A 288,358-nucleotide genomic window follows, 5' to 3' on the forward strand; every position below is an offset into this window, starting at 1 on the left:
CAAGTCTGTATTCTATTAATCTCTTCTTCCAGCTCCCATAAATCCTGTAACAGGACAGCATTCCTAGCAGATGTAACATTTTGGAAGGTTTGGCATATAATAGCCCTCTTATTCTTCTCCCCAGAACAGCTAATGGATAAAAATTAGTAAGTTTTGAAAACTTACAGTAGTTTCTCATACTAGCCTACTCTGTCTCTACCTCACATTCCATTGCTGAGAGTAAAAGCCTCCAGGATGACTATGCCAGTATAAATAAATTGAGCAATGTGAGCCTAAAATGATACGGAATATGATAAAACTTAAGGTTTGACATTTGACATTCTATACGAACATAAATAAATTACTACACTAAAGAGTGCTTATCAGTGTTAAAAAAAGGTCCTGTTAATATTTGGCCTTGATACCAAATGCTTTCCATTTTCAAAGGGCCCACAAAACTATATAAAAAATATTAAAAATGTTTTGCACAAACCAACTTAAAAAGATTGGTTGACCAGGACCAATATTTTGTTGCTAGGAAGGGAACAATGATGACATTGATTATTTCCACAGTTAAGAATCCACAATGTAATTGATTTTTATCTGACTCATTTAGTGTGGGCAGGCTCCATTTGTTCAAGAAACCTATAATATATTCCTTGAATCACTGTAACTATGAGAGATATAAAAGTTGATGTAATGAGTTAAACACACTATTTAACTCAATTTGTTTTGCACACTAAATTCCCATTTCTGACACAGATACAGGTTCTATCTAGATCTACTGGTTGTTTTTGTAAGGTGTCTCATTCATTTTGTGTGCTGCCAAATATTCAAGAGTTCTACTTTATTCAGGCCGCCTCTGATTTTGGATTTCCCTGTCCTGAGATTTCATTTTCAGGTACACTGAGTACTTGCACCTTTCATTGAGTAATTGAGACCTGGGCTGCCAGCAAATTCAAAAGTCATGACCATTAATGACTCCAGTGAATGAGAGAGCTAGACTAGAAGCAATTCTTTGATCTGGTGCATATTTTTGACACATTAGGTGTCTACTGCTGAAAAGCCATGGATGTTTGGGTCATGAGTTTGTATTGAAACTGCTAGACAGAAAAAAATGCATAGGATTCCAGCAGGGCTAGAGCTACGTGAAAAAATCCAGGCTTTAATTGAAGTACCCGCTTCCAAAATTATGCAGAAAATTTGTGATTGACTGCCACCTCATCCTGCACTATCTAAGAACTTTCTGACTTAAATGTTCTCTGCACGTGTTGAGTTCTGTGTAGGTTCATATCCAGAATTATTCCAGTCAGAATTGGACAGCATTTACCTACTATCTGAAGTTTATTATTCCTGCTGCTCATTAAGACCTGTCCAGTCACAAATGAAAGGGAATTAGGCATATAAATAGATTTGAATAAACTATCCAATATATATATACACACATATATATGTGTGTGTTTTTAGAGTACTACAGGCTTCAGGTATGTATTATTGGACTTGGTCTAAGACGAAAATCTAGATTTAAGAGCTTTTAATTCACATCTATATCTAAAATTTGGACTTCTTGGACTTTTCTTATTTTTAAACAAACAGATTTTCCATTAATGTACAAGCAAAAGCAGCAATCTGGCAGAAGAAGCAGTATTTAGTTTATGCATCTGTATGCATGACTCTCAGATTCCTTTCTCCTTCTTTGCTGATAAATGACATTTTATTAGAAAAAAATAAAAACCCAGATGATCATTAACCACAGTTGCTATTTCTGCCAAAAAAAGCAAAGAAGCAGCAATCCTTTAAGTATTAAAATTCAATAAACAATCAGAGTACTTAGATGTTTTTCAACTAGGCATACAACAAGGACATTCTTGTTTTACTGTTACATTGGTTAACTCAAAATGCATTGCAAACGTACTGAGCAAATCCCTTTGTTTCCTTGCTCAAAGCAGAAAATTATTTTTCAGACTGGAAAAACTCATTTTTACATTACAGGTGACATGCAAACAATTTGTTTTTTTTTAAAAAATGATACTTTCTTTTTCTTCCTTTCTTGTATAAAGAGAATTCATCCTCTTTCATAAAAGGGGAAATTTTTTTTTGGTCACCTAAATTTTAGCAGACAGGCTGTTTGCAGCTTACTTGTTTAACCAAATATATTTTTGAGAAGCACATGTACATCACCATTCTGACAGGATGTAACAAACTGGACATAAAGAAACGATGACATCAGATTACTCTGAGAAGAAAAATAGTCTTAGTGATTACAAAAAAACTGTGAAAGAGGAACCATTGTCATACCACTTTGCAAAGTTGTAACTTCTGCTACAGAGTGAGGTTTGACACCACAGAACTGTCCTCTGTGTAAGTGGAAACTGTAGTTATACATCAATCAGGCAAGTAAACCCTCTTGTTGATTGGCCTTCACGGGTCCCAGACTACCACTACTCTTCCCCTCAAAATACAGCCTTACCAATAGATTGCATCAGCAGTTGAGAGAATCTTTGCTGCCTTAAAGAATGATTTATGTCCCCTAAAACCTTCATAGAACTCTTCTACACATTAGTATTCAGTCATGTTGTGTGCCAGGTTTTGCCTGCGAAATAGATCTTAAAATTGACTTTACCATCTGTGATGTCACTAATATAGCAGTCACTGAACTTCCTGAAACAGGATGACTATGAAGGATGCATCTATTTTGCCACAGATTTCTATAAAAGAAAATGTTTTTCAGTAATTAAAGCTGGAGATGAACAAAGAAGGTACTCCAGGAAAACCGCAGATTAATTTAAGCATAAATGACCCATTTAAGTTTGTTTTTCATTAAAGTAATGACTGAAGAAAATGAGTTCAGAGACTGATGAAGGATGCTGAATAGGTAATTATTGCTATTAAAAACCTCTTAGTTTAATTTGTAGGAAATATGATTTGAAAATTAAATAGTACTTGATTTTTAAGGTTTCAGTGTGGACTTTCTTTCAGCTGTGTCTAGCACTTTTGTTTCTCAGAATTTCAAGGACCTTTCCTTTTCCATTAATGATAGTATTAGATAACCAGAAGGATCCATTTTTCAATAGTATTATCTCAGCAATAAATTACATTTTCCACTTCTCTCGGGTTTCTGGTCTAAAGATCTGTAGGTGTTTTACAGGCTTTGGGTAAAAAGAGATAAAGATCAAATCTGGACATGGGTAGAGGCACACAGAGGCTGATTTATGAGTGAAGATATAACATGTACCACAAAGCTTCTACTTTCAAAATTAATAATAGATGAGGACAAGACTGCATGCCCTACAAGGCAAAAGTAATCCACCTGTTTTGTACTAGCCCTTCGCTTCAACTACTTTCCTCCTTCACTGTGTTTGCGATGATTTTTTTCAGATTTCTTCCAGTTGTACTTATTCATAACAACTAAGTCAATGACAGCAAACACTGTGTGTATTCCTATAGCGGTGTTCTTTTAATTTTTTAACCCTCCAATATTTTTCAAATCGTTGTTACAAATGTAGCAGAGTCCAATGTCCAAACATAAAAAAGCAGACTTTAATTGACAATAGAAAAGTGGCTTTCCCACTCTTTGAATTTCTTCTGTTTTAAAAACAATGGAGAACTAAAATTTTATTTGTGGAAATATTGCTTGGTCTTATCGATACATTCCTACATTTGCTGAAGGATGATCACAATACAGATACATCCCCTGTACAGCAGGCAAAATAAAGAAATTAACTAAAGTGCCTCCTCTCCAGAAGACTTTGAACCATTAGAGATAATTTTCATGTTTGCCAGTTGGTTGCAGGCATATGCAGTAGAGAATGAGAAAAATGCTACATTCAATGCTTAGCAAATGTACTCTGTGGCAAATTTACCCAGTGACCTTGCAAAATGAACTGCTCCATCCAGTTTTGCTTCACACACTCTAGCTTTAAAATCAGATAAAACTAAGACCCTACTACTGTGAGGCCTAGTCAGGCTTGTTCAACAAGCATGGTGGAGTCATTGAATGCTGTTGTTCAAGAGTGGGTCTGAGAGTGGGAAAATTACATAATGCCAATCCAAAGAAGTAGAGAGACTGAAGGCCATTTGTCTATAGGGGTGCACTCAACAAGCAGAGATGTAATGAACCATGTTTAACCATGGCATATTGATGACACCTATTTGACAACAGGCAGTCTGGCTACAAACCTATGGTCTTGAACTTATGCAATGGTTTTACTTTATAGACTAAGCTACTGGAATGAATGATAAAACAGGAACATCCTAAAAATAGTGAAGCACAATTAACATTTTTGTTGAACACAGTGGAATGGATTCATCAACCATAACAATTTTTTGAATAATTAACTGTGCTGAATTTTTCATAAAAAAAGCACAACATTCATATGGTGTAATTATTACAGTGTGAAACACGTTTGAATTAGAACAAGATAACTTTGTCATTGGGTAGGTAAATTCTTAGTGTCAGGAAATGTTCTCCTCCCCAGGTTCTAGGAATTATGTGCCTAACATTCTCTTGCAGCACACAGTACAAGCTACTATTAATAATATATCTATAGCTGAACATAAGGTATGGAGGGAGTATTTAAAATGTTTAATTATTCAAATGAAGGAATTAATTGACTGTGCCTTTTTTTGCAGTTCCACAATATTTCTAAACATTAGAAGAGCTCAGCGTGCTAGGAAGAATATAATAAGTGCCTAGGAGGAAATAAAAACTAAAATAAGTGGAAACTGAAAACTTTCCTAATAACTGAAGCTATGGCATACACACTGTATATGCTGTCATTTGGAGTTACATGCATAAATCAAAACCATGATACATTCCTATGTATTTGGGCTCCTGAATGGAAAGAAATCAGATAAGAAAAAGACGAGCTTATCATTCCTAGGAGTGTAGGCTGGTGGTGTTTGCATATTAACAACCTAGCCAAGGCTCTCGCAGAGATGGCAAGATTGCTGATTGGTGTTGGTATTTACTAATTAATATCAAGAAAATATAAATTTACTTTTACTGTCTTTTAATTAAATCTGTAGCATGCATGAATTCACAGTAAGATGGGTGGTTATGCATGTGTCTCTTCCCTATAAATCTTGTAATAAATATTTATTTTCAGGCAAGATATAGTCAAAGTTTAAATATTGTTAAATATAAAATGTATAGCCATATAAACAAGTTATTTATGCAGGTCAGCATATTTTCATTCATCTAGCAAGAAGGAGGAGGTATCTGTGCAGATAATCAGGATAAAGACTGTGCATAACTTTTGTCTGTCCTAAGCCTTCTTTTGAGCATTTATTTGGGACTGAACTGAGTGTATAAGGCTCAATTTCTTTCCCAGTGCAGGTTTTGTAAGCCAGTATTGCTAAACTGTAGTAGGGATCCTCCACTGTGCATTTTAAGGCATTGAGAGATCTGTACATGGTCTGTTCATGCACTTGATACACTACAATACTTGAAGTCCATCTACTGTAAATAAGGATGGGAAGCTTGTCTAGGAACAGGCTGGGAAGCCCTGACCTGAAGGAGCATCTGTTACCTTGCTGTCAGCCAGAAATAATGATATCATAAACAGACTGGTACTAGAATTTCCGGTCTTTCCTCTTGGCTTCCAAAGCCAGAAGAAATCTGTGTAGTTCTGGTGTTGCACTCTGTTTTTCCCCTTCAGCTCCTCATTGGGCAAACAGGCACCCTTTGTCTTAATAGAAAGAGTGATCAATTTTTTACTAACAACCAGCAGAGAATACTTGCTTTTAAGGTTTCTGCCAGGTTTGCTTAATTGGACTCTTTGGATGAAAAAAGCTAGCATAAGGCTATGCTAGTAGTCTCAAAGCTCTGATTTTCACACTTTAGCACTAATTTGCTTCTGGATAAACTTTGGTTAATCAGATTTTTGCAACTCAAGCAAATAAGAGTGAAATTCACCCTGGCTGAAAGGAGCCCTGGTCCCATTTAGATCCATTAGAACTTAATCTACTAATATAGTCCCAGTACTTACTACTTCATCCAGCTTTTGAAATATAATTGTTTTGGAAGCATCCAGGTATGTACACAGATGAAGTATTTCAGTAGCTAAAATCCATTCAAAATTAATTTCTCAATAAAAAATATTTTACGCTTAACTCCTAATATACTGAAAAACAGATTTATAAACCTTGGAGACTGGCATCTGGTGTCAACATTGCAACAGCAATTCTTCCACTTACTCCTGAGAATACCTTGTTCTACTTCTGCAGGTGAAAAATTAGCACCTTGTCCATACCTACTCAGACTTTGACTTATAATGATGCTGCCAGCAAGGATGCAAAGTAAAGTGCAATGGCATTCTTGTACGATGCAGCTGTTAAGAATTTCGAAATTTAAAATAGCAGTGCTTACTATTTGAAACTTAGAGTGGAGTAAATATCTTGAGAAAGGTTTTGTGAGACAATGAGATTACTATTATTTTTCACACTTTTCCTTTCTTGAAGAAAAGAGAATTGTAGTATTTCTGGGTTCTTACATAGCCTAGATAAAAAAACACAAAAAACCTCATCCTTGTATAAATCCTATGCAAATAGAAAAAGTGCAAGTAGAAGTTAACTTAGAGGACTTTCTGTTTGAGCTTCTGAACAATAAATCTCACCTGAACAAACATCATAATACCATTCTGGGTAAAACTTGCCTAAGATGACTGAGCAGACAGATAGGTATATAAAATATTTTTTTGCCAAGAAGGAGAACTCACATTTATTTATTTATCAGCTAGGGTTTTAAAGGAGTTTTTTATCAAGAGAATAATGTACCATATGGGTGTCATTTCTTAAAAAATCGTGCCCCTCTCTCATACAGTCTAGACTAAATCAAAGTGAAGAGAACGTTTTGCGGTTTCTGCAGGTAAATTTGTAAAGACCAACAAGACTCAACAGATTTTTAGGACAAAATCATAAACTTGTTGTGGTGAGCACCATGATGTGTGGGGGAGGAGGGAGAAGTGCCAGCTGGATCCATCGTCTATCTTGGCAATTATACTGTGTTCATCACCATGGTATCAGAACACCTTTACAAGCTCTAAGAGTAATCACAGTAAAGGATATCTAGTTTTTCCTTGTGTCCTAGGAGGGACTTTGGCTTTGTTATTCTCATTATTATTATTATTGTGGAACAGGTAGGTGAAAATAAGGGATTTTACATTTTAGTCTTAGGGAGCTGAGATTTGTAATTGTTCCAGTATCATCAGGGAATGAATTCCACAGCTGTATGTCAGCTGTCAAGAAAATTTTATCTGTTCATGGTATAGAGATGACTCTTTTCTTGTCCCAGAGGAATGCAACTGTAGTGAAAGGTCAATAAGTCAGCGAGAAGTAGCCTTCATCCTCTTACACTGTCAGGGCACAGAAAAGTTGCTTAGGATGGATGTAGGCAGGAAGGTAGAAACAAAGACTGTTGAATACGCTGCTGATTTTTATTGGCTTCCCTAGTAGTGTGGCCACCTTCCCTCAGCATATGTGCTAGAGAGCTGTCCTTATCACTCTGCCAGCAGACCATGCCTCCCTTGGGCTTCAATGTACTGATGGACATAGAGACCAGAGCTCTGTCTGAATAAATTTTGAGCAATATATAGCTATCTGCACTGGAGCTTAAAGGTGTACTGTATGCGAAAATATTATTTCCTTAAATATTTCTACATTCACTCATACAATAGGCATCAGAATGTGGCCCTTATCTTTGTTATTTTTGTCTTTAACTTTTTCTGTGTTTTTTTCTGGATCCTTTAATGTTAGATTTTGGTTTTGCTTTCATTATGAATAACACTAGTATTATAAAATGACCCCATTGAAACAAATGAAATTTTATGTCCTATAAAGAACATCTCAATGAGAATGAACTTATTAAATCTTGATCCTTGGAGTGGAATCTTCACTCCACTGAATTTAATGGTAATACTCCTGTTAACACTAATGAGTCAAGACTTTGTCCTTTGCATACAGCTGTCAATAAGTAATTAATGATAACATACAGACCTAATATTAAAAAAAAAATCCTTTGCAATGAGATGAAAAGACTGAAAACTGGACCCAGGTTCAGGCTTTGCATGGAGGATCTATTTCTGATCTTGCTGTGTGCAAGTGTTTTTTTAAACTTGAGATAAACATTATGACACAAACAAGTGAGATAATTGGGTATTATGAGATATCTGCTCTTTTTCACTTATGATCATTTTATGTGTTGAAATACTTGCATTGTTTATGTAGGAAAGTGATCCTATTGTTCAGCCATCTAAATTATCTGTTTCTTCATCATATTATCAAGGCTCACTTCAACTGTTCTAGTTTGCATACAAATTACATACAATTTCCTTTTTCATTTTGTTATTTTTTCTTTTTAAAGAAGAACAATCACTATATTCACAGGAATAATTTATTAAGCTGGAAAATCATATTTAAGACTTCAAGGTGTATATAAATTACAAAATTGACTTTAAAGAGGCCAGCTTTCTGTCAGGTGTGTGGGAGTGAAAGACAGACTAATTCCCATACACACCCAAGAAAATTGTGAGCTGTCCTTTTACCAAGTATTCAGTTACAACTGGCCCTATATATATTATTTCCATGTTATACAGAAGTATTCTTTTTGCAGCTTCTTTGCATTTTACTCCAGTGTTACTTGTCTATATAAATATACAGATCAAATACTCCATTCTGAAAACTGTACTCTCAGATGCCAGTGTTTTGTATTAAAAATGTGTTTAACCTTATTGTACTCTGCAATAATCTCATATATTTGTCTTAGGGAGCAGATATCCTAAATATGTTATTAACATTAGATTGTATTTAGCAGGTTAGAGATAATCTGCTGATTTAAGTAAACACTACAACAAAAAGATACCACTATACTCTGCTGTCAGCATCTTTTTGCATGACTTCTCAAGACTCCCTAATGTGCATTTCACATTACAGTTAAAATCCTTTTATTTGTCCTATTATTTATCCAGCTGTGGGATCACCACACTTTCACAATAATAAAAAAACTTCTCGGCAAATGTATGTTACAAAACCACAAGGAAAAAAAAGAATGATTATCAAAAATGTTCTGCTACACATTATTTACTTTAAGCATTTACTTTTCAGTTTACTATTGACATGATGCAAAGAGCAAGGAGACTGGATTGATGCCTTTTCATTCAAGATCGGTGTAATAGAACACTTAGATAGATGTTCTAGATAGATATTCCATATATGTAGGTATAAGAGTTGCACTGTGCTGAGAAATATCAATGGTGAATCCTGTTAACATTATCAGAATGCTCTCTAGAAAGAAAACATAAGAAATGGCATTTACTTTTCCACCTTAAGAACTTCATGGTTTTTCGACCCATCTGTCAGTATACCTGGTTGATAGATTATTTCTTCTCACTGGCTATCACGCTAGAGGACAGAGAAGCAAATACCTTTGGAGCCAGCTTTAGTACTGCTCTTTACATTGCCTGCCAAGTGGAGTCAAGAAGGGACAGTTGTTAACCATCTGCCTGAAAGTGTGGTCTGGAACCTGTATATGTATTTGTGCACATCAACAGTTTTCCAACATATGTGCCTAAATTTAGTCTCTGAATTCATTATTGGGCTTTCAAATATGTGACCTGGTTTTCAGAAGTACTGGCCACTCAGACATGTGGTGATTTCAGTGTAAGCTCTGATTATTCAGCATCTCTTGAACAAAATCACCCGGTGCAGTTTCCATTTTAAATCAGTGGAAAGACTGTTGTTGAATTTAGTAGATACTGAGTTGGCCTGTGGATATTTAAGCTTTGGCAACCACATTTGACACTCTTGGCCAGGCACGGTAATCACATAAGTGAATCTGATAGCCACATGAAAACTGCAGTGTCATATAATCAAAAATGTATCACAGAACTCAGACCATTATTACTTTCTCTGTACCTCTTATTTCATCTGTCTTGTGACTTACCATTTTAAAATACTGAGCATCTTTTAACAGTTAGCATCCTTTAAAAATGGAACTGTCAGAGAAATTTTCTTCTTCATAAATCTGAAAGTTCCTACATCTATATATTATTACTATATGTGAGATACAAAATACATCAAGCCTTGGATGGGCATGTTGTGACAATGATATGGAGAGACATCATTGAAGCTTATTATCAGGGAAGCACACTAAAAAGGTCTAGTGTTCAGTAAGAACTTTTGAATTTGGTTGCCTGACAGTACATTTTGGAAGACATGCAAAATACATGGTGGCTAAAATCTTTTGTTAGTTAAGTCATACAGCAACTTTACATTTCTGTGAAGAGCAAGTTCTTCACTTCTGAGGTTTACAGCTCTCTTCTATAGCCCTGGAGGGTAAATAGTGCTAAAACTGACAGATTATCCAATTTGACTTCTTCCTATTCTGGCTTCCATCCATGGATGTTCCAGGCCTGGAGAATGCACATTCTAGACTAAAACTTGTCTACCTCTTAATCTCAGTTGCTGAGGAGTTTTTAGAAGAGGTATTGATTAGAGCAGCTCCTCAGCTGTTCTAACATACACCAGAGTCAGACAGCAGAGGATTAGAAAATTTTCTCTGCTATGTGTCCTCTTCTATGTCTAAGCACAGCTTCTCTATGCTCAGGCACAGTATACAGCCTATTATACTGACTTTAACCTTGAAAATTTTTAATACTATTTTAGGTCTGTTTAGAAAGGCTTCCTCTCTGCCTTGAAAAATTGAACTCATGGGAACAAAGGTGGTTGGGTTTTCAGTTGGAAGGATACAAAAGCAGTTCCAATTTTTTTTATCCTCTGTAGCCTTTCTTTTCCTTTTTGTTAACAAGACATAAAGATTTTGTTGGCACAAGTTTGGAATGATCTGCAGAGCCTTCTTTGTCAGTTGCAGTAATCCTCAGACACCTGGCCAATCATTCCAGATCCAAATTCCATGGCAGTCTAATTTATAACTAGCAGAAATGTACCTTGTTCACAGGTACTTGCAATACTGTTACAATTCAAAAGTAACATCAGTTTTGCCAAAGAGAGAAGCTCACTGGCAGTTTTCCTTGTTCAGAATCAGAGGAATAACTGTGCAACAGGCAAACCTGAGGGCACAACTCATTTTTCAGCTATACTGCTGAAAGCTGCTTTAGACATTTTGGCACTTTTTTTCCACTGCTGTATACTGAAGACATTTGCAGTATACATGTGTTTCCTCTTGTATATTTGCAAGTACTCAATTTACCTTCTAAATTTATCTGAATTTTTCTGATTTCCTTTGAATCAAACAGATTCAAATGTGAATGCTGTTACTGCCTGCCTCAACCCCAACCCATGCAATTGCTACAGTTTTGGTTTTACAAGAAGACTGAAGAGAAAATATTAGGTGATAAAGGTACTTTCTACGTTGTAGAATTGCAATAAATTATCTTCCTTCTCAGTGAGCCATGAAAACAAGCCTCTCATGCTTTTTCATTCATGAAGCACCTCCTAGCTCATTAAGATCTCTTGATGGTGATCCCTTTGCTATGTGCAAAGTATATTTTTTTCAGACTTGATGACAATAACTAAAAAATGCTTAATGTTTGTAAGATGTTGTAGTTAAAGTTGCTATGAATTTGTGAAACTATAAGAACAAGCTCATTCTGTCCCAGTCTGTATGTGCATCTTTTTTAATGAAAAGAGAAAGGTTCGTTTAAAAGATGTGCGCTCAATAATTACAAAAGGAGAAGTATATTTAGTGTCAACACACTGCAGGCTGGAATTTCACACGTTGCTGCACTGATATGATATTAATGATTGCAGTTATTGGGTAAAAGAACAAAGCTTATGAAGTGTTAGTTGTGTAACCAAAAGAAAGGTCTAGAAGCAATTGCGTTTTAACCATCCAGCAAGCCTAATACCAATGGGAAAGCATGCTCCTCACAGAGGAATGACAAAACTTGGTAGAAGCAAATGGGGCTGTCTGATGTATGCTGATTCAAGAATGTAGAGGTTTTCAAAACAAACTTCTGAGTTGTGTCATTCAGGGCTGTTTACAATATTTGTAAATCATGGGACTGTTTTCAGTATAAACCTCATGTCGCTTGTAGCCTCCTTGTTAAACACATTTTGCTTCTTCAACTCATACCTGCTAAGGTATTTCTTTCATGTCTCAAGCTACCTTATTGTTCCACAGCAGACATCTTCTAACCTTTAACTGTACTTTTAAAGACTAGTGATTGCAAACATACTGCCAGTTGGCCTGCTATAGTAGAATCATCACCTCTTTTGTTTTCCAGCTGCAATACATTTTGTATCTATACATCCAAACATCCCATTACAGTATGAAATAACTATCAAGGAAGCAGACATTGACTGCTTCATCCCAGTTACCACATGACATTCCTTATCACAAAATACCTTTCACATCAATACTGCCTGAGATCAGGCCTGTCTAGCTGCTTTTTTGACAGATTTTCACAGCTCTGGAATGTCTGTTAATAATGACTGAGCTATATGGCATTTCTTGGGAAGTAATGATTGGCTAGAAAGCTCCATTGACTCAGTGCTCAGCGGAGGACTATTCCCTCTAGCAGGTAGTCAGTCCCTGGGAAATACTCAGAGGTTGCATCAACATTGTTATTATTAACAAAAATTAAATACAGAATTTGGAACATGATAATTGCAATTGCTCTGTATGTTCTAATTGTTTTATATTCTTCAGATTTATTGCCACCGCAACATTCAGGTTAACTTTCTCTCCTAATTTTACTTTTTCAAACTCTCTTATTTACATAAAAAAACCTGCAAGAATCAGTTCTAAGAGTATATACAATTAAACACAGAATTGAACACATGTATAATGCACACATACACATATAGAGTATGAGTGTGTATGCATTTATATGCATATGTCCACTGAGACATGGCTATACATTGCTACAGGATTTACCGGAAAAAAAAGCGCCTATTTTCTAGCTTAAAATTAAACAACAAGCACTGCCACTGATCCACATGTGAAAGTCTCAGTGAAAACAGGTGAAAGAAATTAGAGGAAAATATAATACGAATGCTTAATTTTATATAATATCTGTGCCTAAAATTAAGTATTTCACTTAACTAAATGGATATGCGCTTGAGTAAAGACAACTCTGTAGGTTCTAATTGAAACATTCATCTCAATTGTTTCAGAGGCAAAATACATTCCTTATGGGATAAAACTGTAGAAAAGTAGGTAATTATTACTTACTTTAAAGCAATGTCAAAAAGAGAAGTCTTGAAAGTGGAAGGCGATGGTGCTAAACTGGGAAATCTTTCATGTTTCTCAACTTGATAAAGACAACTGAAATAAATAAGTTCATTGACTGACTTCATTGAGCAAAGCTTTACAAAATCACATAATGGCCCAAGATGTGACTCAGTACTGTGTGTAATACCCATTTCTCTCAACTAGTTTTCTTGTTTCCATTATTATACTTAATGGTTTTAGATTTTGATCATGTGGGTGTTCTTACAACTACATGCTATGAAGCCATTAAAACACAATGCTGCAGGTCTAGTAAAAAGGGGTCGTGCCCTAGTCTAGAACAACTCTAGTTCATTATTAGAAGTCTAAGACATGGTACAGCTAAAATAACTTTACTACTAATACAACTAACAGGCACATGGAGGATAACAACTAGAGTAACTTATGATTAATTAGGGTAACATGATTTTTGGGTTCTGGGTTCTATGGGTCTGATCCAAAATCTTATGGTGCCATAGGAAACATTTTATTTGAAGGAGTCTAAATCACCCTCCTGTTTTCCCCAGTTCTGGGCTCTTGTTCCAAGCACATGCCACTTAGGGTCAGATTCTGATCGCATGGACCCAAGTCCCGCAAATGTTAGATTCTAGCCTAAATCATTTGGGCTTTTTTGCTATAGGGGAATTCTTAAGGAAAACCCCAGGAACTCAGTGAAACAAGAAACTTGTACTATAGTTAGTCAGGATTAATAGCCCATAAAAGAAATAATTTTTTATGTTATTATTTCTGTACATGTATAGCACTAATCATGCAAAACATTTAAGCAGCTTTTCAGCAGTCAGATCAACAGGGAAACTTGCATAATCTTAGGCGCCTGACAGGACTGGACCTTAAATGTCTCTAGATGCAATAATAAGTATGGAACAGATTCATTTTGTGCAGCATTTTCAGCACAAACTGCATCACAAAGTGTTAAATAATAAATAATAGCAGAGAGAAGTATACACAAGGGAGGAATGATACAATTTCAGAGGAGACTTGAAAGGGGATGTGGATGAGGTGGAGGTTTTAAGAATTAAATATTAAAAACCAAAAAGGCTGGTTTTGGCTGGGACTGATTGTTTTTCTCTGCTGAGAAATAAAGGGGCTTTCTAACCTACGTCCTGGACAAGGATGCAAGGCTTACTGTCAAACTGTTCAGTGGAATCATCACTGTACCTAGAGTCTATTTTTAAGAGAAGGCAAAGGATCACAATTAGCTAACTACAGCCCTCTCCGATTCCAAACGTCTGCTTTGTCCTCTGCCTCACCTTTCTGTTTATTTACTGCTTAACGACTCCACACAGAGTTGGCCGAAGTTCCTGAAGTGCGGCAGTAATATAGCCCCCTCGCAAGAGCAGGTGGGAGAGGAACGGTAACGTGCCACTGCAGAGCCCCAGCACACCAGCCCCTCTTCCCCAGAGACAACAGTAGCCCGCAAGGCCGCAGCGAGGCTATCACAGACATGCCCCCGAGGAAAAGGGAAGCTGCTTTAAGCACCAGCCACGCTGCTAAATTGCGCCATAATGGGCTTATTTCCTACATTTGGTGGCAGCATAGTATTCAGGATAATATTATTGTAACTTGCGCAGGTTACTGCCAAACCAAAAGACGGAGATGAGAGAGTTAAATAACAGGGATGGGGAGTGAATCACTACAAAGTCTTTCCCAGAGTCAGTTCTCTGTTTGGGGGAACTTATTTTAATTCTGTGTCTCGCAAACAACCTGCAGCCTCACTGTGTCCTCTGGAGCCAGCCTGACTGACATTATAACAAGATTTTTAAATAAATGATGTGCAGAGGCAGCTCATGTTTAGCAGACATAAACGTAGCCCCGCTCTGAAGCATGCAGTACAAGTAACGCTGTACCTGTGCACAGCGCACTGGGGTGAGGGCAGCGCCCGCTCATGCCCATGGTTTAGCGGACGTACGGCCCCATGGACACCGCTCCGCCGGGAGGACCTGCCTTTGCCTCACAGGTAAGTGAATCTCCGGAGAGCGCTAGCCTGTGAGGACAGCAGTCACCGGGAGAAGGAGCGCTCTACTTATCGGGAGAGTGGCGCCTTGCTTTCCTCCCTCGGGGCTGCCACCGGCTCCCCCGAGGCGCCCACCTCGGCCTGGAGCCCGCGGGGTGGCTGTGTGCGGTTGAGGCCGCCCGTCGCCCCCGCTTCGTCTCCCCCGCCCTGGCCGGGCGCCCGGGCCGGCGCGCGCTGGCCGTTACCCCCCTCAGCGCGGCGCGCGCGGGGCGGGGGAAGGGGAGGGGACGAGGAGGCGCTCCCGCGCTTTTGGAGACGCACCTGTCGGGAGCGCCCGCCTGGGCGGGAAGTCTCTTATGTAAGGGATGGCGGGGAGCGGGGCCGGCCCCACGGCGGGGCTGAGGGGGGTGAGGTGGGGGCCGGCTCTGCGGCGGGGCTGATGGGAGCGGGGAAAGCCCCACAGAGGGGCTGCTCGGGCGGGGGACGGCGCCGGCCCCTCAGAGGGGCTGCTGGGGGGGGCTTCGCAGAGGGGTGCTGGGGGAGGGTGGGGGGGGCAGGCCGGCGGGCAGCCCCGCGTCTCTGGCGCGCAGCCTCTCGCGGGCGCCTCAGAAGGACGGTCTGGGCTCGCCGGGCTGCCTCGCCTTCGCTCTCATCCGCACGCTGCCCGCCAAGGCGGATTTCCCCTTTGGCGGCAGCCCTTCCCCGCCGGCTGGATGCCGCGGCGAGTCCGTCCAGCCTCCCGCGCTCTGCCCTGGCAGCCGTCGCCTCCCGCGGTCTCGTCCGGCTCCAGGCGGGGCTCGGCGGGCGCCGTGGCTGGCTGAGGGAGTTGTGCGAGAGACCGCGCCGGGCTCCGCGGGGGAGCGGAAGGTGGGTGCCCCCGGCGCCTGCACGCTGGCACCAGGCGGCGCGGGGAGGCTCCTCACTCGCCCTCTCTCCTTCTTCCTGCCCCTGCAGCGCCTTCGCCTCAGCCCTCCCGCCTCGTGGCCCGCTCCACGCCCCTCTCGCCAGCCCCTTCTCCCCAGCCCGCCGCGCAGCGCGGTGCCCCGCACTCCCGCCGCCACCTCCACCCCTCGGTACTCCTCCTCCTCCTCCTCCTCCCGCGCGCTCCCTCTCCCGCGCACTCCACTCCACAAGTGCCGCGCGCTCGCTCCTCCGGAGGGGAGCAGCGACGGGCTGCGGACACTGCCCAGCGGGCGGCGGCCCCCGCACGGCCCGGCCCGACCAGCGCGGGGCTGTCCGTGGTGCTGAAGGCGAGCGCGGGCTGAGCGGACGCCCGGCCCCTGACGGAGCCCCTTTATGTTCAGCTCCTGGCGCAGCGCAGCATCCAGCAGCTCGAGCGGCGGCGGCGGCAGCAGCAGCATCGCTGAGCCGGGGCTGGGAGGCAGAATGGAAGGCTTTATTCGGCTGCTCTTCGGCTACTTGGTGGCGGACCTTCTCACGCTGGTGTGTCGGGCTCAGGAGAAAGCTGGCCAGCAACTGGGGAGCTTTGTGGTGCTCTCAGGAGGAAACCACTCCAGCCTTGGGGAACAGCTAGACCCCTCTGAGCCACCTCCCACCCCGGACTTCTGCAGGGGCTACTTTGACGTGATGGGGCAGTGGGACCCCCCCTTTAACTGCAGCTCGGGGGAGTTCATCTTCTGCTGCGGCACTTGTGGCTTCAGGTTTTGCTGCAAGTTCAAGAAGACAAGGCTGGATCAAAGCACCTGCACAAACTATGAGACGCCGTTGTGGATGAACACTGGGAAGCCTCCTTCCCGCATAGATGACCCTCTGCACGACCCTACCAGGGATAAGACCAACCTCATTGTCTACATCATCTGTGGGGTTGTGGCAGTCATGGTGCTGGTGGGGATCTTCACCAAACTAGGGCTGGAGAAGGCACACAGACCCCAGCGGGAGCACATGTCCAGGTAAGGCTGAGTGCCAGGCAGCAGGGTCCCCTTCCCCCCTACCTTCCGCCCCTACCCCTAAAGAGGAGAGAGGAGCCCATGTGTTCCTGCTAAACAAACAAGTCCTGCCAGGCAGGCTGCATCCCCCTGCAAGGCAACCGAGAGAGACCAACTTTGGAGAGCGGAGCTCCTGTGGTTCCCCAAGCCCAGGTTATCAAAGTACATGCATATTGAGGAAGACTAGAAATAATTGTGGAGTCTGCACAGACAGTAGTCCATTTTTATCTGCAGTGTCTGACCCTCTCCCCAACAAGATCCAGCAAGTGTTCCCGGATATACTGTGCATGAATAGGAAAACAAAAAAATCCTGAAACCAGCAACACTGAATTATAGAAAGCCTGATGGGTTCCCTCTTCCAACTGTTTCAAAGCTTGGAAAATGTTTTTCTTCTCAACAGAAGGATGTAAACAAATGTCATCTCACCCTCCCTCTCCAGCTGCAAAATGGTTTTGGCAGGACCTTCCCTACTCCCCCAACCCTTGCAAGTGTGTGAGCTATTTGTAAAATTTCTAAGCTGTGAAAATGAGCCAGGGTGGAAGGGAAGAGGGAGACACAAAAAGGAAAAGCTATTGTAGAATTTCTTAACATTCTTTCAGTTACTGTTAAGAGGTAAAAAATGGAATATGAAAGTCTTGTCTCATCCATATATGTGTGTGTTAATACTCTGTATCCACAGTGTAATGGCTGTTATATCAAAGAGAACCTCCCCCACCTGGAGTTAGGCGTGCTGTGTACTGTCTACTCCAGCCACTGGCTGCCTAGTGGTGGATAGGTAGGTGGGCAACTCAGGACAGAGCCCAGTGGCTTTAACAGCATATTCCAAACCCAGATTGTCACAGCAGTTCAAAATCAAGACATAACACATTTGTCAAGTTTGCAGTCTGACTGATTCTTTATGCTAATCCCAGGCACATGAAAGTAAAGCAGATGGGGGAAAGGCATTAAAAAAGGCAAACAGCTCCATTAAAGAGTCTAAATAGATTCCAGGATATTGGGCAACTTTAGTGATGAAATGCAATTAAAAGGATACCTTCTACTGGACATGCAGCGTGGCAGAAAGCTTCCTCTTGCCCTGACTGGTAATGGTGTAGTTCACAATCTTTAGAGCTTAGATGAAGAGTCATCCTTTGAAAGATAGTCCAAGAGATCAACTCAACGCCTGGAGCCTTATTTTTTACTGAAGTTTTTGCATGACTTTTTGATTAACTACTTATCCTGAAATGAACAGAGGAAGCCACAAAATACTCCTGCAAATGCATCACCAGTTCACTAGCAATTATTTGCTATTTATAAACTGGCTGATATGGATATGCTTTTACTACCGAGGAACAAAGCACATTGCAGAAATTTTAGTCAACTTAACATTGTGTGTCAGTGATACTCTGCAAAGATGGTTTTTGTTGAGCAAGGTATAATAATCCTTTAGACATTTTGAATATTCTCAACTACTAAATTGAGAAAAAGAATACATGGGTCCCAATTTTTTTTTAAAAATCTTACTCTTAAACTACGGAGCTTGTTTGGAAAAAGCTCTCCCTTGCTTCAGCCTCTTTCTGTAGTGCCTTCATGCAGGCAAAAAGGCAGGGCTCATAACAGTTACAAAAAACAGGACGTTTGAAGTTGTAGCCATCCCTGCTTATATACGGCTTAAATAGGTCCTATTTCTACTAGTGGAAATATTGCTGTCTAAAGTACAGGTGTGAAGTATTCTGAAAGGATATTCTGTATTAGTTTATGGAAATAGAATTATAAGGGATTGGAAAATCATTCTGAAATCCTTCAGTCATGTATGCATAAAGATTAGGTTTCTGAAGTGGTTCTTAGAAAAGGTAGCCTGTTACCCTGATTACTTAACAGTGTCTGAGATCTTGTACTTTTCTCACCATGAAAATGTTCAAGTCAGGATTGTATAGGAACTTGGAAAGTCATGATCACATGGAAAAACAGTCACCCACTCAGTACACATAATAGCTAGTCATGTTCTGAAAAAGCAGCGCTATAGCTTTTTTTTTTAAAAAAAAAAGTTCTCACACTCCTATTACAGCTGTGAGGTGGGCTTACCATTAATTTGAAAAGGAATTAGATTTGTAAATCCCTTCGGCAATCTAAAAATCTGTTCATTGAGTGAAGAACTGAAGTACCCTTTTTGTCCTCGAATGTGTGTTTAACTAAAATATTCCATCCTAGCTCATTTTACACTACTAATGTTCTGAAAAAAAGGCTGCAATGCTTAAGAAATAATTTCTGTTTAAACAGTTAATCGTACCAACAGTTAAAATAATATGTAGCCTATATTCATATTCACCTTCTTTTATAACTCATCACTACAATATCAAAAAAACAAAACCAAAAAGAACACTTATGTTTTTTTCTGTACTGAACCTTATTAATAAACAAAAGTATAATGCATTGAGAGTGTTAGGTAGGCCAAACCAAAAGTACTAAGTGTTACTCCATTTTGGCTGGCAGCAAGAAACACACGGAGGCTGATTTGTCATCTGTTTTTCCTTAGCTAAGATTGTCTCTTTTCCCTTCCCTAGCCAATGGCTACATGAAACACTTGAATCCTCTTCATTCCTATGAGCAAATTCACCTATGGAAGGGATGGTACTGCTTATCAAAAAAGACAATGCATAATGTAAACTGATCTTTTTTTATGAGGACTGATTTTTTAAAAAAGTGAACAGAATACAACTGATGTAAATTATATATTTCCATTTTTGATTTACTAAAAATATTTAAAAATATGAACATTGACTTATAAATAGGAAGCAAAACTGTGCCACACTTATTAATTCCTTGCATTATTTCATCTTGTAGTCAGTGGATCTGCTGTTGAAGTAGGACACTGGTGTGTGTAAGAGTGGTACAATGTTGTTAAAGGAAACTTCACAGGCTTGGCGAGCGTAGTTTCTATACACTCACCTTTCATTACATTTTGTTTACTGCTATACCAAAACAAACCAAGAACACTCCATTAATTTCACTGAACTGTCCTGAAATATTTGACAATGAAAAGGCATCGGGGAAATGTATTTATTTAGTGAAAACAATCCATAGGAGAAAACCTCTGTTGGGCAAGTCCTTTTAGGAAGAAAGAGTCAAAATTTGTCCTTTTTTAGAGAGCTTGTTACTTCCTTTTGTTTTGAGAGAAAAGGCCAAGTGTGGCAGTGTTGACATTTTCTTTCTTGTTAGATCAGTGCTTTTCAGTAAAACACTCTTACTGTTGGCATGGAACGGTAAATCTGGAAGATGAAAATGGAGAGGGGAGTACAGTATTAACTCTACATGACATATTTCACTTTAGACATCATATGATAATGTTTTGTTTATATCATTCTCCTCATTTTTAAATTTGTTACTTGACATTAAAAGGAGATAAATATTCCCTTCAGCTACAGTGTCCAGGAACTAAGCTGTAATAGTAGTACCCAAACAGAGTAACTCTTCCTTTACCCTCCTGCTTCCTAAGAGAATAAGGGAATAAGATGGTGTATGTTATCAGATACAGCAAAGGGAATGAAAGTGGCAGTATTGTGCCTAAAAAGAAACAGCATTGATCTGCTTCCTGAAGCAGATCTAGAAGCTCTGTTAGGCATATGAGGGCAGCATGTTCTTGCTGCTTAAGACTACATCAATGGGACTTCCAGGCTCCATCAGTTAAAGTGGAGAATTCTCTCTCGAAAATGAGTAGGAAAGGGAAAAGCTTTACTTCTGTTTCATGGAGGAGATTTTTCTGTAAATAAAACCACACCTTTGTCTTCTTCCCTAATCCTTGTGGAGAATGTGCAAACAAACCAAGAACTGAAAGGACAATATTTACAATCATGCTCATACACTATAGTTCCTGTTTTTTTGAAGCAGTGCTTCTGACAGTATGTTAGCAGCCTTCCAAATACTGTGAACCATCTGAGCTCTTCTTTCTTCCTTCGCAATGTGCTGAGCACATGAGTTAAGTCTTTTGTTGCTCATTCAAAAGGCATGTACCTGGGGCCAAAAATAGTCTGACTTGCCAAAATCCTGAATGCTATCTGTGAAATTATTCCCCTTATGGGTTTTGGCCCAGTTTTGGAGGCAAAATATGACAAGTGACCTTTCATGAAATAACCAGTGTTTCAGCTTCTTCAAGCTTGTACCAATAAGGGAAATGTCTGGCTCCACATGCTTTATAACACCCAAAAATAGCATTACATATCCAAAGAGAAAAAAACTTACGGCAAGAGAAATGCTGAAGTTTTGTGATACTTGGGTAGTTCTGGGCCATGAACTCCTGTGTAGGTAACATTTCTCCACTTTTGTAATACTGTAGTCAATATCAATACACAGGACCTAATGATATCGCTACCTGATTAGAAGGTTATCTTGTATTTTGCATTTCCTTAAAAAAACATTCAATATGGCAAAGCTGTAGATAAAGACCCTCTGCGTATATAATTTTTCAATGGGACCCACTCTAACAATTTCTTCAGATAATGAACAAAATCTGTATGACGATATTCAGGTGAGACAAATGCATGAAGGTATTATCACAGTCTGTTAGCCTATATGGAATTTTTTGAAGCAAACATCTATTCAAGGATTTTGTCACGTACTGGGGCACAAACCTCCCTTTATCCATTTCATTATATGGGCAAATCCCTAAAAGAACAAAATGCAGGTACAGCATTTCCTTTGTACTTCAGTGATACAAGCTGCTACACATTTTTAACTCTCCCTGACATCAGTGGAAGATAAGGACAAGCTCTTTGTTAAATGAGCTATTCAGCCCTGAGAAGATTGTACAACTTTGGCTAACACAGTATAAACATAGGTGCTGTGTTGTTAAAAATAGAATGTGATGGTGAGTAGTTCCTCTTTTCTTAATATAGTGGGAGCTGGACAGCTAATTCCTTAAAACCCCTTTGAAAAAAGCCACCCTAAAATGGTAGAAAACTTAGTTGGCATTTTCACAGACAGGCACTAGTTAATCTGCTATCATACGGGGTGTTATTTAAAGTCTACAGTGAACATCAGATTAAGGGCCATGAGGAAAGCATTTCTGAAAACCTGCTCTCACAAAGTTGGGAAATACTAATCCGTGTATTACGAGATCTCACAGTTTTAACTCCCACATTGAAGTTGGAAACTTTTGTTTGTATTTCTTCCCTTCCCAGAAATGTGTCCAGCTGCCTCTGGAATTAGAATTAATATTGATGTTAATAATTTCCTTTGTATAGAGACATATTTGCATAAATTGACTAGATATTAATGGTTTTGGTCCCCACTTATTTTAAACTATGTTTTGCAATATAACACTTTCCTTTTGCATAATTTTCTACATACCTTTGTGAGATCTCTTCTATTGAATTTTTATTTTTCTGCTATGTAGGCCAGCTCTGCTATTTGTGCTGTATAAGCATTGCTTCAAATGGGAGCATTGCTCTGATACCATTAATCATTTGGTTACTGTCTTCTGACCTTTTACAGTATCAACAGAGTATTCTGTAACATGGTGCTCACAACTGTAACTAATATTTTAATAACATAATGCTAGCCATAAACACAATGAAACATCAGTATCTTTCAGCTGTGTACCAAAGCAATGCTCCTGCAATCTGAAAGCAAGATCCAGCTCAGGATTCCTCTCTGTCTGTAACTTAAATGAAGCTACTTTTTAGTAGCTAACTTTAGCTACTAGCTGTACTTTTAAAGCTACTAGTAGTTTTAAAAGTACAGTGCTTCTTGATCAAGAAATCATCATGTCATAGAGGTACAGTGGAGGAGCTAGATGGCACTTGCCATGGCTTTCACCAGTGAATGTGCTTATTTTTATTTATTTATTAGTTTATAAACTAGTCTTTCTTGATGCAGTATTTGGGACACTGTATATAATTTTGCAGAAAATTAAACCAAACTGGGCACAGTGCCCAGAAAATGCATCCATTCCCTTAAAAAAATACCTCAAGGGGTCTAAAAATTAAAACTAGTAAACCAAAAAGGAGGCAAATAATGGTCAGTGATGCATTGACATGAATAGAAAAGACTTGCATTGAAGCCTGAAGACACTGGTAACACATACCATAGCTTTCCTTTGCCTAAGGCAACAGCTTCTGCAGGTGGGCCAATTATTTCGTATGGCACAGTAGTTCAGCAGGTAGATATGGCATATACCTAAGGGCTAATCCTGCTCCTACAGAAGTCAATTCTAAAACTCCATAGCCCAGAATCACAGGCAGAGTTAGATGTTGCCATGCTGAGAGTTTCAGAGCTCAAAACTTAGTCACTAACTCTAGATCCACAAGGCTGATACAGGTGTGTGTGCTTATCTGTATGCCTAAGAATGGACTTACACTCAGCAGGACACTCAGCAGTGAAACCAGTCCTTAGAAAATACACCAGAGCAGGATGAATCTGTCTCTCGTTCAGACATAGTTACTGCCTGCAGCTCTGCAGAAAAAGTCCACAACCAGCATCAGGTTGGGCTTGGCCTAACTGTTAGGAATCCTTTTGCTTGCTCCCTCTTTGCTAGCATAAAGCTTTCATCCTATTTCTGAGCTGGCTTCAAAGCAGCAAGGAGTGTTCCTGTGCAAGCTTTGCTCCATCTTAATGACTAGGACACTCATAGAATTTAGAAAAGATATTTTTGATTTCCCCTTCTGGATGGGAAAAGCTTAAATCCCTGATCATGAACAGTGCTATGCCTACTGGATTTCTACATGAAAATCAGGTGACCTTTCAACTTTGGTGACATTTTTGAATGAAAATGGCCAAGGCCACTGCATTGTGTGGTGCTCTGTGCAAATGCATGTGTGCGAATTTACTTTGACAGGCCCTGCTGGTAATCTAGGTGTGAAGATAACTAGTTTGTGAAAGCTATAGACAGGGGCTAGGCGCTGAGGTGCTCAGCTTAACCAAGATGGCAATGTTACTGAGCACATGCAATAGCAGAACTGTACAAGTCTCACCAAGCTTAAATTATGTTCCTACAAAGCCAAGGCAGCTAAAGAACTTAATGTGTTTCTGTGTATTACTGCTAGCACACTGTCTAAGACAATCTAAAAAGAGCCTTAGGTGCGAAGTCCCACAGTGAATCTGATTCCCTGATTTTGCTGTGAATGGAGCTCGTTTCTCCCGCAGACATTATGACGGACTGCATCTCAAACTAAAAAAAACTTGGAATATATTGGTAATACCTTACAGATTTTGCAACAGGTTCATTTTGATTTTGTTTGGTTTTCAGGGCTCTTGCTGATGTTATGCGACCTCAAGGTCCTTGTACAACAGATCATATGGAAAGAGATCTAAACATTGTAGTACATGTGCAACATTATGAAAACATGGAGACAAGACCTCCTCCAAATAATTTACGTAAGTTGCATTATAACTTTATCAATATCTGGAATGCTGGCACTAAAATGAGCATCATGAAACAAATATTGCTGGATGTCAAATGAGGATCAACAGCACATGGGTTCTTGCAAATTAGAAATATTCTTTATTTCAAAATTAGAAATATTTAGGATTTCCTAGTGCAAATAGTGCAACACTAAGAGAAAGCCATTTTGAATAGAAAAATCAGTTATTATATTAATTTTTAATTAGTTGTCTTTGTTGACTGATATTGGTTTTGTATCTTTGTCTCCTTCTATCTGGTGTTTTTGCTCAGCTCATCAAGCTATGCCTTATTCTATGTTTTGTTATACCAAAATACAAACAGTTAAGCTTACAGCAAGATTTAACAAGCTATTTCATATGGCTGTAACATCCAATAAGAAAGCGGTCTCATTAAACTGTTATATCATCTCCACTAGTAAAATAGTTAAATACTTTCCTGGAGAGCATCAAGTTGTATGTGGTTTTTACGTCTCTTTTTTTTTCTCTCTAAGGGAAAGGCGAGAGGAAGATTATTATTTTAAGTTTTAAATAATATTTTTATTCTGTATCTGCTATTACATGTTTATGTTATTGAAGGCAAGGAAAAAGTGCACCTTGGAGCTTCAGAGGAAATATGGTGACATTTCAAGCGGTTCTGAAGTCCTAGGCAACTTATTTCTCAGTCTTGTATTAGACCACAGTACAGATCTTTCTCATGCTCAGATACATTTTCCTTTTGTGGTGAACAGTTCCACTGCAATTTTAATTTGCATATATATTTATTTATTTTATATTAATCAAGATCTTAAATATATAAGTATACATGTATACAAATTATAGATAATATATTTACAAATTCAAGTTCAATATATTTATAAAAGAAAAGGGTATCATTCGGGAAGGTTTAGATTGTCAGGCAGTGGATGGCTTTATTCTGTGCTGTAGATCAATGTAGCTGTGCATTTTACTGCAAATATACTTTTACTGCATTGGTATTTGGATTCTGAACCATATAAAGTATACGCACTAGTCTTTTTCTTATCTTTCTGTAACTATAGAAAGCAAAAAATTTGCTTATATTTGGACAAAGAATGGGTTTTATTTGGACTGCACGGTGTAGTTGTTGTGAGATTTTACTGCTTGCTTTGAGGGAAGGGTGTAAAAACAATGGGAGAAAGAGCAGATTCATATATGCTGCATGCACTCCTGATACTGTTTTGTGGTAGAGGCTGACTGCAATTTGTTATGTGCATGGTTACAGAGTAATAGGAGACCTATTAAGGAGACCTTTATTACAGAGTAATAAAGCTGTGACCTCTAATAAAGACACCACATATAGTGAAGTGTGACACCTACTTTGTCTGCACTGCTCTCCAGCAAAGTACTTCCACCTGGGCCTGTGCAGTTCTACACTGCAGAGGGGGAAGCACATACATACTGCAGCATTACATCCCTAATGGTATAAAAACACACCACTTCTGGAGGGGAACTTATGCTTCTCTCTCAAACAAAGGTGCTCTAGCCCCCTGGAGCTGAGAAGGTTTAAGGAGGGTGGGAATATGCACTATATCTCTTCACTCTGTGTATTAGCTCTTTGCTGATCTCTGATCCTTCCTGTGACCATGTTTTCAAGAAGATGCCAAAAGGTAATAAAGTTAGGGTACAATCTTTATTTTCTCTCATATGTGAAATGTTTATTCAGAATCCCAGTTAATGAAGGAGCCAGAAAGTAAAGAGATTCTTACTGCATTGATTGTATCTAGATTTTTGTAATCATCACACTGAATATTTTGCTTAAAACTCTTTGTATACTACAATATACGACATAACACAGCAGGTCTTTAAACTCATTGTTGCTTAGATTTGAATTCAGATTTAAGCCTTGCTTCTATAAACTCTTGCATATAAATGCAACTCAGAGCCACATAGTTACTGCATCAAGGAAATAAAAAAAAGATACATTTAATAGTACCTTAGGATCTTGGCTTATGATGACCCCAGACATCCGTACCACCTCTCTCTCAGAATTTGGCCCTCTGGCACAGATGGAAGAATTATATGCAAAACAGCTCTTGCACCACTACAATTTACGACATAGAAGCACTACTGCTACTTTGGAGCTATCTTAATCCATTGGGTAATGAATAGGGGCAGTCCCAAGACTGCTTCACATGCAGCTCAGGCATTCCTGCTACAGATGGAAACCTCAGAAGCAAGCAGCTACGATGGTAACTGTTTCAGTCTTTAATCAACTTTATGGATTAAGTCAATCATTTTAGATTGTTCAGTGCAGACCTTCAAGTGGTGAAATTACTCAAGGCATTCTATAACTGGTATTACATATGTTTACTTCATAGCAAGTAGATCATTATTCTATATTTGTTGCCATTATATTCCCTCATAAACTCATCTAAAACATGACTAAATGACCTACTAGAATTAGCCAGAACATCACAAATGATTAAAGTCTTTTGAGAGCACGTGCATTTATGGTGCAGAAAAAAATCTTTATAAAGAAAAATTACTAAGACAAAATTTCCAAGTCCAGTATCTTAGCAATTTGAAATTTTATAGTGGAGTGGATACAAAAGTGGATATTACTTGCAGAAACTTTGGCAGTGCAACATTACCTACTACTAGTGCTGCAAAAGTGACTGGCTTTTTTGGGTATTTTTACAAGCAAATAAACCAGAGTGAATTACAGCTTTCGTAGAAATTCTATTCCAGATCTTTACTTATACAGAGAAAATGAAATGGTACAAAATTATAGCATCACTTTGATATGTGTCTTTTTTAAGTTTTTAAATTTTCTTTTCTAAGTTACCACTTTCTATCTACTAGCCATCTCAAAATGAGACTTAAAAATTTGAGACTGATGTACTTTTCACATTGGTCCATAGATATGGAGAGGGCAGGAGGAATTTCTTAGGCATTATGTATCCCTTCTGTACTGTGTCTTTCAGAATACTGAAGACAAACTATTGAAGGCCAAACATTATTAAAAATGTTCTAATTTGAATGTTCATTTGCTCTTTCTGCCCTCTTGAAAAGCATTTTGCTGATGCTGCCAACCCATTCTGAAAGTGTTTTATGGAGGGAAGCTCTGTCAAAATGACAAACTTTGCATGATCTCTGACACTGAAAATGAGTGTGTTTTTGTTTCTGGACTGCTTTTTACCAGAGGACAAAGATTTTCCAAGTTGCCTGCAGCTAGCACAGCTATTTGCCAAAACTAGCCATCCAATGGAAGGCCAAAAGTAGAGATCTCTTTTCAGCATCTTGCAGTTTACTCAGTTTCTTGTCCCTTCTTTTCTGATATTCAGAAAAGTACAGCCATATTGGAGGTTCTGGAAAAACATTTTTTTTTTTCTTTGCCCATTTGAATCCAAACAACCTAGATGCTTTTTAGTAAAAGCTATTTTGTCCTTAGTGGTTGTTAGTTGTCATAATTTTCTTCCAGAACTGTGCTTTCCTTAGGATTACTTTTCTGTTATTTCCCTTCATTCATACACATTAGAATGTAGTGGTGCTTTGTAAACAAACAGCAGATATCTACCAAGAATCACAGCATTCAAGTTTTCTAACATGGAATGTTAAATAAAATAAAATTAAAAAAAAGAGGACATTTAAAATTATATTAAAAACATAAAACCAAAAGCAAACCTTCCTGCAGAATTTGAGTTGTTTTGTTCATCTCTGACTTTCATGAATCTTAAGAAAGCAGCAGCATTCAAGATTTTCTTTCTTCTTTTTTTTCTTTCTACTTATTGTGTTAGAAGTAAGCAATTTATTTAACTTGTCGGGATTATAACACTGGTGCAGTGGGTGTTAGGAGGCTTTGTAGCTACATCCTTATTTCTGAAACGTGATTACTGCTATTATTTCTAATTCATAATCTATGACAGCAGAGTGAAACAAATACTTAAGTTAGTGCTATCCACAGTCACTTTTCCTAATGATCAGTAAAAGCTCCGTTACTCTCTCCTCAGTAATAACTAGCCTTGCACTAGTATATTTAAAGCATTTATGCAGACTCCCAAGATAAAGGTGGGAAGCCAATTCTAGATTATGGAGGTTTTAAGATGAAAAATGCTAGCTTTTAGTTAGTTTGACATGTATGGGTTATTTCTTCATTTTGAATTTAACATTAAAAAAAAAAAGTGAATTGTAAACACACTACTTAAAGAAGGAAGTGTTGCACTGTATCAAATGGCCAATTTTAATACTGGCCAAGGGTTTGCAGCACGTGATTAAAATGACTTTTTCTCTTCTTAAAAATATGCAAGGGAATAATGTGTTTGCTGCTGCATTTGATTGTCAGTTGTCCTGGATACGTACTGACTACAAATGCTAATGCTGAAAACAAAGCTAAGACATTTCTGTAACTGGTGCCTTATAATAAGTTAACTTTTGTTATTTCTTTCTTTCTGTGTTGAGACAGTAAGCATTTAAATAGGAGGGTATTTTTTGAAGTTCTCGCATATTAGAATAAGCGTTCTGTATTGTGTATTCCTGTGCTTTCTCCCATTTCTGTAAATAGAAGCTCGGCCTCTGTTTTCCAGTGAGTGAAATTGTCGCTAGTTTGACACTGTGAAAATACAGTTAGAATTTGCAGGAATTTTTTGCAGTTTCTTTCATCCCTAGTGAATATGCTTTTCGTTGTTGTTGTTGAATACAGTGGTCTTTGGCAACCAATTATTTTTATGTTTAACATACATAAACATGTTTATATCAGATGATTCATTGTATCGCATTGCCTAAGCATAATCCCTACTGTTGCTCACTGGAAATAAGCATACAGGCATATTAAGAAACTTTAGTAAAGAGAAGTACTATTCTTTGAAATGCAAAGCTCTTGAAATATGTAAAACATGATAACTAATTTACTTACACAGTAACTGTTGGCCAATGAATTGCATAATATTGAAGAAGTAGTCATTGAGAACGTGCAGGTATTACTGTAACAATATGCTTCTGGTGATACGGGCCTTGAAACTACTAAAAACCTCGTTCAGACAGAGGGCTGCAAAATCCAAAGGACTGAGCAAGTAACTATGTTTGGCCTTGTTGGTATCTAGGTTGCTTGATTACAGTAAAATGCTTTTTTTTAGGCCTGGCTATATGCATGGGTCTAGCCCAGAGGAATTGCACTATGTTCATAAACTTTAATTGGCTGTTTGCTCCTCACTTAGAAGGACAAAGTACAGTCAGAAAAGCTGAGCTGTATAGACAGGGCTCCAGCCATGTTTTATGAGTGAAAAGATGGACAACACTAAGTTTTCAGCCAAGAAAAAGATAGTTTTAGCACAGTGACAGAAGGAGAAGTGAAGGAGTACTGCTGATGGAGTGCTCCAAGACAGTAAAGAATGAGGGAGAATAAAATGGCTAGCTTAACTGGAGGACGTACTTAGTTTGCAAGAAACTACAGTGCTGTGACAGAGGGAAGGGGCTGTAGTCAGTAAGTATTGGGAATTTGTTTCCATTTAAAGCCTTAGTCTTCACTGCCAGTATGCAAAAACTCATTTTACTGGGGTTTCTATGATCTATCCAGGAAGCACCTTAACACTATTCCAAAAACTCTGATAATTTAGATTAAATTCCTGAGCTAAAAACTAGTAGACTTAAGTTAACCCTGGGAGAGGGCTACTTATTACATTTTGATTGTAATATACAATAAGGAGGGCAAATTCCACATTTAAATTATACACTTTACAAAACTAATCATCCAAGAAAAATCGCACACTAACATCACCATCCATGTAAAAAGAAATATTGTATTTTTAAAATATAATTTCTGTTTGAGGTTAAAAGCTGCAAGCTGCTTTGTCACAGCTATCTTGAGACCACTTTTTAAACCACTTTAAATTAATTTCTAGATACTGACTTCAACTGAAATTATGCTACCAGTAGAACTTCAAAGCATTAGCAAATTGGTGATAGAATTTTTGTTAATATAATTACAGCTATAGCAATGCATTCCAGAGCTCCAAAGCTTCCATGATGGAAACAAAATATCCCATATAAACTTAGAGTCTGAAGATGCATTTCTCTTGCAACTCAGTCAGTCACTGTAAGTCAGTAATGTTTAATCAGTTCTGAATGTGTGTTTAGCCCCACAATCATTAATGTAAAAGATGTTTCTAATTTACATTCAGATTTTAATTCAGATGCATGATGCTGATTTATGAGAAGATGCTATGAAACTTCTTGAAACACCACTGAGTATTTTCAAGGAAGTTAATTACAACCTGAGAATGAGAGCTTCTGAGTTTGTTTAGGAAAGACAAAAAGTAAAACAAATGAAATATCTCATTTGTCATTGACTGTTGTACATTTCATCAATTAATTTTTTTTTTTAAAAAGGATGATTTTGAAAATGTTAATATATATTATACACAATAGCTTTTTCTTAATAACTACACCAGTCTTCACCAAGGGTAATATGTCAGAACTCTAGCAATGCTCCTACCACACAATTAATTCTATGCCTTTGGAATCATCCTGTTGGCTTAATCTGGCAAGTGAAAAAAAAAGCTAAACCAAATGGTAAACACAAAATTTTGCATGAACAAGGACTGAGGGATTGCATCCTGGGTCTATAATCAACTAAAACTGTGAACTTAACATCATTATGTACGTTCAGTGGGTCTCTTCGTTATTCTAAAATATTTCTTGTTAGATATGATTTTATTGGAAACACTATGAGAATGTTATGCATCCTACCTGCAGTTTTAGTCAGTGTGTTTTGAACCACACTGGGTAGGTCTTCATAAGCTCTGCTCCATATAACCAATTCTATTAGGACTGAACAATGAAGTTTTTGCTCTTTCTTCATTGTACAATAAGAACAATTAGATTAGATTACTGCCTTGCATCCTATCATTTACTTCTAGTCAGCTTTTAATTCAGATAAATTTGACATATCTTAATAAAAATATTCACCAATGTAAAATGCATTTGGGAGAAATACAGTTAATCACTGACATTATCCTTTAGCGGCAATAATTAACATTATGGTAATAAAAATTATTTAGAATACATTTTACACTTTATAATGTAGTTTAAAAGGCTGAATAATTATTTAATAAAACAAAAATTATTGTCATAACAGAAGAGAGCATTGTTGTACCAGACTATTATATAGGCAGCTTTGAGTCACACAACAGCAGACTTGAAAAGCACATAAAAAAGGATGAGACTCATTTTGCTGTCATTGGGGTGTAGATTAAAATACTTAGAAATGTTGCCCAATAGTACAGGGATGTATTTAGCATCTACAAGATGAAAAGTTCAATATCTATCCATGGTTCGGCTTTGGAAAAGTTATGTGTTTCCCTTGTGATTCCACTTTTACTTCCATACTATCAGCATAGTTATTTAATAAGGGTTTAGTTCCACAGGTGTTTGTTATTAGGTGTTGATATGTCCTGTCATCAAATACTCACCTGAAAACAAAGGCAGTACTTAGAAGAATAAGCATCCTCTACTGTTTTGGCACTTTGCAATCTAAGTTTTACTTATTAAATTTTATTAATGAAGTGCTATTCCTATTATATACTACTCAATTTAATATCTAAAATTGTATTTTGTCTTCAGACAGGTACACTGAATAATAGTATTCTCAATGTTGAATAACTTCCAGTACAAAATATTCCCACTATTAACCACAACTGTCAGTAAGATCAGTCATCAATGCTTCATGCCTGTTGCAATCTTTCATGTCACTGGGATTCTTGATGTCAAAAACTGGTATAGGAAACAATGCCAAACTAATAGGAATCATGTTTTGAAAAAAAAAAACAACTAACAGCACAACCTTTTTATGATTATGTTCTGCCAGATTTTAGCTCCTTAAAATGAAGAGGATAGAGATTGAGATACCTTTTTTTTTAACATGGCATGAGTCACCTCATTGAAAGGCAAACAAAAAGTACCTTTTGCTTTCACTGTTGGTTTGCCAACATCATCACACAGACAAACTACACTTGCCTTTTCCATGCCAAAACAATATCATTTAACTGTTGACTTACAGCTTAATCATCTCTCTAAATCCATTAACTCCCACCCTCATATTTTGTCTCAAAAATCATAATTTGTAACACAAATGATAAAAACATAAATTCATTAATACATCAGTTTCTGTCCATGCTTTCAGGTGCAAGCATTAACTATTGCAAACTGATATATCCACAGCTAAACATACACACTTTTTATCACTCTGGCTGTGTGAAACTTTGATACTATATTTTAAGTGTTAAAATGCTCTTATCAGAAATGTAACATTCTGTAAAATTACTTCCCTCTTCATTTTTTAATCAGTCATACCAACTTTGCCAAGCAGAATCAGTACAGTGGTTACAAAATAAAGTAGAAGAGGTTGGCTGCATACATTAAAAAGCTTATGAATACACATCCCAGTATTACGAGGCAATTGTGATATGCTATTCAGTAAGAGATATTTTCACAAATTTCAATCTACAGTTTCAATCATAAATGATTTTCAGTACCTTTGTTCTATGTTCTCTGCTTTATTTCATAACTTTCCTTGAAATGTACACATCGGCTCTGACTCCAGTTTTATTATCATAAGATGAAGTCAAGAATGGAACTGAATGTGTTTAATATTTATGAAATAGCTTTGTTGTTGATTTTTATAATAGAAAAAATGGTTGAAAAAATCTCTGGAACCATGACACAAAACTACATTGATAATCATTCTCAGATGATTACAATGTGGATTTTAATATTTTCTTAGGTATAATAATAAATTAATCTTTAATTTTTACATTTAAATAGCTTCGGAGAACCCTTCAGTAACATATTTTTGGTTTCAACTCATACATTTAAGAAACATGTCTGTGCACCCAAGCTTAAGGCTATATTTCTGTATCCATAATGAATTTGTACCATAATCCAAAATAATTCAATTGTCTTTTACCATCCACTCCTTACCAATTAAAGGAAATGCACATTTGATAAATAGTTATTTATACACATACACGAGGATACACAAAAGAGAGTGTGCATGACAAAATTCAGACACTATTAGGAGTTAGCAATTTGTTTAGCTGGAAGCGTCCACAAAAAACTAAGTGTCTCAAACACAGATCTGTTTTTTACCCTGAAAAGTTTGTTCTCACTGCGTTAGTTCACCTTTTACACTCTACAGCACTAGCCAGGAAAAAACCACAGCTTTTCCCATGTAGACAGTTGCTCTTCCAGGGCAAATGTGATCATTCCTTATCACTTTTGAACTGCTTTATTGTTTTCTCTTGACATATTCTCCATGCATACTAAACCTTGTGCTTCCTATTGCTGTCTCTTCTGCTGCCTGTAACAAGCTGGTCCTCCATGACTACAAATACTATTTGATGATGCTAGTTTTTGTTGTTTTAGAAAGTCTGTGGTCAGCCATTCAGGACAACATGTGAAAGAATACTGCAACATAGAAAAGTATGGCAAATGTCTACTAGCATTTAATCTTATCAACGGGGCACTGAAGATTAACTACGTTTAGCCATAAATTACAAAATGGTAGTGGATGCGATTCAGAGGTGGGGGTAGGCACAGTCTGTGAGCCTTGCAACAAAAGTAGGATTTTGACAGTGTTTACAGTAATGGCTAGTTTAGGCCAATTAGATGAAATTCTGATTGCTCAAAAGTCATAGCAAAGCATTCACTGTCTTTAATGGCTCAAGGATTTTACCCAGGGGCACTACAACTCACGTAGGACCTCATATATATCTTATTGAGGGGCATTATGTTTTTGTTATTAATCTTGAATAAGGAGAGAGATAAAGGGATATGCAGGAAGTTTACCATATGGCTTCACAAAAAAGCCTTATACGGCTTAGAGAATTCAGTGTTGGAGAAGGAAAAATGCATGTTGATTGCCAAGAGTAATAAAAGCTAGTCAGGAGAAGTGCAGTGAAAACTACCAAATAATTTACCAAATTAAACCCTCCTGAGAAGCGTTTTGAGAAGCCAGGAGGCTAGAAGTAGTTTCCAGCTAGATGTACTTTCCATTTTTGTTCTGATTTCAGGAAAGTTTGGGAGTCTGCAAATGAGGAAAATGTCTGTGCCCTTGGCACACAGGAGAAAGGGAACCTTTCGTGCTCTTCTTCCACGGTCCTCCCCTTTGGCAGCACAGCTGCTGTAGTTGAACAACTGTTGTCACCCCCAGTATGTAGAACATGCCTCTTGGAGGGCTTGTGCGGATACTGAATTCTCAATCACTGAACCCTGGCACAAAATACAATTGCAGGTGGCAGCTTTCACTTACATAAATGGTCTAAAATCTCTCTGGAACCTTACGTGAGTAGAGAACTGAGCACAGTGGAGATTTGTTTCACTGAGGCCCTTCCAAGTATGGAGGGATCCAAGTCAGCACGTTTGCAAGGAGGTAGTTGGCCAAGAAGAAACTAACTGGTCTGCTAGTCTGGCCAGGTGGGTTTGGCCTGTGTAAAACAATATGCTTATGTAATTCGGAAGCAAATTAATAGATGAATTCTTGAGCATCCCTGTGTTAAAAGGAATGAGGCCTACCAACAGTATTTTATAAACAGCTTCCAAAATGGAAAAGTAGTCCTTTCAGCATCATGCTCAACCAGGAGTTAAACTAAGGAAGCTGATGGTGATTTATATGTTTTTGCTCTTTCTTTTATACATCTGAGGGCCCAGAGGTGTTGCTGTGCAACATGCTCTCAGGAATTCCTGCTGGGGGCTGGGCTAAGAATCAGGAATGCAATTATTTCCTAAAAGCTTTGCTCTACCTCATCAAATGACTAACTCTAGTTTAAAGAATATATTTTGCATTTATAATAATGGATTAAACTTTTTCTCATTTTTTCCAAAGCTGGAAGGTTGAAGAACTACATTTCTCCTACAGTAATCCAGATTCTTGTTAAAGTTTCAAGTTCTGAACAGCCAGGTACTGTGAGGAAACGTTCCTTATCCTTTATCAAAAACAAACCTGACCACCATTTTGATTAGAACAGTTTCAAATTTCTAGTCATAGCTCTGTGGTTAAATTGCCATTAAATGCTTTACTTAGTTAAATGAACTCCTAGAAGGATGTTTTAAGCAAAATCATTTACATTTATGATTGATTACTTCTTTCCCATCATTTAACACTTTATTTTTCTTTGGTTCTTGCTTTTCCTCCTTGCTTAAGGACCTCCACTTAAGAAAAGAGGTGCGTGAAAAGGAATAGTTTCTCTTGGAAATAATCGGCCCAGCAAAAATCTTCAAGAAACCACAGAAAATCAGAAAAAAAGCATGCACTCTGTGGGATAAGACATTTGCAGAAGGTATTTGCATAGACGTTTAACTAGAATAAATATCTCTTTAAGAGTTATAATGAGCAAAATTCACTTATAACAGCCATCTCCTCATTCTCTACGGGGTTTATCTTGTGTCTGCAAGTTCTTGCATCAAAGCCAGGAAACTAAAATTTTACCTTGGGAGCCCAGTATACTATGCCTTAACCATGCAAAGGTATGGTTGTGATGATAGAGAGGTCAGGAGCTAAGCCTGGATAAAAATGTTTGTAGCAAAAGCAGTAACAATTACCAGAAACTTCTGAATCTTGAAGAATATTAAAAGTAAAATTATTTATGCTTCTTTGAAGATGTCCACATTTTAGCAGATATATTGTAGAGGATAAGTATATAAAATACAATTTATCATATTAGGGTAGCTCTTTCTCTGACTTGTTCATTATATTAATAATTTAATGCTCCCATCTAAGAATTACCTAACTCACTAATTCTTTTTCTGACTGTCATCCTACATCTCTTATAGAGAGGTCTAAATAATGATATGCAAATAGATTAGGCTTATTTCCTCTCAGAGTAAGCAAATTACAATAGAGAAAAAAACACCAGTGCTGCAGGATTCTTTTCAAGTGCATACAAATGACACACTTTATAATATGATCTTGCATTGTCATAATTAGCATTTTAGAGCCATTAACATTTACTTGTGAAAATCTGGTTTGAAATATTTATTTGCAAGCTACACCTTATTTCCTAGATGACACCATTTCCACCATTTCTACAAATACAGAGACATAGATGAAGATGTCTCTGGAACCAGAGACACAGAGCTAGAGTTATGCTGCAAAGTGTGCATCACCTATCTGCTCTATGCATAGGAAAAGATTTTCAGATTTTGTAAGCATCAAAATCACCCAAACACTTTTAGAACGGAGAACAAGTAGTCCATGAAAATCTGGTCTCTGTAACTTAGTGCTTTACTCTGCTGAAATTGTCCACTGGAATAACTAGTGTTCCCCTTTCCTCTTTACCACCTCTCATGTCTCTTCAGCAGGAAGAGAAAGAATTGTGCTTCTCCACTCCAACCCCTCTGCATCTCAATAACCCATATGCGTACCTCAAGTTCCTCTTGCGTTTCTTGATTTTGTCTGGACAAAGAATAATATTCTCTGGCTTTTTCAGAGTTATCCGTTCTGGTATACATATGGTGACTGATCAGCAAACAGAACAAACCAAGCAAACATCTACAGAGTTTGTACTTCAGCCTTTTGTCTCCATTCAGCCATTTGTTTTCCTAACAGCTGTAGATACATCTCATCCTTGAAATCTCAGTAGCACCAGAAGGGGCAAATGGGTTAAAAGTTACTAGAGGGAGTAACAGATAGCTAGACAGAAAAAATTACATTAGCCTTGTTCTCTTTTAAGAACAATAAATCTAGAGTTATTTACTGAGTGCAATAAAATGCTACAGGGCATTGTTAGCATGAAATTTGGATCCATAAATCAAGTATTGAGATGCTGCTCTGAGAGTCATCAAACAGGGAGATCTACTCATCAAAGGTTGGGAATGCCAGGAAAACAAGAAAAGAAGGACAGAATAATCTATGGCACATCCCCTTCCCTGTGGATCAAAGAAGTTATCTATCAGGATGATGCCTGGTTTGTAGTGTATAAAATAATTGTGTAGGAAAGTCTGAAGGGAGTTGAGATATGTCAGAAGATCAGATCATAGAGGAAAATACAAGCTCAAAACTTGGCAGATGATTTATTAATTGCTAATTATTCTTATTTCTACTTCACACGATATTAAGTGTATGTTAGAAGCTTCCAACTGGAAAATCCACACAATAGTTAATGCAGTTCAAAAGCGGCATTAATCCTCCTTTATGGCTTGCAACACTCTTGGGAAAGAAGATATTGCACAGCTTCAAGGATGGAAAGTCTCTGGTGTTAAGCAATCTGAGGCTAACTAGCAGATTACGAAGGGAGAAGTCCTAAGTGCTATTTCCCTGTGTGAAATCTGTGTATGTAGAAGTGGATTTACTTTCCCCATATACCTGTAGCCTATATAGAGTTTGAGATCAGTGCACCCTGGAAGTTGGTGAGCATGAACTAGTAACTTTAAGAATACTCTTCTCATATAGTTACTGACAAGTCTTTTCAGCTTTGAAGGAATTAACAGAACAGGAACAATTTTATCTTAATTATCATCCCAGTAAATTAAAACTAGAACATATGCATGTCATAGTCCAACATCACAGGCATGACTGAATCCTGGCAGTCAGTATGTCGTGATCAATACTATCATCTGAAGAATCCTTTTGAATATTCTCATAGTAACTTGCAGCCATGGATTTCACTAGATTTGACCTGTGTGAGGTAATTGCAAGTGGTATGCAGACTGTTTGCTTTGTCTTGTGGATTTGGTATCAGTGACAGCTCCTAACTGTCATACTCACCAGCTTTCCTCTGATTAAGACATGGAGTGCTTTTTTACATCGTACACAGGACTAAAACAGGTACACGCTTCCTCTTACATTGAAACAGTTCCTGACACCCCCTCCATATAAAAAATGGTGAGGCCTTACAGCTGGAGCTATGTCCACATAAAGCAAACCTGAGCTTTTTTTCAGTCTGACTGCATGCAAGCTAAGTGCCTCTGAGCATCAGATTATCTTTGTGCTTCATATTGTAGAAGGGTGTTGCAGAAGCTAGTGCAGAGCTGGCTGTAGTCCAGCAATACAACATTATCACGTTTATGGCTAGATACCTACAACCGGATAGTGTAGATTGCTGCTGCCACAGCTGCCTGAAGTTGTATCCGCTGCTATCACTACCAGTCAGAGCAAACTAGGTTTGGCAAACTACAGTATACAATATCAGCAAGTCTGGCAGATTGAATTCACGAATGAGGATCAGCATAGCCTTAACATAAAGAAATGCCAAATGAAAAGGTAACTTGCTCAGAGCGGATGTAGTGAACGTATGGGATGAGAAAAACTGACAAAGAAAGATGACAATGAAGAGCTTCACTTCACAAGGAAGATGTCAGAAAGCACACAGAGAGAGTGGGCTCGATTTAAAATGCTCCAGAGACTCTTTTTTCAAAAAGGATTCCAAATTTCAGAACTAGGTAGCATGTAACACCTGGAGCTGCCTACATAGCTCACTGAACTTTCAGAACAGAGAGGTGTGTCTGCAGAACAGTCATTACCCCCATGAGTAAATTTACCTGGACTGACCATTTGGCACTGTATCAATTTAACTCATTTGGTAGATGTTTGGACGATAACCATACTATGTTTTTCTTTTTAAGCCACAGATAAATAATATTAGAAAGAGAGTAAGCAAAAATGAGCCTGAAAACCAAACTCATTTTACAACAACAGTAATAATAACTTAATGATTTACCCAGCTGTGACTCAAAAGCAGGCCAGGCAAAGTCTCATTCTCCACACCCCGAGGAGTATCTAGCGGATGATGCCATTATTTCAGCTCAATCTCTCTCTCACTTGATCTCTTTCTCACCCATCAAAGTTTTTCTTGCCTTCATGTTTGCGATTCTGCTTTTCTGTGCCTGACAGTTGTAATGAAGATATGCCACAGTTAGTGACAAGGCAAGTATTCTGGAAAAATTCTGCCAGAAGAGATGAAATGAAAAAGCCAATACCTGACATCGGTTTCTGGAAGTGATCACCAATATGTAAATTTATGTCATGCTCTGTAACTTACAGAAAAAAAAAACCCGTATTTTTTTAAAGGTCATCATTAATTAAAAAAAATCAATGAAGACACTTATAAATGCATGGAAGAAAATAACTCACTGTTAAAGTGTCATCGCAGCATAAGGATCCATAAAGGTGATACAGGAAAAGACAGTATACGTTTGTCTCAGTTTCAACACCAACTCTAGCTGAAAAAGTGTTACGGATTTTTAAAATCTTGAAGTTGTGCTACTTGGCTTAGAATAACAAATGTGGGGGTTTTTAAACAAATAAATGTGTTTTCTTACATACTTTAATATTCTTATCACCTCAAGATACTGCAACTCTATATATGTTCTATGACGGAATATGACATTCCTCTTCTGTCCCCATCAAATTTCTGAATTTAGCCTACTTATGTACAAAGCATGTGTAAGCTGCCACAGTATACACAGCAATGTACATTAATATATATACCCCCACATATGCTATGTAATATGTAACATGTATAGCACATAATATTCTCAGTGCACCATTGACATTGGATCAAAAGGGTAAATGGAGAGTAACGTAATGCATTTTTTCCTCAGCTGTGTAAGCAATCCTCATTTTGCTATCGCTTCACCTTTAATAATTAGCGGGGGAAGAACCTGTTTGTTATTAATAAACCTTTATATGAATATATAAACAAAAAGTGCCTTCTGAGAGATGCATTTTCTAATATTATCCACAGTTACTATTACAAGATTCCCTGAACTAACTCATTGCACATTCTGAAGCAAACAAATGTATTTTAGCAGCGGCAGCATGATCTTTTCACCCATAATTTACAATGCTTTATAATTATGGTAAAGATTAACTCTACAGGCACAGAAAAGTCAAGAAATTTGTATCTTCGGATCTTAGGAATTAGTGCAAAATAATGTGAAAGTTACAATAGCATACTGATCCTGATACAAAACTGGGGAAAGTCAGGTATTGTCTTTCATTGTCTTTGACAGTCTTTGAATTCCATCCACTATGTTTTAAATAAATACGCTTGAGATGCGACATTATAATTTCTATCAGCAAAATACTGTAATAATTTCAGAAATCTAATACAATAAACACTATCATTGTTTACATAATCAAGATATTCCCATCTCATAATCCAAGGATGCTTGTAACAATCTGTTGTATCACTTACATTAATATTATTACCTACCCTGGGTACACTGAGATGTAATTTAAAACAGAAACAACAGAGTACTGGGGATAAGGAAATGCTGATCAAGACCTTCAGGATTTCCAGAGGTCACAAACACCCTGGCAGTCTGCCATGATCATAGTTGCTGACTAGAGAACACTTTCCAGTTTCCCTGCAACTCCAGGTTAACAGAGTTATTAAAATAAACACTTTGAAAAAATTAAGCATTGGTACTAATCAGGAGCTCATTTTGGGGGGAGAATGGGAGAACCCTAAGTTTTCTAATATCTATAATGCTTCAAATAAGTGTATTAAAATATTAAAAAATGTAAAATGACTACCCAGGCTAATTTATAAATTTTTATGCAATTCACTAAAGAAATTAGCTTAGTTAGCACTAGTGGTTCAAAAATCAGATATAAAATCTGAGTGTACAAAAAACCTCCTTCTATTGAAGTGGATGTAGGCATTGACAAAAACATACTGTTGTGAAAAAAAAAAAAAGCCTTACGGGACTGGATGGTGATTAAATAGAACATGGAGCTTGTCACATCCAGATCCCCAGTTTAAATACAGTCATAGCGAGTACAACAGTGGCCAGTTTGTAAGTTTGCAGCCTAAACTATCTGTCGTTAGATTTCTAATCCTTTGAGCATTAAATATTCTGGAAAGAAACAAGTTTGACAGTTTCTTAATAGTGTCAGTAACCTGTTCTCTTAAGCAGACAGACTTGCTAAAAACAGAGGTGAGAGTGTTTATTAGCAAATGTTTAATTTATGAACACATTTGGTGTTACAGAAGAAAAATAAAGGTCTTTTAAACAGAAGCATGTTAGCTTTATTGATTGACTGAATTTTGGGTGGAATCGTTACTTGGGGGAACTAATTCTGTGACAGACTGAGAGAGTAACTGGGCTATCTGGTAAGGTGGCGTGTCTGCTTTCTCTTCTCTCTCACTGTTGTTACAACATGCTTTGGGCTAAAGCAATCTTGGTGGTATTTAAGTTCCCTCACTGTGGGAAAAGAAAAGGGAAAAGCGAATGGGCAAAGCTCTGATCCACCAGCAATATGCTCATATTGGCCAACCTCCATCTCTGACTACCTCTTAGCTGCATGGACTGTGTGGACTCATAGCTTTTAAAGAAGAAATTAGTTCTATTAGATCTATGATCTATACAGACACCCCCTGTATAATACAAGTCCTATAATTTTACCCAGCAGCTCCTATAATCAGCATGTGGGCTGTGAAGCCAAACTGCTGCTATCCCTCTGTACTGAGGGTTGTATTTTAGTGACTTTTTTTTTTTTAATGATAAATGCTTGTTTAATTTTTTCTTTACTTGCTTTGGTATCATATATTAATACAAACCAGAAGTGAAAACATGCTTATAATCCTGAGAGTTCTGTTAAACCCTAACTGATAGTAGGAGAAAGGAGAAGAACACTAATGGAAACAGCATATACTGAAGATTTTGCTTTCCTGTGAATGCAGTGAGAGCTTTTCCCTTAAGCTAATAGGATAAGTAACTATATGAGGAAATCCACAGACACTGCAAATGTGCAGGAGGGAGAGAGTAGTGTTTGCTTGGTGTTCAATGGTCCATGTGTAATAGGCTGGCAGTTCCGTCTAGTTCCTACCGGACAAATGTCTACATCAGGAATTCCTGTTTCTCCCCTCCCCCAGCTGCACATTTGGAAGTTTCAGCAGTGAAGCCAAAGGCTGAATTAAGAGAGACAGGGCTACATTTTCGAAGCTATTTTACTTTTCATTCTATAGATAAAGATATGCACGCAAATAAATTCCTATTGCATATATGGCAGCGAGATTCAGGACATCAGTTAATTTCCTGAATATCTGTGCATACCTGATCAACTCACATGCCTTTTGCCAAATTATTCTATGAGATCTATTCTGATATTCCTAAACTTTGATCTTCTCCTAACAGCATTTGCCAACCTGATATAAACAGATGAATACTCTGTCTCTTGAGAGTAAAATAATGTTTTAGAGTTTTCAGTAGTTAGTCTGATTCCTGGATGATAGACTTGTAAAAAAACATCATACAGGATGGTTTACAGCTCTAATTAATTTTTTAAAAGATGTTGAAATGATTCCTTAGTACTGGTAGTTCTTCTATAGAAAATGTAGCATATACACAGCATGACACAAGCAGTGAATACGTGGTAGTTTGGTATGGCACACTTATTGTTGGCATTAATTTGAGGTGTCTTATTTTTGAATTCTGCCTGCACAAATAATGCACTTCAAAAACCATGTTGACATAACCTCTGCAGCAAACCACAGTTACATGTAGCTCCCACAGCTCTATATACAACCAGCAGGAAACTGTCACTCTTACCTTGATTCATAATATTTTAGCTTGATCTTGGCCAGGACATGGTCTGTTTTTTTGTAATGTACCGTATACAAACAATGGAAAAGATTGTCAGGCCCATTCCTGCCCAGCTGCATGGCTGGGACTGAGAAGGGCAGGAACTTGGTGCAGGTGGCCAGAAGTTCCCTTAAGTAGCTAGAGCTGCACCACCCTTTTTAGGAACTGTAGCAAGCACTGGGGATTGCAGCCCTTTTACAAGTAAGAACAGGGCATCACTGAGGTTGTCCTAACAGCAACCCCAGGTAGTGCTTTAACTTGCTAGGAGCCAGGATGGCTGGCATAGCTTTGAGGCTGCTGTAAAGCACATTGTGACTGAAGAAAATACAGAATTAGGATGTAAATCGTGGAAATACAAAAGACACTTTTCAGCTTTTCCTTTAGTTGCGGACAGTCCTTAATGACAATGAGCTCTAAATACTACATATACAGTGCTATGGATTTATGACTCAACAAAAGCTAGCAGCAGTCTTTATTTTTATTTTTTTTAATCGACATATTGGCAAAACCATACAATTTTTAAAAAATTTCTTAATGGAAAGGCTCTTTTCATATAAAAAGATTTCAAGCATTATATATGTTCTTCTTTCTCATGAGACAATAGCTGCTGACTCTCCAATGCGTTCTGCCACAGCTGAATTCACAATTCTCTATTCAGTCTGTAAATCTTCTCATGCCTGTTATATCTTTTTTTGTCCTCCAATATTCTTTCTAGTGCCTACATGTGATCCCTGTGTGCAGCTGATATTACTGATCTAACACAGAATTTATACTTTTTGCCCTCAATACTTGCAGGTTTGAAACAATGTTTAGCATAGTTGGAATGGGGGACTTTAGTATCATCCATCCTCTTATTGCTATAAATGGACCCTACTGTATGAAATGTGTTTTAATTTGTGGGCAATATCTTGCTAACCTAACAGACTCCCACTTTCCTAGATAATTTCATAAACCTTAACCTCACCCTGTGCAATCTCTGTAATTGTTTAGATGCATAGTGACTTGTCATTTGCATCCCATGAAGCTTTTATGACAATAGCAGCTTCAATTAAACTATGCCATTTGGCTTCATCATACTTCCCCCAAAATATCTTTGCCATCAACATTTCTTAGAGTGGCAATTCTCTTGAGCTTTCCAGAATTTATAGGTCACAGGTAAAACAGCATGTTCTCTGCAAATGTTAATGAGTTTACAAACTGCTGAGTATTACAATGATAAATTCGATCATATTTCTCTACTGACTTTACACAGTCTTGGCACTGCAATATTTTTAGCTTATATCTGCTCTCAAAGGGCCCCATCCAAAGCTCACTGAAGTCAAGTAAAAGAGGTGTATTAAGATTAGCAGCTTTTGATCAAGCCTGAGACAGTCAGTACTGTAAAAACATTATCTGTGCACATCCCTTATACACAACTGACATCTCCTTTCACCACTGTGAGTTACTGAATCTCATTTTCTTTGCAGCTTTCTGCCTGATCAGAGAATCTATTAAAGTCCAAGCAGCCAAGGCACCTGTCTTGAATCAGATAATTTCCAGCTTCCTAAATAAAGGGAACTAATATAATATCTACTTTATGCCCACATCACTGTCATAACTCACATGGTATTGTGGAGGGTTTTCAGAAAGGAGGAGGGCAGAATGCAAACAGCAGTGATTTCTAAAGGCCTGTCCCTGGTCAGTCCTCTTCCGCAATAGGCTCCCTCTCCTGCTTTTACAGATATTTTCACAAACCTTCTTCGGCACAGTTCACTTTACAAAGTAATTGCTATAGCTCTTAAATGTATCCTTTCATACCTGCAGGGGTATAGCGCAGACTGTGAACAGAAGAGAAGGGTGCATTGCTCTTTAGTGACTCTGCTGATACTGGTACGAACAGAGAACTGTAGTCTGACATCTTTCCTGGGCATTTTCATATATTTACAGGTAGAAAGGTGACCTTTGTTTAGAAAGTCTTTTTATTTCAGGGGGGTGCAGTTTTTTTGTTATGGTAAATGATGGCATTAATATATATAGCATTTTAAGTTCCTGTAACCAGACCTAGCACTACTTTTAGAGAGAAACAAAACTGTTTACACCTGCTTTGTTGAACAATCTTCTACAAGTTAACTTAAAAATACAGATGACAAAACTAACATTTTTCAGATGAGAATCTCCATGAAATACAGACCAAATACTGAAAATACCTAGTGGTAACATATCAACTATCCTCGTCACTGAAAAATATGTCTTAAACACCAAAGCCCCTTAGGTTAGTCTTCTATCAGAAGGCCAATCACAAAATCACTAAACCCATAAAGGCAATTGTTCACTGTTGCTTGAAGCTATTAGTATACATGTGTGAAAAAAAGTTTTATTCAATAGTTCAGTCAGATACTCTCAATTATGTCAAACTTTAAATCCATGTGACCTTTTTTGATATAGGAAATCATTTAAACTCTACCTTGCCTCTGACATTTAAATATGGGGGACTACACCATTCATTTATTTACAAGATAAATAGAGATTAATGGAAGATGAACAAAGTAAAGCGGACTTTTACAGAAACAAATTGTTAGAAAGGAATGAATAAACAGGACTGCTTCTGGCTTTTTTATTTTCTTTTTCTGCAAGTCATTAAGTTTACTTTTACACAGCTTAGGGACTAATAACTAGATATGTTACTATAACCACCTGTCACCTCTGCCAAATAAACTATTCTGCGATAACAAAATAAATTTTTGTAAGGGTTTTGGTATCATACTGCTGAATATCACTTGTGGAAAAGGTTATTATTTAACACGACTAAATGTTACCATATATACTAAGTCTCATGCAAGGATCAGAAACTTCCCTTCACATTACCAATGAACAAGATTTTTTTTGTTGTGTTTAGATGCTTGGTGGACTGCTTTGGAGGTTCACTGAACATTTAAATAATAGATTTTATTTTTAAGTTGAAACTGGTTTTGAAGTACTTTAGTTTGCGGGCCCTGGCATGGTCAGGTATTTCCGAAATTCAACTGTATGACTATTTTACAGTTTCCTAAGAGCCTGCTCTCATAGTAAGAAAGAGACACAGAAGATGACTGTTTCCATTTTCTGTTTTTCATTTTTTGCTAACACTCTGGGAAAATGAGTAGCACAAGTAGTAGTCCCTTCTATGCAAAAATAATCAAAGAACGTCCTCAAAGGACAATGTTAATCCTTCCCTCTTCCATTCCACACAGCTACAATGGTGAGCTAAAATACAAAGTTACCCAAGTCCTCAGTATTAGACAAAACTAAAAATACATTTTCTGATCTCAGACTCCTGTATTTTTCTTTTCTCCAAAGCATATGCTCTAGTCAGTGTAGTAGATCATGTAAAAACACTGTGTACACTCCATGTACTTTCTAAATATCTGACGAAATGACTTTTTGACTTTTTCAGGGCATAGGATGAACGTGCAGTGAATTCACAGAAAAAGCTGTATGTGGAATTTCTGAGATGATATTGATAGGTGTAATTTATTTTTTATTTACAATTTCTCTGGCTGTTAGTTTTCTTTTCTTTCCTGCTGTCTGAATTCAGTATCAAATAACTTTGTAATCCCACAATGCTGCTTCAAGCTTTAAAAAAACGGACTACAACCAATGCCAGTTTTGGGCAACTATCCAAAATTACACACCAGCTGCATAGTGCAAAGTGACTTTCATTACCTTTGTATCATGTAGCCACAATTTTCTTTTTCTTCTCCCCATTCCCTTGAGGAATGACCTCCTTGTCTGGGTTGCTCCCGTCTAGGAAATGTGCTAATTGTTATTACTTTGCTTCCTAACATGGACTGTGTTTAATCTTATGCCTGTTGAGTGCCTGAACTGTAATTTCATTGTACATCATGTACCGTTCGGAAATGTAACGCATAAGCACTGTTCAAGGTAGCATATGGTGCATGATCCTTTTAGCTCTTTGTTTTGAAGGTGAACTTTAGGAAAAAGGTATTCATTATTTTCTATTTCTTAATGTATTAGTAATTTCTGTCCTAGTTTTGGAGAGATACTAGAGCCTACTGACTACAATTCTGACATCTTTAAACCCAACTTCATTAGGAAACTAAACAAGTCAGCACCATACACAGCAACAGCTATGCTGGCTGTTTTAGACAATTAGAAAGTGTGTCTCTCAAGTCTCAAAATCTTAACATTTGCACTATACCAATCCTGATTTTGTAAACACAAATACAACAAATAACCTATTATTCCAACATATACTTAAATTATATTGTATAATGAATTGTTTGAGTTAAAATAAGTGAATAATTGCATTTCATGAATGATCAGTGGATTTAAAAATATTTCCAAAACAATAATTTTTTTATACCAACTTTATATAGCAACATAATTACATAAATGGGAAGATCAAATAAGCAGTTTAAGCTTGGTCATATACCATGTACTTCTGAACAAATTTATGGCTATATTTTACTACATCAGTGACATTACTATCAATTCATTGTTTCTGTCTACAGTGGTCATGGCAGTGTTTTCAATATGAAATATCAGAAGAATTATAAAAGTGAAGAGGCACAAATATTTCTCAAATGATTAAGAGGCTTTTCACAAAGTCTGTAACAAGTCAGTATCTACAAAATCAATAGTCAAATGAACATACAACTCTAAGATTAGCTAATAGATCCTCTACTTCACAGTAACGGATACTTCACAGCTTAAGAAAAAAAATGATCCATGGATTACTAACTTTTCAGCAGAACATTGTTGTAAGTTAACTTTATGAGGCAATGTAACCGAAAATATTTCAGCATGTCTAATTCCATATTATATATGGTAACGGTGAACATAATCCACAAGCTGAATGTCTCCACCCAAAGCTCTTGCATTTCTGTCCAGTCCTTTTCAATAAATAAGCACTTAGTTTGGCCAACTGTTCATAGGGGAACTGCTGCTGGTTCACATGGGAGTATGCAGGTACCCTGTTCAGTAGGTGCCAGTGATGCCCGTACCAAAAAGCTATTCAGTATGAAGTAGGTCAAATTAGGAAAGAAGTTGAGCTGGAAGTAGAAAACAAGACTTTTGGATTAAAAAGAACATGTTTATGTTGGGTTTAAGAACACCATCCCGCTCACATTGTGAAACACTAGTGCTTCTCCTCCAGCTCCTCCTGCAAAGCTAAGCAGAACTTCGCTTTTTGTGTAGATTTTGTTGAGGACTATGAGGGGGTAGTATGCCTTCCATTTATAGTACACCCACAGGTTTTGTTATTGCTCTTTTATTAAAGGCTTGATAGACAGAATCATTAGCTGTGCAAATTATTTTCTTACATAAGAAGAAGAGAGTGTCATGTTGTGATGGTTCATGGGTGACTAGCAGCCCTGGTACCACCCTGCTTCTGTGTGGGTACTCCCTCCGGTTGCCAGGCCCTGCTTCTGCTGCTGGGTCATTCCATCGTTAGTCTGGATCACAAGGCTTTGCAATCACCCTGTTCCCATCATCCTGCCATGAGAATGCAGTGAGTGGTGCCATGGGTCTCTGGTGAGTCCCTCAAAACTGTCCTCTCATGCATCCTGCAGTCCTATTGCTTTTTGGACAGGCAAAACTCAAGGTTTTCCCACCCAGCTCCAGCTGTCTCATGACTGCTGTATTTGCCATACACCATACTCTCCTCTACAACCCTATGATTACAATAATCCACAGTAGCTCCTTTGAAACAATGCACCATCCCTTAACACAAAAAAACAGAGACACCTGGCAAAAATATTAAAATTATGCATGGTTTGTGTGCCTGGCTCATTTTTCTTAACACCTCTGTGACCCACATGCTGTAGGTATATACCAGGAAGTCTGTGGTTCAGGCAAATCGTATCCTTCTATTCCTTGTGCTGTGGTGTCACCAGACAACATTTTCAGCAATAACACCACTCGGAGTGTGCTCATTTCAACCCCTAGCTATTTTCCCTTTCCTGCCTTTTTATTGAGGAGTATCACCCTCCTCCTTCCCGCCAATTACAATAGCATCGCTGCTTCACGGCTGTCTTCTGAGTCAGACTGAAGGGCTGTTACGACGTTAAAATAACTTAGCAAAAAACCCCTGTATATGTAGTTAAAGCTAGATTGGTTCCTCTCACCTAGTCCTCAGTGTGGCTTCACAAAATGGGGCTGGAAGAACACCAGGGCAGCCGGCTAGAGCTTGGGGGTATGAACAAGCTCTTTTGTTGGCATTTCTCCACTTTCAGCTGCAGGCAGCTCATATTTCTTCTGTAGACACAAGGTTTGTTTTCAACAATTTAGTGTCCTTCTGAGTTTGAAATACGAGAGAAATAAGCCTGCTAATCAGATTTGAGCCAGGACGTGGGCACCCCTAAATTAATGGCTATTTTCTTAAGGACTCTTAATTCCTTTAAGGACCTCTGATTTCCTTTCTTGCTGATTTCCCAATAGCTCAGAATTAAACAAAGCAAATCCATTCACATACTTCAATATACCAACAGAAGTTGCATAGTGATAAAGTCATTGTACATTAATCCTGTGTTCTTCATGTGTGTATACAGACATAATAGACTAGGCAAGTAATTCTTCCTAGAAGAGCTAATCAAAGGTTTTAATTTAATCAGTTCATTTTATGTTCATCTTTTCTGTTTTGTCAGCCTAATACACGTAATAAAAATTTAATGTCTTCATTGTTTTAGTAATGTGAACCACTATTTTACAATTAGTACTTGACTGATGGTCATAGCCAAATGAAACAACACGTTTGCTTGCCCTCACAGGGACTTTAAATGTTTTAATTCTGTGCCTTGAATAAAATAGTTTCTTTCCTCAACATCATGAGGGACAAACAAGAGAAATGTGAGGCTTGTGTTGATTTCCCCCCTCCCCTCAACTTTCTGATATGGGCTTAGAAATCTTTCAATATAAATAATTCCTAGTATATGCATAAATTGTCCACTATGCCGTGGTTTTCTTGAGTCTCCTAGGAGCTCAGTAAAGCAGGTATGGGAAAGGTAGTGCTATAAAACCCAAAAAACCCCTTGTTTTTCTAACTGAAAACCATTAACAATCATCAAAATAGTGATCAACAGAAATGAGGCTTCAATCCAAAAGCATAAAAGAATGAATGGGGAACAAAGTGATTTTTCTTTCATTGCCAATGACCTTTCATTTACGGCCAACAGAGCACTAGTAATGGTAATGCAAGCCTGAGAAACGACTATGATGCTTTGCCCGTCAGAAGCTTTCACAGAACACACTGAAAATAAGTAAATGGTCCCCTTGCTGTGGAGCCCATGGATAAAAAGAACTGTTTGCCTTGCTTCCTTTTATCTTGGAAGATGCAAACATGGTCTTTTTGATTATTTTTGTCTTTTCTTTCAGCCTATGCAGGCAATCAGGCAACCCTGGAAGGAACTCAGCATCTCAATGACCGCACTGTGGAAAGCGGATATTCAGCCTTTCCATTATAATGTTCTACACAATGATGTTTTCTAAATAAAAACAATAGGTTCCTTTCCCCTCTTTTTTTTTTCCTGTCAGACAAGCCTTTCTAATAGCATTTTTATAAATGTTGGTAACTTTTGAACTTATGTTCATACCATCATTCATAGCATTGCCATTATCACCATGGAACATACTGATGAGAGAGGATCTTCTTTCCATAAGGCTTTTCTAATAGCAAATTTCATAAAGATATTGATTTTAATTAATTGAGCAGATTAATAGCAGAACATTAAATGCAATCGTCTGATGGATTAGAGGAAGCCAAATAAGCCATTCATAACTTACGCCAGAATTCAGACTAATTCAAGACCCGGAGAGCTGAAGGCCTCCTTTGTTCTGCACATAGTCAGACTACAAGATGCAGCCCCTTGACAAAAACAAAATTACAAATCTGCTGCATTTGCTGTCAGAAAAGATGCCTGCAATTAAGATCTTTTGCCACCAACAGTGACAATAAGAGTGGAAATAGGAATACATTCAATGACCTTGAAATGTAGTCAGGTATCGTTATCCCTCACATTTTATTTATTGTTATGAAAGAATTAAACCTGCTTGTCTCAAAAAGAAAAGTTCTTGAGTATTATACTATTTTTTATATATATGTAGTTACTTGATACTGTTTGTATCAGCTGTATAAAATATATTAAATCACTAAATACTGTACTATAATGATGTGTGTACACACACATTTATATTTAAATTTATATAACAATAATCCTACTTAAGCTTCAAAAGATGAACTTAACTAGATTTCAGAGAAGTTACCAATCCATGGTCAAAACATGCCATTTTAGAAAAGATTTTTCAAACTGTAGAGTGAAGCAAAGGAAGGGGACTTTGAAACTACATATATATTTAAAAATAAGACACTTCTTTTCTTGCTGCTAATAGGCTGTTATCTTTTAGTGGTGCTATATAAAATTGTCTCCCACATTTTTCAACCAATTGTAAAAATACTATTTTTTGCTTTGGTCAGCACAAGATTCTTGTGCTCCAGCCTTTATTGATAGAACAAAAGGAACCAGCCTGACACAGAAAAGCTCTTAAAGACTCAGACTTATCCATGAGAAAATTGTCCCAGTGTAAGACTGCAGAAAGCACGCTTTACAGGGTGTGGTGAGACAGCCTCACAATGCTAAGTACTACAGACTCTGTGGAAGGAAAATGGGCATTGTAGCCAGCTAGGCACTGCACTACACTTCTGCGTTCACTTTCTGACAAGCTGGAAGTCTTCTTAACACCATGTGCCTGTCCTGTGAATACAAGACTATCTTTTGAGGTGTTCCTAAGGTTCTTGTTACTAAAACCAATCCATTTTAAGACAGCTTTCCAATGCTCCCTTTTCCACAGACTCTCCGTGTTACAGAAAATGCCTATGATACCAGTAAAATACGCAATCCAGGCACATTAGCTAGCTGAGCAGACCAAGACCACTGATTGTTATTTAACAACTTTGTACAGGTGCTATGTAAATTAAATAAATAAATTATTTAATAGCTTATAAGAAAGAGTTAGAAGGCTTGACTTTAGTTCCTAACATTTTTTATAACTGACTTTATGCTTTCTAGCAATGCTGAGCTTGTAATCCTATTAGTCAGCTCCCGTTTTCATCGTACACTAATTTGAACGGTTTTATTATTTTTCCTGGAATACATGAATTCTGCAGGCAGTTTCAGGTCTTCTCCCATTGTTTTGGGTCACTGTGCTCCTGCAGCTGGAGATGGCATTTCTGAGAAAGCAGGTGTGTGGCCAGAACATCCCCATGACTCAGTAATCCCTGGCTGCCAGAACTATCCCATAGGACTTCTGGCTGCCAGTTGTCATTAACTTTAAATCCATTATTATTTTGAGAGGAAAACAACCCCAATCTTCCCAGGCTGGACTTAAGATACACCTATATAAACAGATCATGTTTATATATCACATGGAAGGGAAGTACATGTTGGTTGAATTAAAAAGGTTACTCCAAATTGATACTGAGCATTCACAAGTGAGTTTTAAAAATCACTGCAAATGGGGATCCAATATTACCAGAGAAAGGAAAGAAAAGTAGTGGACGATTTGCTACAGGTCACTTGTTTCAAGACCACCTTTATTTCTATATTGTGGTGCATAACAACATATGGAGGGTCATAGTACCAACCTTTACCATGAAGTCAGTTATTTCAGGATTTCATTACTTATTAAAGGAGGATCTCTACATTGCTATAGCTCATATTCTTTAAAATGATGAGCCCAGTTTTAAGGACTGTGGCTTTTAGAGCCTTTTCTTATCTCTTTCACATACTTCTCATACAATTAAGGTTATGCTGTCTTTTTATCTCCTAGAAGTTGCACAAACACGCTGATCAGTGTTTTAGTGAGAAATTAGAGAAGTTATAAATATGTTTGTGTCACTACCCTGGAGCTGAAGTCAATGAAACAGTCCTTTTTCAGAGTGGGAAGAGTTTTCTAACTCACAGAAAAAAATTAAATAAAATGACATTGTAGTAGCCATCTTATAGAACTGCACATAATAATTACCTAAATTAATATAAATTTTAAAAATGCTGCATTCTTCAAAGTCTTCATGCATAAAAGGTGCACTATACAATAAGCAATATATAGTCATAGAATCAGACTTTCGAGTGGAAGGGACCTTCAGAGGATATCTAGTTTAACCGCATGCTCAAAACAGGTCTAAATAGATCATGTTGCTCAGGACCACGTCCAGCCAAGTCTTGAACACCTCAGAGGACAGAGATTCTGTAATCTTGCTATTGCAGTATTTAACCACTTTTCTGCAGGGCAGCATCCTTGCAGCTTGCACTGTTGCATGAGATTCCTTCACAGATGCAAGACCTCATACTTTCTCTTGTTGAATTTCATGAAGTTCTGCTCAGTCCATTTCTCCAGCCTGTCCAGGTCCCTCTGAAGAGCCGCCCTGCCCTCCAGTGTATTCACTGCTCCCCCCAATTCGGGGTCATGCACATACTTGCTGAGAGTGTACTTCATTCCATTCTCCAGGTCATTACTGAAGACATTAAATAACATTGGTCCCACTGCTAATCCCTGAGGGACCCCGCTAGCTACTGGCTGCCAGCTGGACTTAGCACCACTGGTCACAATACTTTGATCCTAGCACTCCAGCCAGTTTTCCACCCACCCTGACTATTTATCCTGTCTGTATCTCATGGATTTGGTGATAAGGAAACTATAGCAGACTGGGACAAAGGCCTTGCTAAAAATTAAGGTATACAACATCCACTGTCCTCCCCTTCTCTACAGAGCTGGTAACTTAATCTGAGAGAGAGCAGTGAGGTTAATCAGGCATGATTTGCCCTTTCTAAATTCCCACTGGCTGCTCTCAATCACCTTCTTGTCTTTCATGTGTTACAGAAATGGAGCTAATCCCCCTTAAAAGCCATAACTTTATCAAGGACCAAGGTGAGGCTGATCATGGATTTTATTATAATAAATAATAATTGAGTTGTTACTGTTTCACTTGCATTCAGTGAAAAAAGAAGTAAAATAAATTACTTAGTAAGTTTTATGTACTTTCATACTACAAGTCAGTGGCTTCAAATATGGGAAAAAGCCACAAACCTGTTTGTAGCAAGAAACATCTCACTGACTGAAGAGGGATGGAAGCAGCAAATCACCAAATATGAGATAACCATGAGTCAGTTAATTTCACAGACTGCTATAACGGAGGTATTTTGCTACTATTGTGCAAAAGTTATTGACATACTCTATTAAAAGGCAAATAACATCCCATTTCTTTTCTGAGGATGTGTGAATAAGAAACTCAGTTAAAAAAGAAACAACCTAAATCACTGTTAGTCTTTGGGACTCATCCTGTAAAGTGCTGAGCAAACACTTACTGAATAAAATGAGCTTTACTAAATAAAATTCTAATTAGAATAATTGAGCTTTGATAACTGCTATGTCGTTAAACATAAATTGGCTTTAAACTAATTGTATTTGCATTATATTATGATTTCTATTAATGAATGCATTAATGTTTATACTCTGCAAACTCTTTTGAAGTAAAATATTGAAGTCTATAGCACTTAATCTGAAGTGAAATGCCCTTTGAATAAAAACCTGGCATGGCACTAGCTGAAAAGGTTCTGTAAAGAAATATGGTCCAGATCTTCACTGTTTATGATTAAGAGCAGGGGAAAGGTGACTGTCAGCTTTTTGGACTTCCTTCATTCTAGACAAGGGGAGCTGTGTATCGGTCTCTGCAGTGTAAGTCAGGGGATGGTGTGGGGTTTCTCTAATTTGGGCCAGCTGCCACCAATCCTGCAGAGCCTACGATGCAGCCTCACAAAACTGCTTGCTCTAACTATACTTCTTATTCCGATAGTAAAGTGTACAGTGGAACCCAACAGTTTTAGATATGGTGAAAGATAGAAAAGTCATACAGCCATTTTCCACTTAAAAACTGGAACCGCCCACCAACAAAAACCAATCCAAAATAAGGAGGTAAGAGATGTAAAGTGGTATTGAATATATCATCACTGAGCTACGTAACGTGTTTCTTTTTGTGGCATTGAGAATGAATACCATGAGGTCAGTGCTAACACAGACCTCTCCTGTTGGGCAAGTCGGGAAAACCCTACTCCTTAGTGATGCCAGGTCTCATTGCCAAGCCTTATTGGCCTTGTCTAGGGAAAAGAAACAAACAAACAACACAAAACACCAAAGAACCAACACACCAAACCCCAAAACCAGCTTTATGCTGTTTTAACCTGAAGGGGAACCCAAGACCGTGCACAGTGTTGTGTTCAGAATGGCTACCAATAATGAAGCATTTGCTCTGGGAATTCAACTTTACACATAAAGCCTCCTTTTGTATAGTTGGTCTTGCCGCATTTCATTTCAGTTGCTATCAACAGACAATAGTCAACAAATAATCATAAGAATTATTTGTCTAGTTGGACTCAGAAACATGAAGCCTGTGTTGCTGTTCTTGTACCTGTGGCATATAACTTGCCACTGCTCTTTGACAAGATTATTACGATTTCTATGGTAAATTTACAGTACAATACAAAATGCAAAAAAAGTACTAATCCTCTTAAAAACAATTCTTTTCATCAACGTTCCTAATGCTGACCTCATTCACTGAAATATTTGCAGAAGGCAAAAACTAGGAGAAAAGAACATGGATACAATCTTGTTTAAATATTCACATGAATATTCATAGGAACAGGTGTGCATTATTTTCTAGTTATTGCTTTCATGAGGAAAATGGTGTAAGTTACGAAAATTAGACAAAGTTCAAAAAGCACACAGTAATAAAAGTATTAGGGAAAAATTCTGAGTTTAAGATCTGCTGCTTTTCTATTACAAATGATTGTCTAAAGCCTATTTTCATGAGTTTGCATTTCCAAATTCAAGTAGACTAAAATAAAATAATTGATTAATTGTATGCCAGCTGACCATTAATTTTATTTCATAAACCAAATCATCCAATTTTCTGATTCAAATACATTGAATGTTCAGTGGCATCCCATAATTCTGGAATGGAAGGCAAGGATATGAAGATCACTTTTTGTCTAAATAATTCTAAACAGCTGGAAATCTGAAACTCCATTTATCAGACACTCTAGCACATTTCCAAGAGCTTACAATACCTTACATGCTACAGGACAGATCTCGCTGTTTCCGTCCTGAACATTTGCTGGTGTACAATATTTCTGTTAAGCCTTTCAAGATAATCCTAGTTTAACTGATGCCACACTAGTACTGATATTTGGACTTCCAGAAATTTGGATTCTGTTGTCTTTTTGCCTAGGCATCTGCTGCAAATATTTTACACGATGTGAGTAGTTGCTCTGTAAACCCAGACCAAAAATAATCCTCTATGGAGGTGAGCTTTATCTCCAGGGTTTGGGTCCAAGCTGAATGTGAACTTCTCTGGAACTCAGTGCTTGCAGGAAGATTTTGATTTATACTCAGCTGGTATTCTCAGCCATGTGACATGAGATGAGGATGGTTATTACTGTCACAAATGATAAAGTCAAAGGTAGACAAGGGAATTGCTTGATAAAGAAGTGCCTTACATTTTGAACTTTAAAATTGGAAAAAACCCCAAACAATTAATGCCTTTTATTTATTTGCTACACACATTTTACTTGCACAGTTTGATTAGCCCTTTCAATATTTTTGACTTTTGAGTTTTTGACAGTTTTATAGTGAAGTCTAACTCATTCAAGCGACTGCATGAAGTAGTGTACAAATGAGGGGCACCTATACCCCTGGCTCCCTGTAATGAATGATGCATTGCACTTTAGGCATGCAGGTAGCTGTCTTGGAAATCTCAGGAGAAAAGTAGAGGTGGACATACTGCTTAGCAAGTCTGATGCCTTTAAGATATACTGAACTCACAGTGCGATTTACTGCTCTCTGTGTGCATGCACCTGTATTCCTTTTAGCATGAGTTAGACTTACTGTAGACTTGACTTCCAAAGATCTGAAGATCTAGGATGATGTGACAAATCACTCTTTTTCTTCTTAGATAATATTTGTCAGCATCTCCAGGGAAACTCACTGGTAAAGAAGTTGTGAATCTCTAGATGGATATTAATATACAGATGGAGTTAAAGTGGTGGAACTACCAAGTCTCCTAGCATTTTAGAATGATGATTCAGATGTGTCCAGTGGCATAAGCATACCTTTCATACCTACTGAAAAGTCAGGTTGTCTTCGTAAAAAGACTTTCTTTTCTAGAATTACACTCTATAGTCCACTAGAAAGCTTTGCATAATTGCATATTATTGGTTATTCTAAACAAATCTAAAGCAACATAACCAAATATAATACTGTAGTTTAAGTGTAATTTAATTTTACTTTTTCTACTTTCAACATCTGGCAATTTTTTCTGAAGGACTATAGGTCTAAGACAGTGCCGAGAAGTTCTTTTTCAAATGAATCTCTCTCTCTCGTATGTCAGAAATACAAAGTGTGGTTTACTTAGTTCATTACAGTGCTCTACGGATGTCTATTTAAGTGATCCTTCATGTGTTCTTCAAATATGCAAATAACAATCTTTGTTTTTAAAGAAAGTTACACATACTAATTCAGGATAAAAATGTAATCTTACTGCAGCCTGATGAAAAACATCAAGCCTGCCTCCCTACAGTGTTCAGTTTTCACCATAAGAACTCTGTTGACTTAATTGAATTTAACCTGTGATTAAAGCAGTATAGGAAAAAAACTATGACAAACATAGCTCATACACCATAGATGTAATAATTTATAATTTTTGCATCAGGAACAAGGATAAAACACTACATATACTTGGCACCTGATAACAGTGACAAAACTAGTTACTGCCATTTGCACACTGGCTATATTAGGGCAACGGATTCTTAAAACTTACAAGGGGACCAACAGAACAAAGGTATATTGGGTGAAAAGTGTGCTGTAAAAGGAACTCTGGAGAAGAGATAGTACAGGAGGTAAAGTGCTGCTTTGGTGTCATGTCAGCCATCCCATTCTACAATCTACATTCTACAATTCTACATCCCCTATGAAAACACACAGGAAAATCTGCTTTCTGGAGTGTATAGGTGTTTGTTAGTTAGATGAACAGAATTTTTCATAACAGATAAAAACCTACTATTTTGAATGATGATTTTAATAACAAAATGGGAAATGTAAATGGTCTGTACGACATTCTACAAAGATTAAAGGTGACAAATATATTTGAGCTCAACAGATTGTCTTATGGTGAAAAATAACTTTGTACAATAGTTTAAGTGCTGAATGAAGTGTTTTGTGACAGAAATTTCCTACAAAGGGAAAATTGAAGGAGGCATGTTTCCAGTGTAGGGTGCATATATTTGACATACTGTAAAATTCACAAGTATTTAATTGTTGTATTTGTAAAATATATGCAGTGAGCTCCTGCAGTCTTCAGCCAGTGTCATGTCTGATTAGACTATTTTAAGCTAAATGTTTCAAAAGTCGCAAGCAGCCTTTGCTTAATGATTATCTGTAATCAGCCATACCTATCTGATTATCAGAGACTTCACCAGCTAAAGCACTATATGCCTTTGTAATATTTACCCCTTAGGGCTTTGCTCACGCTGTAGTTACCCCCGCATGTCTTTTTGCTCGTTTTGCAAAGGCAGATGACTACACAACTTGTGGGAGCCTCAGCTCCTGCCTAACAGTTGAAATTTGACATTGATTAGCATCATCAGTACAGGGTTTGTCCTTTTCCGCTCTAGTGTTTGCAATACCCTTACATCATCTATATTTAGGAACTATAATGACTTCTGTATATGTATTGCTACATAGCATTAAAAGGCCTGTTAGAATCTCATCCTCAATCTAATAGGTACAGCATTATGTTATCATCCAACAGCATGCAGTGATAGAGAGGGAAAACTATAGCTTTTCAAACAGAGCTAAGTTGAAGATAATTTAGTTTGGATCACAGGTTGGATCTACTGGTAAAAGCTAAATTTCATCTAACCTTTGGGCACTGCACTTACTTTGTGCATATCTTTGGGAGGAAGCAAGAACATAATAGGTTATAAAGAAAATAATGTTCCTGCCCATAGATTTTCTGTCTTTTATTAAATGTGTCATGACTGGTGGATTCAGATATATTGTTTTCTAAATGTAATTATTTTTTCATCTCAGTATTAGGAAAGAAAAGTAAACAAGATTCAATCTAATTTATGAGACACTTTAGAAGATGATTTGAAGCAGACTGATTACAGTGTATCAGTCTTAATTACAGTATATATAAACTAAATAATATGAAATATTAATCTGCTGCTTTCAGACCAAAGAATCAATACACAGAATGGAAGTTAATTTTTTCCATGCACTTAAGTCAAGAAATGAAGACAGCTTTATGTAGTTTTAGGGTAGTTCTGGAATTTGACAATTAAATTAAAACAACAAAATCCCATTCCTCCAAAATAAAAGCATGAATCTTCAGAACTAAGCACTTGACTGCTTTTTTAAATTGAATTTTTAAATATAATCTGTTTTTCACTTGCTTCTTGCAATGCTAAATAAAAGCATAAATGATTTAATTGAAAAATTAAATTAAGGAGAATCAATTTGTGACAGATTTATGAAAGCATATAACGGCTCTTACACGATATTGGGCAGCTATACTTCTTATTTAAAAAACAGATTTTCCACATGATCATAATGAATGATTCCAGAAACATTACTTATTTTGTTTTACTTCTCTGGATCTGGGGTTCCCTCTTCTTATTGACACCCTAAAACCATATCTTGTAAAGCTCAGCCCTGTGTCGTGCCCTGCAGAAGATTCTGATACAAACGTGGAACTTCTTGATGCACAGGGAAGAGATTCTCCATGCTTTAGCCCTTAGACTTGCAGCCTATTTTTCCTCTGAGTTCAGGATTGAAACTCTTTTCACTTATGTTGCTCCTGGGCACTGAATACAAGTTTCAGTCCCTGGTCTCTAGGATTTTAAGACTTGAAGTTATGCCCAAAATATGTTGTGGTGCTCTTCGTGTTCCACTGGCACACCAGTAGAGCAGTGAGCACCACCCTACCTGCGGTACAGAATGATTGGTCTCAACACGCAGCAGACTTTCGCACAAAGAGAGCTAAAACATTCAGGTTCGAGTTTCTGAAAAATACTGTATGAACCAGTTAACTGATAAACAGGATTTCACTGTGGTTTGAAGGGGTAGAGAAAGTGAGGCTGGATAATGCAGGCAAGTTGCCAAATAGGAAAGTCAGATTTTTCAGCACAGGCAAGACCCTTAAGCCTACAACTATACTAGTAAATAGAATGAACTGGGAATAATTTTCTGGCTTGAGGTCAAATGGTATGGCAGAGCACACGTCCACACAGCTAACTATTCTCACATCTCAGAGTGGCACCATCCAAACTGCTTGTTGGGAACAGTTTGTGGCCTGTGCTGTCACCCAAGCCATGCCCAGGCATGCGGGTCAGTGCTGCTGGCCCATGCCAAATCTGCAGTGACCGTGCAAACCAGTGAAGTATGGACAACTGTGTGCTAATGCCGTGGCTGAGACAGAGGGCCTGTCTAATTTACTCTAACGGTTTGATTATCTGAAGGATTCACGGTTAAGCAGAAAGGAGGTCCAAGCAGATTTCAACCAACAAAGTATAACTACAGTAGCCTAAAATTATCCCAAGTTAATTTTAATCTCTTAAGAATTTTGTGTGCAAGTTTTGTGGCTTTCTGGTACACAGCCTCTCAAGGCATGCATGCACGTTGGGCCAAATTAATCAGACTCAGGGACAGCACATCTCCCATTCTGGAGCAGCCGGTGCTGCTAGATTACTCTACAAACACTAGAGTATTGTGTGGCTTCCACTGCCCTCTGGGGCTGGCAAACACAAGGAATCACAGAGACGTGACCACAGTGTTGAGTGTGCCCCCTCCAACCTGTCCAGTCCCTTCTCTCCTCACATCCATTTACTGCATCATGGCTTCTCTGAAGGTCAGCCATCCAGCCTCCAGAGCACTAAGATTTTGTGACTAGGATTTGCCATTTAAATTGCTTTTATTTTATTTTCAAGGCAACATCTTTGCTTTTTCTCTTTGAGTATTAGTTATTCAAAAATGTCAGAGACAATTTCCAAGGAAAAAAAAAACCAAAAACTTTTTTCCTCTCTCCCTGTCTCTCTATATACACACACACAAAGCTATTTTTTTTTCTGTATTCTTTTCTTATACTGAGGATAAGCATACAGGTTGGGGTTATTGGTTCATTTGTTCAGCCAATTTTGCAGAACTGTCCTTGGCATTCAGGGACAAATAATTCTTTCCAATCAGCAAAAAGGAGACAAAAGAGATAATCCAATACTGCATTAGATTTGCAAGCAGTTCAAGGTCTTATTAGGCTTAAAGACCTTTTTTCAAAGAGATGTAGAGGTTTCTCAAAGAAATTTATAGAACATTATAAACTTGAAGTAATAGTTATAACAGTGGAGACAGCAGAGCAGAGGCAGTATATGATTTCCTTTCAGTTCTGATGACCTTGACACTGTCATTATGAGCAAACAGTCCATTACTGTTATGTCTTTAAAAAGCCAATAATTGCCTCTACATTTCTTGATTGCCAAGAAAAGGGATTTTGATACGCATTTATCAATTACTTGGAAACACTTAATACCAAGGTTAGTTCCAAATTCTGAGTTCAACTTGCTGAAAGAAAAGATGCCAGTAAATTTTCAATCTACCAGCCTTGGGCCAAGATAGATCTTATGATAGCACTTACACCCCCCCCCCGCCCAAACCCACATAGTTGCCATTACCTATCTACCAACAGATGCAATTTTACATTTTTTTCTGCATAATAAACAATTTCCCTCAATTAAGAGTGAAATACATCACCGAGTTAACATGTAAAGCAGGAAGGAATTGCTTAGGAAAAGATACAGGGACTAGGCCTGAAAGTGCCAACCATCCTTTCTTCCTATTGGTTTTAGTGCTCAGCGTTTCACAAGGTTTGATGAGGGCTAAATTAATCACTTGCATTTAAATGCCTGCATTATTTCACTCCAGTTAATAGATGTCATGCTTTAGCATGAAGTGTAGCCTGAAGAAAATTGTATCGTTTTAGTAGAGCGAGAGCGCAAAAGTAGCCTAAAAACCAATCAGATCCTGAAATTAAATACTTTCCCTCTCTCCTACCTGCTAATATCTGCAAAGTTTTCTTTGAACTTCTAAACATAGAAGAGATCAATTTAAAGGCAACATAAACAGAGGCGGCAGTCAGTGCCTGCTCTTAATCTATTAGAGTAGCTGTACCTCACTTGGACAAAACTCCTATTAATCTCAAATTCTGCGTGAAAAAGAAAAGTAGGCATTGAGATGGCTTTCACCGCTGGCTTGTACTGTGGGCCAGCATATGGTCTGTGCATCAGTAATTTGTAAAGGCAAGTTTAGCTGGACCCCTTCCCTACTGGCAGCGTGAACTGGCCAGACATGAATCAACTCCTGTCAAGAAGCCGTGTACTCCATGAGCCATTGTCTACTACAGCAAGCACGCCCCGCTGCACACACATACATCTTCCCTTTTAATATTTTTTTAAATAAAATGTTGAGCCTTTTTAACTTTTTTTTTTTAAGTTAACACCCTTAAAATGAAACAAATGAAAATAAAGCATAAGGTGGGAGATTCTACCTCCCCTTGTATGACTTCCTGTAGTTTCCACTTCCTTTATGAATGAATCTTACTCTTTTTCATATATTTCTTGACATAGTATAAACCAACAATAACCCTGCTTAGCAAAAGTCTTAACCTGCATACCAAGCAGCTAGAGTTGTACCTCGTAAAGCTAGATGCATCTGCTTCCAAGGAAAAGAGGTAAATCAGCTAAATGGGTTTATAAGGGTTCACTTGCTTTTGCTACACCTCTCTCAGTTTATAATTCTCAAAGACATATATGGAGAGGCCTTCCACCTTCTTCAGGACTGCATATTTGAAACACTGAAATATACGTATATGAAATTTTCTGATTATTTGAATCACACATTTGAATGCTTTTACCAAAACCAGTGAAAAATTAGAATAAAATAATTCTTTAGACACAGATTTTGAGGCAGATGCACATTTGCAGCGTTTTAAGGTTTTCATCGTTCCTTTGATTCCAACAGCCTGACTCAAACACTTTGTTTTAGCCATGTGTTTGAAGTACTTTGTTAAATGTAGACCTAAACAAGAATTCTTTGGCTAAGAAAGACTCATCCAATCTTCCATTTATGAAATAAGAAAGAACTTACCTCAACCCTTTCTCTTCTGAGAGACAGAAAATTCTGTTTCTGCTTGTAAAGAGACTGGTGTCAGAAGTTTCCAAGGAAATGACGAGCTGCAACAAAACATATTCCTTGTGAGGTGAAGTTCATAGTCAAAAGAACAATACAGTTTCCAGGTCTCCTGTATTAAGCTTTTCAGGTGAAAACAAATCGTCTAGTACCAAAAATAAGATTCAGACACTGGTCCTGCAAACAAATATGAAAATAAGGGTGGTTTCACATGTCAGTATTCCATTCTATAAAGTTGCTAGACTTTGCAAGCACTTGCAAGTTGTGAATAAGGTTTAAAAATCCCCATCCTTTTAAGGAGCAATTACTTGTTTTAAATTTGCTCAATATTAGAAATAATAAGGATTTCGCTTTAGTATAAGGAGAAGGCTTAAATTGATTTAAAAGACATAAGAATACTTTCATCTTTGGATTCAAAAACAAGTCCATTGAACTCAATGGAGATGTGTCTTTTCTTCAGGCTCTGGATCAAGCTTGATTGCCAGTTTGATAGCAGAGGCAGTGTTTTTACTGAGAGCACGCTAATGCTACCTTACTGCAAACAGCTAAGTTTTAAAAAGAAAGAATTATAACTCTGCAATGAGCAGAGAACCCTCAAAACAGTGCAGCAAAATTATGATTCTGAGTAGATTTGCGTTGGCATGCATTCCTCTCATTTGGAGAGACTTGGATCTGTCAGGATTTGTGTGGGCTCATAGCTACCATCCCTGCCATATAAAATCCAGTTTGCATCCCAAGAAACCCAGAGGTTTATCAGAGTATGTAATACTAAACTATATCTTTTAATAAGCAAATCTGGAGTTAAAAAAAAACAGCTTTTGTACTCATCTGGTGGTCTTCAACATTTCTTTGGTCCTCTTATGTCCATCCAAGATCATGCCTACGCTTTTAGCGAGCTCTTTGTTTCTTCTGCTGATCCTGGAGTTGCTATTATTTTCAATGGCATTGTTTGTTTTCACCAAAAACTAAGTTTGACAGTTACATTCTACCACAAAATCCCATTCAGCTCTTCATAAAAGAGATAAGTAATACAAGCTCTGCTGAAGACCTGATTCTTGTTCTTGGCTTTTTTGTCAGCTGGTTGTAACTGTAGGCAACTCAGAGAGGCCATGTGCCTCAAGGGCTTCCAAAACTTTTGCCTCCTCTGGGCAAGGAGATACAGTTTGTCTTAATGGTTCCAGATGGTTACTAGAGATTAGTATTACTTAGCTATATTACATTGATGACCATTCTCAGAGCAGGCAAGCAGTAATTAATTGATTCCATCTGTATCTACATTTGGGCAGAGAATGATTTATAGTGACCATTGCTACAAAGCAGCAGAGGGCATATGATTAACAAGTCAGCCCTCATGGGCTATAGTGGTGTTGAGAGACTGACAGAACTGACAAGGCTTTCAATAAGAACATTAATATACAAGTTAAGCTATTGCAGTGAACTTACTATAGCTTGAAGTTTGAATATAGAACATATATGTAGCCTTGCTATGCTATTCAACTGTAAGAACTACTTCATGACAAAATTTGTCTAAATACAGAGACACTGAAAATAGTATCTGAAACTACTATTGTGTAATTTTTGGTTAGAAGGTCACATCACCTCAGATAAGTGAAGCACTTTCTATTAAGGTTTACCATTTAAAAATCAAACCAGAGATTCTCTGTCAGTGACCTATTTTGGGAAACGCAGAGTGCAAGATATTACAGTGCAGATACTGAAGTTGTCTTTCATTACTATTTTTGGAGTACCTATTATTCTGATAGGTTATTACAATTACATATTCATGAAAGAACAATATAACTTTTTCTGACTGCTACAAAGGTTACAATATTTACTGTAAGTAAGGATCTTCCAGAGATCAAGATTCAAAGACTGTTCAAAACTTAGTCTCATAACTGTCACTATACATGGTCAGAGTTATGATCCATATCATGTAACATTCTTATTCTGAATCATTCGGGTGATGTAAGGGACTTTATAGGAATTGCATAAGAGTTTTCTGAATTATTATTTTTGGAAGTTGTCGTCTTGACTTTGGGGAGCCCACTAGAGAGCCAATTTCTTCCAATCCACCTGCTTAATCCATAAAACAAGATCTGTTTTAGGACAGTTCCCTATTTCTGTAAGGCAATTTCTACAGTATTGAATTACATAGTTTTGATGCATTTCATTGTTTGTTTCCATAGATGTGACTCATTGTATCACAAAAGAAGCATTTGAAGGACAAATGCAGAACTGTTCTCCTAAGTGATGGCAGTTTTTCCTCAAAGAAAAACTTGCCGGGATTAGTACTTGAGTACAGTCACTGGTCCTAGATGGGCAAATTTCTCCTTATGAAGGTTTGACTTTGGTTCATCATATTTTAAATGTGTCTTTCTGAATATTCTATACATTTTTAATAGAAGTCTAACCAATTTTGTAAGTGGAGTCACTTGATCACAAACCTGCTAAAAAGAGCCAGGTGAAAATTTGATACTTGAAAACAAGTTACACATGTGAAGGGCAGCACTCTTTCTTTTACAAAGGCAAACATGCTCATGCTATTACTTACCACTATTTTGCAGTCCTGGTACAAAACAGGTGACTATAGTATTTCAGTGTAGGCCTATCTATAATTAAAATAAACTTGCAAGTAATCTATTCTGGCTATGCTGTAGTAACAGCTGTCAGATTGAACAGCACTTTGTAAATCACCTTCTGTTTAACATGCAAGTGTTAGAGTTATTTATAACTATACCATATAAACGTCACAAAGGATGTTTGGTGATTCACAGATGATAACAAAGAACATACTGTGGGACAGACATAGGAGAGAAAGCCACGTTTTTTTTAGACAGAGCCATTTGGAGTTCTTCACACTATTCCTGAGCAGTCCCCAAGGGCATCAGCATCACCACTGGCTTGGACTTCTACTCACTTTGCCTGAAAAACCAGCTCTGCTGAAGCTAGCAAGAATTTTGCCCTTGTTTTTCTAACAGCCAAACTTTCACTGCTGGCTTTATGTGACAATTAATACTATATTAGCATAGAACAACCGAGTGAAAATTTGAGTGTGGCAGGTTTGCGTCGAGTGCAATAATTCCCCAGGTTCTATCTACTTCTCAACCATCAAGTACCACTCATACATGTGACATATATGCTATTTTACTAAATATGTTGTAGATGACAGCAAAAAAACTGGCCCAGGGGTTCCACTAGCCTGAGGGGAAAAAAGGCAGGTTTAAACCTGTTCTGGCAAACTTTCTTAAAACTATGCAAAGCTAACATATTTCTAATTTGACAACTGTGATCTCTTTAACAGGATTTTCACAAAGTTAGCAAACATTTAAATAAAAATTTTAACTCTGTCAGAATATCCTAGGAAAGGAAGTCCCATGCTATTTAAAGCTTGATAAAGCCCAGCTTTCAAACAGATTGGTTCCTCCTTTCAGCTTTTTGACCAGAGAAAGTGTCTGCTCTGAGGACCTTGACACCACTACATAGAGAGCTAACCTTGGAGTTCACTGTTAAATGTATAACATAATTCAGGACAAGTCACAGGTGTTTCCTCAGACTTTCAAAATTTCTATGCCGCTGACTCCACGGTTATATGTTGCTGATTGTTGGGGAAGGGGATTTACAAATATATTTAATTTTTAATCTGAAGGCCTTCCGTTATGGTGTTGGTCATTGTTCTTCTGCCTGGTGACCTTAAACCTCTCTCCTGGCTGTGATCTGTGCTTTGTGATTTCTGGTTGATGACCATCATATGCAGCTAAAACATAAGAATTTAAAAACCACAGATAAATATAAAGTGATTTTTGCTATATTGAATTGATTGCTGGAGATTTAAGCTCGACAAACAAGAAAAAGCTTTCTTCCTGGTTACAGGGGACTCTCTCCCCTTCTGCTGTTTGCAATATCTGATCGATTGCCTCACTCAGGTATGATTGAATCTGCCAGAACTGGTAGAGATTAGATTTGTCCGGAAGTTTATTCTACAACTTTGGGAAAGAACTGGATTAAATGGATCTGCGGACCAAAATTTTGTGATGCGGCTTTTGGGGAAGAAAGCATTTGGACTGGTCTTCTCATACTGTAATAGTAAACATACGCCTGTGTGAGACCCACAGCCACCAGCTCAGAGCAGAGGAGTCACTCAGAATCCTAAATCACCGAGTTGGTAACCCCTCTACTAAAGTTGCAATAAAAAGTAATATCTAGTACCACATAAGGATGTGTTGCTTTTTCAAATACCAGAGCTTTTCTAGTGACAACTAAACTTACAGTGCCTGGTCAGCTCATGTAGAACAATGAATAATTATTACAGAAATGAGCAATTTTTGCTTATTTGTCAATTTTATACAACTGATCAGAGAGAAGCATCATTCCAGTCTCCAGGCTCCCAGTCATACTTCAGTCTTGCATAGCTTACATACTTTAGAATGTAAAGTACATCTACACAGAGATTAAGGTAGTATAGCAAATGAGAAAGCAACAGAAAGGAGATTTTTTAAAAAATAAATATTTATCAGTTAAAAATTAATTCTTATTAGTTGTTTCTAACCAATAGCACATTTGTATTTGCACTACTTCAAAATCAGTAAGGATATGATATCAGAATCAGGATTCTGTCACTTACAAGCATTAGAAACAATTGTTAGAAGCATTCCCTAGCCATTGAATGAATATAATTCTCTGTGTTTGACAGTGGTAGTTTTGACTGTAACTACTGGTGATGGCATTGTGGATGATTTCAAGGGCCAAAAAATACTTAAGCCAAAATTTACAGATGGAAAACAAACTTAGAAGTAGTATCAGACCTACAATTCATTGATGGCTGTTGAAATTTTCTTTATGATTGTAATATAATAGAAAAGCTACAGCTGCATCCAAACCTTTTTTCTTTATTTCTTTTCAACTTCAGTTTTGTTTTTTTTCTCCTTTTACTCTTCTGTTTTACTCATGTTTTATAGCAACTCTCAGAGAAATCATATTACCATAAATTTGTCTTTTCAAAGCACCTCTAAAACCTCATACCATTACCTGGTAGCTAATACAAATCTAAAAGCTCATCTAGCATAAGTTTTCATTGCTTGTTAAAATAATAGCTCATAGTTGCTCTTGGTCAACATAACTACTGCCTAAAAATCGCAAGCTCCAAAACCACCTATGAAACAAGCAAACAAAAACCCCACAGGCTTTATAAGGGCAGAAACAGTCAATCAGGTCCTGACAAAATAGACCATCTAAATGTTATGTTTATTTAAATTCTTCACACTCTTTCTTTGAAATGAAGACAGACACAGTGTCCACATATCCTTCACAGTTCATTAATCCTACCAGGATACGATGGCATATTAATCAAAACCAGTGAAAGGAATGCTGTCCACAGCTGGCTAATATATACAAGATGTCTCATTGCATTTCTTTGGAGAAGCATGTTTATCCAGCAGAATATCCTTACGGATTTAATTCCAAACATAGGCATCCCCAGCATTTGCCTAAATAAAAATGCAAAGGATCTTTTGTAAAGAATTCCTCTGTTTACTTAAAGTAACTTCATTGCTGAGGAAAAAACAAAAAAATTTGGAAAATTCTCTGTTACACCTCTTTAAATTTCACCCACAAGTTAGTTTATAACTTCAGTGAGATGGGGAAAGAGGTGAGATGGAGACATCTGCTGATTAAATGTCTCACAATTAAAGAAAATGAAAATGAGTATCAGAAAATAGATCTATCTGTACAGCTTGACAACTGAAGAATGTATATTAAAATACGCAACTTTGGAGCGTACCCTAGAGTTGGCAGACTAACTATGATGTAGAAGTTTGGGAAGAATAATGATAACAGATTCTTTGGCTCAGCTTTCACCACTTTGACTGATGGCTAGAAATCAATACCACAGTTGCCATAGAAAGTAATGCCATTGACTGTGTGTTCATTGCTTTTTCTATCTTCAGGAATTAGATTTTTGAAGTTATATGCACTCAATCATTAGTTTAATCATTGTTTTGCTGTTTTGTGTTTTATCAAGCAATAAATATTAACCTTTGAGGTTTTGAATTTTTAATGCAGTTTTAATTCATAATAGTTCTCTGCACTCCACTGATACATGTATTTCTCCTGTACCATTATAGTTGCAAACAGAAGCCCATATAGCAAATCCAGAACGTATCCATGAAGCAGCAACAGATGAAGCTTTGAAACACTTGCTCAGAACAAATACATTTTAAATATTAAGAGGCATTAAGTAACATCATAATAACAATAACTTAGAACTAGACTTTAAAGAAAGACTTTAAAAGAAACCATACGTACACTTAATTCTTGCAATAGCATACTCCAGACTGTGTCTAATTTACTGTTATTTATTTGGTATAAAACCTCTCCCTTTCCTGTCTCCTCTCTTCCCCATTTGGAACATATATTCACTTTGCTGAACTATGCATCTTTTAGGAGACCTAACTATCAGTCTTGAGTAAGTCCTGATAATGGGCATTCCTCAAACTGTGATTTTCTGTACGTTAATAGCACAGTTAATGTGCTTACGTTAATAAGACATTTTCAGTGTCCTAAAAAACCCCCAAACAACCAATGCAAGAAACCCTATAATTTTCTAGACTTTTCAGAATTAAATATAGGTGTAAAATTCAGATTCTACTTGGATATAAGGATTGTGCTTTGGCACAGGTATTGCAGTACTAAACTACTAAATTAAAAACAAGTATAAGATAAGAAAATATCCTACCAGAGATGAATTTTGATGATAGCTGCTTCTCTGACTCTGAGTTTCCATAAACTACCACAGACTGAGGAAACCATTACAGCCATCCACACAGACCCTGCAGGAAGTGCTCTCCCCACCCTCCCATCATGATCCACCTGACAGACAGGTGGGGCCATGGCTTTAAATTAGACTCAGTCAATCCTCCTTGAATGGGAGGACTATGAAATCTGTAGGCATTAATTAAATCAAAATAGCATTAGGCTTCCTCTCATTTTATTGAGATTTGAGAGATCCTGGGTGTGAGTAGATTGGCACAACCAAGATGCAACAGGAGAAAAACTCAGTATGAGTTAAAATATATTGATAAGAGTTATATGAAAACAAATCTGCAGTGTAGAAGTAAGGTAACATCCCAGGTATTTGGGCTGTTTTATCTGACCTTTAGAGTCTTTATTCAAGGAACATTCTGCCACCAGCATAGACTCTATACCCCTGTTCCGAGTAATGGGAAGATTTGGAAACTGACAACTTATGCTTAAAACATACATATTTGACAAAATTAGAGCATATATAGGTGTAATTTTTTAATAATTTTCTCAAAATTTTAAAGAATCTGTAGATTGATATGTGTAGGATTATGTTGTATTTTAAATACTTTCTGTATTTTTCCCTTTAAGAACAAAAACGGACAAATATATTTAATTTTAGTTCCTGGGATTAAAGTTTAACTGGTTCAAAGGACGTACATGCCAGAGAAGACTGTTTTATAGTAGGAATAACTGGACATGTTTCCATGTTAATCGAACTGAAGAACAACTCTTTCTTAAAAACTGTGTCTTAAATCCAGTTCCTCACAAAGGAGAATTAGTAGAGCAGGAGACTCCAGCTGTTCTAAAAGGCAGTTCACGCATTGCATTACATTAGGCTTATTTTCAAAAAGAGAAATAACAGAGTCTCTTACACTTTTTGCTACTATGCTGTTTTGCCTTTTTAGCATAATAATAGGTGTATATATCCATTGTAGATTTTTTTAAGTACTAGGGAGTGCTATTAAGCAAATGCAGTAAAACAATGTAAAGCAGGAGTGTGAGAAATGTGGACAAGATCAACTCATGTTTTAGTCATATGAATCACTGTTTTCTTATTACTGAATTGTCAATCTACAGTTTGGTGTTAATCCATAGTTTGGTAAAGAAATGTATTTGTTTTACCTGCAGGACATAAGAAGGGATGGGGTTAAGTAACCCACCCAAAGACCTAGCATGGGTCTTTGAGAAAGAACCAGGAGCACTTACAGCCCTGGCACAGCTCTGCTGCTTCTCACCCCCACACTCAGAACATTATTCTTCCTCCACTATTCTGTAAGATAAAGCAGATAGGAGAGTCGTCTAGGCACTAAGGAAGTACATGCTGTACCCTTTCTAAGTGGATGCAAGAAAGTGTCCCTGTATGAGTTGTGTCCCCTAAGCTACAGTTAAAGCAACAGGGTTTCTGCATCCCCAGCTCGACACTACGCACGTGGGCCCTCGTCTGCGGCCTGTTATAGCCAATGGGAGTCATTGCAGTGACTACAGCGGGCTTTGAATCCAGCCCTGGAGAGGAGTTAAGACTTTGCTCGTCAGCATAAAGAAAGGCTGAAAAACCTGACGAGCAAAACAATTGCTTTGAAATATTTCTTCATTAAATTCTCATAGAAGGGACTCTGCCTATCAAACACCGTGTGGAATAAGGAAAGAACAAGACTGTATTTTCCAACTCATGAATCGTCTGATGAGTGTTAGCCTTTCAACTACTGGGAAATAATCAACCAATCCCCCAATCAACAAAAAAAGTTAATAAATAGCAAATATTACATAAAAATCACACCACATTTAGGCATGTTGAATGAAGAAATCTATGTTTATGTGTTACTGTAAGAGCCTTTTGTTTTCTTATGTTGTTATATTTCTTTACCGTATGTTTTTCTGTTTACGTGACAATGCACTTGTAAAACAAAGCAGAGGTTTTAGCCAACTATTACATCTAGATTCACATTAATTTATGCTGAATATTTTTTAAACAATCTATATTTCAGTAAGATGAATTTTTAATATGGCTAGCACTGAATTCTCTCATATAACATTAGTTTTTTTCATTTATCACCTCTACAGTTTTCTGCCTTTCAGCCCTGCAGTTTATTTGTAGTTACTAATTTTATCTGCTAGTAAAACTTACCTGTAGGTCCTTTGTACAACTAATGTCTTGGGCTAATAACAAAAAAATAATCTGATTCCCTTAACAGAAATGTAAAATGTTGATCTTGCTCTACTGTTGCCCACAAAAAATGGAAAAAAATGAAGGTCAGTCATTTAATGGAAACAAATATTCAAAAGAGAGAAGTGTTACATTATGCCGAGGATTTGATTCTTGTCAAACTCCATTTGCTAAATGAAAACCTTTTAAAGTAAAATGACTAAGGAAGTCTTCCTAACATGTAAGAAGTGAAGTTTTGTTGTTTCCCTTTCACGATCCAAGAAAATAGTTCCACTGATTTTAAGTTAGTCCCTTTGCTTTCAAGCATCGGACAAATCAAATGCAGCCACATAAAACCCCAAACTCATTCTGAAACAAACATCATTACAGAGGGCTGGAGATAATAAATGCAAAACATGAATATTTAGGAATTGGGACACCAGAAACTACTTATCAGAGGTAAAATGGTCTGCCACAGACAAGGAAGATTTAAACATGAGTTTAAATTACTCACAGAGGCATCCTCGGGCTCTGTTTCTGATTCTCCTTTGTGCTTCTTCATCCAAAGATGAACACTGGAGTGCAAATGAGAGTTGGTCTCAGCTCATTCTTATGTTACCAGATCTTTTTATTGTATCCTTACTGGCATTCTGGCTTTTTTTTCCATTTATCGAAGCAAAAAGTTTAGAAAAGTTAAATAAGAAATCTCTTAATTTGTAAATTGGAACTATAAAAATATTCTTTCCACCCACAAAGAATCTACTAGAACTACTCCTCAGCATCTTTTGGCCAAGGTGTCTTTTTAGCTAGTACAAAGAATACCAACAGAAGAAGGAGCGGCTTTTCCCCACAAACAGGCTAACATGTTTCAGAAAGTGAAAGCTGTTAAGAAAGAGCACACAAGTCAAACGTTTCAGTATCTTAGTCAGTATTGATTTTCTTGGGCTTTCTTATTTGAGGTAAAAAATGGTTTAGAAAATAAAACAATGATAAAAAAATTGCTTGGATATTTATTCAGGAAACTTTTTATCAGTGCTTGCTTTTAGGTGGTTCTCACATGGAACAGCCAAAGCAGGCAAAAAGCCCAAGGCAGCAAACTGGGACAGTGGAACAGCCATTGCCCTCCTGTTTAGTTTTCCTCTGCCAGAGCTCTGAAAAACAGACTGGGTCTGCTAGTAACGATACGCTAAAGATTTTACAAACTGATGAAGAAATTAACAGCCCACCTTACAGAAAGCCTTTCCCTTCCAACAGGAGAAGATTAAGGCCATTAGAAGGAGGCAATGAGTCAGAGTTTGAAAAGAAATTTCATTCTGCAAATCCTGGAGCTTCCATGGAGAGAAGCCACTTCGCAGCGCTCGCTGGGCTCGGTAGCAGTAGTGGGCACCTCAGTTAACTCTGCACCCTGCGAAGGTGAATGTGCTAGTGAAAGACTATGAGCTGGTTTTGGCAGTGTAGTCCAAATGTGTGGAAGGAAACATGGGAGTTCATGGGGACCAGGGCTTACACGAGTGTCTCTCTCCAGAGACAGGACTTTGGGGTCTGATTGAGAGCAGAGGCCGAAGGAGGAGACATTTACAGCAGCCCAGTGCAGTTCCCAGAAGAGGAGACTGCAGCAGTGGATGGGACAGGAGCCTGTTAAGGGCATTTATTAACAGGTGGTGCTATTAAATCAGCCTTCCAGCACAGCCTTTCTAGCGCCCTGTATGGTATTGACACCATGGAGTAGGAGCAGAAGTATTTCCTCCTAATGTTTTTTCCAGCACTAATTTCATAGAGCTGGGAAGGGGGAATGTGTCAGAGGATGGCTCCTCCACCCACCACCGTGGTGTGTGGCTTGGTACGCCATCCTTCAGGGTCTTGGGAAGGAAAGAGGAGCATGCTGGAGATGTGCAACATTTGCTTTTGTATTTTTATTTTCTTTTCCATGTCATGCCTCTGTATGTCTCATGGGAGCTCCAAGTGATTAGCCACAAACTCTGGTTGATGATCCCTTTAAAAGTGGTTTGCTGTGCTCCTGTAGAAAACCAGACTGTTCTTCAGGCAAAAGCAGCATATATAAAATACGTTGTGTTTGCTAAAAATCTGCCTTTCCCTCTTTGAAGCTGCCTGTAATTACATATCTAGGGAATAGTTTGATGTTTACATTTCCAAGTATATGGCTGGTTGTATTTAGCATAGTATTTTTCATCTTTTCCCTTTCTTGTTGCACTTTTTGTGGTCATAAATTAAATTACATTATGTTACAAAAAGAATGAGGATTGAGAGCAAGTCACAGCAGCCCTAAAACAAGAGGCCAACAACCAGTAAGGCACTTTTAGGTGGTGGCCATCTCCCCTGAGCCTTCTGAAAGAGATGCCAGCTGGCTCTCTCTAACAGTTCCCATTCAGAAGAGAGTCTGGCTATTTCCCATGATGTCTAATGCCCAAAGGGATCTACTGACTAGTCTGACATCACTTCTTGGGGAGAAAAGCTGGCCAGCTGCCACAGCCTCTCTCCCCTGCAGCCAGACCAAATGTCTCTTGCTCAACAAAGCTGGCTTTGGGCCCTTGGGTTAAATTCTTCTAAGGCTTTCAGCATAAATTCTGAAAGCCTTAGTTGGTTTCAAAGGAGGTATTCCAGATTTACACCAGTTTTCTTGTGATCAGAGGCCAAAGTGAGGTCTAGAGTACATAAAATAAATCCAGGCTTTTGGTCTAAATTTATAAGGTTCCTTTATAAAGCCTTCAAACAAGATTTATCCTCCGGTTAAAAATGTGTTTCGGTTGACTTCATCCTCGTCAGCCATTGAACAACATCCTAAAAATCTTCTTTTGCCACTAACACAGCATTTGTTATTTATATAATATATGTGTATACGTGTGAACAGTACCACGGAAATAATTTCAACTATAAATTTACTGTCTTCTTTTAAAAAAAAATTGTGGCTTTGTGATTTTTCTTGAATTCATTTATTGCTTTCACAAACATTCTCTAAAGTTTTCATAGAGTAATTTATATTCTTTAGGTTGGTAGTTAATTTTCTTCATACAAATAGACTGTTAATGCAACTTTATGGTTGCAGACATGAGCTCCAAATAATGGCCTCTAGGAACTATGCACTGACATCAGTGGGATTTGTGTGTGTTTCTGCAGGCAAAATGTCACTCTATGTTATTAATTTTTGGGCAGTATTTGTTTGGACATTTTGGTTTTCAATATCTTGGTCATTAGAATTAGAGAAGCTTAATGGTGCATATTATAGTTTAAGTCTTCAAATACTTAACATATTCCTTAAGTATTTTCATGTATTTCCTGGAAAAATTCCTGCTTTTTTATCAGATGCTTTAATGGATGGTTAGTATACATGCTATTTTGTGCTATAACGGACATCAGCTGCTTGGGACAGCATTTAGGAATCCTGGACATTTTTAAAGAGATATGCTATTGGCATGTTAGGTCTGTCTCTTATTAAGGCTGCTTAACACTGCTTTGTAAGAGCATGTTTTCAGTTGCAAGCACTGAGAAACTTCAACCACATGAGTTGTATTTTCTGTGCTGCCTGCTTCAGGCTACTTTTTTTTAGCTAGAGAAAGTTTCAGACAGAGCAGTTCAGCCTTTAAAAACCATTTAGTCTAGCTCAGCAAATACATAGGAGAAGGGCATAGGAAGTGGCAGTGGGGATGGGGAAAAGTGGAAACCCAAGGGAAGGAAACTAATTTGGGAGACAGTTACTGGGAAGGGGAAAGACAGCTCAGAGAATGAGGATGGAGGAAGGTATTATACCGACCAGTGAGGTCTGCATTAAAGTGCAGAGAGAGATGCATAAAGTGAATGACAGAGATGAGTTTAAACTGGAATCTTGAAAAGTGAGCTGACAGAGATAGAATAGAACTGGATAAGGAATCAGAAACTGAGGAAGAAAGTTTTTGGAGGGACAGGGCAAGCCTTGGAATTGGTTTCCAGGAGGACTTGCTCCATTACCTTCCCATGGGTCGCAGTGAGGCTAACTAGCCTGTAGTTCCCTGGATCCTCCTTCTTGAAGAGAGAAGTGACATTTACTTTCTTCAAGTCCTCAGGAACCTCTCCTGATCACCATGATCTTTCCAAGATAATAGATAGTGGCCTTACAATGACATCAGCCGCTCCCTCAGCACTCATGGGTACAGGCTGTCAGGTCCCGTGGACTTGTGCACGTCCAATTTGTTTAAATGCTCCCTAACCTGATCCTCTTCCACCAAGGGTGAGTCTTCCTTGTTCCAGACTTTCCCAGTGGTCTCAGGGACCTGGGATTCCCAAAGGATGGTTTTACCAGTAAAGACTGAGGCAAAGAAGGTTATTGAGTACAGCAGGCTTTTCCATGTCCTTTGTCACCAGGGCCCCGGCCCTATTCAGCAGTGGGCCCATGTTTTCTCTTGCTTTCCTTCCATGCTTATATACTTGTAGAAGCCTTTCTGGTTGCCCTTCATGTCACCCATCAGATTCAACTCTAGGTGGGCTTTGGCTTTCCTAACCCCATCCCTGCAAGCTTGGACAGTGTCTCTATTTTCCTCCTGGGTCACCTCTCTCTGCTTCCATATCTTGCATGCATTTCCTTTATGGTTGAGTTTAGTCAGGAGCTCCTTGTTCATCCATGCAGGCCTCCTGCTGCCTTTGCTTGATTTCCTGTTCACAGAAATGGACCATTCTTGAACTTGGAGGCAGTGATCTTTGAAAATGAGGCAGGGGAGTTGCTGGAAAACAAAACATGTCCTGAATGTTAAATGCTGCCTCAGAAAATCACATTATAGCTCTGCGTCTGTCAAAGGTTTCCTGTCCTCCTCTCATTAAGTGAGGCACTTAAACCAAATTTTTCATAGCCATTCATTTCTTATTTTCTAGGTGTCTGTCCTGAGCTGAGGTTCCGTCTGACAGAAATGCTGAGCACTATTTATTGCAACTGAGATGAATAATGATTTGTAATTTGAACATAAAGAGCTTTATTGTTCTAAACACCATGTTCAGAGCATCTCAACAGCGCACCTCCAAGTTAGAAGATACTTTTGACCTTCATCTCTCTGTGCCTCAATTAAATGCCAGCCCTTATCTCGCAAGAGTTTGTGAAGTTAAATTAATTAGTCATTGTGAAGCCCTTAGAGACAGTAGTGATAAATGAGACAGAAAAATCTATGTGGGAACTATTTCTCATCTGAGATGGTTTGAACAGTGAGAAACAAATAAGACTGGTGCCACACACAGCATAAAAACTGTATGAGAAGGTGCTGAACAGCTTTTTGTGAGAACTGTTCACCCCTGGCACATAAAAAGGCAAGGGTCTTATGGAAAAAGTGCTGAGAGATTACGAAATGTGTATGCATGAAGAATACAAGTACAGCTACATAGACAATCTTAAATTTTGCCATTTTCCAATTTTTAAATGATGATTTTGCAAACTTTGAAGTGTTTCTACATGTAGTTATGATAGTGTATTTGATACCTCAGCAGAATAAATGGTGACATCAGAAGGTTTTGTTGTTTGTCACAGCCCTTCAGTTTTTCTTCACTTTGTGACTCATATTTTATTAATATGCTTTCATTATTAACACTCAGAAGTTTTTTCGCTAATGAAACTACAAGAGTGTCTCTGGTAGTATAAGCATTAACCTCATTAGAAATAACACATTTCTTAGAAACAATACTGAACTTGGTATATAGTTAATTATCTATCCGTGTTTTTCTCTGAAGTGAAATATATATCTTAAATGGTCTCTAATCACGCATTTCACTCAGAGCTTACACTGTGCATATCTTGATTACTGAGAAAATAAGGTAAGGGAAAACATCTATATTGCAAGAAAAAATACATATTTCATTTTCATTAACATAATGGAACACATTTTCTATAGAATTATGGTACTGTAACCACTGCAGCTTTGTCACGTATTTTGTTATGTTCCTTTATTTTCGCAGGTTTAAAGCTTGGCTATAAGCCTAAGCTAGAAAATTAAAACATGAACACTCTCCCCTGTTATCTTTAAAAAAAATCAGATTCTCTAGTGCCAAATTTTTAAGTTCCAACTACACAAATTTTTCTTCTTTCTAAAAGGTGGGACATGCACTTCTGGTCCAATACTTGCCATTCAGATAGCAAAGTGAGAAACTTTTCTCCTTTTCACTTCAAAGAGATTTAGAATTAATGAACTTCAAAACTGAGAATACAAGCCATTTGATAAAAATTTTGCTGTGGTTAAAACCCAGTTGAAACCATGGAGTCAGCATGGTTTTACAGCAAGCTGAGACTGAAACAAATGGGATGAGTGAGTGACTACATGCTGCTGGACGTTCAGTACTTCTTAAGTCCATCTAAACACGTGTCTGTCTCTGACACTACTGTGAGGTTGTTCCACAACTTAACTTCTCTGCTAGCTAGAAATCTGCTTCTAATTTATCTGTTGTCAGTTTACAAACAACCGGTTTTGTGCTGTCTCTTCTTCTTCTGTGGTATTTACTTTGCAGATATATTTTCCAAGAGTAATATCTCCTCTCAGCCTTCTTTTGTTGAGCTAAACTGTTAAACTGCCTCTCACAGAATAGACTTCTTGTGCCCGTTCTTTTGGGAATGCCCTCTCCGCATTTCCTGTGTTTTGAATTCAACATTTCAATATGACTGTCCAGAACAATAGTGTAGAGAAAGTCTTCCAAATACTTTCCATAGCAACACTGGGATTTCCCCTTTTCCAACTGCAAAACACTTCATCTGTACTTACAAACACGGTACTACCTAGTAAAGGGCATGTTTTCCACAGCTGTGGCACGTGAAAGTTTACAGGTATCCTAAATCTAACATGTCCACATCTTTTTCCTCATCTGCTATTCCAGCACAAAAGAGAAGACTGGGACAGTACCTTGAAGCAAAACTGTTGGGAACACAAACAATATGCAGTGAACTCTGAATCAGACCTAAATTCTTCTCACCAGAGTCAAAGCGACTCTTTTTTTATTGCAAAAAGAGCAGAAAAGAGCACATAAACACATAACCTACAGGAATATTCTGTAATATTTAAAATTCCTCTGAAACTTTATGATTACTGTGTAGTAATGCTATGAGCAAAATTGTAGAAATGAGCTTATGGAAAGCCAGTCACAGTTCTGCCGAATGCATTGGAGGGGTAGGGAATGGCGGGGATGGGAGCAGGATTCAAATTCCATTGCTTCTATTTAATTTTGGGATATCAGGAACACATGTAGCACAGCTCCTCAGGCAGCCTGGCAATACTCCAGCTCCCTGCTACATCAGTCCCCCACAAACATTGCCACCTGCCCCTCTGCCAGCAACCCTGGGTAGAAACTTGTGTGAATTACTTCTTGTACCTGGAAGAGGCTGCATGACTAACTGCATCCTTTCTGTGCGACCTTGCAATCACCACCATAGGAAGTTTACACTTTTCTTTTATGTCATTTATACACTGAAAACTATTACTCTGAATTGTGACAACTGTCAATTTTCACATAATTAAAGAGGGCTCGATGTAGCAGAAAAAATGAACGTTTGTACTTGTGCTCGCTCCCCTCCACCCCCTCCCGAGAAACAAATATTTAATTTGACCAGATTCTTTATGAGGGAAAAAGTGGTAATCAGAGGCAGCAGGAATCTGAACCTTCAAGTTTTAGCATGACAATATAAAAAAAAAAATTTTCATTAAAGACAATAAGTATCTGGTTGATGTGTCAGGTACTTTACAGTCTGTTAAAAATGTAACCAGCCATGGAGATTTCAATAGGAATCTGTATATATGTCATGCTCCAGTTGACGACAGAAATAAATCTTTTACATACAATGTCAAAGGCAGAATTCTTCAGCCTACACAGACACAATGAAAAGCAGGATGATCCTAGGTGATATTTTTAAGTCTGTACCACTATTCAGGATTACACAATCATTCATTTGACTTAAGAAAACAAGAGGTACAGAGATGAGAAGACCAAAGAAAGGGATGAGGTCTTCACAGCTGCCCAGTTTATGAAAGGTACCAAAATACTGTCTGAAAAGGCCATACAAGTAAGAGAACTAGAGAACAGTGAATTTAGTGAGCCATGAAAAATGTGACTGTTTCTTTCAAGCCCCATAGGTCTCTTTTAACAGTTGTGTGAAACAATTTTCCTTTGTGGGGGCTTTTTACATTTTTTAATGAATGGTTACAATTATTTTTATTCTTGATAAAAACTACATATCCTGTGGGCAGTAAGGGCACAATTCTGTCTTTGGGAAAGAATTCTAAATGTTCACACATTTCTTCTATGCAAAAAAAAAAAAATCACCTTTGCAAAAACATTTTGCTGCTGTCAACAGGTTTTAGTGAATTTTTTTAGTCAGTGATGATTTTGCAGGTTAAATGCAGAAGTACTTTTTAGTTTGGTCAGTCACGTTGTTGTCAGGGAGTGACAGCCAGCTGTGGATGCTGGCGGACCTGGACTGGGCACTGACACAGTGATACCAGGATAGCCATTTGATCGGGGGGGTAGTCCCATGGCATCCCAGGAAAACACGCTGCTTGCCTCGCTCCCACTGGTGCAGCAGCAGGTTTTACTTGTGTGATATGGTCAGAGAGGTGGATTTGGTTTATTGTCTTGCTCCAGCTATGGCAGTCAAGTGCAGGGCTGCCCAACAGATACCCCAGACTGCACCAATCCTATGGTTTGTGTACCTTAATATCCCTTTTTCATTTCCTGCCTTTTTACCACCCACTTTCTCTGCCCTGGTCTCCTCCACAACACCCACCTAATTAATTTTTTCCCCATTTCCCCCAGTTTTGCTACATCCATCCCAAATTTGCCAATTCTGATACCATTACCTAGGTAATCTTGGCCTTTTGTGGTCTTAGTGATGCAATTACCTTGGTGTCTTGCAAGATGTTACTCCCCCAGAGGTCTCCAGAACACCTCCCCAATTATCTGTGAAGTTGGGTCTTCTGTTCCATTTCTCACAAACCTCCCCCTTAACCACCTGTGAATCCCAGCCATCCTGCACGGCGCTATCTGTAACTTTAGTAATTTTCTCACACTCTTATCAATCATGTTCAGCACTTTCTCATGTAATGTCCAGTAATTTTCCACATCCTGTTCCCTTAACCTAACCTCCAGCCAGGGCTTAGTCAGTGGCCTAGTTATTTGCTCTAATGTTGATTCCCTAAAACAGGTTTTCCGTATTTCTTTTTCCCATCCTTCACTCAATCCAGATGTATCCTCTTCAGTTTCCTTAATTTTCAAATCTCACTGCATCATTTACCTATAAGTTTCTTCCTTACTTATCTTTCCCCCTGCTCAGCTGATCCACTTGTTCCCTGGATTAGGGATGTTACAGGATGAATTCTTCTTTCTCTTCACCTCCTCCTATCAGCCTGCTAAAATCTGAAGACAGTTGCTGGCCTGAAAGAAATTTAGTTAACCGCAGAAAGACTTCAGCAAAGAGAGGAGTCTTACTGTCAGGCAGAAGCAAATGGAAGTGCTTATCTCAAAAACAGTGGTGTAGCACTAGTTCTTCCTAGTACACATTCTTCACCAACTCCCACCGTTTATTCTTGAGCACAGAAGTACAGGCTCTGACGCAGGAGGATAACTGTATGCTTTTACATGTATATTACAGGGAAGAGATAGTATTGGCTTAAGATTAAAAAAATCAGGTGTCCTTAACCTGAAACACTTTGAAACCCTTTTTTCCCCCCTAAATTTCTAAAATTCATGCCTCTGAAGGATTTCAAATTAGGAACCCAAAACCTGACATATCCAAAATAACTAGAAAGTCTAAAAATTTTGTTAATAACAGTGGAATATTACAGACATATTCTTATGTACTCCCATCACAGTGCGGTACTGAGACAGATACAGCACTCTGCATTACAGCTTTTTGTCACTTCATATTTAGTGTCTACTCAAAGCTAGATCCAACCAGCGCTGTAAGTCTCTGCTGTGCTGAGTTGAACACAGCACTCCAGCAGCAAGGAGAGGATCTGCAGAGTAGGAGGAGACAACACAATGTGTTTGGAAGTAGATGTACCGATGGGACTGCTTCGGTAATTAAAGCAAGCAGGGAAACTGAAGTGATAATACAGGCATCAGGATGACTTCAGTGAATTTGAGATTGTTATATTGTGTTGGGATGAGGCTTGTCATTTTCTCCTTTTCAGTGCTCCCCCTCAAATTTATACAGTATAACAAAAATTTGAGAACTTAATTATTCAGATTTCATTAATGTCTTTTGGCTATAAGCACACATTTTGAAAGAAAAAAATTATAACTTTTGGGTGGTCTGTAATGGTGTGGGTTTTGATGATTCAGAACTTTCAGTTGGTTTCATACAACTGAAATCTCAACTGTACCTACAACGTTTCATATACAACCCTATATTTCACTTCTCCACCCTGCCTAAATCTTCTTTTCTTGTTTTTTAACAACCAGTGCATTTTTTTCCATTAGGTATGGATTTACCAGTGCAGCATGCACTCCTTTGTGTCATGTCAAAGTGGAGCAGCTATGAGATGGTTCTGCCTCTTATTCAGATGAGGCTGCATCCTACTCTGTCATTAATTATCCAGAGCTACAAGAACATCCCCTTTTTAACTGCAGTGTTAAATTTCGTCATATTCTGAACAAAACCGCATTAAAAACCCCGCACTAAATGCAAAGTAAAGCTGTTTTCTCTTAAATGTGCCTGGAATTTCACTACCATGAACTTTTTATAAATTCAAATCTCTTATTACTATCCCTTATTTACATTGGGCTGGCGGATAAAAGTGGAATTGAAAAAAGAATAAAATAAATTTTATCATCTTATCTTCAGATTCACCAGCCCAAATCTGCCTCTTAGTTCTCCCAGCCTGCACAAGAGAAGGTGGCTAGTATAGTAATGGAAATCTCTCCTGAATAGATGGCTTTAACATGAACAAATCCAGAGGCACCTAAGGCTTTAAAATTTCATGACAGCATGGTGTTCTCAGATACCTTTCAAGGGGGCAACCACGGTATGGTAATGGGGATGGCTGTAGCTTTGCCTAAAGCAATCCTGTTTCCTTTCTGCAGTCAGCTGAAAGCTAGATCAGGAAACTCCAGAAAAATGGTTCATTGGTAGGTGGGAAAACTGACATTAGCATTGAGTTAGGGGCCTTGGATTAAACAAACTGCCACCAGAGGTTATAAAGGACTGGAAGCTTTGATGTAGCTGGAGCTCGGCTCCTTTGTTTTCTGTTTGTAAAAAGCTCCCCTGTGGAGTTTTTGTTTGGGTTGTTAAAATCTGTTTAACTCAAAGAGCTGACAATAAGCACTTGGGAGCAAAACTCTCTCTTTGAAAGTCTTTTTGCTGTTCAACTGCATTGGCCAGCCCTGCCGATTTATAGCTCTGTTAGCTCTCACTGCTCCAAAGGCTGCTTAAGCAAACAATTAAGCTTTGCTGATCACTCTGAGCACCAGAGTGGCAAAATACGTACTTTCTCTATAGCCTAGAAGACACCCAGAACAAAAACGTTTTCTCACTCACTGTTCCGCATGCCATGGTATTAGGCAGCTCGAGGTTTCTGGTTTTAGTAGTCAAGGGCAACCTATGCTTAGCAAGGACTTCATTTCTGATGTATCAGAGCACTGGGCTAAGAGCAAAGCAAGTATTAAAGGCGGGTCTCATTTTACACTTAGTGTTCCTTGAGTAAGGCCATCTCTCTTGAATGCCTGACACAGTCAGTTTTGATCACTGATCAAGGTTGTTACATGTTACCCCCACACCAACTGATTTGATAAGTATTATTCATTGTTTCCAAAATAAACTAATGTGGTCCTTGCCTCACGTTCACTGCATTGGCTGCCTCTTTCTTTTGCCAGGACCTAAATGATGGGCACAAATGACTAGCTCACCACTGGCTGCATCTTGTGCATTTAATCCTGAAGCAGGAGAAAGGTTTAAATGCAGCATAGCAGCCAGAGAATATTTATCTGATAAAGTGGTCCTTGCAATCCAGGTGACCTGTGTGGTGGGATGCCTGCGTATCGTGTCAGCTATCAGATTGAGCACCTCCAGTATGTGATTCAACCTACAAGCATGTGCCTGTGTCATCCATCCCATTCCTACTTAAGGCAGCCTCATAGAGTAAGATTTGGGATGTTTGTACAAGCAGAAAAAATTTTGCTCCAAGGTGTATGCCGTGGCGTGTATTATCAAAACTTACTAGATTGAAATAGTTCATAGATCAGGAATCTGTTGTGCTAGGTTCAACATAACAATACAGAATTAAAAGATGGTCTGGAAAGTTTACTGTTTGTTCTGTTCTGAAAAGTCTTCTGGGGAATGGGTGAAATCTTTGCCTCTGTAAAACCAAAACGATTGAAAGATAAGCTCTATGAGAGCACCTGATTTTATATGGGAAAACATCTTTGAAAGAAAGGAAGCCAAATTTCGACAAGTTTTTCAACCAGTTCTAAACTATCTGCTAGATTTTAGACTGTCTTTTTCTTTCAGCCTGAGATACCTAGAATAGTATCATTCCAGCCAGGTGTTACAGCCTCTCCTCCACACTCTTCCCTACTCCAGTTTACTCAGGTTGCCATGGCTAGAAAGTTGATGGGCACAGTGTAAAGAACGAGTATCTCCTACTTGCGTTGGTACCAGTACAACTTTTTTCCCCCTAAAAGCAGTAACAGAAATAAGTGATTGAGAGTGAACTTTCTATGCTGTAATTCTCTGGGTAAATGAGCAAAAGGGCCCTTTGAGTTTGTCTCTGTGCTCAAGTTCCCATAAGGACTTGTAAGCATACCTAACTGCTTTTACTCTCCTGAGAGTTAAAGAACCTATTCCCACTGCAGAAGACACTGGATGGAAAGTCACTACATAGCAGTTGTTTGAGAAAAACAAAGAAGGAATTTTGCTTAATACAATTATTTTATACTGCTTTTATCTACCAAGAATGGCAGCACTTTTTAGAACATTTGGAGAAGGCAGGAGGTGTTTTGTGGGAAGTAGTAATGAAAAATTCATGAAGGATTAAAAATAGTTGGATTTTTTGGGTTTAATTCAGAATCTCTTTATATTTCCCTTAGTTTCCTTCCCTATTTATATTGAATATAAACAAAGAACTTGTTCTAAAAAAGTTAGATGAATGGGAAGGAACTAGAGTGAAATAAGAAATAAATCCAATAATTTCTGAAGTAGGTGGTTAAACTCCAGACCCTATATCCGTACCTAAGTGTCAAAGTGGTATGGTTTGTTTAGATATTCAGACTATCCACAGATTTATCCACAGTTGCAAGGAATTTGTAGGTGATGAATTCCCTGAGAATCTCTCCATTTTAATTTTTTACCTGAGAAATGATGGCCTGAGACACTGTAGTTGCATTTGACTTTATCTGAGCCTTTCGCTGAGCCTGCACTCCTCTTTCACCCTGCTTGAATAAAGTGTTCCTATAACACAGGGCTGTGGAGAGTATAGGGAGAGGGCTAGAGAAAATGCAAGAACAGGGATAATTGATGTTATTCTGAATCATGTTATCTGGAAGATCTCTTCAGCTGTAGCCCACTAGATGATACCAAAAGGAACGCTTAAACTGCAGTTCTCTAGTGCAGGTACCCTAACGCACTCTTTTACAATTATTCCTCCCAATTTACCTAGGCATTTCCAAGCCTTCAAAAGACTGCAGAAATTAGGTAGCAAGAGAATAGAGAAAACACTGCCACTCCTTAAAGGCATGTAAAGCCCCTACCAGAAGACTGCCAATCCATTTTGAGCCAGGTTTACATGACACTAGAGTATAGGCTGACAGGAAGATGTTTGAGGGGTAATTTCCAAACTGGTATCTCTTTCTATGACTATACCTGGGCTTCTGCATCTTGCCCAGTGTGGTTAGGTCTCAGAGGAGCTAAGCAAATGTGCCATCTTTTTTCTAACTTTCTTCTATTAAAATCAAGTTGTATTTGGTCACAGTGATCCAAACAAAAACTGGGTGTGTGGTAGTTTCATATAAAGCTGAAATCAAAAGAAGAAAACTTTCTATTTCTACCTTCAATTACTATTTCTCTGGTAACATGTTCAAGGATCTTTACAGAGAGCTACAAAAAAAGAACCCTGACTTAGGATACTCTTTCAACCTCTAAATTTCAGAAAGGTTTCAGGGTTAATATTATTTTTGCTTGTTTTCTTTTTCTCACTATAAATACGATGAGCAGAAAGATGTTGCCATGGTGAGATTTTACAATGTACTTAAAAGCACTTGTTACAGTTATGTACCACAGAGCCACCTTCACTTATGTGTGAATTGTAAAGATACATGAAAAATCACCCCAAAGAAGTAGATAGTCTACTGTCTCAGATGTTTTCAATACTTATTTAAAGTACAGATGTCACAAATATTTTAGCAGTCACCATATTATTTGGAGACCTATACATTTACAGCCAGAAAGGGAGAAAATGGTTGAACAAAATCAATACACCTTACACTTAAAGTGTCATCATTATCTGAAGTCCAGCTTTGTAGTAAGCTGAATTAGAGATTACAAATGAAAAATAACACAGAGCTCTTGCAATCCAAGTTATCCATTGCTACACTATGTGCTTGAGAACATTTTTGTGTAGACCCATGTGGAATGCAATGGTTTTGCTTTGAGCAGTATTTGCCATTGCAAAAGACAGAGTTTTCATGAATTACTGAGGTATAGCATCATAGAACTTTCTCTCAGGAAAGCAATAGCCTGGGGGCCAGTGCTGCACTTTAGCTAAGTCTGTACTGCTCTGAAAATAGTAGGCTCTGGAGCAGTTATGGTGTTACCATGCTCTGCCTCCTGTCCATTTCACTTCCTTACTGACATCTGGAAGCATACCTGCGGGCAGCGTGCCCAGGCACTGCTGGTGACTTCCTTGTTCCCTTGGCATGCTCAAGCATATGAGTACCCAGCAAGCTCTAATTTTCCTTGAGTCTGAACTTGAAGGCCCACTGTCTGCATAGCTTTTAATTCTGAGAAAATTCTGGGGCTTATCTTAAACAGATAACACGGGCTTGTGCCCTGGAATTTCTCCAAGAACTTTAGAGCACTTAAATCTCTGGCACACCTGTAGCATGTCCATACTGCTGGTTTGTCTGGGATAGAGCTGAACAGCTCCCACTAGAGAGGGTAAACTTTAATTAACATCTTTTTTAAACAAATGTTTTAAGCAGACACAGTAAGGCTTTCTCACTAGCCCCAGAAGGAAATACAACCCATCCTGAGCTTATTGCTAGCTGAAATAAAATATCATACCATTCTGAGTCCAGTTGGGAAAGGGGAAACAAAGCTCAAAATAGTATTTTTAGAGCTGGATACAGTTATAGTCTGAAGAGGGCTGTGCAATTGCTTTCTTGTTATGTGAGTGCTAGTGTGTGCCAAGCGGTGCTACTGGAAAGAATTAACTCCCTGAATTTCCAAAGAAGTGCCTCTTCTGAGGTTATGGATTTGGTTGTGCGTCCACGTGAGCTGGGGCAACAGCAGAAGGCAGCACTTCTTGCACAGGCCACCTTCACCTTGGACAGTATTTTACATAGGCTAGAGAGAAAGGAGTCACATTGATGTCTTTCCTTGCACCAGCACTAACTCTTGGCTCCACATCATCACAGTGAGGCAGCCAGCTCAAAATGCCAAAGTGCTGAAGAAAAAACCCTGCAGTAACCCACAGCCTTTCACTGCCAGAATCAGGGACTTCAAAAGCTCCAGCAGAATTATGGTGATTTATACAGAATTTATGTGGATGATGTATGGTGGCCCCCTGTATCAAACTAAAATTGTATGTATATACACACACACACAGAGACATATATATACACACATGTAATATATTGTTATCTACTTTATGATATATCATATTGTATATATATTTCTGGAATTTATTCAGGTTTCAAAAGGTTACGTCGATCTTTGAAACCAGCATTTCAAACGTAAACACTGCACTACTGCTTTGAAAAAGTGAGAAAGGTGCTAAACAGACTTTCAGTACCAACCTAAAACTGTGGCACTTTTCTGATAACTAAGGTTTTTGATTTCTAAGGTTGCCTGGTCTGTATGCTGTGTTTTAGAGTTCTGAAATAGTTGAATTAAAAAAAAAAAACAAACAAATCACTGGTTACAATCACTTTCAATACTTATGAATCATTTAGTTCAAAAGCAGGTACTCAGTTAATGACTGTATGGGATATATCTCCTGTGAAGATAAAACCTAAACACTAATTATTGTTAATAAGTTGTGTCATATATTAAGGTTAAATATCCTCCAAAGGATTACAAACCGGTGTAAATATTCCTGAATGCCTGTGATCAAATGTGGTTCCAGTCTGAAAGCAACAGGGATTGTACTGTTATTGCGGTCCAGTGACACAAGACAAAAATGTGCTCAAAAGTTAATAGCTAAAAAGAACAAACCTATAATTTTAGGGGTAGGGATTGTTTTACTTGTATATGGTGACTCTGTACAGATACAGTAAAGTCATCATACATGAGTGTAACCATCCATACAAAGACAGCTACTACTATAGCTACATCCGTAGGGGGATGTGGCTTTGCTGGTACAGTTCACTGGTACTCCCACACAAGAAGAGTGCTTTGTTTTGGTAAAGCTTCGGTTTCTACTTAACATTTAGCATTTGGAATCTGGATAATTACAAAATATTGCTATAATCATGCACTATGGCCTTTGACCTTTCTTCTCCTGGAACCAGTGAGAAAACTTGTGTGGACCAGTCCTAAGAGGTCAAGGCATAGGATTAAGTCCTAAGGGATCAGTCCAGATTCTACTACCAGACAAATATGAAACGTTGCATTTAATAACAATCTTCATCTAACATAAATAAGAGAGCCAAATGTGCCTAGAAAAATGAGAGTCACAAATCCTTTTAGTTTTCAGAATATATGCATATACCATTAAGAAACCCCAAATATATTTTGAAATATTGTCAGGATATCCACAGTTTGAGACACAACTTTTATCTTCTGTCTTTACTGACAATAATGGAGTGGCAATCATTTTTGTGTAGTATGGGAAAGACATTATCTGTAGCAGATGTATATAATAATTATGTGTTAAAAAACTTGCACATATCCCAATAAACTGTTTTGAACATTTAGTATAAAAAAGTAGTATTGTGAACTTTGAGAAAAAAAGGAGGTTCATGTCAAACCAAGGTCAAGAGTACTATCTGGTAGCATGCAGAGAGACCACAATAGGAAGAACAGCAATAGCCCTTCCCTAAATTGTCCTAATTCACCCAAATCCATTCTAATTTTGATCCACACACACACAAAAAAAGTTAAGGAAACGTGGCTTATAGCTGTGCATTATTGAGTAATATTTTCAGGTCTGAACATTCTTTAACCCTTCCTGATTATTTGCAGCCTATGTTTAGTCTGAATAAATCCATTTATACAGTGCTATAGCTAAAACAATAGGAGACTGGATCATATATTTTGAAAGCAACAGGAAAATATTTTTTAAATTCCATCTGAACACACAAACACTAACTAGCAAGGAGAAGAAAATACAAATGGATAAATTAAAAGAAAGAAAGAGGAAAGATAAAGTGACAACAATGGTTATATAGAAGAAAACTAAGCTCAGCAGGGTAGGAAGTTTTCAAAAGTTCAGAGCTTTGTATTTCTTTATGAAATCTGTATAAGCTGTAATGGCCCATTCCTAGCTACATGCAGCTGTATTTGAAGTATTAAACCAAGGACACTTTGGGGTTACGAGAGAATAGAAACAGTTAGAACAGATCTTCAAGGGCGTGAGTTGATGTATTTTATTTATGGCCATGAGTCTCAGAAATGGCTGCATTGATTTTTTTTCCCCAAAATTTTAAAGCAAGTCACTTTTGAAAGGGAACCTTCCATACAGCAACAGAGTTCAGCAGTTTTAGTAGGCTGATAGAGGGTCAGTCGAATTGCTGTTACACCCCAAGTTGTACTGTGGTGGTTCAAAACATCGCAGCAATGCTTAGTGCTGCTACATGCACCACCCGCCAGGTCTCACAGTCAGCCTGGAGATTTGCATGGTGCGTTAGTGTAAAACAGCCTCTTACTCTCATTTACAAACTACCTTCAAATTATGCCCTCTGCATTCTGACTGCCAAAACCACTGAGGTACAGTCAAATTCAATTACGGGTTAGAATTTAAATAGTCTGTAATTTTAGTCTTACATTTCCAACTTCCTACATAATCCCTCTAACATGTTCTTGATAATGTACCTTTGTCAACCTGGCTGTGGGTCCAGCTCCTCAAGAGAAAGCATGACACAACCGACAAAAGGTGAAAGGATGTCTCCCTCTGTTGGGCTTGATAGACCCTATTTATCTTTCATGCCCTCTGTCCCTCTGAAAGAGAGACGAATGTGATACTCCTTAGTTCGTTCAAGATCCTTACTAATATGCTGTCTATGAAAGCCTTCCCTTCTGCTCTGTATGACAGGCTCTTTAATGCCTCTTTTTCCTCTGTTGTGGAAGAACAGCACCTATACAGGAACATGAAGACAAGAAATAGCCTTGTGGAAATTATAATAGCAAAATGGAATATAAATATGTTCCATATTGCAAAATGCAAATCATATTTTAAGACTACTCTACTGTTGCTTTAAAACAATAACCCCTTTAAAATAGACTGTTGAAATAACCACATATATACATGCATTCAAACACATGCAGAAATAGACAGAAAAGAGAAACTCATTATGTATAAAGAAATAAACCACTCTATCTCACGCATTCACTTTTTTCAATTGCTTAGACTAAATCGAAACCATGAGATTTAGCATATTAAATGCAAGTATTTATGGATACACTATCTATTCCCACTGTGACGTACACGCACATTTTTGTACTTGCAATTTCTACACATATGCATTAGATATGTGCCCTATTTTTATCCTGTCATACAAGTAGAGGAAAAGATAATCACGAAGCCATTTCCCTGACAAACGAAAGAGCAAAGACAAAAACATTATCTCTGCGGCCATCCATCTTGTGCGTTATTTGGCAGAAATGGCAATGTTTTTCAATATTGCCTTTTCTCTTTTTTTTACACCGTGTTTTAGCAATTTTAAAGTATTTTTACAAGTGGAAAACCTGCACGTTTTCTTTCCCGTGTTTCATCCAGCGCGTTGCGGCGCGTTTCCATGGCTGCGGTATGTGTGGTTGCCGTGGGGACGGCGGCAGCCGGCGCTGGCGCTGGCTCCCGCGCCGCCCGATGGCTGCGGCTGAGGGCAGAGCCTGGAGCCAGAGCGATGGGCGGGTGATGCAGGCTGTAACCTAACGCCTGAACGCAGAAGAGTTTTATCTGCAATACGCGAGAAGTTTAACTGAAAATTAAGTGGGTTCTTCTTCTGAAGCGAGTTACGTGCTAGTGGATTAGTTTTGCAGGAGCAAAAGAGTTCCGATGGCAGGGAGACGGGGGGTGTGAAGAGATGAACTGAATACAAGTGTTGCGATGATCCAGTATCGGGACAGATTTCTGCACTGAAAGCCTTGCCCATTTCTATAGTATTGACTGAAATAAGGATTACAATGGGATGCTGCTCCCAGAATGGGGCGAGTGAGCAAAAGCATATTGAAAAGAATATAAAAAAGCAATAGAGTGTAGGTTGCACTGCAGCAGCAGCCCTTTAAAACATAAAGGCTGTGGATTGTTGTCTGCCACTTTTTACGCAGGAACTCATCTTGGAATTAATCTGTAAGGCAGCAATGCTCTCTCTGAGATACCTCCAAGAAGTACACTAGGCAAGTTAGCATGTGATTTTGTGCAACACACTAAATATTTGGTGTTTCAAAAAACTTCATCTTACCAAACAGCTGCATAGGGAATCACATGATTCTTTCTTTGCCCTAAGGTTTCTTTTCTCTGTGAGCAGTTCCATTTCTTCCACTAAGTTTTAGAAGACAGTAAACTGTAGCTGGATGGCAAACTCTTGGGGAAGACATTACAAAATCAAATGCAATGAGCCTTCAAAATGGCTTGGGACTCCTAATTGCTCTGACAATACTTCTTCTGGTATTAGGATAAGTAATAACAACAGATTGGAAATGCTTTTGAGCAGAGCAAAGAAAAATAACTGCTGCAAAGGAAACAGATAATGAATGCTGCACTACTAGAGGGTGTCTCAGCTACCTCTTCTTGTGAAAACAATTGTTATTATGTAATTTCTCCTTCTTACCCAAATAGACTGATTCAAGTAAGAATTTGCATTGGCTGACAATAATCAATATTTATGTCTCCAGCCTCCTTTACAGGTGCCCCAGAGTAAAATGGATAGATAATTTAACTCTTACTAAGAGCTACGAAGAAATTCCATGAAATCATTGCGAGTCATTATCAAATCAGGATTTTGCTGGCCTTCCAGCAACCTCTGCTAAACCTATCCTGAGTACTGGCACAGCTGCATGCTGTTGGAGAAGCATTAGAGTCGTTATTTATTTTTTAATCCTTGCAAGCACCTCTCCAATGGAATTTCTGGGATCTTCTCACTAATTTTATCATTTCCACTTTGAATGCAAACTGTTCACTAGATGGTTTCCAAAACACACAAAAAGACTGTCCCTGTTTGAGGAACTTCCAACTGAAGAACAGATAATTTAATAATTTATTTCATAATATTTCAGAGAAATCAACACTGAGCAATTTACACACCATTTGAGTTTAACGTAATCTAAAATGAAATAAGAGTCAAATTAATTCCTTATCACTAGAAAGCTCAGCACTACTGAAGTTGGAGCTTTGTTCTTTTTATATCTCATATTTTGACTTTGACAAGCCAGCGTAGTTCTTAGAGCAATATTGCAGATGTCCTTTCTGCAACATGACCCAGTCTCAAACTCTTGCATTGCCTTTGGCAATCAACAGTGAAATAAATATATACATATGACTCAGTATTGTAACTGTGACTAGTATGCTAACCTCATTCACTCTTTCTGTCTGTCTATCGTAGTTATTTCTAGGGCACCACACTATCTGAATGCTAAAAATTGTCCTTGACAGGAGCTGAACCCACACATGCTCAGTTTCTGAAGAAGTAGTGTAATTTCTGGCACCAGAATGTCATTTGTAATTAGGGAAGAATTAATCTCTCTAAATAAAACAATTCACCAGCATGGTAGCCCCACACTTGAAGTGGGCTTAACCCAAAACTTGGTTGCAGTCTTCAAATTCTGGTAGTTGATCCAAATTTTTCATTTTTCCTCCCACCCCCACAACTCATTTTTCCATTTTAGGATCAAGGAGGGGACCTAAAATACCATCAAATACTTATTTCTGGCAGGTCTGAAACCAAGAAATACAGGAAATCTGAGGAGTAGTGGGCTGCAAACCATATCCTCTAAATTTTAGGTAACACTCCACGTAATTGGGTACTTCTCTGGACATTTTTTAGATCCTCACATTAGTATTTCTTAGCAAATTTAAATTTGGGAATATGCTCAGAATCCTAACTTGTTTTATCTTTGAGAATAGCAAACACAGGAAAATAAATACCATGTTTGGCAATAAGAATAATTGGTACTTTATATAGCATATTCCCCTAAGTTCAGATATGTTCATATTTTGATGATAATGGAAACATGAATGGAAAATGGGCAGAGGCTTGTGCTCTTATAATTTTAGTATGCTCTAAAGGCAGTTATGTGTGTGTCATTACAGAGGAAAATGACTTGGCTTCACAGACCTTGTCTTCACTCAAAAAGTGATTTTTTTTTTATTGCAGCGTTAAACATATTAAAGATTTTATGGGTTATTACTGGAGAAGGGACACTTGTAGCAGGGGAAGTTAACACAGCATGTCTTATTTGTTTTACAGTAGAAATGATGTGTGCTTTGGTCATTTTCATGACGGGTTCAATGTTTAATTATTCTGTAGAAAAGGCACACCTTTTCCAGTTTATGCATAAGTAAGTGCTGTCCTAATTTGCACATCTAGCAATCGTTAAGGAGGGAATTTTGTGCAAATAAATTGGCATTTTATATACCCAATGTGGTAATTAATGTCACAGCTATATCTACAGTGTGATGATTTTAAAAATAAAGACACACATTCTAAGTCATATTGATGGAAAGCTAGTAATTTTGTTTACAATTTAAAACCACTGAGCAACTTTAAATACCCAGCTTGGCTGTAGGTATGGGCTCTTTCCCTAGGCAACAGAGAGAGATGGAGTCCTTAAAACTTTGATTTGCAACTGGAGCCTTTTTTGGAACATATATGCTAGATGTCTAAAATGATTGCTTTGAAACCGCCCCAAATTTTAACCTGTGTTGCATTCTTCTCTTGTTATTTTGTAATGCTCCTCATAAAGTCCAGCGGTGTTGCTACAATGAAATGGCAACAACAAAATGACTTATGAAACCATAGTTACTACCTTCTGATAAAATTTTTGAGAGAGCGTAGGGAAATTTTTAGTTAATAATGCGTACAAGTATAGCCTATTGAAAGAAAATCCAATTTTTGAGGTCAGGGCTCATAAACAGGCAGATGTGAATACAAGAGGAAAAAAGGAGCTTTTCTATACACATCACAATATATTGCCTGATAATGATTTGAATTTTGATACAAGTTGGCTTTCCTGGGTAATCAGGAATGCAATCTTTGCATGAAATCCACACAGTATTGTATTGCTATTGCACTAATAAAGTACCTATGTACTACTTCATGCCTACACAGTGAACTAGGCTGAAATGTCCTGCCTTCTTTACTTACCTCCAGGAAAGGCTACCCGTAGCTTATCTATCCATAGCCTCAGTTCATCAGTTTACAGACTGCTCTTTTCTAAATTTGGCATAAGATCAAAGCCCAGGGAAGCTGATGGGGTTACTTGTGCTGGTGCTAGTGGGCTTTTCTGTAGGTCCCAGGAGGAGGAACAGAATTAGAACAGACATAATTTACCTCCTTTTTTTACCTTCATAAGTTACCTTCTTTTTTTCCAGTTATATACAATAAACGCCCTAGAATTTAATAAAATATTTTCCAATACTGTTGGAAAAAAATCTAAATGTGAAAGAATAACCAAAATATAAAAAAGTTGCCAGTCAAAAGTGAATGAGGTAAGTCCTTGGGAAGTGCTCCAAAGCCCCATGGGCCAGGTTTTCTGTCAGGACCCATCCTAGAATGAGTGTTACCAGCTGGCAGAGCAGAGGAAACTGAAAGGGATAACAGAAAGTATTCATGGCACTAAATTTAAATGTCACTCATACTGACATTCAAATACATCAAACATACTTATTTTTATAAAGGTTTGAATGCTTAATATTGTCTTATCAGGAAAATAAAATAAAAAAATTTCACCATTATATCAAATAATATGTAGAAAACTCCAAACCCACTGATCACAAGAATAGAATGAAAATCCCTTGTGTTTACAAAAGAATGTAAATATTATGCTAAATTTTACTGTGCTGTGATCAATAATAGAAAATATATAGATCTAAAAAATATTTAACAATTCTGATACATGCATACACCAAGAGCACTATTATGTATAGCTAAGAAGTCTGGACGCTACAGGAAGAGTAGCTAAGCTACATTAGTCAGGACTATCCCATCCAGATCTTTAGGCAAAGCTACTGATCAGATGCAGTTGCTCATGAAAATACTCCATTTCCAAAGAGGCTGCACAGACAGTAAAATGAAAATCAACATGAAACAATTACAGCATTAAAAAATATACATTATTCACCAGGTCCCATTCTCTTAAGCACGGTTATAAGGCAATCTGTGAAATAATGAGTAGTAAAGTAGCCAATATTTTTTTCAGCAGGGAAGCAATTGCTCCATGTGGCTCCGAGTGCCTTTCAGCACTTCATATATTTAAAATTTCCTTTTTTAAAAACTGTGCAGCTTCCTCTGTTCTTGAGCAATGGAGACTGCATGATGAGTAAAATCATTGCTGATGGAAAAATCTCAGCTATTACTTTAGCTATTACTTCATAAATAGAATTTTGCTGATATTATTCTCTACTTACATGCCCATTACACAAATGCGAAGAAGAAAGTCTTCTGACTTGCTCTAAAATTTTATTTTCAATTTGCCTAAATTCAGTACAAATGTGGCAGACATTTTAATTACTGACAATCTTGAATTTGAAACAGCATGAGATGAGGAGTCAAGGAAAAATATAGAAGGGTGAGATGGTCGGAGAAAGGTAGAAAGAAAGATAACTTTATGCAAATATTACTGAAAGGGAAAAGAAGAAATCAAACAAAATTACTAAGCAAGATGCTTCTGGATTTGAATGATGTACAGGGAAGAATTAGCAACAGTCCCCTTAATTTGTTACTAAATTACTTCAGATAATATTTTTATGCCAATTACATCACTCTATAAGCAACAGGTTTTTTTCAGAGGACCCACAGTCTCCAGTCAATTTTTATTCCAGTTGATGTTAGGCTGATCTACTTAACAGTGAACGACATAATAGATCAAATGAAAAAATAAAAACACAGCTCCCAAGAAATACAAACTAAATCAACCTCCCACTGCCCAAACAGTTCTGGCAATGGAAAGTCTCTTGCACAAGGCTGGCAGAAATGGATGCAGCCAAGTAGTCCTACTGCAAGAGCACATCAGAGGCAGGACTTCAAAATGCAGCTGAGGTTTGCAGCCCGTAGCACAGATGCAGGAGGCTGCCATAGCCTGGGGAAAAAGTTGAGCACTACTTTGTATCACCTGCATGACTGGCAGTCATCTCCAACAGACACAGATCAGGTTGCAATACAGCATACTGTTTTTTCATCTCGCTCAGCAGCCTCCTGAACTGAAAGAGGGGGTGAGCACTGTGGTTTCTCACTTGCCCATTGGAGAGGAGTAACCCCTCTAGAGAATTCTGCCGCAGCAGCTTAGCAATAGATAGATCTTAATTTTTCTCAGTGTTTAAATGAGAAGACATAAAGTGAACATTGTTCTTCTGGTGAAATAATGAGATTAATTTTCCAGTTCATACAGAAGGTTTTTAAACAATAGTAAGAAACGTATGAGAATGAGGGATTCATTAACAGAAAGTGTTCGGAGGTTCTGACGTTATCAGACATTTAACTGAGCAGTTCCCCAAACTTCCCAATGCCATCAGCCAGATGTGGCAGCCCAGCATTTCTGGGCAGCATCCTCTGTAAAAACTGAAAATCAACTTGAAAACTGAAATCATCAGTTAGGACAGAAAAATGAAAAAATTTATTTGTTTTTCCTGTATTAACAAGCAGTGCATGTGGCGTCCATAACCCTTCTATCTCATTCTTCCATGCAGAAGACAGAGCAGATGAGTAACTAAGATCAGCAAAATCTTACCTCCCTTGTAAAGAATTACATTGTATTTTACAAACAAAAAACCCACTTAGGCATGGAAAAGGAAGAAAAATGCATGTTTTTACAAGAGAAACACTCTTTTTTTCTGAAAGCATCAAAAATCTCTTAGAATTAGCCACACATCTGGTGCTGCCACACTAGGTTAGAAGAGACTGCTAAGAAGAACTGGCTGGAGTTCCTATGAACAATAAACAGACAAAGCATTGACAAAAAGAAAGAAGGCAGCTTCCTGAGCTGCATCTCTTGAGATGCAACCACATCAGCAGCGGGCTGTAACGTGGTGAGAACCCGAGCAGCAGCTGCAGCAGATGCAAGAGTTGGCCCAGCCCTGGGAGGGTGGAGAGAGCAGCAGCTGGCAGGGGGGTTTGGTGGAGGCTGCAGAGCAGCAGCCGCTGGCTCTTGGGTCGCTGCTCTGTGGTGGGCTCCATGGGGAACACCAGGCAAACAAGTGGATGTGAAGATGAGAAGACTGGGAGCTAAACCTTTGGGGCAATTAGTATAGTATAGTCTGGTTGTTGTGAAAGGAAAATTTATGTGGTGGAACGGAAGGAAAAAGAATGTAAAGTAAGAAATATCAATAGTCAGATTCCTCAGATTCAATCTTAGTCGAAACAGGACTAGAGGATTTGCGTGTGGTAAGATGTAGGCCAGCCCTTCAACGAGCTTTGTGTGTGGCATTCCCACACGTGCCGACTTTGCAAGATTGTTTTTCTCCCAATGGCAATGTCACAGATCTTCTCTCAAATGTATACTTTACAAAAATGAGCATGAACCCAATAGTTTATAATTGATTACGATTCCATTAGGAAACAGCAGAATCTGCAAGTCTTACATAATCTAAAGACAAATCAATTCTAAGTATATTAGTACTTTTAACACTTCCAAATTGTGTGTTAAATGCTGTACAAATTACAAGATCCTCATTTAATTACTTTAATAAATCTTGTTTACAGATGGCTGTGAAAATCAGTGAAAACTAATTCACTTTGACTGTTCTGTCTGCAGTGCTGACAAAACTAGAACAAATTTCTTTTTACTATGGTCTGGAAAGTGGAGAAAAAAGCTTTAATTGAATATAATCACAATATGCTAGCAGCACATGTTATTTTCCCCACTATTATAACTTGATATTTTTAAGTTTGAGGAAGGCATTCCTTTTATAGGAAAGGACTTTTGTTCCATTTATTATGGAAAACAAATACTGAATATAAACTTGGTAACATATTTTATTTTAGCCTAAAAGATTTGTGTTTTAATGACTGTTATCTGTCTTACAGTATCAATGCCCAAGACATTTACTGCACGAGTTCATCTGCTGTAATCATTTGTTAATGGTTAGTGATCAAAATACAGGAGGATTTGGCCCAGTATGATTACAAAACATTGGCAGCCCCCTGGGCCATACAAACCAGTTAAACATTTTGATCTTGGCTCTCTGGAACCAATTTAGCAGAAAGGCAAGGATGCCACTGAAGTGTAGAAGAAACACAACACATGGATCACGAGTTGTTAATGACACTCAGAAACCAACAAGTTCCCTAATTCACCATTTCTGTATTGTCCATATTCTTGTCAACATGCTAGTAAGAAAACGATTAATTCCTACACTTTCAGTAAATAAGCGTGCAAGATAGGAGGCTTCTTCTTCATGGTCTTTGTAACTGATTCTGAACCTTTGGGTGAGATTTTCTTCCTTTTTAGGTCTGATCTAGAGCTCACCACGTTCTAGAGAAGGACTCTCATTGACATTGCTGGAACAAAGACCACTCTTTAATCCTTAGAGGAATACAGCACCAAGTTAAATGTTGATGATAAAATACAAGGACTATTTTCCACTTGGGCTCATCACTGTTTTTCCTTCTGGAACTCAGTTAAGCTGAAACATGCTGTACATGACATAATACAGAGACAATAAGAAAAATGCTTGACTATATGTACATTCATAAAATGTGAGGATCAAACCAAGAAAAAACAAATTCCATTAGCATTCTTTTCAACTTCTTTCCTGATACACGAATTAGCAACTTAACCTAGGAACCCAAAGGATACACAAGCCCCCCCCAATGGGTAGAAAACAGGCTTGTCCAGCCAAAATTAACAAGCACTACCTCTCCAGTAAGTACCAGTATAAATCTCATGGTGTGTGAGGTACGCTTAAGGATAGGGAACTTAGTCATCTCTTCATACTGACATTCATTAAGAAAATACCTTCCAAATCTCTCTTTCTTTTGGAAAGCATAATTTCTGGTGTCATATCTTTCAGAAAGGAGAATCTCCACTGTAATAGCCTTTGTCATTTCACAGTCACATAGACACTCTTACAGTACATAGAATCAGAAGACTGAATCTTCTGATTTAAACTAGTCTTCTGATTTGAACTATTCAATTATTTCAACTATTGACTTACAATTGCTTACTGACCTAGTTCCACCTGAAGCAGATCTGTTGCCAGCAGTCTTTATCAGAAGTGCTCCTTTTGAGGGCTTAATAAGAATAGTTACGAATACAGTTGGTTTCTTTCAATGTATTTGGAGATTATTTCAGCATATAGAAGGTTTTTTTCATAAATGAAAACAGTATCCAATTAATAGCTGACATATTATTTTATGTAGTAGGGCACAGCACACACACACAATATGTTTCCTAATTACTGCACAGTACTATTAACATCACATTGCATGTGCAGTATTACAATTCAAAAGCATGTTAAGCAGTCTAATTTTCTTCAGGCTTGGCACAGCTCTTTTCTTTTGATTCCTGAAATCTGAACCCTGATCTGAGGAAGTGAGGGCTGTGGATGTTTCCATTGTTCAGCAGTGAGGAACAGGATTTGCATTCAAATGAACAAAAAAAAAAGAAGAGAAATGGTCTATAATTAAGACAGTGCATACAGAGATTCGTTGATAAAAACTCTAAAAGCTGATGATACTTTTAAAGGAATACTGTTGTGGTTTAACCCCAGCTGGCAACTAAGCACCACACAGCCACTCACTCGCTCACTCCCCCCACAATGGGATGGGGGAGAGAATCAGAAGGGTAAAAGTGAGAAAACTCATGGGTTGAGATAAAGACAGTTTAATAGGTAAAGCAAAAGCCGCACACGCAAGCAAAGCAAAACAAGGAATTCATTCACTCCTTCCCATGGGCAGGCAGGTGTTCAGCCATCTCCAGGAAAGCAGGGCTCCATCACGTGTAACGGTGACTTGGGAAGACAAACGCCATCACTCCGAACGTCCCCCCCTTCTTCTTCCCCCAGCTTTATATGCTGAGCATGACGCCATATGGTGTGGGATATCCCTTTGGTCAGTTGGGGTCAGCTGTCCCGGCTGTGTCCCCTCCCAGCTTCTTGTGCCCCCCCAGCCTGCTGGCTGGTGGGGTGGGGTGAGAGGCAGAAAAGGCCTTGACTGTGTGTCAGCACTGCTCAGCAGTAATGAAAACATCCCTGTGTTATCAACACTGTTTTCAGCACAAATCCAAAACATAGCCCCATACCAGCTACTCTGAAGAAAATTAACTATCCCAGCCAAACCCAGCACAAATACGTAGCAAAAGACAGAGTTCAAGCATGCTAGAGCCTTTCCAGTTAAGCATTTGACAGGATACTTACTCTAAGTGACCCAGTTGGAACCACTATACCTAACCAGGCTAACTCACATGGTGTAGACGAGGCTAAGAGCTGGGTTTAGTTAACATGATACTAAAAATACCTGTATTGACCTGATAGCAGTCTCTGTTAGAGCTGCACGTAGTGCTACTACTAAGCTGAAAAATTGGGCTCTGCAAAGTAAACAATATCCTAGTATTTAAAACATCTGGCACTGATAGATACCTGTTCAGAGGAAGGGAAGTCAGAGCTTTCAGAAATGAAGAACAGTGTAACAAAAGTTCTGAAACTTGATGTAAAAGGTTATTCTCTTGAAAAAATGTTATGTCTGAGAATAAAACTCCACGAGGACTCTAGAGGTAGGAGGAACCATTATCACAAACCTGAGTGATCAAAGTTGTGCAGAAAACTATATTTCTTGAATATGGTATGTAATAAAACATAATTAATGGGACTGAACAGTTTATTCCACCAGAACTCTTGCCACTCACACAAGCTAAAGAGAGGAGACCATTATTTTGAAAATGAAATTTGTCCCGAGAAACTGTAAGTCTGCTTTGCATCTGGGAGGAGGAACGGTCACTATTGGTCTGCAATCACATATGCCCTGATACATCAACATATTACTTGGTGCTACGAAGAACACTGCTCCAAGGAAAGACATTCAAGGAACTAAGAAGAATTTGAAGCAGTAACAAAAGTGTTGATATTTAAGTGTTGATCTTTTTATTCCTTTTTTTTTTTCTCTAGGAAGACACTGCTTTCTGCAGCAGGCAGTATGGTGTCTGTGTATGTGTGTGTTTTTGGTGTAAGTCTGTGTGATTGCTTTCTATTGCATCAGTCAGGCTATTAAGCTGTCATAGTAGAAAATCAGAGCATTATCTTATAAAGGAGCATTTTTTTAACTATTACTGAGGTATTTTTCTTCCCTTGCCATCACCAGAAACACAGAATCCTGACATTTAATCACTGAGTAACTAAAATGTCTTGATTAATTTTAATTACAAGCTATAAGATTTTTGCAATAATATTTTTCTTCTATTTATGGATTATATTGGCTTGTTTTACCTTCTTATAGAGACAGAGTTGAAAAGCTTTAGATATTATTAATAACCATTATTTCTAATTTCAGAGTGTGCAATACACATAATACTGACTGATTTTCTTAATGATTGCTCAGTCTGTGCATTGGGCCAGTGGTCTCTGAGGTTATTTTGTCCATGTGTAGTGGACGAGAATTTGGTATTTTCGCCCCCAAATAAAATGCTTTAGACCTGCCTGATTTCCATATATTGTTAGTTGGAAGCCCACAGAGTAGAACCCAGCTCCCATAAGGCTTTGGAAATCCTAACCAAAAAAAAAAAAAAAAAAAAAGCAGAAGTTTGCCAACACGTGTAGGAGTGTAGGGATATTGGCAATCATGATTTGCACAGCTATAATATTTCATCTACATGTGGGCAAGTCTGTGCCTCACTGACTGAAGCAAGTAGGACTGTAGCCCACAGACCATAGTCCCGCCTTTATCTTGCTATACCTGATAAATAAATACAGATATAGCTAATAAACAAAAAGTACTACTTTTAAGAAAAAATGTATGAAGAAACCTATTAAACACATTCTTTGACAATTGTGAACCTTCTCAGTCCTCAAGCAATCTCACTTGGAATAACGCTTGCAGAAACCCTCCTATGTTCCAGTTAGATCAGATTATCCTATTCCCAGTCTCTAATTTCCCAAAGCAATACTGGACATTTGTGCTTTTTTCCACTTGAAACTCAGCATGAAAATATTGCAGTTTTCATAAATTGCACGTTTGCAGATGGAGAAAAGCATCATTTGCACCGCTTGTATAGTCCAAAGAATTACTCCATCCAAGTTAATCTCAATTACCAGTGTTTCCTGAAAAACAGTATTGTAGAGCTCTGTATGAATTGTCTTTTTGATTCTTCTATCAATTTCTGTTACAAGCTGGTTTTCTATCTTTCTGTGCTTTAAATTCAGACTATGATATGGCTGTTAGTTTTTTTTTCTTGATCCAAACTTTAAAAGCAAAAAGATGCTTCAAACGTAACATAATGTTTCTACTGAAAATGCATTAACCAAAATAGCATTCAGTTCTTTCTTACGTAGACATGTTATTTGGCTAGGACTAAAATGAATAAAATGTGGAAACAAATCTGTTTAAAATATTCCAAGCTTTGCTTGGTTTATCAGTTATCCTTGGTTGTACTCTAAATTCCTATAGTTTTATTTTATGTACAAACTGATCTGCAGAAAATTTGGATTCAGGTAAACTTGGGCAAGTCGAGACATCAGACTTCATGCTTTCTCCAGAGTATGCTGGAATAGGTCTCAGTCCTGTCCTGGTCAGCACCCATCAGGGAAAACAATGACCATGACAATGTTTTTCTTGGAGTGATGTGTTTGCAGTGTGCAGGAGAGGAAAAGGACCTCTGTGGTAGATACAGTACTCCTCCTGCTAAGGGTTAATACCCCCATGTCAGAATTGAAGCAGCAGTTCTAGTTGCTGTGTTGCACTTAATGGCTTAGGTCACGCTCTAACCTGGACACCAGCTAAGCACCCTGACAACCAGACTGACATTTATCATGCCCTTCTACAGCAGATACTTCTGTCATGTTTGAGCATGTTGAATATATTAAAATTAAACAAGCCTGTAACTGTTTCCACTTTCAAAAGAAACAAGTGTTTTCAGCAAATGTTATTTGCAAATTACTGTTGGGAAATTTGGATATAGGAAAGTTAAGTGAATGGTCTGTTCACATTTATTAAGTGTATAGTAAAGACAGCAGAGAAAACTGTCTGATGTTTTGATCACAAAACCATCCATCTGTTCTCATAGAAGACCATGATTTATTCTTCTAGATTTGGCTATCATTGTTAAGAAAGAGTAACTCACTCCTGAACTTTGAATGCTTCTTACTGAACTCGAAGCTAACCCCCATCAAAGAGCAGCGGAAAACATGGAGAGAGTTTGTTCCTTTAAATCCTTTCCTAATGCATGCTTATATCTGAATTATCCTGCTTTTCATTTCATTCAGCAGCTCTCACAGATACTACCTGTTGGTGGATTTATGGTAATCCCATATTTTATTAACTCAAGTATTTTTCAGCAAATGAGATGTTAAGTATCATGATATTTGGAATAACATTGTGCAGTATGTTTGAACATCCATGTTTCAGGAGCTGTTGATCTTTCCATGAGACACTGTTTCTTCCATCGATATTGGAGAAATTGTACACAGACATTATCTGCGTTTAGTTTGTATGAACACTGTATATTACAATAGCACAATGACAGTGAATCTACTTACATAAGGTACACATATGGGATTAGCAGCAGTCCTGTATATCTTGCACTATGTGTTGTGGTTTAACCTCAGTCAGCAACTGAGTACCACACAGCTGCTCACTCACTCCTCCCCCTTGCTCCCCCAGTGGGATGGGGGAGAGAATTGGAAGAGTAGAAGTGACAAAAACTCGTGGGTTGAGATAAAATCAGTTTAATACTTGAAATAAAATAATAATAACATTAATAATAATGTAATATAATAATAATAATAATAATAATAATAATAATAATAATAATAATAATAGAATACACAAAGCAAGTGATGCACAATGCAATTGCTCACCACCCGCTGACCAATGCCCAGCCAGTCCCTGAGCAGCAGCCCCCCCGGCCAGCTTTCCCCAGTTTGTGCACTGAGCATGACGTCCCATGGTATGGAATGTCCCTCTGGCCAGTTTGGCTGTGCCCCCTCCCAGCTTCTTGCGCACCTCCAGCCTTCTCAGTCGGTAGAGCATGGGAAGCTGAAAAGTCCTTGACTAGTGTAAGCACTGCTTAGCAACAACTAAAACATCGGTGTGTTGTCAACATTATTCTCATCCTAAACCCAAAACACAGCACTGTAGAATCATAGAATCATAGAATCATTGAGGTTGGAAAAGACCTCTAAGATCATCGAGTCCAACCATCAACCCAACACCACCATGTCCACTAAACCATGTCCCTAAGTGCCTCATCTACTCGTCTTTTAAATACCTCCAGGGATGGGGACTCCACCACTTCCCTGGGCAGCCTGTTCCAATGTTTCACCACTCTTTCAGTAAAGAAATTTTTCCTTACATCCAATCTAAACCTCCCCTGGCGCAACTTGAGGCCGTTTCCTCTCGTCCTATCGCTTGTTACTTGGGAGAAGAGACCGACACCCACCTCGCTACAACCTCCTTTCAGGTAATAATACCAACTGTACCAGCTACTAAGAAGGAAATTAACTCTCTCCCTGCCAAAACCAGGACACTATGTCACTCAACTCATCGTAAGCAAGTGCACAAAAAGTGCACCCTACGGATTCCCTAAAACTTGAGCAGACCTTCACCTTTATCTCTGTCATCATTCCCTCTGGCTTGGTGCCCTGTAGGTGATGTATATCAGTAAGTTTATTTGTGCATTTGTTCCCTCATTGTGGAATATTTCCTAAATGGATATGAGACAGTTCTTAGCAAATACTTGCAGTTCTGCTTTTAAAGGGGAAGGGAATTATTTTACTCACTAAAAACATGGAGCTGAAGGTAAGTTATCAGCTCATGTAAATCAGTCAAGCTCCATTAACCTCAGAGGAACTGCATCAAGTTAGCCAAGCTGAGGACCAGACCCTTAATTATTCTCTCAGTAATAGACGACTTTGACTTTCTGCTTTAAGACTATGGCCACTAGACAGTTTTTAAACCTCAGCTTTTCATAAGCAACTGGGATTTCACTCAGAGGAACTCAGGTATTAAATGCAAATTAAAATGTGTATTGGGGATTCTTACTGTACACTTTAAACATCTAATGCAACATTTAGACTTTTCATTCTTGCTCAGTTGAAAATAATTTCTTTCCTTACCTGTATAGTTTAATTGAGGTTGCTTCTTTAACCTTATTATTTCTAACTGAAAGCAACAGTAACAGAATTTTGGTGTGCATAGATTTAAAATATTAATTTACAAAGAAAAAAATGCTTTTGCCTAAAATGTAAAATACATTATCACGGTCCTGTTGGCTTTTTAGAAGTAAATGTCTCCTTTTATTCCTTAGAGGAAATAGCCAATGCAAAAAACTTAGCTAGCAATGGCAAAAGAATTAAGTAGTTCCCAAAGGATTACATTTTAGATACTTTGTTCAAGATCTAAAAGCTGTAATGGCATCAGATAAACTTCCAAATTATCAAGCTGGTCAGGTTTCATTGAATCACGAATTACAGAGTGTTCAAGTGTTCCAGGCATCGTCTGACCTGGAACTGCATGTGCCAGGGAAATGGTGCAAGCACAGTCACTTCTGCATTGCCAGTTTGCCTTGCGCCCTCTTTGAGCCAGGACCCGGATTCCCTGACTACCCTCACCACGCTCATGCTAATTCACTCCCGTATTCCTTTCTGAAGTGACCAACTGGTTTTCTCTGAGAGGACACCCTGGCACAGCTGCTATGGTATTTTGCTCTAAAATCCACCAAACAGGCAATGTGGATACTGATCCTGCCATGTTCTGTTTGCTCCTCCAAGGACAGTTTCTCAGTAATAGTCCTTGTGCCCTCATATGCCCTCACAGCATACTGAGGGACATGTAGTACACACCTGGCCTCATATGATAAAAGCACGGTCTTATAAGCATTTCAGGCACTTGGAATGCAAGAGACATATTAAATAGTAATTATGTCCCCAGGTCACAAGGGTACTGCATAGGAACCACTTGATCTGCTTCTGCTAAATAAAGGAGGTCTGAGGACTGATCCCCGGTGTCAACGCTGAACGGCACTTGGCAACTCACAGCTACACTGCGTAGAGCTAATCGGCTCGAGAGCGGAGGAGTCAGAGAAAACTAGCTGGAATGGTCTCTGAATTAGGGAGCAAGCTGATTGCTAGGAAATGGAGCAATCATGGGCTAGTGCCCTGACTCTATTTTCAAGCGCTATCCATGATAGATAGAGTTAGTTTAACCCAGTGGTTACTAGAGCTGAGCATAGGGACATGATTCAGCAGCAATGGTCCAAAAGGACAATACTGAAACAGCATGTAAAGAATCAGAGATGTGACACACCCACTAGAACCACTACTTATACTAATTGAGGGCATATAAGCCATGAGTTCCTAGTTTGTCCATGAAAGTAGTTACCCACTCTTCCAAGAGCAGCGTACACTAAAAACTGATTAGTGGCATGATGCATTTTAAACCAAAGTCATCATTTATGTTATGGAGGAGCACAGGACAGCTGTTTCTTTTGCAAACTATAAAAGTTTGTCTCTTTTTCTCTTGGTAAGGCAAAGAATAAGACTATAAAAATGCTGCTTAAGACTAATGAAATACTTTCAAGGTTTACATGCTAAATTTAACTAATATCTTTCTGGGAAAGGATAATTCATGTTTTAGAAAAAAAGAAACTGGACTTCAGCAAAGCAAAACAAAGTTTCTGATATGATGCCACATATACAACTACTATTTAAGATGGAAAAGATGGGACCTGTTAGAAATGTAGAGTGGATATGAACTGCAGATCATCCTGAAAGCAACTATAAGGCTGCAGGGACTTTACATGGAGAATTCCTCAAGGACCAGTGCAAGGGTTGAGCTTATTTGATCTTTTAATCAACAAAAATATAACAAAAACTAGGAATGTGCTAATTGAATCTACAGATGACAAAAGGTGAGAAGAAGATGCCATATGGAAGATAGCAGTATCATGCAGCAAGAAGAGTGATCTTGAGGACTGAAATAACAAAAATCAGATGGATTCTGCCAGTATAAAATAGAATGCCGGTACCTGGGGACTAATATAAAGTTCCTGTAAAATCTAAGGGCTATTTGATGACATATGATGTATTCATGCCATGATCCAAGGCACCAAAAAGGCTTCCTGGTTACTATTTGATACAACTCTGGTCATCTGGTCCTGCGCAAGCAAGATATACTAATTCAAAGTGCAGCAAGTGTAGAGAAGGACTATGAGAGAGGTCAAGGACAAAAAAAAAAAATCTATTTTACAGAATAAGATTACAAGGAGCTGGTGTGGCAACCCAAGCAAAATGACAGCTGAACAAGAGACAAAACTGCTTTTGGCATAAGTATATTGGAGGGAAACACCAAGTAGAAGAGCTGTTCGGGCTAATGAACAAAGGTGGTACAAGTACAAACTGGTGTAGACTGGCTTTGCATATACAGAGGTTGCAAATAATAGATTTCTAATCATGAAAGGAGTGAGTTCCTGAACCAGTATCTCTATCGGAGTAAGGAAAGCAATTGACCTCAAAGCAAATGTGAGCCATTTACACCATAGTTGCCTGAGAAAGAAAACAACTGGATTTGATAATCCAGAAAGTTCTATCCAATCTTATATTCATGTTCCTGCCACGGTAATGCAGTGATGAGAGAGATGGTTTCATTTAAATGCTGTAGAGTATTTGTGATATATAAATGTCTAAGTTTATGTCTAAAATCTTGGTCATAGGGTAGAAAATGTGAAACACCTCCTATTTAGAAGCTGAAACTCTCTTATATATACACTTGGATTGATACAAGGTTATTTCACTCCTAAACTAAACTGAACAGCAGCAACTTCTTGTCAGGACAAATTAAGTAGAGGCAAAGATCTACTAGTTTGTGCATCAGCTGTATATGTGTTTCTTACTGATGCTAGACTTACTAAAAGCTAAAATAGCACAACATGAAATGGAAGCTGTCAGGTGGTTTATGCCCAAAATTCAAATCAACCTTGAAGTTTGTACAGAATGTCCTCCACATTTAAGCTATATGTATTTTAAATTCATAGCCTTCTTGCTGAAGGAGAAAATCAACTGGCAATAAACAGTGCTTGTATTTTTTATTCTGCTACTGCAGTAACTGCAGAAGGTACCTTGATTAACTAAAAAAACTACCCTGACATCATCAGTGTAAACTGAAAAGCAAACAGAAATTACATGCATTTCTAAACAGCATCTGACACCGAGAATTCTCTGTACAGGAAGAAACCTCTAGGGATGTCTGTGCCACAGAGCAAAGATCCTGAATCAGTACTGATGACACAAACCCTAGAAGGGACTAGAAGGAGCTGTAGCAGACTGACATTGTGAACCAATTAGCCACAGTGCGAAGCAGAATTTATATACCTTTACGCAGTGCCACACTAATATATAGTCACACTGCTTTTGGGATGTGAGCTAATACTCAGAGGTACCTCCGAAGATGTGGGGATTTTGAAACTGATCTCCACTCTGTGAGGGAAACATGCCTAGCAGGTTCAAACAAAGCAAAGTTTGCTTTTGGATTCAACTTCAGTTCTTCATTTGAAATGTGTGGCCCAGGTTATTATCCACAGTTTTCAATGCACAGGATCTACTTTTCTGACTAGGAAAAAATGCTTTTTTGAAAAATTGCTGGATGACTGTCCACATTAGAGGAAGTGGAGCCACCAGTCAGACTAGCCAGGCAAACCAGTCCCTTTTTTACACTACAAAGATTTCTTAAGAAAGTTATTATTGTCAGACTTCCGTTTTATTTACCTTCTTTATGCTGAAAAAGCATTTTACTGTATGTCCTTTGGGAGCTTTGGGATAGTGAAGATGTGGGAAGGTATGGCTTCAGTTAAGCTGTGTTAGTGAGAAGCAGAGGCAAAGTCCTGCTGTTCCTACAGCAAGGAGTCCTAGGTCAGGGCAGAGGCAGACTGCAAAGGAATTTCCTAGCATAGTATTTGTTATGTTGTGTATAAAAAAGCAATAGGACGAGAGGAAATGGCCTCAAGTTGTGCCAGGGGAGGTTTAGATTGGATGTAAGGAAAAATTTCTTTACTGAAAGAGTGGTGAAACATTGGAACAGGCTGCCCAGGGAAGTGGTGGAGTCCCCATCCCTGGAGGTATTTAAAAGACAAGTAGATGAGGCACTTAGGGACATGGTTTAGTGGACATGGTGGTGTTGGGTCGACGGTTGGACTTGATGATCTTAGAGGTCTTTTCCAACCTCAATGATTCTATGATTCTATGATTCTAATATAATTTTCTCTCTTGCTCCAAGCTTGCTGAGGAAACAGCAAGAAAGAAAGAGAATAAGGAAAAAAAAAACCCAACATAAAAAAGTTTTAACGGAAAATCCATGCTTGACAGATGAATTTAGGGACAAACTAAACGAAGAACAGAGGTACCTAGAAGGGAACTTAGGCAGAATTTCAGCAATTAAAACTAAAGGCAAGATCAGATAATAAAAACAGAAGAAATAAGCATTTTTCAAATGGAAATTATCACCCATATTCTGAGACAACTTAACAGACACTTTGTTTCTACTTCACTACAATGCAAAGTCAATCAACTGTACCTAAGCCACCTTCAGCAATTCAGATCTTACAAAGATCAGGATAGGGACACTTTTCCTGCCTCGTCTTGAAACTGTGCACTGTAAATAGGAAATACAGATTCAGCGGGAAATCATGACAGTGATTAAATGTGTAAGTTATAAATTTTGCAGTAGGGAGCTGTTGATGTAAATGGCGTTGGGAGCAGCACTGGGTTTCCTATACAACAGGCTCTTTGCAGAAGTCCCTATGTGAAGTTAAACGAAAACAGGTTCTGCACTGCCAGTTTACAGTGTAAGATCAGGTACATAAACTGGCCTGCGAACAAGCTACCTCTTTACATTGTTCTGAGGGATAAAGAAGCACTAACATTCCTAAGAATCTAATTTACAACTATTTTAAGGACATTTTATGCTAATAGAGCAGTCCAAGGGACCTTTAATGTAAATGAGGCCCTGTGTCTCAGACACTATTTCAGCTCATGCATCTGTACAATTATAAATACTTAATTATCTCCAGGGTTGTTTTGCAGCCTAATTAGTAATGTGTATAAAGTGCTCTGAGATCCCTTGCATGAAAGACAGCAAAGTACAAAAGGTATTTTGTGAAACATAACATTTTATAAACCAAAATAAAGCAAAGAACAAGGATATCAAACTGACAGGCATGACTTACTTGCTAGTTTTCATATCCCCTTGACTTCTGCACTGTGTGCTCTCGTTACTTAACTCAGACTTATGTGGTTGAACAGTTATTTCTATTACAATTGGACATTATCATCTTAGAGGAAAGCACAGCACAGGTGCGTTCAAGCCTGCAAGTGCTGCGTGTAGAAATAAGTATTTGGAAAGCCATGGGCACAGCATTGTAGAATGTGAAGGCTTTTGCTTTGTTGCTGTGCATATTCTCAGCATACTCATGCATACAGTCTCCAAGAGAAAAAGCCTGATTCACTGGGTTGACACCTGCCTTGGCACTCCTACTGCACTGAGAGGAGAGATGTGTCCTCTCTCCACTGGAATCCTGTTGGAGGGGAGGTGCCTTCCTTAACCTTTAGCAAGGTCAGCAAAAAGCTCCCTTTCACAGCTAAGTATGGTTTGCTTCCCCGCCCCCCAGTTTCTTTGGTGCTGTTCTCACAATTTGAATTAGTAACTATTTTTATGACTTCTTATCTTGTAAACGTAGTGACCTTAAGACATTTTCCAAACATTCTTAAAACCTAAAGATGATTTAATTTTAAGAAACAAACTATATCACAGGAACATAGGAAGACAGACTATTCCTGGGTCGCTAAGGCCAGGATGTCTATCTAGCAATCTATCCATCGAAAGAAATACAGCTCCATAAAAGCCTGAATAATAAATAAAAAATAAAAAAAAAAAACAACAAAAAAAGAAAAATCCAGAAAAAAAACCCCAACCTGTTTTTTGAGTTTTAATAAATGTACCTATCTTATGGTCTTACGTGTATAAAAACATTCCCAGTTATAAATGATCCATATCAACTCTTGTTACAAAGTACATTATTGTGATTCAGCGGAGGTGAAAGGAACAGGGAGTACCAAGCGATAGACTGCACAGAGAGGCTTTACATCACACTGTCAAGGTCAGCCCCTTTGGGTTCTGTTCTATCAGCTGTGATGCCATGTCTACACGGGGAAAGATAAGCAGGAAAGCAAAGCAGAATTATTTAAATAGAGATGTAAATTTAAAATATCTTCAATACAGCCTTGAGTTCATGTGGATACTGTAATTCAGAAATAAAGCTTTAGTTGACCAAAGTAAAATGAATTTACTTAAAAATAATTTGTTTCTGATAAGAATATCACAGAAAGGGATACTTAAATGTGTGAATACTGCAGTAAATGAATTTGGTTTAATTTTGCTTACGTGTCCCTGTCTAGACAAATTTTTAACTTACACCCCTGTAGTAAACTTGTAGAACAAAAGATCTTTTTAAATCTTTTTATGCATTTCTTCGCCTTTGAATAACAGCAGGAAAAGATGGAAGTACAGTCATGTTCAATGACTATTGATATGAATTGTGGTTGGGGGAGGACTGATTTTTAAGAGAGGCCTGTAATTTTGTAGGTGAATCTCTGTGTTGCCAACTGTATTAAACTAAATCAACATTTTGCCTCTGCAACTAAACGTGGATTTAACTACCAAGACAGAAACACAGCCCTCAGACAGTAAAAACTGAGAGTCACTGAAAAATGCAGCTTGTGAGTCTCCTCTATATATCAGAATAACTGCAGCACTTCTGCTAAACAACATGCTCTTTTGTGAGAATGGATAGAAATCACCAGCTGTCAACACAACCTCACGAGATAGGGCTGTGCTAAAGATTTCACACTGTACTCTGGACTACTGCTTAAATTATACGGGCTTGGTCACTTAGTGGCTTCTGACCCTTTTTATAAGGCAAATCTGTGCTGCTTTCTTGCCAATAAGTATTTATTTGTTTTGGTATAAAGTAAGGCAGTAACACAGAAAGCCAAAGCAGTGAGAAGACAGAATGCAGAAGCAGGAACTTGCAGGTGGCAGAAAGGTCACTCACGCCCGCCCCTCCCCAGTGACTCCCACAGGAGGCAATGACTACTGCCATACTAATGGAACATTTAAGACCAATCTCATCCAGAGATACTTCTGTGAAGATGGCACAATACAGAGAAACCTTTTTGGAGCTATTCCACAGTTTTCAAGAAACTGTTTCACAATGCGGAGTATGTGCAGGATACTTCAAGAGGCAATGATGAAGTGTTAAGCTTTGCTAAACCTCAAAAGATGAAGCATCTCCTAGGTTTTTTGTATGGGCTGAGTAGGAAAGCTTTTCTCTTTCCAGCAGTCTGATCCCATACTTAGTGAGGTTCATCGGGCAGTTTATATACTCATTGTGAAAGATCCCTTATAAAGAAAAACTCTGTGTTCTCATTTACATTGATTTGAATGAGAAATAATGCTACAATGAGGTTAATGCAGAACTCGGGACAAGTGTGTGGAATATCATTTTCTTTCTTTTATTACAACAAAAATGTTTAAGACACATCTGGTGATAGGGGACTGAATCTTAATTTAACATGCTATATGTTGGCTAGACAAACCAAAGGGAAAAATAGAAGGAAAGGAATAAAGAGAATGATCCTTGTGGAAGCAAGGTCATTACGCAGGATCAATGCCCATTTGGACAACTCACAAATGCTCTGATGCTCATATGTAATTCATTTGAGTGGTTTAAAAGACACTTGAAAATCGATACGTGAACATTCTGTTAAGTGCTTAAGTGGATATAAGGAGCATGCATGCTGTTCTCAAGCATTTGACATGGTAAACAGGCAAAAATTTACTTCACTGATGTCAACAGGTAGTGGTGGACAGTATTTATATATATGGTCTCTTTTGGTTATTGAGTGGAAATGATTAAACCTGTAAAAGCTGAGATCAAGAAAAGGCACGAGACTACATCACCTGCAACAGAAGGTATTAAATTATTGAGTAATGGAGTTGTCGGAATGGTTTTGTGTTAACTGCAAGGGAGCCATGCTATTGCTATTTTGTGAAAACTCAGGAGAAAGAGTAAAATTGGTCTGTGTATTTATTTACCTTAGGCTATTTCTGTCACTTATCACGACTGCAGTGACAGGAATTTTCTTTTCATCAGAAAAAGAAAGAAAACTCACAACATGGCAGTTTTTGGCAAGCTTAACCAAGTACAAGAAAAGCTTTTCTTGTCACATTTCCAGGTCTTTCCATAGTGTTATCTGTATAGTAGATGATAACAGCATGTGCCATATACAGCTGCATCATACAAACAAAAATACATACAATAGCAATTGTATGCTGAAAATTTTCAGTGGAAAGCTTTTTCTATCCAATTAGGCTGTGACAAAGAAGCTGCTTGCATTTTCAACTTCACAGAGGTATAACTACAATATTTGTAGAGATCTAGAACTTAATTTATAGTGTGGATCACTATATGTAACATACCTCTTAGGCATCATTGATTCTTGTTGCAGCAAGACCTTTAACTCTATTTGATATATTGTAAATGTTAAAAAAATTGAAATAGAATCATCAAAGATTTTTTTTTTTTTGGTAACAGAAAAATAAATATTTTTTGCCAGTCAGTGCATAGACTTTGAGTTTAGCTTGGTTGTATTAATCCTTAAAGAAGTGCAAGTCAAATTATGAAGAATTTTCTCTTGCAGTTGCAAGTCAGACACACAGCATATAATCCTTATAATTAAAGTGGGAAAAGGAAAATAAAGAAACATCAGTTTTGATTAAAAGAAAGCCAGTTGTGTTTTCAACTTCTGTGGTAAGTTTCATGTTTGCTTACCTAACACGTTAAAAGGACATTATATGCTATGTGTTTTACTGTGGAGTGAAATGCTGTTTTCAGCTACTATGGGGGGGGTGGGGGGGGAAATCACACAAAGAAACCAAAAAGTTTCATCCAGTTCTGCAACTGTGTGCATGTACATATGCAAACAGTTCCCCTGAGATGAGAAATGTTATTCATGTACATACAGTTACTTTTGTCTGCAAGTGTTTGCACCATTGAGGGCTTAGATGTCAATCAAGGTGAGGCTTTCATTGCACATCAAAAAGCCCTGCACATAAAACTTGTTGCTCATATTTCAGATGCTGCTTGCTGAAGGTGTCCTGAATGCAAGTTTTAGTAGGTATTGTGGTCACTGCTGGTAAGATACAGACACGTGTTATTGATTTCTGGACCAAATTTTAAATACAACTGTGTAAATATACCACTTGCCTAAAGGAAGCACATCTCTCGTATGTCTTGATGGTCTATATTTTAAGATCATGTCATTCACTTTTGAGAAGCACGGTTCCCTCATGGACAGACAATTGTAAACATTGTTTCGTCTACTAAAGTAGCTGTTTACAGTGAGGCTGATTCACTGGTGCCATCGCTTTCGGCAGTCATTTACCTCTCAAAATGTGTGCAATAATACTATTACTCTGATCTGGTAGTCTTCTACATCCACTCTCTTACATGCTAAGGATCGGGTCAGAGAACTATACTCTTGTCTTGGCGTTTCCTAGTTCATTTCCATTGAAATCTTCTTTTCTACCATAGCATAATTTTTTAAATTTATGAAAAATTACTAATTTGAAGAAGCCATAAAAATAATGTTTTTTTTATCCTAAAAACAGGGTCAGTAGGATTAATCTTCAAATCAAGAGGATTTTTTAAATTTTAAAGTAATGTGATTTTTTGTTTTAACTATGATCATCCACCACACAATGCTTCACACTTCATAAAATACAAACGAAATGCTACAGGTTTTCTGTTCTAGATCAAAATTTTGATGTAGAAGCAGATATTCTTAAAAGTTAATCTTAAAAATTTAATAAACCTTAATGAAAAGAATAACAACTAACAAAAAAGAGAAAAACCTAAAAATGCCAAACCCTTTACCCCACAGAAAAACCCACAGCTGAAATATCATAAGCATTTTTCAAAAAAGAATTCAACATCTACTTAGGATGACCACTTCATTGCACATAGACAAGAACATGAACAAAAATGGAAAAGTCATATCTGTCATACAAACGAGACACCAAAAGGACCTGATCCCACACAGGGCTAACTGATTCTACTGCATTAAGCACATGAAAATGAAATTGTGCAAGTGTTTACAGTACAAAAACTAACTGCCAAACTAATGCAAATGTTTGAACACTTCTGTTGCTAAAGATTCTCAAGGGCACAGAATGGCTGTCAGCACTGTGGTATATATCATGAGCACTTTCATATTTCAGTATGAAGCTTCATCGTATTTCTCTCTTACTTTTGTAGGCTATTGTTGATGTTCCCTAGAGGTGTCAAATACAGCTCCACTCCACTGCCAACTTTCACGTATATAGTATGCCACTTCTGCCAGATGATGAATGTTCAAATTCTTAAAAGTAAACGCATTTCTCTAGTTCAAATTCTATACCGGGAGATAATATTTTAAAGGATGGCAGTTCTAGTTATTTGCAGTTACTAAATGCATTCATCTTGATTTTTAAGGAAGGATGGAAATTTAATAATGGTGCATGGTGGGAACTGAGAGATTTATTTACTTGGTTAGGAATGATTTATGAAAGTCTTGTTATGGGAGAGAAAATGACGGCAACTGAAGGTGAATTATTGTGCACAGTTTAACCGCGTAACATCTTAAGTACCTGTAAAAATATAAATGACAGCTTTAAAGTTCTGATGGAAAGAAACACAGCTGACATCGCCAATCAGCTGGGAACATATCAGTAATGTCAGTCTCTCCTGAAGCTCAGACCGAAGCTAAACTTTTCCTTAGCTTCAAACTAATTCAATGAATGTTCTTCCTTTTTCTCCATCTGTTATAACACGGAAAACTTCTCTTCCAAGTCTTCCAGGACTTTAGGAAAGATATTTTTTAGATAAAGTATTTCAAAAGAATCCTAGACCCCTGGTCACTGGAGCAAGCCAGCATTTGGGGAGTGCTAAAATTCAGACCTGTGAAGATTATTCCTGGGGCTACCTACTATAGACATCGAGGATTAAAGGCAGCTCCGTTGCCTTTTCTTGTTAATGAAAGACTGAAAAAAGAGAAACTCATAAAACTGTAATGCAGCTACAGAGCACTATGTAAAAGGCAACATGTAGTTAAGAACCATCCCAAGGACCAGCACTTCCCAAGAGTGGTAATCGTACTGCTAGGGAGGTACAAACAGGGTTGTCAGCGAGGTGAAGTAACAGAGAAATCTCAAACAGCCGGAGCAGATCACAGCGGGATGGCTGTGGACTGTTATGCAACAGGAGAAGAGTGGTGCAATGCAGACACTGCCTGAACAAGGCATTAATCTAGGAAGTTAAACAGTCAAAGGGATTTCACGTTTCTTAGCATCTGCTGATAGAACTTCATGTTGCTACCTGATTAATTAAGGTCTTAAATGATTAATGAACTTCTCTTATAATTACCTTATAATAGTATCTCATGTATGCTTCTGAGTGCAAACAGGTATGGCAGAAAGTCCAGGAATCTTCATTCTTCCCACTTGCAGCTTACAACAGTATTGCCTGTTCTCCTAATGAGCACACAGCAATCACAGATGTCAAGAACAGCTTGATGTAATATATTGGCACACTTCTAGGGAATGATACCACCTGCCTTTTCATTCCTTCCAATGGGATTTTTATAACTTTGTTTTATTGTAACATAGTAGTTTCATAGCAATATGCTAGGTAAAGAAAGATTCCACACAGCATATGAGCCTTTGCTTCTGCTCTTTTACTTAGAGGATGTTTTCAACTGCTGAAAACCACCAGAAAGGCAGAAAGACGAACAAAACTGTTGTTGATGCCATTATTGTTCAATGAGTTGGAAAGGACAGCAGAGGGAGTTTTATCATCTTAAAGCGTATTTATGCTCTCTCCTTCTCCCTGATATGTGCTTTAGATTAGCTTTTTCTAAGGGTGAAGAAATTCTGAAAAGAACATTTTTTTTAAGAAAATAAATATTAAGAGATATAGGTGCTGGAATATGGAAGAAAAAAAGGAAAACAATGAACAGATGAGCTTCTGTAATGTATGTGAAGTCTGCAAGTCAAGAGCACAGATTGCATTTTGAATAATGCATTTTGTATAGAAAGCGCTCTAAATAACTCAGCAGAGAACACAGTGTGTAAGTAAGACAATTAAGCAATTTTACCAATTAAGCTATGGTCTACCTCAAAATGCGAGTCATTATTTACAGCTGAGATTGAACACTGATAATATTTATGAGACAACAAGTTTAAAGGGGACTGGAAGAAACCTATTTCCTTGTAATACATATAAAAGGTAGATCAGCCTTAGGTATGAAATAAACAATAGGCCAAAATAGTCTAACCTAGATAAATAAAATGCCTTCACATTCAAGGTTCCTACTATGTAAGTGGCCTAATTACATTTTACAAATCCCAGGGAAATAAAATGGGAGCTGCACTCAGCATCTTTGAAAGTTGTATCATTTTTATTTAAGATGCCTAAAATGATATTTCTAAACTATGAAGGCAGCTTCAGAATTTGCATTTTGAGGGAGTGTGTCTAGTTCAATCAAATAGCAACTGAGCTGGGGCAGTACTTTAGAAAGACACTGTTTCTGGCCTCCCAGAAACACAAGCCTCTTGTGACTGCAAAGTTGTGATTTGGAAGTCAAAGATGTCTTCTACCCTTATTGCTAAGTCTATTCCTAGCAGAAAAGAAAGCATAGAGAGGTGAAGTCTCAGATATTTGTTAACTTAAATGATAATCAGAAGGGGTAAATTGATGGTCTCTTCCAGAGCCTAGCCAAACTACAAGGGGAAGACAAAAGTACAAAGCAAGACAAAACAGCAAGGCAAAACCAATGATTTCTTAATGAGACAGAGACAGTAGGTGTCTTCCTCTTATCACTTTAGATGATGAAACAATGCTGAAGACAAGTTAGAAAAAAAGCTTAAGATATTTTATCAGTTAGTACTAAGTATCTGCTGAGCTTAATGGTTTAAAAACCATAACTTGATATTTAACTGTCATATTATATGATTACATGCCAATAGCCAGGCACATTAATACACCACTTCTATTGACATGTCTTTAAATAGAGAAGATGGAGCACTGAACAATTCATACAGAACATGAAATTATGAAATGAAATAATGAACTCTTGCTTTTCAAATTATATTTTTTATAATTTGCTGGACTTTTTCCATTTCCTATTTTGTTTTCTTGTCAAAGCTAACTAGGTTTTGGAGATCTTTTGATTTTAAAAATTCATTTTTTGACCAAAAAATCTTTTAAACAAAAAAATTCCAACTGAGTGTCTAATCAGGATACCAGAAAGATATATGACATTCACAGAATACTGAGATTTATATACAGAACAGTATATTTTCAGAAAATGTAAACTAGCAGATGCCAGACTAACATTTAACCTTTTCATGATTTCACACAGTGGCAAAGACTAGAAATAAACTAGTGAAAACAAACTATCTTGAAATGCTTGAGAACACCTGCCTCGGGACTCTTCCTGAGCTATAACTGTAGTTCTGACATTAATTAACTGGGAAGTACAGTCCAGATATAGGAGTCCTTCTGGATACCTTTTGTCCTATTCTGCCAATCCGGAATAGCCAGTCCATATGGCCAAAAGGAGGAAGATTGTTTCTGCTGAGAAATTATTGCTTCTTTCTTCCTGTGGCTGGTGGGGGAGCATAGTGGAAAGAGAAGAGGCATATCCACAGTTTCCCTGTAGCCTACGGATTACAGCCTACCTCTAAAACGATGTTGACAGAAACTTCAAGTTATAATTACAATCAGGTTGGCAAAACATTGATGGGCTTTGCTGGCAATAGCACTTCACCGAAAACATGTTTGCACTATCATAAATTTCACTGGAATTAGGAAAATAATATTCTCAGTATCAGAAGGAGGCTGAGTCCCTTTTCCTTTTTCTTTTAGGTAGTATTTTAGTAAATATTTAATAGTCATATGTTAATAGCTACTTTACTGAAACATGTCTCTCTGTCAAGGAGCAGTACAGGAATTTTCAGTACAGCAAGCTTCTTATCATACAATCACAGAATCATAGAATGGTTTGAGGTGGAAGGGTCCTTTAAGTGTCATCTAGTTCCAGCCCCCTGCTGTGGGCAGGGATATCTTTCATTCTTGGGGGGGGGACACTTGTGAAATACAAAAAATGTATTCCAGTGGAAGTATTTACTTAAATGCTCCTTGAATGGAGGATGTAAATCCTTTTAGCTGGCTCACAATTTAAGACTTCAAAAGGTAGTCTTTGAAGTTTAGAAAAGACCTTTGAAGTGGCCAAATATGCAAAAAAGAAATTAGCGTGGTTAGCACAAAGTACTGAACTTGATTAAGTGTATTTGTCAATTAGAAAATACAGCAGTTTTTGCATAGCAAAAGAAGAAAATTAGGGTATCCTGTTAACAGAGACTTCGGATATCTCCTGACAGAGCCTCTGAAGTTACCATAAGGGCTACAAACTAAGATGCAGGCCCATTAGGAATACACAGGCTGGACACAACACTTCCCTTCGGAGATGCACCTGGCTATCAGATAAGGATAATAATTTGTGTTCTTACCAGCCAGTTCGGTATGTGCTCCTGCCCATGGGACAGAGCTGCAGCTTTGTAGCGTCCTGTGTAGTTCCCTTACCTGCATTTGTTTAGATCAGGGCAGCATCTGCATCTGACACAAACGCTTTGAGCTATGAACTGTATCTATGGTCATGCTCTGATAAATCTGAAAGCCTGAACTGATTTCACTTTTGTTAACTCCCTCTTTAGGCATGAGGTGTACTTGGAGATGCATTATTTTTTGCATTTCATTAAACACATCCTTTTTTTCTTTTGTAAATAAACACCAGTAGGCTTAAAGGCCCCTTATATTTTAGGTTTCAACTAATGGACTTAGCGAAGGAGTGCTAACAGCATCTAAGATGGAAACAGTCTACTGCCAGGGTACAGATACAAAGATAACAGGAGTAAACTTCTCAAAAAGTAAACATGGGGACAGCTACTGGGGAAGTCTGCGCAAAGATGTACCATCTGCATACGCATGGTTAGCAAAGCCATTGTAAGCTCTCAGTACGTGAGGGACATCACCCTGCCTGATAAAGGCTAAGCTAAATGTTGAACAGTTTTAAGCTCAAGCCCTAATAAATCAGCTTGCAGTAAACAGTACATCCCTTGCAGAGGGCAGATACCACAAAAGTCCTTTCTTTTCTTGCTTATTCAGTCATGATAATGTACTATGGAGGAAGAGGCAGAACAATCTTCCTATAAGAAACTTTTAAAACAGAATGCAATTTACATTGACAGTTTCTGTCTATAACTCATTGGTAGCTATGAATACATGAGTAGCTGGTGAATATTGTTATTTTGAGCTGGGCAACTTTCCCAACCTGGTGTTTCTGTCTGCTTGATCAAAGCACTGAAGTTATGTGTTTGGATTGCTTTGGTCTGCTGATTTTACAGCTTCTAATTCTTTCTCCCTTAAGTAAGACAGGGTAACTAAATGAGACATGTTTTCCGATGAAAAAAAAAGAGAGAGAAGAATGCTGTTATTGTCGATCTGTACGTTGTATTGCTGCAGCACCTACAAAATCATGAGCGGGAACTGTCACAGAGAATACCATCTAGGCGTAAGGAAGAGGCAACAGATGGATTCAGGAAACAAATGGGGAGTCCAATATAACAGTGATACAATATTTGGTGAAAAGAAAAGGAGAGGTCAAAGTGTACCAGCTGCATAATCACTCAAAATTTTCTGTCATCATATGGGAAAAAAGGCTTTAGGAAGGGATATGAAGGCAGACAACAATTAGCTCTGTAAATGCTGATAGGAAGCTCATGCTAAGTGTGAAGGTCTGTGTTTGAAAACGTTAACAGATGAGTTATCAAGCTGATGTTACTGGTACAGGAGAGGTTGCGAGCTGATATATTAAGAATATCAGGGCTGACAGGTGAGACAAGGATATGGCATAAAAATTATGTGATATGTGCTGGAACAATTTAAGGTTTTCCCAGGTGGGTTCCCTTGATAAATAAAGGAAAAAGTATCAAACATCAGTTCTAAAAGGGGGAAAACAACAACATAGACATGAAGAATCACTTGTTCTAGCGTTGAAATAGGGAAAATTCCCCTGATAAAATGAATACTGATCCTTCAGATTAATTTCTTGCCCATATAAGAATATCTCTTAGGGGGTAACCAACATCTACATAACACTTGTTTTGTCTGTTGACTGTCATAATACTTTAGCCAACATCTACATTACACATTTTGTCTGTTGACTGTCATAATACTTTAGGCTACAGCTAAGAATAGAATTGGCAGAGCTGAAAGGCAACAATAAAACAAATGATGTATTTTTATAGCTTTTTAGTCCAGACAAGAGCAGAAGGCACTAAATGCTCACACAACAAAAAAGATCCCAACATTTTCAAACCAAAGTTACTGATAGCTCAGATTAGCCTATGTAGATTTGAGTTCATGACAGAACCAAATCTTGGAAAGTTCAGATACAAAGGTCTAAAAATCTGAAGCTGGAAACTAAGATGTCAGAGGGTCCTCTCATCATAGGCAAATCTTCATCCCTGCTAGTTAGAGATGAAAACCAAAACTCATTAAAGCATCAAGCTATTAGGTTGTGCAACACACGACGTGCTTTTAGGCAATTGCCTACTGCATAAGCCTTTACCATCACCCACACTTAGACATTGAGTCTTATAAAGCTAACTAAAGATAAGATAAAGAAGATATTGGAAAGTAAAAAAATAATTTTGGTAACACCAGAGGATTTTTTAATGTTTCAACATTTTTACTTCTATAAAGAATACCTATGTAACTTTGGAAAGTATAGTTTCATGGATATTTTTGTAGGAAATAGTAAGCTAGCCTACCAAATGAACAAGGGATTTGGCTATGACTTACATATATTATATAAATTAAGAGTTATAGGGCCAGAATTTCAGTTAGTGTAAACTGTTTCAACTCCAGTGACTTCATACGTTATACACTAATGGAGCAAAGATGACTTACACTCGCTGAAGATCTCACCCGCACTGTTCCAAATTTTTTTGAGGAGACAGAAGTGGAAACGCTCAGCATCTGAATTTGCCCAGTGGCAACAAATGGGTATTTAGATCTTTCCAGGCACTTGCATCACAGAGAACACCATTTGAAGGACATGGATGATATGTTTTCAGTAATTGCCATCTAATTTCAATCTGCCTCTCTCCATTTAGTTCTTTTTTATTGCTTCCTCCTCCTCCTGTCATTCCCACCCTCAGCCTCAGGGACCTTTATACTTCTCTCCTTGGCTGGCGCCCTTTAATAAGGCCATGCCTTGTTATTTTATTACTCCTTAAGTGGTCCCCTGTGTTTGGGAGCATCTACTCTCCAAAACCAACTGCATCTTCTGAAGCTGAAATATGGAAGTATTTTGACAGGATTTGTTATGAAGAAGGTGAAGATGCACAGTTGGACTGGTGATCAGCTGACTGCCTAAAAAGTAGCCATTTCTGATGTCACCTGATTAACCAGACTAGATTTTCTGTGAAAAAATTAGCCTATTCACCCTTTTAATCCTGTTGATTTTTATAAGTTTTTGCTTGGAGATGTCTTGATTCTTAAGAAATATCAGGTATAGCTGTTCATATTATTTAACATTTGGAATATTATACAAAGTTAGAGTCAAGTCCTACTTGCATTTAAGTTACTAGCAGTTATGTCATTGACTTTAATAAATGCAGTATCAGGCCCTGGTATATTATTTTTGGTCAACCTAGATGTACTTTTGTGTAAATGTACACAATACATAACAGTTTCACCGAAATTGCTTTACCTTTTATACAGCCAAATTATATAGCTCTGACTGCTCAGTCTCTCCTATTTTCAAGTCAGCTATATATACTTTTTGACTTTCTAAGTTTGCTGAATCATTGCAATGTATGAGTCATGCTTGGCATTATTGTATTATATTGTCAGATGTGAGAAAAGAAAAACAACACCATTTATCATAAACAAAGATTTTAAAATTTATCATATACAAGCAATGATCATGTATTCTCTGTAATATTGCTTTATATCAGAAACTGTCACAAAAAGATTTTACTGATTATAATAAAAAACTTTAAACTCTAACCAAATCATTGATACATTTGTAGGCATTAATCGACCATTTATCTTTACCACATCTTAGACAGGAGCGTTTGAGATCCCATGTGCTTTACGAGGAAGTGAGGTTGCGACTTGGTATCCTAGGGCACATCTTTTCCACCTCTTATAGTGCTATATATGCTTAAGGTCAGCTTTCATCCCAAAGGCGACTGCCTGAATGTGGTAAGGGAAGTGAGTGTTACTTGTCTACAAGCCCCAAAAGTTCATTAGAGTATTTTACACAATTGTTGTACCTAAAATATGCCATTTCCTTGAGACAGGACAGAAAAAACAGTCCTTAAGAGAGAAAAGGGAAACTTAAAAAACTTATTATGCACTGGATGGTTCCCATGCCTCTAATTCTTTCCTGTCTGACTTCTGTTTCAATTGCTTATTACTTTTTGGAATTTCAACTATTCAGACTGACATATAAATCTGATATAAATCCAGTCAGTTCTCTAATTCTTGCTAGTGTCATACCGACTCTTGTTCAATGTGAAAGTTCCACTGAAGAAATATATTCAATCATTTCTAAGAAAGAGGCATAGGAAAAACAGACTGCTTGTCTCCTTAAGATGGTCCAGTATCTTAAACAGAAGTTTTTGTATTTTAGGAGGAACACTGGTTTATGTCAGATATACCAGTCCCACTTGCGTTACTCAGCAGAAGTTCCCCAGACATCAGCACTATTAATCTGTGCAATCTCTGCAAAACCCCTCCACCATGAACCTGCTGTGCCACCCACGCAGGGGTGGTGGCCGAGCTCTCCCTTCCCTGCAGGTAAAGCACGAGTCATTCCACAGGACTCACCCTCCCTAAAGGCACGCTCAGACTTTTCCGTCATGATTTCACTTTCTAGTCTTTAACAGTCTGCTACACTTCTCAGGTATTATGTATAACACAAGAGGGATGTAAAGGACCCTACTTAATGAGATCCTTCAGGAACAAGAAAAAAGAGAATTTGCTTTCCTCCCATCAGTCAGACAGGCCAAACTCAGGCTTATTGGGACAACACCGCACTGAATGGGTTAACAGTTTCCTTCCTCTACTCCCAGATTCTCTGCTATTTAATTAGTAGATATATTTTACCCTGCCTTCTCCTGAAAAGCTGAATGAATTGGCAGCACTAGGAAAACATAGAAAATGCAACATGATTGTGTGATTAAAGATTCTTATAACGTATTCATACTAACTGGATAAAAGGCACTTCTTAATTTCTGCATGCTTAGTTTTGTAACCTTAATAATCTTTTAACATCTTTGCCTGTAGCCTTTTCTGAAGCAGAAATGTCTTATTGAGTGACAATTATCGAAGCAAAGATGGTATTATAAACATTTATAAGGTAAGCCATCCTATACTTGTTGGTCACAGTCAGCACATCCTTATTATGCCTAAACCAGCTTGATATTTATGCTGTTACTAAATTGTTCTTGCGTTTTCACCAATAGACTACCAAGCTTATTCTGAACCAGAAGAATGTTTTCAGCCTTACGCTTCTAAGAAGCATTTCCAAGAAAGACATTTAGTCATAGCCTCGCGTGCAGCCCAAAGTGACGGTTGTAACAGAAATACTAATATGAGCAAGCTTCTCAGACTTTGACTAATTGCTGACTGCTGACTGCTCAGTTTGTGAAGTCTGAGCTGAGCTACAAACATACATACAGCTCTGCAGAGATATGAATCAGAGCAAGAGCAATTAGTTAAAAAAAAAAGCTGTTAAAAATAAACCATGTGATATTTTTTGAACTTAATTGTCCAAAATTACGCATCTTCAGTCTTTGCCCTGTATTTAGTCACTCATAGAACCAAACATGCATCAATTTTCTTTGTGAAAATAGGCATTTGTGTCTAGAGTCTTGATTTGAACGTGTCAGTTAAGGTTTCTATGTAGAAAATAGAAAATGGCATGTGAACACTTCTGGGTATAGGCTGTGATTTTTAGCTACTATTAAGATTCATAAATGACTGAAGTTGAACATAAGACATGATAAACAGCACAGAACTAAATACCAAAATATCCATGAAAAAACACGCTACTAGATTGGAAAAGAGAGAGGATAAGGAAACAAGAAATCCATGTAACATTCAAGTACAGAATCACAATGAAAACAGAACACCTCATCAGCTAAAACAAAGTTAAAGACTGTTTAAAATGGCACTGCTGCAGCTGAACCCTTTGCTGCTAGACAGAAAAACAAATAATATTAACGAGGCCCCTACCAGACATTTCTCATAAGTTTTCTCTGCAGTTTAGGGAAACTCTTTGAGGAGTACTGACTAACATAAGGTAAAGTCAGGATGCTCATGGGCAGGGCTGCCATTCAGACAGACGGGATTGGGCTGGAGGTCTGGACCAAAAAGAACCTCACGAAATGCAACAAGGACACATGTAAAGTCTTGCACCTTCAGACAAGCCTCCCACAAAGCTCTGCTGGAAAGGATCCTTGAGTGCTGGTGGACAGGAGGCTGAATGTGAGCCAGCATGTGCCCTTGCAGCAGTGAAGGCTCACAGTACCCCCAGCCTGTATTAACAGGAGTGTCACCAGTGGATCAAGAGGAACCATTTTTTTCCTTTAGTCAGCACTTGTCAGACCACAGCTAGAACAGCGTCCACCTCACATACCAAACACTCTGCATTATGGGAAACAAGACTGTTATTCCCAGAACAAAAAAATTAAACAAACCAGAAAGCTTGAAAGATGCAAAATATGAAAGTGTTATTTGAGACATGAACATTAATCCCTCAGGGTATTTTCCTACTTCATCCTCCTTTCCCCTACTTTTCCTCAGACTTTCAGATGCTTTAGGAAAAGGATGAAAAAAATCTTAAAAGTTCTGTTTTGGACTGAAAACTCCTTTCTTTTTCATTGGCCCGGGATATATTTGATTCCAATAAGCTACATGAAAAACCTATTTGGGATTTTCTGATATACTCTCTGTCCTGACGTATTATTGTATCCTCTTTCAACACTTTGTGAGAATGGCAATGTAACAAGTGGATATTTGGAGGCTCCCTGCATACATGGAGCTCAGATGCAGCTGCTAACCAGCAAAATTCAGGTTGTTGCTCACATTGAGAGGTGTGGGGGTTTTGTGGGTTTTTTTAAGTTATATAAGGAGTATTCATACAAGGATAAAAAATGCTTAACAAACATTAAGTAAACCTTCAAGACTTAAAGTTTCATAGGTAGATGTCTGACAGGGAGGGACAGAACAGAGTTGGTCAGAAATTCTCAACTTTTAAAATCAGAACTTGGCAAATCATCACAACTGTTTCAACTCATCTTCCAATTTAAATTTAAAGTTTAATTTTAAATTGCATTTCCCTGCATCGGGAAGAGTGTGGCCAGCAGGTCAAGGGAGGTGGTTGTTCTCCTCTACTTGGCACTGGTGAGGCCACATCTGGAGTGCTGTGTCCAGTTCTGGCCCCCCCAGTGCAACAAACATGGACATCCTGGAGTGAGTTCAGCAGAGGGTAGTGAGATGATTAAGGGGCAATAAACAGGCAATGGCAGAGCTGAGAACTAAACGCAGGTCCATCTACCAAGATACATGTTTCAACATTCATACACTTTAAAACTGTAGTCTATGTTTGGATGTAAGGAACTTGGGTTTTTTTAATGAAGCCTTTTCCTAAACTGAACTAGCTGTAGCATTTCTAAGATTTGAAATTGCTGATGAGCAGGGAATATATCAATGACTAGCAGGTCTTCCAGCTACCTCCATTCTCATCCCAAGGCTTGTGCTAGCTCTTGGAGGGTGTCCTGATTCTGGCTGGGATAGAGTTAATTTTTTGCCTAGTAGCTGGTACAGTGCTGTGTTTTGGATTTAGGATGAGAATAATGTTGATAACACACCGATGTTTTAGTTGTTGCTAAGCAGTGCTTACACTAGTCAAGGACTTTTCAGCTTCTCATGCCCTGCCAGCAAGAAGCTGGGAGGGGGCACAGCCAGGACAGCTGACCCAAACTGACCAAAGGGATATTCCATACCATGTGACGTCATGCTCAGTATATAAACTGGGGGGAGTTGGCCAGGGGGCAGCGACCACTGCTCAGGGACTGGCTGGGCCTCGGTCAGTGGGTGGTGAGCAACTGCATTGTGCATCACTTATTTTGTATATTCTTTTATCATTATTATTATTTTCCCTTCCTTTTCTGTCCTATTAAAGTGTCTTTATCTCAACCCATTAATTCCCCCCCCCCCCCCCAATTCTCTCCCCCATCCCACTGCGGGGCAGGGGGAGTGAGCAAACAGCTGTGTGGTGTTCAGCTGCCTGCCGGGTTAAACCACAACTGAAGGGGATCTTGTGGTTAATTCTTTTGGGGTTTCTCCTCACAGTATTATTTCCACAGTGCTTCTTCCTAACTGAAGGTCAGGAGTTAGTTTCATTATCTTGCAAAAGTGTTTGGCCTCAAACACATCTTCCTTGCCATCATCTCCAGTTATCTTGAATAAAGATAAATGAAGTTGGCAAGAGAGTGTAAGGAAGGAGAAAAGTAATAAATAATAGAGCAGAAAATAAATATATTTAAGCACTGCAGTATGCAATAGGTCTGGGAGAATTTATTGCATTTTCTAAAAAAAAATTCAGCTTTCTGAAAACAGCTGGGTGGCTACCATCGTCTGATTTTTCTATGCATTTCCAAATTAAGAAATACAAGTTTTGTGTCACTTGATATAAAAAAATTAAAAGTACAATTTAAAAATGCTTATATACATATTGAAATTGACTTTTCTAGTTCATTCTGTTCTTTGGAATCTTCAAAATTAAAAGAAAAGCTGGAAAAAACATATTTATTGTCAAAAGATCAATATTTGGAATAAAATTGCTTCGTATATGGATAAAACTGTTTCGCTGCATGTAGTTCTCCTAGCTAAGCACGTGTGTCTGTTGTCATTCCATGTTTCTTGCATTTCAAGTCTGTTTCTCAGAGGCAGTGTTCTGGGGAAGGTCCTTTCAAATATCTCTATAGGGAATTCCCTGACCACACTGAAGCATCACAGGAATTCTATGTATAACTGCTTTAAAGTTCACATTTTAGTATGCTTTTTTTATAATTTAAGATTTTTTTTTTTTTAATATCTATTTGAAGCTTTTGTAAGGCTAAATGCTAAGAAATCTTCATTAACGTCTTGCTTATTGTAGATCAGCTCATTCGGGTATTGTCCTATACATAAAAATGTATTTACGTATATATGTATACACACACTCATTCACACAAATCCTTTCTAGATACACTTTTTGGGAAATAATAAATTCGCTTAAATTTTAACACCTTTCAATTTTCTTTGCATTTTCATAGGCATTTGAAATATTTTGTTTTTAAAAAAACTCTTTGAACTCATGCAAGGGGATTAGCCTTTTAAATTGAAATCACACATTAGGTGCATGTGAATTAATTAGCAATGGAGTACCTTTCAAAGGGAAATAATTCCTTTGTGACAGAAATCAAACATCTCCTTTACAACAGGTTGTTTTTTACTTCTTCATATTGTTTTTCTCTTTTTGGCTCTTGCAACAACTCAAATACGACTTTTCCTACTTACACCCCACTGGGGCAGAAAAGTCATTTGCAGAGAGACTCAACAATTTATTACTCTGCACCAATACAAGCTCCTGTTTACACAGATGTTACATATCTCCATGAAAGAGTTCCACAATTTTGAACTTAGTAAAAACCAGAGAGCCTAAATTGGATATTCAAGGAACAGGCTAAACTAAACCCTTAGATCACGGTCACTGTGCAAAAATATGGCTATATATACACAGATTTTAGGCTATATTTTGAAGGAAACATTGTGACTCAATGCAATTTGGAAACCCCCTTACTTCTAGAATTTGCAATAAAGATTAATTTCTTATGAGTTCATTTACAAAACAGTTATTTTATTATCAAGTATTCAGTGCCTAGTATATTATTACTCAGAAAGTGAAGTATTTCACCTCGGGGGAGGTCCCGGATGACTGGAGGCTTGCCAATGTGACGCCCATCTACAAGAAGGGCCGGAAGGAGGATCCAGGGAACTACAGGCCTGTCAGCCTGACCTCGGTGCCAGGGAAGATTATGGAGCGGTTCATCTTGAGGGTGCTCACAAGGCATGAGCGGGACAACCAGGGGATCCGGCCCAGCCAGCAAGGGTTCATGAGAGGCAGGTCCTGCTTGACCAACCTGATCTCCTTCTATGACCAGGTGACCCGCCTAGTGGATGAGGGAAAGGCTGTGGATGTGGTCTACCTGGACTTCAGCAAGGCCTTTGACACCGTCTCCCACAGCATTCTCCTAGAGAAGCTGGCGGCTCACGGCTTAGACAGGTGTACCCTGCGCTGGGTAGAAAACTGGCTGGACGGCCGGGCCCAGAGAGTTGTGGTGAATGGAGTTACATCCAGTTGGCGGCCGGTCACAAGCGGTGTTCCCCAGGGCTCAGTTTTGGGGCCAGTCTTGTTCAATATCTTTATCAATGATCTGGATGAGGGGATTGAGTGCACCCTCAGTAAGTTTGCAGACGACACCATGTTGGGCGGGAGTGTTGATCTGCTCGAGGGTAGGAAGGCTCTGCAGAGGGACCTGGACAGGCTGGATCGATGGGCCCAGACCAATTGTATGAGGTTCAACAAGGCCAAGTGCCGGGTCCTGCACTTCGGCCACAACAACCCCATGCAACACTACAGGTTTGGGGAAGAGTGGCTGGAAAGCTGCCTGTCGGAAAAGGACCTGGGGGTGCTGGTTGACAGCCGGCTGAACATGAGCCGGCAGTGTGCCCAGGCGGCCAAGAAGGCCAATGGCATCCTGGCCTGTATCAGCAATAGTGTGGCCAGCAGGAGTAGGGAAGTGATCGTGCCCCTGTACTCGGCCCTGGTGAGGCCGCACCTCGAACACTGTGTTCAGTTTTGGGCCCCTCACTACAAGAAGGACGTTGAGGTGCTGGAGCGTGTCCAGAGAAGGGCAACGAGGCTGGTGAGGGGTCTGGAGAACAAGTCTTATGAGGAGCGGCTGAGGGAGCTGGGGTTGTTTAGCCTGGAGAAAAGGAGGCTGAGGGGAGACCTCATCGCTCTCTACAACTACCTGAAAGGAGGTTGTAGCGAGGTGGGTGTTGGTCTCTTCTCCCAAGTAACTAGCAATAGGACGAGAGGAAATGGCCTCAAGTTGTGCCAGGGGAGGTTTAGATTGGATGTAAGGAAAAATTTCTTTACTGAAAGAGTGGTGAAACATTGGAACAGGCTGCCCAGGGAAGTGGTGGAGTCCCCATCCCTGGAGGTATTTAAAAGACGCGTAGATGAGGCGCTTAGGGACATGGTTTAGTGGGTGGTGGTGTTGGGTCAATGGTTGGACTTGATGATCTTAGAGGTCTTTTCCAACCTCAATGATTCTATGATTCTATGATTCTATTTCAGGTAAAGGGAGTCACAGAATATGCAGGCACCAGCTGCTGAGAATTTAATTATTAACAAGTTTAATCTGTAACATACACCGTTCAAAAACCTTATTTCCTTTCTCTCAAAACACCAAGTTCCACCGAGAACAGTACCTTAGGTATATGTTATACTTAATTTATTTTTTCCTCAATGGCCCACAGAGCTTCACTGACCAGTGTGTAGGGGTTTTTGCCTTCCATGTTCTTTCTAATCCATTCCATACTTCTAATTTCACTTTGGAGACCATCAAGAAAGCAATCCACCTAGACTGTGACAAACAGGTCATGATAGCTAGTACTAATTTACATTAAAATATGCATATGTATTTTAAATTATTTTTGACTAATCTCTCATGTCCAAAAAAATTATTCTTATTTTTTATTATTCATTTAGATATAAAATATTAATGGACTTCTGTTCACAAGGTGGCTTTACTCTGAACATCAATTCTCAGGTAAGGGATGACAGTGAGAAAAAAATGTTAGTTCTAATTTATTAAGCCTGAGGGGGTTTATAGGTTAAAACAAGCACTTTTAAACTCAATAGAGACTGAGGTTTCAGGATCCATGATCGCTGCTAAGCTATAAGCCCAGTAAAAGCCTGACTTTACTTCCAGTATTTCCATGTTGCTGGTTCTTTAAATCTACTATCAGCCCCCTGATCTTTCCTGAGCGGGACATTGGGGAGCTCACCCTAATATTAACTGAATACTGTCTGAGACAGTGAGCTATCTCACCAGCGTTGGATAAGCAGGAGCTAAATCTTCACTGAAGGGGGCAAAGGTGGCCCCACAGACACATTTTTCCAGCTGGGCTAATTCAGCTTTCTCAGCAGGGAGCAAAACACGAGTGTAAGGCCGGTCTATCAGACACCGGTCTATTTGACCAGTGCCAAAGCTTTTTCATTGAGTATAGGATCCTGACATGATAATGCACCGGGCAGGGTTGACACACTACAGCATGTTGAAAATATGTGAATCCTTCCTACAAAATCCTGCAGGAGGAATGAAAACTTGCACCACTCACAAAGCTCTTTGGAAAGACAAGTATGATAACATTTCAAAAAATCCTTCAAGTCAAATGCAAAACTTACATTCAAAGTACCGGTAAAAGAAAAGGGAATTGCGTGGTGATTTTACCAGATAAACAGAACTGTTAAGAAAGATGACATAGCATTATTACCAAAGTTATAATTCAAGTTGGAGCATAAGTAAAAATAATCTGACCTGCTTTCTTTTAGCCCTGTTCTTGTAAGTCTGCTTACCATTAAGAGGTTCCTGGTTTGAAAGCAATCCCTGTTTTGACACTTTATCCTAATGTTACTTTGCCCATCGGTCGTATTGTTTCTATGACATACTATGATAAAATGTATTGGGAAGACATGAATTTTTAAAATAGAAGTAGACAAACATCTGCTAAAACTAGTCCCCTTCAAATTCTGAGGAATCCTGAATGCCATGCAACTTGACTTTTTCGAGAGATATGACTTATGCCGAGGCTGCTGATATGGGATTTAGAAGACTTGTGTTTGATTCATGGCATAGATGCAGACCCCTGATATGGTTCGGTAGAAGTTATTTAACATCCTCAGTCTCAGTGCCCTATCTGATGAAAGGGAGCAATCACACAAGCAAGTTTAGAAACTCCACTGAATATAGTGCAGCACTGAGATAAGCGAGGATGCAAATCAAATAGCTCCCTAGATAGTTTTGCATTGATTTGGTAGCATTCCTTTTGAGCTAAGTAGACAAATATTTCAAAATCTGATCTGGTACAGGAGAGGAAACTCTAAGCTGCCTTGGTAATGGTCTTTTGTGAGAGCATGTCTAACCTGTCTCACGGATAATCTGCCTTAGTGTACTAGAAACACTGCAGACAGTGCTCCATATTATGATAGGGTACTGTATTAGACAAGGTTTTTTTCTTAAGTGAAAGCAGCAGCCAGCTTCCAGGATGCAGTGAAAGATCCATGCCCCCACAATAAACTAGATTTAAAATAGAGAGGTAACAGCTACGTAGCCTTGAAAAGGCAAGGGTAGAGTGAAAATTCAACAATTTCTTATTAGCCAAATTAATATTGTGAAGGGCAAGGTGAGTAAATGCTTTTCCACAGTGGAAGAATTCCACAGACATTGCTTTAAGGACAGCTGTTGACAAGAACACCACTACTCGCAGTGGATCCCTATTGATTAAAAATTCAAATAAAAATGTGAAGCAGAAGAAGGAAGCACTGAAAAGTTACAGCATTTAGGAAAAAAATGGAGACATTCAGGAAAAGTTGGTGTGCTGCTTAATTCAGGGACAGCAAATTAACTCATGCTTATAACAAGACAAGAAGTTTAAAGAAGGAATGAATAAAATAGGACTATAGGCATAAAGGGATAAAAGTAAAAGGGAAATTAAGAAACAATGATGATGGACCCAGTGACCTTTGCTGTTCCAGTAATTACAGTTATTATGTTCCTAAGTTATGCAATTCTCCCATGGTTGTGGCTTGTATTCTATGAATAGGAACCTTAGTGTTAAAGTAAATCAGGACTTGCGCTATTTTTGGTTCTAAGCTAATAATTAAACAAACTAAAAAAACCCCCCAACACTCTACATTCAAATCCTTCCCCCATGCTTGAATAATAGAATGAGATACGAGCTGCCAAAAATGGAGATATTCAGACATGAAGCTGCTACTTTGTGCTAAAATCTTCCCATTGTCTACATATACTTCAGCAGGAGGGTAAGTGATTCAGGCTGGGTATTTATTTAAGAACATAATGTTGCCAAAGCCAAGGTTTTAAAAATTAATTAGGCCTCAAAAAACCCACAGAACCCCACTAGATCAATTTAAAATACGAAATTTTTAAAAAGCATTCATTTTGGAGGGTCTTTTTTTTTTTCCTTTTTGGATTTTTTAAGCTTTAGGATATACTTCTGTAAAACTTTCAGTCTTTTGTGTATAAGTAAGGCCTGAACATCCGTACGACTGATCCCTCCTCTCCCTTGCTCCTCTTTAGTTGAGTTTCTTCTGGACAAGAGCCAGGATTCTGATACAAGTACAATTTCCGAAACTGAAGCTTCAGACTTCAGATTTTTAAAGACATTTAGGCACCTAAATATGAAGCCAAAATTCTAGTGTGATTTTCTGCCTCTTTAGACACTTAGATACTTTTAAAACTCTGTCCCCGATGCCTGTTTAGTAATATCAGGGATGCTACAGCTACAGTATAAAAGACAAGGGCACATCAGACCAAACAAAATAATTCCTGATACAAAAGTGTGAACAGAACCAGGTGGTATCTGTATTCAGCAGAAGGTGAAAATACTAGGACAGTAATATGTTTTCTTCTTAATTCCAGTCCAGTCAGTTGTTGGAAGAAATCCTTTTAGAAAGCCCATGGTGAAGAGGCTGCCAGCCTCTGTTGACAGAATCAACATTTATAACTTACGCTAAAGTGTTGTTGGGGGAGAGCAGTACCTATGGCACACTGTGGGGAAGGACCAAGTCACCATGTAAAGATCGGGAAGGGCTGGAAGGGGCATCACTCAGATGGGAGGAAGAAATTAAGATATTTTAGTTGAAGACAAGACAGATGGGCAGATGTCTCTCCTGCTCAGCTTGCTGCCTCTCTCTGCCCCACACAGTAGAGAGCTGAAAACATTTTAGTACATATATTTTGCTCTTGAGTGGACCACTTATTATTCTTTCTTGACATTGGTTAATGCATCAAAGTTCGGATCCTGGGATTATTTTAGATTACATAACATAAAATTAATTTTAAACAACAATAAATTTAATGACTACCTTAAAATCACTAATTAATCTGCATGGCAGTGCTGCAACTCCTGCTCTATTTCAGCCTTGAAGAAAGCTGTGTGTTTCCCATTGCGCCATTCCTACCTCAAACATATGGCAAGATGCCTGAGGCCAAGACTTTACCGGGAGCAGGCGTAACTGCCAAACGAGCACTTTGAACAGTTACAAAATCTGGGCTCTGCTGAGTCATGTGTAACACACAAACAACCTATTTTTCTTACTACAGAGTGTCTTTTTACTATTATTATATATTCTTCCTGCCACATGAAATGGTTTTGAAATCAATGGTGCAGAAGCTCTATTCATTTCACTAGGAATGAGTAAAAGATTGAAAATAGTATGTAGAGTGGTATCTGCTCAAACCACTGAAGGAAGATCATCCCATGAGATGAATCAGTAACTCCATTATGTTTTCAGGCCAAGTTCTTATTATGCAGTTTCCTGTTATAACTGTAACGCAGATTCTCACTGAGTAGGTCAAAAGGCTCTTCTTCAACACAACTAGCTGTTATTTTATATTTACTCTTACTAGTTATTTGCAAATGGAGCTCTGATTCCTACAGAAGCTCCCAGAGCTGATCCCCCACCAATATCTTTCTCCCTTCCTATCAGCAAATACAATACTCACTAAAGCACAGCAGATGCTTTGTCTGTAGAAACTGGATTAGTTAAGGGAATTGACAGTCCGGAGAATTTCCATGTTGACAGAGCTTTTTAGTTTCACATGAATGACAGGGTCTATGGAATAGGGCCTGTGCATTTAGGTGGGTTGAGAGGAAGAGAGAAGATGGAACGAGCACTTCCTATTTTCTGTTTCCATGCAGTTTAAAAGCATTTTAACTATTTCCAGACCCTCTATCACCCATACAGAGTACTTTTTTAAGCAGCAAGTTTAAAATGCAAATAATATGCTGTATTATTATTATTATTACTATTATGCAAAATCCTACTGAAAGGCAGCAAACTTTCCATTAATTTCAATTACAGCTTTCCATTTACTACCAACCATTTTGAAAGTCAGTACGCCATGGTTGACTGCACAGAAAGTAGAGTCTTGTACAGTCATAGAGGCTGGCAATTATATAATGTTACACATAAACAAATTTCATCAAATATGCAGAGTCTTAGGTGATAGAAAGATGCAAAGATAGTCCGTGAGGTAGTCTGAAGCATCAAAAAATGCAATTGTGAAAGCATATGCTCATCTGAAGTATCGCAGCTGATTTTGCAAAGTTCTACAGTAAATGTTACTGGAATATTGGTATGTGTTCCAAAACCCAGAAAAGTACAAACTCACCTCAGCTGGCAGTCATCTGACACAATATAATTCTTTATTGCTTTGGTTTTGGTTTATCTAGAAGGCACAAAGCACTGTATTTCTGAGAATTCTGTTTTGAAATCAAGCAGTATATAAAAAATAACTGGACAACTTTTAACATTTTTGGCAAAAGCTGAATGCAAGTTGCATCGCAATGACAATCTGCATAGAAATTTCAAGCCAACATGACATATACCAGTTATGATATTATTCTACTTCCATTGTCACAAGAGATACCATATAATATAATGCCATATTGACTGACTCCTCAGTACAGCAGCATTTACAGTGGGTGGCACTGTAAAAGAAAAAGGTTGTAAACTTTATATCGTGGCATTTTCAAATTGACAGAAGTGATGATTTGAAAGAACTGCTACAAATATTACAGCTGTCCAAAGATGTTCCGGGCAGTGAAACATTAACATTGGGAGATCATTTATCTGGATAAAGCTTGACATTAACTTCTTTTGGCTGAAAAAAAAACAACTCTTGAGATGCTTTTCTGCAAAATGAGATCCAGATTTTCCAAACAGCTCAGCTTTTATCTAGACTTTCAAATAAACTAACCAAACACTAAGCACTCATTGAGGAAAATGTAGGCTGACAGCAAAACAAGAGAAACGGCCTACCCCCAAAAGACCTTTTAGTCTGCATTAGAAAAACTTAGGAAACAAGTACAGAAGTAGAGATGGTCAGACCTTTATGAAAAGAGTATTTATATTGACATTGAAACCTTTCCTAGTACTGACTTTTTTCCAACTCATATTGTTTCTCAGATTCAGATGGGATTCAGATGCAGTTTTTGATATGCCAGATGAACTGGACTGTGCAGCTGCTAAATACTCTGGGATGAAGATTAGGCTCTGATTTCTATTTTTCCAACAACCACCAAAAAAAAAGCAATAAAGGTTAGCAAAAACTTACCATTTTTCATGAATTAGATTTTTCCATAATTTCTTATTTTAGCCAGCTCTGACTGTAGAACAGCATGAGAGATGAGAGAAAGGAGAGGCAAGGGTTAAAATAGAGGTAGCAGTTCTGCCAAGAACAGCAAGCACACCCATATTTGGGAAAAGTAGGGTAATATTCTGATCATACCCATGTATTTTCCAACTGAACATTATATTGAGCATGAGGGGGTTTAGCTCAAGTGCACACAGCACATATATTCTCATTCCAAAACTCACAGGTGACAGGAAATACCCATGACCCACGACTGCACATTGCAATACATTCTTCCCCATCTTTTCCTCACTTCTATAGGACATCTCCGGATTTCCTATCAAAGAAGCAGATAAAATAAACAGCTAAAGTCTTTGCCTTTAATAATATATTCTGCTGTTCTGTAAGAGTGTATTGGTAGTAGTAGGAAAACAGCTGGGAGTGTTCAATTCCTGTGAATGTGGATTTCATGAAGATTTCAGAATTGTTTTCCAGAAGATTTCTTAGCACTCTGTACTGCTCTGTGAGAGAGAGATTTCAGGATAGAGCAGAGATTTGAGAAGATGCTTCTAAACCCTTTCAGTACATCTGCAAGAAATCAAAACATTACAATAACTGTAGCACAGTGGTTCCTGCACAACAAACAAATAATTAATTTTTTTAAGCCAGTATTTTCCAAACCACAGGAGCTGATCAGCTCCTTTTCTCTCCCTAGAATGGAAGTGACCTCTTCCAGCTCAGAAGAGGTCCAAGAAGGAGCAAGTGTATCACTTCCATTCTCTACACTGGAGCATACTAATTGAAATTTGGAGGGTGGGAGAGAGGAATGGATTTATTTTAGGAATGGGCATAGGAGAAAAATACTCTGGGGAACTTCAATGCCTTTCTTTTGAGCATGGTGACCACATCACTATTTTTAGCTTAATGATGAACGTGTGGTCAAATCTGCTTCTTTCTTCTCTGTCCCCCATTCAAATAAACAACATCCTTCCTGCCATAAAGCTTGGACAGAGGCTAACCCTGAGCTGCCGAGCTGCACATAACTCCAAGACTGGTTCAGCCAAAACTCCAAAACAAGACCCAAAATTCCAATCTAACAAGACTAAAAAAAGAGGCAGGAAATAAGGAACATAAAAGTGTTGCTTGAAATGGCCAGTTAATTTTAAAAGTAAAATGCTTGAAATACCAATGCAAGCATAGTCTACCCTAGGAAATTAGTGATGTAATTGATTTTTTGTTACTATCTGATGATAAGATTTTATTTTCATCAGTTACTATATTTATTGCATAGGACTTCTATGGGATTTAATATTATAGCTTGTTCAGCTACAGCAAGTGTTGGCAAAAGATTTATTTCAAAATACTCTTGTACCATTTAAAGAATTTTAATAGTGCAGTAATTTCTGCAACATGACCTGATTTGGCCATGCTATTGAAACTCGTAAGTGAAAAGTATAACCGGAGTTTGTTGTATATAGTATGGTGACAGCTAAAGTTTAACCAGAACTGACTGAGTTAGTTCTGGGTACTTTTAAATGAAGCTGGCCAACCAACGGGACATGTGTATTTATGCCCTTTGAAGACTAGTTGGTGTTGCTATCTTGAATGTCTTCTACTCAAAAAAGAAGCGTTTTCTGGGAGGAGATCAAAATGTTGCCATGCAATGATGAACAGTTGAAATGATGGCATTTTTCCCAGAAAGTGTGATGATTCAAGGATTTGTCCAACCAAAGGACAAATAAATTATTTCCAAAATCTTTGTGAAAACCTCAGTCTGATCAGAAATCTCAGGATTCTGTTTTTCCTTGGTAAACAACACATTTTAAAAAGAGAAGCAAAACTCTATTTGTCAAAATCCAAATAAGTGACTGCACTTAAAATGTTTAAAAAATGTGAAAATGTGGAGGCAATACAGCTAATGAACCATGCAAAAGCATTTGACGGATCTCAGTTACTTACTGCCATTTCTTTTGAAGAAAAAAAAGGAGGTGTTGTCAGGACTCATACTTGAGTAACTGGTATTTGTATGGATTTCCCTTTGCATTTCTCAAGCTGTGTTTTATTTTTAAATCTGATTTTATAGAAAAAGATTTTCATTATCAAATTTATTGGGTTTATATCAAATTAGGTACCATGGAGGAAGTCACTGAATGGACATTACTTCATATGACTAATGTGGCCAACTCATCCCATACACTGTAGTATTATGCACTCATACTATCTTGCGTGACTTAGATAATTACCTCCAGAATTGAGAGTTAAACATTAGAGCTTTTAAGAGGTTGTGTCAGTTTTCTTTAAAATTAAATACTAGCAAAAGTACTCGATCAAAATGTTTCTGAATAAGAATAATGGGGCAAAATTAAAATGGTGCCCAAATAGGGTTAAAGCAATGGTATGAGAAAACAAGTAGGAATATTCCTTGACAACATCCACTGAGGAAACGGAAAATGAATCCCACCTTTATAAAATTATTTGATACTATAGTTAATGTATAACACTTGGGATAGGAACAGTACAAGAACACTATAATGGACAAATGTTGCAGTTCAACAATTACACAGAACATTTTTGTTATTAGTTCTTCAGGATTTTTAACTGGAGCCGAAGTGGTGGTGTTGAACTGCATCATGAACAAGACAGCACTAAACTGCATGAAATGAAAACATTCATTAAAACTTCACAGAAACCTTGCAAAAAGCATAGCAAACAGCCATGGAAATGTAACAGCTATAGTAAAACCGTGAAGTCCACTAAATCCAAGTCCTGAGGCTTGTATTACTGATTCACCCAAAACCTTTGAGCACAAGCATCACAGATGAGGATACCACATGATATAATTGCCCTCTGAGAGTCTCTGAAGGTATTACAATAGATTTACTAGACCAATACACACGTCACAGTTACGCTTATTTAATTTCCCAAGTGAGCTCTAGCAGAGCATTCTTACTTGAATAACACTAACAACATGGAGCTCTAAAAGCTTAAGAGTCATGCAGTGATTTACCCGGGAAACTTAATTTAAAAGAGTGATTGAAATTTATAGTCAAAACAGTACTGCACCCAGTTCTGATAGATCCTGAAGGTGTATTGCATTCTGCTTTGGGCTCAGATTTGGTAAAAAAAGGAAGCGTGTACCTGGGCCTATTTTTATTCAGGTCAGTATTTAGAATTACAGAATAATTCAGGTTGGAATGACCTTCAGAGGTCCAACCCTGTGCTCAAAGCAGGGTGAACTTAAATCCCGTTGCTCAGGACCTTGTCCAGTCAAATTCTGAGTTACCTCCAAGGATGGAGATTCCACAACTTCTCTGGGCGTCTTCTTACAGTACATCCCTGACAGTGAAATTTTTTTTCCTAACCAGAATATCTCATGTTCCAACTTGTGCTCATTACCTCTTGCTCTATCATTTTTCTTCCCTGAAGAGCCTGGCTCCACCTTCTCTGCACCCTCCCATCAGGGAGTTGAAGACCTCCTCTTAGTCTTTTCTTAAGGCTGAACAAAGCCATTCCCTCAGGCTCTCCTCACAGTACATGTGCTCTAGGCCCCTGACCACTTTGGTGGCCCTCCACTGGACTCGCCCCACTGTGTCAACACCTTTTGTGTACTGGGGAGGATCAAGTTCTACATGGTAGTCCAGCTGTACTTTCCCAAGTGTGAAACAGAGAGGAATAACCACTTTTGAAACCTGTTAAGTCACTGCACCTGTCACAGATTTGCAGGGAAGGCTTTTGCAGCCAGGCCTATGGTGCCTACTGAACAAGTGAGTTGGTGAAATGGCTGCAGTAGTTTTTACCTTTTGTCAGAGAGCGACAGAACGAGGAGACTCTGCAACAGAGAAAGGAAAAGGCTCAAGGTCTGACTTCTGAAACAGATTCCCTTACAGGAAAACTGGAAGGTCACAGCTACACTACTTCTCAGCTCTGACACCTGGAGTGGAATTCATTTTCCTAAACATAGGCATCTCCTATCATTTTAGACACCTTACAGTGGCTGACACACCTTCCTGGGCCTGGCAGATAGACACAAGGCTTACAAGACCTTTGCCTTTCTAGAAAGGCAGCTGGAGGCGAGGCAGGAAACCCTCGATGTCAGAAATGGTGTCTGCAGTGGCCACCTATGGTTACTGCAGATCAGCTGTGGAGTCAGTGTGGCCACACAGACCCACCCACTGAGGACCACTCTGACTCGTACTGTGTTCATCAACTACAGCTGCTCTGGGCCAGGTTTACCTTTAGCATGTTCATGGTGCACGGACCTGGTGTTGAATGTGGACAGCATATTACATTAACTCCAAGCACAGATATGTGAGAAACTCATCAGCAGTATAAATGGCATAAAAAGCACAAACCCACAATTCCCTGGTTACAGCAAACACCACAGCTACTCAGTCCTACAGAAGAGAGAAAAAGGAGGGGAATGGCTCAGTCCTGTTGTAGCTGTTGGCTTCTTTCCTCTTGCCCTGAAAGGGCTGGTGCAACAGGGACACTGTCAGCTTGGGAATTCAGTTATCTCAGCTGACTCCACCACACCAGGCCAGATCTGTGCATCTTGCACATTTAGCCATTGCTTCAGAATCGCGTCATGAAGATAGTAGCTCATAAGCACCTTTGACATTTGCCTTTCACAGTAATAAGTACTCTATTTGAGTTGCTTTTTTTTATGCTGCTTTAAATGACAGTAGTGTCAGAACTGTGCTCTGAATACATCAATTTACAAAGAGAATGTTACTTCAGTAAAATGAAGACTTCAGAAGAGCTTACAGCAATCTAAAAATAGTTATTTATTATATATATTTATTCTGTGTAACTTATTGTTTACGCTCAGTTTAATAAACAGTTTACAAAGGATGACTAATACCAAATAGTTCAGACAGTATGATGTCTCACAAACCTGAATAAAGCTCCACCTGTTAAAAAGCTAAGCAATGAGTATAAACTCACAGACAAAAAATAAAAAATGACCCCCTTTCCTTCGCCTCCAACCAAGTAGCTATATCTGAGCAACTACTCAATAATCTGAGAATGGAATACAAAAGTCACAAAGATAGTATACACAGATGAGAGAAAAAAAGCATATTACATACTTATCTGATTACACATGAATTTTCACAAGTATATTTCAAGGGAAGCATTTGCATTTTTAAAGTCTTAATCCCTTTTGTACAATACAGGGGATTGAGAGCAGCCCTGCCGAGAAGGACTCGGGGGTACTGGTGGATGAAAAGCTGGACATGAGCCAGCAATGTGCGCTCGCAGCCCAGAAGGCCAGTCGTATCCTGGGCTGCATCCAAAGAAGGGTGGCCAGCAGGTTGAGGGAGGTGATTCTGCCCCTCTACTCTGCTCTGGTGAGACCCCACCTGGAGTACTGCGTCCAGCTCTGGAGCCCTCAGCGTAAGAAAGACACGGACCTGCTGGAGCGGGTCCAGAGGAGGGCCACGAAAATCATCAGGGGGATGGAACACCTCTCCTATGAAGAAAGGCTGAGAGAGTTGGGGTTGTTCAGCCTGGAGAAGAGAAGGCTTCGGGGAGACCTTATTGCAGCCTATCAGTGCTTAAAGGGGGCTTATAAAAAAGATGGCGGCAAACTTTTTAGCAGGGCCTGTTGCGACAGGACAAGGGGGAATGGCTTTAAACTAAAGGGGGGCAGATTTAGACTAGATCTAAGGAAGAAGTTTTTTACGCTGAGGGTGGTGAGGCACTGGCACAGGTTGCCCAGAGAGGTGGTGGATGCCCCATCCCTGGAAACTTTCCAGGTCAGGTTGGACGGGGCTCTAAGCAACCTGATGTAGTTGAAGATGTCCCTGCCCATGGCAGGGGGGTTGGACTAGATGACCTTTAGAGGTCCCTTCCAACCCAAACTATTCTATGATTCTAATACCTACACTGATTTTTTTTTCAGTTTCACAAAAAATTAGTAGTTTGTGAGCATTTTAATTTCAGAGCTTTAGTCACCTTGAAAAAGACCTTCAATCAGCATAAGTAACTTCCTGGATATATTTTTAGGATACTAAAACTAACAGAAAGATATATCACAATGCAGAAGACAGGAATGTGATCGTAACAACTTTCCACAATTAACAATGCTGCCTATAAAGGGAATTATGCGACTACAGTGCTCTGTCACTCCTGGAGAGACACACAAGTTGAATTCTAAAGGCACTGAATTCTAGACGGTTCTATATAAATGTTGGAAGTCTGGTAGACTTGATGCTTATTTCTTAATCCAGCAAGCATTCCTGCAGCAACAGTCTCTCACCAGTCAATACCTCCGTCCAGAAGGGATTAGTTAGTAAATAGTGATTCTCAGTAAGCTAGAAACACTTGCTAGTTGTAACTATCTGTTTAGGGGAAGCTGCAGACATTTTGGTTTCCTGTCAGGATCATATTCAGACTCAGCATCTTTTTAAAACAAAACAGTCTTGAGGGCCATGAGACCATTAAAAAAAGGCAAGGATCAATGAAACTCCTGAAAGTTTAGCTCACTTCACTTCACTTACAAAGTTAATAGGTTTATTAAAAACTCTCCCATCTGAACAGTTGTCTCTCTGAGGTTTCTAGTAATTACTGAGTCACATCATATTAGAGTTTATAAAATGCTTAGGAAGGAATTTTAAAACTTCATTAATCTGCTGGTCACACCTTTGCCATATTACAGAAACGTTTAGGGCCTGGCAGTTTCCAATAAAATAGTGAACTCTGAAACTGCAGCAAGTTTTGCTAAATCTTGTCCTTAATGTTTTGTAACATGTTGGAACACAATAATGAAAAAGCAGTTAGATAAACTGCATTTAATCTAATAAATGTGCAGTTCATTCTAATCCTTAAGGAAATTCAGCTTGGTACACTGCTAGAGCTGCTTTCCAGGACACATGAACACCAGTTGGAGAGAAAAATGAATTCTTGAGCTCAAACTTGGACCTGGGACCAAGCTGCTATCAGAACAGTGAAAAAACAGGAGATTACTCCTGGCTTTTCTTCTGTCTGTCTCAGCTATTTGTTTCTGTTGTCAACAAAATGCCTCCAATATTTAAGTGGTGCATATAGAGAAGCACATGGATACAAAATGTGCAAAGAATCCCTTCTCCCTTTCCCTGCCCATTACAGGGGAACTAATACCAGCAATAAATCCAGTAAATCTTTGTCTACTGTATGTGTCCTGAACTACTGGGCAAGAATGCATTTTCTTTTTTCCTTTCCTTCCAATTCAAATCTGAGATTCAGACAAGATACAGCCTTATGTTTGCAAATGAATACTTTATAAAAGCTCAGCAGCAGAGTTAGCAACAATATACATGAGCTTTTCTATTCCTAGCCCAATGCCTTATTCCAAAACCTAACATTTTTCCTCTCTTTCCTCCACATAAAATAGACATAATCAACTTTTAGTTGTGAATGAGTTATGAACATCATCAAATGGACAGATTAGGCTGCTATGCTCTAAACAGATGCACTTACAAGCTCTACTGACCTTTGACAGGGAAAGTGATTTCTCTAAGCCACCATTTACTATGTTTCTTGTGCTTATCGACACAATAAAGCTGCAATTTGCCTCCTAGAGTTTTGTCAGTAACTGCAGCAGAATGTCAAGCTGCAGGGCTGTGGTCAATGACCTCAAGCCCATCCTCCCCTTGCCTTGTTACAGTAGCTGTATATCTTGCTGTACAGAGCTTGGGGAAATGCGTTTTGTTGAACCTAAATAGTGGGAAGTTAGTCAAGCACATAATGCTTCCCAAACAGCACGGTGACTATCACAGCAGTAGTGCTGTAGGAAACACAAAGTGATTTCAGGCAAGGAAAGTGAAACAAATATTTTGAAACATTGCTCAAACCACAGAAAGTTAGAATGACTGCTGGCAGTAACTGCAACTGTATGGAAAGTGTATACAGATTCCCCCCCCCCACTTAAAGAACCTTCCATTTTCTTAAAAAATGTAGAGTGGTTTCTACTTGAACAGCCCTTTTTTCATATTTATGATCCTTATTCAGTCAAATACTGCCAAAAAGAGCTGTGAGGCAAGAGCAGAAGATCAAATGTTAAATAGACTTGGTATGAGGCTGCTTGACCTATCCTCCCTTATGGCTCTCTCTTTTTGCTTGATGCTATCCCATACCTCTCTTATACCAGCTTATGTCTTCCAAGAATTTCCAGTAATCCCACAGATATTCCCACTAACACCTGACAATATTGACCTCAAACTCAGACCCCTTTCCAGCGACTGTTCAGTTCCAGTTCAGCTGCCAACCTCCTTATTGCTTCCTTAAGCCCGTGCAACTATTTTTAACATTAAAGAAATAAATGAACATGGGAAAGAACATTGCAACCTTAGGTATGCTAGTACCAGATGAGGTGCGCTGTTAGTTACCTCTGTTTACTTTTTCCTGTAGTGTTCCTCATTCTGTTCTTTAAACATTACACAGACAAATTAGATCTGCAGAGTGAACTTTGGGCTTTCGGCTTCCTGCGCTCTTTTGTTCTCCAATTCATCTGTCTCAGAGTTCTCAACCAGCACCCGTCACCATAGAAACTGAGCACGTTTCAGTGATTACGTTTGGTGCATTATATAAAACTTCAGATATAGTAAGAAAGCTTTACGAAAGACTTGTAGGTGGGCCTCAAAGATGATCAGCATCTGAAAATCCGTTCTACACTGAGCCCAGTCCCCTGTGTACCGTCATCTCAGGTTTGTCAGCTACTGGGATTTACTCAAGCCTGGCTGGCATGGTAAAGTGAGATCTGCTGCAGTAGCTTAACCTGCTGGTCGCTCAGAAGATTAAGACCAGAGACAAGAGAAGTGGCTAGGAGCCAGTAGCTGGATCAGAACACAAAGTGGGATGCATATGGAAAACTGTCTTAAGAAGACATCAAGCCCCTACCTGCTCTTGAAAATACTGTAGCATCAGCACAAAGGGAGCTGCACTTGTCAAAACGAGTAGTGCTATGACTGTCATCAGCATGCTGGCAATTCTAAAAAAAGGTATTTACCTTGTGGACAGCAGGGAAAGCAGCCGCCCGAGTAGTATTGCCATTGTTACTGTTGTCACCATTGCTCTCAGTATGAAAAAGGATCTTAGCCACTACAATACAGCACTATCTCCTCTTAGTTATATTACCTTATATCAACAGGTCATTGTTGCTAATACAGAAGCTGTTCACAGGTCAGGTAGACTGTGCTGGTATTCAGACTCTTATCTACAGCCAGGAGGCAATAGACTTTTATGGTGGTCTCCATCTTACAGCTTCAGTTTAGTAAGGTGTTCGGGCACATGCTTGACTAAGCAAATGACTAATACCAACTTCAGGCTCTTCAATGAAAAAAAGCCACAAGAGACGCAGCTCTGCTACTCTTACCAACCTGCCAGAAGTATTTGCTTGCTGAGAATCACAGTGTAACAATAAAACAAAGACTAATGTGAATATTAACTGTGCAATCAGGCCCCAAAAGAACTGCATGGATGGACAATTACGTCTGCTTTCACAGGATCCTGATGCTGCGCATAGGTGCTGCATTCCTGCAACTTGCCAAAAGCTGTAGGAGTAACAGCTGCTCGTATGTTTCAGCTTAACAAAACAGATAATCTCAAGACTATTATTAAAATAATTTGAAGTGGATGTAAAAGTGATCCTTAATTAATGGGAATGATTCAGTGTGCACTTTTGTGGAATACCAGTCTATACTTATTTTTGAACCATAAGAGGAAAAATGTCAGAGTTGAGAAGTATGTTGTTTAATTAATCTTGTATGGAATATATTACTTAGAACAATAGGAAGATGGAGACAGAAAAATATATTTAAATAGGAATGTCAGTGTTTTCTGGTCAGGCACATGAAACTCCCCCAGTATTGCACAATAGGTGTAGGAACACCAAGCTGATGTGCTCCAAATTTTTTATGAGAAGATGATTCCACATGGGACATTTTAACCTTTTCCAGAAATATTTTGTATTGCACTAACAGCTTTGATATTTTTTAATATCTTTTCTACATAGACATTTTTCCTGAGGCCACTGTTGTGTGAGCCAAGAAAATGCTTCATAAGCAGTAAGTAAAACCAGAGGAAATAAAAAAATTGATTTTTTTGCTCATCTACTAATTCCCAACAAGTTACACAGAAGTTCCATTTCACATGAGATGGTACTCATGTTGTCAGCATTTATGTAATTCTCTGCGCCAGAATCTGCCCTCATCTGAGTTCCCTCTTTTCCACTGTGTAAATGAGAGCAGTCCAGCTCTGGCTGGCTGAAAGTGGGAAATATTATTCTAAGCGCAGTATTGAAAGAGCTAAACAAAGGGGGAAAAGGTAGTATTTTAGTGCAGAATCCAAATTATACTAAGGTAAACAAATCCTGTGTTTGGCCATTAAACATGCATATGAAATTTGATAGGTAATTAGTCACAATACACATATGCTAACCATTTTACAAAATAAAATATCTCCAGTAGTTACACATTCTGATTGTTCATATTAGTGAAAGAAGTTAATTTTCTAAGCAGCTAATTTTAAATATCTGTCTCCAGGGAAGAAAGTACTTTAGATATAGGGTGATAAATTATCCTACCACACAATAAAACAACAAGCCCTGGGTGCAAAATGCTGTTAGATCAGTATCTGACATCCATTTTGTACCGGCATGAAGACTTTACAAGATTTAGGGCAATGAAAAATGATAGCCGGCGTGTGCACTTAACACACACTGCTCAACAGAATATACCACGATATTTACCACAGCAAATGCAGCATTGGAATGGCAAAGACTAAGGATGTCTTTTCTGGTCGCAGCAGTAAAAAGGGCTGAAAAGCTCCCGCAGATATCTGTGGGAGAGCCTTCCCATGGCTCCCTCGGGAGGGGAATTGAGCCCGAGCTCAGAACAAAGCAGCCTTTGCTCAGTCATTCACAGAGGCAGCGCAGGCTGGATTGGAAAAGGCAAGGCACAAGCAGCAGCAGGGTAATGGCACCCCCAGTGTAAAGGAGAAAGGACCACACTGACAAAAGCTAGTGAGGACTTGGCTGTAGCTATTGCTCTCCCAGTTCTAGTGGGTGAAACTCCTGGAGTGTTGTACACAGTCCCAGCTATCACCTGTGCCTCTCCCAGCACTGGGAACAGGGCATTGGTATCAATAGTCAGAGCTGTGCGCTCTGATCCTTTTGGTTGCTTTTTTCAAATGAGAGGTGAGACAATAGCTGGGGAACTGCCTACCCTTCTTTTCTTCCTTCCTTCTGGAGGTGGAGGAAGCAGAAGGTAGAGTCTCTCCTCCTCCTTTGCTTTCCTTATATCCCTCATTCTCCAGTTTGTGAGATGGGATGAGGGTGAGGCAGCTTCAACTTAAATTGGACCTTACACTGAAGCCCAATGCAATTGTCAGTGAACATGAAAATAAATTCCTTCTAACAGAGTAAGTAGGCTCCAGATGTCTGTTTGGGTGCAACAAGCCCCCAAACCTGCCTGCAGGAGTTAGCACTGCAGAAGTTACAGTGACGTGGACTCCAGTCTGCCACAACAAACTACTGCAACCATCCAGTTTGTTTAAAGATTGTGGATGTCTAGTGGATAAAAAAAAAAAAATCTTTTGATTTATACTGCAAGTTGGATACCATATATTTGATGTAAAAATTGAGGCAAAAATATTGGATGTTGTAGCATCACTTTTCCAAATACAGTCAACTGTGAAGTATTTTTAGCAATTCAGTAAAGAATTCAGAACAACAGATGTGGAGGTTTACAACAGATCTGTATCTCTTAGTGCTATTGCTATTGTTATCTTAAAAAACTTTCCTAAAACTACCCGTTTCATCCTACTCAGTGCCTAAGAACCATTTCTTCCCCCTCTTTTTTTCCTTTATTTGCACTTAGAAGTTAACTGTATTGGCAATATCATTACAGGTAACCAGCAGCTTCTGATCTCTGCGTTAAAGACGCAAGATCTCTTGCAGAGAAATTAATCAACATGAAGCAGGCATCAGAAACTATTTGGGTAACATGCAGAAGATGGACAGCTGCCTTCAGCAAAGAGACTAACTTTTCTATGTTACAAATGGTTGATTATAGGGCCTGAAAAAGGAGCAAGAGAAAGTAAAAAATCAAAGCAGGATGAAGACTACATTGTAGAGAGCCTCAATCTCTTTTTCTCTGTGTAAGGGAAGATGGTGTGTAGGCCACTATAAAAGACTCAGGTAGAAAATAAGCCCCCTAACTTCTGAAAAAGAGAGGAATGAAAAGAATGGAGTTGCAAGGCACCAAGACTGGGTGCTGGCAATGCAAATCACCTATGAATTAAATGAGGCTGAATTTCCTGTAATGACACGGAGAACCTTCTGCATTATGCACCGGGAGACAGAGGGAAGCACAGGGAACAATTCAATTGTACAGCCCAAAGCAGAATAAAGCAACTAGAGTGAGTTTATTGATCTAAAGAGAAAGATAAAGCAATAGGTGTAGATAGGAACATTTCTCTTTGTTAGTGTCATGATTCCAACACATTTACTGACCATCCAACTTAGAGATCGTCTTCATTACTGCCGTAACACTATTCTACTTACACTCATTACTCACTTTGACACAGTGCACGCTAGATGCACAAAACACAAGGAAATATAAATATCCCTTCCATGCAGTTTAACAGCCTTTTCATTTCTCTGCCTAACGGGAGGGACTGATTCTTCATTCTTGCTGATGGAGAGAAGGAACAGTAAATCTGGATAGCTGAGCAGCAGTAAATTTGGCACTTGACATTAGAAAGCATGATGTAATAGGGGTATTGATGAGTCCCTCTGGGTTTAGAAATCTTTCAGAACCCCCCTTTTTTTTGGTGTAACAGCTTAAAACACAATCTAGTCACTCACCCAGACATTCTATCAGCATTTGCTGAGTTTAAGTGCAAGTCCACCTGCGACAGCATTTTGTCTGACAAGAGTACCTGTGTCATATGATTCACTAGATAGAAGACAAAAGAATAGTTATCAAAGGGCAATATCAGTGTTTCCTGAGCAATAAAACTCAGTCTCATCAATAACCTGCACCCAGAGCCTCCAAAACTCTCCCAAGAAACAAATAAAAAATCATTGGCTGTTGAATCAAGGCTTGATAGGATTGCCAGAGAGAGCACTGCGAAGTAGAGAAGCTAAACAAAATCAGATGTTGTTCAAAATTACACAAGGATGAACAGAGCTCACTGGGGTTAGGCTGATTTCCTGCTATCTTCCTTATCATAGCAGGATTCTCATCACAAAAAATAACCTCATTAGATAGAGCTCTGTAAAAGAAAAAAAAATTGATCCCACAAAGGAAAGCAAAATTCTATTTATTTTTAAAAAGGAAAAAGACTCAACAAAGCAAAATAAAACAATGATAGGCTCAGTCCTGCAGGTATTTTGTATAATAATGTCTGACGCTATGCAGTACATGAAGCACCCATAGGAACACACACAGCATTTGCATGTACTGGAAAATGATAAAAGAAATGACAAAATAACATAAGTGAAAGACAGGAAGCAGTGCTGGAAGGTGCAATTCTTGTGGACACCTTCTGATTGGACTTTTCCTGAGGCCAAAACCAGGTCCAAAGCTAGTACATCATCTACAGTCTCATTCTTCCCTGTACTGTGCACTGCAGTGGTACATCACTGATAAAAGTGGAGGTTCAGTTTCTGCCACTAAAAGATAACTGATTAGCACAGAGACAAAACCCAACAGAGGGCTGCCGCTCCTCTAACCTGTGAACCTTTAGAATGTAAATATGCACCAAACAGTGAGTGCTTGGTTGCGACCTATCAGGAAAGGAACATCATCAATATACATGATTTTGTCTTGCCATTACTGTGCTATGCTGTATTAGGTATTATGGTATTGTCTGTACTATGGAGCACAATAGATGAGTTATATACGGATGTAATTCCATAAATAATTTTCACCGCAGAAGCAGAATTGACCTGCTCTCGTCCTCATCACTTTCCCCTCTCCTCTGTGTTGCTCTTTAAAAAAAACCACAACTAAACCTGATAATTTCATGACCCATTTTATTGTGTAGTCCCACAAACAGTTGCATCTGTGCAACTGAGCAGATGGTAAACTGCATCATGGCAGGACAAATAAGAGACTGGGGAAGAGTGGGAACATCTGAAATAGGCTTTGGTGGCAATATGAGTTGCAATTTTACTTTGTCTTTGAGCAGAATTTTACTTTGTCTTTTTTCTTTCTACTGAGATGAATTATAACAGAAGTGAAAAGATGAACAGGTGAGAACCTCCAACTATGCCAAAACCCAAGCATTTGAAAAATGAACCAGGGGAAACAGGTAATTACACTCCTTGTGCATTAGCTGTGACAGCATGTTAATCTTAACACACAGCTCAGGTTGAATAAACAAGTGCAAAGAACCTACATGTGAATATCACTGAAGAAATAAATGCTTAAGAAAACTGCCACGTATATCAATTAACTATTTGCTCAGAACAGATTTATTTCCCACCAAGCCCTCCAAAAGCCCAGTTTGGATCTCAGAACAGGTATAGGAGAGAACTTGCTTTCTCAGAAATTGATATGAAACTGGAACATTTTGTTTCAGAAGTTCTGTGTAGGCTGAACAAACGTTTCTGAGTGATACTGAGGACCAGTATTAGAATTATTAAAAGTGCTGAAGTTTCTGGTTGCTAAGATGCACTGACCTCTCTCAGGGAGCACATTGATTATCTGATGTATCTTTCAGAAAAGCAAGAATGCAAAACACAGTCATTTGGAAATTAATATACAGTCCTTTCAGTGGAGGAGTTTCAGATTTAAGTGGCTATAGCCCACTAGGTAAATGTCATCCTCAAATGGGCATCAAAACAAAATCTGAGGAAATATGCCATTTATTTCTGTCTCCTATAAAAATATAAGGGCTTGGTAATTCATGTTGATTGTAAGTCTTCTACCACCACCACTTATGATAACTATGCTTGGCAACTAATAGCATTTGGGGAGCAGTTTGTGCACATTCTGTATCAATGTTATGAAATTTGTAAAGCAGATGGAGTCTCTCTGCTACCGCAACTTAAATACCTCTGTGGCTCTTATTTGTCAAATACACACATTGCACAAACATCCTGATTGCCTTTGTCATCAAGGAAATCAATAATACCCTGAGTCCTCAGCAAGAGCCCCTCTCAATCTTTCATAGCATGTCGTATTTCTGTGACTGAGGCATATGAATAGAAGGTGCTCATAGAGTCACTGGCCAGGCTATCCAGCATCCTATGGATGAACACTTTTGCTCGACAGAAGATTTGTCAAGGAACATTTTCAATAATAAGATCATATGAAGAAACAGACGAAACACTGTGGTTTTACTGTAAATTTGGGTAGCTGAGCAACTGAGACAAAAGTCCAATGGATGAGTGTATCGCCATTTTATATGCCACAGCTGTGTGGCTTCTTAATAGCTCTGCTCTCCACAGCAGAGCTCAAGATTTCCCAGTTGACTTTACTGCTATATTTAACCAACTAAATATAGAGAATACTTGACTTAGATTTGTAGAGTGTCAGGACACTATTTCTCACAAGAGATCCGTGCTAGCAAATACAATTTATGCCCTGGAATAATGCCGTCTGAGATGTCTGGGGATGCAACCCCAGAACTGCCCTTGGGGTTGTCCCCTGGTGGCCAGCAACATGCTGAGGGACACAGAGGCAGGGACGGGGCATTTCACTGCCTGTCCAGATACCCCAGCCACTGTCACCAGGGAGACTCTTATTCTATTAAATGAAATTTCCCTAATCTAATTCTAGTAACGACATTTCCAACATTTCTAATTGTATAATTATCCACTAGGCTAGTGACAGGGGAGGGTTATTTTTAATTGGATGGTAGCTTTTCGTGGATTTTTTTAATTCTGAGTAATATTTCTCACTACAGTAAATATAGGTTTACTGAAGTAGTTGGTTCTTCCTTCCTTGCAGAGCTGAGTGTTCTGCCTCCCTAACTCCACCTCCTAGAGATCCCTAGTAGATGTTTTGTGTTTTGTGTTTGTCTTTTTCGGGGGGAACACCAGGCAAGCTGCTCTGCTTTACACATCACCTTTGGGATGCAACAAGACAGACTGGGACATAACTTCTGCTCCTTGCTGATCTTGAGAAAAGAGTTTGTTCCTTTGCCTTGCTTGGGTTGGAACAGCACAGAAAGGACTAGCTTTATGATCACACCCTTTGGTACATATTCCCTAGAAGAAACCCTTACTCTGGTAAAGTGATATGCATGGGAAGTACTCTAATCAACAAGAATTCACAGGATAAAATGTTTGCTTTCAGCATGAGGCCCTTGAACTCTGACCTGCTTCATGCCTTTAGACATATACAGCCAGAGAAACTACTCCATACTCTATGACTGCGAGCATCAGATTAAAATTCTCTTCTGAGATAATTTGTCTTTTAAAAAAGAAAAAATAATTCTTAAAAGCACTAAGATTTGTCACAGTTTTGCCTTAATTATAAATTCAGGTTTTCTTTTTTTTCTGAGGAACTTATGAAACAAGCATTATATCTGAGCTTCTTTTGCTTTTCAGCTGTGGTAGTATCAAAACACATGAAAACATCAATATATTCTGTAACATGTTGTAGCACCTTGCTGTTCTGTACTTTTCTTTAAAAATGAGATAAAAAAGAAAATATTAATGTCTTGAAGCAGATTTTATGCATTAAAAATACCACAATTCAAAAGGACTCTTTTATTAGCAAACCCTTAGGGAGTGCACATAGTTAACAAGGTAACTAGATTTTTCAGACTCAGGCTCTGTTGGAGCAGGAGTGTTGATTCTGTGTTAGCTGGAAAAATACTAAAGATAATGCAGCGAGTGAATGCAACACAGATGTGAGACAAATTTCGATGTATCTGCATCTGGATCTAACAGTGGATGGGCTCCTTATATTTCTCACATATATTATCATTGCTGTACACTTTCTTTTACACAAGGAGATTAAAGTAAATCACTGGGACAAGGATCAGCACAATTCACCAATTGCATTGAACTTCGCATTTCTTTTTTTTTTTTGTTTTAACGTTTAATGTTTTAACATTTTATTTTAACTAAAAAGATCAGTATTTTAATATGAGCTTTAGGTCTAATTTGTGATATATCCTGGCTAAACATGGTTCCATAAGAAGAACTTCCGTTCTGGAGAGTGGAAGGCAGGCTGTACCTTTCATTTCATTTCATATCATCCAAATGTCACAGAGCAATAGCCATTGTGCATCTGTTTTATAAAGCATTTCTTTGATTTAAGCCTGGGACTTGACTCAGCTAAGAATGTGGTGTCAGAATATATGACAAAAATAACAACAAAATACAAGAAATATCCTTAAAGTAACATGTGTGATATTTTTACACTTTTCCTAATTCAACTGATGAAAAGAGAGGCAGTCATAAAAAACCACACAGCCATTAATTCAAGCATATAAGCATAAAACATTCTGCAAAAAAAGCTTTAGCTCTCACCATACTGGTCCTCCTGTCCATCCCTTTGTCCAGTAAAGAAGGGAAACAGCTTTATAACTAGAAAAACAACTGTCATATTGTAGGCTGTTATATTAATTGTTATTTCTTTGTAAAAGTCCAACTACTTGAGAGCATTTGTAGAGTTAAGTTATATACTAAAAGATAACCTAAACATAACTCAAGAAATAAGTTCTGCTAGAAGTTGGAAAAACCAATATCCAGTTAGACAACAAAACACTATTACGTGATTGAGGGCGGGACATTTACTCTTAGGAGCACAGAGCTTGAGGGTTTCCAGGACACTTGGAGGGAGTGGTGACAGAGCAGCACTAAAGTTGAAGGAGAGATCAGGAGTGCAAACACACTGCAGATAAATCCCTCTCCCACAGAATCATTGCCTTATCAAAACTGTGAATCAACTTCTAACTACTGGCACAGCCTAAGTGCCTATTTTTTTCAGTGTTCCTAGTTTCTTCGTATTCATCTCAGGGAAACTGATAACATTTCTCCCTACCTGTGAAACAAGGTCTTTTTTCTAAAAGTAATGCGAAATCCATGAAACTCTTTTCCTAACTCCACTCACGTACCTCAGGGAACTAATACTCAAGAGACGACTGTAGGTACTTTGAGACTAAGATAAATCTCTCCAATATACAATAAATATTTCTCAATAGCAGATTTCAAAAAAGCAGCAGGGCTTTCCTCTCCTTCCAACCTGTACTACTATGGTAACTTTTAGGTAGTCACAGAATAGGTGGGGATGGCTCATAGTTTCCTGATCTGGTCAAGTACTTCTTCAGTAAGCACTTATGAATTATTTAGCAGTGGTTTAAAAATTAATATGTCTTTGCTTTTTTAGAATAGCAGATACTTGACTTTAGTGTGCCACTTACAAGCAGTAGTTGAAGCAGAGATGAAGCGGATGCACTTCTGGAGGAGATCACAACTTTCACTGCAGTGGCTGTCAAGCAGGGTGAATGGCACCAGTGGATCATTCACTGCTGGGAGGACTGGGGCCATAACCCACTTGTTAGCCCATTAACACTTCTTAGGCAGCACTTTGTGTCTCATGTGTTTTCATCTTCACAGCTTCACCTACCCCTGTATAGAAGGCATCAATAAATGACTGGGAAGGCTACTAGGGTTGCAAAACTAATATGCTTTTCTCCTCTTCTGGTAGGAGTAGAAAAGATTCACCAGGAGCAAAGGTCAGTCAGCTGGGGCACTTCTTGCTTTTAAGCAGCAAGTATTTTCACATCCTTCCATCCAAGTACATAAAGCAGCAGCCAGACTTAAGCAATTAAGCTTAATTTCAGAAGTAGGTGGTTCAGAAGGAAAGAGGTTTTCTGAAGGAGTGCATGTGGACCTGCCTTAGAAACATGCACACAGACTATCATACAAAGGAGAACGGTTACAATCTATGTATTTTTAACATAGGACCTTCATTTTGACATGTAATAAAGAGAAATTAGATAAACACATTACAAAGAGAACAAATGTAAGAGAAATCAGTGGAAGAATAAAGAGGAGGGATACCCTGGCAAGTTTATAAATTGCCTGTTCCAAAATGGAATCAAATTGTTGTACTCTCCTTAAATCTGGTTTGGTTTAAGCGTGTTGGCATCATCCTGCCCCTCTGCAGTCTGTGAATTAACACACACAAAAACCCCTACACTTCCTCACTCTCTCTTTTTCTGACAGTCAAGAGGTTTTGGTTTTGATTTAAAAAAAGGTAGCATACTGTCTAATGCTGAATCTTAATAAATACTTTGTTAGAAAAAAAAACAAACTAAGTTTGAAGCTGAAAAGATATTTTCCTTTTCAGGACTCTCTTATAAATTCTCTGTCCTCTCATAGTCCATCCTATCCCTAAAAGATAATGTATCAGACAGAAGGATAAGGAAAACAGAGAGTTATACTAATGGAGGGATGCTCAGTTATCCAAATAGGGTGGCTGCCTGTCTCTGTTAAGATGCTCACTTTAAGAAACTCTAAGAAATCTCTAATAAAGAGATTATATAAATTTCAATACTTACTGTTGCCAAAAAATATCAAACACTGACATAAAAGAGCAAGTATAGGGCAAATTTCAGCGTTTCTGAAATGCATCTTTCACATACAAGTGTTTTGTATTTATTTACACTTTGAGATGGCTGTCCCACTTACTTAGATATGTGCCAAGCCCCATGAAATGCTTTTCTGCTGTGTGTCAATGTATACGCTGATGTGAAGTAAATCTCAGTTCACCATGTCCCTTTATAGAAGTTGTAATTCATCTTTATGATGTTTTTCTCAGCTTGCTACATCATGCATACCTGTACCTATCAACTCACATCGAAGGAGTGTAAGGGCTGTGTACCCCCACTGGGGAAAAGGTATACAGAAATAATCTTTCTTTTTCTAGAGAATACATATATATTTATAAGTATAAACCACCTTTTTCAATATGTTATGTTTGGGCAGCAGTATTTCAAAGCTACAAGCAACAGTAGAAAACAGGGTTATCTTACTAAGAACTACAATTTGTTATCAGGGCACGGTGCTGCATATAGATGCAGGGCTCCCTTATCTTTTGGGTTACAAGGATTTAGCATTCCACATAAAGCTTCTCCTTAGAGCTTCCTCCTTAGATGGACTATTCTGAGATTTTAGTCTGTGGTCATTATATTAATTATCAATAAAGTCAAATTTTAGAAATAATGTAGGTTTTACACTACATACATTAATGGAGGGGGAGAGGGGGAGGTTGGTCACACATTGACATATCAAGTTTCATAACCAAGATTACCACTACCTTAGATGAAGGACTGCTGTGCTAGAACACACCCGTGGAATTCCAGAGAATATATCTTTTCATTTTGGCTAGGACCAAATGATGTATACAAGCAAGCATAATGATATGAGCCTAAGAGCCTTTCCCAGTGGAAAGACTCATAAAACACCTCCCCCATACAGTCACTCAGCCCACCAAGAAAAATAAAAAAAATCTTGTTTAGCATATCTTTTTCGTCATTCTGTAATATTTCTGTATATAGTATCAAGAATCAAGGCTGCTGCTTTTTCCTTTACGACGACACCAGCTTAGAAACTCATCTCTGTTCAAGATAACACTCTAAAGCAATATGCATAAGTGATTTCTCTCGGGTGATACACAGATACAAGAATTGACAAAGAACGCGTTCAAGCTGTTACATGGGAATTGATACCTACCTATAGCGAAATGAGAGAAGCACGTCCAGAATGAATGTGAGAACAGAATTTAAAATTCCTTGGGCTGCTGCCCACGAGGTGAGCCCACTCAGTGAGAGCACCAAGCAGATTGTGTCGGGAGAGTCTATGCTTCAGTGCTCAGCAGTCTCAGGTGGAAAACAGAAATTTCACACCATTTTGTTAGTTATGAATGCAGTAAACCAAATCTTGCCCTCTAGCATCCTGGTTAATGTGAAGTAACTGTAGAAGTCAACAGAACTGTACCTGGTACTGGAGATGGGAGTATTTGGCTCTGGTAGCTTTAGAAGAACCTCAATGACAGCAGGAGCTCAGACACAGAAAAACTCTGTTTTGTGGGGGAGCACTAATCAGTAAGCCTTTTTAATATTTAAGAATATTTCTTTCCTGGTATAATTTCTCAGGGTTTTTGTTTGTTTTTCAGTTTATGCAGTAGCAAGCTCCCTATCTCCTCCAAGCCCCAACCTTTCCTTAATTTTCTGCGCTGGGCCAGGCAGTGCAATAAAATGGACAAAGTCTTTTTGCATTATTTTAGGTACAGTTGAGTATAGGGCAGAAGAGATACACTTTTTCCTCAATATGCCTTCTTGCTGCAAGAGAAGGAATCCATGCCATCTCCATGTCCAATAGGCCAGGGTAAGCGGCAGTGACAGGGGAGTCAGAGCATTTACCCAGGATTAAAGCTGATTCAGAACTTCCAGGCACATACATATGCTCTCACTGAAAATTAAGATGCACTCTAACATAGTTTGCTGTCTTTTACTTCAGCAAATTATAGGTTTTATGGGGGAACATTTTCCAAGAGGCAAGTGAGTTGTGCCGATGAATCTCAATTATTTGCTAATGAGATGTGTAATTCCTAAGTAACACTTTGAAAATGTACCTCATACTGTTTGAATGTATCCTTGTGTTCTCCAAGGGTGAGGAAAATTCCCCGAACCTTGAAATGAGCTGGTAGAAGGAATCAGTACTTCATGCTTTCTGGGAAAAACCTAAATCACATGGAGCTATATCAAAGTAGCAACTGGTGTGGGCAGGGAATAATTATAATGATGTGAGGCTGAAAACTTTATTTTAGACTCCTGCGTAATTGCAACAAGAAGAGAATCTCACTGACATGAGGCTGAGAAGAGGCAAAAGTGAATGTGCTGCCATTTATTTATTTTTAAATGGAACGGACAGTTCAGAAATTGAATGGTTGTGCACAGCTGGCAAAGTATGGCCAAAAAAATAATCAAAGAAAAAAAGGGAAGAGAAGGGGAGAGGGGGAGCGAGGGACAGAGAGAGGGACAGAGAGAGAGAAAGAGAGGAAGATTACAAGTAAAATCACCACAATGGAAATGCAGCCTCAAAATACAGGAGTACTAATGTGGAAGATGCACGACCTCAGAAAAGATAACTAAAGGAACTAGAAATAGAATCAAACAAAAATAAAGTCATATTATTAAGCAATCTGACAGTAATTATTACTTTGCTTATTGGTTAATTGGGTTTGCATAGTAAATATAGTTTTATAGATAAAATAAATTGAAACATTTTGTCTTGGTAATATTAGAAAAAGACAGTAACATCTGAAAGCTGAATTTGGCTGCTATACACTTCATTCAAAGTGTCTTCTCCTCTGATGGGTCACTGTTAAAAGAGCATGCCCAAAAAGGTAGCAATCACAGGAAAAGTAAGAGGTCTAATAATTAATAGCAGTGATGTAATTACATGATCAGTCTGTTTCTTTAGTAAGAACTAAAACGTCACTAGGAACAAAGGCTTTGCAACAGACTGTTTAAACGAGTTAAATAAGTTGAAATAAGAGGGCTTAGAATGAAACTTCTGAAGATAAGTGTTAGTGGGTAACTACGTGGCTAGAACAATTTCTTCAGTATCTGCATTACCCCAAGCAATTCATACTTCTGAACACAGCCTCTCTCCTGGAGATCTCCAATTTTCTTTGGAGATTACCCTGGATCAGTTTTGCAGAACCATCAAGAGAGATTTTGGGAAGTGAAGATCAAGTATCAGCAGATTTGAAGGTATTTTGGGGATGAGGCCAAGATATCTGAAGGAATCTCTCACTCTAAAATCACAGCTTCCTTTCAGACTCTGGTACCACCATCATCATGTATCAGTCTCATGTGTGAGTCCCCACTAAAAATTGGTCTAGAGCACTGTAACTCTCTTAGTGAAACAGAATTGCTGGGAATCTTGTCTCCTCTAATTCACATTAGTCCAAGTCTGCCCACACAGTAAAATTAAGTAATGATATGTTTTTAAAATGCATGAAAGGAAAAAAAAAATTAAAGTTGTACTTGTGAATTTGGAGGTGAAAAATGCAGTAGCTTAAAGTGACAATATATTTATCCTCCTCTGTTTTCCATTTGCTAGCTGTTCTCACACACGTAACTTATCCTGTAGAAATCTGCAAAAACAAATTCATGCATGTTTTCTCACGTTACACTTTTTAAAAACAAATGTCTATAGGGTTAGCTCTTTCCCTAGGGCTAATTAAGATTTAAACTACTCTGAGAAGTTATCTTCATGAATTATAGCTACTGTATGCCATTAAATGTCAATTACTGGTGTATGGAAGGAATTATTGAACATTTTAAAAATGTTAATAGATACAATTACTAATAAATCATCCTGACAACAAAAAAATCCCTCCTGTTCTTCAGTAATACCATGAAGCTCATTAAATCTTTCAAACGAAACTATGACTGTTCTGTCAGATACGGAATTAGTGTTTTTCAGCTATTGCACTGAAACAGAACAGTCTCAACTGCACAGGGATGCTGGATAGTGTCAGTGTGATACCTTTCAATATATATAATGTGCTGAAGAGTCTCTTCCCTCTGGCTGGCTGCCATTGTTGCCTGCATTTGGTGCTATCTTGCTGCCTTCAAAATTCCCAGTTCATGTTTCTGTAACAGAGGACACCAGCCTGAAGGGATGCAGAAAGAAGTGCCTCTAGAAGTTAGCTGACAAGTTAATAGCTTAGGAAATTCCAATGTCAAAGATGAAAAATTATTTCCAAAGACCACTATCAGAGTAGATTTTCAGTATTTATTCAATTTACACATGATGACTTGAGGACACAGAGAACTGCCATGTCATCATTTACAAGCAACCCCCCAACACCTACAGTAGCTGTTCACAAGAAAACACGTCAGGGAGCTAGTTTTTTCATTTGTTTGTTCATTTTATTCTTCTTTTATTGCTATGACCTTTAAAAATAATTATTTGTGTGGTTTTCATTTGATCCTTCATGAGTTGCCCTCTCATCTGCTCTTCCTTCCTTCCTATTTCCTTCTAAATCTCTACCCAACATTGTCAGTGGGTGCATTCCTCTGATTTTTCTGTTGGCCTTCCCTTGAAACATATTTTCCTAACATTTGGTTCTCTATTAGCCTATGTCCCTGAAAACACTAGCAACATGATTAATCAGCTACTGATCTTTTTCTCCTGCTCCCTTTATTAAAACATTTGGAAGACTATTCTCTGCTGCCCTGGCAACTCCTCTGCAGCTTGGAGCTGGCAGCGCTAGTTGTTTTTCCTAGGGCAATTCATCTTCTTGCTTTCTATGCACAGTTACTAACAAATCAGTCAAAATCCAACATTTGAATTTAGTAGAGGCCTCGGACGGTAGGCTACACTATTTCAACTTGTATCAAAAAGGGACATGTAAAAAAGAGACAGAACTGTTCCCTCATTCTGTTTGAATTGAAACAGCTGTTTATTTCAGTCTACAACTGCCTGCAAATCAGAGGCATACTTAATAGAAATAGCACAATCTCTCTGGTGTAGTAATACTGAAATTTACCATTACATTTTTTGGAGGATCTAGTGTCATGGTTTAACCCCAGGCAGCAACTAAGCCCCACCCAGCCGCTCATTCTCTCCTCCCACAATGGGATGGGGGAGAGAATCAGAAGGGTAAAAGTGAGAAAACTCATGGGTTGAGATAAAGACAGTTTAATAGGGAAAGCAAAAGCCACGCACACAAGCAGAGCAAAACAAGGCATTCATTCACTCCTTCCCATCGGCAGGCAGGTGTTCAGCCATCTCCAGGAAAGCAGGGCTCCATCACCTGTAACGGTGACTTGGGAAGACAAGCGCCATCACTCCGAACGTCCCCCCCTTCTTCTTCCCCCAGCTTTATACGCTGAGCATGTGTCCTGGTTTCAGCAGGGATAGAGTTAATTTCCTTCCTAGTAGCTGGTACAGTGCTGTGTTTTGGATTTAGGGTGAGAACAATGTTGATAACACACCGATGTTTTAGTTGTTGCTAGGTAGTGTTTACACTAGTCAAGGACTTTTCAGCTTCCCGTGCTCTACTGACTGAACAGGCTGGAGGTGCACAAGAAGCTGGGAGGGGGCACAGCCAGGACAGCTGACCGAAACTGGCCAAAGGGATATTCCATACCATGTGACGTCATGCTCAGTATATAAAGCTGGGGGAAGAAGAAGGAAGGGGGGGACATTTGGAGTGATGGCGTTTGTCTTCCCAAGTAACCGTTACGCGTGATGGAGCCCTGCTTTCCTGGAGATGGCTGAACACCTGCCTGCCCATGGGAAGTAGTGAATGAATTCCTTGTTTTGCTTTGCTTGCGTGTGTGGCTTTTGCTTTACCTATTAAACTGCCTTTATCTCAACCCATGAGTTTTCTCACTTTTACCCTTCCGATTCTCTCCCCCATCCCACCGGGGGGGAGTGAGCGAGCGGCTGCGTGGTGCTTAGTTGCCGGCTGAGGTTAAACCACGACAGCATGACACCATATGGTGTGGGATATCCCTGTGGTCAGTTGGGGTCAGCTGTCCCGGCTGTGTCCCCTCCCAGCTTCTTGTGCCCCCCCAGCCTGCTGGCTGGTGGGGTGGGGTGAGGAGCAGAAAAGGCCTTGACTGTGTATAAGCACTACTCAGCAGTAACAAAAACATCCCTGTGTTATCAACACTGTTTCCAGCACAAATCCAAAACAGAGCCCCATATTAGCTACTGTGAAGAAAATTAACTCTATCCCAGCCAGAACCAGTACATCTGAATATAAAGATGAATCCCTGGGATGAAAGCATGATGATGATGATAAACTTGTTAAAGATTAATTGGTTATAAACATCAGTACAATTAGGGAGTAGGCAGACTACCAGCACATTATGTAAATATGGAAAACAATTCAATTTTAGGTGGGATGATTACTGTATGTGACAGAATACGTTGCCTTTCTTTTCATCAGTCAAGTCAATGTCGCAGGGAATTTAACATATTTCACTATAATATTAGGACACTAGCATTAAGAAACCATTAAATAAAAATATTTCTCTAAGGTATTAATTAGAGAGGCTTTGGTTTATGCTCATAAACCTTTTTATATTCTTTTTCTTAGAAAGGTCATTTCATAAAGAGCTGAATGTTTGCAATTCTGGGTGTAGAAACCTGCAGCTAATGGGAGAAAGAAACTAAATGAAAAAATTGAAATAAAATGGTATTTTTCATCAGCTCTTATATGATACTTCTTCAAATATACAGAATGTGGGAGAAATAAATGCAATTCTCCCCTGCCTCCTATCAGCTATTTGTAAGGACAAAAAATATGACCTCTGACAAACATAGGAGCCTTTTGCTCTTTACAGGCATTCCCAATGCCCCCGGCAGGCACGGAGAAGCTGCATTTCCTTCCTTCCCCACAGCAGCCACTGGAGCTGGTCAGCCAGGTAGGAACAGAGGACTCGGTCTAAGTGCAATGAACCCAAAAAGGACTGGGCAGTCTCTCCTGTGGGGCCTCGCAAAAGACCTCCTGTGGTTCCTTTGCACCAATGCCTTATTACCCAGAGCTGTGCTGCATGGCTTTCTTTTCTGCCATTCTTCTCTTGTTATTCCTTTTAAAAAGAAGCGGAGGAAGGAAATTGGGCAAAATGTAGATTCACACCACTGCAACAGGCATAATACTTGTTACTGTGACTGACCCCACCAAAATAACTCTTACACTCATGTTCTTGTGTACGCTAGTTGAAGAAAAAGCCCAGCTGGCTCCCTTCCCACTCAGCCACGCAGTCTTTGCATCACTGAAATGATTTGCTCCAGCAGACTGAATCACCCTCCCAATGCACTGGGCGTGCTGCAAGCGCTTCCTCGCATTCGTAGCCTTGAACAGGCCCTTCTGCCATTGCTGTACTTGTGGCGGGACACAAGGATCCCAGCAGCTCTGGTCTCATGTAACCCAGGGCTAGAAGGAACCTGGTAATCCCCTACATTTCCTCTGGCTCTGGGGGAGCAGAGTTCTGCCAAAATGCAAAACATCCATCTGCTGGTCCGTCCCAGCCCTCCTGGGCTTTCCCATGACTGCTCTGTGCTGCGAGGACTGAGTTCACATCCAACCATCCATCTAAACACAGTTACACTGCTAAATGCATGTGAGCCCATGATGTGTCTGAAAATTACTCCTGTAGGCCTGTGAAAGAAAAGCTACTCTGGTTTAGGGGATGCCAGTCAAAATATACTGAGAGCATTTATACAGTTTATAAATAAAACCCACTTGCCATACGGGCTACATGTTCGCTCCATTCACAAGTGAGAATCTCATCCCTGGTGCATAATCTTTGGTGCATTTTTACACTAAGTAACAGGAGAACAGAGATGACCTTTGACTGAGCTACCTACAAAGTGCAGCGTTTGGCGATTCAGTGAAACTCCTCTCTGTCTTACAGTAAGTAATCTACAAGTGTAATAGCACGTTTCATAACAACCACCTGCACAACGTGTCTAGCTGTAAACAACCTCTGCTACCACTGCAGTGTGTCCACAACAAAAGGAACGCTACATTAGCTCCAGAAAAGTAATGAAGTTTAATGATGCAATTATACCTTTTTCTTTAATGAAACATAGAAACATTTTTTTATATGGGCAGAGTACTTTTTCACCTACATAAGCATTGTTTGGAAAAGAACTAAAAAACCTAGAAAACTAGATTCAGAAAGTCAGTTTCTAGTTTAGAATATTCTCCATGACATTTTTTCTTGCTGATTATTGTCATTATTTGTTTCTAATAACAATGGGGTCCTGACACGCCCTCTCACACATTTTCAAGTAGTAAGATTTGCTTTGAAATATTTAGTTTATTTCATATTTGTCTTTTTCATTCTCTTCTTGGAGGAGGCCTGGCTGGTCTGAGGGCTTACGGTATCAGACACTGTCTGTCCCTCCTCGTGTTTCCTTCCTCTATCACAATTTAATATATTCTGTCCTGCTAGCTGCTATGAATCAGGAGCTCAATTTGACTGGAAAGGAGTCCAAATCGGTGAGCAAGTGACATTACATAATGACCAGCTACAGCTGGAGTCTGGGTTGCTGTTGTTATCAAGCTCTATAGGTCATAAATGTTTTCTTATTACATCTCATACCCTTGTCTGTATAGCAAGCAACAGTCTACACTGTTGCTGCTTATAAGCATATAGATCAAAGATGTTCTTCTCACTCATGTATATATGTATGTATGTGTGCATATAAGCAGTAAGTCTGTATCCTTCCTCCTTCATCAACCAGCTTGGCACAGTGGGGTTCCTGGAACAGGGACAGGGTCTGGTTTTGAATGTGTAAGCAACAATAATTGCCAAGATTACCTTTTTATTATCCTCATTATCTTAGTCACATGCATAGTTTTTTTTCAAACAGCCTTTTGTTTGTGAGGAAATAGAAGTGATTGGGCAGCTGAGAACTATGGAAGACGGTATAAGATCAAGCTCGGTGCTTGTAAAAAATCAAAATGAAGCCTCTGCTCATAAAACAGATCAGCCACAAGTCTGATGTCTGTCTGTGACAACTGAAATGGAAACATTTTTCAAACAGTTCATTCCTACATAAAGGCTAAACTTATAAAGGTCAGCAGAATGCTGAATTATTTCCTATTAAAACTTTGGTTGCTGAAGGATGCTTTTCCAGTGCAACTAGATTTTCAAAAGATTATGCAACCTTGCTTATATGAATTTTTTTCTGCTTATGCATTTGCCAGGAGAATATGTTCTGCACTTTGGGGTTGTTCTGGAGATAGTAGCTGCAAGACAGAAATTCTGGATACATATTATTGCTCAGTAATGACTGAATGTGCATCCCTTTATTGTTGTTTACTACCAGAAAAAAGCCCACAACAGTTACAACTAAGAGTAATAAAGTAATGAGAGCAGATTATGCCTTGTGCTTCAAAAGGTTTTGAAATTTCAGAATTTGGTTTACTTCTGGTTTGGATGAAAACTAAGTATTTTGGCACTCTCTGCAAAAAGCCAGTCCAGCACTGAAGCTCTGGCTGTCCTGCACCTCGCTGGACGGGACACAGCTGTGGAGCTGGGCAGCCGACTGCCAAGGAGCTGCAAAATGGAAAGCCAAAATCCCAGTGCCACATTGGTGCACCAGGAGGGATGCACAACAGCCAAGAACTGGAGCCGTCTCCCCAGCAGCTCGTCAGATGTGCTGCAGAAGATGAGGGAGTTGGTGAACGGCTCTCAGCTTTTGCTTCCCCATCAGCTCGCTGGGCAGGCAGCAGAGGTGCTTGGCAGATAAGCTGACAGAGACCGATATAACTTTCAAAACATGTCCATTTTTCATTAGCCTTTGGTTAAAACCAAATTGCCCCTGGGTAATGCTTTGATCTTGACAAATCAGCATTCTCCAGTCAAAGCATTTCTGACCAGCTTTAGCTGAGGCTCCAAATCACAAATTCCACGAGAGCTGGATGCCTGTCTCCATCAGACTCCTTTGCAAATCCACTCTTCTGAGAGCATAACATTCTTGAGATGCAGGCCTGATGCCATGGGCTTGAACGTGTTCAGGTTTAGAGCCCAATGGATTTCACACTAAGAACAACCAAGAGATAAACAGCAGTGTTCTTTAAGACTCTTGTGAAATAGTCTGTTTCTGAAGACTTGGGACAAGAGAAAAACATACTTACATGAATTTACAATATCTACATTTTTAGTCCTCATTTTATCCTTCTTGAAGAATGAAAAAATTACTAATGATTTATGCTGTTTAGGAGTGGGGAAAAAAACATGAATAATAAATGTCATTAATGCCAGCAGCAATTATAATTGAATTGCCCGCAGACATTATTTCTGCTTATTTTCCCCCTCACTGATGCTACTACAGGAAAACACGAATTCACAACTGAATTTGATATAATTTTACATAGCTAGAATTAAGACTCAATATTTTACTTACATGAGGGTCACGATACTTGTATTTAGTCGACATTCAATAGGCTGTTCTAATTGCACTTTTTTTTGAAATCAGAACAACTCATTTGCAACTCATCAGTGTTGAGCCATGGGCCTGAAGTTTTACTACAGGGCTTCAGGTCTTTGCACAGACTCCTTTAGCTTCAGGTGTTTTGGAAAATAAAAGTGAATTCAGAATTTAACAAATCATAAATTACAGCCCTTTGTATTTGCTCAGAATTATTACCTTTTATTAACAATCCTAGCCTTGGTGCTTTTAAAAAAAAAAAAAAAAAAAGATCATACCCTGAATCCAGGATTCAACTGGCTTGCTCTTGAGAGGGTGGCTAACCTTCCCAAGCAACCACTTATTTTACCTTGATCTTTCCAGGCTATGTATTTTTAATTCTTTCTATGTGTGTTTTTAATTCTTTCTATGACTATAACATTCATACAGTATTTACAGCTGTATTCCACCAAAACTAAAATTTTAAAGATTTCCTATATATAAGCCTAGTAGCATCATATTCTAACAGAGTAAGTAAGCCACTGGGACAGGCAACTTGCATACGCCTACTCTATTAATTAACTAAGGGTCAAAGCTGGCCTTTCTTATATGGCTAAAACTCCTATGAGTTTCACTTAGAAAAGTTTACTCTTTTTCTAGAGTAAATATATCAGGCTTTCTTCCAAAAAACAAAGTGGCCATAGTTTATTTCAAATCACTTTTATAAAGTATCATTCTCCTCATGTTGTAGTTACAGATAAGACAAATAGGTATCAACGCTGTCTGTATAGCAACCACAGTGGACAAAGAAAGAACAGACTTCAGCATCCAGAGGCTTTAACCCTTTGATACTATTGCTCTCATGTAAAATCCATTACACTGTCAAAACAGAGATTTTCTATGAACCAGGCACATATACAATCACTGGCTACAATATATCAACACATTTAAACACGTTTAGTATTACACAGCTACAAATGTAGGAGTGGGTGTTTGTCTGGTTCACATACAACTGCTGCTAATGTAGGATAATTGCCGAAACTTTAGAGATTTAGCACATCTCTCTCAATTCTGTTTTTGGAAACAATCACAACAATAACATACAAAAGTAACATAATGATTTAGATTATTAACGGGTACTGTTACTTATGGCTATGTACAGCTATATCATTTTGTGCTGTTGATATTGGCTCTGATATTGCTTAATTGAGTTCTACCTAAAAATAGGTATGAACTAAAGCTATTCGAAGGAGGATATACGAAAATTTTATAACATGTTTTCCCATGCCTCATGCAAATCTTGGCTATTTCCCTGCATAATCAGTTTGCGTGGTTGAAGGTTGAACTGCAAAGGGCTGAATCCTGAAAACAGCAATTCCTGTAAGCAGTATTACTGAAACCTGGGGTTTTCTTCAAACCCCACTGCATACTATGAAAATGATCCACTATCAGGGATTAGACTGAGGATATATGGTCTCTATCCAGAAAAAGACTTACGTGCCTGCATAGCGCCATTGTGTGCGATGGCTTTAGATGTTTAATATATTGTGCTTAAGCACTTTTTATCAAATGGGTCCCATACGGAAAAAAAAAATATTATGGGTGAAAGCCTGCTCTTCTCCCCTCAAAAGGCCTAGGACTTCACATTAATAATGTGTCTACATGTGTGACATGGTTTTGTGTAGTACCTGATCTAGCTGGGAACAGGCTGGCTTGGCTTTAGAAGCACCTGTGCTGGGCTCTTCCAGACACAGCTGTCCCTGCTGAGATATCTGTATGCAGAGGCCCTTCTAACTCAAATGTACTCCTGCCCAGAGCCAAGATTTTACAGGTTCAGATTTAAAATGCAAAAAATACTGCTTTTTTCCCCCCTTTATACTGTTTGTGTTATCCTGTTATACACTAGATGACATCAGTGGCTGAGCAATGTGGCTCCCCAAGCAGACTGGTATAAAATGAACAAAAAGTCTGCAACCTTGCTGCTAGCAGAATAACTCACTCATTACAAACCACAGCACCTGTTTTCACCTTTGCTCCATAGAGAAGCCTCATATTTCAATATCCTGAAGCATAGAATGTATTGTTTACTTGCAAAAAAAAGCTTCTGGAAAATAGGTGTTTAATTTATTGTCTCTTTCTCAACTTTGGGCTTAATAGAATAGAACAGAATAGACTATTTCAGTTGGAAGGGACTTACAACAATCATCTAGTCCAACTGCCTGACCAATTCAGGGCTGACCAAGTTAAAGCATGTTGTTAAGGGCATTGTCCAAATGCATCTTAAATAGTGACAGGCTTGGGGCATCGACCACCTCTCTAGGAAGCCTGTTCCAGTGATTAACCACCCTCAGTAAAGAAATGATTCCTAATGTCCAGCCTAAACCTCCCCTGGCGCAGCTCTGAACCATTCCCACACATTCTGTCACTGGATACCAGGGAGAAGAGATCAGCACCTCCATCTCCACTTCCCCGCCTCAGGAAGCTGTAGAGAGCAATGAGGTCGCCCCTCAGCCTCCTTTTCTCCAAACTAGACAAGCCCAAAGTCCTCAGCCGCTCCTCATGGGACATTCCTTCCAGCCCTTTCATCAGCTTTGTTGCCCTCCTCTGGACACATTTAAGTGGTACTGTCTTTAGCTAAGCAAAGTCTCTCAAGCCTTTGTTTTAAATGCACAGTAGGAAATCCAAGTGTCAATTTGAACAAGCACTATTCTCTAAGGAAACCTTGCTAGGAAGTGACAACAGTTAACATTATAAAACAAATAGATACCCATATACATCTACAAGACAGAGTGCCTACAACATCAAAATTGTCCCCCACTTATATTCCCTTTATCATAATAAAGGTCAGGTTCTTTCACCAATCTCTAGTCAAGTGGACTGATGCATGTATAATAAATTACAGAAATGCCCTTTGTGCCTCTATTATTTTGTGAAAAGGAATAGCTAAGCAAAGGGTGCTCATCCACCCATGAGGAAAAAAAAATATAAAGCATAACAAAAATCTTTATTCTCTTCTTATTGAATTTCAAAGAGAAGACACAGAAAGGTCCTATTACATTTTTTAGTCCTGCCAAGGCAAAACAGACTCATAATTGGCAGTTAAGCACATATTTATCTTCCTTCTGGGTCTGTCTCAAATCTGAAGAGTGAAAGATCTTGCAATTTATTTCAATAAATGCAATAACTGCTGACACACAGAGGAGGCATTTTTATGGTATTTATTTGTGGGACAAAAGTCTCAGAGTTGTACAGCTCTCTCCATCTTACCCTGATTGCAGGAGAACCACAGAATTTTGCTACAGTTTGGAAACACACCCAAGTTTCTTCCATTCCAAACATTTAAATAAAAACCTAATAAAAATACGGAGTGAAGCTGGACACACTTCTAGTTTCCATGTTCTGCGTGGCTATTGCATCATTAATATCCATACCATTCAATGAAATATGTACAGTGTATAAGTACATAATCCTTTTTTTCCTATACTTTTCTGCAAGATTTAGGATTAATGAGCATTTAGTAATCCCAACATAAGTCAGATGGACTATTCAGAAGAAAAGCTGTTCTGATGCCCTATCCTGCTTCTGTGTATATAATGTTCTCTATTTTTTATATTCCGTTGCTCACTCTAATTTGCAAGGACAACTGGTGTTTAACAAAAGGCAAACTCTGTCTCAAAGTTTTTTTTCATCTATTTGGGTTTTTTTGACATTAATTCCCCTAAGCACTACAGGATACAACAAATCATTAGTGGTTCTCTGTGGACATAAGTGATTCTCTCAGATACGGAATTTTATCAAAAAGATCTTGCTGCTGAAATCAAATGGGGGGTTACTTGTCCATATACTTTCCGTGCATTAAGAACACAAGTTCTAATACAGGCATCTGAGTTGCTGGCTACAAAATTACATTGTGTGTGGATTGTACTGGATGTAGAAAGGCTCAGTACTAAATGTGCTGTATTAGAATGGCAGACCCCTCTGTCTTGCAGACATTATTGCTGTTTCCTTGCTTATAAAGTTTTATCTAACTTGACTTTTGTTTCCAACTATTTGATAAAACAAGGCTGTAGGATATAATCATACATTTCAACCATTTCCCATTGAAAACTGAAACATTCCTACTAAGCTGCCTCATGATTATATCTAGTTTTCTAACTATATGTGAATCCACTCTGCCAGGCCAGTGCAACAAGCAAACGCTAGCTGCCGTAAAGTCTGTACAGACCAGTTAAAATGAAAAAACGTTGTTGTATTAGAACAATTCTCCATCTGCAAATGCAAAAAGTACTGGCAGAAGTATATGAAGTGTTTCCAAAAAATATACTAGATTCATTGTTTACATTGCAAGTCTTTTGATGACTTCACCATGAGTACACAAGGCTGTTGTGGTATAGTCAGGAATTGAGGTACTGGACTCTGAGTCCACTACTACTGTTTAACTAAATGTCTACTGGTTTTCTCCTTGGACAGAGAGAGAAAGAGAGGCACGTTACCAATCAAGCAAAGGCATCACTACAACTATCAGTAAGAATCACCCTTGGATGAAACATGATGGTTGTTTAATAGGTCATAGAAATATTACATAAAAGATTAGAACATGGTCCAAAAATCCATAATTAAGATACAGAAGGGAAGATTAAATGATTGCTATGTGATTTATCTTTAATTATACTGGAAAAGAACTATTAACCACAGTATTTCTGGCTGTAAATATATAATACAGAGAGAATTTTCCTGAAGTAGCATTGATTAAAGTTGGAGGTAAAATATAATAAAGACAAAGAGAAACACATTTACAGCATATTGAGTTTCTGTGGGAAGTTTGAGTAATGATCCATTATTGTAAACAGAGATTATTTACAGTAACACACTGAGAGAAGCAATAGTTCTAACAGAATTAATACAAAGACATTAGCCTTTGGTCACAGAAGAAGTTCACAGGCATCCAAATACCAGAGCTTCCAGCAGGCTCCCCTTGGGGCAGGGACTGTGCCTTTTTCTGCCTGGCAAATTCTTAACACATCAGGAATAAATAAATAATAATAAGATTGCATGGGAAAGTTTTCATGATAATCTATGCAACATTGAAAGAATTCATTGCTTCAGCCAGGTGTGCAGGAAGCTTCTTGCTCATGAGCAAAGCCCTCCAGGCAGGTAACAGTCCCGGGGATGAAAACCTGACCCCACGCCTAGCTCCTGTTGATAAGGCTGTACCTAGAATTTCAGTTCTTCCAGGGGCTGTTCATTTAAGCTGTCATAAATGAAAGCCCACAGAAAACTGGGGCCCTCAGCACCTGACTGGATTTGACACTAAGGCAGAAAAGGTTGAGGCTTTGGCTTTTACAAGTTTTGGAGCAAGACACAATTGAAGGAAATATAGGAAGGCTGTTGCCAAAACAGTTTTGCTATCAACAAGAAAAGGACAGCATACAAATCATACGTGTGTGTGCCTGGCAGGAGTCCACAAAGCCTTGTTCTTGGAAGACATTCTGAGAAAGCTAAAGGGACATTCCACAATTCATTAAAAATAATATATGCAGAGTAATAAGTTATAACTAGAAACGTCTGAGAATGGAAGCATCAATTTTACTTTTCCTTTTGGGCCTGTACTTTATTTTTGAGATGAAGAACCGCACTGTGAAAGATCAGTGGGTGACAACAGTCCAGCTAATAAGGAGACAGAAATGACAAAATAGGTCATATTATAAAGGGACATAAATTGTGTCCCCTATTCAGCCTGCCTTCCGACACATTTTACTTTAGGCAGGTAGCACTGGGCAGGCACTCAAAATCTGTCCTGGGTGTTGTTCTCATGCCAAGACGCACTTGGGTTCAACAGCACTATTAATTAGCATCATTGCTAAATAAACTGTCCCAGTCCCCCATTCATCATTTTGTATCAGCTAATCATGGTTCTTAAAGGAACATACATTTGATGTAGTGGCACTGTAATGAATTACTGAAACCCAACACTGTATTTCTGAGTATCAATTTATCAAGAGGGAAAAGGTCCAGTTTTGAAAGGTTTCTCACATTCAGTAAACCCATCCAACTTAGCCTGAAGAAAGGTAAAGGACTGCGAGACAACAGCTTTTTAACTGGATTGTAACTAAATAAATGAAGTAAAATACTTAAGTCAGAATTATCAGTCACTAGTACACTGCCTCATTTAGGAAAGATAATACTGCATGAATACAGATACCAGTGAGAGCAGTTATATACCAGACTCAAAATAATGTTCCTATGGTTTAATGAAAGACAGAAGCAGAGCTCATGGAACTCTCATGGTATAACAAACACCCCAACTCCAAGGCATCAGTGCAAACATAACCCACGTTTGTTTGCAAGGGACTGAGAATTAATTCAACAACTCATTTTTATTCAGTGGCTTTTGTGAAAAGGGTTGATGATCTCAGCCACTTTCCAGTGACCACATTATAAAACACAGCTCTGAAAGAGAAACTAATAAGACGTTGGTCTCATCAGGAAGGTCAAAAGAGATGAACGGGATGAGATGTTCTCAGTGAGGTATGGGGTTTCTGTGTGAGGTTAGGGCACACTGGCAATGAGGAGTGCAAATAAACACACTGACGTGCACTGTGTTGAGGATATAGAAGGTACTGTGAATCTAATTCATCAGCACCACATTTGTAAATTAAACAGTGATGAGGTATCACTACAGAAGATACACTGAATTACTGCAATTCAGTTTCTAAATATTGGCCTAACTCCATTAAAGTAGGTGTTCATAAAATACATTCAGACAGAGCTTTGGAAATGTTCTAAATTTGCCTGATTCTGCTATTCTTGAAAAGTCTCAGTTTCACAGGGAACAAAGTAAAGGCTAGCCTGAGCACTGATCAAAACCTCACCCTAATTAAGATAGTTTTCAAAATTTCAGATCTTCATTTTCATACTTCTGCCTCAACTTACATATTATACAATGCACCAATTTGTAATGAGAAAGAGAGAAGAATGAATAAAATAGTAAGAAAATAGAGGCCATAAAAGGAATAACCTAGGAGCTGAGAGGATTCTTTTTTTTTTTTTTAATTCCAAAGAAAAGAAAACTGTCCAACAAGTAGTTTATGGAGGCCAGTTTCTTTGCTGTAGACTCACACTGTGGGAATTTATATTATAATCATAAGAGCTGGACACCTTTTATTTTAAATTGACTTAGCAGCATTTAGAAGGGAATAATCATCTTCCTCTCTTTTTCTGGTTGTTATGCCACAGAAGGGTGGCACGTGCCTGTAACTTTGTCTTCTCAAACCAGAAACATGACAGGGAGAATAGAGGAGAAAAGAAAGTAGATGGGAAATGTGTCTGGTGTGACCATTCTGGACACAACTATGTCAATGGAAGTACTCCTATTCCTGCAGCTTCAGGCTAGCTTGGCATTGTCATTCTTCTTCAGAACCAAAAAGTACTGGTATATATATTCCTTACCTTCTCAGAGGAGGGGGAGCAACCTGTGTGGTATGTAGAGACAACAGTATACCTTCCTCCTGCTGTAATGGTCTCCTTAAATGCAGCCATGAAAAGGAACAAGATAAAATGTTTGGGATGGAACGAGGGACCCGGAAGGCCTTCCCTGGCCACCTTTCCAACACGGGCAGTATTGGCAGCCAGGACATAAAGGCCCTTCTACATATGCCTTCAGTGATGGAGAGTGCTGGGTTGGGGTGAGATGGTGCTTGTAATCTGTACTGAGGTAGGGTGAACGACAGCCCCCCAGATAAGCCAGCAGGAAGAGGACAGGACAGCTGACACTGTTCTCTCTCTGTCTTGCCTTTTTGGCTACAGCTACATTTCTGCAGAGACTGCAGAGTTACCTCCAGCTGTGCTGGCCCCTCACAAGCCTGGGATTCTGTCCCAGTGGTGGTGCCAGAGGCTGTTCTGGAGTCAGTGTAACTCTGCCTGGGTCAGGGCGCCTGCGGTACCTGGCAGAGACCTCACCTAGCACCAACGATGCGTTTGGGCACTGGGACAGAGCTCCCCTACATCCCTGAGGATGGCTCCTGAGCCAGTTATTTTGGCTCTCCAGACATAAGGTGGAGACCAAAGAGTTAGGCTGGAGATATTTTCATGGATCCATATCCTATTCCTGCCTCTCTGAGATAGTACAGACACCTGCAGTGCAGATGTTTTTCAGGGAAATGTAGCACAAACAGCTATAAACTTGAAGAGAAGACATAGCTGAAGATGCCACACAGTCAAGCGGTCATTCCCTGCACAGATTATAGGGAGGAGGAAGACACAGAAAAAGGTCTAACTTAGGATAATGTAGAACAGAAATAAGCGATAAAAAAAGGGTCTAAGAGAAACCTGGCAACAATTCTCTGGCAGGAAGAACTGCAGGTCTCAGATCTACCTCTGGCATGGCAGGATGAAAGAGGACGGTGCATAAGCCATGAGCACGTGCCCTCAGGACACTGATCTGACAAAACAGTCCCAGCTGTAGTACTTGCAGCACTGATAGCAACAGTGTTAATGTACATATGCACTAAAAAGGAGAAGTGTAGTACACCTACAGCTCATAGCACAACAATTCACACAAGCTCATGTGCTCAGCCTTACATGACTTCATGTCAGCTGCATATCTTGAAGAGTATTCTTGACTAAGCAACTTGCCTATGATAATGTAGCCCATTATGCCTTATTCTCAGGGGAGTGGAGTGACCTGTGCCTAGCTTACTGCAGTTATTTTGATAACTGCTTTCAGTAAAGACTATTTAGAAGAAAATATTTGCATTTTGGCAAAAAGGTTGTAATAGGATGGGTAATCTCCACCTCTGTTCAGGTGGCTGAAGTCTTTTAAAAGCCACTGAAATTTGCTTCTTCAAAGCAATAGGATTTTCTCATTTATTGAAACATATGTTTATCATTGTCCCTTTAACGGTAGAGTTACCACTCTACACAAGGCCATTAAAATGCAAAAATAGAACTAGGTCATCTTTATGCTGCACGTCAGTGTATGTGCATGGACGTTATTGTTCACAGAAATTACACATAAGAAGTTCTTAAAATAACATGGGGATTGAGACAGCAGCTATCACAGTTGCCTTTTAAGTCCAAAGGTTCAAAATAAAATGGGAACATTACTGACATGTTAAAAAGGAAAATAATGTTCCTGTTGATACAGGATTGCCTATGTCCTAATTATGGAAAGATTTTCTCTGTCCTCCCTTTCCTCCACTCTCATATCTACTTGGCACTGCCTTCAATAGGTCGGTATGTCCCTCATCAGTAGAGAGTATCAAATAATGGGAGGCTCAAGTCACTTAATATACTTTTGAATAATCCTTAAGATTATTTAGAATACGAAAATGAAATGGCATGTGGTAATATGACGTTAATTTCCTTACAAAACTGCAATTTAAAATCAAATAAAAAAAATAGCAATAAGTCCCTTCCTCTAGTAAATACCTGGGTGATAATTCCAGGAAAAAAATGGACAGATATTCTTCCCCTGTTTCTCAGGATAGGTTCTGAAATTCAAAATTTTAAGTGCAAAAAGGAAAGTATTTTTTAAAATCTATTTTTCCATTTTCTCTTTCTTCTTGTCTCTAGTGCCTAAGCATGAAGCAAACAGAGTTATTTCACTTCTTGCTGAAATGCCATCAGTAGCTGCACTAGGAAACATTTGAGTAATGAGAAAGTTACAAGCAAGTAACTGGTTTGTGGCCAGTGTCAAGTACGTAGCAAGTTATAACCTAAACATCTGCCTCACACTGGTAACAATGCTGTGACTAAAAAGAGCAGTCAACCTTGCAAGCTGACAATGCATGCCTCTTCTCAAATCATAAGGGTTTTTAAGTATGTTTTCTTTCTGGTGAGAATGTCAAGCTCTGTAAACAGGATATATAACTTTTAGTCAGACCGTCTATCTGCAAGGTACCATGATAACCTCTTTCCTAGGCTGCATGGTTAGAAGTGATTTACTTTAAAGAAAATAAGTTGGACACTGATCAGCTTTATATTTACTCTTATAAGATATACTTAGTCTACTTTGCTTGCATGATTATATTTCAAGTTTCACTTCAGAGGCCTAAAGCAAATGAGACGGGCTAAAAATAAGAGAGAAGTTAAGAATATACCATTTTTTCTCCCCCCAAAGATAGCATTTTCTTTTTCAAAAGAAGTTATTTGTCTCATCTTCTGTCTCACCTAATTTTTCCCCCCTGCAACTCTTGTGCATATATTTGGATAAAACAACATTATCTGAATAGAAAATAACTTGAATCTAGCAATTATTGAAATAACAATGTGGAACACATCATAACTAAGCAGCTAAATGTTAAGCTATTATTCTACATAAAGGGCCAATCCAAATTGCTGTGGCTCATATAAATGCTCGCTTATATAAGGCTTGGTGTTGATTAAAAGAGAACCATATATAGGACTCCAAAATACTTTATTTTTGTTTAATTTTTTAGTTAGTAAAAGATAACATCTGAAGATTCAAAGAATCAAATTGTCCCTTTTAGAAGGCAGTGCCTCAGTATTCACTAAAAAAGGCAATAGTTTCAAGAAACTAACTAAAATCAGCATCAGAAAAGGGAGGGGTCACACCTGAGAACAGGAAGGGCAGGTTTCAAGAGCACTTGGAAAAATTATAACATGTTTCTAATTGATGGCCTAGAAGGATTCATCCTGCACACTTAGAGAAAGGACTTCAGTCCTCTAAGTGCCATTATCTTTAAGAACTGACCCAATGGATAAAGTTCTGTAAAACTGCCAAAAACAAAAGTGTGCTGTTGAGCCTTAAAAGAGGAGAAAGGACACAATTAGAATCATTTAGTAATCATTTAATTCATGAATTAAGGGACAGGGGAAAGGAAGGGAGGAAGGAATAGAAATCAACAGTTAATTCATCAGACTTCTTACAGTATCTAGTCAAAACATGGTCATGAATAACAACTAATAAAGATTTGTCAAGAACAAATGGAGCTAAACCTAAGCAATTTCCTTCCATGACAATGTAACAGGCCCTTTGGATGGGGGAAAGCTGTAGATATAATAAATCTTGATTTTTAGTAAGATTTCAGAAGCTGTTTCTAGAAGGTAGGTGCAAAATGGTCTAAAAACTGCTTTCAGAGAATAGTCCCCAATGATTGATACTTTTTGAAATGGAAGGATATACTGAACAGAGTTCTGCAGGGATTTATTCTGTCTCCAATATTGTGCAATATTTTCATTAATGAGGAGGACGATGGGACAGAGCGTACATACACTTATTAAATTTGTGGACAACACCAAGCTGGAAGGGGTTTCAAAGACCTTGAAGGACAGAATTAGAATTCAAAAGATCGTAAAAAGCTGGAAAAATGGTGTGAAAAAACAAGGTGCATCCCTATTAAATGAGATGCAAGGTTCTATGTATAAGAATAATCATCTAAACAAACACAGGATAGGAATGAGATAGATTTATGTCATAGGAATGACATAAAAGGATTTCTGGGCTTTAGGGGATCGAAGGCAGAAATGGATCCACACCACCATGCTGATGCCAGAGAAGAAACGGTATGCTAGGGTGCATAAATAAGTAGAGGTCCTGCAAGACATGAGAAATATGAGAAGAGATGCCAAACCTCAAGAAAGATGTGTTCAGAAAGGCTGGATTTCTGAGACCTCTAATCATTCTATATGAGAAGGCTGAAAGCATTCCTATTCTGTAGTGCAGAGACTTCAAAAATACATAAAATGCTGCAGCACAAAGGACAGTAATCATCTGCTTTCCATATCCTTGGAGGGTAAGAGAACTAATGGACTTAAACTGCCTTAAAGGAAATGTAAAACAGATAATAGGACAAGTTCTCTAATGGTGAGGTTACCACTAGAATAGCATTAGAACTGGACCAGATTGTGCACGTAGGCTGTGGAGCCCCTCACTGGAGGCTTTTTAAAAACATGACTAACATCTATCAAGAGCATAGGTAATCCTTCCTGAGAAGAGTATTGGGTAAATGAGGTAATCTTTTGAAAAGCCAGTCATTTGTATTTTCTGTGATCCTATGCAACAAAATAACATGCATCCTACTCCGTAATCAGTAAATTTTGTCTCCGCTGTTCTAAAAGGTAAAAAATTATGGCTATTTCTCTGAGAACAGAAGTCTAATTCTTCACCAACCTTCTGAGTTCTTTCTCTGAGTTTTTGTTTGCTTAACACAGACTAACAAAACAAAAATGGCACTGACATTAATAAGACTTGCACATACAGTTTGGAAAAGAAGAGATCCATAACTGGATATTACAGCTTCACTGTAGCACACTGATATATTTTCATCTCTAGAGAGACTCTAGAAGAATAAACTAGATTATGCCAGAAAGTAAAAAGCACACACTTCTCCATTGCTGAGTCAGGTATATCAGGACAGAATATGCCACTGGGATGTGCTCAGATGAGATACATATTTAAGTAAAATATTTCTCAAACCCCACATTAGCTGGATGATTAGCTAGTGAAATTGTCCTCAACCTTTACTGACTGAAGGCGAACAATGCCGAGCAACTTCCTTCCAATTTTAACTCTATTTCTGCCTTAAATCTTAAATCTTCAATTTCCTTTGCCCATGAACAACATGAGATTCCTGCAGGGAATTTGTTGCCCACAAGCTATAGGCAGGTGACCACTAAGTTACTGCTTAGACATAACAGTAAATAACAAAGACGAAGTCGGTAACATGTTTGCTTTTATAATTTTTATACTGTCTAGTCTTTTCCTTCTAAACAATTGGTATATTGGGACAGCTAATAAACAAACTAGTGGAATGCCTGAAGTAAGGGAATTTTTAATATATTCAAGCTGCATAAAAATTTACAGTTATTGGTCATCAATAACCATTACGGTAAGAAAAAAACAATAAACAAGTAAGGCATATAAACGTTTAGAATAAATATTATACTGACAGGCACATTCCCATTAAGTAAAAGTATATTAATTGTTGGAAGAAAAGTAATGTCATTGAAAGACAAAACAGGCAAAACAAAGAATCTGAGCTGGCTGGTACATCTTAGCAGACTCTTTTTATTTCTGTGAAAAGGTACAGAAGTGTTTGATTTGTAAAACAACTGATACCTTATGGAAAAGTGTAAAGAACATTCTTCTGGGCAAAAAATTTCTGTTGTGTAAGTCAAATTTGCTGAATTTATCTTCTCTTAATTTGCATAGCTAAGGATATTTGCAGTGCTCAAAGCGTGTATAACTGGTGGGTTTAATTAATTTCTCAACTCTGCTCCTTGAGGCAAAAGAAGATGAAGAAAACCAGAAACGTGGGTGGGAGTGGGAACACAGCACCACTCCCTGCCCTCCCACAACTCAAGCACTGGAAACTGATATGAAAACAGGGTCTTGATATCTCAAAAGTTCATCTACTTATTGCCTTCTTAAAGGTTATAATCCTCTGTTTGTGAAGCCACAATGGGTTGCTCTAGAGAAGATTACAACGTCACAAATCCTATCAGAGGATTATAAGTCTGTCAGGTTGTGAGTAATTATGAAGGAAAAGCAAACCTTCAGAGGACACAAAAATAACCTTCAAAAAAGGAGATATTGTGTCACATAATAAAAGTCTACATGGAAAACCAACCTCAGACTGTAGCGCTTTTGCAAAGCAAGAGCCCAGAAAATATTACAAGAACATGAGTACAACGGTACAGCACAGAGCCCAAGGGAAATGAAAAGCAGAAGAGAGAGGCTTCCAGCCGGTTTAGTCACAAGGCCAGTGATATCCCACTCCCACCCCCCTTGGATGGCAGTAAAACAGCCAACTGATTTCACAGAACTCTGCTCCTACACACTTGGAGTCTAACCAGAAACAAGGAGCCCAATCCTGAAACATGATGAAGGCCCCATCTCCTAAATCACTGCGACCACAGAGAATTCAGCACCTCACAGCACCAGAGACTTCATCTAGAAGACAGTGGGAAGCTTCAGTCACCAGCTCTTGAATTTAACTGATACACAAAAATGCAGTTGTCTCTTTCCCCATTTGTAACCTGTCACACTGAGTTCAGAAGAGCTCACAGGCATAAGATTCTTATATATATAAATAATTCCCATAGATTTAAGCATAAAGTGGCAGCAGCATGTTCAGTAAGAAAAAGGCCCTTTTACAGGAACATTGTGTGCACTTCCCTGGCTGGACTCAGATGGCAGTGGAGCCCCACACCTCTTTGGCCACATTACTACTAATTTTCCTTCTTTTATGTCTCAACCCCCCCTAAAATAATTATCCAAAGAAATATAATCTCTGACTTTCACATAGATAAGTGCCTGAAGGGTGTAGATAGAAAATTAAAGGGGTGGAAGGGGGAGGATTTGTATTGTAAAATTAGTGCTGTCCTCATCTGCACTTCAGATAAAAGTATTGAGAATGAAAAGTCCATCTGTTTTCGAGTGTGTACATAGCATTGCCTTCATCTGACAGCAGCACAAAATTCCACTGCACTGGAAGGAAACTTGGGAATTTTGCCATTTAAAAACAGGCACGGGGCATTGTTCGAGCAACAGCAGCACTCTGACTACACAGCTCACTGATACGTCTCTGCAGTTTACCTCTCCTGCCAGAGGAAAGTCAGTTCCTCCTAAGATATGCACCAAGGGCAGAGCACCATGGATTTTGTGACCTGGCTCCTTGACATTCTTTCCCATGTCCAGATGGGTGACATCGTCTCTAAACATCAGCTCATGAAGCTCCCTACCGTAACGCTTTCTCATAAAGACTGCATCTACAATAACCTTGTTCATCACTGTCTCGAATTAGATCAACAAGGTGCTAAGACTTACTATGCCATCCTATCTCTTGCCAATTTTCAGCTTGAACCAACAGGAATTTTGGTGTCAGTCAGCACTACAAACCCTGCTGATTCATAAACGCTTGCAGCAGGGGATACGCTTCACTTATTTGCCTATGCTCCATGCTGTCAGCACAGCCCACAACACTATTGTGTCATAAAGAGTTTAATACCTTTTTGAATCTGACAGTGAAGATGTTCCTGTGTCCAGCATTTTTCTATTTTTGGGAAAAAAGCTTCTCCTCAGAAATCCACTGAGGATATTCATATGTGAAAGACCATGCAACCTCTACCATGGAAGACAGCAACAGACCAAGAGGTTAATCGTGTAGGAAGTGAACAGAAAACATACAGCGCTAGACGTCAGTGTGCTGAGAGACACTCGCATTCAGTGGCACCATGGAGAATCAAGAGTATAGCATGTAGCATGGGACTAACTCCTACAATTGCTTGATAGGAGAGGGGAAGGCACAAGACAGTATGTTTGATGACAGGCATTTACACTGTAGACTGTCACTTCCATTAAACAGAAACATTTTTTTGCTGGATGAAATGCCATCCCACTCATCTCAGATCCTTTTTGTGATGGTGATTAGACGGGTAGGTTGTCTGTGTTACAAGAATGTTTTTGTGATACAGTGCAGAGACAGAACAGATAAGTGGCTAGCATAAATTGCCATGAAAAATATGTATTGTCTCAGAGCTATCACATTTAGGGAAAATACGACTACTCACATGACTTGTGCATCACTGATGAGAAAACAAAAAAGTCTTCATATCATAAGGGACAGAGACTTATAGGGATGACTTACAATACCATTATATATAGAATAACACAACTCCATCTGTTACTGAGGGTAGAATTTCACCTCAGAAGCTGCATTGCAAGGCTACAAGTGTTGAGAAATGGCAGCAGTAATGATCAAAGCTTGGAAAGACTGTCAGATGAAGAAAGATTGAAAGGAGTAAAATTATTTACTTCAGAAAAGAGACAAATATTTGGAAAGTGGAAAAAAGCATATAAAATAATGAATGGTAAAGAAGCTGGATTGTGAGCATCTCTTCTTGCTAAAACACAAAATCAGTTAAATTGCAAGGCAGAGAAATTAAGATTAGGTAATAGGAATACTTTTCAGTTTAGGACTTGTACTAGACCGTGGAAAATGTTGCTGCAGAGTGCCATTAATTTAACAAGAGCTGGAATACCATTTTTTGACTATGTGGAGAACAAGACCATGCAGTTAATGCAAACCAAAGGGTTTAAGAAGATTGCTGTTTTGGAGCATGACCTGCATTGCTGTTTCTGGGCATAACCCCTAGTGTAAGGGATAAGCACACACCTTTCAGAGACAATTTTGCATATAAATACCATTGGGGCTCTTGCACCCTCTTGTCACTCATCTAGTACTGGACAGAGAGCAGCTACTAAACTGGACCACACATATTACATATATGTCTATCTGTGCACAGTGCATTATCTAAAGGGTGTGCAGCCTGATTTTGATGCACCAGCTGTTGCAGAACATACCCTTGTATGCTCCTGCATGCAATGATGCTCTGGATGTGAAGAATATCCTTTAAAAACACACATTTAGTGCAAATCTGAAGGAAGGGGCAAATAATCTAAATAAAAAGACAATGATAATGGCAATACAATACTACAAAGAGAGAAAAAACTCAAGTTATACAGGTGTAGGAAAATGCACACACACAAAACCTCAGGGAGGGTCAGTTCAACTGCATTGAGACAACCTACAGAGAGGCAAGAGCAAGTATATAGGTGAAAGATTTGAGTTTCACCCCAACAGGAGGCTCAGTCCCATGAATGGAGAACAGTCTTATTATCCAGGAAGGAACTGGTCTGAAAGGAATTAGTTTACAGGCATAGTCAAGTTGTTAAAATCCCACAGCTTTCATCATATCTGGGATTTTCCAAAAATAGCACCTGCAGTTTCTGTTGGTGAGGCTTGTAGGAATGTGAGTATGGATTTGCAATGCTGGATGAGCTAGTCTTATAATTAAGTATAATAGACTGAAGAACAAAGAGGCAAATATGCATGTTGGTGGCAGTGCCGTTATGGATGGGAGGGGAGCAATTTTATACTGGTATTCTCTAATCACTCAGATCTATCCTGTTTTCATAGCTGTTATTTTCAATTTTAGTTAGTTCAGGGCATATCTTTTTCTCTTGAGTTATCTGAAAATGCTCAGCTATTATTATATTTTGCTCTGAATTTTCCCTTTTTTCCCCCTTGACTTCCCAGTCTTCTTTTGTCTGTCCTGTTCCCATTTCTTTTGTATGTGTATCTGCAGGTGGCTTTTATAGCAAAATCTCATTCTGCTTTCCTGCCCTTCCCCCATCCTCTCCTGTTTTGTTACTGCATCGCCTGTCTCGTTTGTTCTTTTCCTTATGCCCGTAACTGCTCATTTACTAATAGATTCCATTCTGTGCCTATGGAGTTTTTTTCATTTTCCCTGTCTTCAAGCACCAAATCATTGACTTCATTGCTACAGAAAGGAATGAATCCCCAGGCCACTCTACAGAACAGGTTTTGCTCTCCCCTGGCTGAAGAGGAGAAGGATAGTGGCTGAGCTTAAGGGACATTCATGGCAGGTTATTAGCTCTCAGGCAGTGAACAAACTTATTATTGCTAGCAGGCTACTAGCATCCCTTCCCCTAACCCTGAGTATTTCCCATAACCCTGGCAGCTTCTTGGCAAGAATAATCAAACTGGGTGAACAGCACAATATATTCTACAAACAATGCAGAAAACAAAACAAACAAACAAACAGTTTTGGGGCTTTTGCCTTGTCTTACCACATTCATACATGTAACCATGGTGTGTCAGGTGTTTCCACATTGGGTTCTTACCTGTATTTAATAATTGCTGAGATGCCCATTGCTTGATTTCTGAATGAAGTGCATAAATTAGGTATGACACCATCTTAATTGGATAGAGTGCAGCATAACTACAGCAACCAATTACGTTATTGTTGTCACCGTGATGCACACTAAAGCAACTCCAAAATTCACAATCAGGGAGAGGTGGAAACACCCCAAAAAAAGCATTTTCACTTGAAAAATGCAGTAAGCTGTTAGCTGTGACATCTGGATACAAGTTTCAATTGTGCAGGCTGAGATATAGGTCAAGGTAATAAACAGATAACGTAATGATCAGTCTTTTTCAACTACTGGGACTGTGACCAGAAGCTGATGCCTTAGCCATTTCCAAAGGCTCATTGTTGGTGGCTGGGATGTAAAACCCACTTTCTCTAGCTATAAACTGGTTTTGGTGCAGCTTCCTTCCAGTTCTTATTTTCTGCTCCATTTGCCTCCCACAAGCTTTTCTATACCTAGACCTTTTAAGGGTATAACAGTCAAAAGCATTCTTCAGCATCTGAAGACCTTTTTTGTTTTTCTTTTCTCCTGTACGTCTCATTTTCTGCCCAGCAGACATCTAGCTTTTGTGTGGTAAGCTCCAGCATGCTTTTTCAAACTCTTCCTTTGGGGCTGGTAGTAGGAAGACAGAGAGCAAACGACTACATCCAGAATGACTCCTCAAAGTCTTGAGAGGTTAGGAAGCAGCGTGGCATCATATTTCCTTGCTTCAGCAGAAAATAAGACAGGTTGTGAATATTGCAGGTTTTTTACAATATCACCATTGCTAATCAGGTCTGACTAGTCATGCTAGAAGCTGCAGCACAAACAGTTTTTTGACTCTTTGTGATGTTCATATTTTCTGTCTTTTAAAAATAAATAAATACATAAATTGGCAGTGGCACAGTGCAGCTGGTTATATGGAATACTGTGCTGGACAATGTACCAGTGTCAAGTTGCCAAAAGTGATGTATCAGCACAGCAACAGCTTTCAGGTTAAAGTTGTCCCCATTCAGTGAAGCCAGCTATATGCAAATACCAATCACAGAATATCTGGTTTATAAGTATAAAGGATTTAACTTGGCACTAGAGGTCAGTGATAAAGCTGGTAAGGATTTTTCTGGTTAAACTTTCTTCCAATTGAAAACAATCCCTTGTATCCCAAAATATTTTGAATAATCCAATAGATTATTATTTGCTCCCCAAAATTGAACACTTACTATTTTTTTCCAATTTCAGGAAAAAAAGTCAAAATCTCAAATTGAAAAACCTCAAATTTCACATTGAGATCTTGTGAAGTAGTTGTAGACAAATTTCTTTACTTCCTGCGAGAATCCCTATTCAGTATTGCTGAGACTGAAGCAGTATTTACAAGCATAAAACAACATTGCCGAGGCCAGTGCCTTTTTCAGTTTTAAGTGTGGATGGCCCCAGAGCAGGCAAAGCAAGTCCTGTTGAAAACCTCCTAGTTGCTCACGGCTAGGCCTGGGCTCCCCCCAGTGGTTAGACTTACACTCCCCATCACCGTGCCTGCTGCAGTATTTGCATTACACCGTTGTTACTTCAATTACGAACATTTCCTAAATAGCACCCAAATATAGGTGAATTTACCCATCATCATTACATTAACTATGTGTGGAGAAAACAACGTAAGTGTCCCATTTGCTCACTTATTTCTAGAAACCCAAAGATAAGGAATCAGATCACACACAGTTTAGCGAGCTTGCAAACAAATGCAACGTTCACCAATTATGGCCAGTTAGACTAAAATTTAGTATGATTCAGATTTAGACAGATGTATATATCAAGCTGCGATTTTCCTTTTAGGCCCTAGGAGTCCATTCCAATGTGAGTCTCTCTATAAATGGGAATCTTTCTTCAATATAGTTCAATGCACTTTGCCAGAGTTTGGCCTTTTGCTTAATTTACTTTGTGCAAATGGCCAACTGAATGAATAATTTGAACTGTGTCTTCTATGTGATGACTTAGTCTTGTGTAAGCATCTGGGTATGAGTGAGGGGCACTGCGCAGTCAGTGCAGCAGTGAAAGAATGACTGTCATTAATTTGCTTGAAATTCATAATTCAGGAGAGTTCTGGGCTTTTAACAAGACAAAAGAGAAGTCAAAGATTATCTGGAAATGGAAAACATATTTCTTTACATCTTCATAAACACTCAAAGCACCAAACTGCAGCGACATTAGTAAACCAGCAACCTAGTAACAATATAGTCTGCCACTGAACACCTGAACAAAAACCAAGTACACCTAATTAATTTTCCCCAGTACATTTCTGGGGTAACTTTCTTCACTACATTTAAAGAGATAACTGAGTAAAAATGATAGGTCTAAGTAAGAGGCAGAGGTAGAAAAACAGTCCTGGTTAACTACACCTTATTTACATTGTTTTTGCAAGTCTCCACAGCTGCAAGTCACTTTGGCAGTGAGCATAGAAATACTGGTGCTCACAATACTTTCATCACAGTGAAATCATGATGTTTTGACAGACTGAATAATAAGAATTGCCACAAGGGAACTTCGTGGTAGTAGCATATATGAAGTGCTGATTTAGATCTACTCAGAAAAAAATTAGTGAATGTAGTGGTAAAAGGTTGATGCCTTCCTTATGTTAAATGTCCCACCCACACTGGTATCTTTAGAGCTGCCCTGTTATCGAAATATGGCTGTGCTAGCATTCCTCCTCAAAAGTGTACTTATAGATGCAACCATAAAAGAGAGACATTTGGAAGATATGGATGGTTTGGAAAGAGCGGTCAGCTATTTTATGGTTCAAGCCATTAGAGTAAGAGGCTTTCCTCAGCTGTACTCTAGAGACAGAATGGGAACAGAATAGGATTTTGCACATTCTTACTCTAAGAGTCACTCCACTTAGTTATATCAGACATGCCAGTACTATAGCTGAACAGAAACTTACCAAGAGCTTTTATTTATTAGAAAACAGCAATTCATTAAAATAACAACTGTTTCTGTGAAAGGGTTGACTTAACAAACTTACCCTTTCAAGGTAAACCTATGAAAAAAGATTCAAAAAGTGTTCCAATACTTTTTTGGAAATTCTGGAACAGAAAAGTTTCTGGTTTTCAATCCAAAATAAAGTTACTCTTTTTAAAAGTGAGCCAACTTATTTTATATATATATATATATAATTTTGAAATCATGACAAAATGTTTCTCCTGATCTGACGCAGTATTTGCAAAAAAAAGTCCAACTTCAGATTTCATTTGTTTGGTAAAAGAAAAAAAAATACTTACTGAAAAACTCTTTTGTTATGGGAAAATAATTTCTCATTCAGCTCTACCTACTATCTACAACCAGTTTGTTCCCTATTAACTACCAGTAACAGCAAGAAGAATCATACTGTTTTTAGATGATAGCACTTCTACCATTTTTCTTGAGTTGCCTCAAGGTGCCCTCACAACTTGTTTACACGTGTATGTGGTAGGAGGATGTGATTACACTGCTCTGCAGAGGCAGGGGCAGCCTCAGTCTGAACAGCAGAGACTGCACCAGGCAGCAGCTATGGTGAAGAAGAAGAAAGTTAAAAAATGCCTTAGCTTTCCTTTCCTCTCCCAGCAGTAAATCTGTTGACTGGCTTCAGAGCTCCTGCTCATCACTGAGCTTCATTAATGAGCTGTGGGAAGCCAAGTGGCTCAATTCCCTTAAAATCCTGGCAAACTGCAGGGATATTTGGTGCCTGCCAGATCCTGGGGGCACTTGGGGGGTGGTCCACTCACTCTATCATAATAAGCCTTCTTTCCCCTAACTGCCCAGCTTTCTTTCTACATGATCAAAAGCCTGTGCTTGATGCTGTGGGAGTTACTATATTGTCACCAATTCAGCACCATGGTTTCACTGCAGGAGAAAAATGCACTCATCTGTGATTTCAGAAGCCATGATAAGGTTCTAGGATTGACAATCAGCTCTAAATATCTCAAAACACACAGCCTGGAGAAAGACTCAGCAAAAAAGATATGCTGAGCATGTTGAAATCTGTTGAAATTTAGGTTTGCAAATTGAGTGCGGCATACAATTCTGACCAAACTTTTTAGAGGCTGGAATCAAACATTAAAAACAACTAATAAATTATGGTATATCTTAGAAAGAAAAGTATCCAGGCTGTATTCTCAACTATAAAGGAAGAAATCAACTACAGAATGGATATGGGGTGAGTGCTGGTATAAAACTGTACATAAGCAGTAATTAGCTCCTGCTTTTAGGTATGTCTGCTACAGAAAATCCTATCTTGGTATGATATTGTGATACCTACTGTCAGGGAAAAGGAGAATACCTAAGGACAAAGTGTGAGCTTTGAAAAAATTACCTAATGACAGTCATGAGCCAAAATTGCACATTCTACACTGTGGGGCATGTCTACAGAACACAACATAATGCTGTGCAAATAACCAAGCTAGTTCTGGTATTAAAAGCAGTGTAACTGCATATATGGAGCAGCCTGCCTGAGCCAATTGAAGTTAGCCTGGCTATCAGACAGTGTGATACTACTGCCTTGTATTCAAGCTACCTTGGAAAAAACTTCAAGTTTTGGTTTGCATCCTAATGCTGCAGCAAATTCAGTCTTTGTGGTGGTGTTCAATTGTTTTGAAAACCTATTTTTTAGTTCAAAGATCTTTTTTATACAAAAGTCAGCATGTATTGCTGCAATCATTCGTCAGCCTTTAATCATGCCATTAACTCTTTGAAGTACAGGTTTGCTGTACTCTAACTCCCACTTCATAGTAAATAGTGTTTTGTTGCATTAAATCTCATGACATACCCTAATCTGTACTGGGTAATGATGTTAAAACCTTAAGACTGATTTATTTTTTTCTTAATGGTTGTCGATTTTCTTTTATACAGATCCACCACAGATGAATAATGTCATGCCAACATCTCCCCTCCTTCCTCAGATGGCACATCAACATTCATATCCCAGCCTGGGACAGATCACAAACCCATATGAGCAACAGCCCCCAGGCAAAGAGCTTAACAAGTACGCCTCTCTAAAGGCAGTCGGTAAGCAAGCAACTTGATGCATGACTTCTCCTTTAGATCAGTATGTTGTATTTGCTGTTGTCAGCTGACATTCTGCTGCAAGTTAAAAACAAAGCCTTGTTCATCTGGACTACTTCATGATAGAATTTAATATAGAATATCATGTTAGTCGGAAATGCATTAAAAATTAACAGGGGGACTACAATTAGTGGTAAGAAAATTACATGTAGGAATTGGTGATCATATGCATGTGTGTCTATATATGCATACAAAAACACACCATACCTACTGTACACCATTTTTCAGCAAGTTTCACCTATGTTATATGCATAGTGTTCAGCCCTAGTTCTTTATGCCTACCTATACATTTCAGTATGTATTTTCCATACCTATCTGCACAAATGAGAGAGAAAAATATCAGATATGTTGCAAATTTAAAGCATATAGTTTAGACACCTGCTAAATATTTCCAAAAAGAGAAGATGCTTGTACGCTTCCAAAGTGAGAGCTTTCACATTTTCTGCAGGATGTGCATTAGTAGGTCACTAAAGGAATATTCTGAGGCCTTATGATTTCAAACAATTAGTGAACCATAAAGCTCCTAATAAAGATCCCGGTGGTGGCTATTTTCTGTGACTGATTAATGTCATACACTATTTATTTTAAGCAAATGCGGGAACATCCTCAAAGAAACAGTTGTGTGGAGGGAAAAGGACAATAGCGGGTAAAAATTTCAACATAATTTTCATATTGGAAGCACAAATTGATAATAATTTTCATGGGCTATAAAAACCTGCTGCACACCATGTGAAGACAGAAAGCTTTTGTCACCTTACATTTCAGGCCCCTTCTAGACAATAATAAATTAAGAACTGGGGGAGTCTATTCATAAACAGCTTCTCACCACCCCTTGCTCAGCTTACACATATGGATGTTAACATCATTTCCCCATGAATTTAGAGCAGTATCACACTGCCTATTTCCAGACAGAGCTATCTGGCTGAGAAAAACAGCAGAACAGCTGAGAACATTCTGACTTAAGAATCTAGTATTCATCATGCCAGAAAAATTTTTCATCACAAACTGACATTCCTTTATCCGAACTTCAGGATAGCAGACCTCTAACAAAATGTACATTGAAGCCCCATCTCAAATAGTTTAGCTTTGCTTTAGCTTGCCATTTTTGTTTCTCACAAGTGACATTTTTTAATCTGTTTATAACAGACAAGGGTTAATAACTTGCTGCTGAATTTTGAATACAGAGTAGCTTTATAATTCCTTCTTCAAAAGGTGATACTGTGTAATGATGTGGTGATTATCACAGATTTATGCACTGATATCAGGCTTCTTTTTCAGATGTCAATTTAGATCAAGCCAATCATCAAAGCTAAAAGGTACATAAGCATAATAAAATGAGAGAAGAAACACCCAAAAGAAACTTCTCTCATCTGCCCAAGAGCCACTGAAAGTACTTTTTAAAAAAAATTAATTAGAACTTAGATATTACTTGGGTGTCTGAGTACAAGTTTTTAAAGCAGTTAGATTATAAACATACAATTAAATAACCTTGAAAGATTGTGCACTTCAGCTCCAGAAGTTGTGTAATGCCTCTCAGAATCTTAAATTAAATTAAACATAACTTTCAGGGACATTTTCTTCCAGGAGGATTGCACCATCTTCCTGTGCTTTTCCCCTATCCTTCCTATCCCCCCTCTCTCTTTTTTTCCCTGTAGATCTACTGGTCTTAGACCACATTAGCCAAGCTTTACATTCAAATGAATTTTCACAAGAAAAGTACAAAAGTGCTGCATTGTTATCCAAACTTTTCAGCAATTCAGAGATTTTGAAACTGTTACACATTCACACCTTCTGTCTGGACGTATGGAGCAACAGATAAATACGCTCAGTTTTTAACCACTTACAGACTCTCAAGGCCATGATTCCTCCCAAGAGGCACCTCTTGAGTACATCCCAAAATCACAAAGCAGTTTTTCCATGATGCCAGCCAGGCGTGGGTTTGTGACCACACTGACATCAAGCTAGCCAGGCCGCACATTGCAGAGTTCATACTGGCTTTATGACAGCTCTGAGAGGAAATAGCAACTGGCCTACATCAGGCCCACCAATATACTTTTAACCTGACAATATCCTTTGAACAAATAGACATAGACTGAGTTCATCCTGACATGGTATTCATATGTCAGAGCGATGGCATTTTTCTTATGCTAACATTCAGAGTCAAATTTACTGATCCCCATAGCAGGAGGAATGAGAATATGTGAGAGAAACAACTCTGCAGACACCAAGGTCAGTGAAGAAGGAGGGGGAGGAGGTGCTCCAGGCACCGGAGCAGAGATTCCCCTGCAGTCCATGGTGAAGACCATGGCGAGGCAGGCTGTCCCCCTGCAGCCCATGGAGGTCCACAGTGGAGCAGATATCCACCTGCAGCCCATGGAAGACCCCACGCCGGAGCAGGTGGATGCCTCGTGGTAAGCCCGTGCTGGAGCAGGCTCCTGGCAGGACCTGTGTAGAGAGGAGCCCACGCTGGAGCAGGTTTGCTGGCAGGACTTGTGACCCTGTGGGGGACCCACGCTAGAGCAGTCTGTTCCTGAAGGACTGCACCCCATGGAAGGGACCCTTGCTGGAGCAGTTTGTGAAGAACTGCAGCCTGTGGGAAGGACTCACATTGGAGAAGTTCATGGAGGACTGTCTCCCATGGGAGGGACCCCATGCTGGAGCAGGGGAAGAGTGTGAGGAGTCCTCCCCCTGAGGAGGAAGGAGTGGCAGAGACAACGTGTGATGAACTGACCCCAACCCCCATTCCCCCGTCCCCCTGTGCCGCTCAGGGGGAGGAGGTAGAGAAAAATCAGGAGTGAAGTTAAACCTGGGAAGAAGGGAGGGGTGGGGGGAAGGTGTTTTAAGATTTAGTTTTTATTTCTCATTACCCTACTCTGATTTGATTAGTAATAAATTAAACTAATTTCCCCAAGTCAAGTCTGTTTTGCCCGTGACGGTAATTGCTGAGCGGTATCTCCTTGTCCTTATCTTGACCCACAAGCCTTTCATTATATTTTCTCTCCCCTGTCCAGCTGAGGAGGGGAGTGTTAGAGCGTGGGCACCTGGCTTCCAGCCAGGGTCAACCCACCACTGTTCTATATTTCTCCATGTGTTTGAGGCAAACCATATTCATTTAAGTGCCTCTTACTCTGCATGATCCCATTGTTTGGGTGTAGTCCACTGTGCTTAATTATCTTCTTTAATGGAGGGTGGGGGTGGAGGAAGAAGCATTCCTATTGCTTTGTAGCAACTGTAACTATAGTACATTAATATCACTCACCATAATGTGGCTATAAGTGGTAAGAAGTTTAGATAACTGAAAAAGTGATGCTTTTCCAGAGGCAGTATTAAATTAATTTCCACACAGCTGCTTTCTTCTGAACTACAGATGTCCTAAAAATTTGGCTGTCTAATTTTAGAAGCGAGCTACTCATCCCTCAGTGACTGGCTGCTGTGAAAATTCAGTTCATGGAAAAGTAGTGAGTCACAGTAATCTCTGTTCTGGTTCGTGTTCGGCACCTGCATTAAATTCAGTACCTGAGACTCAAGCACTTATGAAAACAAGAGACAACAGTGCCATTGCTATTAATTTGCATTGTGTTACTGAATAAGAATGACCAATACCTTGGTAGTGAGGCCAAGCTGATCCCTAGGAAGCTATTTTAAAGCTACACCCTAGACTCCAAATCATATAGCTTAGCAGAGTGCAATTTGAAGTTGGACTGTTCGTGCATGTCTGCAATGCAACACGTGCATTGCAGTGTCTGATTCAGCACAAAAGGGGAGAACAGAGTTGGAAAGGCCAATGTGGATGTATTTTATTTAAAAAGCAAAATATTTTTATGTGAATCAGTTCAAACTGCACAACCAAACTCTTACACACTCAATGGAAGAGGATATTTTCCTCATTTCTTGTTAGGAATTTCTTTATTTGTTGCAGCCTCCAGAATTCCTAAAGTACTGACCAGCTTCACCTTTTCCTCTTACTGTCTGCTCGCATTTACAACTCTGAATAACACAAGGACATTCTGTGCCTATTTTATGTTGTCAGATGAGTGCTTGGAGTACAACAAGGTAATAGTGAGTTGAGATTTACTTACTGTTTTCCTCACTGCAGCAGAATTTTACTCTCCTTCTACCTTAACACATACATCACCAGGGAATAATCAGTGGAAGGTAGAGGACCCCTTGGAAACGAGATAGAGCAACACACACTTCCTGAAAGAATAGATAAGCAATCCATCTCCTAGCATCTCTAGCCTATCTAACTGACTGATAGGTGCACTCTGTTCATCCATTATTTGTCCACTTTTGAGCCAGAGAATCATTTTTCAACAGTGCTAAATTTGTCCCACCAAGGAATGTCAGAGTCTGTATCTGAGGGAAAAGGGTTAACAAGCTCTAAGACTGGTCCCATCAAAAGTGGTCACTGAATGTTGTGTGGCAATAAAACACCCAGCGTTTAGATATTTCAATTTTTTGGTCACCTGAGATGACATGATCCTGGTTCCCTTTGGTGCTTTTGCGGTATTTGATTATTTATGTGAAAAGTGCAGAAAGAGGTTTTTCTGCATAAGTTATTCTTATTTCCAGTTCATCAACCATGTTTTTAGTCCATGCTTAAATGGTTATTGCTCATTTAAGCAATCCTGACAGCCTAAAGGTACAAGTGGATGGTATATACTAATATATGGTATATACTAATATAAGGTATTAGTTATATTTATTCAGTCACTCACATTGTTCTGCGAGCCTGGCTCAGTAACAGTTAATTTTCTTTCCTGAGTTTCAGGGAGTGCAAAGTGACTAACTTTCTTTAGAACTCCTTGCACAAATTAAAAAATACTCCAAGCCCAGCTTTCTAAAGCCCTGCAGGACTGGGAGAAAGATCACTCAGCTGCTGGAGAGGTGCACAGACATACATGTAAAAACTGAGAATACAAGCATTTCTGCAGTTTAACATGATTTTATATTTCTTTCATAAACTTTCTTCTTCCCCTCTCTCACACACACAAACCTTTGAGGAGCTGATTGGGCATGACTTTAAGATGAGACAACTCAGCCAGTTAAAATTTTTGCCAAAAAAATATAAAATGCAATGGACAGAATTCCTCCCTGAAACTCAGACCCAGAAAGCCTTCAGTGATGCTGGGAGTTGTAGTCTCCGTGGGATGAAATCATATCTAACTGATTGGATATAGTGAAGCTAGAAGGAGGATACAATTGGCAGCAGACTCACCATCACATCTCTGAGTCTACAGCTCCCAGCATTTCTTGAAGCTTCACAGTTCTTTGATCCCAAAGGAAACGTTAGACAGTGCTCCAGCTCTGCTTGCAGCTGCAAAACTCCAAAGTGAGATTCTGCAAATATGACACTCAAAGAATAAATATCTCCTGTTTTGGTCACTGTTACTATGTAGAAAATATTGTGGCCGCAAGCACGCTAATGCATAAGGCAACATCTCTCTCAAAAAGGTGAAGTATGTGAGAAAACTGTCTGGTTTGTTTGTCCTTTACATCTACACACACAGAAGGATCCAAAGAGGAAGATCACCATAAGATTAAGTCTAAGGTGTTATCTATCTTTGAAGCATCCTCCTGTCTGATGTGAAATTTGGTGGTGCCTTCTCTTAAGCTTCAGATCTTCAATTTCCGTAGAAATGATGGTAACTCTATGCTGATGCAAGATCTGTCTTATGAGAATAGAAGTAACTTCACAACTGCCCCCTAAGAATCTGATACCTATCTCACCTGAAGATGAGATTCTGTACCGTTCACTATAGTTCATTGTGCTCTGCCTCAGGGGCCTCTGTACAAAGACAGGGAGGGCTGGAAAGAAATACGGTAATTTGAAAAATGGAAATACACAACAGGGAAAAAGGCCTGCCCATGCATTCACAGGGGTTGCTACAGTCAACTTTTAGAAAAAAGTAGAACTACAAAATTATTGAACACAATATGTTTGTGTTACTTTACTTTCCTATACCAACCACACTGTTACACTAACAGGTAAATATTCATGTTTCTTTGGAAGGCTTAAAAAGGAATTGTGTTTTCATTTCAAAGAGTAAAGAAATTTTCAGTTACTACTTCCATAAGCAGTTGCACAAAAATGGATTAAAAAAACCTGGGACATGGGAGTAGCTCCCTGGATTTAACACCACGAAAACAGACAGGGAAGTACAGATTAATGCATCATTTGTCATATCCAGAGAGCAATTCATTTAATGACATGATATATATCTAGAGGTATGTTCAGTGTCATGGATAATGCTAGACTAGGCAATCTGCCCGATTCAACACTGGACCTAGAGATCTGTCTCAAGGAAGTAGGACATAAAAGCTTGGTATCTTTTCATTATTATTATTTACTTAGCCTAGTGTGGCTGGAGAATTTGAAGCTTTTGAGTGTTCATTTGTTAAAGAAGTCTTTCATACTTTAATCCTTGCTTCTCCTTCAGGCACAGGAGAAAAGCCAAGAAGCACTCAGTAGCAAGCCTCACTTTACCAACGCCCCTGCTAGCACTGTTGTCTCAGCCTTCCCATTTCCCAAGCAGATGAAGTGTCAGTGTCATTTGTTCCACCTACGCCTTCTGCTGACACCCCCCAAACTTCACATCCTGCCCAGTGTGTGCAGACTTTCAAGACCTTTTCTTGCTTCCACTAAATCATTTGTTTTCTCTGTTATTTACCAAATTGGCTTCTGATACCCGCAGGCACTCTGTCATAGGTAAATAAAAAATGCTTGGGGAGTCTTGATCGAAATATTTTCCTATTTTATCATCCAGCACACTCATTTCTTCTTCCAGTGAGGTAGCCGTATTTTAATTATAAATACGTTGTTTGTGCAAAGCCTCGGTATCTTGAGCAAGATCAGCTGTATCGCTGACATTCTTTTACAGCCTTTTAAAGAAACAACATTTTACTATAAAATCCACAGGGTAATATTCTTTCTGAGGCTGGGGAATTCTGCTGTAAGTAATCAGACATCCAAGCAGCCATTGCCCATGCCATCCTTTAGCAAATAAACGGAGCTGTGAAAAGGTACCTCTCTGGGGATATGTTGGTCTTAGAAGCGACATCTAGGCTGCTGGGAGGAAATTGCAGAGTCCTTTTACAAGCAGCAGTGTTAACACCAAAATAAGATGCTCTTAAACATTTCTATCTACGTTGTCTCATTTTTAAGACTTTAGCAACATATTGAACTTGTGAAAGAAAGGAAATCTGACCTTCAGGTCCATTTAGTTTGTTTATCTCAGGATTTTTAGTTTTCTGGGTTGGATTCACACCTAGTAAATTTGTTTTGTCTGAATTTGGTCCACTACCTGGTTTTATGGTGGATGAAGAATGTTTATAAAGATCTATTAAATTCTTAACCTATTTTTCATGCCAAAATAGCAAATTTAAATCCGTGCATCCTTAATTCTTGTTCTTGAAATTGATATTCTCTCCACCCACGTTCCCTACAATGGATTCCCTATAATGGAGAAACAGCCATTTTTTCTTGTTACCAGCATGTATTTTAAGACAGTGAAAATCAAACCATCACCAATAAAGTCATAAAAGTTCAGATTATAAATGCCACTCCACAATCCATTTTTAGTTATACATCATAGAGAACTCAAACCCTTCCACTAAAAATTAGGTTCATTCTCTGGAAACTAGTTGATTTTTAAAATCCTTATTATGTGATAATTAATCAAAATGAAACAAAAAGTAATTTTCTCCTTTTTATAACACACAATGGGCAGATCTAAAATAACAGTAACCTGAGTCCAGTTGACCACTAGAGAATGCTAGTCTTTCAGGTTTTTTTACTGTCTTTTGCTTGTCTTTTGTCTTTGAAGACTGCAGTCTTCAGAGGTAACAAGCTTACAATAACCAGCTTTATTTCCATCTCTTAATATCAGTGATGGCCACAGGAAGGAAACTCGTAAATCTAAATCAAGCATGAGTTATTCAAACCTATTTCTATGAAACATTAATGAATTATACATGAGATTTTTTACATATTAAGTGATGTGAAGACATGAGTGAGTTAAAACTTTATGCTTAGGCTATACCACTAAATAATAGCGAACCAATAAAGAACAAAGCTCAGCTCACATGAAGACAAAGTCTAAAAACATTAAGCATTTTCACTTGCAACCCTTCTTAAACATCCTTCTCTGTAACTGTTTTATTTTGCACTATAAAGATATATCTACATATAAATATACTTCTCATTCTACAATGCAAATTTTTTTATTGATTATTTAAGAGTAGAGGTCAATCATAAAGATATGAAAACAATTGTGAATACTTGCAGATAAATAGAAACACTGTGGGATTCCAGCTGAAGTCTACATTTAATCTGAAGCATGGCTTTTACAGTTCCAACCATGGAGCCTACACATCAATTGCACTGGTTGTTCTGAACATACTCATTTTTTCCTCCTGGACTGTTAGCTGTGCAGGTCATTTACGGCAATATTTTTGCAATAAGAGTTTCATACAGGTGCTCAACATGTGACATCCTGCAAGTGGTTCTCAGAGGTGCCAAATTACCAAAACTTATAACTTTACTGGTGACCCAGATCCCCCCATAGATATTTTTCAAAAAATTAACAGAGATTTTGAGAATCTGTCTTGAGTTCATCACCATTTTTAAATACCTGCATTGCTTAGAGTGTTCTAAACTCAGCACATGGAAGTGAAGTTCTAAATTATTTCAAAGTATCAACTTTGGATGAATTTTGGGGAAAAAGTCTTGAAGAGAATTTTCTCGAATTAAATTAGAAGTTTCTCTAACTAGAAGCTTTTGGGGACCACATTTTATTTATTTCCTGCTGACAATATTCAAATATAAATCAGGTTATAATGACTGATCCAGGATTTTTTCTGTTTAAAACTCAAAAGGTAAAAACGAAAAGTGGCTTTTTAAGGAAGGACTTTGATTTAAATTTTCCCAAGAACTGACCAAAGAGAACAAGAATAATGGAATGAAGCCAGAGAGTACAATTCTGAAATCCCTCTACAATCAATATGCTTAATTCAGGAATAAATTTAGGAATTTGGGGTTTGGGAAGCAAACTCAGTGAGAAACAGACTTTCCTATACTCATACTTTATTTCCCATAGTTGTACTGATTCACATCGGGGTTATTTTTGTATGAATGTATTATTTCTTCAAGTACATCAGAATCTGCCTCCATGTGGACAACAGAGCTTTAAACTATTTCATTCAAGTCTGTTGCATTTACAATGTTTGTGACGTGAACATGCATTCAGGTTTGGCTTGGTAATTTTAAGCAGTTAGGAGGATTACTTTGTTGCAAGTCAAGTTTACTTAAGTAAACAAATAATACTTTTTTTGGTTCTAATCAGACTCAAAAACTCAAACCAGAGAAGCTTTAATACTCCAGCTTTCTACATGGATATATGTCAATAGCAGTAGTGTGATGTTCTTCAGAATTACCCATGAATACCAATGAAGACTAGTAAGACAACTGACAGGAATGAATCCCTTATTAACAATATAATATAAATAGCAGCAGTTATCTGTCTGCTATTTCAGTTCTGCAAAGGATGTTCTAAAGACAGTAAATGTGTTTAAGAGAGAAATTACACAGATAAAAGGCACAGAGATCATTGCTTTACTCCTACACATCCATACTATAATAACACAGGGCTTCAGGCATGGAGGGAGGAAGAGCGATAATGTGATTTGTAATGCACACAGTTAATTTTTCCCAAAGTCCTTCCCCTGACAGCTTATTTGAAGAAGGATAAGAGGAAAAGAGAAGCTGAAAAAAAAAAATCTGATATGTAGTAGCTATGATACTACAGCATCAAAAAAATCACCATGAAAGTATCAGTCTGTCCCATCCCAATGATAATATTAAGTACAATAGGTAATTTTTATAGTGGAAAGTTTGCAAAGCTTTCTAGTCTATGGAAAGTGCTCCTGCGAAAAGTTCACCTTCCCTTGCAAGGGACCTGCCACAGCGGGGGAGGAAGATCTGCAGCTCAGTGCTGGTGGTTCTCATTTTCACAAGTGATGGTTGATTGCAATTCCTGGAAAAAAACGTAGAGGTGGGAGCTGAACACTCCCATATGGCAGAAGTCTTGTGTGTGCGCACTATTAAATATTCATTGAAGTGAGCTTCATTACTGATTCTTCCTTGACTGTCTGTCAGTCACAAATGCTTTTGCTTTACGTGAAGGCTACTCAGAGGGTTCTGCTCAGAGCAGGCGTTAGTTCTGCTTTGCCTTTGGGTTTGCCCAATCTGTATGAAAACCTTATGAAACTGATTTTCTTCTGACAGTGCAAGTTTGGCAATTGCCAGGGAACACTTTCTTTTCAGTTTGACACACTTCTCTGGTTTGGAAACCTCTGACAATTATGTACAAGACTTTAATAATACAAATGCCACACAGTCTAATAGGAGGGAGACAGGAAGAGAAGGAAAGGAGAAGAAAAAAAACAGAACTGAATGTGTGCAATTACAGCTATGGAATTACTTCCGAATTTTTTTTCTCTTGCTTAATAACTCTCTCTTGAAAAGGATTCCTTCTGGCAAAAAGAATAGGAAAAGATAACTTTCTAATAGAAACAACTTATGCCACAGCTAATTTTGGGGAAAAAAAATTGACTTCAATCTGGATTGATTGCTAAAAATTCTTTAAAATTATAGCAGTTAAGAAACAGATCAAATAAAAATAACTCCTGCAAAAAATAGTTATTACATTGCTGGGACTTTTTTTTTTTTCATTAAACCAGTACAATTCAAAAAGCCTTCAGGCCTCACCCTGTATTCAGAAATAATGGTGTAAATCTAGTATGACACCAGTTGACAGAAAAACGCAAGTTTATTTCAGCACTAAAGCCACATCTTAATTATGTATTCAGAGACCTGAACTGGGTCTTCTGTGTCCTCATGCAGCTTTCTACATCATCACAACTAGGAGTATTTGTAGTTGATTTGTAGCTGATTCAGACATATGTTTAAGAGTTATAACCAGCAGTATACTAAAAGAAATAAAAGCATCTAATAAAAAGTATTAAAACTGAAAATGAAATTCAGCACACAGAAGAATGCCAACAGCGATGTGGGAAAAAAATGAAATTAGGTTCACGCTAAGAACAGTTATTACAAATAAATGTGGTCAGGAATATAACAGCTTTTTCAGTCAACATTAAATAAGATAAATAGACACCTTAAGGAAAAGGTGTCTATAAATAGACACCTTAAAGAAAAACAGACACACATTTTTAGATGCTGAATCGCATTGCAGAACACCGAGATTTTTTCCAATGTGACCCACATACTACTCAGTGTGCAGCCTGCCAGGACAGTCCACCTGGTTTGTGGTCCACTCCCAGGAGCAAGGCACATTGCTGTGTGTGAACTGTCTGAATTACTCTGACCGCAGTAGTAGGGCCTGTTATTGCACATGACTGCACACTTTTTCTGCATATGTACAATGAAGTAGCGCTCCTGGAATAGTTAGGAAGCCCTGCCCTTAAACAAACTGAAGGTCCTCACTGACCAAAAAGGTTACAAACAATTTCATATTATTGTTGATGTATGGAAGCATTGCTGCAAACTTTTGACACAATCAGATTTGTCCTACCTGATTTGCTTGAGAAGCATTAAAAACTACCCAGTGAAAAAGCAAGCAAGACTACTGAAGGAAGAAGTGGAAGAAGCCTTTTAAGCAAATCTCCTAAGTGTTAACCTCTTTGGCTTCGGACAGCATTTTTAGAAAGCAAGCCAAAGCCTCATTTCCTATAATCAGTTTATGCTGCAGTCATGCTTTATTCAGAAGTTAAGCATGACAGCATGACTCCTTAGATAGTTTCTATTTCAAAAGGCAAGTTTTCTTACCATATATAAGGTTTCCAGTAAAACTCAAACTGATAAATATGCCTAAATGAGATAAAATGAAATAAGTATTTCACAGTAGAACTTTTCATATTTATTTGCCATTGTAGATGCTGTGAAAGGACATGAGCTTAGAGGTCTTTAGGAAAAAAATAATGAAAAAACAGGTTTACAGTTACAGGACAGCCACTGGCTGCATTTTCAAAGAAAAGTCAGAGATTTGAATGCATAATTCTTTTAGACTTCTTTTACAATTTCATCCATTGGTTCAAGAATAGAAATGGCAATCTTATTTCCTTCTCAAGTTTATCATTCATTGCACGATACTGAACCAGCAATTTAACATCTTGATGCTTTAATTTAAAATGTTAAGTCACTTGAGGATATAATAAAGTAGCGTGATCTTCGTCTATCTGCATGCAACAGATTTCAGGTCTCCTGAAAACATTTACAATAACATGATGTAGCCACCATTTGTTTCCAGGTTGACAGAACTTATTGATTCTGGTACATCAGAAAAGCTCTGTTTTTCTTAACACTGGTTAGATACAAGTATTCTGCATATCATTAGTCTCTACATTAGGTACAATGTGTGAGTGTTGAGTATTTTGACCAAAACCAAATCATGATATCAATGCAGCACTTTGCAAAATTGAATCATAAATATTGCAATTTAATACTATGTAAATCAATGCAGTCAAGTATACAAAGCCCAAATGGAAAAGCTGTTTTACATGTCCAAAGAGAAACCTTCCTAAACTTACACAGTAAATAAACATTTGTAAAAAGAAAAAGAAAAAAAAGACTTCGCAGTGCTGTGCTTTTTTGGCACGTTGTCAGAAGAGGGGTGCTTCTGCTCCCAGACATGTGGCTACTCTTATGTTCCAGGGAACTGCAACCCTGTACATGAGGTACCACACATGATGTCTGGTGCCTGAGGAGTTAATCAAATTCTGCCTCAGCATTCCCAGCCAAGCAGCAGCCTTCGCTGCCTGTAGTGGATAAAGAGAACATTGCTGAGACTGGAGGCTCTACTTACCAAGTCTAATTACATCCCTATTCTAAACCATTCCTAATGCGTTTCAAAACCCAGAAATATTCTGGCCTCTCCAGCCTTTCAGAAACTGTCATGAAAGCAATCAATAGAAGAGAAGAAACGTTTGGGCCTACATACTTATGTTTCATCATGTCTCATAGCATGAAAGTAGAATTTTATTTCACTGGGAAATCAAAACGCAGTCTTGTATCTGGAGGTGGACAAGCTCCTTTCAAACAATGTCCACAGAAGGAAAAGCTGATATGATATGTCTTTTCACGCTTGGTCTCCCTCCAGATCACTATAAGAAATGAGCAAATAGATAAAGTGGTAAAGGGAGCCAGGAGAGCAGTAACACAGAGCCACAAAAAGTAGGTTCTACCAAAATTATGAAAGTAATTTCTTTACCTCTATCAGTAATAGGGAATAAAAATCATGAGAAAGAATCCACAGACGTAAAATATTATTTTCCTTTTCAGAATGTCTTAAATAAAGGCAGACTGGTGTTAGAACTTTGGGGGGAAGGAAGGCAAATATTTAGGACAGAAATCAATGCATCGCAGCCCACAGATTGAATTCTGCATTCTCAGAGCTCAATACAAGAATGGAGAAGGAAGGATGCAAAAATGATTTTAAATGGCCTTCGCCCTGTCTTAGAATTTAGTATGGTTTAAAATTGCCCCACCTTATACACAGCCACTCCAGTGCCCATGAGATGAGAACAGCTAGTGACCAACCATGAAGCAGTTACTTTCCTTCTTCTTGGCCACATACAGATCTATCATATCATTCTATCCGCTGCTGGCATTATATGAACAGAATCGTGTCTACCTGCAACATCTAGCTGTATTCTGTTTTCCAGTAGACTTCATGCTATGCAAAGCAAATTCTTCTATGCTCCATGATGTCTGGTGAACCCCTTCATTCAAAAGACAGGTCATTAGATATTTGTTTTACTGGATGGAACACACTTTTCAGTGAATTTATTGGATCAAATTCATACCTGGGGACAGCTAATCTGATCTCAGTCCATGTTAGTTTTTTCCCCTCACCCAAGAAAAAACTTGTGCTAGTGTAGAAATGATACTTTTTTGATTTTCAGATGAAGTCCTGCAAAAACTCTCACACAGAGCTGGCTTATATCTTGGAAGCTTTTGAACATATTGTCTTAGATGCCAGCTTAGAAAAGCAAATGAATAAGCAATCGCTTATTCATTCAGACAGGATCAACAGCAGCACCACCAAAGGCAGCATCCTACTATTTCCCTGGGCAAAACTGTTGTGTTGTCTTTGAGCCAGGATTCACTACCCTTTTGTCTTTCCTTAAGTTTTCACTTTCATTACTTAGAGAGAGAAATGTAAGGTTCCCATAGCTTCATGTAACTACACTAACATCTCAGCAAAGTCACGGCTGTAGAAGCAAAGCCTTGTTATAAACTGTTAAATATTACATAGGGATAGCTTTACTGTTACACAGAAAACATCTACAAATAGGCAGTTAGTGTATTTTAGCTGTTACCTGGTGTGTCACTGTAGTCATTTCACTGCTATCCTGTCCCATTGACTTGCTTTCTGTATCTAGCCCTAAATTTGAAATACAGTCTTTTTGTGGCTAGAATAAAGCTCTGCGTTTCACAAAGTAGTTCTTAAAATATTTTCAGATAACAAACAATTCTGTGAAATATCTACTGAGAAACAGGGTTCCCTATATATTTTTGTATCTTCTGACTGTGACTGCAAGCTCTCACTGAAGGTTGGTTTCTTTTTAAATGTCTTTAGAGATTTTATAAGGGCTCACTCCTTTGTGGATTCTCCTCTCTCACTTCAGAGGTTTCTTCCCACTCCTAGGTGCCTACTTTCACAAAAGCTGTAGGACATAATTGTCTTTCAGGATTCTACACTTCTCCCATAGCTGTAAGAAGTGGTGCAAGAATTCAGAGCCATTTTATGGACCCACAAAGATAAGAGGATTGTCAACGAGGAAAAGAGTAAAAAAATACTGCTTCAGAATTACCCAAGACCTCCTTATTTAGCTGTACTTTCTACACAGAAATGCTTGTAACTGCAATATTTTACAATAAAAAGAAAGCATTACACAATGCTAATGCATGTTCACATAACTCCATGCCAAAAGTTGTTACACAGCCACCCTGAAGACTACTTAACTTAGGGAGCAGAACAATATTACATAGCTTTAGGGCCACCTCTCAGCACAGGTAACATACACATGTGCTCAAATAAGCACACTGAGAAATCCTGGCCCTATTACAGCCACAAGGATTTTTGCCACTGATTTTCAAGAAAACATGTTTTCATTCATGGTATTTAGTCTATAAGAGACTCACTGGTTTATATGCTTTTGTTATATAACTGTGGATTATGAAGAAATATGTGACACTTCCAAGTTTGGTCATAGCCAATCATCAATCAGCGAAAGAACAAAGCTTGCCTCTGTTAGTGACAGATTTAGGCAGAATGGTGAAACCTGAATCAAAACATACCATCAAAAGCCCATTCCTTTCTGGCCACCTCATCTAAATGAGCCTAAACTCACTGAAATTTTCTTCCCAGGCATTCCCAAGACCTTGCTATCCCAAGCAGCTTGGTAGGCCATCTCCTTTCAAAATCAAAATTCAAGGAATAAGACAAGGGTCCCAATCCAAGACATTTGACACCGATACTGGCAAAGTCAAGATCAAAATAAAACAGACAGTCGTGGTCACTTTAAGGCATTGTTGGATTCAGATAAGAGTGAGGAGTGGAGCGATCCACCTTTTAGATGATAGGCTCATGGTTGTACAACTGCTCCAGCTGAGTGGAATTTAAATCTACATTCCCTACCCAGCAAGGTGCATCCCAGCTTCTGCTAGGATGGTCCCCACCCAGATTCACATCCTGATGAACTTGTGCTGTGGAGCAGAAGAAAATTCAAGATTTATTAGTCTAGAAAGACAAAGGAAGAGAAAACATCTCTCTAACTTAATAGTTAAGGCATTCAGCTGGGAGTGAGGGAGGAGTCCTGCTTTTGATCCTTACACTGTTTCTATGTTTTTTCAGTTATTAATTTCATGCACAGCAGGAACAAAACCCCAAGTTCTCCCCCCTCCCAGGCACACACTTTAGGTTGGAAAAAATTCATATTTCAACATTTTTTCCAGATGAACAGCTACAACAGTAACTAAATTTGTGGGTGCATTACCTTAAAGAAGTAAAAACCTTACAAAAATATTGAAACTAAGAAGATCTGTGTAATTAGCTGCCAAGATTGGAGGGAGGGAACACAAAGAATAACACTCAGAATTAAAGCCCTTCTTTTACTTAGTGTTCATTTGGCAATTTTGCAGTTCTAATTCTTTACTCTTTTTGCAAACATGACAGTGATATCTTTAAATCCTATTTTACCGATTTATATACAGAAGCCAATGCAAAAGGCACTTCTATAGCACTTTTCATCTGAAAACTCAGTATACTCTACAAATAGCAATTAACCTTCATAACACATAACTACCTCCTCCAATGTGTTAACAGCTCATTTTACAGCTGGTGAAACCAAGGCAGAGGAAAGTTGAGTCATGTACCCAAGGTCACATATAAATCCACCCTGGAACTCCAAAATGTCTCTTTGCCTGTTTAAAGTCCACAAAATATTTATAGGGGCTGGTTAAGAAGAAAGATGAACTTCCTGAGATTCACAGTTGATTTTTGAAGTAGTTGGCATCAGGATACTATAAATATGCTTTTCTTGATAAAATATTTGTTACAAAACCATGCTCAATATTGCTCTTCTGAATCTTTTCTGCTTTGAAAATCAGAAGTAAAAAAACCTGTTTCTGCACTATACTAGCACCAGGTCACTCACACTGGGGCATAGGACACTGGTATTACAAAACCTGTAATCTAGTCAGTATGCAAGAATGAGGACTGCTTCAAGACTTGCCAAAAGCCCTTTTGAACAACCGAATAATTTGGTTTCATCAATGCTTTTTTTTCCTACATATTTGCCACAACGGTATTTTCCCCCACCCAATACTGGTACATGTTCCCATGTGTAAGCCTGCATGCTGAAAGAAGACCATTTTAAAGAGGTTAAAACATTAGATAAAGAGGCTGGCTTTCACTGTTAGCATTTAACTCCTAGGCATACATAAGAAATTCTCAGGCAAAACCCTGCAAACCATTATTTCATCAGGACAAATACAAACAGCGGGTCTCCCACACTGTCACTGCCACACAAAACACATGCAATCAGACATTCGTTGTATGTTTGCCAGCTTTCTGCTCAACTTTGCTGATGGGGATTTACAGATGAAAGCCTGGTTTGTTCTTTTCAAGTCCAGTTTCCAGACAACAGTTGAGAAGTCCCTAGAAAGGGACTATGGACTAAATTAGTTAAAGCAACTTTAATGTAACCATATTTACAGAATTAATCATTTCACATACTGTATGATCTTCTATAAGAAACAAATAAAGAGTTGAACATTTTACATATAACATGGCATAAACAAAAGCAAAATCCATCTCACAGATCTGTCATAGGCACAGTCCTTGTGAGGCTGGTTTCTTGCTTAGTTTTTACAGTGGGGGTGGTGTTCATATGCAACAGTAATACAATTTACTCTTCAGTGAGGAAATCAATCTTGATGTGTTTGGAGATCTCAGTAATATATCTAATGTCTGACAAAATTCAGAGATCCAGGACCATTGCTGGAAGTGGGAAAAGGTGTGAGCGAGAAAAAATAAAAAGAAACTAAAGAAGTAGCTTGAGCGCGTTATGGCCTTTTTCACTTAGCCATACAAAAGAGAAAAATGCCACGAAAAATCAGGCAATGCAAATATCTGCAATATTTGCTCATTATTTACATAACTGCATCACCACTTATTTTTCTAAACAGAAGTAATTATTTACCTTTTAATTGATCATCAAAGATCTTGGTTATGTAAGACAAATTGCTGCAGCTTAACTAAGATCAAATTAAAAGTACAAACTTACAATTTTACTCTATCCTTACATGAGATTAGCTTAGTTTTTAATTTTTCTATGCAAATTAAACCAATTTAAATGTGAAATAGGCAGACAAATGTATCTATTAGGAGTTGGACATAATTATGCTGAATTTAAATTACATAAGCTAGTGTGACTTTTCATATATAGACAAGGTCTAAGTCAGAAGATACAGAAGCTCGCTCCCCTAACCAGCTGAATTGCAGTGCGTTTGATGTAAAAATTTATATAAATAAATACTTGCATGGATATTCACAATGCCTTTTCTGCAACTGTTTTTCCAAATTCTTGATAACAGATTAATGAGAAATTAGCAATAGAGACTACATTTCCCTCCTGTTTTTATTTAACTTGTATATAACACTGTTTTGTGACATTACTGAGATTACAGATCTCTAAATGAAACAACTCCAAAATCAAAGCAGAACTTAGCAGGTTCTCTTTGTAACACATTACAGGTCTGAAATTAGAATAGGCCATTATCTACATTCTGTGATTTGTTTAAAACAGAAGACACCTGTATGCTATAGAAAAGCATTCACACATCGATTAAAAGAAGAGACAGATGGAGATGGTTAAAACATACAAAGCCTAATTTTACAGCACAGACAAGAGCAGTTTCAGTTCATCAAAGAGGAAACACCTCTTTAATGACAAAATTAAGGATTTAAGAGCAAAGTCCAGTTGCACAGTCATTATACAAAAAATGTCATGAGATGATAAACAGCAACTGCTTTTGGTAATATTCCTCCCTGTTGAGGGGCCAGGACAAGGGGGATGCAGAACTGAAGCCTGATCTTGAAGATTAATGTGGAGCTCATGGAAATTTCACGACCTTGCATAAAGATCCAGTTCAGAACTAGAGAGAAGGAGAAAATTCAGGGTGCGACAAAAGCCTCCTAGCAATACTAGAGAGAGAGGGAAAAAAGGGAAAACAAACAAAAGCAGTGCAGGGAATTAAAAACCTACTCATCACGAAGGCAAGAGGAGCTGAGCTGTACAGACAGCTACATGTACAAGACTGCTGCAGAGAAGCCTTACATGGCATAGCTTCAAGAAAAACATAGCCAGGGCACAGCAAAAGTCAAATCCAGGCTGACACTATCACATACTCAAAGCACACTACTACTGATTAACACACCACCGTGTTAGTTGATCTACATATCTGGCACTATCTTAAATCAAAATCTAGATTTTTGAAGGAGGTAAATAAACCCTCTTTATGTAAAAGGCAAGATCTTAAAAAATGAAATTCAGTTAAGCTCCCCTTAAGCCCCTGATACTCAGTCTCAAAATTTAAAGGAGTTGCTGTACTGCTGCAAAATGCCTTTAGCTTCCTGCGCATGCTTCATACTTTTAAGCAAGGCCAAATACATGCCAGCAATAACAACAAACTTGAGCAAAAGCATGCACTGGAAGACACTTGTCCAGAAAATTGCAGTGGGTAAAATCCTAATTTGAGGACTGCAATGCAGTATTTGTTGGCAGGGCTATTGCTGGCCTAGCCAGCACGGGTTCATGAGAGGCAGGTCCTGCTTGACCAACCTGATCTCCTTCTATGACCAGGTGACCCGCCTAGTGGATGAGGGAAAGGCTGTGGATGTGGTCTACCTGGACTTCAGCAAGGCCTTTGACACTGTCTCCCACAGCATTCTCCTAGAGAAGCTGGCGGCTCACGGCTTAGACAGGTGTACTATGCGTTGGTTAAAAAACTGGCTGGATGGCCGGGCCCAGAGAGTTATGGTGAATGGAGTTAACTCCAGTTGGCGGCCGGTCACGAGCGGTGTTCCCCAGGGCTCAGTACTGGGGCCGGTCTTGTTTAATATCTTTATCGATGATCTGGATGAGGGGATCGAGTGCACCCTCAGTAAGTTTGCAGACGACACCAAGTTGGGTGGGAGTGTTGATCTGCTCGAGGGTAGGAAGGCTCTGCAGAGGGACCTGGACAGGCTGGATCGATGGGCCGAGGCCAACTGTATGAGGTTCAACAAGGCCAAGTGCCGGGTCCTGCACTTCGGCCACAACAACCCCATGCAGCGCTACAGGCTTGGGGAAGAGTGGCTGGAAAGCTGCCCAGCAGAGAAGGACCTGGGGGTGCTGGTCGACAGCCGGCTGAACATGAGCCGGCAGTGTGCCCAGGCGGCCAAGAAGGCCAATGGCATCCTGGCCTGTATCAGCAATAGTGTGGCCAGCAGGAGTAGGGAAGTGATCGTGCCCCTGTACTCGGCCCTGGTGAGGCCGCACCTCGAACACTGTGTTCAGTTTTGGGCCCCTCACTACAAGAAGGACGTCGAGGTGCTGGAGCGTGTCCAGAGAAGGGCAACGAGGCTGGCGAGGGGTCTGGAGAACAAGTCTTATGAGGAGCGGCTGAGGGAACTGGGACTGTTCAGCCTGGAGAAAAGGAGGCTGAGAGGAGACCTCATCGCTCTCTACAACTACCTGAAAGGAGGTTGTAGCGAGGTGGGTGTTGGTCTTTTCTCCGAAGTAACAAGCGATAGGACGAGAGGAAATGGCCTTAAGTTGCGGCAGGGGAGGTTTAGATTGGATGTAAGGAAAAATTTCTTTACTGAAAGAGTGGTGAAACATTGGACCAGGCTGCCCAGGGAAGTGGTGGAGTCCCCATCCCTGGAGGTATTTAAAAGACGTGTAGATGAGGCGCTTAGGGACATGGTTTAGTGGGCATGGTGGTGTTGGGTTGACGGTTGGACTCGATGATCTTAGAGGTCTTTTCCAACCTCAATGATTCTATGATTCTATGATTTCTTAGTGGCACTGGCCCCAGGAAATGATGTCAGAACCTGGAATTTAGGATTTTCGTTGTCTGTAAAATCACAGGGTAAATACCTAACCTTCAGCAACCCGAAGTATTTTCAGCCCCGTAAAGCATTAGTGAACTTCCAACCATTTAGAAGAACAGATCTCGCTCTTCATTTTGCCCTGAGGCATTATTCAACAGAAATGGGTCCACCTCATACACCACTGGACCTTACAACTGGCTTGGTTAAACACCCACCTGACACTTTGCATTTAAAGGGATGTGCTCTCATACAACAGGGCATCCCAAGATGCCCCTATATTTCCAAGTAAGCCTGTATACTTCTGAACACTTCCTAAACTTACTATGCTATGTGAGGTGAGCAGCGGTAAGATTCATAGGACCTGTCCCCATAATGTAAATATCAGCACAACCTGAGTGATTTGGGGCAGGGACAGTCTTTTGTTAACGGGCAACAGGTTTTTGTCTGCATATATGAAAAGCCTAGCATAATGGCATCCAAAAATAGACTACAGAGAGAAAATAAGGGGCGGGAGGTGGCATGGATTTCTCCTACTGATGTACCTGTAACTGTATCTGGTCCACAAATGTAACTGTGCATGACCTACTGTAAACTGTGTAACATTTTTCTTGTGTCCAACTGATTTTTTTTGTCCCCTCCCCCTTTTAAATCCAAATAGCTGACAAAGTCAACGATGACTTCTATACCAAACGCCGACATCTTGCAGAACTGGCTGCCAAAGGGAGCCTGCCACTCCATCCAGTGCGCCTAGATGAAGACAGAGCTTACACGATCGACAGTGGCCTAACCAAACAGAACGGGCAGAAATCCAAAATCGCAAAGATCCACACACACCCGCTAGGTTACAATTCCCACTACAAGACCTGGGATCCCAACGACCAGTCTCTTAGACGGCAAGCATACACAAACAAGGGGAAGCATGGTATGGCAGACCCAACGTTAAGCGACCCACTGACAACCCGGAGCCAGCATTATTTGGGCCCACAGCCATACTTCATAACTAACAGCAAGACAGAAGTAACTGTTTGAGTTTGTTTTCCTTTTTTTCTTTTTTTTTTTTAAATGAAATCCTTTAAAAACCACATGGAAATACACACACAACACAAACACTCAACTGAAAGGCAAAAAATAAATTTAAAAACATAAAATAAAAAAAAGGAAACAGAAGGAAGGAAATTCCACCTGGACGCTCTCGGTATCCAGCCAACTGTAGGCCGAAGAGTGGGTTAATACCATTCAGCAATACATACTGAAGGTTGAATTATAAACTCCATTTGTATTTCACAATGGAACACAAACCCTTGTGACTAAATTTTTTTACTTGAAACTAAAATCCATGATGAGAAGTAGCACAATCTAGAGAAACTTTATGTCTGCTTAAACATTTACACTATGTTCCTGCCTTGAGACAGAGGAAGAACGAACAATATACTGTAATATATTATTTCAGAGAGGAATTTTGTATAAAATCTATTAATAATCACTAGACCTGTGAAAAGCCAAGAGCAAACATCTTGGTACAACCCCTAACATCTATTATTGTACTTTCACACCATCCTATAGAAAGCGCAAAAAATATATATACAATAAGGGACAAAGACTCTTTCACAAGGAATTTATGAAGACTGTTATGATTAAGAGCATATGGGACCTTTCTGGCTGGTAGAGAATTCTGCAGGATGATAACAAACAACAGAAGATTTTATTTCAGTTTACTTCGTTTGATTTGAAATCTTTGGGAACCTCCAAAATAAGAAGAGACATACCGTGAGACACAGAAAGCTGCTGGGGAATAAGGGCATCAGAATATTCCCTCTCAATCCTCCTGTTTTTGGGCAGATGGTAACAATTCTCACTTTGCAGACTGTCAGGACTTTTTCTTCACCTAAATGTTTTGCCTATCTTCAACTGCTTCAGACTGAAATTAAGCGTGGGTGGTGCCTTTACTGTATTACTATTGTTCAATGACAGTCTTGTTTCTCAAAGTGACCCCTATGTTCCTTTAAGCTATTTCCTCATGTTTTGCTAAGGATGACAAGGGTTCTGCCCTACTCAGCCTCCTCTGTTTGTCCCGAAGGGAAACTGGACTACATCTCCATGCAGTGGTTGCATAGTCAAGACTATTTAGTTAGCCCCTCCATTTTCCCAGTTTAAACTTTTTCCCTCTAGTGTCTCATTTTGTATTTGCTTTTAGCCATGGTAGTTCTTTGTAGTTCAACTAAATGTTATATGGTATATTGTCTCTATCGTTTGGCTTTCTATAGTGGCATTTCCTCTTGGTGGACTATTTGGTGGAAAGAGGCTAAAGGACTAGCCTCAAATGTCAAAGACATCTGGGTTTAAACTAAACAAACAATTGGACTCGTGGTCTTGACTGTGGTTCTGATGAGCAGGATGCCTTGTTCGTATGAGTAAAACCACTCTTGAATTGGGCACTGCTAGTAGACTCGCAGTCCTGGGCCTGTAAAGGCCTCAGCACATCCACAAAGAGATAAGCAGAGTTGGGATGGGATGGTGGTGCTGCAACAGCCTGATGGCAGGCAACGCACTGTCTTTCACTTAAATTCCTGCCCTTCCCTCAAAACAAGTCATTTGGCTAAATCCTAACTAGCTGTCTTACTACAGTTGTGTTCTCACCAGCTGTCAATTCTTCTGGAGATTAGTTTTGGAAGAGCATGCAGGGAGGAGTGAGAACTGTTATGTTGTAAGAATTGGAAGTGGCATTTCTTACTATACTCAACTGACTGGCAGTGCTTCTTCTTAGTCAAGGATGCAAGGGCTAAGAATTTGAAATGTGGTTAAACAGAGAAACCATTTTTTTAGCTATATCGAGATTGATTTACATCCCGAGAGCACTGGCATCTCTCCGTAAGCGTGTTGCTAAACTGTATGATCATATGTTTTAAGACTATCAGAAGTGGACAAAGCCCACGGGACAAATACTTTGCACACAACCCAGATTCTCCACTATCTTACTTTTATTCCTTTAATATTTATTGCCTTCACAACTGGCTGACTTAATTTGACCCTTTATGGAATGTTGCTGTTAATCCATATGCTTTAGATACACATTACAGCTGCACTCTAATTCACACAGGTTTCGTGTAACTTGAGCATATTTTATGTGGAAATATTTTAGTAACTGTATGTTCTGTAAGTAAACCCGTGTTAATACTTGTTAACTACAGAGTTTATGATACCAATAATACTTCCTACAATAAAATGTTTGTTTGTTTTTTAAGAATGTTTATTTGTAAACATATGTATTCACTATATTAATATGAATTTCTTACCTGGCAATAAAACTGATTCTATGTGAATCCACTTTGCTGGCTCATTCCTAAACTTGTATCATTGGGCCAATTTTTGAGTATTAACTGAACTTCTGGAGCCTCTCACTGCAGCCAGTGGGGTTCATCTCCCCAAATGATGATTTGACTCTGCCATTGGTAGTCTTGTGAACAAGAGGTTCTTTGGAAAGCAGCTGCATGTTGTATGCATTATATATGTGCAATGCCTGTTACATGCAGTGTAACATAATACACACAAAGCATGCAAGCCTTGCAAAGCTCCATGTGCCCTGTAAGCCTCCAAGCACCACACACAGCTTGTGTCACTTAATCAGTTAATTACAGTTTTGAGAAAAGAAAAAGAGGTAAGCATGCACAGGGCCAGATCCTGGTCCTCATGAATGCATGGGAGTTTTGCAATAAGCTTCAGCCAATCCCAGGATTGGAACTACCCAGTAAGAACAGATGAATCACTGGCATATATTGCTTCAAAATTTTCATATGTTCATTACAGAAAAACCTGTACATAACCTCTGTGTACCAAGTCTGCTGGAACAGAAAGTCCTTTACAGGCTTTTAATACTGCTAATGGCTCGTAAACCTGACAATGAACAGAACCTCAGGAAAGGAGAATGTTTGGGTAGCTTCTTCTCTTTGCTTTGCTGCAAAGATATTGGATGAATTTCAGAAGAAGAAATGAAGAATCAGGATACCTAGCTTCAGAATCAACTTAGTGCATGACTTGGTGCAAATTCTTTAGACAATTTATGATTCCTAGAAGCCATGACACATTATCAGAGGGAAAACATCAATTCAGAAGTGGCTGGAGTTAGCCATTTTAAACAGTAGAAAAGTGTCATTTTTATTATATGCCTTTATGGGTGCCATGAAATAATCCGTAAAAGCCCCACTTCTGGTTACAGGAGCATTTCCCTGCCTCAGGCACAACTACAGAAACAGCCCCATTCTGCCAGGGGGCTCAGGAGAGACATAGGGAGTGCGGCCACAGTGCCAGAAAAATTCTGGGCAGCCCTGCAACCCATAGGGAAGCCTGGGGAGCCCAGTGGAATACAAGCCTAACCTATGGTAGACGCAACTTAACTGTTACAGCTCCACCACCAACCCATCTAATTCACATGTTGTTTTTATCAGCAAATTCCTGGAATCACAGATGACAGAAAGGACAACCGCTTCACTAGTAAAAGTGCCTCTGCATAAGCTTTAGTTATTCCAGATAAGTGGAAAAAAAAAACCAAACCTCCAAAAAACCCCCTGCATCTGATTTTGTGTCTCTGCATGGTTTTTTCTCTTATGTTAGCCTGAACATTTTGTCACCATGAGGAAGAATTGCTCTGGGTTCCCATAAGCATTTCTTCCATAAGGCTCTGATATTAACACAGATGCACTGCGCTACAAACAAAAAGGTGTATTGCCAAGGAATGAAGATGTTCCATATACAGAGCTATGGAGTCCAAAAGTCTAAAGGTTATTTGTTTTAGACCCCTTTACCCTGGAAACATCTGTTCTCATGACTAAATCTTTTGAGCATGATCCTCAGCTTACACAAACTGAAGATGTGGTGACATATAAATAGAGGATCAGGTCTCATGACATTCCATACTACCTACAAAGCGTCTCCAGAACTCAGACTTTAGATTTTAATAGATCTGGGAAAAGATTCATGCTTTGCTCTATTCTTATAGAATGGTTATTGAATTTTGGGTACTAAATAAATAACCCTAGTCCACAAATCCCTTTTGCACACAATCCTGCGCACTTTATTTAATCCTGGTCTCTATACTTGAATACACAAAGGACTTCCAGTGATAAATACAGTCTTTACTGTAATTATATCATCTTCCTATTTGGCATGGATAATTTTATTTTGCTAAAACCAGTTATGACAGGAAGCATTATTGTATTAGATTATATCATCTCATATATCACCCAGTGCTGACAATGTGAAAATAGGATGAGTACCACATTACTAAAAAGTGAGCATTGTTATTTTTATGAATGGGAAAGTCAAATTATTATGTCTATTGATTACGTATGACTTCAGATAACTTTTGCCATTTATTTCAGCATTAATATAATACATATATAGTAGTACAGATGCCATGCTAGTTTGGGTATGAAAGCTGTTTTTAGCCAAAAAGGACTGAATGAAAGTCCTGTTCAAGTTATACAGCAACTTGCTCTATGTATTGTTTCCTATATTAGGTCAATAACAAAGTCCTAAAGTGGTAAAACTATTATTAATGCTGTTGGCTATATTAAATATCAGAAACTACTCTGAAAATTCCTGGTAACTAATACTCTAGAAATGAGACTGATTTGGGAGAACAAAATCTGAGGTTTTCTAATTGTAGATAAAATTATCGATTTACCAGTAGTTTGGCAGAAGATGTAGCATTTAATGGCATTATTCCAAAAGTCACCTGAAGTCATGACACCGTCCTGGTTTACAAGATGTGCATTACATTTACATAACATTCCTACCAGGTTCTGACCACTCTGTCCAGCTGCTGCCCACCTAAAGAGGAGAGATGTACAAGATGATCCTTCATGCCATATTCTGCAGTTCCCACTAGATTGCACACAGAAGAGCGCAGAAATCTAACCTGACAGCTTAGGATTCAAACTCAAGCTTATCTCTAGTGTTTGCCCAAGACACAAGCAGCGTTTTCTCAACAACAGGCTTAATGTCAAGAGGTGACATTAGAAGAGATGAAGAAAGAGACTGTGCAATGTGAATTTGTCATTAGCAACTTGGGTTATTACTCACAGAGCGCACCTTTTGTAGCATTCGTGCTCTGCTCTAGCAAACTGCACAATCAGCCCATCTGGCTCTCCTGGTATACATTGTGTAGGACCATGTTTAGAAGGGCAGCGGCAGATGAGTGTGACTAATGAGGGAAGATAAACTTCAATGTTTTATGCTAAACTGCTAAATTAATTCATTTGAAAAATGTGACATAATAGCACATTAATCTCAGCCTACAGATGGGAAAAAAGAGCCAAAAAAATGCTATTACAGCTAAAACCCCAGGGGGAAACTTTCAATGTAAACACCAACATACAGTTCTAATTTGAAAAGTGGCCGTAAAAAACAATTCTTGGAATTCATGCTTCATGCTTTAGAGATTTCCAGACTCGAATTTGCTCTGCAAGTAAGATGTGTCCTCATACCTGCCAACTCAATCTGGAACATGAGTGTTAAACCAGGCCTTTCCTCCCCATCCAGCTGCATTATTGAAAGTCAGGACCAAATCAGGATACTGTTTATATCCTGTAGCTGCACAAAAGCTGCTGTCAGACAAATGCAGCTGACTGGACCTAGTAAACACTTCTGCAGAAGATGCACCGTGAAGAATTTGACACACCTCATTCATCTGTGCTGGCCCTACCAGGTTAACAAAACGTAAGACAGACGTATTTGTCACCAGTGACAACAAATTACACTTTTTGACAGTGGAAGAAAATCAATCCTGACCCTAGTTCTGGGGATCCTTCCTGCATCAGAATCTGCCAAACAAACAATGCCTGAACAGGCCAGGGCTCCCTGGATAGGCCCTCCTCACCCAGGTCTGCTCTTCTGGCAAGATAATGGTGTTGCTTCAAGAGCAAGGTGTTCTCTTCATTTCATTTCATTTTTTACCTTCAGAGCTTAGGGTCCCTTTCTGGGAAGCAGAAGCTATGGATTCAAGCTTACCTGAGGGTGAGATAGGTCTAGAACCCCAATCTATCACTGCTGCTCTGGTTTCACATAAGAGAAAAGAATGAGATGCTACTTGTACCTAAGTGCACGAAGCAATGTTATAGTAAGTCTGGTCCTTCACAGATGCATGAAAAGGCTCTTTGTACCTATCTTTCTCTGCAGGTAACTTGAGGACAATTTTGCATCCTAAACCAAAATCATTTTGCAAAATGCCTTTTTTTTTTTTTTTTTTTAGTAAAGGTAGAACTCATTTTTTTGTCTATCCAGGGCTTTAACAATACACTCACACTGTTATACATACAGTTGCACCTTTTCTGTTTAAGTCAACGCTAGCTTCCTTTGCTTAGCAACTTTGCCTGCATTTAAATTGTAAAAGGCATCGCTGCTTGTTAATAGGGGTTGATGTTGCACTGGCAGAGTTCATCTTCTGAACCTGCACACCAAGCGTTGTGTGCATCCCTCACAATAAATAAGGCTGGGAATACAATATGCTATCAACAGTGATGATTTCAAATCAGGGAAGAATGTCAGGCAGTGCTGCTGCTCAATCTGAGGTTCAGCTACAAACCAGAACTGAAAAACAGGAATAATCACAAGCCTTTTCAGTGGTCATAGGCAGGGTTATTTTGTCAAGGAAACAAGTCCTACCAAGCAGCAGGTGTGTCAGTGCAGCCATTAATACTCCCTGAGCAGAAGCATGTTCTTCTTTTTACTGCATGCAGCTGTTGGCCTCATTTTCACTCTCCAGTATTTGGGCTTACACAAACATTTTGATCACAGTAGTTATTATTTGAGAGACTTTTGCCAATGTTAGTGCATATAATTCCCCAAAGTAATTGGTCCCCAAGGGAAAGAGCACTTTACCTGCTACTTACTATTTCTTTAAGCAACAGAAACATTGCAAAAGTATTATAATTGTGCTCTTTTTCCCTGCCACCAGTGAAGAGAAAATAGGCTTTGCTTTGTCCTTACAGAGGTAAGGAGAGAGCTCAAGGATGCCTACTTTTCTGTCTCTTTTCAAGGCAGTGTATACTTCAGTAGGGATTTTCATACACACTCTGCAGGAGACAGCACTGACTACTGAGCACAGAGACATCCTTTTGGCTCCCTCATATACTAGGAATGAAAAAAATCATGCAATTGAAAGACATAAAGATAGACTGGACTACTGTGGCACCAGTACTGGCTTTGCCATATGCCATGGTTCAGTGGCTCTTTTCCACCGGTCATTTGAAGAGGTCAGGAGAACTGTGTGGTATTTTCAAAACTGATGTTCTCCAGTGAACTCCTGCATTCTTCCTGAACATCCCCTCACACCCACCACCTCACTTGGGCTCTCAGCTTCCATACTGAGGCAGTAGTCTCAGAAAAAAAACTTCTCTCTCTGTGTACATGTGTGTGAACACACACACATTTTACAAGATTTTCCACACCAGTCACTTGACCTTTGGAGCCTGACTCCCTAAAACATTTGTTTGCAACACCATCAAAGGGTAACACTGATTTGGAAAATCCACCTGCCTGCCTTGCTACATTTTATGGGCCTCATATCACTTTTGAAGATGGGATCTATATCCCTAATTTACTTTAGTGCTTTTGAAAATGAAATACTAAGGAATGTAACATTCTAAAGAAGAGACAGACTAAACTTTAGGGATGAAAAGTGTCCTTTAAGGCTGTAATGTATTTTACCATTACTACTTGGGGAATGATAATACTAAGAATGATAGAGAGCAACTTGACAGGATCCATTAAGGCAGAGACAGCTTGTGTATGCTGTTATGCACAAGACTCTGCACAAGTCTGCCTATGCAGAGCAAACTGTTCTGGTTTTTACTAACATTTATGAGTTTGGGTTTTTTTCTGTTCTAAGAGATGCATCTAAAAAGCACAAGGCTAAGAGTGCTCATAACAAAGGTCCCCTGTTGAACACAGCAAGAGACACAACATTGTACAGCATGACTCTGATGGCAAAGGCCCTGATCCTGTACTGCTGAGTTGGTGGCAGGCTTGTCAGTGTGCGGAAGACCAAAACCCAGAGACAACACACATTCACTCTTTGATATGCAAATTTTTTTAGGCTCACTACAAGTGATTTTTTTCAATCTGACACCAGCTAAATAGCATGGGAAAGGAAATGCAGCAGATACACAACAGGATTGCACAGAATCTCCTGGACTCAGTCACTGCTGAGACTGCAGTTCAACAAAATAATGGCTGCAACATTGGCTTGTAGCAAAATGCAATTATCCTGCCAGGATCTCGTCTACCTAGTTGTCTTGTAACTTTGACACAGCTCATAATGAGTAGGGAAGACTCCACTCTCAGGCTGTTGCTTGGCTTCAACGTGCCCGTTCAAAGTCCTTGTGAAAGACAGCTACTACAGCCATTAGGATACTGAAGTCTGCATAAAGTCAAAGTGCAGGTATAAAACTTACCACTTTCTACTAACAGCATCAAATTATATTGAATTTTGAGGCCCAGTTCCAATCTCCTTGTGATTTGCTTCCTAGCTTCTTAGAAACTCCTGCCTTAGACACTCTTTAGCTTCTTTGACTTTTAGTTAATATTCGGCTGCTTACCTATTAAGATTTTTTTCATGTTTCTACACAAAATGAGTGCCACACTAAATACTGGTATTCCTTATGCTGTTACTGCACTGTGTACAATTTATTTTATTATTAATTGATTATTTTATTAGGTGATATATCATTCTGCAAAGACAGCAGTATTAGACGAGTATTCAGCAGGAAATGCCTCTTTTATCACCCCCAAATTTACTGATAGTCACAGCTCAGTTATCTTTGGGGTTGCACTTTCTTGACAGGTTAAATAATAGAAAAATTTACTTTTTGAAAAGCTCCTATATACACTGCCAAAGCTATTCTGCCATTTTAAACATCTTTCTTTTCATAATAGGAAAAGAATACACATGTATTTGCAAAAAGATTGTGTCTGTGTGGAGTGTGAGTGAACAGGTGGAAGAGAGGGAATGCTACACTTAAGTAAAGAGATGATATCGAGTCCTTTACCAGCTTGAATCCCATTCCCCGTATCTATAATATTACAGCCACAACCACTGTATAATAATACTTACTCAAACAAAAGTACTGCAGATGTTGAAGTGTAGCCAATGCATTTAATCAGCTTCAGGGAAAGATGAAGTTGACTTTCCAATAATGACTTTCCAGTATGTTCTATTATATTTGTTCAGTCTTCAACAGTGACCTTTTAGGATGGGTCACAGTTTCAGAAAAAGATGAGATACAAAACTGCGTAGCTATTCTTTGTAAAATATTAATCAGTAGCCTTGAAAACTCTTTTCTATTGTCTTATCTGAAAATGGAAGGAACATGTATTGCACCTTATATACCCATATATATGAGAAAAGAAGCAGCAAAAAAAAGAGACAACACAGGCAAGACAGCACAGTGTGCAACACTTCCCGTTAATGCTGTCAGCATTACAGAATGCTAGCCAAAAAGTGTATTACCAACATTAAAAGAAGCAAGCTCGCATTAATACATTTAAGCAGACAGAGGGCATTACTTTATAAAGACGTAATGTTATTTTTTCCTTTCTCTTCTGCATTGGCTTTGGGATTTGGCTGGTTGTTTCTGTCTGGCTGGTAGACTTTGGGTGTGTTAATATCAGAATGGCCATATTCCCGTTAAACAGAAAACTGAGGAAAAGACAGATTATCAAAAATGTCCACTAGATCAAGAGAAAGGTTACAAAACTTAAGAGGTGACTAAGGCTGCAGTAAGAAAAAATATATAGAATTGATAATGCTGCCTGTTAATAACTATAGAAGTTTTACACCATCTGCTAATTTCCCCTTTGTCAGCTGCACAAGGGAACTACATGAGAGACACCATAATAAACAGAGGTATTTTTTCCCTCTTGGAGATCATAAGTCTCCAGAACCTGTGGCATATATGTTCACTTACACTCAAGCTGTTAATATATACAAGTGAGAAGAGAACCAGTATTTTTATCAATGTGGAAGAGCAGCTGAGACAGACAACACAACCTCCGCAGAGGGACATATCCATATGTTACACAATAATGAATGCCAGAAAAATAATACAGCGTTGGGGTTTCTCTTGGAGAACTCTATTCAAAGGCATTTTAACTAGAGGTCAAAAAACCATTGTCCATAAAGACTCTGCAAAAACTGACATAGCATGAGATATTAGAAAAAAACATTTGGAAAGTACATGCTCTACATTAATCCCCAGACCTGCTTCTATTACCCAGTTAGGACATACACTGCCTCCTGCCAAAGCCCTGCTATGCGTGTACTATATTTCTTGATCTTTTCTGTTGCCTAGTAAAGGTTTTTGAATTTGCTGCCAATTCAACCCCTGAAGCACAGATGGGAATAAAAAGCATCTTATCTCCTAGCATACTATTCCATATCATGTTTTCTACTATTTTCAAGCTGTACAATCTCTCAAGCTGTATGACATGCCTATTTCCTTTGGGAGACTATTTCACATATACACAGAATCCTAATACCCCTTGTGCATATTCCTCTATGTAAGGCTTGAAGCTGTGATAGAGAAACGAGCCCTCTGCTCTTATCTGTTCTCATCTCATTCTTTCAGCAACAGGAGGAAGAATTGCCAGAAAGCTGTTTTATAGGTTTCTCACATCCAAAACTTCAGACTGACTGAGGTGCTAGCAGGGAAGACACTTTTGGCACTCTGTTGGTGAGCATAGAAAGTATATTCTGGAGCATCCTGATCAGAGGTGCAGATTTCTGTCCTGAATTTACCCAGTGACATCTGAAAAGTCAGCTGCTCATTTCTAATGGTAAGGTCTCCAATCAAAAAGATGGCAAGTAGCAGTGGATATCACACAACTTATCAAGACTTCTGATTCTAGCTTGTGTCACGTTTTCATGAGAAATTTGGGAAATGTGGGTTATATTAGCCTACTGTAAAGTATGACCATAATGGAACAACATAGTTATCAATAAGAAAAGTATTACATTTACAGGTGACTCCTGTCAGCTTAAAAAAGGAAAGCAAAATAAGAATCAAAAAGTGTTCACCATATGGCATGGTGGTATGAAATAAACAGGATGGAGCACTGGGGATTAATGCACAGTATTATTAACACACAGTTATTATTTACTTATTATTTATTAGAGGTAGGAGTAATAGCATAGACATACAAGTTTTGGAATAATAGCTCAGGCAGCAGATCTGCAAAACACAGGGCTAGGAATTATAACACTATACAAACTGCCTCTGAGTCAAGAAAAACAGGCCAAATAGGAAAAATCACATAAAGTAATCTTCCCACTCTGCTCAGATGTAATAAAGCCTCAGCTAGAATACTGTGCCAAGCCTTGGCCATCATGCTTCCAAAGATACAAGGGTCAGCTGGAGAGTACCAGGGAAGAGAAAAATCAGTAAGGTTATTTTAATCAGTTATTACTTAAACAATCAGTACGAATAAGCAGAGGTGTAGAGAAAACAAACTGTTGTTTATGCTACAGAACAGACAACTGAAGAGAGATATTATGTACAGATTATATAATTTGTAACAGAGAGTCACTGGAGACAGAATACTGAAAGAATTAGGTCTCTTCTTCTGGAGAAGGGAAGGCTCATGAGGGACCTCATTGTAGTACTCCAGTACTTAAAGGGTGGCTACAAAGAGGATGGAGGCTCCCTCTTCACAAGGAGCCACATGGAGAAGACAAGGGGCAGTGCGGTACAAGTTGCACCAGGAGAGGTTTCATCTCGATATAAGAAAAAAATTTTTTTACAGTGAGAACAATCAATTACTGGAACAACCTCCCCAGGGATGTGGTAGAGTCCCCATCACTGGATGTTTTCAAGATGTGAAAGGACAGGGTGCTAGATAATCTCATCTAGGCTCCCTTTCCCATGAAAGGTTGGAGCAGATGGCCTTTCAAGGTCCCTTCCAACCTGGGCTATTCTCTGAGTCTTCAGCTTCTCTGCTTATACCACTGGCAATGCAGATAAGGAGTGACATATATAAACATCGGTGTTGACATTAGTCCACTGCTATTTAACAGACACAGAGGATCTTATATTGTGTTGTCTTAAAAAAAAAATAGTCAGTAACTGACAATAAATCATGTTTTAGGTGGCACTATGAAGCTGCTTGCACTATGTATACTTTAGAAATACAGTTCCTTCTCCAAAGATCTTATATTTGAAGTAGAATTACCTAGCAGACAGAAACTAACACTGAATGAGTTTCAAGGATTTGCTCAGTTTACACTACAGCAAAGTCAGTAATTGCACCCAGGATTCTGATTATATTCAGCCAGGCCTCTCGTACCCAGGACATCACTGTGCTCTGAAAGGCTGACATCCTTCTGCCACTCCTTAGAGAATCTCGTTTTGATCATTTTTCTTAATGGACTTCAGCATTATCCTAATAGAAGAAGGCAGACACTCCAACAGCAATTTTGGAGTTCTGCTATTTGGATCACAGCATTTCTGAGAATAGTGCAAATGTGAAGCGCCAAGGAGGATCAAAGCATTGGTGAGGAAAGGGGCCTCAGACGTATAGAGAGGGATCTAATTTTCATATTGTCTTTAGCCCGTTTCACAGGGTAAATAAGTGATGCCAGGAAAGAAAAAAAATCACAAACTCACTTCAGAAGTATGAGGGGAAAGAGAAGGAAAGATGCATTTGGTGAATGGAGTTACATCCAGTTGGCGGCCGGTCATGAGCGGTGTTCCCCAGGGCTCAGTACTGGGGCCGGTCTTGTTTAATATCTTTATCGATGATCTGGACGAGGGGATTGAGTGCTCCCTCAGTAAGTTTGCAGACGACACCAAGCTGGGCGGGAGTGTTGATCTGCTCGAGGGTAGGAAGGCTCTGCAGAGGGACCTGGACAGGCTGGATCGATGGGCCCAGACCAACTGTATGACATTCAACAAGGCCAAGTGCCAGGTCCTGCACTTTGGCCACAACAACCCCATGCAACACTACAGGCTTGGGGAAGAGTGGCTGGAAAGCTGCCCGGCAGAGAAGGACCTGGGGGTGTTGGTCGACAGCCGGCTGAACATGAGCCGGCAGTGTGCCCAGGCGGCCAAGAAGGCCAATGGCATCCTGGCCTGTATCAGCAATAGTGTGGCCAGCTGGAGTAGGGAAGTGATCGTGCCCCTGTACTCGGCACTGGTGAGGCCGCACCTCGAACACTGTGTTCAGTTTTGGGCCCCTCACTACAAGAAGGACATCGAGGTGCTGGAGCGTGTCCAGAGAAGGGCAACGAGGCTGGTGAGGGCTCTGGAGCACAAGTCTTATGAGGAGCGGCTGAGGGAACTGGGGTTGTTTAGCCTGGAGAAAAGGAGGCTGAGGGGAGACCTCATCGCTCTCTACAGCTACCTGAAAGGAGGTTGTAGTGAGGTGGGGGTCGGTCTCTTCTCCCAAGTAACAAGCAATAGGACGAGAGGAAATGGCCTCAAGTTGCGCCAGGGGAGGTTTAGATTGGATGTAAGGAAAAATTTCTTTACTGAAAGAGTGGTGAAACATTGGAACAGGCTGCCCAGGGAAGTGGTGGAGTCCCCATCCCTGGAGGTATTTAAAAGACGAGTAGATGAGGCACTTAGGGACATGGTTTAGTGGACATGGTGGTGTTGGGTTGACTGTTGGACTCGATGATCTTAGAGGTCTTTTCCAACCTCAATGATTCTATGATTCTATGCTGAGTGGGAACAGAAGGGGACTTCATCGTGTAACAGGGGAAGATTCTGCACGTAACTCTCCAGCATCTCTGTAGCCCTCCCCAAACTACTTTTTCCCTCACAACTTGTCTAGATGGAACTACTGTAAAATGGGTGCCAACTCCAATATTCAAAGGGAAACACAAATGTTGCATTGAGTAAGATTTTCCAGGGGTTCAGTACCAATGAGTATTTTCAGTCATGACTTAGAGGACAGACACTTGCAGAAAGGAACAATTTTGGACTGCAAGTCCTCATAAGACGTGACTGGAATTCAAATGGTCTTGATGATCCAAGCTATTTCAGACCACTGCAGATCAGCAACAGCGTTTGCTAAGCACTACTAACATGAGGACATGAAAAACAGACAAAGTAGGAAATGATGGACTAGGAAACTTTTCTGCAAAAAGTATTTTTGAGTTCTAATGTCATATAATCCTTCTACTTATATGAGTAAGGCTTTAACTGAAATAGCATCCATAAATTTATAAACGAACTCCAGAAATGAGAAAAAGCAAAGGTCAGATGATTAGACATTACAAAGATAAAGAAGAGAGCAAAAGCCAAGATAAAATAAAACTTTGTTATTTTAGAGAGTATTTCTTTCTTTTATTCTAGAGAAAAGACAGCTATGGAGAGACTTGATTACATCTATGTATAGAGTTGCTAAAAAGAGGAAAATAATATACCCCACTGGAGACAGGAAAAAAACCTAGTTGGTGTAAGGATGATTTAGTCAAGTATTAGAAGAAAAACCTTTTGAATGGTGTGGAATGACAAGCAATGAAATGGATTATATACAGAGGCTGTGGAGTTTCCATTGCTAAATGATTTTAAAGAAACATTGAACTGATTCTGTCAAAAATAATTTAGATATTGTTGAACCCTTCTTGAAGAAGAAAGATGGAATAGATGATCTTTGAAATTCTATTACAACTCTTCTATTATTTTTTCTTTAAGGCCCATAGCAAAGATGGGACAGAAAGTCTATTCCCCTAGAAATGAGTTTTTTCTCACATTTCTTTTATCAGTTAGCAGCAGATGAAAGCTGTAATTAGTAGCACAAAGGTATCTGAGGTTTCCACAAAATTCAGTGTTGTTACACTGCAATTGCAAATCAGCGCATAATGTTCCCTAGACAGACTTATACAGTAGCTAAAAGCACATATATTCGGACATGCTATAGACTGTCTGGAAACAAAGAATCCTGAGGCACAAACTATTTTAACTGTGTTATTATGAATCACTAATATCAACTTCATTCATATGTTTGACAGTAGCTCTTTCACTCCATGTCCTCACCTGGCAGTCAGCCACAGTTTTTAAAAGGCCAAAATCCTGATCTCCAATATAACATCCACACAGATGATGTGATCTCAGAGGTAAGGATAGAACCTGCCTCTACAAGTCAGCTTACAGCTACAATCTGAATAAATCATGCCTCTGAATTCCAAGAAAGCATTTGAAAGAGTTGAAGAGTACAGAAGGGAGGTAGAAAGGTTTTGAACCAAGAAGTAAGATTGGGCTTCCAAAAAACATAGGTTTCATTTCCCAGTCTGAAATGGACTTCCTACGTCATTTAGGATGGATCAGTTCATTTTTTGTGGTATTAGTTCATTTAAAAAGCGGCGATAAAAATAATCTATCTGTAATTTGACTGTCAGTTCCCTGGGACAAATAGTCTAGCCCACTGTTGTGGTTTAACCCGGTAGGCAGCTGAACACCACACAGCCGTTTGCTCACTTCTCCACTACCCCCACCCCCCTGCAGTGGGATGGGGGAGAGAATTGGGGAGAAAAAAAAAGTAAAATTCGTGGGTTGAGATAAAGACAGTTTAATAGGACAGAAAAGGAAGGGGAATATAATAATAATAATAGACTATACAAAGCAAGTGATGCACAATGCAATTGCTCACCACCTGCCGACCAAGGCCCAGTCAGTCCCTGAGCAGTGGTCACCGCCCCCCGGCCAACTCCCCCCAGTTTATATACTGAGCATGATGTCATATGGTATGGAATACACCTTTGGCCAGTTTGGGTCAGCTGTCCTGGCTGTGCCCCCTCCCAGCTTCTTGCTGGCAGGGCATGAGAAGCTGAAAAGTCCTTGACTAGTGTAAGCACTACTTAGAAACAACTAAAACCACCAGTGTGTTATCAACATTATTCTCATCCTAAATCCAAAACTCAGCACTGTACCAGCTACCAGGAAGAAAATTAACTCTATCCCAGCCGAAACAGGACACCCATACTATTTAAGAGAGAAAGGAAAGGAATATATTCCCAATTGCTCCCAGCAGAGTTTGTATACAAACTCTAGTCAGTCCTGGGAAGCACGCATAGGGTTAAAGCTCCAAACAGATAAAATTCATTGAGAATTTAGGCAATGATATCACTGTGACCAAAAGTTGGCCTTAATATAAATAAATGGGCTTTCAGTATTCCCCGCAGTCATTTGCTGTCCTTTGGCACCAAGATGAAATCATAATGCTTTGTAATTACGGATAAAAGGGATTTGACATGAGAGCTCTCCAAACAAGCCAAACATCCTGGAAAGTAAAAGAAAGACCCAACAACTTGCTTGCATGCTCATTCTCCAGACTTGAGAATAACCATCAAGACAATTTTCTTATTATTAGCAGCTGTTCAGAAATCAGTACTAGATTCATTAGTTAAATCAGTGGGCTTTCCCAGACAAAAAGAAAATTGTGGAAAGAGGAGGATTTGAGAATAAATTGGCCAGGCTGTAACAATGTCACAAACAGGAAACCCTACAGCTCTGGCATGTAGAAATTACACAAAAACAAATCCCACAAACAAAAGATACATTCCAAGCATAACTGAATAACTTAAAGTGTAACCTCCCGTTCTTTTGACAGCACAGAGGATGGACTCATCTACTCAAGCAAAGACTCCTCTGAGGAAGATTATAGGGATGCAACAGAAAAAAATAAGGAAAACTTATGCACTGCAATGTCTGTAATTTAAAAACAGCTCTAAATTATATTTGAGGAAATGTTGCCATTACCCTACAAAGTACAGGATGAAAGAAGGTGGCCTAGAGTCTTTCTCTTCCTATTTTCCTAAGCCAAGATCATAATACATATGTGAAAATTCTTAATAATTACCACTGTAACCACTGTTTACAACAGTACATGTCAGTAACATTTGAAAAAAATAATTTGGGGTTTGTTAGTTATCCACACGCACTCTGCGTTCTGAGGGTAACCCTTTGAGGGTTAATTCTACAAGTATTTACTTTTTTGGGCTGGTTTTGAGTTCTGGGCTGCTGCCTACATCAGACCCTTGGCTGCAGCAGAGACATTTGTAAAAACTAGAGAGACTGACAGAAAAGACTTCTTTCCTCTTTCGGGAAACTCCAGCGATCCAGGCTATTGCTATTAACCCACTACAAAGAAAAATACTATAAAATAAATGTAAGTTGAATTTATATCAACAGTACAGATGTGCATGTAAAAAGCATAGCCCAAAGTCATACTTATAAAGCATGCCTGTATACATCTTTACTGATGAAGTAGAAAAACTGTTTAAAAGTCTAATTGCAAGTACCTCACATTTGCAACAGAAAAAAAACAGTTAATTCTTTTTGCAGTGAGTTCACCATTAGGAAATAAGGACCACATTAGGAAACTCAAATTAGCAGCAGCTGTGATTATTTTAACTTTATCCCTTAAAGCCTTTTCTAAAAAATTAAAGCAAAAAATACTGTTTTCTAGGATGAACTGTTTCCTCCTAGGTATTTTATCTGTTAAATGTGAAATACTTTGGCTTAAATTATACAAACTACAGATGTGACTGCAAACGTGCATCTAAAAAAAGTAATCATTACCTAGTCTAGAACTTCACATAAGTTTTGGTCACTAATTTTCTATCTGCTGTCAATGCTTTCTTTGATGTTGCTTTGCCTTGCTGTTGCTGTTTGTATGAGAATCATTGTTTTCAGTTTTGTAAACTAATGTCATGGTCTCTACTAGTAGAGTATTGTGAGGTGTGTTGAAAGAGGATCATTAAACAGGACTTTTATTCTCATTCGTACTGGCGAGAATCCATCTCACTTGACTGTGGAAGAAACTCCTATATATGCCAAAGAAATGCCATATTTATTTTTATTTTGTATTATTATTACCATCCAGACAACCATACTCTATAGTATACTCAACTGTAGACCTGGTTGAATACAATTATATATAAAATATAAAAAGCACCCCTACAAGTTACTCTGCAACTTAGAGATAGCTTGTTCATCTCATTACACTACAGAATTGGTCACTTAATATTTATAAATGTAAATGTAAAACAATTACTCAGCTATTTCACAGGGAAAGTGGTGATATTTGCTGAATAACGCTGGCAATCATAATTTAAAGAATTTATATGCATAAGCTTGACTCTTGAAGAGAAACAGAGACTGCTAAAAGAAGTATAAATTGGATTAATATTTTAAAAATCATTGTAAATTCTAGGCAAAACTAGTAAAATGCTTCACCACTGATACCAGCAGGATCTTCAAGAAGAGGCAGCATCATGCCCAAATGTAATCCTTATAGATACTTTCCTACTGACCTCCCTAAGGATTAGCTCACACCTGATGACTCTTACTCAGCAAGGTATGTAAGCACGTACCTTATATCCGACATTTATCTGATAGTTAAGGGCAGAGGCTCTGGACTTAAAGCTAAACATGTTCTTAAGCATCTTATGGCACTGGGCTCTAGCTGAGAAAATACCTTTTTGAAACGTGCGGAGTTATTTAAATCGAAAGGATAGCATCTGAATTTGCTGGATTACTTAACCCAATACAACAAGCTGCTGTCTGCATGCTGAGCTCAGTTTCTGGTAGAGTTGTTTTGCCCAATATTGACTTCTGTAGCAAGTTGATTGTGTTGCAATAACTGTTCTAACCTCAACAAAAAGAAGAATTACCTAAAATCTTTTATTCTGTGGTCTGCCATACTATCTGATGTTGCATTAATTTTATTCATTATTTACATAAGTATCAAAGTAATATATAGTAGGAAATCCTAGCCTGCATATTATTTCCATTTCTACATGTATCATTTCCCTTTTCCAAGGGGCACTATCTTCTAGGCAAATGAAACTACAAAGTTGTAAGACAATTGCAGACTTATTGATATTACTAAATATTCTTTTTCTCTCTTTTTTTTTCTTTTTTAATAAAATGCCATTCAATAAATATTCTGAAGAGGAAGAAAGTAAAGAAAAGGGAGAGCAAGTGTCTGACTGCAAAAAGGGAGAGTAAAGTGAAGCGCCTTCTTTCAAGCTATATCAATAGCTAATCCTAGTTTTCTGAACAAAAGTGGTCACTGGTAACAAGTGGTGGGTTCTGAAAGGCCTGAGCAACTTAAGGTGATCTGGGATCACTTAGATCATCTTCATAAATTTTCATGATTTGTTGACATATTGCTCGTGTTTCTGTATAATATTCAATTTGCATGAATATTTCTTTTCGGTGGTAGCTTCTTAATCTAAACAAACCTATTTTCAGATCGGAAGTACACGTCTTTATTTCTTTACTGGGGAAAATTATTACTATAGCATTAATCAAAAGAAGGAACTGCACCACACAAATGCATTCAAAATGATCAGTCCCTTCATTCTCTGTAAAACTGATGCATGGTAAGGCGTATATTGCTAAAAAAAATTATAAGGAAAAGGCTTTCATTTTAGCATGAGATTTTTCTTAAACTTTTTTTATGGCTACTGAACTGAAAGAAAAGGTGCATTCTGATCCTGGAGGGAGCTTCCTCAACTGAAATTCATGAAATCATGTTCACTCAGTCCACAAATGATAGGTTTTTTTTTTTCTTTTTGTTTGTCCTCTGTAAGTAATAATAAAGGTAACCAGCCTGTCGTAATAGTCCCCTAAGAACAACTTACAGCTATCTAACTAGCCTGTGAGCTTTTATACATGAGATTCCTCTTGATTTCAGTATTAGTTCTGTGTTTTTAAAGGATGAAAGGTTGCCTTTAATAAAATGTTTTCACTTCCACACATTATCCATAGATGAGCTCTTCGTGATTTTCTCTCACCGTACTTTATCTTTCCGTAAGTGACTTTATGCAGCTTGCATGCACTCTCCAGCTTTGTAAGCACTAGCAGAATATACATCATTGGATAAAACATCATCTCCGGTTTTAATGGAAGGTTGCAACGAAGACAGATATTTCATAAATGTCTAGAAAGATGGATAGCAAAGTCAGACAGAATTAAAAAAAAATAGACAGTATCAATCTACATAATATCATTCCCTGTCAAGAAATGGGCTATCTTAAGCGTGTGTAAACAGCAATATTATTCATGGTTACACCACAGTGTAATTGCTTGCTGGGTTTGAATGAGGTTCCCCTGAATATGGATGAAGAGACAAAGTGAAGATAAAAGAAGCAGCTGAAGCTAGAAACCAGAAAACTTAAAACGAAAATGATCAAATCAGATACACCTCCTTTTATTGTGTGTGTAAATAGGAGTGATTATTAAACCAATAGATTTATAACACTAGCCAGAGTGAAGTACAATGCAGAAAGAAAACTGTTTCCCAATTACGTTCTGCTAACGTGCCTCAGTCTTGACATCCGGCATTAGTGCCAGTGGAACCCTAAGCCTCTTTTAAATACAGTCTTGAAATTGCTTCAAACTGTATCAGAAGAACTGGTGATTTTTAGGAAGAGAGACAATTGCAGAACCCTCACAAATCTGAATCCCTTTGTGCCAAGGGAAATCTAATACCTAGGTCACTGGCACTAAAAGGCATCAACCAGGCCTGCCGCATCTTCAGCATGTTGATTATTAACTGAAAATTGTAACAAGGAACAGAAGGGAATTTAATATGCCATTGTCAGTGTGTTGCCGTGATCTGGAGCAAACCCAAGTGAGTAGCAATGTTCAATGTGCAATTCCCTGGTTCTGAAACTAGAGCAATAGGATTATGCCTAATTCTTTTCAAAAAATAGCTGCTGAAAATGCAAAAAGACCAGTATGTGAGGTGATCCACCTGAACTGCATTCCCATATCATACTGTGACCTGACCTGCTACACTCTCAAGACAGGCAGAAACCAGCACAGAAACTGTCATGAAACCCTGACAATAGAAAATCTGTCCTGAGGCAGCTTGAAATGAGAAGGCAGCCTTCTCTCTGGTAGCCAACACAGAGATGATGGGAGACTTGACACGGCAAAAACAAAGGAGCAGCCCAGAATAGATGTAGCAAACTACTATCAATGAAAACAAACAGGAAAAAAATAGTTTGTCTTCTTCCAAAATGAGCATCTCTGTACGGAGCAGACAATTAGAATTTGGATTCCTCTAGACAAATCAAGGCTGTCTTCCTCCAATATGGACATTAGGACAACTTTCATAACAAAAGACAGCAGCAAACACTAAGCTGAAGGAGCAAGAAAAATTTTACTCCATCCCAAGAAAACCATATTGGAGATTGCAGTGGCAGACGCAGATCCGTGGTTATATTGCCTATTTTGTCAGTCCACACCACAGCTAAATTTTTACAGAGACTAGCTGAGCTGGATACAGTTTTCCCATTACTCTCCCACCTCCTCCACCAGATAAAGAGCTGAATTCAGATAAAAAAAAAGGCAGACTCAGACATTTGCTTTATGAAACATGACTACTTTTGATTTGGCATGTTAGAAAACTTATTTAATAATTTTGAAATATTTCTGCTGCAGGCATTTAAACTTTTAAAAGTATTTTTATTTTAATTTTCTAAATTAAAAAATGAAAAGTTATTATATGGAAAATTTGGATGTTCACTTCTCTGTTTAATCGAGACTGATGAATCTAAAATTTTCTAAAAACCTGAGTTAAAAAATGATTCTTAAATGGCATTTCCCCATGAACGTTTTGTTTTGATGTCTAGGCAACATTTGGCTATAGCTTTTTTTTCTTGATAAACGTACAATTGACTCCAGCTCCTGACATAACGGTACTAATATCTGAAACTGTCTCCGTGTGCATGCTTAGTACCTAAACAGGGTACTCATTTCATAAAAGAGTAAAGCAGCTCATACACATCTAGCCTTCTTTTAACCTTTTCAAAATACAAGCAAACTTTTTAAAAGAATCAAATGATTCTAAAAGCTTTCATTTACAGCAGAATATACATTGGGCTCAACTTAAAATTTTATTTTTCTACTTTTTTAACTCCAGTTGTACTTGCTTCCTTGTTTATTTGTATGGCAAACTGTGGATTCATTCAGTGTACACTGTTAGCTCTCAACTGAAATGACATTTTTCTATTATTCAAACCTAGACATGGCCTCCTTCTGTAATGACAATAAACACTTATTTAGAAGTGTCTGAGATCCTGTTTCACAACTTGTTCAAATATAGTGGGGAAAAAGGAAGCCAAAGACATTTTTATATCAATACTTGCAGGAATTATGCAGTGTACTTCAGACTCTACATGTTACAATTTTGATCACAGCAGATTATTTGCATAGTGTCATCTTCCAAAAATATAAAAGCTACTTATAAATACAACTACAATTGGAGCTTAAAAACATCTAAGATCATTAAAAGAAGAAAAAAAAAAGGAACTGACGCCAATCTTACTGAGCAAAGTTGTAATTTTGGGATTTCAATGCTTTCAAAACTTGCTGTGTTTAAACCAAGGAATTTTATGGCAGATGGGATTCCCAAACTTAGTTTTCAAATGCTGAGGTTAACTTTAATTTTATTCACTCAAATGTTAAATCTTCAACAAACATTGTTAAAAAGATTAAATCAAATCAGGCATAAAAATGTCAACAAACACCTGTGTCATCTACAGAGTAGTAACATTTGAATGAATATGTCTAGAATAATATCTATTATTAAAGCATTATAGATAGCAAATGTTTAACCAAGGAGGTAATCCTGAAGCAGTCCAACAGAAAGACAGGGTCAAGGTGAAAAAGCACTTAAATAGTAAAATAAGAATAGTACAGGATCACCCTGAATCTTATCTCTCTCAATGGGCAGAGAAGCTCAGAAGTAGGAGCAGTTTTGAGAATAGTATAAGAACAGGTGAAACATACTTACCTTGTAGTGCCCCTGGCTTCCAGCAGTTTGCAGTTCAGGATCTCCTGAGTCAAGTATGACATCCTTCTATTTAATAATCCTCAGTGGATTCTTTTTCTTTCGTTATGTTTCCCAGTCATTTTTTACACACGTAAATTTTTAGGACCCTCAACAAACTGAAGAAAGGCATTCTGTAACATTTTGTATTGTATGAAGAATAAGCCCTTTTTGCTTGTTTTGCATCTACCTCCTGCTAATTTCATTTGATGCCCTCTGAGAATTTTGAAAGATCAGTTGGATTTAGGCTGAGATGAAGTTGTGAACATAAGATTAACTATTCTTTACGGAACTTTATATCCATTTATTTCACGTGTTATCCTTATATTTGATGCTCAGTAAATGAAAACTTGTGTATTTAAAAAGGTAATTTAATTAAAGCTTAAGGTTACAAAAAGACAAAAAAGGGAGGAGTGCAGAAATGCTAGTATAGAAATACTGAAGAAGGCTATACAGAAACGGAAACAGACAAGGACATACTGTCTCCTAAACCGATCCTACTAGTCCTGTAGGATCCTAGTGTAGAACTTTTCCACTCATGATCCGCAGACATCTAAAGGCCCATGGGCTGCTTCTACAACCTCAGGAAGAGTTAATTAAGAGAAGCAAGTCTCTCATCAATAGTTTTAAATCTATTATGCAGAGGTCCACTTCTCTTAGAACATCTAACCTGTGATTTGAAAAAGACTGAAAACCCCATTCTAGTCAAAGCAGAGTGGACAACTGTGTGGAGGAAATAGTCATTGAGCTTCTTGAGTTACAGGGAGGCTAATGAGAACTATTGTACATCATTGTTTTAATATAATATATAATAGCTAAAGGATTTTTTAGTCAGAAGGGGACATGATCTTTCCCAGATCATGCCGTACAATGGATCTTCCCCAATGTCAGGAAACTCATAGAGATAGTAATGCTTTCCTCTTGATTTTGCTGCAAGTCCCCTTTTACTCTGGCATATGGTCATCCCCTGGACAGGGAATTATTTGAGAACAGATGTGAGTTTAAACTTTAAAGCAAGAAGGCCAGAGGAAGAGAAACAAATTTAAGGCTAAAGATATTACCAGTTCCATTGGTTACCTTCCTTAACTTCATTAAAAGCAGAGTCAAGTGGCTCTTAGAAGAGTTTCTTTTCCAATGCAACACTGACATGAATGAAAGGAGAAATGACAATATCCAAGTCAATGCAATGTAAGTTAAATAGCTTCTAAAGAGCTTCAGGATGTCAGACTTTAAACTATTAAGATAAAATTTATCCCTTTTCATTAGAAAAAATAAAATCTTTAATGTCCTTGTTTCCAAGCATCTCTGATGGGAACAGGAGTTTGGCAGTAGTTCTATAGCTGTCAGCCAAGTCATCAGGCATAGAATGTTACTTTAATAATGGATAAATGGCAACAGATTTAAAGTCAGCAGGTATGTAACCTAGGGACACAGAAGCATTAATTAAATCAGTAAAGGCAGGCAGAAGCTCAAGAGGAAGAACCTGAACAGGAATTTAGGAAGCACTGATAAGGCTTGATTTTCTCTCTGCACAGCTTGTGCCTCCAGCAATTCAGCCCCTAAGATGCAAGAAAGCTGTGAAATGAGCCATCAGAACACTTGTCAATCACTGGACAAGTTCTATCATGGTCAAAAGGTACTTCTAGGGCCTGCAGGAAAATAATGGAATGAATATATGATGTAGGCTTATCAGTGACCAAGCAACTGCAGTTTTGATTATTGCAGCAAAGAGGCTTAAACAGAAGGTGGAGAGTGATAATGGATAAGTTAAGGATTATAATTCTTACTCTCTTCTAATTTCAAAGACTTTTTTTGTTTCAATTGCATTTGCTAATTTCCATGTTACGGGAGACTTTCTGTATTATGGGGAGAAGGAAGACCATTCTGCAAATTGTTAATTGAAGCTAGATCAGGTGGTGCTCTTTCCAATTCCAAATCCAGGGTTTTGAAAGTTACATAGGCAGGCAGAGGTACACATTTATCACTGGAGACTCCTGTTCCTCTTTGAGGAAGATGTGATACAGAATGAGAGAATAACCTAGATTCAGAAGAAATCTGATAGTTGTCTCATTTATTAAATTATCAGTAAAAACAAATCTGAGGAAAGTCTTAAGAGTACACAAAGTGTGTGTATATATAAAGTATGTACGCACTTTGTGTGGAAACTACTTGTTTTACCTATGGAAATACAATTAAAAAATCCACCAAACTCAATTGTCTAGAGTCTTTGTTAATGTTCTGAGCAAGAATGACTAGTACATGAGAATTAATTTCCAACTTTGGTCTAAATAATCTGTACCTTATCAGTTCAATTTGCAAGCAAATTAAACACATCAGTACTTGTTCTCCGGATATAAATCTGTCACCTTACTATCATATGAAGAAGTGTTTTCCATCTGGTTAATCAATATGGAAGATTAATGCTGTCAGCTCCTTAGGTCAAGTGAAATTAAATTAAGATGATGGTTAAATGGAAGATACATGGTTGTTCATGTTCAAACGTGTTCTACAGAGCCAAAAATACTAGCCTGGAGCAGGAGTTTGTGTTTCTATCTCTACATATTTTTATTATATGAATGTAACACTTTTGAAAGGATCTGGCTTCATATCAACTTTCAGCAGAGCAAGAGCAGCACAAAGAAGATTGTTCCACTCTTTAGAAATGAGCTGGAACAAAGAGAATAGGGAATGGGGTATTCTAGTAGTCAGAGAAGTATTTGTCTTATAAAAAGAGAACATTTTTGAGATTTTGCAAGTTCAGAACCTGACTGATCATTATAATTTCTTGAAAATACTTGCATTATACTCATTATCACTTCTGTTCTTAATTTACACATGCATATAAACACGACAGAAATGTAACATTAGAGTAAAAGTAAATAGAGCATTATTTAGCAGCTGAAAATGCAATTGGGTTTTCAAAGCATTATTACTTCAGATTTGTTTTATTACCAGTAATAGATAAAATATGTATCCAGTTTTCAAAGGAATGGGTCTGTCATTGGACCACATCCTAATCTGCATTCTTACTGAAACTGAAGCTAATCTAGAACCCTAATCTGGAAGGGGGTCCTGTTTCCTAGGTTTTTGAAGAGGTGGAATAGGGCGTAATGTGCAGACCAGCAATGGAAAGAGCTACCTCAGAGTGACTAATGCAACCACCTCAAAGTGTATGACCATAATATTGTAATTGAAACCTCATGCCTTTCATAACTCCTAAAATTGCTAGAAAAATGCATAGTGCACATACAAATGGGAATGGTTTATGGATAGTATGTTTATCAGTAATGTATTATCTATAGGTTATTACAGTACAGCCTGTTTGAAAATTAGGATTAATTGATTCAAATATTCAAAGCAGTTGCCACTTTTCCTCAGAAAAGACAAGCACTCTGAAAAACAAATCATACCCACAACATTTCTTATCCAAAACCAAGGTCTAGCCTAACATTTACAGGACTCTGTGTGCATACTAGAAGCTGCATTCCAGTGCTCAAACCCTCTCCTACCCACCGCCATGCATTTCCAATGATAAACACAAAAGTTAAAAGGAAAAACCAAATTAAAACACAACATGTAGAAATTGATATTAGCATATCTTTGTGGCTCTTAAACTACAGACTGCATAATACAACAGACAGGAGAAAGTTTCAGCTGAAGTGATCCACCTAACTTAGGTCAATTCCCTTTTCTAAGTGCAACACATTGCTTTTCTGAAGTGGCTTGTGGATACTCTCGCATACACTCCCCCTTCCACAGGCCAGCTCAGATGCCAGTCACTGCTAGACACAATTTACTCCTCAGGTGCCCTGAAAACTTTGTGTCACTGCAAGACTCTCCTGACTTTCTTTTCTTACACAAGGAATACAAAGCTATGTGCAAATGGGGGCCTAACAATAGAATAACTTTGAAATTAAAGCTCTGACACAAAACCAGCATGGCAATATTGATACAATTCCAGCAACTTCAGTAGTGACTGGCCCTCAGACATGGGTGTTTTGCCTTTAACATGCAGTCATGAGTTAAATGTACTAGTTTTAGAAATGCAACACACTGAAAAGTCAAATACCACTGTAAAGTGTTTCTGCATGTTATCCTTCTGCTTCTGAAATACCGTCAGATGGAACATCGCTGTAGGAAAGAACTCAGACAGTACCCCTAAAAAAGATTCATACCACACCAGCATCGGTGCCTTTCATTTCCAGAATGATTAACTAAAACTCCAGCAAGTGCAATAAATGGCTTGAAGATTTTCTTTTCCTTCCTCAGTGTAACAGTAAATCTTCTGTATGGTTTCTGATGACAGACTGCCTCCTAACCTCTCTTAGTTACAAGTTGCTACAATAGCAAGATCATGAGAATATAGGTATGTTATGACAGAGAAATGTTGTAGAAAAAGGACAGACTTGAAGAAAGGTTACGAAAGATACTGACAAGAGTGAGGGATAACAAGTAATTGCAACACCCTAGTATGGATCAGCATGTGGTTGTGCCAGTTTTCATATAAACAACAAAGTAATCACTCTTGTCCTAATCTTTGCACCAACATCTTGTTTCAGAGATTCTTGCCTGTAGAGACAGCTTCAACGCTGCTTTGAACTCTCTAGGTTTCCTTCTCCAGCTACTGTCCCTTTTGAGCAGAAAGTATCTATGACAAATACTTGGTTGACCATTTTTAGCAAATCTGAAGTTCATCCAAAACTAGCATTTCACCAGGAAGGGCCTTTGCCCAAGTTAACACCAATGGAAAGCTGAATTACATGATAATGAACAAAACCCAATCCAATCAGCTCACACAGATGAGTGTGTTCCCATTTAACTTTCTACTCGTTTTTCTCAAAGGTACTTCAGATTTCACCTCACCATTAATGAACCTTGCTAGACTGATGGCTCATCAGGTCTTTGTGTCAGTGCCCAATGAGGAGTCTGTCCATTGTGAAGACGATCTGTCTGTTTCAGCCTCATGGGTCTGATCCAGTACAATTAGTGAGGCTTAAGGAAAAGGTGGAGTCTTCAAAGCCTGAAGCATTTTATAATGGGTCATTATCTTTTATAGCCTGCAATACTACGTCTGAAGATTTAATCACCAAGAACTACCTTGCTGCCTACTCCTTTGTGGAAGAGAATGGTGGCCTCCATCCATTCTTACCACATTTTTTCTTTAAAAATAAAATAAAGCAAAACATGCAAAAGCCCCTCAGTGCACAAACATGCAAAATGCAGAAAATGAATATGAGAAAGCAAAGCTTCAAATTAAAAGTGGCACTGTAGATCACTAGTGCAACTTAAAAAGGGAAATAAAACATCCAGTACTTAGGGAGTAATTGAATCCCACACTTTAATCATATTAACTAGCAACCTAATGTCCTGGCACACTTTCTTGGGCTAGATCCTGGAGACCAGATTTAGCGTAACACACTTCTGTGAGCCTAAGCAATGGGTACAAGGCACATTCAAATCGCAAATGCCTGTTGCTGTGCTGGGTGTCTAAAAGGAGGGTCTGAAAAACATGAAAAGGTGCCTTGCACAACAGTCCTCTAATCTGCAGCTCTTTGTTCACTCATACTTTTCCTTGGTAGTTCTCTAAGTACTGACCTATCCTCAGAGGAATTTAGCAGCTTACGACATTACTGCCCCAACCTGTCAACCTCAACCTTTCCTTAGAGGTCACTCACAACAGTACCTTAACAGGAGATGCCAACCTGTCAGCTGAGAAAGGTGAGATGTGCACACACATCCTGCTCTGTCAACTCTCGTAAGGGCCTGTTAACCTATGGCACAAAAAATGGTGACATAACGCCAGAAACTGCTGTAGCAGCATTCATCAGATGTCTGCATCCTAAACATGAGCCTTATCATAAAAGGGGTTTTAAAGCATTTTAGCTTCGGTACAGCAAGATATTAAACCTATAAGCACTCTGGCCGAAATTGGCATGACTCTATATATACATAAGATAATACTTGCTTAAGTACCTTGCTGAATTAGGTTTTAATACCTTACATATTGGTATTTCTAAAGCAGTTAATGAAAAAAAAGCTAGAACATACCAGCACAAACCCCACTGGGAGACCGCATCAACTGAAACAATCATGTAGTTGACACATGGTTTCTGTTTCTAATGAGGCATGCCAACTAAACAGAAAATAAAGGGAGACAAGCCCTGACACTTCCAGATATAAAATAATTAGTCTCAGGACAGAAAGCACTATTATCCTGAGAGCTGACTACCCAATGGCTAACAATAGGCTTCTTATACTTTGTGGCAACTATGGCCACAACGGACACACAGACAACAGGTCTGACCTACTATGGAAGTTCCTGCATTCTGTTTCTTTAAGGGACTCATTTAATATATGTCCATATGTCTTCCCTTTTGGCTTCATAACTCCTATTAAAGTGATTAATGCTGGGGGGAGTTCAGATGGCTGGAAGACAGAAGGTTTGTCTACATGCAACTATTAACATCACCCTTCGTTAACTTAGTACACTTCTCCCTGGGACAGAAATGTATACAAAAACAGGGCTAAGGAGCTGGCTAAAGACATTCCTGCAATATCGGCGAAAATTGAGCAGGTGATCATGGCACTGGCACAGGGAGCTATCCCATACTCAATTCCTTTCTGCAAGGGAATACATTCCAGTAGTTCCAGGAGTGGCTACACTACCAATAGTTCCTAAGACATCCATTTAATGTTTTTTATTACCCTGCAGTCACAGCAGCAATAATTAATTCTGAAAGAAATAGTGCCTGAGGATCTGTAAAACTACACTGAGGTTTCATTGATCCTCAGTATGCATGTTATGATACACATCTATACAGGTACAGATATATGCATATATTAAAAAATATATCAATCTGCAATGCAAACTTCAGAAAATGCAGAACTGAAAGATAAGTTAAAATGTATTTAAATTTACTCCCATCCTGAAAGAAGCAAAATGTAAACATATTATTAAAGGTTGGATTAGCATGTCTAATTCCATGGAAATCAGAATATAGATAAAAATGTAAAACTGTAATTAAAAGAATGAAGAGAGAACATTAATAGGATGAACCATACACTCTAATGCAAAGTGGTATGTGAAACTGTAGGCCTGTTTTCAAAATTACTAAATGAGGAAAAAAAATACAGTCTGTTCCTGGGAAAAGATTGGTAATAAGCAGTTATAGTTATCATACAAAAACCATTGATAGTTTCTAAAACTTGTTAGATATCTTTTATCATTCACAGGTACGTAGAAGGTGGTTTTTCCTTCCATGCTTTACAAAAAGAATGGAAGAAAGTAGAATTTTTTGTTACAAATACTGCTGAATAGATTGGCAATTACGTTTTTCTTAGTTCTCTGACTACAGATTAAACCTGCAGCTTTATATTACCCATTTTTCCCTTTTTAGTCAAAGCATCTCAGAGAATTTCCATTTCTAACTATTAAAGAAAACAGTTTTCAGTTTTAAGTTAGAAGTACAGACATTCCCCTGTTTCTTCATACAGTATTTTGTTGGCTGAATTTCAATTTCAGTTTACAGGATGTTAAAATATTTTCATCTTATAGAATAGTTTGGTCAAGAGCTGTCTAAATCAATCAAAGCACCCAATCAATGATAAGGGTTTTTTTGTGCCTAATGCTGATGTAAGAGAAGAAACATCAGCTATAATCCTGAAATAATGAAATATTTTTATTTTGAGAAGTGATGTATAAACTCATCTCCATGGTAACTTTGTTTTGCATTTCACAAAGTTCTAACCCTGGAATTTCTCTGGTGCACCCAATAGATGATGCTACTTTGCCTCTGAAGTCATTGTCTAGTCAGTGAGTTGCAAGAGTATCAGTTGTATTTCATGTATTTACAGGTGCAAGAGATACTGGAAGATTTATATCCTTTCTCCACTTTGCAATCCTCTGCTTACTTTAGTTTTGTTTCTGTGCTGATTGCTTTTAATCAAGATTTCATTTTTAACTAAAACACAGACATGTAGTCAAGCGATTCCCACAGTAACTGACCTCTCTGCAGTACAACAAAATTCCTTCTTTGCATCATGTTAGTTTTCTTGCTGCTGAGCAGAGAAAACAGATTCTGACCATTATCTAGTTAACTCCATTTAACTCCAGCTAAAAGAGCATACTACCCATATAGAAAGGTATAGTCACCCTTATGTCTAGAATCTCAGTTTCAGAACCTCTTTTGAGAATCATTAGAAAATATAAAAACATCAAAAATGTGTGCATGCACACACAATCCACAAACAGACAGGAGTGAGGGTGGGAAACAAGCTATGATTTCAACCACTGCAGCCAAACCTTTATTCATTTGCCACGGTCAGAAAGCAGCACCCATTTTATGTTTTGAAAACTATTTACTTTACAGTGAAAAATGACTGCTTTACTGTACAAAGTACAAATACAGTGTTTGGTTTCTTTTTAACCCACTGAAGGAGTAATTTCTGGTGAAGCTGATTTTTATTATTTACTAATTTGTTCCTAATAGATTTTTCTAGCTATAAAAGTGTACATGGATGACTCATAAAGATATTTTAAAGATAAAATATAGCTAGACCTCATAATTTAGAGGTCATAATTAGACCTCAACAACTAGAATCAGGGTTTCTATTACTGTATGTGCACTGGTACCCAAAGGAAGCTTATTTAAACAGCGATCTCATAGGTACAACTTCTTTCAACAGATTGTGGACATCACCAGATTTCCATGCCCAGAAACCAAGTAATTGTTCTTAGGCATAAGACAGTTTTGGGTCAGGTGTCCTAACGACACACTAACAGTTAATTCCTCAAGAACTGGCTTAAGGTCAGATAGAAGCTCTAAGTGAAATAGTGTGACAACTCACACAGTTTAACGTCTGGATTGCTGTAGGTGCAGAGGGGTGACTAGTTGCATTTGGTGAAGCTCTACAGATGACTACCTCAGCAGAGAAGCTTGCAGGATCAAAGCTGTGCCTTCAGGCTAAGAGCACTGAACCCATTTCATGGATGAATTGAATCAAACTTTGATGCAGAAGTGAATCATTAACTCATTGTCTCCCTGTGGCACTAGTATTCGTAAGCCACCTCAGATAGACCATAGGATCATTCAGGCTGGAAGGGACCTCAAGACGTTATCTAGTCCAGCTTCCTGCTCAAAACTTCCTTCTGCTCCTCTTTCTGAACATTTTTTTTTTTATATATATATATATAAAAATATATAAAAACAAACATACAAACACATTTCATTACTATGTGTTGCAAGCAAATCCAGTTTAAGGAGGAGATTACATTCAAGGACACTTTTTTTCTCTGAGTTAAGGAAAAAGGAGCCCCACTGCCTTATGAAAAAAAAATCTAATACAACATGCAAAACAATATGGAGCACAAAGCATCAGCTTTAAGGCCATACTGGCTTTTCTGTTAGCAGCAAAAGTGCACATAAGAGTTAACATTAAAAATTGAAATGGAATAAATATGCTCTCTAATGAACTAATATACGTGGGTAAGGTAACATCTGCTACTTTGTTTATAACAAATGTGTCAAACATTAGATATGCCAGCATTCATGCACATGTTCTGATGGAAGTTGGAGAACTTGCTTTATTCACCCAGCAGAACATGGAAGATTTTATGTCATGGCAGAGTAATATCAGATACGAGAGCGCTAGGAGAGAAAGGTAGAATTTTCTTCTTAAACAAAGAGACAGCCCTTCTGATAACTGTTGTTAGTTGATTACTACAGAAAAGGAGTCTTAACTGAAGTGATTTGGGAACAAGGAAAGAACATATTTCTTAAGAAGTTTTGACCTACTTTCTCTCTCTAAACAAAATTCTAAGTAAGGAGTGAGTAGCAAACTGCAGTAGGTCAGGATTAACCCTAGGAGGTAATGTGACTGCTGCTTCCTTTGCGTTTCTCCTCCCTTGCCAGATAATCCTAACAGGAAAATCCCAGCATTTCCCAAGCCAGTCCAGATCTGCTCTCACAGAGAACATGGGGGATATCCCCTACTACTTCACAAGCATCGTCTATTCCTTTATAGAAAGTCTTGGGAGTAATGAATTTCAGTGGATTTGTTAGCACCCACCTTATATGGTAAGCAAGAAGATTCTATGCCAAAGCCTATTTTTTACAGTGGTAAGTGAGAACGTAAAGCCTATAACCTGAAAGGTGCCCTTGAAAGGGGTTGCAAATTGATCTAATGCCCAGTTTCTTCTGTAACTATGTAAACTATGCACAGACATTTATTTGCTGTAATGGATAACAAATCTTGAAAGCTTATTACATCTAGATTAAACATTTAACAAGAAACTAGACCAATTCCTCCATTTTGTTTGTAAAGTTCAACAGTTCATATTAACCAAAATGTACTTTTAATTTGCCTTCAGTCCACAAACCAGAAAGCAGAACTGTCAAAGTTGTTTGGGCACTAAAGGGCTGAGCATAACAAGGACAGATGGATGGGCGTGAAAAATGGGGTTGTGAAAAATATCAACTTTCTTTATAGTATCTTATAGGCAACCCCTAGCTCTTCTTGAAGCTCTTTCTGCAGTTGTACATAGGGACTGAAAATTGGGCGAGAACAGAAACTTCAGGCTTACCTGCTGAACATACTATTGGGGTAGGAAGATCTTGACAATACACAACGATCTGTTGCACATTCATTTTGTGGTACAAAAGGAACATTTTTTCATTCCAGGGGTATTGAATGGCTATGACAATTTCCAGCGAAAGGAAAGCTTGCTCCTAGTGTTACTCAGCTCAGGGACACTGACATTCTCATTTTTCAAAAGTCATCCTGATGGTCCTTCTACAGTGCAATAGTATGTTGTGTTTACTGCCTGACTGGAGTGCTGAATGCAATGTGCATTGAGAAAGGATCCAAACTCTCAACTCTGCACTGAATAGCCCATGGACAGAATTCCACTTTCACATGGACATCTGTTAGCATCAATGTAAAATAGTTTCTGCTTGCACCTTTAGGAAGAAGAAAGTAGAGGACTGAGCCATGACCGTCAAGACCACTATATGACTAACGAACAGCTCTTTGGTGGCAGGAGGATGAGGAGGTCACTGGTATTAAAAATTACTATTTAAGAAGTTTCTCACACCAGCTCTGAATATTATCCGGAATAGGTGACTGTCACTCAACCACCATCTTCTCACTTCTTGGGAACTTGACCCTCCACTGCTTCGCTGACAGTATTCAAATTAATATTAAAAAATGCCTAACAAGCTCCCAGTCACCGCTATTATGCTATACTTCAGCTCAGTTTCTTCAGGGAATTTTGTAATCAATGGCATTTTCAGAACATGGAATAGAATTTATTTTTTTTTTTTTTTTACAAAATATACCTATGAAAAGATTACCCAAATTATTTCAAATATGCTGACATTACTAAAATTCATGTTTTCCTCCACATCTAACCTGCACATATACCTTCAGGTATGGAAACTACTTTAATCTGAAAATATGCTTTCTTGATTAATGTTTAACTAAATATTTGTAATTTTTCAAGCTCTGTTGTGACACCAGAAAGTATTAATAGTAATTCAGAGAATAAATTATTTTCATTTTACGTACTGTGTACGTTATTTTATGTTCTTGATTACTATTATATACTAAAGTGGTCAAAATTACATTCGAAATTTTTTTTCTCATACTTCCCCTGCATCTTGCTTTTAGTAATTAAGTCCACCAACTTTTCTTCTTCTTTACTTCAAGCCGTCTGACAATCCAATAGTATGTAACAGAACACTATGTTCCTCCCACCCGTCCTGCTAATTTGACATGACGTACCCTATGAGTTGTTTATACCCTTATGTACAAATACATTCCTATTTTAAGAGCTTTTCATCATTTGCTGTTTCTGAATATTTTGAGATATGAACAAATCTTTCATTTTAAATATCTGGACTTGGTGGGTCTGGTCATTTCTGCTGGTTTTTGTTTGTGCTCACTGAAACTTCCCATAGAATCCTCAGGAACCATCGCTAACTTTAAATTGTTTGAATTTAAATATGTTTTCATTAGACAAACAGAGTATGATTTCTGAATGCTTTCACATATTCTTCAAATCTAACTATTCCCCCCCTTCCTTTCATGATAATTCAATTTATGGATAAGAATACGAGACATTTTTCTAGATAAAATGTTTGTCTCTTATCTGTCACATATGAAGTCCTGGCCCCACTGATACAGACAGTAAAGCTCCCACTGATGTATTTTTTGTAGGCTTCTATAATATATACATAATTCACCCAGTCTTAGTTATTAATATCCAAATCTCTTTAATAGTCCAAACAGTTCTGCAAATATCACCATTTTTCTAATCTCCAAACATCTAATGAAAATGCAAACAGCATGAATTAAAAAAATAACATGCTGAGTATAAGAGAAAAGTTGTGATAGTAATAATTTATCATATATCTCCAGGAATTTTACTAAGTTATTTATGCTGCCCATAGTAATTTAACATCAAATTGTACCCAAATAAACTAGTCCAGAAAGTTTGTTACAACATAAGGAGTTGTAGGCAGTACTTTCCTTGGATGAAAAACAAATTTAAATACAAATAGCATTGGATTTGTGATTTTCATATTAAAATAATCCAGCCTAAGGGGAAGGAAAAGGCAACATAACTACAACTATGGTCACCCCTTTCCTTTCTGTGCTGCCAAAGGCAGGGAGACTCCAAAAGGCTCATGTCTTTGTTGCTTAAGTAAATCAGAACTGCTTGGCACTATGAGCACTACCTTCTAAGATCAGTGTACAGGAGTTAAGGGGATGATGCTAAATTTCCCAAGTATCACAGTAATTTGATGAGTCTTCTGAGATGCAGGTGGAATGGCTGTCCAGCTGCCACTTTCCCTCTACTTCTTCACAACAAAATGGAAATTAATTTCTAAAATCTTTTTCAGCACTACAGATCACGTACAGACGGAACTTGGTTCACAAACTCATTTCAAATGATAAACACAAAACGTGTCTCATGCATCCTACATGCAAACACTGCATTAATACTGAGGAAAGATATCAGCAAGTTACTCAAAAGTTCAAATGAAATTGTTTAAAATGAGATATTTAAAAGTTAAAATGAAATTGTGCTGCTGTGGATCAATTACAAACTGTGTTTTGAAAGTACTAGATCAGAATGAATTAAAAGATAATTGCATACAATAAAAATGAGACAAGAAACAGCATTTTTATAGTTATGTTATAGATTTAGATATTATCTACTAATTCTCCCCCCAAACCTGAAAAGCAGCATATATCAATGGGAAAACTGTAGGAGGAATAGACTACAGCTTCAAAACAATTATCTAACTATAGATGTTAGCAGAGACTCTCATGATTCTTATAAAACCATTCAAAAAGACAATCTAAGCTCTGATTCAGGAAAATGCTCTCATATTCAGGATATAATTTCACAGGTACTGAATAGTTAATGAGGATGCCTTCCTCAATACTCTGTTGCATTTTCACTTAAAGATCTCAGAATAATAAGACTAACCAGAATAATAAGACTAACCCATGTTTTAGGTTCATGTCTTCATCAATATCCAATAGACTTGGGTGATCTGCAGCTGGTTAGCCAAACATACATTTGATTGCCATATGGCAGAAACAGAAATTTGTTGTCTTATGTCAAGGCTGCTATGTTAAAATAATTTTTAGACTCACTGGTCATTTGAAAGGATGAAAAATACCAAATCTCTGTGATGAGCGTCCAAGTTGCCCTTTAATGAATTATTTCACAAAATCTGGAGGGGATAGAGGGGTGGAGGTCGGTCAGGTTGATAGTGGAACGAATGATCTTTGAAGAACAGCTCTCAGGATACTTGCAAATAATCCAATACAGATTAGACTGTAGTGAGGAATGCACTTGTTTAAGAAGTACTGCCTCAAAGATCACAGATGTAATCTGGCATTATAACTACAGATTCAACACAGACAGTAAAGTTTACTCCATCAACACGATGCTTATGAAATGTTAGGTAAAAACACAGGAAAAAAGTATGCATAGAAGCACATCGCAGACTCAACTGGCAGTCAAATCTGGCAGAAGTCTATCACCTAGTGACAGCTTCCTTTTCTCTCAGTTGTTAGGATGATATAAAAAGAAATGAGTGAGGCAAGTCCTGGGCTTCATTGCTGTAGGAAGAAAATGGTTCCCAAGAGAAAAATGATCAGCAAGTTGAAGTATTTTGATATAATGATCAAGAAGTCATAAACATTTTAAAATGTTTTCAGATTGTTCAAGACAACTATATTCATATTTGATGCATTAAAAAACAAACTTGCTGATATAGACAGAAAACAGTGTTAGGGAAGGAGAATATTTACTGGAAGTGTCAAGGAAAGGACTGAAATTTAACTCCTACCTCTAAATCACCCACTGCCAGGTTAGAGGGAGAATTGTCTGGTGTATAAGAACCATAACTGCAACCTCCTCCTTTGAGTTTGGTGTTTATTTCCCTAAAACACAACTGTCATGTGCTTGGGACATCTTACTCACTGTGTATTTGTGAACACTGCATATGTCAAAAGAAAATATCACTGGTAGGAATACCATAGCCAGCATATGAATGTCATTACTTTGAGGTAACATACACAGTAGGAAATCTTAACTCAACTAGTGGGAATCAGAACTGTGTAAAAAAGTGAGGACTGAATCATTCTTTTCTATGAATTCTATTGTCTAGGAAAAAAAAAACCTCATAACTTCCTTCTTTCTAGTTTAATTTCTCTTTTGTTTCCTTCCACTTACTGATGCAGCTGAAAAAGCTACATAAAACAGTGGCTTAACACCTTCACTATAAAGAGTTTGCTAAGGTAAGGAAACCATAAGCAAAAAACTGTCTGATCAGTTAGCAGGTAATATCTTACGATTAGAGACATCCTTACAAGAGATCCAGTGGCTTTTGTAAAACAGACATGCAGCTGCACAGTGTGGGCCCCATTAAGAATGTATAATGATGTTTAGATGAACTACAATGTGGAGCTCTCAAGACAGTTTTGAATTTATTTCCAATATGAGAAGGGTGAAACAAGCCAACAAGAGGAAGAGATTACATAGAACATAGTGGGTTTGCTGTTTAATTCATGAAGTAATTCCTTCTAAGAAAAAACACGTCACCGTTGAAGAATTCGCTGTTCGGTTCTTAGTCTTATAATGACTGAATCTACTGAACTCTAGTATATACACCTGTAAAATAGAAACATAACCTTTCTGCAGGTGTAAAGACCTGTAAAAGGTTTCCACATCATGCTTACAGTTTGGATAACCTCTCAAACCAAACAAATTACATGAAGAATTTTGGAAAATTATGTTCTCAAAAGGACTTTCTCACTTGGGAAAAGCACAAACATTTTTGCAAAATAAAACTAAATAGGATCATTGTGAGATAACAGATAGAGTGTCTTCAAAAACTCGGTTATTAATCACTGGCTTGAGCAAATCTATGCTCAAAACCAACGTCCACGTACATTTCATTACTCACAGGAACATTGTGGGGACACTGTGGGTCTGTAAAATGTCCCAAGGTTTTTCCATGGAAGGTGCAGTATTCAAATAGCATTCATGCTGTCTTTACTGACTGCACTGAACAGTATTTGCAGGCAAGCCACAGGTATTTCTAACAGCAAAGTGACCAACTGAAAAGCTTAATTACAAAATGTTTCCTAAATCTTTACAATTATATCCACACAACCTTACAAAAGAAAGGTTTGGTTTAATTCCACTTCAATAAAAGTCAGGATATTTGCTGGAGTGAAGAGTATAGGCCAAACCAGCATCTTTCATAAGGTGAAAATGTGCCATCACCTTCCGCTCTCATCAGCTTTGAGGACTCCGTGCATCCCCCCATAAGAAAAAGTGAGACTCTTCCCTTTTTCTTCTTCCAAAAGAATCAAGAATGGCTGGCAAACAAGTGAGGTATTTCTAGTTTCCTGTTCATACATATGGTTGAACCCAAGTCATAGTCAAAGAACAGCTTGTAAGAATGGACTGACGCTCCAAAACATGTATTTCCAATTTATGGTTCATTTTGAATGAGAATTCAGTACACTGCAAGTGATTTCAGTAGTAAGTTAACACCCACAAGTGCCCTAGCTCCAATGCTCCAGCATGGAACAAAATGCCATAGTTGAAGAATTAAGTAATAACTTGTTTTTGAGTCCCTTAAAATAACACTTGTCAAAGCAGTCAAGTTGTTTTTACAATAATTTACCATGTTTCTCACTTAAATCATCTTCTCTTGGTGTTTTCTAATGAAGACAGACATTGTAGTAACATTGGTTAGACCTTAGCAAAGTTCCCTTAAGCAATAGAAACATGAGCAGAGAAATCAATTTAGCCTGTGGACAAATTCCTGAAGAGTCCCTGTGGAAGCTCGCATCATAGACCTAATTCCACTTTTTTCCCTTTAACTTGTTAAATAAATGCCCTACAAATGCTAGAATACAGTCAGGGGGAGAAGGGGGAAAGAAAGAAAGAAAAAATGACTGCTGTGATGATAATGCAGAGGCAATTAGTCTGACTACCATATAAAATAGGTAAGGGAAGGCGGCAAGGGTCAGGCAGACATTATTGAAAGTAATTTAAAATTTACTACATTATATAAAATCAGAAAACCTGTCTGATTAAAACAAAGCCCTATATCAAACAGAAATCTATATTATAGTGTAAACTAAAAAAAGGAATATTTTATGATATTAATCCTCATACCTCTGAAAACAGAGTTCTCTGCGTTTCTTGAGGATATAATTAATTCACAGATCTTTCTTTTAAATCTAAAACTGAAGTGTAAATTCAGTTCAGTTCCAATGAAGGAATCAAAATATTTTTATTTTTTATATTTCATTATCTTGATCTCTTAGCTTTGCCCTGAAACATTGCCCAAAAATATTCAGCCGTGGTAATAGAATTATGTTCACCCTCTAAACTATGATAAAATTCATTAGCATGCTTTGCACTTGGCATGAACACAGAAACTTCTACTGGTCATTTTCTCCGGGTGCATAAGAACACTTTCTGTCAGCTTAGAGAAAGTTCATTCATGCTTTGTTCAATCTGACCTTTGTCTGTGAAGATAATATGTGAACTATTTAAATTTAGCCAATGGGATTTTAGAAAGATATTGCCTTTGTACTCCCCAAATATTGCACCCCACAAGAGTTTTCAGACTCAAATTGCCATCACAGCACTTACAGATCTTAGAAAAGCTAACCACTTTAACTAAGACTGTGAATTTGAAGGACATTGATTATACTGCATAAAGCTATATAGATGGTTTAATTCAGAATTTAAATAGCTTATTTAACGTGTCTTAATTCACCTTCGTTGTAATTTAGATCAAACCAAATTAAGACTGATTCAATTATGAGAAAGGTTGCCTATACAGAGATTAAGCGTTGTTTAAGCTGCTAAAAATAATTCAGTCCCCACATAGACAGTCTTGCAGAACATCCTTACATATTAGATTCTCCTCAGTGGCAAAACCGCTGTAAGAAATGGCCATGTCCCTCTGACATCTTTTGCCCAAGCCAGCTACACTTGTCCCCCACACTGCAGTTTGTCACAGACACTGTTTTGAAATGATCCAAACCGAAAATAACTTTCCAAAGCAAAGTTGCTGCCAAGAGCAACATATGACACCACCTCAGATTTGGCAGTTACACAATACACAGCCATAAAAGCTAAGCTGACCATTCATTGCATTTCCTTCTCTGTATTGACTGATTTTTGTTATGTTTTATTTTATCCCACTCCCCCCACTTTTGTGCATGCTGGCATTTTCTTTGCTTTAGTTACTGCAGAGCACTTTTCTTAATGCTTCTGCAACTTACATTATTTAAAACAGTAAAAACAAGGGAAGCTTTAAAGAGCTTTCTCAGATTTGGGATTTGATCATAATATCTCTTCTGATGACAGCTTTCTCATTTCACACAATACACCTATGCGATATATTTGAGAACAGAGTAAATGCTATCCTATTGGGCTTATCTGTGTTTAACCACAACCATACCACAAGCTGCTGTGCTAACCATTTAAGCCGTTTTTAGTGCATGTGAGCACTGGAAAAAACATCCAAATTATGATGCTCTTGAAACATATTGAAGTGTCTGAACAAAATCACCTGTGGTTGCTGTTAGCATTACAATTCTTTGGTGCTTCCAAATCCACACAGTTGAGAACCATTTTACATATAAAGTAGTCACCACATTATAACATGTAACTGCCAAAGATGCTTCAAAGGTCTGTTAGAGCCCATTTTTCTTTGAACTGCGGTGCCTGCTAAAGTACATGCAAATTTCATTGAAGTTGTATTTAATTTTAGCTCACAGCTTCTCACAGAGAACAAAATATATAAAAGACATCATGCTTGCCAGATTAAGGGTTCCTGACTAGAGCTAAAAGAGTGGGCTCAAATACAGATGGGAAATACAAAAGCTAAGCTTTGATTTCTGTTGGAATAGGTACAGGAACTTATCTACATTCACAGTAACCTCTTCAGTTTCATCTCACAATATATTCTAATATGCAGTAGGATTCTATAGTCTGCCTCATTGTGTTTTCATATTTGAAATCTGATTCACAGCAGTGAGATTAGGCAGGTAACTCAACAGGCTGATACTTCTGGTCCATGTGGGATAAACTTCAGGCATTCATGTGTTTTATATATGGCTAGAGTTGCCTTCGCATGCAAGCTGAAAAGATGTATTTCATATAAAACTCGGAGGCAAAGGCAACTCTAGCCATACATAAAGCACATGAATGCCTGAAGTTTATCCCACATGTGTGTCTGCTCTGGTTGTCTAAAAAAGTACTTTATCTGAAGTTACAAGTTTCCATCAAGACTGGTTTTTTTAGGTTTAAATAAATACCAAGGCTGTTTCTCAAACTCTGCCCGTGCTATGCAGAGGGACATAAGTTGTTTATAGGCTGAATCTGAGCGGTCCTGCTTTAAACAGGGAGTTGAAATGACCGCCAGAGGCCCTTTGCAACCTATACTGCTCTGCAATGCTACAAATAGCCGTAACTGATGGCAGTATGTAATTATAAATCAGAAGTGACACCTCTCAAAGAGGAACTGCTCTGAGATCATGATCATTCTATTAATGCTATTTCAAAACTTCAGGTAAAATACCACCACTGAATCTCTGCCTGTAACTGTATGTGCCTTTTTTTCCCCCCCGATTGATTCTGCCACATTCAACTGTGACATAGGGGATGGTCTAGTGATCCAGGAGGCCTGTCTGTTTGACTATGCAAAGGAAGCCTTATGACTTGTCACAGTTAAAACTGTCAGATATCAAGTCCACAAATACAAATATTTACAAATGGAAAGAAAAAACATCCGATGTTATTATGCTAGGTTACTCCTTACGCATGCGTAATATCAAAGGGTAAAACAGTATGCATAGAACACCACCACAATAAAAAATCCTTAGTATTTTCCGTATCAAAGTCACCATGATGCTGCATCTACATTCCTTTACTTGTAGCTTTTACAACGAAGTGGTTATTAAATTTGCCACCCTACTTGCTGCTCAGAGAAGGAATTTTTAATCAAGCCTCTTAAGCAAGGGGATTTAGTCCTCAGCAAATATCTGAAGATATATATACTAGAGCTGTGCTCAGTGTAATGCAAAAAACAATAAGCTTGTCTAGTCTGAGTTTAGATACAGACACATTCCTTGAAGAAGGTTCATGCATCTTTCTTTTGGGTTTTTTGTTTGTTTCTTTTTTGTTGGGGTTTTTTTTGGGGTGGTGGTGGTGTTTTGTTTTCTTTTTTGCTTTTGCAGGCATTGTCACATATATCTCCAAAGCTCCTATCTTTCAGATAATATAAGTGTTTCCCTTTTCATTAAAACTTTTATTTTATGGGAAAATATACCTGAGGAAAAATGGACAACAAAAAGCTTGAGGTTTTGACACCTCTGCCAATACTGGTTCTTTACTAAGTACTGTGCTCAGCAGTGTTCAGGGAAGAAGTCTGGCTACCACTGATTTTAACTAAGCAAGGTTTTCCAGAGGCTTTTACTGTCTTCTATTCCTATCTTTGCCTAACTTTCTGCTGATTAAGATGAAGACTGTACAAAACAGGTTTGCTGTAAAGCAGTAACTTCTAACGGAGGAAACCCACCACCTTATGCCAGCAGAGTTTTTTTGGTAGTAAAAGTCTGATTTATGGTCTTAGTAGAGAGCAATTTCAGGTAGACAATTCCCTTGCTGCTGGAGAATCTAAAGTCACGATTTCAAGCCTACTGTGTGGCACTTTCCTTTTCTTATGAAAACAGCTGTAAGATTTACAGTGGTTTTGCTCAAAAGAATCTCTTAGTGAAATCGGATCTTAAGCTAGTGGGGAACTATAATCTCACATGGCATTAACTGAGTCTTCCTCAGTTGGAAAACGTGGGCCTAATTTTATCTCTCATTTGGTTTACAGCAAAAAAAGTCAGTGACTTTAAAACTATTGTAAACAAATTAGGTCAGATTCAAACAGCTTGCATTGTTCAAGATAGGATGCAATAATCAAAATTCTATGCATTTAATAGGTCATCGTTGTGACATTTTTACAAGAATCAATATCCTGGTTAATGTTCTCCTTGCATTATTAACTGCCCTTCCACAACAAGTCCCCCCATACACCTTTTCTGTCATACATGGATCAGATCCTGATGTCATTTACAGAAAAATAACTTAGTTAAAATGAATAATACTTGAAGCTATTGAAATAATTCTATGTCTACTCAAGCAAGGGCATTCAGAGTTTGGACCACTAGGTTGAGTTAGTGGTTTACTTTCCCTATTGCTCCTCCTGAGATAATCTTTGAGATTTCTCCATTCCAACAGTGGAAATGTCAAAAATATTTTACAATAAACATTATCTTACTAATTGAACATGTAATTATTATCCAACTAAATTCACTAATAGTGCTCTCTAAATACTTAATGTGAAATAAGCAGCATAGGAAACATTAGGTGGCTCAAGTTTTCTAGGGTTTCTTCAATTATTTTTATTACATACTTCACTCAAGTTGTATTTGATGATCTGTTTCCTAATCAGAAATCCAGCCATCTTTATGACAAAATAATAACAAGGAGAATACAACATAATTTAATTTGAAGAGAAAGTCAGTTCAGTTGAATTTTGAAATCTATTTTATGTATTTTTCAAATGAGCTCATTTGTAAGAAATTATGTGCCAGTTTCTCCTGCTTGTCCCTTATTTCTCTGTCACCCATCACAGTGAAATCATTAAAGGATCAAAATTTAATCACACGGAAATTAAGGTCACCAAGAGGCATACAAAAGAAGCCACTCCTTCATGCGAATATGGAAGCTTTTTATTTGTTTGGTTAACATGCCATTTGAAAAAGCTTATCACTTGCTCACAGAAAAAGTCATAATTTGCATGAAAGAAGGATCTCAGCATGCAGTGTTGATAGCAAGGTTCCACAGCTGATCTCTGCTGCAAAGCCTGCCACAGGAGACCAGGATAAAATTTTATTTTGGCTGAGAGCTGGCTAACTGCAAACCTGAACATCCTCTTATTTTATAGGAGCACACAATTCATTAACATGAAGGTTCAGCAAATAACAGGAGATTTTGCTGCCCTCCTTGTACTGTAACCCCTCAAGGGCAATGGGTTTTCATCAGGAGAAATGTTGCATTCCACAAGTGTGAGATTTCCTGTGTGGCTGCAATATGCTTCAATTACCACTACCGTATATCTAGAGTAATTTCACTGCAGTATAAAGGGGGTACCAAATACCAGGAAGGTACAATCCTTTGTGCTGTTGTGTATGGCTACATAAGAGACAGTGAAAAGAAAGGTCTGATAGTTTGTCTCCCACTGTTCAACATTAAGGTTAAAGTATTTCTAGTCAATTAAATAAAAATACTTTCCAATCATAATACATAAAAAACAAAGCCTACTTTTTGGAAAGCAGAAATGGCAAACATCACACACCGTGCTGAGAAAATTTCTCATTTAGATATGTTGACTTCTCTTTCCTGAGCATGGCAAGTCACTAGAAGTTTTGGGGAAGTTCATAGATCCATGCAAACAATAGTTTGTTTTGTCACTCAATGCTATACCTCAAACCAAACCTACTTACTTTTTACCCGACCAGGAAATTAGAACAGACAAAACAATTGTATATTATATAAAAATTTAAAAAACCAGGATGTTACTGAGTGAACTTAATTATAAAAATAGGTCCCTTTCAGTCACAGGTCCCAAATAATCAGATTCAGAAATTAAGACAGCTAGAAAATGCAGCTTCAATACAGAGTGTCCAAACACCAAAACTGACATCATCCAAAAGAAACATCAAGAGACACTGCCCTCTCCACCTGCAGAAATGACTATAGCACAATTCAGGGTGTTTGCCAGTGTAGGCCATCACGAAACTGGCAGAGGAGTGACAGATCCTGACATTTTAAATGAGATGAAAACAGAGAATAAGACTAATGAAGAGGTGGGATGTGGGCAATAAAAACGTACCCACATCACATGTGCCAAGTAAACAGAAGAATGCCTGGTACCTCAAGCTTGGGTCCTGACAATAAGAAAAATTTGCACAAAATTAGCTGGTGTGTGCACTGCAATAGACAGCCTTAAGCTAGCAGCCAATTTCATAGGGCAAACAAACGTTACCAACTGCTAAACCTAATTTAAAACAGAACAAAACCTATCTGGATCAGAACTAGATAAGCATGTGCATGCGGAAGGTAGTTACAGAACAAAAGGTGCAATATACTTGATACTATTCTATGTCTTCTTATTTCAGATCAGTACCCTGGTCACAGCAGAGTCTGAGCAAGTGAAACATCCCTAAGGAAACTCCGATCATCCCTGACTTGGGATTTAGAGATTGGTTAAGCTCAGTCACCTCAAGAGGGAGAAAGGTAGTAGCAAGATATGAGGGCGAAAAAACAAACCAACCAACCCACAACTACACCAAGCAGCACTGCCCCACCTTCCCTTCCACCCCCCCCCAAATCCACATCAAAAGTGTTATGCATGAGGTCAGTCCTCTATGAATCAAGTGAAAAATTACAGGAAAGTGCAGTTGTATCACTACTTTGGGAATGTAGCATGCCTTACTCAATAACAGATGGCAAATCCCAGCTCAGATTGTCCTGATACTCTGTATTGGGACTAGCAGGAAGCACAGCCAGAGGTTTGTGGAGTGTAGGAACCTTCATAGGGGATGGATTTGGAGAGGCTGTATTTAAAGTCACATGCCTAGGCACTGAAGGACAGCAGGCGCAAGCTCCCTTTCCTCATACTTCTCTACAAGACCACGTGCTACGCAATCAGTTTCCTTCTTCATTTGCACACCTTCCCATCTCAAGGAAGAGTTTACTTTTGTTGCCTCTGAGGTAGTAAGTTTGTCTGAAGTGCGGACTGCCCATTTGTTATGCTGACAAACACCACTGCTGTGTCTGATCAAGGCCTCCAGGTGCTAGCCACACTACAAATAACTAATAGAAATTTAGAATAATTCCTTTGCTGATGACAGATTGTTACTGGTTTGCGTTGCCAGGATAGTTCACTGCTCTCCAATACCTCTTAGAAATAAAGGAACAAAGGTTTTAAGCATTTTTGCTTCTTTGTAAGATAAAGATGGAGAAAAAAAAAAAAAGATAAACAATGGAGAAGCAACAGGAGATTAAAAGGGCTCTGGGAATCTCCTTTTTCACCTCAAGCCTGTGTAAAGCCTCAATCAACAGTGGACCCTTCACACCATGTTTACCTCCAAGAAAACGTCCCCCTTACTAAACTGATGGAAACTTTCGTCTTTCAGAACATACTCTTAGCCAGCACTCCCCTTCCCTTAGAAGCAGATTATTTCCACCACTCTGACCAGTGGGTAAACTCAAATAATCTGAACAGGTTTGGTTTTTGCCCAGACCCCAAAACCCTTGTCTTCCTCAAGGACCAATAACAACAGTGATTAGTCAGAAGCCCTCCTTTTATGAGAGCCCTGTTTACAGAACTTAGATAAAACATTTTTGAAAGACAAGTGGTTTTGGTTTTTTTGTTTGGTTGGTTTGGGTTATGGTTTTGGGGTTTTTTTGGTGGTTTTTTTTTTTTTTGCAATTGCTTCACATTCATCTGGCCCTATATGAACTTACCTTCTCAACCTGAGAAATGCATTGAAACTTCATAGCATACAACTTCTGGCAAAATAACATGTGTTATCACCTCTTGGAAACAGGAGTTTTGAATTCACCTGTTGTGGGGTTTTTGGGGCTTGTTTTTGTTTGTTTTTTAAACTTGTATGCACATACAAACTCCCAGGAAAGTCACCCTATTGCTACTGAGGATTACTTTCTTCTCTCTACCCTAAAAGGAATTAGCAAATTGCTTTCACATAGGGAGTTCCTATAATGCAGGATAATTTTTCTTTGCTGACCCGATTACATAAAATATTAACAGAAGGAAGATTATTGCATAACAACATCAACAACATTAAGAATTACATCCAAAGTTACAGTTCCTATTGATGACTTTTAGTACTCAGTATTAATTTCACCCATTTCTCTGCAATGCATAAAATTCTTATGTATTAATTCATTCAGATAATCTAAAGCGTCTTCCATACAGAAGTCTTCATGTAAAAATTATTATTTATGAATGTCAAGTGAACAGTATTACAGCTGTAAGAGACCATTCGGTAGAGACATAGGACACATTAAATTTTTAAAAACTGACACTCCTTGTTAATTAGAAATGCCAACATTTGACATTTTTATTCCCAAGAAAATTGATTTATTATAGATCCATTTAATTTGGGGGAAAAAGCTGACGCTAGGAATTCTGATTCGCAGTCCACAAAGGTAGATTTCCAACCACAGCGCAGTACAGTTTCAGATCACCTTATGCAGAGCAAATAGATATAAATGAAATGCACAGAGCCATGTATATCTAAAACTCTGAGCAAGCACAGCTGTATAAAAAAACCAATTTCCATCCACTTTCTGATTCCTCATTTCCCACCTGGGACTGTGCAAAGCACTTTTTAAGCAGTCCTTCTAGTAGCTAGAAGAAAACTAATGATTTCACCACTCAGTAGACAGAGCTATGCCAGTGACCAGCAGTTGCTTTTTTTTTTCTGTTTTGTTTATTTTTGTCAAAATAAAAAAGATGAGATAAGAATACAAACAGAATATACACATTCCTGATTTTCAAAATTATTTTTATATGTGGCAGTTCTATCTAAGGAGGGCTGTTGATGCACAGTAACAGATTTCCTTCTACAGCTATGTAATACTGTCACAAAACACTGATCAGACAGACTTAGGTGGGGTTTTTTTTCCCAGAAATATTAGTATTTCCCTACACCAGGGTACTTAAAACGTTGGAGCAAACTGCTTTAATCATCAGTGTAAAAAAATTGGAAAAGCCCACTGGTTTCAACCATGCTACAAATTTATTTTCTTCCCTAATCCAAACATATAACAGTGTTATTTGTGACCAGCTTACAGCCTCCCAATAAATTAATCATAGTAGTTGATAAATTCCCACGACTATAGTAATAGAGATAATAGCGATTCACATGTCAACGTGGAGTTAAAGTGAGGAGGAAAGGATGAGGTATACATAACTTGCCACTGACTAAAGTACCTACACCAAGACTGAGAGGGTACTTCTTGATCATTCAGGGCAGAATTTGGAGGGTTTCAGGCCAAAACCCATCAGCAGTGATCCTTTCAGTCTGAGTAAAACAAGTGCTGGTTTATAAACTATGACACAGTCATATGAATATGAAACTTCATATTATTTTTCAATGTGTAACAGCAAGTTTGTTTGAGCTTCTTTGTTATTTATGTGGAACACGAATGCTTCTGCAAAACAAACAGCAAAACCTGCTCATAATGGGCAGCAAAGGGATTTCTACTTTTCAGCTCTTTGTAGCAGCTGGTTGAATAAAGGAGGGTAATTAGATTCCAGCACTCAGATGGTTGAGATTTACTGACTGTGGGAAGTAGCACTGCCCCAAGTGAAGAAAGCAACATAAATAGCTCTGGCTTGAGGGGTACCTTAGACATACTGACATTGTCTTCATGAAGTATCAGTATGACAAGTTCCCCCTATTCAGGATGAACAGGCAAATCTTCTGCTGAGGTTGGGTTAGCGTGCAAAGAGAGTAATGGAGAGGCCATTTGAAGCATCTAGAGCATCTCTCAGCTTGACTATAATATACAGGAAGAGAAGGTTCAAGGGAAAGATGCAATAAGAAAGGCGTAGCAAAAAAAAAAAAAGATGAGGAAAAAAAAAGAGACAATTAAAAAAAAAAAAGAGCTAGAAGACTCTTCCAGAATTAGAAGCAAAGAACTAGTCTACAGACTCCTCTTACACCTTCTTTAAATCCAAATTATTGCAGAGTCTTCTATAAAGAACTGTGGCACTATGGCTATGTCTACACTGTAGGTTTCACCTGTGTCCCTACAAGTGTTTTTGCCCAGATTACATACAACCCATGAATTTTTCTTCTAGTTCTTGCTGTCATTTGAGTGCAGGAGTTGTTAAATGTCCTTCTGTATTTAGAAGCAACATTCTCCCATGGTTTCCCAAGGGGGAAAATAATCCTCGGACATTTGGCACAGAGAATGTTGCCATTTATCCACAGGTGAGAACAGACCAAGTGACAGCACACCAACACAGGAGGGAATCTGTTCAGATTCCACACCAATCATATGGCCTAATTGTGCAGCAGACTTACCTTTAGCTGCGTCACCATGGTTATTTCCCAACAGTTCATTTTGGAAGAGGTGCAGGAAAATGTTACAAAAATAAACCTTTGTGAGAGTCTTCCTAGACACCACTAGTAAATATCAAAAACTGCTGAAGGTAAGTGGAAGATGAAGGCAACAGAAAGAACAAAAGGCATAGCTTGTCTTTTTTTCCTTACTGATGTTCTGAGATGCCATTTCAAAAGGGTTTATCTCGAAGAATACAGACACGTGCTGGAGGCTGGGCATAATTATTTAGACTCACTGACTCACACATATTACCTTTAACTGGTTTGTCAGTTGTCATGCACCATCTGACAATCATGCTGAAGAGATGAAGTACAAGCAAGACTGCACGTGTACTTTCTAACTATAGTGCTGTATATTGCACCAAAGTAGATTTGTCTTTGACAGTCAAAGAGCAGCTCTTCAGGTAGATTTTCACACTAGTAAGACATGAAACAGGAGTGCCACATACTCATCTATGAGACACTGTCCTTTTGGTTTACGTACCAGGGTTTAAGATCAGAGACCTGCAGAGCTACCATACTTAAGCTAAGGTGCCAAGGGTATGAAGTATTCAGCACCGTTATCAATATTTTGCTGTCACATCAAAGAAGCTTTTGCACAAGTCTGTCCTTAACAGACAGTTAATCTAATCTTAACAGTGTGGATATTTCAAGTCATGATGCTTTCATAAAACTGTAGATGTCACTAATCTAAAAGAGTTTGCAGACACTCTGGAGGGACAGAATCAAAATTTTTTTGAAATCTGTTCATTGAGAACTGTATCCTTTCCATGTGCTCTGTGACAAAAACAATCAAGACTGACAGACTGGAAAATGTCTTGCTTTGCTGCAAAAACATTGATGCCCTAGTATCTGCTAAATTAAGCCCACCTCTGCAGGTATTTGTTCTGCCCTACTAGCAAGAGGTGAAACAGAGAATCAGAGTGACATGTTCTAGGAAGCACTGAACTGTGTCTCAGGATATCCAAATTTAGTAAATACAGAGTAATTTACTTTTACATCAACTGTAAAAAAAAAAAATTTCTATAGTGACAAACATGCTTCTTCGGAAGCACAGCAATGAAGCATCACTGCCTGTGAACAACAAGGAGACCTGAATACTGCAATATTCTTGGTTCCATGTAGTCACCTCAGTTATTATAAAATAGCACACTATGGATGCTTATGTAGCTATGTTCAGTCATGTTTTCTAAGCCACTTCAAAAAATTTCAGAACAAATACTTCAGATAAAGTGACAAAGGAAAATTCTACATATACAAATTACATTTACAATCAAGACCTATACTGCTAGTACTGTTGTTTAGACTTGAAATGACAAGGAGTAGAATTTAAGTGAAGCTTTAAAGAAAAAACTCGCATATAATCCTAATGTAGTTTCTTGCTTTTCATATATTTCCTGAAAGAGGCTCTTGCAATATTCTTAACCATTTATTTAACACTGCAGCTATGCCTAGTCATTATGATTAAGGGAGATGAATTATTCTGAATACGTTTATCTCCACTAATTCCTGTAAGAAAAATAAAATGAAATTAACACCCCCACCCCCACCCCACCCCCCGCATTTTAACCACATTGGCCCCTAACATAGGCTAGGAACTATAAAGTAATTACAGTTGCTTAAAATATCTTGAAAAAATACTGGCTGAAATATTTCTAACTTCATTTAAGACACCAAATCACTGAAACCAAACACTTTGCTCAGGAAATATGTTAAATATCTCTCCTTGAAAACAGGGCTTGAAGGTGACAAAAAGGCATCCTTTTAGCTAAACAGTTATGCTCCTAAGTGTTTTTTGTTTAAGAAACAGAAGTCAAAGTTTCTGAAAGTGTGGCTGAGATAGACATACCAAATTATCACAGCTAATTCTTTTAAAAGCTTTGAAATATGCCAATTGAATCAAACTTGATTTCCTCTTTATTTGACTAGATTTTAACTTTTCCTGTGCCAAACCAAGGAACACTTCTAAAAGCTGCATTTTTTTTTTCCCAGAGTGGTCCATAATGCTTGGGATTTACATCTGCATGAAGGGCACATGCAAGGTAGTACCTCACAGAGGATTCCTGTTACATGTTTTCTGTTCATGATTATAAGAAAAAAAAAAAATCAAAAAAACCCCCAATATTACCAGACTTCATAGCAAAACCAGGAAAACTGATCTTTGAAATTATGGGTTTAAAAGCAGACATATCAAGTGCACAAACAAAAACATGGCAAGTCTTGGCACACACACCAGATTACATCTATGAAATACTACAGATACTTTGGAATATGCAGACCATGTAGATCCTAACGCAAATAAGCATCTGAAGAGGTACAATAGATAATATTAAAACATAGAACAACTGTTATGTTCTTTAAGACCGTGACTGGATCAGGTGGAACCCTCTGGTGAGACGAGGAAAATTGTTCTTCCTCTTCAAGCTACCCCGTTTTCAGGAAGGGAAGCTTCAGACTAGCATAAGGGCAGGCAGAGAAAGAGGTAGAGAGCAAGAAGAGCTCAGCAAGATCTGGAAGCCTAAAGTTTATTCAAAGACCAGGAGACTACTGAGAAAAGCAGATAGATGGAGTTATTAAGGGTAACGGCAGAATACCAGCTCTGGGGTTGACCAGCAACATTGGATACCAAGAGCTATGAAGGAAACCTGAAAAATACCACCCTCTGTAATAACTTTGGTGAGTGACACAATATAGAATAAAACCCAAAAGAGTCCAAAGACATAATGGGTCAGCAAAGTATCAAATTCTCACTGAAAATGTGTTGGAAATGGGTGTCGGTTTCCAAAGGTTCCCCTAGAACACTTTGTCAGCCTATATTTTCAAATTAACTCTTAAAACACAATTTCTTCTTGGGACAATCTCAGATTAAAATAGGGTCCATTCTATTTCAGATTGCTTCCTGTCCCCATCTTTATTCTCTCTAATATTTAATCAAAGTGTGAATGTTGCCATATTTCTGATGTAGCACTGTCAAGAAAGGAAAACAGAATTTGTAGCCTCAACTTAAAGTTTATTTTACTTTATGCCAAAGTTTCCCAGTCACCAGTGATTTCACCTGCTTTGCCCCCAAAGGTATTTACTGAAAGGGAAAAAGCCTTTCTGATGGCATCTGTGACAATAAAGTATTAGTGTGCATTAGAGAAGCAGCATGACAGCCAAAACATATGCAAGAGGCTGATTTCCCCCTCCCTCCTATTGGTATCCAGCTAGTCCTGTTGCAGAGCTTAAGCCAGGCTACAACAGTGCCAAGCTTTAACTACAGCTGAATTCTTTTAAATATATTTTTCAATGTCATTTCTAGACACATTTTACATTTTTTATTGCAAATTCAATTCCCAAAGGAGCTCAAGCACTTTGCAAACTATGTGAAGGACTGCACCTCAACAGATCATTAACTTTTGGGTTAAGAGGCAAGTAAATACTTATCAGTGGGTGGCAACAGTTATGGGTAAAGGTAATTTGGGATCAGTACCTATCAGAAAGAGGTCTCCAATATATGTAACTTCATTAAAATGTAATTCAATACTACCAGGATATGAGCCATGGATTTTATAGTGTTATTCTTCAGCACTTCTTGACAGACATTTTGTAACCACACTGAAGTTTCACAGTATGAGTTGTTAAGTTTAACATGTTAAACACATACAACACCACATATCTTACCTGAACTCAATTAGAGATAGCTCACATTGTCACACCTTTGCCATATAAGCATGCCAGGTTCGTAAACGTGGAATAATTTAAGAAGGGTCAAGCTTGTGGTAACAAATTTACCATGTTTGAATATAATTACACATTTTTAAGAAATACTTAATACACCTACTCTCCTAACATGTGAGGACAGATCTTGCTCAAGCTTTCAGTGGACACCAACTGCAAGTAAGAATATCAACCAGCTAACTGAAACATGATTGCTCTTTTAATATAAGCTTTGGCCTTTTTCTGCAGCGAGATAGTCAATATTCAATGCAACAAACCATGCTGTCTCCAACTTACAGATATTATTAACAGTTGAATCATTACAAGGTATCTTTGGATGGGTATATAAAGACAGACTGCATAAAAATTCACAAGCCATTTTTAAATTTAAGCAACAAAAAAAGTCCTTGCAAAATAATAAGTTAAACAAGCAGATTCTTCTAGTTACATGCTTTAAAAAAAAAAAAAAATTCATCCCCTGAATCTCATCTTAGTTCAAGAGAAATTAAAATTCTTTTACCTGGGAATTCATTTTGTGTTGTTCCATCTTGCTCCCAATGCCACTGCCTCCTATGGGCTTCTTTTTGTAAGAATCTTCCAGTCATAGGAAGTACAAAGTCCTAATGATACCAAAAGTAAATAAATTGAACATTTTATTATTTAAGGTAACTAATTCATGTTATATTCTGATAATGTAATTTAAAAAGCCAAGAGAAGAATATCCTGGAGGATACTTGAAGTATGTCATATCAAATTAAATCTAAATGCAAAAACTACCCTTCTGCTTTCTAAACGCAGAATGATTCCATGCTAAGTGTACATTCCTTCAAAGGAAAGAAGCTGACACAAGAGACCTACATTACCAACAGATAGAGGGAACAGTGAATTAAACAGTTACAGATTAATCAAGATTGGGAAATGTAATTTGGATGATAGAGTATCTTTGGGGTTTTCATGAAAAGGAACATAAGGAACATATGGACAATCAGTGTCAGATTAACATCTACCTATGATCGGATCACTGAATATTCCTGCACCTTTCAATACTGTTTCATCATGCTATGCCCAAGAGGTACCTTCCAAATAATTCCTATTAGAGAATGAACTAATTAACTGAGCAGAAAGACATTCAGAAACTCCTGTCAGTATAAGTCAATGATTAGATCTGGCACATGGCTTTTAATGTTTTTGAAAAATAGTTAGGTAAGATTTTCAATTAGTGTAGATTAAGTAGAGATTTACAGATTTCAAAGGCTTTATAACAGTTTAACAACTGTTTTAAATCTTCAGTAAAACATTATTTGATAACAGATGTTAGTCTCTTTTGTTTCTAAATCCAAAGGCAAGGAAGAATACCTTCCAAAACAGTCCTGTTTACAATTTTGTCTCAAGGGAGAAGGAAAGAAATTTAAAAAAAAAAAAAGTATTTCAATAAAAAGCAATAAAGAAAAAACAGTTTCCTGTTCACAGGAGCTAATTGTGTCTACTAAAAAAGAAGAAAAATTCAGAAATTACTTTCAGTAAAATGCAAATAGTAGCAGTGGGAGATAAATAAAAACCCAATAGAGTTGCTTGGTGTGATTTTGCAATCACAGCTTTCAGAAGCAGAGAACTGAAAAAGAATAAAAAGTAAGCTGCTTTCCAATAACACAGAAATAATAATGTTACAACTAGCCAGTCAACAGAGGCAGAAAATGGGTAACTAGAGGAGAGTGACAGAATGAGCTTTTAGTGACATAGTGATAAAAAGGAGATTAAAAAGCGGCAGAACACACCGATGCAAACAAGTATTTGTAAACACCAGATAAAGAACAGCTGAAGGCAATAACTCAGGCTATAATATGGCTGATAAAGCAGCCTTGCAACATTCTAATCACCTACAGTCCCAGGACTCCTTTTTTTGTAAGGAGCAAATAACTCATTGTTTTGATAGAGCAGTAAATTTCATGCATAATTTTGAAGTGCTGAAATAAGATGCATCCCTTAGGAAAGCAGACGGTTTCCAAGTAATTGAGAAATGGACATTGGAAATGGAATTACAATGCAGTTTGGACAGAACAATTCCCATATGGAGAGATTCCTGCAGAGCAGGACGTCCTTATTATTAGACTCCTCTTGGTGCCCAGAAGCAGCATCGCTTCTACTGTTTGACTCTGCACTGGTAATTTCTGATCATTCCACCTCATCTATATGGGAAGAGGGGATGTAACATAACAAAAGAACAATCAGGTACAGGTTATAAGAAAGGATGTACAGGCTTTATAGAAGTCTCCCACAGCCATCTATGGGTGCACATAAACTTCGGCAGAGGATTGCCAGAAGGTATTTGAGCATCTCAACTTCCTACCTCCCTAAAAAGCAGCCATGTCTCAAACAGGTTTTACATATAATCGGGCTCCCACCTGTACACTTTGCCAAATAGGCCCCCTCAAAACCCATCTAAAGGGCACATACATCTAGCTAATAAGAGTATGGCCAAAGCCCAGAATTAAATGTCACTTCAATACTATTAAAAACTGTCTCTAAACATTTGCCTTCATTGTGTTTAAGTGATCCTGAAGTATAGAGAATTATGTGGATGGACCTTGGGCCAATAGTAAATTCAACAACAATGGAGCCTCAGAATGCAGATGGCTGACATAAATGTGTTGGAAACAAATTAGACACAATAAAATAATTGAACATTAGTCTGTATAATTAATTTGTTACTAACTGACATTAATTGTACCTTTCCTCTCAGATTTCTGTGAAGCTATTCTCAATCACATAGTTTCTAATTTGCCTGAAGCGTTGTGAGGAAGCAGCATGTGCAATAACACAAGGCGATGCTTCCCACAGCTCCCTGCTGTTACATTCTAAGTGACTCCTCTTTGCACAGACTCATCCCTCTTTCCTATACATCTGTATTAGAAATGGAGCCTTTACACTTGCTAAAGGCTCTTGTCATCTATATACTGTATACGACAGATTAAAGCTGGCATCAGGAAAGAATCAGAACTCATAGCTTTGAGAAAGCATTCTAGTTTTTGCTATACATAAAAATATCCCTGCATACTCCCATTAACAAGCATGAGTCTCCTCTCTGAGCATTCAGCTCTAAAATTGCCCCAGATCCTGAAAACAGCATGCAATTAAACGAACAAGATCAGAACAGGAATCAGATTTCTAAACCCCTCTGGAGGGTGCCATATCTGCACACATGTTGATAGGACTATTCCCTTTACTTTGGTGATTATAGTGCAAACTGTTTATAGCTCTTTCCTAGACTAATTAAAAATGCACCTGAATAGAGCTTCAGCCACTGAGAGCCTACAAGTTCTTTATGCACAAACTTTCCTTTCATAAAAGAGATTCCTAACTGTTTCCACTGACCTGTTTGGTTTTGGTGTTTTGGGGTTTTTTTTAAGGTTTAAATGGCAGTAATATTTTTTTGGTGTACATCTGACAAAAGTGCATCAAGCATTAAAGATGGCAGAAGACTGAGTTTTACCAACTAGAGCTATGTGATATTTGGTTCACTCCAACACTCTTTATAAAACTGACAATCATTCTCACCCTTATGAATTCAGCCTTTTGCTTCCTTAGCTGTAATTAATTCTAAGAGAAGTCAAGCAAAACACAATTAGGTGACACTAAGTAAATTTTAGGGTCTCATTAACCTGTCATTCCATACGAATTTTGGTTCTTGATGTACCTAGTGAAACTGGGAAAAAGCCCAACAACCCATAGGGGTGTGTATGCAAATTTTAAGCCTTATTAAGCACCAATCACTTCTTAGGAGAAGTCCTGAAACATTGCAGCAGAATTTCCTCGTCTTGAATCATTTTGACTGATAGAAAGATTTGGACATGGTGTCTACTGTTGTTCTACAAGGAAGAAAACACTGTTTCATAGTGTGTTGTGCGTGATTAAGTGTTCTTTGTTACCTCGTGCATATTTCTGCAAGATTCCTGCCAATTTAGTGTGGCAGCAAGTCTCCTGCAGAAACTGCAAATGGAAAAAGAGCTGTAACCTAGGAAGCTTTTCCCCACTGGTACTCGTTAGGCTCTGACTGAAGAAAAGTCGGTTGAGAGAACCCACATCAACTCTCAAATTCCAGAGCCAAAACTGAAAATTTGGCAGGTATCAAGTCTCAACCTGCTGAGCTTCACTCTGCATGTTTTAAGGTACAAGTACTTCCCTGTGCAGGGGCAGAAACCTGCCCCACTTGCACATCTTTTTGGAAACTGTCCAATTCAAATATTTTTATTGGGTACCCACCATTCAATCTGAGTAATAATTTCCCCCCCCCAATTAACCACAATTTATTGGTTCAGTTGAATTTACATTTTCCACAGGCTTTTGAGAAGTGAAGATTTGAATATTGCCGTTGCCAGAAATCAGTTGGTCTTAGTTGAAGTTTAGTTGTGGCTTGCTTTATTTGTGAAGGATTTATTAGGATGAGAGGTACACAACAAATATTCCTATACCCATTGGAGCTGGGTTCTGCCACAATATTTAACTCTTTGGCACATATTTCAAACTTGTATATAAGTTCTATTAAATTTACTTACTTAGTCAAGCATTTAAGGCACAACTCAAGCTTCAAATTACCAAATATTAAGTGCCAGATGATTATTTAATCTCATATCTGTAAAACATGCAGTTTCTTTTTGATATCTAAGCTGCATGGCTTTAAGGAGACATGGCGCAAAATAAGCCACATATCACTTGTTTGATTAGCAAGATACTTCATCATTGGACTCATACATTTTTTTCATCCTGTGTTAGAACATGCAGGTAGACCATAGCAATGTTGTTTTCCTACTGGTTTCTTACTGATCTAATCCACATGGGCTTATTTCTAAAGACAGTCTCTTAACTGAGTTCGCATCTTTTTGTACAGCAATGTTAAGAGTATCTAAAGCGAAACAGTAAAGGGACTTTAAGTAGTGGGTTGAAATCCCAGAGAAAGTTTTAAGAATAAGGTTGATAGAAGGACAGAATCTCTTTTTCTTCTGCCACCTGCTACAGCTGGGGGAAAAATCCAAAACCAAGATATGAAGTATTAAAGTCCTTTTGGAGTCATAACACAGCTGCATACAAGACTGTATTCTTCTCTGATTTCATATAAGTGTCTGCGTGGTGTTTCTCCTCACTGTGGAGTGCAGGTCTCTCCCACCCTTGTTATGACAAAGTTAATTTTCAGATCTTTTACCCCTTCAGTTACTTGCAAAGTTTACAACTATACTAAAATTTCCCCTAGTATTAGTCCAGCAACACTAAAATGTTAATTGCTTATAAAAAAACTTTAACCTAAAAAATAAACTTTTGACATTCATTCTCATCACCTGTGCTTCATAGGTGTTTGTTAAAAAAAAAAAGAAAATCAAATTTTATCATGAGGATAGTGCTGAAAAGAAGGAACTATGATCATTGAGTTGCTAAAAAATACTTGAATGTTTTCAGAGGCATAGGCCTGAGTCACTTAAGTATTTAATTCCTATTGATCTTAATGGAACTCAGGCACCTCTCTTCCTTCGTGCATGAGACTTGCATTCTTAAGGCCTTTCAATCATGGTGAAAAACTGTACCCTATCACTTGCTAAATAAGTTCACTGTAGGTTGTATTTATGTCAGCTTTCATATGGGCAATGCTAGCAAAGAGAACAGCAATCATTTTCACGTAGCTTGGGGCTTGAAACAAGCTCTCACTTATACAGGAGTAAATTCAGGGTAATGCCATTTACTTCATTTGATTGGATCTGGCCTCCTGCCTCTGACACTGCCTGTGGTAAACAAAACTGTACTGTAACATTTTTTCCCCTCCAAAATAAGATTGCATTTTAAGGAGAATGCTTACTAAGAGGAACGTCAAGGTTTTGCACCACTTACAGAGATTGCTAGCTTCTCTATATGGATATTTAAGCACAAGCAACCAAAATTATTTTTTGTAAAATGAGAGGGGGGAAGTCACGCACAGACATAACACTTGCTACAAAATACCTTCCCCTTACACATACAATTACTTTCCCCTCCCCACCCCCCAAAAAGGAAAATGGAAGTCTAAACACACAAGATGCCTGTAGTTATGTCACCACATAAACTATATTGACAAGGGCAGAAAGATTCGTGCTGAGGATTAGTCCTCCAGTAGTTAAGAGAAAAAGGTAAGTCAGATACCTAAACATATTTTCTGGCACGGTAAATTATTTTAATTTTTTGTTTGCTCTGACGTAACTATTCCCAGCAGTAGCCTGCCAGGCAGGAGCAGGTGTACAGCTGCTACTGTGCCAGGTAACACATCACTGAAAAGGGGAGCCAATTTTAAGTACTTGCAGAACACCTTCTATCACCCCCTTAGCAGAGTTTCAAGTTTGGCATGTGTTTGCGTCACTACTCTTGAAAATTTTGGCTTTGCTAATGAAATATACAAATATTCCATAATAACTTACTTACAGTTCCCTGTGATAATTATTCTTTCCACTGAAAATTATGGCAACTGGAATCCTCTGCACCGCAGCACATACTGTGTATGCCAAGAAAGAAATCAAAGTGTGTCATCACTGTTGATAGAAGGATAAATATAGTTGAAGTCAGATTAATATTTCCAAGATTACTCATTTCTACTTCAAAAGAGAAGCAAAGATCATGTGCAAAATGACAGCTACCCATCTGGGACTAGAAAAGTCACCATATGGATGTCTTTTTGCTAATTATAGATAAATTTTTGAACTAAGGGATTTAAAAGTAGGGATCTGTCAGTTCAAAAATATACTTCCTCTCCTCCCTCATTCAGGCAGTGTTTTGGTGCTAATCAATTAAGCAGAGCATTGGATCACATAGATTTGCTTCACCTTTAAGAAGGCAGTTTTCTTCTACTTCATGTAATATGCAGTCACATTTGTAGCTCAATTAAAATAAATTTGTTACAATGATTCCTTCTTTTTTTCAGATCAGAGGAACCTCTAACCTTTTAGCCCAATAGCCCACATATTAGAGGCCATGAGACTGCCTTATATTACTGCTTCACGTATGATATCTCTACCTGAACTACAGCATAGACTCCTGAAAGGCATCCTAAGTGGATTAAAAGATGTTTCAATAATATAATTATCACCCAAAGTAAGTTCTTCCAAGAGCAATTAATTTACATAAATGATTAAGTATGTATTTCTAACTGTGCAAGTTGGTTCTTCTTCCACTGTAAGATTAATTTTTTTGTTGTATTTTGTCTGCTGAATTGACTGATTAATTCTGTATCAGATTACCGAATTGGTTGCATGTATTTATAGACCAACTACACTGTTCTTCAGCCTTTGCTTTGATACAATAATAGAGTGGGCTTCTTGACCTTGGGAGATGTTTTCTATACTTTAAGTCAGAAAAAAAGAGCTTCCCTAAACCCTGCAGCTTTTGGCCTCCTTCTAGAACTGCAAACACTAGACAATACTCCAATAGCAATTATATTAGTGCCAAATGCAGAGGCTGAACAGTCTTTTCATGCCTATTTAGCATTTTATAGCATTTATACATAGATTGCATTAGCCTTTTGTCACTACAGTACAAATTAACTTCAGCACATAAAGGTAGCTGATGTGAAGAAAACTGCATCCCTAATCAATAGGGAGAAACAGACTTTTCTAGAAGACTATTGAGAGCACTCATACTATGCTCATGACCTCTGATAAAGCCTCTTTTTCCTCCCCTCTGTTGAGTGCGCTAAAGGTTAGGCAGGGCAAGTACATTGGATGTCACCCCTCTCTCCCAAATGTGCTAAGGGTGGGGAGGGGCGTGGGGAAGAGTTAAAAAAAAAATACAATTAAGTTGAGTTCTGACCAACAGCTGTGCTCTTCACTCCTCTCCAGAGGAGTTTAAGACACATCACAGCATCTTCAGCCATGCTTTACCCATATGAACCCAGTATGAGTTCTAGTTAACATACAAGTTAACATACCAGAGACATTTTTTCATGCTTTTCTTCTCCTCTCCTGGTAGAGTCTCACATTCTGTCCATCATTAAACCAAGCACCTATCACTGTTATGCACAGAATTAGTGCCTGTACCTGCCCTAGACACACCTGAGTATCTACTTCCTGAAGATCACCAACAGTCATCTTTGACATCCACACATCAGTGAGATTGAGGATGAAAAGGCAGATGGAAATGGTAATTGCACCTGATCCATTCAGTTTACTACTTAAAAGACAGCAATTTCACCCTGCAGTCCCCAGCTGTCTCAGGAGCTAGTGCTTCCAGGCAAGCAGGCTGCCTGCAGGATCAGGAAAGGCGCTTTCAGCAGCTGGTGAGCAAGGGCCTACAGTCCAGCTTCTCCCATTACTTTCCCTCACAGCCCAAGGGGAAAAAAAAAAAAAATGTAGAGACATAACCACAAGAAATCAATTCCTTTACTTACATGACTTTTAATACAGGTGGCAATGATCTAGCACAATGACTGTCTATTGAGTAACATAATTCTCAATTTGAGCATTAGTTAAGTAACCCTTTATCCCAGATACGATTCTCATCACATCAAGGAGCTAGCTCAACATAGTATTTTTTTCTCCAACTATAACGCTACACCATTTAGCTACAAGAGTTAGCTCTGTCCTCATCACTGGAGCCTTATTTCCAATCATGTTGCTATGAATAACTTAGTAGCTTGTACTTTATCCATGCCATGAAATCTGGAAGTTTAACTATGCCTTTTTACTGTTGCAGTCACTCCCAAATGAAGTGTGTCCATCCCCACACAGACCACAACCTGCAAAACCATCTTACACCACTTCATGATAGGATGAGGAAAACTTGAAGCTAGTAGGGACTGGAGTTTTCCACCTTTGTTTTCAAGAAGTAAGATTACAGCATACAAATGATTTAGTCCTTCAGCTAAACCAAAAAGCCTATACTTCCCTAGAGAAAATGCAGGAAGTTAGTCAGCCTTCCAAAGGATCGTCTAAAATTCAGCTTTAAACTCAATCTGACATCCATTCCATGGGCAAAAGCAGTAGTTCTCCTCAGCAAAACAAAGGTAAGACAAGGCACTAAAATTCTAGGCTTATGTTCTGAGCTATTTGCTTTTAAACACAAAACTAACCTGCATCTGCCCTAGTCACTCTCCTCACACCACCTCAGCAGCCATCTTAATTCGCAAACCCCTACCGTATTCACACTCCAGCTGATATCCCAAGGAAGGGCTTTTCCTTCCCTCATGCCCTAAAAAAACATGAAGCGGTCCTTGCATTATAGCTCTCTATTTATCCTAGTCTCAGCTGTGGCTCTCTAGTAACACCCCAGCCCTTTCATGTGCTTCAGAAATCACTCACAGATAAAGCAGTTGCACTCCCACTCAGCTCTGCACACCGTACAGCGACTGCAGCCCAGCAGCAGATGAACCCCTTCCAAAGTCCGCAGTGAGTTAGGCAGCGGGCCACAGACACCTTCTTTTAAAACTGTTCCATGCCTCCTGAGACAGGCTCCAGCTTCTCCAGGCTGACCAGTTCCATGCCCTTGGACACAGCCTCCTGCCCAGCTGCTTCACCTCAGCTGCCCACAGGTGCCACGGCCACCTCCAGAGCCCCCTCACAGGAACCAGCTCCTCCCTTCCCCACCTGCAGCATCTGCTCATCATCCCCCTCAGCTGGGGCTTCCAGAATTTTCTTTTGAAGACTCAAATTAAATTGAGGCCTCCTTATTTGTACAAAAAGTTCAACTTTAAAAAACAAAACAAAACAAAGGGGGGGGGGGATTTAGGAGTTGTAGCACTGAGCTTTCTGAAATTTTAAATACATAGCTCTGAATTGGGTCTGGAAACCTTAGTGAGAGGCACAGAAAGGCATGGGGAGTCGCAGGCCTCACGACAAGATCCTTAACTATTAATACAATGATCAAAGAGCTGCCTAAAGGCAGCATAAACAGAAACATTCAGGATAAGCTCCTGAAAAACTTACCTTTCATGAGAGTCAATAGCTTACGTGCTACTGAAAGGCAGCATCTGTTTCCACTTGAAGTTTGCAAGGCCGAACTTGAAAGAATTTAAAGGTTTGTTTTTTCTTTAAAAGATCTGTGGTTGTGTCTCTGCCCTGTTGTGTTCAGGAGAGTACTAATCTGGAACAAGGGAGTCAAAGTCAAGTCTCTTTCTTATCTGAAGAAGTAACAGTAAAAACTCACTGTTCTCACCCTTCTGGAGAGAAAACTATTTTCATGACTCATCTAGGCCTTTCTTTACGCCTTCTACCAAAGCCATACCGCTCTACAGAAAGTAACAGCAGATTTACGGGGCTGGACGAAGGGAGCAGAACTCTGCCCTAATGATGCAGAGCGTGCTCCGAGGTGAGAGCAGGTGGGTAGGCAGAAACTGCTTCAAACACAGCATAAACTTCTGTATCCCCCATTCTGGTTTTTTGCTCTACTAGGCTGGATTTTTAAACCAGATGACTGTACAGTGGATCATGCTTTAAAGCAATTACCTTCAAAATGTACAAGCATTTTAGTAAAATACCTAATATTTTTTGCCAACTGATACGTATTGCGAACTAACTTGTGGGATGTTAACATCCCATTTACATTTTTCTCAGAGATGTCAACGTGTTACAACAGAAATCAGGTTAGTTCTTTGCTGCTTTCACCAGGCCTATTTTGCTTAGGATGGCTTCTTTCGCATTCAGCTGGAGCACCATTAGGACTAAGGAAGACATTTCACGTGGAGTTTCTACTAAAGAGAATACCTCTCGTAATTCCCTGATGCTGTCCTCTGTCTTAACATGAAACTCAGGGAAAGAAAGAAGGAAATCCCTTAGAAAAACAAACAAAAAGAGAATTCAGCCTGTCTGCTGATAAAATCGTTGGTATTGATGGAGTTAAGGGATTGGCACAATCAAGTTGTTTATCTGCTGAAAATATGAAGCACAATGTGAATCATTACAATTCCAAAGAAAAGAAGATATATTTGAAAATGAACAACAGCATATGCTTATGTTTCCTTAAAATTAGCTTCAGGCCACTTGTTTGTATCCCATGATAATACCAAGCATGAAACAAAAGAAAAAAGTTCCTATGTTGTAAATTTCCTTTAGGAGTGAGTCCAAAAGTACATGGGTATGCAATGAGCACTGCTTGGGAGAAAACACATCAGATATTCTATTCTATCAAAACTGCTAGTAATGCAGCCACTTAAATACACTAACTAGAAAGTTTGGTCTTTTAAATGTAGATCTTCCCTATGTAGTGATCAAGTAATGAGAGTTTAGGTCCTTTTGATACAATACTAACTTTCTAAATATATGCAGATGTATTTAGCAGAACAGGATGTAAGGTAATAATCTGTCCATCCATCAAGATGGTTTAGCAAAAAGGTACTTCAGAACAAATGGCATGGCATGCGTGGTGGGGCGTGTTTGTGTGTGTTATAAGTGTACAAAATTTTAATCACAGACAAATTGTGCATTCTGGTGTACTGACCCAAATTAAAGCAATTAACAGACATATACCCTATTCAGCATGTTATTATACTACAGAGTTAATGCTATTATACATATCTACGTCTAAGGCAAAACATTTTTGCAGGGAACTATAAAATGAAATCGTCAAATCCTGAACAGAATGTTAGAATATCAGCCCAGATGAAAATCAATATACTTTATCTGAAAAGACTTTAATAAAGCCACTCATGAATTCATGGTGTGTTTCTTTGCCTTAGCACAAACAAATATCAAAGTAGTTAGAATATGTAACTTGAACAACAAATAGATTTTCTTTCATAAAACTTTAATTGGTAAGGATGCTCTACATTCAACCTACCACTCAAATCTACTGTGGATATCTTAAAAGGAAGTTATTTCTTACACCATGCATTGTGCCATATATCATCTGTACTAAGTACCACCTCTAACCTATATTACAACAATGATTTTGCTAATAGGTTATTCTGATGACTATTTTTTTTTAAACTTCAGTATTAAATAATATAAAGAAAAGGGAAGAGCCTTGCCTGCATGGAAAAAGTATTTGTTTCTCTGCTCACTATAAATAAGATTTTGATAAGTTTTACAAGATGAAAGGTTTTCTCTTTTCCTTAGTAGGACATTCCTTCTCTAGGCAATATTCTCAAGTTTTATGTTTATACTAAGTAAAAGAATTCTTATGTGACATCATATACGTCCAACGTGCTTTGCAGACCTGTAAAGTCACAAAATTGAAAATAACGCACCTGTCTAACAGACTGGCTGAACAACAGGAATTATCTTCAGGCATTCTGATTGTTTGCACAGCAAAGAAAAAATAAAAAATCAGGGCAAGCTGGCAGCTCAGCAGTCTCATTTGCACTCTGTGGGGACTGGGCTGGCACTGATCAGGAAGGGGTGACCTATGACCTGTCCCTTGTGTAAAGCCAACACAAGCAGAGCTGCTGATGAGGTGATAAAGGTTCCAGTGTGGCACTACCTTGGAAGTGTGTTAAGTCCAGCCACCACGGGAAATATCAGATGTCAGCAAGCATAAGGTGCTTGTAGGAGGGCTGGCAAATGAAGGCCTCTCATTAATCTCTTACAGATGAGTGATGCCTTTGCTACAATCTCACACAGGTGTTTCAGGAGCCAACTTGTCTTACGTTTATTATCCAGAGTACAAAAACCTGCATTGAAATCAGAGAAGCTGCCACTGGAGATGCGTGCCTTCTCTTCTCAGAGGAATATGTCTTGATCTTCTCTAGCATAGCTAGAGGAGAGGAGGAAACTTCACAGAGGGAACCTATTTCTCCTATGCAGTAACTTAGAATTTTATAGTTCAAATAAGTATTCAGCCCAGCTTCTAAAAAAAAAAAAAAAAAGTTAGTCTCACTAAGTACTGATTAAGCTTTTAAGAACTATGAGAGCTTTAATTGTGTATTTGTGTGTGTGTGTGAATGTATTATTACGACAATTAACAACAGTTTCTAGCTTCAAGCCATGGCTGTGTATGGCAACTTCCCTAACAACTAGATTCCAGTGAAACAGTCTACACACTGTCCATTGAACAGAAGGATGACTTCTAGAGTAAGGTACTGCCAAGGCTTAGTCATGAGATCAGAACCCCTTCCTGCTCTTGTACCAATGAAAAAACTTTTGGGAATATAATGTGTATTTATGTATGATCTTTGCTTTCACCTGAACCTCCTGACACTGTGTACATTACTCACAACAGGTGACCACACAATGACATTACAATAGGACAGATTTTGAAAAACTTACTTTTGCTTCTTAATATTGTACCAGGGAACTGAGAAATATTGGCCCCAAGGGTACCAGCAGTGACCACTTCAGATTTCTTTGTTGTTGTTTCCTGTCATTGTTACTATTTTACATAAATAGTAGCAAAATCAATATTATGAAATCTTTAGAAATAATGATGCTTAGATGTTTAATGATATTTTAAATTTAAATAATTAAGACTTTCAAAACTATATTTTTGACATGCATACAAAAATCTAACTACGGTGGTATGAAGTATAACCAAGGTAATCAAAACAAATTCCACTGTTTGATCTGCTGTACTGCCCAGCATATACACTTTGAACATAATGCTATGAGGTGCTACACATTTACATCTAGGAAGCTTAGAACATTTGCTTGCTGCTGTTTTCTGGCTAATTCTTGGAACTGATGTGTGCTCACGTAATAGAAAGTTGTCATAATGCATAATCTTGTGCAGCAGCAGCTCCAGACTGTGGAACCAGTTTTAGCCTGAGTTGGCACTATTATGCTACAAGATGCTACTACACAGTAACACAGTCTCGCCTAGAAAAAAAGTGATGTTTGACCTGGCATTCATGTCACTGATGTGTATGGATTATGCCACTAAGAGCTGCTGGCCTTGCCCCTTTGTTTACAAATATAGCCCAAGTGTGGATTCCTACAAGAAGCTCAGAGAAAGTTCAGCATAGTTTTGCGGATTACTGGAGCAAAAGCTGTAGTTCAGAAGGCATGCTGTTTTGGCCATTTATTCAAAATGCACTTCCAAACCCTTAGTTTCATCAAGGGTAGTGAAAAGTTAAGGCTGCCATTCAAATAGTTATGCCTTGTAGAATGATCCATATAAAATTATCCACTGTTTTGACACCCATGCAATGTTTAATGTCAGTGGGTTAAACCACAATTCCATTTTTGTATAATCATTTTAACACAGCGTTATTCTTCATTGCTATGTGGTCTCAGAAAGGGAAGTCAAGGGCTGCTATTAAAAATGTGAAGCACGGTGGCTGTGCTTTAATACACAGTGTTTCAAGCTTCCCATGAAAATTTAATAATTTTTGATGTTTCAAAGAAATATCTAACTTAACAAGTGCTTGTGCCATTACTCACACGTATTTAAGTGTGTGACGTTGTTATTTCTTCTTCCGTTTCCAACCTCTGGAGAACATAACGGAGAGACCAGAAAAATTCCCCCAAAATGTCTTCTAGTCCCTACAGGCTGAGGACAAAACAAAGATAAACATACACTTCAAGGTATGAAGTCATTCAAGAAAGCTGTAGTTTAAACTTTCTTCTATCTCTTGTTACTACAGTTGTCACACAACAGACCAAGATCAGAAGCACAGCAAATGGGAGACAGACCCTGAGTCAGTACATGTGTGGCTTAAAAAAAGTGGGTTTGAGTTCAAAAGTAGGTAAATTCCTCAGATCTAAATAACGTATAAAAAAATCTCAACACCCCAGAAAATGATCAGGGAACCAAGAAGCAGGTAATAGGATTGTTCTGTACGTTCTGGCAGTAGCCTTTTCTCATAGGATATAAGAAATGAGCTTTTCTAGCAGACGGAGAGAAAGGAGGGGCACAGTACGTTCTCTTTTTAAGGAACCTTCTCCTAGAAAAGTAGTTTGACAGGTAGGTATGAGTTAACATAATTTACACATTTCTATAGATTGGGTAAGTGTAGCCTATTAGTGCAGGATGATGTAACCTATGTGACAAGAGGCTTGAAAGTGAAGAAAGATGAAAGAAGATGCAAGATGAAAAACCTACAGTATGTGATGTGCAACTTACACCATTATGCCTATCACCTCTGGCCCCCAGCTTTCATAGATTAGGACTTAAACACAATCTGCATATAAGTATGAATACACTGAAAGAGCCATAGGCAGCAATCAGGGGAGCAATGAAATTAGACAAGTATTTGAAGGACACTTCAAAGAGCTTTACCCTAGAGAAGAAAATTTGATATATTTTTTCATCTGATTTTTTTTCCTCTTATGGTGCATTTGCACTATAAGAAAAAAAATATTTCACCTTCCTTCTGTGCACTGAGGAACAAAACCAGCAAGTCTGGGAGATCACCTATTATATCTTGGTTTTTATTACTCAGTATAAAAAAAGTAAACTTCAGTATTTCATCCCAGTTTCCAAAAGAAGTCATTACTACATACTATTTTATTTTCCAACTTTCTTAGAATTACTAAATCATTCCATTGGCCTGGCTGGCTTTTTTATTTACTACCTTTAATACAAGTCTAGTTGGAAGCCCTCCTTTCCAAATCTACATTTAGAATGCGTATTCACCAGATATAAAACGACATAAGCAATATAACATTTTCCTCGTTGCATTTAAATGACATTTATCATATGAAGCTGTGTAACCTTACAGTTTCATATGTTACAGAACTTCAATAAAAATTCTGACAAAAACCCTTCCAAATGTGTATCTGTAACTTCCTTCCGTATTTACATAAGCCTCCAGCAGGTGAATAAATGGCAGATGAAAATACCTGTTTTCCTGTAAAATTTTTGGAGCCTTCTACTGCAATATCCAGCACCCTGCAATAGAATCTCTGCCCTGGAATGAGGTAAAAAAAGCAGCAACTATGTTACTGGCAGGATCACTAAAACATAACTGTTCAGGTTATGTGCTTACCGTGTCAATAGTACAGACTGTGTTAAAGAAGTTGGGACGTAATAAGTGATCGAACTTCTGTTATTTGTGTCACTTACTAACTGCCAGATATAGAACCTGAGAGAGCAGGAATAAGGTGGGCAAAGAAGATTCAACATCATGTGCATTACATCTAGCTACATGAGAGATGGTTATAAATCTTTAAACTTCTACAGCTGTTTGCAAATAGCTAACTCAAAAATAATAACGTAAACCCCACTGTAACTACATTATTTTGGTGTTCTTGTACCTATACACTGGTGTGTGAGAAAACCAGGACCCAACTCCATAAAAACTCCAATGTCTAGAAGTACTTTTTCCTCCAGCCTATATGCTGTTCTCTGATACCTGGGGTGCTTATCCTCTGCACTCCCCTCTCCTCATGGTGCCTTAGATCTCCTGTCTCTGTGGGGAGCTCTTTCTTCCTCCTCAAACATAGCCCTAGCAGCATGTGTAGCTGTATAACACCCTCCTTGTTTCTAAATATTTTTACAGATCTCCAGGATCTCGTCACTGAACAGCTTAGGCAGTCACAGAAACAGCTAGAGACAAAATTAGGGCCAACATCTTGTGATCATCCGTGCCTCTATAGGAATCACTAAGCTAAGGCATTCAAAAATGTTAATTTGTTTTGAGGAACATATTTTTAATTTTTTCTGCTAGCTTGTTCTGATTTTTTTCCCCGCATGCTACAATATTTAAAGGACATTAAAACTTTTATAACAGTTGGTGTCTCATATCAAGGCAAAAATAATATACTTTCAGCTGTCTTGCTTTGTATGAAGCTTTTAAAGAACCTTTATTATCTGCAAACAATAATTGACAACTCAAGACAGAATTACTACGTGTGATTTTTTTCCAAAGGGTAAACAGATTTCTTTCTTTTGTTTTGTCATTCTTTTTTCTCTCAGTATACTTTGTCCTTCTCACTTGGGTAGCCTCCAAAGCTCTGACTTTACATCCCCTATGTACATACTAAGAAACCCACAGCTGAAATTAATAAAATAATTCAGATTGGAAGGGATCTCTGGAATTTATCCTGTCTAGCCCCACTCACAGCAAGGTCAACTTCAAAGTTAGATCAAATTGTTCAGGGCCTTGTTTGATTATCTCCCCGGATGGAGATTCCACAATATCTCTGGGCGACCTGTGCCAGTGCTGGCCTGCCCTCACCATGAAAAATCTTTTTCATTATATCTAGTTGGAATTGTCCTTGCTGCATCTTGTGTCTGTTGGCCTTAGTCCTTTTGCTGTGCACCTCTAGAAGATTCTGGCTCTGCCTTCTTTATAACCTCCCATTAGGTAATTGAAGTCAGCAATTAGATCTCCCCCACCTTGGCCTTCTCTTTCTAAGACTGAACACACGTAGATTTCAGTCTCCTGGTACATCGTCCTCCAGCTCCTTAATCGTCTTCATGGTTCTCAGCCAGACTGGCTCCGGTATGTCAATGTCTTTCTTGTACTGGGGGTCAAAAAGGACACAATACTCCAGATGTGAGTGAAAGTTAAGTTTGCCTCAGATTCTTATTATTCAGCTATATTTAGAGTAAGCCAGGTATTTAACTTCCAGTTTTCTCTCAGTATCTGCAAGCCACAAGGAATTCTTGCCAGTTCTGCAGCTAGATAGTATTTTAGGGAAAGGCCTCAAACTAGATGAGTTTCATATGCGTTCAGAGTAACAGTAGCAGTAGTTTTCCACAACGATCTCAAAAATCAAATAATCATCTTTTCCCCTTTGGGATGCATACATATCCCATGCATCCCTGGATGCATGTAAAAATAATCCTAGTCCAAATCTAACACAAGTAATATATTTAAAGCAGTATTCAATGTTTAAGAAAAACATAGTAAGTTAATGAAGGAAAATAACTCTTTCTCTAAAGGTGGGGTATGTTAGCAATCTATCCTCTCCCTTTGTCTCTGTTTCTACCATATGTTAAAGGGGCCTATCAGCAAGGTAGCTAATCTATTTCCACAGCAGGCATTCTATAAAACTTGTGTCACACATATGAAGGTGCTTGTGAGACTCACCAAATATAACTCTGGTTCAAAGCTGAGAGGACATCCCTAGTTTGTATTCAATTTATAAACTGTTCTTTGAGTACAGATTGATTTTAAAGAAATGAGAAAAAGACCAAAAGAAAAGTAGTAATGATTTCAAGTCTGATCAATTGAAAGTAAAGATTGAAAAGTCCTTTACCAGTCTCTTCACATACTTGTTCTCTGAAACAGCTCTCAAAGGAAAGGGCCTAATAAATAACATTTAATCATGGATTCAGGGTTCCCACACAGAAGAGCATAGGAACTAGAAAGAGAGACAGAAATGTTGGTCACAGGTGGACAAATATATCCCTGTTCTAATTCTACTGGAACCTATAATCTTGAATTAGATCCACAGAATACAAACTTGAACAGATATTTCAGTAATAATTCAGTAGAAGATTTTATGAGAGAATAGTTACTCAATAAACATCAAGTGCAAGTGGTAACAAGGTTCAAACTGCCTCAAAGGATCTTCTCTGAAATAAATAAAACTAAGGTAAGTCCCTGTTCAGAAGTATACTCCCATATCTAGCTTTGGGAAATGAAAATCTAACCTCTCTCATTAGCCTACTAAGTAGCTTTTCACACTTGCAAATTCTCAGGAGCATTTGTAACATGGAATCATCTGTACCTTTAGAAGCTAACATGCAAAACAATTACATGAGCATAGCCTGGATCAGTTAATCTGGTGTTTTGTAATGCCTTCAGCTTCAAGCACTAATTGTTCAATATTCTGTTCTCCAGAATATATTCACAAACAATCCCCATGAGCCTGAAAGTCCTTGCTAATTACACCAACGATATCCATTCCTGCTCCCCTATCATCTAGTTCTGTGATTCACCTCTATTACTTCTACATGGCCAGTCTTTGCTGAAGACTGCCATCCTCTTGATATAATCCAGCCCCTCCCCTGTCCTTCCCTAAAAGACTGAGTCCAAATCACCATAATCTTCATTCCAGAAAATAATAAGTCTGATGGAGGAAAAAAAAGCAGCTCCCTGTGACAGAATTGTAGGCTGCCAAAGTCCTCCTGACAGAACGTATATATCCTGTTGCACAAGACACAGGTATAAGGGCAAGGTGACCCACTTACTCCAGGGCGTATTTTACCCAGTTGCTGGGGCTTTCATAGGTGCAATCATAGCATCAACCATTTATATAATCAAAACACAAACCTTCAACCCAAATAATGTGTTATCTTGTGGAACACTAACAGGAGAGTATCATCTGTCCTAAGGGTGAAATAAAGCAAGTGTAAAGTTTATACTACCTACTCTGGCTGATTTGTACACCTGATCTGGACCATGATTTTTGATCCAGGTGAATCTATAGCACTGAGAAAAGGTGTTAATGATCACCTGATAAAGCCATAGCTTAACTTTGAAGAAAGGTGTATTGACAATTTTGTGATGCCCTTGCAATTGGCAATTATGACTCTGTAACTACAGCAAGCTCTTACGGCGCAGTGCCTTCTAGAAAAGTACTGCTGATGTCTAGGTTGGTATATTTAAAAACAAGATTGACTGCAGGCTATTTATAAGTACTTCTGCTTGTGCACACTAAAACTGAAAGAGTTTAAACTAAGAAAATGCACTGACTTTCTGTCATTTGTTTCTCCTTCAACATAAAATTGGCCAATCCCCCTAAAGTTCCCCATAGCTAAGCAGAGGGAAAAGAAAAGCAAAAACAGTGATGTGAAAATTTAGCTAAAAGAAAGTCACATTTTTTCAAAATTGCTTTCTATCTTGGAGAGATTTTAAGATGAACAAATTTGCTTTCTGATTAACAGATTCCTTACATTACACCTGGATTTCTTGCCTGGTCCTCATAAATATGCAAGTGGAAAAAATGAAATGCAAGAATACATAAAACCTTTTGAGATATTAGATAGTTGAAAATGGTGTGGCAATACTTCCTTTTTATCCTGACTTGAAGCTTTATTTATTGCTGATGCACTAAAGTGACAGCTGTCTTAAAAATCCCTACTTCATGGGAAGAAATAAAAGTACAAAACTTATTTTTCACACAGTGAACAATAAAGTCATGTGCAAAAGAGTGATGGCAAATGCACAAGATTTTCAGACCAGAACATCAGAGAGATCTTTGAGAAAAGAAAATATATATGAAGAGTGATACTTAGTTTTTCTGGCAGCTGGGGCTTTCTTGAGTCAAGATTCAACTTTCTTGAGTTGGTGTTGTGATATTTAATCTCCCTGGGTGTTCTGTAGCTTTTCTGCTTTCTTGGCCCTTACTTTGCTGGAAACCTAGATGGCCTGAGGTAGGCTACAAAATATACTGTTGTACGTAACAGTTTAATAATATGATAATATTTGCTTCTGTTGTGCCTGTGGAAAAAATCTTGCATGTCTATTAGAAATTGTCACAAAACTTCAGTACCCAGATATTATAAATATTATTAAATCAATAAAATTACCTTAAATTCCTAATAAAGTATCAGCACATGAACATGCAAATTCATCTCCAGTTTGCCTTCTGATGTAAGAGGCTGAGGGGCGTGATTTGGAGGCAGGCAGAAGGAGAGAGGTTAATAGAAACAAGAGAATGTTTGGAAATCTCAGTGGAGTTGGAGCAGTAATTACAGATCAGCCTCTCACTAAACTAACTGTTTTCACCTTTTACTGCACTTTTTGGTTGTCATTCTTTATTTTTTATAGTGACAAAATGGTTTTGTGAATTAGACCATCAGTCTGACTATGGTTGTTAAAGGATGGTACAGCAGCCCAAGATTGCTTACTAAATTGTTAATATCACTGATATAACTTTTAAGTCCTTACTGGATTTGGAACATTATTTTTATCATTTGCAGTATTCTAAAATGAAAACAGGAGGTGTTCTACAGATAGCCTGCCAATAGAGGCTGAGAGATTCAGATAATGTGAAGTGCCCATCTTAAACGTGCTCCTAAAATATTGGATGAGGTTTTAATCCCAGTGTTACCAGGCAACATGTTTACAAAATCAAACGTAATTTTTATTCTCTGTGAATGTTTTTAATATTCTGATCTCCAGATTTTGGTCTCTTCCATTATTTGCTCACTGTAATTACACTCTATATTTGTGCTCAGTACGGTTTAAGAAAGTTTATTCCCATCAGAGTTTCCTTTAGGACAAGGTTAAATCTATGATAAAGATTAAAGTTTTTACTAAACAGCCACCTGGAAAGACTGTGGGTGATGAATTAATCCAAAGGATTTGCTAGTAAGGCATTTCATGGTGTTAGAATGAGATTTCTGTTTCTCAAAGATTTTATCTTCACCGATCCCATTCAGTGCCAAGACCAAGAGCTTAAAAAAAATCCCAGTCACATCGTCACATCACCTTTATAAAGGTAGAGCCCATAGTCCCAAGAAGGGATGTTAGTTGATGTACATATACTGCATAAGGAAGAGCCTCTGCCCTCTCATACAAGGCTTTTTTTCTTTTTTTTTTTTTAAATACCTATTACAGATGTGGGACAAGGACAAGAGGAGATGACACATTTCCCCCAACCATATAAGGGACTGGTGAAAAAGCTAGAGACTGAATGTAGAAGATGCCTTCAATTTCAGAGCTGGGTGAATACTTCAGTGTGAATTTTACTTTTTTACTGAAAAGACCATGTATAGGTCAGCCAGTGCTTGGCTGGCCCAAACTTGTTTCCATTTGTTTCAAAATATTTCATAATTGGAATTAAGAGTTATTCTCTTGCCCATATTATTCTCCACCCTACAAATAAACTGAAAAATAATTATGTATCAAGTTTCCTCAGCTCCAGTCTATTGCATTAGTCACAAGACTGCTTTTGATGTCTTGTTCAACAAGCACTCACATTTCTGATTTTACTTATGCCAGGTATACTAGCATGCCTGATTTGGCTTATTTTTAAGACAAATTTTCCCGTTAAATGTGATTTTAAAGCAAAATCAACCAATCCTGTATGTATGTAATGGTTCACAGCTTTTGTAGTTCTGTTTGAAAATCTGTCAGACTGAAATACTCCATGTAGTATTCACTCTTTGTTCACATTGTTCCTTTCAAACACGTCACACGAATGAGAACAGTTTATTATTGGTCTTGGCCCATTAAGAAATCTGTTTTATGCTTACACTGGCTGTGGTATATTGAGGCCGTGGAAGAAATGACAAGAGAGACCCATTTTCCTGTGTTTGAGTCTGCAGACAGTATCAATTTTCTAAGCATCAGACAACACACCATCAGACCTCTAAGCTTTGTTTTTCATATCCCAAACCTCTAGTCAATGTATGAAAAAGAAAAAGTAATGCTTAGTTAATAATGAAGGCTTAAGTGACTATTCAAAAGAAGATTGAATGACTTGCAAATGCAATATAATTGGTAATCAGGTGGGGAGGTTATCCAAAGTAACTGACTTGTGCATCTGCTCCTGTCCATAGAAACTTTACAGCGTTCTTATGCCTGAATTTCATTTATACTGCCAAATCCACCTCAGTGTAATTATTCTAAATTTTATTGACTATGATGGAGGTATAGTAGATACAAGTTGACACATCATTTTATTTCCTTCTGTTTTAGTCATGACTACATATTTTAAACTTTTATGCCAAAATATGGGATCTCCATTTACTGCAAAAGGGCATGAACCTCTGCCATTTCAAGAACTAAATTTTGAAACTCAAACAAAACAAAGTGGGATTCCATTCGGCTGCACTAAATCCAAACTTCTTTTTTTTTTTAAATTTATTTTCACAAAAACAACTGACAATCTTTCCTCTTTTTTTTCTGTTGCTACCAGTTTAATGTCACCACACAACCTATTTGCTTAAAAAACAAAGACCAAACAAAAAGCCTCTCAGTTCTTTGAAAAAAATCTAACAGATTATTTTCAAAAGGTAGAAATCACAGAAAAAATTACAGATGTCTGTTCTGTTTCATGCTTAACTGAAAATTAAAAATGTTGTTGCAATTATGATTTTATATTTTAACTCTGAAGCAAAAATTACTAGGCTTTAAAAAAATAAAACGGCTGAGTTATTAGAGTCTGTGAATTGCCTGCTGTGCCCAGGCAGTAGTGTTTTCTAATGTGTATGTCTATATCAATATAATGACAACACCATGCTTCAGATCAACTGGATACTAATTACAGATTTACCTGAT

General features: G+C 38.4%; 1 protein-coding gene across 2 annotated transcripts; it reads left to right on the forward strand.

The window, feature by feature from the left end:
* The first annotated feature begins 15,060 nt into the window (after positions 1-15,060).
* SHISA9 (shisa family member 9) lies at positions 15,061-214,276 on the forward strand. 2 transcript variants are annotated; one of them, XM_076351214.1, is made up of 5 exons: positions 15,061-15,185; positions 16,487-17,092; positions 24,351-24,478; positions 190,103-190,258; positions 211,655-214,276. In XM_076351214.1, exons 2-5 carry the CDS (start codon positions 16,569-16,571, stop codon positions 212,023-212,025), a joined length of 1,179 nt encoding a protein of 392 aa, XP_076207329.1. In that variant the 5' UTR covers positions 15,061-15,185; positions 16,487-16,568; the 3' UTR covers positions 212,026-214,276. The 2 variants fall into 2 exon arrangements, with proteins under 2 accessions (XP_076207329.1, XP_076207328.1); XM_076351213.1 differs by lacking the exon at positions 15,061-15,185 and having other exon boundaries at positions 16,445-17,092.
* The last annotated feature ends 74,082 nt before the right edge of the window (positions 214,277-288,358 follow it).

This window comes from Aptenodytes patagonicus, chromosome 13, assembly GCF_965638725.1.
Source record: "Aptenodytes patagonicus chromosome 13, bAptPat1.pri.cur, whole genome shotgun sequence".
Classification (NCBI taxonomy): domain Eukaryota; kingdom Metazoa; phylum Chordata; class Aves; order Sphenisciformes; family Spheniscidae; genus Aptenodytes; species Aptenodytes patagonicus.

Coding starts and splice junctions, on each gene's coding strand:
- SHISA9 (XM_076351213.1), top strand. CDS start 16,479: ATGTTCAGCTCCTGGCGCAGCGCAGCATCCAGCAGCTCGAGCGGCGGC. Junction 17,093..24,350: donor CAGCGGGAGCACATGTCCAG/GTAAGGCTGAGT, acceptor TTTGGTTTTCAG/GGCTCTTGCTGATGTTATGC. Junction 24,479..190,102: donor ACCTCCTCCAAATAATTTAC/GTAAGTTGCATT, acceptor TCTTTTATACAG/ATCCACCACAGATGAATAAT.